Raw genomic sequence first — 288,358 nt, 5'->3', positions numbered from 1 at the left:
TATGGAATTGGCTTTCCACTGCCTCCCTCCATGCAGTAAACCTGAGCGTCTGCCCTCGACTCTCTCCTGTGCTGCTGCTGCCCAGCACAGGTGAGTTTTGACTTGTTGCAGATTGCCTTCCACTCTTTAGCCCCTGCCCAAACTAGGAATGGAATGGTTAGGTCTCTGCGTGACTCTCCCTCCTGTAGTTGAGACTGGTAAAGTATTGGAAACTCTCCAGGTGCGATTCTGAGAGGGGAGCACTTATATACATATAAGGGGAAGCAGCGTGGCTCAGTGAAAGAGCCTGGGCTTCGGAGTCAGAGGTCATGAGTTTGACTCCCGGCTCTGCCACTTGTCAGCTGTGTGACTGTGGGCAAGTCACTTAACTTCTCTGTGCCACAGTTACCTCATCTGTAAAATGGGGATTAACTGTGAGCCTCACGTGGGACGACCTGATTATCCTGTATCTCCCCCAGCGCTTAGAACAGTGCTCTGCACATAGTAAGCGCTTAACAAATAGCAACATTATTATTACATATCTTTATACTCTTTCACCCCTTATTTTTAATTAATTTCAGTCTTCATCCTCCCTGCCAAAATGGAAGCTCCTTGAGGACAGCACTCATGACTACAATTCTACTGTACTCCCCAAGTGCTTAGTACAGTTCTTGGGGTAGAGTAAACACTCAGTGAATGCTCTTGATATTTTGTCTGATGATTGATTACAAAGCCAGTTTGTGTGGTTTAAGGCAACAGGACATCCTGCTGGCTAGAAGTCTGTAATAGCAACATTCAATCCATCGAAGCCATCGTTGGCTTCCCTTCTGGTCCCAGGAAACCTTACTGCCTCTGCTGCTTTCCCCACTTTGCTTTCACAAGGTGAGCCCCGGGGTGAGATCCCTGGTCTTTGGGCAGGGTTGGGTGAAGTATCCTGTGGTCCATGGTTCCCAAGAGATTGGTCTTTTCTTTGTGGCGTGCTCCCTGAACATCATGTAAGACTTCTCTCAAGCTGAACTGGGGCACTGAAGAAGTTTCTTTTTTCAGAAATCACTCTGGCTTCTGGCAGACACTTCTCCTAGTGATTAGAGAATACTCTCTTTGGACCACTGAGTGATCCACGCTGTTTTTGAGCCTTAGATTGACCTCTGACACAAAGGGGAAGTGGTAGAGGAGGCTCAAGGGGCCCAACCTCACACCTGCCCGCTTCAAGCTGGGCCTCAGTCAGGCCTAAATTTTAAAATTTTTCCCTGAGTAGAGGCCTGACATATTATAGGAGCCCCATTTCCAATGGAGAAATGGAGCGTACTGAAGCGTTTGAGTCATTCAAAGGAAGAACATTTACATCTGCATGGAACCCTGCTCTTTCCCTCCTACGTCCATTGCTGGCCCGACACCAGGCTGCATTAGAACCAGACGACCACCCCAACAAAACTTCGGAACCTCAGGTCACCTGGGGGTCCAGATGCCGGCCCATATGATAGCAGTCTCTATCTCAATCAGTGGTATTTATTGAGTACGTACCATGTGCAGAGCACTGTACTAAGCACTTAGCACTATACTGGTCAGGGTCTGCTATTAATATTACCGTAGAAATAAATAATAGTAGTGGTATTATTAGCAGCACCAGCAGCATTCAGTGAGCATCCACTTAGTACTTGGAAGTCCAGAAGAACAAAACAACACATTCCCTCCCAACAAGGGACTTACTCTCAAGGGGAGACAAACACGAACATTATTTACAATGAGAGTGATGATGATGATGGTGTCTGTTAAGCACTTACTATGTGTCAAGCACTGTTCTAAGCTCTGGGGTACAGACAAGCTAAACAGGTTGGACACAGTCCCTGTCCCACTTGACGCCTACAGTCTTAATCTCCATTTTGCCGATGAGGTAACTGAGGCACCGAGAATTTAAGTGATCTGACCAGCAGACAAGTGACCAAGCCGGTATTAGAATTGCCCTATTTATTTTGTTAATGAGGTGTACATCCCCTTGATTCTATTTATTGTGATTATGTTGTCTTGTTTTTGTCCGTCCGTCTCCCCCGATTAGACTGTAAGCCCATCATTGGGCAGGGATTGTCTCTATTTGTTGCCAAATTGTATATTCCAAGTGCTTAGTACAGTGCTCTACACACAGTAAGCACTCAATAAATACTACTGAATGAATGAACTCAGGGCCTTCTGACTCCAGGCCAGTGCTCTATCCCTTAGGCCATGTTTCCTCAAAATAGAGCCATCAAAATAAATACATTGAGCAGATATATCCACAGGATTGATGAGGAGGAGGGGTGATTCCATCAAGCAATCAATCCGTCGTATTTAGTGAGCTCTTACTGTGTTCAAAGCACTTTACTAAGTGCTAGAGATAGTACAATATAATAGAGTTGGTAAATGAAAGTTAGAATTAGATATATACAAACTCCAGCTGAAACGCATGGTTGGGAGGAAGAAACTCGAATTCCAGATGCCAAAAATGCTGCCTGAGCTAATTCTTTTTTGAAAGACCAGCACCTGATGTGAATTTACAATCTCTGTTTCATGTTGGTATGCCCAAAGGCTGGTCAGATTTAAATGAAATATTTATTGTTGATAAAAATAAGACATTTATTTAAAGAATAGAGGCGAATGGAGAGGTCAGGAAGGGTTGTATTTCAAGCTACTGCATTATCAGACCAAGTTACACAGCCCCATGCTGTGATCGGCAAGAAGATAAGGTCTTCACCATCTGTTCTCTGAAGGTCCTGAGTTTAAATCTCCATGGGAGACTGTTGCGGGATGCAAGTGGAAGGGAGAGAAGTTCATTTGTAAATTTTGTTTATCTTCGTGCCAAAGAAACAGCAATTCTTACATGTATTTGTTCATGGGAAGAGGTGGACTATGGTTCCATCTGTTACCCTTATGTTCTTAAAGAGACAATCTCTAACTGGGAGTTTAAAGTTTGAAACCCTTATATAGGTCTTAAGCTCGAGATGGGTCTTGGCATTCATTACGCTATTTTTGCATTGCTAGATCTGTCTCTTCATCCTTAATCTCTTCTGACATCCTACATAAATTCCAGGATGGGCAACCACATTCACATCCCTAAATCTTTCATTTCATTTGAAACAGATTCTTTATAGTTGGTGATGGGGGATGTTCAAATGGGATCTCTGTGTGACTTTGAGATGAAGATCTTTATTCATGTGCTGTTTGATGTCCTTCATGGTTCATGAACAAGGTTCCTTCATGAAAAATTGCTTATATCATTTCCATTGGACGAAAGGGACATGTGTTTGGCTATAAGGATTTAAGCGATAAATGCCCTAAATACCACAGTTATTCTTCTTTATGTCCACAAACCCACACAGCAGTTGATGACTTCTATGTAGGGGAATGGGGACAAAAGCATCTGGAAAAATGATGACTGGAAATTAATATAAAAATCTCCAGAGAAAAGAATTATGTAATTCTTGTTAGATAAAATAGTATGTGGTGTTTGTACTTTGCAGATTATTCCTTCATTCAGTAGTGTGTATTGAGTTCATACTGTGTGCCAAGTGCTGACTTAAGTACTGAATTAAATGCACAGATGAGAATTAGACATGGTTTCTGGCCCATAAGCAGCTCTCCATCTAAGAGTAAATGGTGGAGAGTTGGGAACAGACATACTGGGAGAGATGGAACAATAAAAGCAATAAAACAGCATAAATACAAGGACAGTGGTGATAGCTGAGGAGAAAAGACTCCACTGTATTCTGTATCCATCAGGAATTTACCAGGATTCCTCCTGTAGGTAATAATAATAATGACAGAGTTTATGAAAGGCTAACTATGTGTCAAGTACTGAGTTATGTAAGTATGTCAGATATGTCAAGAGAAATATGTCAAACCCTGGGAATCAGAAGGACTTGTGTTCTAATCCCAGCTCTGCCATATGTCTGCTGTGTGACCTTGGGCAAGTCATTTAACTTCTCTCGGCCTCAGTTACTTCAACTGTAAAAAGGGGATTTAGAGTGTGAGCCCCATGTGGAGCAGGGGCTGTGTCTAGGCTGATTAAGTTTTATTTATCCTAGTGCTTAGAACAGTGCTTGGCAGATAGTAAGCATTTAACAAGTACCATTATTCATATTATCACTATTAAGGCTCCTAGTCTAAGGAAAGGACAACAGGAATTTAATCCCTGTTTTACAGAGGTAGAGGGGTATGGAAAAACCAAGTGATGAGCCCAAGGTCACACAGCAGATTAAGAGATGGAGCAGGACTAGAATCCAGGCCTTCTGACCACTAGTCTGGTGCTCTTTCAAGGAGGCAAACCCTGTCTCTTCTTTCTTCCTGATTACCCCTTCCCTGAAATGGTTACAATCACAGCCTTTACACAATGAAGCACGGAGCAGTTAAGTGATCTGCCCAGGGTACTCAGCTGGCCTGGACACCGCTCATCCCCACTTTTTGTGGTAAGGTGTGATCTACATGCTTTTTGGAATCCCTCTCACACTAGCTGGAGTCTCATCCTGATAGTGATGAAACCTAGGAGATGAAAAAAAAAAGAGAGGAAAATATCTGACTGCCTCACCTGATGATTAAGAATAGATGAAGACACTGCAACAACACACTCCAACGAATGTGGCTCAGTTTCCTAAGAGGTACTTTCTAGAGACAACTGGCTATTTATCCAGGTAGGAATATTATATAGTGTAGTATCCAGTTTTTAACTTCTGCCAGTAGTAATGGTATAGAGGAATCTTAATTAAAGCATGGTAAAATCAAAACACAGTATTTACTCAGCTGTCTTGTTATACAGACCCTATTATTCCTGTTCATTACTCACACCTTAACCTTCTGCCTGGAAATTCCCTCCCGCCACCCTGCTTCATATCTAGCAGACCAGAAGATGCTCTCCATCTTCATTAACTCTACTAAAATATAGCTTCCAATGAAAGCTTTTGCTAACCTCTTATTTCCCCACTCTATTTTCCTTCCCCTTTGCACTTAGGTCAGTTCTCAAGCATATCAATACTCACCCCCACACCCACAGCCCTTATGCACATAACCTCTGTTGCTTCCCCCTACCTGTAATAATTCATTATAATATCTGTCTCCCCCGGGCTTCTTGAGGGCAGGGATTTTGTCTAGCTACTATATTGTACTTTCCCAAGTTCTTAATGCAGTGTTCTCCACACCATGTTCAGTAAATGATTGATTGATCAATTGATTAATTAGGTTTCCATGATTGTGCTGTATGTGTGTTTGTATTCAATAAGCTCCGGTAGCTCCCTTTCCCACATCAACATAGTATACTTCACTCTTTAAGGATATTTCTCAAATTAGCCTCTTTTGACTGATTGATGATTGATTGATGGATTCCAAAAAAAACATTTAGATCATTCTTTAAAACAAAAAGAGTGGACAAGCAGTGTGTCCTAGTGGTATGAGCTCAGGCCCGCTGAGTGACCTTAGGGGGGCAGATCACTTAACTTCTCTGTGCTTCAGTTTCCTTATTTGAAAATTGGGATTCAATGCCTGTTCTCCCTACCTGATTAACTGGTATCTATCCCAGTGTTTAGTACAGTGTTTGGCACACAGTAAGTGCTTAGCAACTACTACAATTATTATTATTATTGTCAACCAAACCAGGTTTTCCTCTGATCCCATAGGAGCTGAAGAGTAGAGAGAGTTGTGGCCATGAAATTCAAGATTGTTTGATCTGCCATAGATAGTAGGGGTTAGAGCAGAGAGCTGCGTTCTTTTTCTGCCTTTGTGGTGATAATATGGAATCAGCATGGCCTAATGAATAGAGCCCAGATCTGGGAATCAGAAGGACCTGGGTTCTAATCCTGGCTTCACCACTTGACTGTTGTGTGACCTCTGGCACGTCACTTAACTTCTCTGTGCCTCAGTTCCCTCATCTTTGAAATGGGGATTCAGGCTGTGAGCCTCATGTGGGACAGGGACTGTGTCCAACCTGATAACCTTGTATCTACCCCAGCACTTAGCACAGTGCTTGGCATATACAGACTCTGTTCTTATACCAGATGGGCAGCACAGTCTAAATAGGAGGGAGAACAGGCAATTAATCTCCCTATTACAGATGACTATAGATGAGGCCCAGAGAAGTTAAGTGACTTTGCCCAAGGTCACAAATGCCATTATCATCATCATAAAAATGGAGACATTAAAGGAAGTTCTTGGGAATAGGGATGGGAGAAATGATGAACTTGAGAGATGGGGGTGCTCACTTGGTATCTTCAACAACCCAAAATAGTATAAATATAAATAGTATAAATCATACAATCTTTAAATAATATATTATAAATTATTTATTTATTCATATTGATGTCTGTCTCCACCTGTGGACTGCAAGCTTGTTATAGGCAGGGAACATATCTGCAATTCCATCTTATTGTACTCTCCCTAGCACTTAGGACAGTGGTCTACACATAGTAAGCACTCCATAAATACTATTGATTGATTGATAGATTGACAGTCCCTCTTCTGTCTGAACATCAGTCTGAGGCAGAGGAGGGAGATCCCCAGACAGTTGTGTGACCCCTCCCTCAACCTCCACCCCCACCCCCCCACCATGAATTTGTCATCATGTGACAAGGAGGACGAGCTGTTTTTCTTGAGAACAGGTGGCAGCTTCATCTATTCAGAGACTGATGATGTTCAACAGCATGTAAGGAACTGAAGTGCTCAAGACCGGCAGTGGAAAAAGATTCCACACACCCAGAACAAATGGCAATTTCATTCCTGAATAAAGAAAACTTCACAGAAGCTGCCTTTTACCCTAGCCCCACTTCTGCCGTCACCCAGAGGACCCCAAAATCCACCCTGACAGCTGAAAGCAGGGCAAAGGTTTAGCTTGTCATGTCATAAGAATAATGGTGATATTTTACTCTCCAACTCCTGTAGCAGTGGTGTAGATACAGTATTAACAATTCAGACACTGTCCTTTTACCACATGGGCAGCACAATCTAAGTAAGAGGGAGAACAGGCATTTAATCTCCGTAGTACAGATGAGTAAACTGAGGCCCAGAGAAGTGGTGACTTTGCCCAAGGTCACACAGCAGACGAATGGTGGATGAGGGATTAGAATCCAGATTCTATGAGTTCCAGGCCCGTGTTCTTTCCCCTAGACCACGTTACTTCTCGTTAACACAGGAATCGCATCGTATTCCTGCTGCCGTTCCTGCCGCTCGGAGGGAGAGTCACTAGTGAGATGTTGGTGCTGGAGGCACTGGGCCTGCATCTACCAGCCTCCCTATCCCCAGCATTCTTAAGTGGTGAGATGGAAGAGGGGAGGAGAATATTCTAGAGAGAGTCTCTGGAAGGGGAGTTGAACAAGACTATTTTTATCTGCACCTCCTGATGCTAAGGGCTCCACTACCAACCGCTGAAAATTTAAGGAACAGGGTGGTGAAGAGAAGGATGGCATGCTATAGGCAGTGTGACAGAAGCACAGAAAACACCTATGCACAGCCAGAATAGGAAAAAAATGGCATAACTGATGCTTCTTCCATAATCAATTACTAAAATAGAGGTCCACCACTTGAATTGTGTTCTGTCGGTGAGGGGTGCTGCTTTTGAAATCTAATTATAATTTTCTGTGTTCAGTCCCTGTAGGCTAAAATGCCCATGCATCTGATCACCTCAGGCAGGATGGGAGTGAGGCTGAAAGTGGGGGAGGAGGACCAGAGAGAGTTGGTGGAACCAGAGTAGAAGCACTCAGTCTAGTGTTCTGCAAATAGCACTTGATAAATACCACTGATGAAGATGATGATGTAAAGAGGGGTAGATGGGCAAAGGGGAGACAGGAGAAGGTGATTTGTGGGAAAAGAGGAAGAGGAAGGTAAAGGATAAATGAGTGAAGGGAAAATGGGAAATTCTGAATAGTTTGGGCAAAGAACAATTAATGTGGTAATTGTTAAGTACTTACTGTGTGCCAAGCACTGTACTAGATACATGACACACAAAATCAGGTTAGACACAGTCCCTGTCACACATGGCTCACAGGCTAAGTTTGAGAGATAAGAGATATTTAATTCTCATTTTACAGATGAGGAAACTAGGAACAGAGAAGTTAAATGATTTACGCAAGATCGCACAGTAGACAAGCAGCAGAGCCAAGGTTAGAACCCAGGTCCCCTGACTCCCAGGGTACACTACAGACTGTAAACTCCTTGTGGGCAGGGAACATATCTACCAACTCCATTGTATTCTCCCAAGCACTCAGTTCAGTTCAATACGATTGATTGATTGACCAATCTCAAATAAGAAAAAAAAGAGATTCATGCAGCAGCAGTATTGCCCTGAAAAATTCAGATAATTACTTCCCATTTCTCTTCCATTTTCTGGTGGAGAGCCAGTCCAGGGTGACCTGGTGGCCCACAGTGGGGAGAGACTGCAGAAAACAGGCCAGAGCGAACCCTGTCAAGGAGCTGATAATCAAGGAGGGGCCAAATAAACAAACACAGCAAAAGAAAAGCTAAAGGAAATAAAATGAGCTTTATCTTAAATCCATTCTTTGGTAAGTGCATGAGCAGGATACATCTTCACAACCAAACCGGAGAATTGAAGCCATTCATCATCCGCCTGCTAGACTTCTGGCAGGAAAGGTTATGCAATTATTTTATATTACTTGGGGGCCTGGGGATTTTTTATAACTTTTATTTTGTTCTATGTTTGTCCGTTTTGTTTCTCCTTCAGGGTAGGATTAGTGTCTTGACTTTTTTCTGTAGTGTTGTGTAATTCCAGGACATGACCTGACACTGGATGAATATCTAAAAATGACCCAATAATTGGTGCTGAATTATTTATACAAATGAATATTTGCTTATAAGGTGATTATATGAGTTATTTTCCTCATCTGTAAAATGGAGATAATATCTGCTTCTTCCTACCTCTCAGGGTTGTTTGGAAGACAAGAATGAGATAAACAATGTGGAAATAAAAAGTGCTTTATGAATTCAAGATAATATTGTTATAAAATATTTAATTGTCTGATAAAGCAAAAAGTTTTTTTTTTAATCACCAAGGTAACAAAATAAAGTAGAGATAGAGTCTCTCATCTAACTCCTGCCAAGATGAGGTTATGGGTCAGTAAAACTCTTAAAAAGCTGCTGCTTATAAAGTCTTTTACATTACCTATCTGAATTCAGGGGTCATCATTTCCATTTTTCTCCCAAGACATTTTCCCCATTAAGAAGTGTTCATAAATGGGTCTCTTGGAAGAGTGTCTGGCTTTTCATGCTAAATACGGGGAAGTTTGTTCCACTTTTTGCAGTTTAGGACTGGGGGACTTGGGCTGTATATGAATGGACCAAATCATGGTTTCTCAGAATAAGTGACATTTTCCTCAGTATCCTTTAAATTAAAGGGAGAAGTTTCTGCTGTCAACACCAGTCAGCTACAAGTAACAACTGCAGGATTCGTGTGGGAGGTTGGCTTCCTTATTGCTGTCTAGAGTAGCATAAAGCAGACTAAGGTAACTGGATTCCATATCAAGAGTCTGTAACAACCAAACTTTCCTCCCTTAGATTAGTTCAGGAGGTGGAGAGAATGCACACTGCTCCTTAGAGAAATAGGGAGTAGAAGCCCCAGAGGAAAGGCAAAATTTGAGACAAAACCATCAACTTAATCTGAACAGTAGCCAACCATAAATCTAACTGGCCGGCATGCCTGACCACTGGTCTGTTCAGACAGTGGGCTGCCTTCAAACTAGCCCGTTAGATAGTATCCAGGGGGCTGTCAACACATCATGGCTCCGTGCAAAATACGGGTCAGGCAGAATGGTTCATTTCAGTAAGCAGAACTCAAGCTGCAAGCTGTCTTCCAAACACAACATACTGTGGATTGACTAAACTTCCCGGGAACAGTAATCCCATTATCAGTCCACTTTCTTCAATAATTTATCCTGTGTTCAAGAAGGCACAGGCTTCAAACCTGGAGATTTCCAGGAAACGGACCGGGGGTACCTCTCAAAAATATGGGTTAGCCCCCATCCCTCACCCCCACAAAATCCCGTGCTCCTTCCCTAGGTTCACTAGCCAGGGCAAAGCAGTCACAGTTGCTCTGGTGAACTCCCTAGGAATGACACTGGTAAGCAAATCAGTCCAAAAAGGCAGTCCGTTTTCTGTCCCCAAAAGCAGACAAATTTTTACTAATGGTATTAATTAAGCACTTACTATACTAGGCACTGTACTAAGCGCTGGGGTGGGTACATGCAAATCAGGTTGGACAGAGTCCCTGTACCTCATGGGATTCACAGTCTCAATCTCCATTTTACAGATAACTGAGGCACAAAGAAGTGAAGTGACGTTCAAGGCCACAGAAGAGACAAGTGGTGGAGTTAGATTAAAACCCATGACCTCCTGACTCCCAGGCCAGTGCTCTATCCACTATGCCATGCTATCTGCAGAGGCTTTGGAAAATCCTTTACCCAGAAATAATGGTGTCCCTAGGGGGATAAGCAAGTAATCTAAGGTTTATCCAGCAGTTCAGAAACTGATGCACTTCTGCTGGACAAAACATTGCAAATATAATGGAGACAACAATTATGTATCCTAACTTTGAGAAGTTCTTAAGCTGATATTGGTCCAATTTGGAGTGGGGTAGTTATCCTCCAGGACTTCAAGATGTTTACATATTTTTCTGCTAATATTTCTTCCATCGCTTTACTTGGGAAGGAAGTTAGCCGGACTAATAGTAATTTCCAGGATTTCCCTGTTCTCTTTTGTTTAAAGCTTGCCTCCGTATTTATTTATTTTCCTTTACTCTTCTGGCACCTGCCTAATTCTCTCTTTTCAGAATCAAGATCAACAGTGGATTAGTGCATGCATTAACAATTCCCTTTAGGCCTAAAGAACTGAGTAATATTCAGAACTAATTGTTTGTATACATTTAGTGTATTTTAACCATCTCATAACTGTCTCATAACTGCTTCAAGAAACAAATAAATGTATCTGATGAGGCACACATTTAGTTTCACAATTTGTCATCTCTGTAGTACTCTGTATTTGGAAAATAGTTTTTCTTGTTTTTTCTTCTCTTCTTATGCCTTGGTTTAACCTAAAAGTTAGTGAAGTATTACAGTCTGAACAAGGCACACGAAGTGACCATATTTTCTCAGGCAAGAAGTAGGGCAAGAGGGATAAGCCAGTAGTTCTTGTAGATCGAAGCAGGTAAGAAAGAGGGAAAAGGGTGAACTGGCAGAAAAAAAAACAACAGAAATATCTACACACTTAGCATGGCTAAATGGAAAGAGCCTGGGCTTGGGAGTCAGAGGTCATGGGTTTTAATCTTGGATCTGCCACTTGACAGCTGTGTGACTTTGAGCAATTGACTTCACTTCTCTGTGCCTCAGTTCCCTCATCTGTAAAATGGGATTAAAACTGTGAGCCCCATGTGGACAACCTGATTACTTTGTATCCCCTCCAGTGCTTAGAACAATGTTTGGCACATATTAAGTGCTTAACAAATACCATCATTATTATATATGTATACACCATTAACCAGGCATATACATCACACCTTACACCTCCCCTTTCACATTGGACAGTCCACTAATCACCCCATCTTCAATCAACTGATCAATGGTATTTATTGAATACTTACTGTGGGCAGAGAAGCCCTCCTGATTTCCATCAGGAAGCCTTCCCTTTGTCTTGTCTTATGCTGTCGAGTTGCCTTTGACCTTGACCCATAGTGACTCCATGGACACATCTCTCCCAGAACACCCCAACTCCATATCTCATTTCCCCACCTATTTTGATACCTACTGAACAACCCATGTGTTTGAGGCCTTTCCCTCTAAGCCCTCACCACCTCTTCCCTTCCTCTCCCCCAGCATCCCAAAGAACTTGCGTTCACATCTTTAAACTTGGTCGCTTCCCCTACCTGTATTATATTGAAGTGTCTGTCTCCCTCATTAGATTGTAAGCTCTTTGAGAATAGGGGATTGGGTCAACTAACTCTATTTTATTTTCTCTCAAGCACTTCATACAGCTCTTTGACTAGAGTAAGCACTCAATAAATAGTACTGATTGATTGACCACTCACCCAAGCGCACACAACACACCATTCATGGACATTTATACTGCTGATTAAATCATGAGTGAAAACATACAGAGACACACACACACACACACACACACATATACACCCCTCACACTACCTACCCAGTCACACGTATTTTTTTCCTACACAAACACACTCTCCACTCATCCAAGCATGTACATATATTGCCTTCTTAGACGTACACATATTCATCCGTCCCTCTAGACTGTAAGGTCACTGTGGGCAGGAAATGTGCCTGCTTATCAATTACTGAGCTCTCCCAAATGCTTATTATAGTGCTCTGCACATGGTAAGCTCTCAATAATTATGACTGAATAAATAATCACACTTCTCAGGATGGCGTGAAGTAGAAGGGACAAATAGACACCAGAGTATAGTTGAGTACAGCCCTTTCCTCGAGCTGCCCCTCAACCTTTCTTGAAAGACTTTATTCATTTGTTCATTAATGTACTTATCGAGCGCTTACTATGTACTTAGCACTGTACTAAGCTCTTATCATTTCATGCCACATTGCAGTGAGAGCGGTGGTGGCAGAAAAAGGTCCTGTTTCTCTTGACTTCCACTGTCTCTGTTGCAACTCCACTCTTTTCCGATCCCACCGTGGCCAAAGGCTGTTATGACCTTGACTCAAGACAAGACTTCTGTAGGTCGGTGCCACCTTTTGGGATGGTGGGCCCCGAAGGCAGAATTTGAGATGGTCTTCCCGATGCAGAAAGTTAACCCTGCTGTTAAAATGCTGTGAAAATCATGAATCATTTGTAATTACCTTCAGATAATAACGATCACTGGCCTTGACTTTCCCTTTTTACATTTCATATATGAGGTAAAATATTTTCTTATTCCTGGTAACCTCCAAACTTGACTGGAGCTCAGTTTCCTTAACCAGCTGTCTTCTATCTTTTGTTCTCGATCAACGTATCTGACTGGGAAGGGATCTACTTACCTCCCTACCAATTCCCCTTTCATTTCCTGCGCAATTTCCTCTTCCTCTTCCCTCTCCCCATAAAACAAGGCAACGAGAAGCAGCATGGCCTAGTGGATAGGACGTGGGCTTGGGAGTCAGAAGGACCTGGTTTCAAATCCCATCTCCACTATTTATCTGCTGTGAGACCTGGGGCAAGTCACTTCACCTCTGTATGCTTCAGTTACCTCATCTATAAAATGGGAATTAAGACTGTGACTATATGATAGGTGATTAAGACTATATGAAATGTGGACTGTGTCCAACCTGATTATCTGGTATCTACCTCAGCACTCAGTACAGTACCTGGCACATTAGTAAGCACTTAAATATGATTTTAAAAAAAACAACAAAGCTCTGAGAAGTCATCAAATAAGTGATTCTAGGTCATGCCTTGTTTACAGGTGTGCAACCAGATGGTAAGATAAGCCAAACTGAAAGGGTGCCAGCTGATGCTTCCTGTTCCTGTCAGCAGGCAGATGGGGGATGTGGTCTCAGAGAACTGACTTGCGTTCACTGAGTCTCTCCGCAGTACTTAGGAGTAAACTACAGTTCAGTACTTGGCAATGCTACCTAAGCCCCTTTCCTTTGAAAATGTTTAGAACCCATCCTTTCCTTTTCTGGGAACAGTTGAGGTGAGGTGGAACGAAGGTTACAGTGTCGCTCTGCCTCTGCAATGGACCTGATAGTGAAATTCCACTTGGCAATCCTTGCTAAAATTTGCACTGTGCAGTGTACACAATGATACATGATGCATACAGGAAACAACCCTGAAATGAGTACCTTTGGCTAGCACCCATGCTTTAGCACAGAGGAGGAAATGGGCTATTATCCCACTTTCTCCTAGCTGAACTTTGTCTACCATTGCTAAAAGGACAATTTTTACCCTTATCTCCTTTCGGTCAACTGCTGTATTGTTTTCAAGGTGAGGATTGTAGCTCAGAAACAAAACCCAAACAAAACAAAAACCTTACCTACCACAGATAGCTATCTAGTTTGGCAGCCAAATTATTTACTGAAAATAATTTCGCTCTTCATGATATGAAGCCTAAAGCATTGATGATGCTTAGAGATCAAGCAGGCCACTGCAGACTAGAATAAAACTGTTGTAGTTTACTCTTTGAAGAGCACAAAGTTAAGCCCTTATGCACTCCTTTCTGTAACGTACGAAAAGCAGCGCAAAAGCTGGAGAACTGAAATTTTATTGAACAGTCCTATTTTTCTCTGTTCATGTTCAGTCCTGTTCAGTTCTGGTTCAGTTCTATGTTTTTCGGTCAAGTGAGAGTCAGTTGCTAACATTTTTCAAGTTTATGGACAGCCACTGGGTTGCTGTTTTTTAAGGCACTCACTTTTTTTTAACATTACCTGAAAGAGGAAAAAAAAAAGTACCTCAATAATATGCAGATCAGGATGGAAATTAAATTGGGCTTCACATGAAGATCTGAAGGCAAGGCTTGATTCATTACAATCTGTTGTCTCCCTATTATATACGAGTGTCTCATTTGAAACACACAAATAGGGAGCATAAAATGTCACGACATGGAAGGTGTCAGAAGGTGTTGGTGATGTCAAAGCAGCATCCAACAACAGGTTCTTTTTATCTGCAAAGTGAGATGTTGGTATTAGTGCCACCCTTCCCTTTTATGGGGCTGAAAACAGAGACAGAAAGGTGAAGTGATCTGCCCAAAGTGGCACAGCAAATTCAGGGTCATAATTCAAACAATTAGCCTATTGTTTGTCCCAGTGAGTCATTTACCTGATGGTTACCTGGGGGACATTCTAGGGAAACGGCTTGGCCCGGTGGTAAAGGCAGGAGATCCGGATTCCATTCCCACCTCATCCAGCAGCACGGTGTAGTGAATAGAGCACGGGCCCGGGAGTCAGAAGGTCATGGGTTCTATTTCCGGCTCTGTCACTTGTCTGCTGTGTGACCTTGGACAAGTCACTTGACTTCTCTGTGCCTCAGTTACCTCATCTGTAAAATGTGGATTGAGACTGTGAACCCCACGTGAGTCAGGGACTGTGTCCAACATGATTTGCTTGTATCCATCCCAGTGTTTGGTACATTGGCTGGCACATAGTAAGCCCTTACAAATACTGTAATTATTGTCCACTTGCCCGCCGGGTGACATAGGGGAAGCCATGTAGTGTCTCTATAGCTCAGTTTCCTCTTATGTAAAATAGGGATTGAATGCCCATTCTCCTGCTTGGACTATGAGCCCATGTAGGTTAAGGTCAGTGTCTGATCTGATTGTATTAATAATAATAATGTTGGTATTTGTTAAGCAGCGTGGCTCAGTGGAAAGAGCACGGACTTTGGAGTCGGGGCTCATGAGTTCGAATCCCAGCTCTGCCACTTGTCGGCTGTGTGACTGTGGGCAAGTCACTTAACTTCTCTGTGCCTCAGTTCCCTCATCTGTAAAATGGGGATTAAGACTGTGAGCCCCACGTGGGACAACCTGATTCCCCTATGTCTACCCCAGCGCTTAGAACAGTGCTCGGCACATAGTAAGCGCTTAACAAATACCAACATTATTATTATTATTATTATTAAGCGCTTACTATGTGCAGAGCACTGTGCTAAGCGCTGGGGGAGATACAGGGTAATCAGGTTGTCCCACATGAGGCTCACAGTTAATCTCCATTTTACAGATGAGGTAACTGAGGCACAGAGAAGTTAAGTGACTTGCCCACAGTCACACAGCTGACAAGTGGCAGAGCCGGGAGTCGAACTCATGACCTCTGACTCCGAAGGCCAGGCTCTTTCCACTGAGCCACGTCTGTATCTACCCTAGTGCTTAGCCCAGTGCAGGGCACATAGTATGCAAAAAATAATAACAATAATAACAATAATGATAATTGACATTGCAATTATACTTAGTCCAGAGTGAGGAGCATAATAGGCAAATACAAATAATAATTTGCTATTATTGCTATTACAACCTTATCATTATGACTGAACTGTGTAATATAGGTGTAAACAGAGTCTCCTGATTTAAGGCCAGGCCAGGACTATAAAATGAAGTGGAGAGTTGACGTCCTCAGAATAGAATCTTGTTCTATTTCTGTCATTTTCTTTCTCCTTGGAGATTGTTTTTTAATTTATTAAATCTTTCAAAAGAGCTCCAGCCATAATTTTTACTGGCTGACAGGGATAGGTAAGAAAGATTTTTTTTAATGTTTATTGCTGATTTCTCCATTTCATCTCACTGTGTGGGTTCAGGTGCATTATCATTGTGGGCAGGAAACATATTTACTAAATCTATTACTTTGTAATCTCTCCCAAAGTGTTTAGAATAGTGCTCTGCACACAGTAATCTCTCAATAAATATGACTGATTGATTCTTCCTTCACCAGATAATGCAGTAACTTCGGCTTCATTGAGAAATGTAGGGATTGTCTAACAATCCAAGTTTGGGATTTAAGTAACTCGAGAAGAAGTAGAAGAAGCTAAAAGAAATATCTTTTCCAAAGGGAAAATCACATAACCCTGTTCTCCTGGCTGGCTTCCATTTCTAAATAAAACATGTTCTAAATATATGTCTCTATTGGCTTATTGCTCACTCATTGCTTTGTAAAATCGTGAGGATGAAATCTTCAAAATAGAATCAGATTCTATTTATGTAGTTTACTTTCTAAATGGGGATTTTAAAAAAATTGTAATTTCTTAAATTAGCTCCAGTCATGATTATTTCTGACTGGCTCGTAGAGGCAAGGAACATTTTTTTTTTAATATTTAACCCAGCTTTAGATCAAATGAGTCAGCAATATATTAAAGATGCACAAGGGCACTTGAATTGTATTTCTCGAAAAAACTCGCCTTCGTGTCATGGAAGTGTTGGGCTTACTCACAGACAGAGATTATTTTAAGCCATCTCCAAGCTGTTTTTCTTCTAAACCCAATCAATAGTCTTACAAAAGCTGTGTGTCATTAGATTTCACCACTTTGAATGACTGTATCTAGGTCAAAGAGTGGGTGCCAGACACTGCTCTTACCACATACTCTACAGAAACATTTGACTGGCAGTTTTGTGGGCTTTCTGGTTAGTTTCAAGGCTGAAGTGAAACCAAATTGTAAACTCACTTGAATGGGCCAGAGAATCCTGCCAAATCCAAAACGGTGCAGATTTTCAGAGTCCACCTTTCTATCATTTGCACTACGTGCATGTGCGTGTGGGGTGCTGTTGGAATTATCTGTCTCATATTAGTTCATACGTAACCATCACCATCAGTGGGGTCATTTTTAGATACAGAAGACAACTGCATGTGTGGTAATGTTGATGGTTCTCTAGGTTGTTTTATCCTCCTGCTTTCAAGAATGGTTTGTGGCAGGAAAAGTGACTCTTTGAAAATAAAAAATACACTTATGTTAAGACCGCCACGGACAAGCTTTCATAAAATGAACAAATAAATCTAGGTGGAGAGAAAAGTCAATCAATGGATAGCATTTATTGAGTGTTTATTAGGGCAGAGCACTGTACTAAATGCTTAGGGGAGTACAATTCAACAGAGTTAGCAGACACCTTCCCTGCCCAAAATGAACTTAGAGTCTAGAGAGGGAGACAGATTTTGATAGAAATAGAGTAATTTATTATATGTGATTCAAAGATACGTACATAAATGCTATGGGGTTAAAGGTAGGGTCGAATGGCAAATGTCTGAATGAGGGATTAGAGCTTTCGTTCCATAAAGGGAGAGAAAAAGTTTGAAATAAGAGGGGAAGGTGTGAGAGAAGGAAGGGGAGAAAACTAGACCCAAGAAATAGCATGTTTTCTCTAGGATACTTCATTCAGAGTAACTCATGGGGAGAACATAATTTCTATATATTTGGTTATTTTCCAAACACAAAATTCTTGCTATGTTTTAAGTAATAGCATTTCTAGATATTCAACTTCTATGATTTTGTAAATGTTGAAAGCATCATTGCATGTTTCCTGATTTGTCTTTGACCCTAAGAATCAGAGTTTGGATACACTGTAATTTAATGGAGCTCACTTTCCAGCTACTGGTAGGGCTTTAATGAATAGCCTGGGACAGGTTCAAGCCAGTCTTTTGTAGCCACCTTGATGGAGTTTGTTTGTATAAATATTAATACCTGTAGGAAGCAGGATGTGATGCAAGTAGCATGAAGGAAAACGAAGCTTCTTCCAGTAACCCCTGCCATTCTGGGGATTTCATTTCCCAGAATCCTTAAAGGTAGGATAACTTTCACCAAATCCTTTGGGAACTGGAACCTCTGGAAAGAAGTGATTATGGCCAATAGGAGCCTGGAGAGAGCACACTGCTCTTTCAAAGTGCTCATTAAATACCACTCATTGATTAGTTTTCTTGCTATGGAAGGAGATGAGTAATCAGTGGAGGATTTCAAGGGATAGAGAGTTTTGTGTGCTGAAACACTGAAAGAAGATGAACCATACATCTGTGTGTTTATAGGATGAATTGTGGAAGTTGATACAGTTGCCTAACTGGTATATAGCAAGAGCCTGGACCAAGATAGTAGCCGTTTGAGTAGCTAGGAAGGGACAGAACTGGGAAATGTGGAGGAAGAAGAATGGCGGATTTACCAGTTGATCAAATTTGAGACTCGATAGATGAGGAGGAATTATGAATGAGATTAAGGGCGTGGCTTCTGGAACAGGGAGGATTAGAAGTCTATTCAACAGTGATTGGAAAGCAAGGAGAAGTGAGTTAAAAATGGGAAGGTAAGAAGTACACATATGACATGTGGAGTTCGTAGCGCCAAGCAGGACATCCAAGTGGAGAAAGCCATGGAGATAAAATGAAATGTAGGATTATAGATTAGGTGAGAGGTCAGGGATAGAAAAGTAGATAAATATTGTTCTTTTAGGCTGTCTTTAATTTTAAATAAGTGGTAGGAATTCAAAGGAAGTGTGTGTCTTAAACATTTTATTTACAACATCATGGAGCTGGAAAACTGTGGTATCTCAGGCAGAAATCAAAGGATGTTGGGCAATCCTTGGAATTTCCAAGCATGTTTTAAAATGGACATGTATGCTGCTTTCAGTCAAATACTCATACTTATTGAATGTTTACTGTGTGCAAAGCACTGTACTAAGTACTTGGGAGAGTATAATATTACAATCAATAGACACACTCACTGCCCACAGTGAGTTTATACAGGGAGGAACAGAAATACCTTGGCTCTCAAGGCCTCAATATCTTTCTGACTAAAGGATCTGTAAAGGTGGATCCGGCTTACCGACAAGATGAGTGAAATGTTATCATCCTCATCCTCTCTATGGCATACTGACTACTGAAGCATAATTGGTCCAATTCAATCCCATTCCTTCTTCAGGCAGGACTGGCTTCATATGGTAAGCGAGGGAGGTGAACTTCCAGATGCACTTTCAGAGTGGGTGGATGGGGTTGAAAATCTGAAGATACCCAACCTTCCTGATCATAATTGTGGTATTTGCTAAGTGTGTACTGTGTGTCAAGCAAGCACTGGGCTAAGACCAGAATAGATACAAGTTAATCAGACTAATTACAGTCCCTGTCCCACACAGAGCTCACATAAGTAGGAAGGAGAAAAAGTACTGAACTTACATTTTACAGATAAGGAAGCCAAGGCACAGAGAAGTTAAATGACTTTCACAAACTCCACAGCAGGTGGTGGATATGGGATTAGAATTTGTGCCTTTGCCTTCCATGATGCTCTTTCCAAAAGTCCATGCTGCTTGAGTAGGAAGTACTGTGTTAAAAGGGACCTGGAAAGGGAACACAGTAACTCTGGAATAAGGAGAGGGCAGTAGCCCTCCTTCTCCCCTGCCCCCCCCAGCCCCCAGGAAACCCTCTAAATTTTGGTGGACTTGGGCAGGTTTCTGTATCACATCCATTTCATTTTGATACACATCATGATGTGTGCCTGGCATAATGCGTGATGTAATGCCATCATGCAAAATGGGAAGGACAGAAATGTTTTCCCACCTGCAGAAGGCCGAATATTTGAAGCCGATCCCAAGCACAGGTAGGTAAGAACCCATTGGCCTTGGGGAAAATTTTTTCAACCTGGCGTGCTAAAGATGTCTTCTTCTCAGTATACTATACTTTGTGCTATCAGAAAAATAAGTCTAATGGAATTCTTGTCTACACAAACTTGTTGCATATTTTGAGTATGTAAAAGTTCAGGGAAATGCCCTAGTGATAAGTATGATTTTAATTCTCTGTGTTTTCAACTACTAAAGGAACTAGAGGAAGAGTTCCTAGTTGTAAAGCTTTCCTTATAAGCAGCAGAAATTTTCATCTTAATCAATTTTCTTTCCTTTGCTTCACTGCACAAATCACCTCCATGTTAATGCAACCTCCTTCATAACAGGGTTCAAATCTTTCATTTGTTCCAGGAATTCAGACTCCCCTGATTCACATCAGTCTCTTCATCTTCAGTTTCAACTTCAAGGAGGTTAAAGATTTTTTATCTCCTTTAGGGCAGTGTCATTTTGGGGAGAACGTTAGATTCTCAGGAAAATACCACATACCTCAAATGTTCTAGGTAGGCTTTGAAAACACAATTATGAATGGAGAGTTGGAGGGGTGAACTTAGTTTAAATTAAAAATTCAATGCCTGCATCTTTCAACATCAAAGACAAAGTAACTGCTATAAAGATTAAATGGATTAAACTTGAACTCGTCTGACATAATGGATAATGTTCTCGGCTAATAACTGAGGGAGTTAAGCAAATCACCCTCCTTACTAAGCAACAAGGTAGCTCAACCACCATGTCAAAGAAAAAAAAACACATTATTTTGAGTTGTATTAAAGTTTCCAGCCAGTCTGAAGATTAACAGCAATAACGACTCAACCATTAATTGGTAAGAGAGACAGAGTTAAAATAAAGGCACCTATCTTTATTAAGTTGGGTATTCAATCATAATGTTAAGATGAAAAACATTTTAATTAACTTTTCTTTGTTCAGTGTTTACTATATGCCAGGCTCTCTAGTAAATTCTGGGGTAGATACAAGCTAATCAGGCTGGACATAATCCCTGTCCCACACAGAACTCACCATCCTAATTCCCGTTTTGCAGATGAGGTAATTGAGGCATAATGAAGTGACTTGCCCAAACTGACACAGTAGGCAAGTGGCAGACCCAGGACTAGAACACAAGTCCTTCTGAGTCCCAGGCCTCTTCTCAATCCACTAGACCACATTGCTTCTCATGAGTGGAATGGATAGAGAAGGATTCTGGTCGGTTGTTAATGTTTTGGTTTTTTTAAGGCTTTTGTTTAAGTGCCAGATACTGTAGTAAGCACAGGGATAGATGCAAGTTAATCAGGTTGGAAACAGTCTATATCCCACATAGGGCTGACAGTCTTAAACAGTCTTACAGATGAGGTAATCGAGGCACAAATAAATTAAGTGACTTAAGAAACTTTTTTTCTTTCAAAGCAAACCTCAGGAAACTGTATCATAAAGGCCTTGAATTAATTGTTATCTCCATGCCTAACATCTCAAAAAAATGGGAGAAAATTGTCAGTGATTATAAAAACCTTTATTCTCTTCACAGAAACAAGTCTGTGGATCAGGATCTTAAATACATTAAGTAAAGGATGAAAAATATGAAGATATTTTTCATTTATAGATAGATTTATTAGTTGAGGCATTGCCTAGGCTGAGCCATATTTCCACATTGAAAGACTTATTTTTTAATGTCTTTATTGGTTTTCCAAAAGACATGAATGTAGAAGATTTTAAGTTCAGCTTCCTAGGCAAAAGAAATTTACAAAATAAACAGATTGCCCTCTAAGACTAATGGATGATTGTCATTGCCTTAACTACTTGGAATACTGCCTTCTGGAAGGATTCACTGTCTTCTAGGCCTATGTCCCAGGAATCCCACTGTCATCCACTGTATCCCAGGAATCAACTAAAGACTATTCTCAAAATCTAGGCAGCTTATTTTCAACAGAGTTGGGTGAATGTGATGCTTAGGTTACATGGGTCATCTTGAACCCAAGGCTCTTCCAGAGGTAAGAGACCAGAGAAACCAGCATGGACTATATGATTTACAAAACTTGCTGCAAAGGTCTTGTGCTAGCACAGATGGAAAGTTTTTTGTTTCCTTCCCACAAACCTGAAATTGAATTAGAACTCAAAACAGTACTGCAAAGTTTGAACATCTTAATAAGGGATCCATTCACCAATGTTGACTTGGTATGTCAGTGTAGTTTTCCTTGCCCTGTTGACATGATATTTTCTCTTAGAAAAGACAATCCCACCAAGGCAGGTCTTCCTTATGACCAGTGAAGGTAAAATCTGAAGTATCTTAGATTAAGCTGTTTAGAGAAGCAGCATGACATAGTGGATAGAGCATGGGCCTAGGAGTCAGAAAGTCATGAGTTCTAATACCTGCTCTGTCACTTGAATGCTGTTTGATCTTGGGAAAGTCACTTCACTTCTCTATGCCTCAGTTACCTCATCTGTAAAATGGGGATTGAGACTGTGAGTCTCAGGTGGGACAGGAACTGTGTCCAACCCAATTTGCTTGTACCCACCCAAGTGTTTAGTAGTTCCTCAAACGTAGTAAGATCTTAACAAATGCCATCATCATCATTATCATTATTATTATCAAGGTTCTTATGGGACCTAGGGAAATTGTGGTGACTACCTTCTGAGGGCCAGTAGCAGCCGGTGGTCAGGTTTGTCCTGTGTGAGGAGAGAAAGCCTTGTGTCAGCTGAAGAGCACCAGTTTCCATACCTGTATTTATTGGGCACCTACTATGTGCCAAGGACCTACACGTGTACAGGTGCATATGAGGTGTGTGGGGAAACATACCAATGATAAGGTCATTATGATCATGCTGCATACCTATGAAGCATAAGGTCTTATCTCCTAACCCACTGAACCATTGAGCAACACTGCCAGGAATCCTCGCATGTCTCCAACTCTGTGCCATTCTGGGGCCATTCTGGTGCCTGGCTCCCAACCTGCCCTGTGCCAGCTGGAAGGTCATAAGCAGCGGGTGATTGGAGTCTTTGAAAAATTTAGGACATTGGAAAGGCTATAGCAACTGAGTTGCCTCTGGCATTACTGTGACTGTGACTGTTGGATTCTGAGCCACAAAGTGCCTGAAATTCTACTCCTCTAGATAGTTCATTTTACTCCTCGCTTTGTTTCCATTTTTCACATTTACCCTGGTCTCCTTTTAGTTTGTTTTTGTCTTTTTATAGTTTCACTTTCAATATGTGTGTCACCAGTCCCCTCTCCTCCACTCTATTCTTAGATTTTAAGCCCATGGAGTCCAAGCACCATACTTTACTCTCGCTTCTGTATTTTTCCTAGTGTTTAGTACAATGCTTGACACAGAGTAGATAATGAATATTATTCCTACTATCCAAGGTTTGCGAGCCCACACCGGAGAAAAACTCTCTGTGGTTTCTCAGACCTCCATCCCATCCTTGACCTCACACCCTTTGGTTGCTTTTATACTCTTGTCCCCAGTGTGAACATGAAGGAAGGTCTTCCCTCTTCTCTCCTTTTCCCATCCGGAACTGTTTCTGGCCCAAGCCAGCAAGCCTGCTCTTCCTCCAGCTTAGTTGGAGAATAGGCTCATTAATCCATAACTTCATCATGAGCCATTTAGGAACAGGTACAGAGGTAAACTGAGCACAGGAAAAGGAAGGAAATTTTATATTTATATAAAATTCCTCAGTCAGCAACATAAACCCAAACAAAATATTTTTTCAAATAATTTGGAGGGTTGGAGCCTGAAGACCATATGGCAGAGAATCATCATAATCAATCAGTAATTATCGAGTGCCCACAGGGTGCATGGCCCTATGCTTGGAGACTTTGGTCAAGGCCATGGCTCCGTGCACAGGAGACCACTTAAAAGTTCAATAAACAAAATAGAATTCACTAAATTCAGTCCTAGCTAGTGGAGATTGCACAGCCAGAAGACTCCCTTGCCAAAAGAAATCCAATTAATTCTGCATGGTAAACCCAACTTTTTATCGCAATTCCAAATCCTTTTGATACTAATCTGCTAAGGTTCTCCAATTTTTGATGTGTTTTTTAAAATAAAGCAGTTAAAAAATGTGGTTCCTCTATACCAAAACTACATGTATTTAAAAATCTATCCTCACTATAAATGAATTGTCATCTTTGACTAAGTCTTAGGTTCCTGGCTTGAAAGTTGCCATTGTTGAATGGGCCCTTGGTATCAATTCTTCTAACAGTTCATCAGTGTGTTCCCAAAAAACAATACGTTCACATCAAAATCTACATAAATCTATTCCAGGAACTGTAAAGATGGCTTGAAGCTGACATTCAGGATTCTGGTTTGATTGGTTCCAGCGTGATTCTTTTCATTTGGAGAGCAAGAGCCTGACTTGTTATCTATGGTAATCATTTTCAGTCATTTTAAAGTTTCATAATTCAAAAAATGTAGTTTATCAGCCACTAAAAATCACTCTATCAAAGAGAGTTCTCCATATCATGCTAGGAAGTTTCAGCAGAAAGTTGATCCAGTGGTTACAAGATTTCTCTATCCTAACCTTTAGTCTGAAAAATCTTCATCTGGTTGGTCATTGTGATTACCCAGACCCATATATAAATAAATGTAAATATATTTATATATAAATATAGAAATAAAACTCAATTTGCATAAGTAATGCATTCACTGTGCCACTCCCTATATGCATCTGCAGCTTTTGAGATGAGAATACATGTGCGGAGGATGATTCAAGGCTACCTAGGTAAGAAAAAGAGAGCACTGGATCGCAGTGGGATAGTTTGGATCCCTCTGACTCATGTCTGCCTTCCAGAAACATGCTTGGTACTAGCAAGGGAAATACTAAGTGACTGATAGATGGAAGGAGACAGGCTTCCAGTCTTTATATCTTCTTGGAAAACCATGAGGACTTCATTTCCCAGCAATTCATTTGGAGCAAATTTGGCCTGGGAAATGTCACTTGGAAGAGTCCAGCTAAAGAGAGGGTGGTTGGGGGATGGTGCTGGGATCTATTAGGATGGGATAGACAGGGAGAATAGAGAGGAAGAAAAGAGGGAGGGAAATGGAGTTGAATGGAGGTATGGAGAGAGATACAAAGCAAAACAAGAAAAGAAGTATCAAACCTGTGAAGAGTTGACTGGATTCAACTCCATTATCTTAATGCTTAAAAAAAAATCCAAGATTTTTTTGGTGCCATCATTGATGTCTTTTATTTTTTCTCTAAATTGAGACTTTTCACATGCTTCTTCTCTGTATGTCTGTTCTCTCCCAACCCACCAAAGGGGAAAAAAAAAAGATTTTGAATTCTGGAGAAAGTACCTTTTTTAAACTCTACACCATCACCTTTTCAGCATCAGTGTTGGAGCCAAGGTGCCAAGGACACTGAAACTCCTTACTGTTAATTAGCTTTATTAATAATAATAGTACTAATAATAATGATAATAAAAATTGTGTTCTTTGTTAAGTGCTTACCATTTGCCAGCACTGTATTAAACGCTGGTGAAGACACGAGATAATCAAGTTCTACATGGGGCTCACCCCTCACAGGATTGCACCTGGAAAGTTTCCAGTATTCTACCAGTCTTGCCTATGGGAGGCAGAGTCAAGCAGAGGTATACCCATTCCATTACTAGCCCTGGCAGCAGCCTGAGAGTGGAAGACAATCTGCTGCTAGTCAAAATTCACCTGTTCTGGGCAGCAGTGGCATGGGAGAGAGTCAAGGGTAGAGACTCAAGTTTACTGAGTTGTGGGAAAGATGTGTCCATGGACTCACTACAGGTTGGAAGCGATTCGACAGTATAAGACAAGACAAGACACTGGGCTCACGGTCTATCTAAGTAGGAGAGAGAACAGGTATTAAAATCCCCATTTTGCAAATGAAAGAACTGAGGCAAAGAGAAGTAAGTGATTTGGCCAAGGTCACACAGCAGACAAGTGATGAAACCCGGATTAAAATCCTGGCCCTCTGACCAGCAGGTGTGTGTTCTTTCTAACTAGGCCATGCTGATCCATCTGCTATAATGCACTTAATCATATAATGCACTCAATCATATTGTCCTCTCCTATCTAATCTCACTGACCTCTCACTACAACCCAATGTACACACTCCACTCCTCTAACACCAACTGATTTCTGTAATTTTATTTCATCTATTCTACTGCCAACCCCTAGAACACATCCTCCTTCTCTTGGAAGTCCAGTTCCCTTTATGTGGGACAAACCACTACTCCCTCAACTTTCAAAACCTTCCTTAAATGACATCTCCTCCAGAGGCCTTCCCTGACTAAGCTCTCAATTCCTCTTCCATCCTGCCCTATGCAGTTGGCTGTGTACCCCTTCAGCCTACAGCTCATCATAATTTACTTAAATATCTCTTTACATTATTATTTGCCATATCGGTAATTTATTTCATTTGTCCCCACCTGTAGATTGTGAACTCCTTGTGGGCAGGGATCATATCTGTCAACTCTATCACATTGTACTTTCACAAGCACATAGTATGGTGCTATGCACATAATAAATCCTTAATAAATATAATTGATTGATTGATTGACAGCTACCTCCTGGCGGTATGGTGACTCTGAAAGTTTGGGATTTCAAAAGGCTTTGAGGTTGGCAGCATGGTATAAAAGGGGAAAATTGTGGAGTAGACAAAGCCTTAAAGGTTGCCCATTAGGCATAATAACAATAATAATTATGGTATTTGTTAAGTATGTGCCAAGCACTGTTATAAGCACTGGGGTAGATACAAGGTAATTTGGTTGTCCCACGTGGGGCTCACAGGCTTAATCCCTATTTTGCAGATGCAGTAACTGAGACACAGAGAAGTTAAGTGGCTTGCCCAAGGTCACAAGGCAGACAAGTGGTGGAGCCAGGATTAGAACCCATGTCCTCTGAGTCCCAAGCCTGTGCTTCTTTCCACTAAACCATGCAAGGCAGATAGATTAATATCAGTGTGTCCAGGATAGACTGGGATGTATCATTCTACTTGGTGTTTTATTGTGTCATCATTATCAGTTTTTTGGCCAAGGTTCTTGGGCCTGAAGACTGCATGACTAGATGGAGACTCATCCATCATTTATGACGGGAAACTCCATCTAATCCATGCAGCTCCAAAGTATTCATTCTCTCTGCATAGAGCAACTTCTCCTTAGATCAGTTAGCTGCCTGCAGGTTCAAACTAGACATAATATTTTCTACAGGAAAATTCTTTCAGAAAATATTTCTGCCTTTTGGAAACAAATCACTAGTGGCCTCCACTTTATCTTTGTTGCCGATATTTGCTGAGAAACTAATGTGTGCAGAGCTTTGTACTAGGTTATTAGGAGCATAATAAAGGTAGAAAGACAGCACCTGCCCTGGAAGAGCTTGAAATCTAATGGAGACGCAGATTGTATACTTATAATATATATGAACAGAAGGCAAATATAAATGCAACTGGTGAAACAGAAGTGGTCCTGAAAAAATGAATACATGAATAAATAAATGAATATATCACTAAGTTCTGAAGGTGGCTGATGAGAAGTTGATAATGAGCCTGGGATGGGGTAGGAGGGTGAATTAGATGGAGAATTCTTTTTTTTAATTAGCCATCATTATGGTAATACTTGTACAGCATTAAGGTCAACACTTTCCACTGGGCTCAGAAATTATTTCCATTCCATTCTGTGTTAATATGATATTATATTAAGAAGAGATGAAAGAAAATTCAGATTTTTTTCCTGAGTTTTCATAGGAGATCAGGAATCATATATGAAATTGGCTTTTAGTGCTTTTTAGTTATCAGGAACATTGGTATACTATAGTAATATGAATGATATTATTAAAATAGTTTTGTCATTCAAATTTAAGCATTACTAAATCTAAACTGGAATAAGCAATCAATCAATCAATCCATGGTATTTATTAAGCACTTACTGTGTTCAGAGCACTGTACTGAGGTCTTGAAGGAGTAAAATACAACAGAGTTGGCAGATATGTTCTTTCCCTACGACGAGCATACAGTCCAGAGGGAACATTTAATTTTAATACGTTTAGTAAGAAATGACTCTGTGTTTAAAATTTATAGGTATTCAGATACAGAGTTCCAGGAAAGTAACCAGTTTTCAGTTGACGGTCGGACAACTGTGTTCAATTTTTGAAAGACCACTAAATCAAAACTTTCATAGATTTCCTTTTGTGATAAGGAAAGAAGAAGAAAGCAGATCAGCTTTAGTGGGGAAACAAAAGGAATTTCAGCTGCTGAGTCTCATAGATTTGAGAGAGGAGAGGACACCTAATATTTTTTTAAGGGAAAGCAGAGAGGGCTTTCAAACCAGATTATTAGCCACGTTTACTTTGTAACACAATGGAAGGAATCCTAAATCAAGCAAAAGGAAGTGAAAATAAAGCTTAATATGAAACATACCTTTTGACAGAACAGTAATCGTCTCTTAGTGTTGAATAATGATGTAAGAAGGGAGCGGTGCACCCATGTGTTGCTAGATACAGATGAATACATCCCATTGCTTTGTTTTGAATGAACAGATTTATTTGGGGTGGCTATAAATACTTCTCTTGTTTATTCTATAGCTCAAGGACATATCTACAGTAGAGACAAGATTCTGCAGCCTGAGAAATATAAAACACTCAGCATTCTACTGTACCATTATTAGTAGCTTCTAAGTACTTCTGAAGCAACCTAAAAATAAACCTGTTCAGCTTGCAACATTTTATCAACATCAAACTCTTTTGTCAGAATAAAAATGAAAAGGCTTGAATTTGCTCCAGGTTATCATTGCAAATCTTTGCAGGTAGCTTTTTCTTTAAGACAATGATACAGTCAAGTAAATACAAAGACTGAAATCCCATGGATGAATTACAAATACATTGGGGCATTTGGGATGGGTCCCAGCTCCAAGTATAGGCTTTATGGTGAATCCAACGTGATTAAATTCTGGGGCTAATCCATCTGCATTTTGTTGATAGTAGTAATAACTGTATTTATTATGTGCTGGCTGTGTGCAGAGCACTGAACTAAGCCCTGGGAGAGAACTATTGGGGGGAATTAGACACAGTGGATTTCATAATAAAATTCTAAAATATTCCTTTAGCAAAGGTTAGAGATAAGACCAAAAAACAAATGCGGTTAGTTCTTCCATACTCCTCGCAACATTTTTGAATAGAATACTGTTAGGGAACTAGGAAAGCTCCCCTCTCTGGATAAATTTTGATAGGACGTTGGAAGTAATGTTTGTGTGTATCCATGTGGCATTCATCAAGGCACAAGGAAAATATGAGTTTTCCTTAATGTGGGATTCCTTGAGAACATAACTCCTGTGATATAGGAGAAATGAATGTGTCTGGAATATATGTACTTTCAGTTCTTGGACAAAATTCTACCATGAATTCTACATACCAAGAATCGACTATAGGAATGTCTGTCATTTATTTATCATCTAATGCTCCAAGAATTTCTTCCCCTCTCCTTAATCTTCAGCTGCCTGTTGGCTAGCAAGTTCACATTATGATTACAAAACACTCTTTATTTCACTGCTACAAGAAAACATTGAAATGAAGTTGGATTAAAGAGCAGAAATTAACCTAAGCCTTAAAAACAAAAATTAAACTGTGTAGATATTGGTGAAGTGAAATCCAGCTTGAAATATGTTGAGAGAAAACATGAATATTTTGGTCCTTTTTTAAGATGGCAACTCTCCCAGCTACAAACAAAATTCCATATGTTTTGTGCTATTTAAAAGGAAACTGCATGTGCATTTTATTCGCACCAGAACTACCACATTTCAGGAAATCTGAAGAAGGTTTCAGCAAGAAAGAACTGCAAAATGCATTATAAAATGATTTTGGCATTATTTTTCCCTAAAACTTCCAACTTTGGATTTTGCAAACGGATATCATTCCCTGTGTACATCATCACACATGTTTCAGAGAAGGGAGCCAGGGAAAACTTAGTTTACCAAAATGAGGAGGGTGTTGAGGATTGTGGTTCTGATGTGCCTATCAATTGCCTCATGCCGTAGTGGATAGAGCACAGGTTTGGGAGTCAGAAGGTCATAGATTCTATTCCCGGCTTCCCCACATGTCTTCTGTGTGATCTTGGGCAAGTCACTTCACTTCTCTGTGCCTCAGTTTTCTCACCTGTAAAATAGAATCGAGACTATGAGCCCCGCATGGAATGGGAATTGTGACCCACCCAATTTGTTTGTATCCATCCCAACATTTAGTACAGTACCTGGCACATAGTAAGCACTTAAAAAATACCATAATTATCATTATTATTATTATTATCTACTTTTGGCCACACAGAGACTTGCTCTGCTCAATAATAGGTTAGGCTTCGGTTTAGTAAATAATGGTTTTCACTAAGTGATTACTCTGTGCCAAGCACTGTACTTAGCACTAGGGTAGATACAAGGTAATCAGATTGGATGCTGTCCCTGTCCTGCATGGGGTTCACAGCCTAAGAGAAAAATGGACTGGCAGTTAATTCCCATTTTACAGATGAGGAAACTGAGAAGTTAAATGACTTGTCCAAGGATCCAGTGCAGGGAAGTGATGGAGCTGGTGCTGGAAACCAAGTAACCTGATTTCTAGTTCCATGCTTTCCTCACTAGGTTATAACTTGTGGACTTTAAAGTCTTTGGAGTTCAAGCCATATTAAGCCAGCCAGCCAATCCTAGGGAGTGTTGGGAGTTTTGAGAAGCAGCGTGGCTCAGTGGAAAGAGCACGGGCTTGGGAGTCAGTGGTCATGGGTTCGAATCCCAGCTCTGCCACTTGTCAGCTGTGTAACTGTGGGCAAGTCACTTCACTTCTCTGTGCCTCAGTGACCTCATCTGTAAAATGGGGATGAAGACTGTGAGCCTCACGTGGGACAACCTGATTACCCTGTATCTACCCCGAGCGCTTAGAATAGTGCTCTGCACATAATGCTTAACAAATACCAACATTATTATCATTATTATTATTATTATTATTAAAAAACAAACTGATTTAACCTAGTCAAGCCATTAGGGTGCTATTTACTGAAGAAAGAGATAAATATTGATCTACCTGTCTGAAAATGTCAATGCAGACTAATTAGAGTAGTTAATGCACTAAGAAAATCTGTATGAACCACATTAAATATTAAATTTAATATGTGCTGTATTAAAGTAATGTTTCCCAAACAACCTTGATTTCACTGCAAGCATTATAGCAGAGAATAGCTAGGGACTAATAACCTTGGCAACCTTCAAGTTTTGTTATAATTCTGAAGGACTTTAAATCAAAGATGACCCAGCACTCATGTGACTCCCTGGATGCTCTTAAAAGTTTCCCACTGGAGAGACTAGAGCCCCATGTATTAAAAGAGATTTCCAGGTAAGTTTGTAGTATCTCCTGTGGAATGGCTGTTTTTATATACTGGCAATTTAGAAGCTATGCAGTTTTTCATGACCAATTATCATACTGAAAGCACCATACCTGTAGCGTATCTATAATGTACATTTTTATTCTAAAATATTGGCAAATTCATTCTTCTAAACAGTTGCCTCATCTATGAATATAATAGTAAGAGAATTATCAAAATGATGCTCCTATTTCCCAAGAATTCTTCCTTGCTTTATAGCTAAAATAATAATTATTGTTATGGTAATTATTAAGTGCTTACTATTTGCCTAGCTAGCACTCTTCTAAGCACTGGGGTAGATTGGATGCATCAGATTGGTCATCAGATTGGACACAGTCCCTGATCTACATGGGGCTCACAATCTAAGTAGGAAGGAGTAGGATTTAATCATCCTTATATAGATGAGGAAACTGAGGCACAGAGAAATTAAGTGACTTGCCCAAGATCACACAGCAGACACGTGGCAGAGCCAGGATTAGAATCCTAGTCATCTGTTTTCCAGGCGTGTGCTCTCTCCACTAGGCCACATTTATTTCTTTTTCTCCACATTTATTAAAGGCACGTTTAGATGCTTCTGTTTTGGGTTGATGCCGAAAGTTCCAGCTTTAAGGACAGTCAAAGCAGGCAGAACCCAGAATCCTGAAGGTTAAGGTGCCAATAATAATAATTGTTTTAATAAGATTTATTTAGTGCTTACTGTGTGCAGAACACCATACTAAGAACTGGAAAAGAATACACAGCAGGGAATTAGGAATGATCCTTCCTCTTACAGGACTCAAATTATAATAATAATAATCATAATAACATTTTTTACATACTATGTGCTAAGCACTGTACTAAGGATAACAGTAGACACAAGACCATCAATCTAAGGGAGGGATAGTACTGAATTCACATTTTACAGATGAGTAAACTGAAGCATAGAGAAGTTAAGTGACTTGCCCAAGGTCACACAGCAGGCAAGTGGCAGAGTCAGGATGTCATCAGCAACTTGGAAATGTCCCCAGACCCTGGGAGTTCTCAGAGCTCAGAGTCTCTGGTGGTATTTCTGGAGGCTAAAATTCCCTTGGCAGTATTTCTGAAAGGTACAAATCCCAGAAATGCTAGGGCCGTACACATTTCTTGGCCTCTTTTTTTCCTCTTCCATCCTCCAGCAGTCTAATGCCTGCTGTGACATGTGGATAAAGAAGAAGGGAGCTGCCAGTATCACATTTTCAAGGTCAGTGGTAGCCTTGTTTATACTTTTACAGACCTTTTTCCCTGAAATATATAGCACCTAAAGAGAATAGTACTGTAATTCGAGAAATCCCTACTGAGCAGGACATAAAACCCTCAAGGATCCCACTTTCTTCCCTAGGCATAGGGTTCCTGAATCTGCCAAATAACTGCAGGTTCTATGTATTGTTTGAGTCTGCCCAAATAATTAAAAAAAAACACAAAACAAAACAACTGCAGTATTGATGTGTCCCTTAATGACTGACATCCAAGTTTCATTTTCCTCTTAATTAAAGAGGAATTTGCCCAAGTTTCACATAGAAAACCAGAAAAGCATTAGGTTAAGCCAGTACAGACAGGGTTTTTTTCCCCTGGTGGGTTTCTATTTTTGACAGCTCCTAGCTTGGAAGAGTTTTGCTCTTACCTGCTAAAGATTTGCAATTTAGATGAGTCTCTCTGGCAATCAGAATCCACGAGGGAGAAAGGAAGACATTGGGTAAAGTGGAACCTTGAAGCCTTGGTACTGTTAAACATAATAGTTTTTCCCTTCAATTTTGTTTTAATGGGCTAAGGGAAGGAGCAGAAGCAACTGCAGCAACTAACTCCCAGCAGATTCTTCCCCAACTCCCTACCTTGCAGGAGATGGGGCCGAAAAGTGTGAAATCCATAAGATGGATATGCTGACAGAAGGCTCCTGGGGTGCCTTGGAATGGAATGCAGCTTCGTAAACATTATTCTTGCCTGCCCGCAGCAACCCCTACTTGCTTTAGCTTGGGGCTGAAGGTTAGATACCAATTGCAGGTTGGGTGCAAAAGAGCAATTTCACAATTGAAAGTCCTTCTCTGAAAATTCCTTTTGTTATGTGAACTTTGGCCGCATGTGTACAGCTCCCACAGCTGGAGATCTTGTTTAAAATAACATTAGGGCCATTTCAAAAACTATATAAAATATTTCCCTATGTTTATAGGAAGAAGACAGGATTTAAAGAATTAATCTAAGTGAGATCCACTCCATTGTTGCCTAATTCTTCAGTTTTTTTTAAAGAAACAATCTCCACAGATCATAATCCCCTGGTTTCAAAAAAGGGTTTCACAGCCCTTTTAAAAATAACTTGAATTAAGTTAACATTACACATACAGCCTGCGACATATTTGTAATGCAGCTCAGTATACATTAGCATCACATCACGATGGTGATACCTAAAGAGGAGGTATGCTAATATCCACCTAAAATTTGCTTATAAATTCAGCTGAATCCGACTAAGTAGGCATAAAAAAATACCCAAACTAATGTGTGTGTTACAAAATTACTGTTTTACACTGGCTCCACCATCTCACAATATTTTGCTATTTCAAGAGTCCAGGATGAGATCCTGACAGCACTTTCTCTATGTAAATGAGAACGGATGAGTCCATACTTGAAGGACCATTGAACTTTGTCATTTATGTCCTGATGCTAGCCTGAATGACTGTGGGGTTAGAGAATATTAGTGGTAAGAAATTTGCTATGGATTCAGGGACACCATGGAATAGAGAAAACAGAAGGATCTCAGGTTCTTTTTTCTGCCCTGAAATAATTGGTAAAACAAGGAATGAATATAGACATTGAATGAGAAAAGATAACACATGAAATATTCAACTGAGCAAGAATGAAAGAGTGGATCGTGGTATGTATATTCAATCTAAAATCAAAAAAATATACAAGTACCCTACGTAATCACACATAAATTACTATTTTGAATATGCGATCTTAGGTTTTAGCTGCCCTACCTAACCTGATGAGTTTAATGAACCTTGAGTTGTCATTGAAAAGGTTTTTTTTTTCCATGCAGTGAAGAGTATGTCTCTCTCCAAATGGTTTAAGATGTTGTACTTATCTGAGCTCTCTGTTCCTTAGCTCTGATTACTCACAAATAGCTTATGTGTCAATCAAACGTCTGAAGAGAGGCTCTTCATTAGAAGAATATAGAGGACCTATTTTCAGGTCCTTTACAGTTTGAGAACCTGATCCTACCTTAAAAAAAGGGGCAAACTTCTCAGAGTTGGTCAAATCCGATGAGCTAAATAGCATCTTATCTCACACACTTTAGTTAACTGTTTTTGACCTGTAGCTGTCTTGAGTCAAAGCAACAGAAATTAACTTAACAATTAATCCATGCTATCTGTTGAGCACTTACAGCTGTACTAAGCACTTGGGAGAATGCAATAGAGTAAGTAGATATCTATCTTTGCACTTGAGGAGTTTACAATCCAGCAGGGAAGACGGACATTACAATACATGTCCAATACGAAGCAGCATGGCGCAGTGGAAAGAGCATGGGCTTTGGAGTCAGGGCTCATGAGTTCGAATCCCAGCTCTGCCACTTGTCAGCTGTGTGACTGTGGGCAAGTCACTTAACTTCTCTGTGCCTCAGTTCCCTCATCTGTAAAATGGGGATTAAGACTGTGAGCCCCACGTGGGACAACCTGATTCCCCTGTGTCTACCCCAGCGCTTAGAACAGTGCTCTGCACATAGTAAGCGCTTAACAAATACCAACATTATTATTATTATACATGACAGAGGGGAGTATAAAGATATATATGAAAGTGCTGTAGGTAGAGATGAGGTGAATACTTAAATATTTAGGAGCATCAACTCAAGTGCATGTGGGTGATTCAGCGAGTTGGGAAATAGGGCAAGTAGGTGATAGATTAACCAGGGAGGGCTTCCTGAAGGACGTGTGATTTTAGAGTGGCTTTGAATAATGATAACGATAATAATGGCATTTGTTAAGCACTTACTATGCGCCAGCCACTGTACTAAGCACTGGAGTGGAAACAAGCAAATCGAGTTGGATACAGTTCCTGCCCCAAGTGCGACTTACAGTCTCAGATAACTAAGGTAACTGAGGCACAGAGAAGTGAAGTGACTTGCCCGAGGTCACGCAGCAGAGAAGTGGTGGAGTCAGAATTAGAACCCATGACCTTCTGATTCCCAGGCCGGTATTCTATCCACTACAGCATGCTGCAAGGTGGGGAGAGGGATGATCTTTCTGATGTGAAGGGGTAGGGAGGTGTTTGCCTTCCTTCTTTACCATCTGAACTTGGCCCTGATGGTGGTCTCTGACAACTGCCAAAGTACCAAAACACAGCAGCATGGAACAGTGACCACACTCAATGCTGAATATATTTTTAAATGATTAAGGGATTTATGCAATCTCTCTGCTTAGGGGCTTCTTCTATGACATATATCCTGCCCTCACACACTTCAAGTAGCTAAAATGTAAATTTGTGGCACAGATGGTTTCATTTGGAAGGAGTGTGAAGTTAAGTCTCAAAGCTTGTAAAATGGAGGCTTGGACTCTGAGAAGGGGAAATGAGTGAGTATTTTGAGAGGGTTATCTTCTGGATAATATAATCCATTCATCCGATTGTATTTATTGAGTGCTTACTGTGCACAGAGCAGTGTAAGAAGCACTTGAGGCATGGATGTGATTAAATAACGTATAATTGACACTATATGGAAACAAACTCAGACAACCTTCACCTTGTGGAGCACTAAAGAATAAATATGTAAAATGCAGCCCTTTGTTTTAGAAAATGATGCTAGGAAGATCCTATTCTTCTGCGTGATGGGGCTGGAAAAACTTACCTAGAACATTTGAGCGCTGAGAAGTTGCATGGCCTAATGGAAAGATCATGAGCCTCGGAGTCACGGAACCAAGGTTCTAATCTTGACTCCTCCATTTGCCTATTGTGTAACCTTGGGCAAGTCACCTAATTTCTCGGTACCTTAGTTTCTTCATCTGTAAAATGGAAACTGAATACCCATCCCCCTTCCTTCTTGTACTGTGTCCTATCTGATTAGGTTATATCTTCTCCAATGCTTGGTTCAGCACTTGGCACATGGTAGGTGCTTAACAAGTATTTTATTTTCAATGCATAGCTGCTGTATGAAAGAGAATATACGAAATGATAGATATGCAGGAAGCTAGATAGTTTTCAAAAGAAAGCCACTCTAGAAATCGAGGTATCATTTTCCTAAATACACTAGGTACCTAGATCATGATGGTTGTGTCGTCACTTGACATTATTTTAATTTATGTCTACTGCTTTTTGGAGTATGAGGTTAATTCTTTTTAAAATTGATATATAGAACATTATGTCAACAAGGGGATACTTATTGAAAATTTCACTGCCTAAGAATCAGGAAATTAAAATGTGGGGTTCCTATTGCAACAATATTGACCACAATGTGAAGAGTTATGAATGCTTTAACATCATATATTTTTATACCAAGTTCCCTGACTTTAAAGAGTTCACTGATATATAATTACAGTGTTAAATGAGTGGAAAGAAAAGAAGAGGAAGGCATTAAAAGAATATATCCTCAGCCATAGAGTCAGAAATACAAAGAGGTCTAATCCAGTGATGAGCTGCTCGGAAACTCTGTCTCAGTTTTGCTGCAGGTTATGCAGAGGGACCAATAAATCTGAAAAAGACTAAAGAGGTGATGGAAGCAGAACAACAAATTCTACTTTTGTTTCCGTGGCTGAGTTGCACTTCAGATGGAATATATATTTTCTTATCTGGTTTGAGGAAATTTTTGTTCCTGCTCTATTTTATGAAGCTACATCTTCCTTAGCTTTGCTGCTGGATTATATGTTTCTTGAGGACAAGGATCATGGTAACTCAATCAACCAACCTACTCTAATGTAGGTAAGCAGTACGGCTGGGTGGAAAGAGCATTGGCCTGGGAGTCTGAGGATCTGGGTTCTAATCCTGGCTCCTCCACCCGCCTGCAGTGTGACCTTGGGCAAGTCACTTAACTTCCCTGTGTCTACGTTCCTTCATATGTTAAATGGGAATTAAACATCTGTTCTCTTTCTTACTTAGATACTGAGCTGCATGTGGGACAGGGACTTTGTCTGACCTGATTATCTTGTCTCTTCATCAGCACTTAGCAACAATAATAACTGTATTTGTTAAGCACTTACTATGTGCCAAGCCCAGTACTAAGCCCTAGAGTAGATACAGGATTGGGTCCCATGTGGGGCTCACAGCCTAAGTAGGAGGAAATACAGAGGTGGAATCTCACTCATTTTGCAGATGAGTGAACTGAGGCACAGAGAAGTTAAGTGACTTGTCCAAGGTCATACAGCAGGTATGTGGTGGAGCTGAGTTTGGAACCCAGGTCCTCTGGTTCCCAGGCCCGTGCTCCTTCCTCTAAGCCACACTGCTTACCTACAGTAGATTACCATGGTCCCTGCCCTGAAGAATCTTTTAAACTGTCAGCAAAGCGAAGCATTTCTGTATAAAATGACATAGCAGAACCAAAAATTTCCTCAACCCGCAAAGTCTAGTGTTGGGCTCATAGTAAGTCCTTAACAAATACCACAATTATTACTATTTTATCCTAAATCTTAAAAATTTATTTAAATTTTATCCTAACAATTTTATATTAGAAATTTTATCCTAAATGCTCAGTCAGTGCTTTGCACATATTGAGTGCTCAGTTAAGACCATGGATTGATTTACCAATTTGCCTTGCATTTAGTAATTGTTTGCCTTTGATTCGGGTTGCTGCACTGTGATGATTTGAACAATTTTTGTCCTCCTTTCTCCTGTGATTTGACTGTTTCTTCTAAGTGATAGTGAGTATCAGCTTCAAAAATATAGCCATGTCCAAGTAACACAGTGACATTTAGCAATGAAAATAGTGGCAAAATCTTGGATACCCTCTTTCTTACAGACTCAACATATGTGCTTCATTCATAATAAAGCTTTATTCTAGGGTGAAAGAAGTATCAATTGAAAAGAATGTGAGTATAACACGACAGTCTTTCTCCATGAAACACTACAATCTCCAAAGGTGACCTTTTCTGATTTTTCTGCCACACCTGGACAACCCAGAACTGAGCTGAAAGTGGTTAATTTATTGCGAGAACTTTCCTGAATTTGCGCTGGCTTTTCAGGACAGTCTGTAGCAGAGAGCAGAGCGGAAGAGGCTTCTGTGGCTTACAACTTCTGGCTCTCACTAGAGGTCGCAGGATGTCAAAAAATCGATCTGCCAGCACAAGGACAAAGCTGCCAAACAATCTTTGCAAAGCTGCCTCAGAGTAGCCATTTGTAGAGTGAGGAGAATGCTAGGGAGAGAAAAATCCAATACTGATTCGGACAGTAGATTAGGACACATTAGAGCCAATTAGTGTCCTGAATCCTGACCAGTTTTTCACTGGAATTAGGGACTTGGAGGCTCTTTGTTGTCTTTGAAAAACCTAATAGAGAAAAGGCACCTGAAGGCAGGAGGATACTGTAACATCTGCAACAGTAACAGCCATAATAAGGTAGTCTGATGACATTCACCATAACCATGAATTCTGTTTATGATTTTCTGAAACTTCTTTTATGCAGATACATTTAACGTGGTCTAGACCCAGAGGTATTTTTAGGAAGAGTTGTTTGAAAATTCTGAGTGATTTAAATCTTTAATGCTATGTAAACCTAACATTAGCAATGCAAAAATAAAATGAAGATGAGAAATACGAAAGCAGTCATTCTTTAAGAAATGTTTAGCCAATCACACTGTAAAAATAGCATGAAACAATGTGTTATCATTAGTTAGGAACAGCTTATCATGTCCAATACAGGCAATTTAACAGTTATATGAGGACTTTAAAGAATCGTATTCCTTGACTTCCTGAACATAATTTCCAACTTTATATAGTAGCATGGCAGTCTCTTTAATAAAAATATACATCTTCCAAAAATGAACAGTGGGGAAAACAAGTGAAACGCTTTTACAGTTCTCTGAGGACCAGAAGGAAAATTTAGGAAAGAGAATAAGGGTAAATGTTTGGTGAAGTTAAAAACATCACCAAAATCAGGGCAGAACCCAGCAGGCCACTGTCTAAATCTTGGAGAAAGAATAAATGAATCAATCAATCAACCAGTGGGTTTTCTTAAGTGCTTAACCTATTCAGAATACTATATTAAGTACTTGGGAGAGTATAATATAATATGTGGACACAGTCCCTGCTTTCAGAAAGCTGAAAGTCTAGTAGGTGAAATAGACATAAAAATAAATTAAAGGTAATGGAAGCCACTCTAAATAAGTACATAAGTGCTGTGGGAGAGGGAAGAAGGATGAAGAAAGAACTGAAGGAGAGCAGGTGAGAGAAATAACAGGGGAAAGGGACACCTTCTTTCCTGTACCTTTCAGAGATCTCAATTGCACGCTTCTCTTATTCACAAATTCTTTAGACACAGTACTCTGCCTTGTGTTCCTAGTACAACATTATGAGGCACACAAAAAAATTGGAAGCAGGAAATTTTGAAGAGAAATCGATCCATCGTGTTTATTGAGCACTTACTATGTTCAGATCACTGTATTAAGTGTTTGGGATATGGAGATATAACCGAGTTGGCAGAAATGTTCCCTGCCCACAGTGAGTTTACAGTACAGGGGGAAAGGAGAGAAATACCCTATTTCCTTAATCTTTACCCTCCCTTTGCCCCTTTCTCCTGTTTCCAAGCTGGATAATAATAATGTTGGTATTTGTTAAGCGCTTACTATGTGCCGAGCACTGTTCTAAGCGCTGGGGTAGACACAGGGGAATCGGGTTGTCCCACGTGGGGCTCACAGTCTTAATCCCCATTTTACAGATGAGGTAACTGAGGCACCGAGAAGTTAAGTGACTTGCCCAAAGTCACACAGCTGACAAGTGGCCGAGCCGGGATTCGAACCCAATGACCTCTGACTCCAAAGCCCTTGCTCTTTCCACTGAGCCACGATAACAAATGGCCAGTTACATCTGACCAGTCAGTGAATTGTACTTTATTGCACACTTACTGGCATTTCTTGTTAATGAAGTGAATAACTTATTTTGTGTTACGAAAAACCTGTGGCACTCTCCCAGGAAATTTTATATCCGAAAGTTTCAATCAACCAGTCAAACACATTTATTGAGCAGTCAAAGTATGCAGAGCACTCCTCTAAGTTTTTGGGAGAGCACACCATAACAGGGTTGGTAGACATGTTAGAGAAACAGTGTGGCTCAGTGGAACGAGCCCAGGCTTGGGAGTCAGAGGTCATGGGTTCGAATTCCGGCTCTGACACTTGTCAGCTGTGTGACTGTGAGAAAGTCACTTAACTTCTCTTTGCTTCAGTTTGCTCATCTGTATAATGGGGATTAAGAGACTGTGAGCCTCCCATGGGACAACCTGTTTACCCTGTACCTACCCCAGAGCTTAGAACTGTGCTCTGCACATAGTAAGCACTTAACAAATACCAACATTATTATTATTATTATGTTCCCTGACCATAAGAAGCTTACAGCCTAGATTACAACTACCCTTTCTCATTTGGACGTTTATCCTATCCTGTGCACATGAACATATGTATATTTTTATTTATGTATATTCTTAATTGATATAGTCATCTGTACAATTAATTACTTGTCCAGCTGCTTTGTCTGCTGTGTTTGAACAGCTTTTAACTTATGTTTGTTCTCCTCTCTAGCTGGCTGATCTCAATGGGGGACATCAGGCTGAATGTTTGTGAAGGTAGGGAGCGTAATGATAATAATAATTGCGGTGTTAGACCATAATAATTGTTCGACACCTACTATGTGCTCCGTTCTATGGTAGGTATAATCAGACAATATTAATGGTATTTGTTAAGTGAGCTGGAGTGGATACAAGCAAACTGGGGGGCTCACATATGCCTGTACCATGTGGGGTTCCCAGTTTCAATCCCCATTTATAGATGAGGTAATTGAGGTCCAGAGAAGTGAAATGCACATTAGACCCACAGCCTTAAAGTCCCTGTCCCTTTGGGCTTACAAGCGCTTCCTTCATTCCCCACTCCGAAAGTCCTGAAAAGCAAGTGCACATTGTGGAAAATTCCTTTTCCCCTCCAAGATATTGTACTAAGGAATTTAGCCCACTGCCTATGTAGGAAATTCAAAAGGAAGAAAAAATACATCTTCAAATATCAGGCAACAGATTAAGATAACAGAAATATGAGGTTTCACTATAATTGTGTGAATGATTCAATCCTGTTACAAAGAAATTCATGTTTAATGGCAAAGAAGAGAGGGAAAGCTGGAGAGAGCAGTGTCCTTTGCATTCACAGACCAAGTCACTCTCCGTGAGTTCCTATCCAGGAAAATCAGTATAACTCTAAAAATTGACATATATCCCACATTGGCTATGCATGAAGTCTGTCCTTTTCCACACGGATGTGTTTGTCACCTGTGGTGTCTATCACTGCTTTCTAATATGTGCCTATATTCAGACAGTCTCAAAGCTTCTGTTTAAGTAGAGAGGCCCTATCAATCAGTTATATTTTTTGAGTGCTTTCTGGGTGCAGGACACTACTAAGCACTTGGAAAAGTACAACACAACAACATAACAGACACATTCTCTGCCCACAGTGAGCTTACAGTCTAGAGGGGGAGACAGACGTTAATATAAATAAATAAATTATAGATATGTACATGTGCTGTGGGGCTGGGTGAAGGAGTGGTGACTAAGGTGATGAAAAAGTCATGGGAAAAGAGGAAATGAGGGCTTAGTCAGGGAAGCCCTCTTGGAGGAGATGTGCCTTCAATAAGACTTTGAAGGTGAGGAGAGTAATTGTCAGATAACGGGAAGCCCCAGATTTGATCAACTCATCTTGGTTGTCTAGGTTGGTCTTGCTTTACCAGGTTATTAAAACTGAGCTTGACTAACTCTTTCAACTGTTTGTTCTGTCCTCCCTCCTGGCTGTTGCCTCAATTCAGTTTTTCATGCAGCAGATGCTTGGGTTTCTATCTTCAATTCCTATCTCCATTCCACATTCCTATCTTCCTTCTCCTCCACGTTTCCCATTTGGCAAAGGTGTGATGTAATGAACATTATCTCAGTGCTGGTGAGATGACTGAGTTGCAGGTTAGGTTTTCATTGTTACTATCCATCTTGCAATTTTAACTGGGAATTTTCAAGGTATTCTTATTCAGGAAACTTCTGCTGTCACACAATGACTGAACTAAGCCACCATCTCATTGCTCTAGAAAGCCGTGGTGTGCATAACTCCACTTTTTATTAGGTCCTCTGAGTAAGGTGAATCATATGTCCTGGGAAACTCCTTTGGTTAAGAGGATGTAAGATGGCATTTGATAGATGGGGAGAAACAGATGGGAAGAACACCCCAAGAAGTGTAGAGATGTCTGAAAGGGAATCCCCGGAAAAGACAGACTAATGGGAAGACTAGAAGAGGCTGTGAAAGCTACTGAATTGGATTCCTCAAAGGAAGAGAACAGTGCCTGCCAGAAAATACCCCTAGGTAGGCATAAATGAATTCTAAAAGTTGTACTTGCAGACTCAAGAGCCGAGTCACTTGCGGGAGAGTTGCCACACGTGCAGAATTAGAGCAGGTGTCATTCAAAGATGGCTGCCAATCTGCAGCTCCAATCGACCAATCAATTGATAAAAAATATTTATTGAGTGCTTACTTCATTCAGAGAACTGTATTAAACGTTTGGGAGAGCACATCAGAATTAGTAGCCACAATCCCTGACCTCAACGATTTTACAAACTAGAAGGGAAGATGGATGCAAATATAAATTCCAGATAAGGGTAAGCACGAGTGTAAAGATATGTACATATGTGCAGGGGAGCATTAGGGAGAGGGGGGGCTCAGGGCTATCACTGCAGGCAACAGTTATTGCTGCTGCAGGAGGGGACCTCTGAAGACCTTCCGCCACCATGGAGATTTATAGCTATTTTAAGTCACGTGCCATCTGCAGACTACTTGTTTTGTTTTGTTATGTTTTCTGTCCCCCTCATTTAGACTGTGAGCCCATTGTTGGGCAGGGATTGTCTCTATCTGTTGCCGAATTTTACATTCCAAGCACTTAGTACAGTGCTCTGCATATGGTAAGTGATCAATAAATATGATTGAATGAATGAATCTGCAGGAATCCTGCTGCTACTACAGAGGTCCGCACTTCCAGAACTAATGGTGATTAGAGGGTGGCCTTTCTGAAAACACATCAATCCAGCAAATATTTCATCATGTGGCTAGTGAGATGCCAGGTTTAACATGGGCATCTTGCCTGAAACACTGATGCATTAAAGCACCAAAGGGGAGGGTTGAGGGTGAGAGAGGAAGGCATAGGGGCTGGAAATTTTCTTTTGGAAACTGATTTTTTTTTTTCAAAATCCAATCCAGGTAGGTAAGTCTTCTTTGGGTATTTCAATTCCTTAGTGGCTATGATAGTAACAGCATTTTTTCCTGAAGAGAGACTTGGGGAATGCCTAACATCAGCTTTAAGGCCCTCAATCAGCCCTTTTCCTCCTATTTAACCTTGCTGATCTTCTTTTACAACCCAATCTGCACACCCTGCTCCTCTAACACCAACCTATACTCTATATCTTATCTCATCTTTCCCACCACTGACCTCTTGCCTATGTTTTCCCTGAGTCCTGGAATGCCCTTCCTCTTTATATCCTACAGTCCACCTCTCCCCACATCTTCAAATTTCTCCTAAAACTACATCTCCTCCAAGAGGCCTTCCCAGATGAGGCTCTTTATTTTCCAATCTGCTCCCCGCTGAGTCAACTCTGAACTTGACTGGGTACTTTTTAAGCATTTTGATAATCACTTCAGCCCCACAATACATAGGTAAATATTCTCATACTTTACTATTTCCCCTAGCCTTAATCTCTTTTAATATCTGTCTCCCCTTGTAGACTTTAAGCTCCTCATGGCCAGGGATCTCATTTTTTCAATGGTATTTGTTAAGCACGTACTATATGCCAAGCACTATTCTAAGTACTGGGATAGATATAAGTTAATCAAGTTGGACACAGTCTAAGTAGGAGACAGAAGAGTATCTACTACCCATTTTACAGATAAGGCCACTGAGGTACAGAGAAGTTATGTGACTTGCCCAAGATCAGACAAAAAGGCAATTGGTGGTGCTGGGATTAGAACCAAAGTTCTCTGGTTCCCAGGCCTGTTCCCTTTCCACATGGCCATGCTGCTGCATTTACCAACTCTGTTGTATTGTACTTTTTCAAGTATTTTGTACAGTGCTCTGCACACAGTAAGTACTTAATGAATTCCATTGATGGATTGATTGACTAGGGAAATATTCCATATCCTCTCTCCGTCCTGGAAATCTCGCCTCCATCATAGCTAATGGGCCACCTCTCTCCCCACCTTCAAAGCCCTTCCTAAAATCACATCTTGCCTAAGAGGCCTTCTCCAACTAAGCCCTCGTTTTTCTTACCCATCTCCCTCTGCAATGTCTATGCACTTGATTCTTTAAACACTTCATATTCTGATATTCACCCCATCCACAGCCCTACAGCATTTATGTACATATCCTCAAATGCGCCCATTTCCCCTATCAGTAATTTATCTTAATCACTGTTTCCCTCTCTAGACTGTTCTCTCCTTTTGGACAGGTAACATGTCTATCAACCGTACCATATTTTTCTCTCCCAAGGTCCTAGTACAGTGCTCAGCACGAGGTAAGTGCTTCATAAATACCATTGACCGAATGATGGATCGATGGACTGATTTGGGCATGGAATTGGTAAATTATCCTATTTTGGATATCATCTGGCAAATGACATCCTCATAACTCCATAACTTTGAATGAACTCCCCTTTCCACTTGAACTGTAGGGTTCCAGGGGACGAAGAGACCTCCCCAGGTTTCTGTGTGGGCTTGAACGTTGCAATATGAAGTGCCCAAGCAGAGTCGTATCAGACTTTCTTGCTAGAAAGGTTGTGTTGATTCAATGGCTACACATATCATAAGCCAAGTTAAAGGTTTTCTGCATAAAGTCTGACAGTCTCACAAGAGTATGTTCCAAATCTCTGCATTGGTTTGTTTTACAATAAAGCATATGGCAATTTCCATTTCTCCGTGATCAAAATAATAGCATATTTAGCTTGATATGCTGTCCAAGCCTCTTGAACAAAACCCCCCACAAAACCCTGAATATGTTTAGAAGATTATTGATCTAAATATAATAATCTTTACCTGCTTGGGAGGAAAGATAATTACCTGAATTTAGTAAATCTAAAAAAAGAAAAGAGGGCACACTTAAGTCATCATTTTTAGCAATAGTCCTAATTCATTTTCGGCCCTCTCATTGTTGGAATATGAATGAATGAGCAGACGGTTTGAATTTCTGAAGAAGAGTGAGAGAGAAAATAGCAGCTTTCAGCATCTGTGTATACGGCGGACACAAGAGAAGTGTGATATGAGACACATTTTTACAAATTAGCAGTGCCTTTAGAATTCAAGTGTAACTGCATAAAGTGTAATTCTATAAAGCCGGGTGGAATCGGAGCAATTCTGAAAGTGTCTTACCTTGTATTATATGATTATTTTCTCTATGTTCAATTCTCTTTTCAGTGGTTTTCATTTGCTTCCGCATTGCCCTGATTTCCTCCCTTTACTCAATCTTCCCTCATCCCACAGCAATTTATGTAAATATCCATAATTCATTTATTTCTATTAATGTCATCTACCATCTTTACTGTATTGTACTCTTCCAAGTACTTAGTCCAGTGCTCTGCACAGAGTAAGCACTCAATAAATACAACTGATTGAGTTGTAGTGAAATTAGTTTTAAAAACTTCAGGTATATCAGTACCGGAACAGATTTGTGGGCAATAATGTCCGTCATCATTTAAATTAGATCCATAATGTCTAACATTTAAAATCCAAACTAATAACCAGCATGTCAAGCATTGTTCTAAGCAATTGGAATAGATACAAGTTAATCAGACCAGTTACAGTCCCTGTCATACACTGGGGCTCACAGTCGAAGTAGGAGATCTGTTGCCGAATTGTACATTCCAAGCACTTAGTTCAGTGCTCTGCACATAGTAAGTGCTCAATAAATATTATTGAATGAATGAAGAGGGAGGACAGGTATTGAATCTATATTTTGCAGTTGAGGAAACTAAGACATAAAGAAGTTAAACGACTTGCTCAAGGTCATACAGGAGGTAAGTGGTGGAGCTGGGAATCAGAAACCAAGTCTGCTGGCTCCCATGCCCATGCTTTATCCAGTAAGCCACACTGCTTCCATGCAATTCCTTTTTTCCTTGTTCTTTCTACCAGAGTTCAGTCATTTCTTCTTCACCTCCTCATCTTCCCTTTCCTTCACTGCTGTCTTCTCTTTCCCTCAACTGAGAGCTTCTTCGAGTCTCTAGAAAATCTCTTTCCACCATGGTTAGGGAAGGCAAGGAAGGGGCCTTCTACCAAAGCAGATTGGTTACCACAGTTTCTCCTATTTGTTTTGGTGAGGCTTATAAAGGCCAAAAAGCCCAATTTTAGGGACATAAGTTAATGTTATTAAAGTGATTTGGATAAAGAAAACATAAAATATATAAACACACTCCTGATATTTAGATTAATTGGAATTTAGTTTTATAATGCAAAAGTATTGCTCTAGTGGTTTGGAAAAAATGACCCGAAGTGAGTTACAGTGTCTGAATGTTAAGGCCATGGTCATTTATAATTGCCACCTGGCACCCCACCACAGATCCCGAAACCCAGTTTGGCCTGGCCTAGGAACAAAGTCCATAGTGTAATGGAGAGAACTCAAGTACACACAGAACACTCATGGTAAAGTACAGCTGGGTTTTGTGAAATCGGTTAAATTAGCTATAAAATAAGCATTAGTGACTTCACAATGCACCATAAAAGGAAGGAGTGACTTCAACCCCCAAATAAACATATTAACTATTTCTGGATCAAATTTATTTCTGAGTTCATTTTCTCTATTAATCAATTGTATTTTTGTGTGTTGTATTTTCAGCTACACATTAAGTTACTGAATCTTATTGCTGTAGGGAGGAGAGTGGGCATAAAATGATAAGTCAAAGTCTGAATATTTGGTCATTTTGATTTTGGCAAAGGTGATTGGTAATGGAAAATAGGAATGGATGGGTCTCAACCAAAGTGCTTATAGTGGCTCCCTATTATTGTTTAATATTCAATCACTAAGAGCTCATCAACTCAAGAAGTAGCTTATGTCCACTTTTTTTTCTTCCAAAATTGATCGATCGTTCACATTGACCCCCAGAATCATTTCAGGATTACATATATTGAAATATCTGTTTTTCAGCAGTATTTTCCATATTTTTAAATATTCTTTGCATGCCTCTGCTGATGTTCCACTGATACAGGGTTCTTTAATCTCTTCTAAGAGTCTGTTTAAATAATCACCAGAAAATAACTAGTAATAATTAAGGAAAGAGCCAGAAGTACTTTTCTGTGACTTAAACTCTCTTTTCTAGATCTTTCAGGGTTTGGCTCCTAGTAGTATAAATAGTAGTAGAAGTGAGAATATGTATTAAGTAAGTGCTTACTCTGGGCAGAGTACTGCACTAAAAACTGAGCACTGGAAATCTTAGGTTTGGGGCAAGAGGTACAGTGGTATTTCCTGTAAGTTATCTGGGTTTACTCACCAAACCAAAAAATATTGGAAATGCTGGGCTTGCATTTTCTTCTCCAGTTTTTAGTTGCTAAACAGCACAATATGTGCAAACCAATTGCATTTGCCAATAAGCAGCCTTGGGGAGAAGAATAATAATAATGGTATTTGTTAAGCACTTACTATGTGCTGAGCACTGTTCTAGGTGCTGGGGTAGATACAGGGTAATCAGATTGTCCCATGTTGGGCTCACATTTTTTAATCCCCATTTTTACAGATGAGGTAACTGAAGCACAGAGAAGTTAAATGACTTGCCCAAGGTCACACAGCAGACAGTGGCGGAGCCAGGATTAGAACCCATGACCTCTGAGTCCCAAGTCCAGGCTCTTTCCACTAAGCCATGTTGGTTCCGTGTCTAGCGGCAGCTTTTGTAGCTAAGCCTAACAAGAGCTGGCTGTGATAATAATAATAATGATAATAATAATAATAATAATGGTATTTGTTAAGTGCTTACTATGTGCCAAGAACTGTTCTAAACACTGGAGTAGATACAGGGTAATCAGGTTGTCCCAAGGGGGCTCACAGTCTTAATCCCCATTTAACACATGAGGTAGCTGAAGCACAGAGAAGTGAAGTGAATTGCCCAAGGTCTCACAGCAGACAAGTGGCGGAGAAGGGATTAGAACCCACGTCCTCTGACTCCCAAGCCAGGGCTCTTGCCACTGCTTCTCATAGAATAATAATAATGTTGATATTTGTTAAGCGCCTACTATGTGCAGAGCACTGTTCTAAGCACTGAGGGTAGATACAGGAGAATCAGGTTGTCCAAATGAGGCTCACAGTTAATCCCCATTTTGCAGATGAGGTCACTGAGGCATCGAGAAGTGAAGTGACTTGCCCACAGTCACACAGCTGACAAGTGGCAGAGCCGGGATTCGAACCCATGACCTCTGACTCTCAAGCCCGTGCTCTTTCCACTGAGCCATGCTGCTTATCTAATCCTCTATAGAATCCTGGCTGAACATGAAGATGGGGTCTCCGGTCGGGAACAATGGATGAGCCTTGGTCCTGATCTTTAGGACTGAAAGAGCTGGGCATAGCGATTGATGAGAGTCCCAGTGGCTTAGCACAATCTGATCCCTGCCAGCCATGACCTCTGGGCCACGGAGTTCAGTGAGCGAGTGGGCAGGAAGGAGTGGGGCATATTGCAAACTTCCTGCTCAGTCTTCAACCACATTAGTCAGATAGAGGTATAGCTCTGTTCAAGGGACTCGGGTCTCCCGCTTCCCAGAGCATTGGTCTGTGCCTTGAACCAACAGCAGGACTCCAGTTGAAAATACACACATCTCCCCCTCCAGACTGTAAGCTTACTGTGGGCGGGGAACACGTCTAGCAACTCTAGTACTGTACTCTCTCAAGGGCTTAGTAAAGGGTCTGCACACGGTAAGTGCTTAATAAATATCATTCACTGATTGATCAGCATGAGTAATGGGCTCATCTGAGTTGCGTTTGTTTGCAAATTCAGGTTCCATAGCTGGATCCTACACTGAAGCTGTGGGAAACATTCTTCCATCGTTCATAAAATAAGCGTGGTAGTAATAATATTCATTCATTCATTCAATAGTATTTATTGAGCACTTACTATGTGCAGAGCACTGTACTAAGCGCTTGGAATGAACAAGTCGGCAACAAATAGAGACAGTCCCTGCCGTTTGACGGGCTTACAGTCTAATCGGGGGAGACGGACAGACAAGAACGATGGCAATAAATAGAGTCAAGGGGAAGAACATCTCGTAAAAACCGATGGCAACTAATAGAATCGAGGCGATGTACATTTCATTAACAAAATAAATAGGGTAATAAATATATACAGTTGAGCAGACGAGTACAGTGCTGAGGGGATGGGAAGGGAGAGGAGGAGGAGCAGAGGGAAATGGGGGAAAAGAGGGTTAAGCTGCGGAGAGGTGAAGGGGGGGTGGTAGAGGGAGTAGAGGGAGAAGAGCAGCTCGGTCTGGGAAGGCCTCTTGGAGGAGGTGAGTTTAAGTAGGGTTTTGAAGAGGGGAAGAGAATCAGTTTGGCGGAGGTGAGGAGGGAGGGCGTTCCAGGACCGCGGGAGGACGTGGCCCGGGGGTCGACGGCGGGATAGGCGAGACCGAGGGACGGTGAGGAGGTGGGCGGCAGAGGAGCGGAGCGTGCGGGGTGGGCGGTAGAAAGAGAGAAGGGAGGAGAGGTAGGAAGGGGCAAGGTGATGGAGAGCCTTGAAGCCTAGAGTGAGGAGTTTTTGTTTGGAGCGGAGGTTGATAGGCAACCACTGGAGTTGTTTAAGAAGGGGAGGGACATGCCCAGATCGTTTCTGCAGGAAGATGAGCCGGGCAGCGGAGTGAAGAATAGACCGGAGCGGGGCGAGAGAGGAGGAAGTAATTGTCGTATTCTTTAAGCACTTCTTATGTAATAATGTTAATAATAATAATGTTGGTATTTGTTAAGCGCTTACTATGTGCCGAGCACTGTTCTAAGCGCTGGGGTAGACATAGGGGAATCAGGTTGTCCCACGTGGGGCTCACAGTCTTAATCCCCATTTTACAGATGAGGGAACTGAGGCACAGAGAAGTTAAGTGACTTGCCCACAGTCACACAGCTGACAAGTGGCAGAGCTGGGATTCGAACTCATGAACCCTGACTCCAAAGCCCGCGCTCTTTCCACTGAGCCACGCTGCTTCTCACGCTGCTTCTCTTATGTGTACTAAGCCCTGGGGTAATCAATCAGTGGTATTTAGTGAATGCTTACTCTGTGCAGATCACTGTACCTAGCACCTGGGAGAGAACAATGCAAGAGTCGGTAGATATATTCCCTGCCCCCAAGAGCAAGTTAATCGGGTCAGACACAGTGCCTGTCCCACGAGACACAATCAAAGCAGGAGGGAAATCAGGTATTGAATCTCCATTGTACAGATGAGGAAACAAGCACAGAGAAGTTAACTGACTTGCCCAGGGTTACATAGTAGGTAAGTGGCAGAGCTGGGATTAGAATCCAGGTCCTTTGAATCTCCATCTGTGCTCTTTCCACTAGGCAATGAATGGGACTGATGGGAAGGAGGAATCCAATGGGTTTGTTTCTCCCGCTCCGTTGTTGTGTGCCAGAGGCTCAGGCCGCAGAAGAGGGGTCATCTGCTCTGGAGCCCCCTCCCCCAACTATCCTAGGTGACTATGAGAGCAGAGAGGAGGATTAGGATCGTCCACTGCAGATTTTCCACTTCCACAGAATGAGTTCACTTGAGCGCACAGAGAGCTAAAATCATGGGAAACAAAAGGACAGCATGTAGGAGAGGCGAGCCGAATGAAGTTTGGTTGAATAGATTCTTCTCAAGGATCCAACAGCCTAACAGACCTAACAGCCAGTCATTGAGAAGACTCTGACCTCCCTAGACCTAGTAAGGAAAACCCATCAACCAGTGATATTTACTGAGTGCCTTCTGAAGGCAGTACTAGTGCTTGGAAGAGTTCAACAGAAGCAAAACCAATGTTCCATGCCAGCACGGAACTTAGAATCTAAAGACAATACGATGAAAATGATACCATCTTGGCTCATTTAGAAACTTTCTTCCAAGAGTTTCAGGAAAATTTAGATTTTACTTACCTATCTGGGATCACTACATTCTGAGAGGGAAGTAGAGAGAAAGACATAGTTTGCCTCATCTTGTCTCTTCCTGTCAACCTCTCGCTCATACTCTCCCCCACCTGCAACTCCCTTCCCATTTACCAACTGGCAAGCCATTGCTCTCCCCAAGTTCAAAGCCCTTCTAAATCACATCTCCAGAAAGCCTTCCCCAGTTATTTTCTCATCTCCCCTATCTATACCTCAATTGCTTCGTAATATTTTGATAATTCAAAAAACGCTGGGTATATTAGAAATGACGCAGGTTTTTATTTTAGTTTTGGTGGTTTTCCTACTTTTTTCAATCAGTTTCTGTGGCAGAATGCTGGTTACTTAGGAAACGACTGTAGGATGAGTTTGGATTGAATGTGTTGTCAAATGCATTGTCAGAGTGGTGAGCATTCTGGAGTGGTGGGTGAGTAGATGTAATATGAAAAATACTTGAGAATGCAAACTTTTCAATAAAAAAGGGAACTATGTAGGAAGCTGCAGTTTACTGAATCTGAGCGAATAAAGTTAGGTAAATATGTGCTATAAATTCATGAGTTGATCTACAGAAACAGCATAGCCTAATACAGACCTGGGAGTCAGAGGACCTGACTTCTAATCCCATCTCTGCCACCCACCTACTGTGTGACCTTGAGCAAGTCGCTTAACTTCTCTGTACCTCAGTTCACTCTTCTGCAACATAGGGATTCTCCCTCCTACTTTGATTGTGGGCCCCATGTGGGACCCCATTATTTTGTATCTACCCCAGTGCTTGCTACAGTGTTTGGCCCATAGTAAGTGCTTAACAAATACCACAATTATAATTATTATTTTTATAAGCACTCAATAAGTGTCATTGATCATTGACTGAATGTAGGTGGGCAGGGCGAAGCACACCGCAAAAGGGCATGGATGGCTTTCAGCCACGTTAGCCAGCTACAGGCAGAACCAGAGTAGAACACAGGTCTTTCTCCTGATTCCCCAAGCAGTGGTCTTTCCAGGGCTCAGAGAGGCTTGATAAATAAAAGAATGCATTTGTAGTGCTAAAATTCATGCCAAAGTTATTTCCAGCCACTATGATAATAATACTGTATATTCAGTACAATTTTCTCTTTGGCCTAGAGTGTATCTTGGGTGTCTTATCTTGTCCAGCTGTTCTGGGGTCTGTTGAAGGTTGATTCTTCTGTTGAGGGTGATGCTGAGGTCAGGGGCAGATTGCCTGCTGAAAGTCAGGGGTGGCATCAATTGAGAAGAAGGAGTCGGGGCAACGGGGAGTGAACACGATTGTGTAGTGACTGAAAGACAAATTAATAATCATTTCACTGGGAAGACTGGGCACCACCACACTTGAATACTGTTCACAATCCTTTGACTGTGCAACTGGAAATTAGTCACCTATCACAATGTATATGTTGCAGATCCAGGACAAAATCAGCTTTAGGTTTGTGATTTCCAAGCAAATAAAGAACAGATTATTTTTAGAAAGGTAGATCTGTATTAATTCTGTGTAGAATATTAGTACCGATTTTATTTCATTGTCTCAAGAAAAAATTGAGCCTGCTCCCTTGCAGTTTGTCAGGCAGTCAATCATATTTAGTGGGGGCTTACTGTGTGCAGAGCACTGTACTAAGCGCTTACAGTACAATATAACAATAAACATAGTCCCTGCCCACAAAGAGTTTACAGTCTAGATGGGGAGTTAGTTTGATCTCACTGAAATAATGAGATTAAACAAGCATGTCTTGTGCTCTGTACACAGTAGGTGCTCAATAAATACCATTCGTTGACTGAAAAATTTTCATATTTAAAGGGTCACATGCTCGTTGTTTTTGCCTAATTGGGCACTTTAGCTTTGTATTGTTATAAGTTTGATTATTGTCCAAGTTAATTAATTAGTACCTCATAAAGAAAAAAATCCCCAACAGTTTAAGAGCATTCTGTTACAGCTACAGATGTGCTTAAAGACCTCTTAGCAGTATCTGGTAGTCAGAACAGTTAAATGGAAGATTCTAATTCCTAGCTTCCAACATATTTTTTAAGTATCATATTTCAATTTGAGGTGCTGTTTTTAATGGGGATGAGGGTGGGAGTGAGAAACTCCTATCCGACCCGGTTAGGATTGTGGGGATGCAGGATACTTTTATGTCTATCTCTGTTCCAGGACAATTCCATTTTTAATTATGCAAATAAACACTCTCTTTTTAATGGTGTAACATAATTTCAGAGTGACTCAGCAAGGGAATTCAAAACCGACCAGTAAAACAGACTTGCCGAACAGCCCCTTCTGGATGTTGCTGCTTGTCTTTATGACAGAGCTGGTGGTTCTGAAGGAACAGACCAGCACGTCACTGCCTGAAAACATAAGAGGATTTTGAGGGTCCCGGGTTTTACTGTAACAATTTACTCTTCTAAATCCCCACCTCTACGCCTTGTCCCTTCACCTTGATTTTTCCATCGAACATGGTGAAATCAACTTTAAGATGGTCCAAAATTGGAAATCAGAACAAATCCCCAACCGAGGGACAACAACTGGAGGGTCAACATATGGGTCAGTGGGAAGAGCACGGGCTTGGGAGTCAGAGGACTTGGGTTCTAATCCCGACTCCACCACCTGTCTGCTGTATGACCTTGGGCAAGTCACTTAACTTCTTTCTGCTTCAGTTACCTCATCTCTAAAAGGGGAACTAAGACTGTGAGCCCTGTGTAGGATAACCTGATTACTCAGTGCTTAGAACAGTGCTTGGCATGTAGTAAGCACTTAACAAATACCATCATTATTATTATTATTATTAATTATTGTGTTGTCGCTTTCCCTCTGAGTTCTTAGCTGTGTGTGTCTGTATTCTATATGGTGTGTTGATGGTAGTAAAGAATTAAAGGAGGGAGGTCTGGCATCCCGTTACAGACATTTGAGGACTCCCGGTGTCAAGTGAAGCTACAAGACCCAATCAAGACCTTTCGAAAGTCGCTGCTAGAGGTGACACTGAAAAGAGACTAGAAAGGCAGAACCTCCCAGTCTCCTCCCACCACCCCCTCCCCATCCCTCATGAGGAGGAGAAGGCATCTCACCTTCGTTGGAAACTACTTGCAGATGTGACCGCCGACTCGGAATTGCTCACAACGGGGGTTTTTTGCAGAAATTTCCTTTTCTTGTGTTTGTCACCCTTCTGCGTTCAATTTCCCACAACTGTGTTTAGTTGTCTTCAGGCTGATAGGCTGAACTGTGGCTTACTCGTTGATGTGGCTGGTTTAGGATTCAGTTTTGCCCAAGGCCCCTGCCCTCCCACCTCTCACTTGCTACCCCCCCCCCCCCACACACATTCACAGACACAAAAGACACTCACACACACATACATCCCACCGACTTTCTGAACACTCCACTCGAACGATGCAGAGTAGTTCAGGCACAGGAAGAGGAAAGACAGCTGAAAGCTTAAAGTCCTGGAGGAACTTTTCTATCCCAATAAGCTTCCCCCAACTTTTCTTCTCATCCACGTGAGGGCCGAGCCAGCCGGATTCCAGGACCCCAGCCTCTCCTCCTGCCCCCGCAATCCGTAATTTTATTTTGGATTTTCCGACTTTTTTTTTTCCTCCTAACTTTCAGTTCGGGGCTTCGCGATCTCTCAGCTAAACTTTGGCGATCGATAGACTGTTCTTTTATAACGCCTATTCCCTATTTAAACAAACAACCCAGGCTCCAACGTTTATTTTAGTGGGGCGCTAACATTAAACAGCGGCAGAGGAAAGAAACCCGCCGCCTGTTTATTTGGGAAGGAGGGGGAGGGAGGAGGGGGATTTTGTTGGCTAAATGATCACGGATCTTTCCAAGTCGCTGGGACTCTAAATTGTCCATTGACATTCTCTACATGGAAACAGTCCATATTGCCCAGTGGCATACGCATCATATGGATCTTTTATCTAGGAGAGGGTGAGGAAAGAGAGAGGTTCTGTGATCTGAGAGAGGAAGAGAAAGAAAAAGAGAGAGAAAGAGAGAGAGTGTTTGCATAAGACTATCAAAGAAGCCAGATCGGAGGCTGCAGCCCGGATCCTGACCCTGATTGTATGAATAAGTAAGCAGGATGCTGGTGATTGGGTTAGATGCCTCCCAAGATTTTTTAAGTTAGGAAGGGAAAAAACACACACACACACCCGACGAGCATAAGAAAAAAAAAAGGCTATCCCCAAACCAGCACTTTTCTAGTCCCCTCTTCAATCAGCGCTCCTGCCTGGGATCATTGCAGGGCTGGGAAAGTCTGGCGGCCGTGGACATTACTGCCCTTTCTCCGTTTCTTTTTCTTCCCTTTCAGTTCGGATGTCCTGATGTGCTCGCCAGATCCATCTTCCAGCGGTAGCAGCAGCAGGACGAGGAGGAGGCTCAGACGGAGCGGTGCTGGACTTCTAGCAGCAGCAGGAGCAGGAGCAGGAACAACGGGGAAAGCTTCCTAGGCACTGCTCTTCTCCCGGAGCAGCAGGAGCAGGAGCAGGAGCAAGAACAGAAGCAGGAGAAGAGCAGGGAGCAGGAGCAAGAGCAGGGAGCGGGAGCAGGAGCAGAAACAGGAGCAGGAGCAGGAGCAGAAGGAGGAGCAGGAGCAGGAGCAAGAAAAGGAGCAAGAGCCAGAACAGAAGCAGGAGCAAGAAAAGGAGCAGAAGGAGCGGAGCAGGAGCAAGGACAGGAGCAGGAGCAAGAAAAGGAGCAGAAGGAGAGGAGCAGGAGCAAGGAAAGGAGGAGAAGCAGGAGAGGAGCAAGAGCAAGAGCAGGAACAAGAGCAGAAGCACGAGAAGAGCAGGAGCAAGAGCAGGAACAAGAGCAGAAGCAGGAACAAGAGGAGGAGCAGGAGCAGGAACCAGAGGAGGAGCAGAAGCAGTAGCCTCCTCGGGAAGTTTGGCCGGGGTTTTCCCCTGCCCGACAGCCGCAAGAGGTCGGGTCCCTATCCCACCTTCCTCCCTCCCTCCCTCTCTCCCTCTGTCCTCAGGCACCAGCTGGTCTCCAACTTCTCCTTCTTCGACGGGCCCGAGCCGCTCCCTCTCCTCCTTATGCTCCAATCGCCTCCGCAGGGTCCCGGACCCCTGGCAACCTCGGTCCCCCCGAGGCCCTAGGTGGACGGGCGAGGTATTTCCCCCGGCCCGTGGACGCGGACGATGGGGATGGAAGGGGGTCGGCGGGGGACGGTGGTCTTGTGGCTGGCCGCAGCGGGGTGGCTTTTCTGGGGGGACCCGTCTGGCTGCACCGGGCCCGAGGACGGGCACCCTTACGGTCTCGGAGAAGAGGACAGAGCCGAAGAAATTGATTATAAGGATCCCTGTAAAGCCGGTAAGTCACTCTCCAACCTCAAGCTCTTCCCAGGTCCCGGGTGACTGCTCTTCCGATATCCCCAAAGGGGAATTCACCTGTTTCTCCTCCTTCCCCCTTCATCGTAAAGCCATTTTTCCCCTCCCCTCTTCATCCTAAGCGCGCAGGACAGTGCTCTGCACTTAGCAGGCGCTCAATAAACGGCATTGAAAGAATAAAGCGATCTTTCTTTTTTAAATAACCGTCCGAAGCCCCTGGGGCAGCTCTGGATAAAGTTTCTTGGAGTACTTCTTTGCTAGCTGCCCGGTGAGATTGCGAAGGACCGGTTTTCCCAGGACTGCTCTTTCTCAGTTGAGTGACAGTTTACAGTGTGGACCGTCAGTCACACCGCACCGCATCCCATAAAAGCGTCAATAACCAAGGGGGCCACGGACTTGCCTTTGCGGGGGGGGGGGGGGCGGGGGAGCGATGCCCTCTTTGATGCCAATGAATTTTTCCTCCCCCGGGGGTGAGAAGATGGTCAGGGAATTCCCTCTGCCTTCTCTAACTTGGGCCGGGTCTCGCAGGGGCCCTGGCCGCCGAAGAAGGTGGCAGGAGGATGGGGTTCCCCCCACTTTTTTTTTTTTAATTATCATTATTTCCCCCTAAGTTGCTACCTTTTCAAACGTGCACAACGTTGCAACCAGTGTCTTGGAAGTCCCCTCCTCCCAACCTACACAGAGGCTTGTTCTGTCTCTCCCCTCCCACCTCCTCTCTCTCTCTCCTCTCTCTCTCTCTCTCTCCTTTTTTTCTCTCTGTCTGTCTCTGGCTGTCTCTGTGCATCTCTTTCTGCTCTTGGGTCTCTCTCGGTCCCGTATTTATTCGGCGAGCAGGGCCCGGCCTTTCCCGAGGTCGCCTCCGGCTGCTGGTCCTTCTTCGGTCGCGTGGGGGCGCTTCCTCTCCGCGCTGCCCGGGAGAGCGCACGTGCCGCGGGCCGGGATAAGGACCGGTTCCAGGATCAGATACCAGGTCAGCGGAATTCCCGGAGAATCCCCCCGGGCCCACCGGATTCCCGCTGCCCAGACCTGGAGGAACATGCACGGGAAGGGACACGACCACCCAGAGCGGGAGCCTTGGCTTTCCCTATTTGCAAAAGGGTCTTCGCACCTCTCCCCTGGATTCCCGCTCTCCTCTTGGAACTGAGACAGGTGAAGGAGCGGGAGGTTGGGGACGAGGGGCAGCTCCGGTCTGCAGCTTGTTCGTGGGAAGAGAGGGAAATCCCCATCCCTTAACCTTTGACGTTCCACCTGGCACGAGCTCGGACCAGGCGGGAACAGTCCCCCTCCTTGTTCGGAACTGGCCGTCGGCTGCCTTTAGAGTCAGGTGTCCCACGCTTGGAGGGGGACCGCTTCTTGGGTGTGCAGCCTGGCCGGGACTCTCAAATCCCTGGTGACTGAAGTCCCCCTTGGGCGCCAGGTTGAACGGAGTCTTCGAGACCCCGCGGTAAAGTTTTTCTTGGCTTTTATGGAATACCTGTTGATCGGGTGACAGGGTTACAAACTAGGAAGATTAAAGAGAGTACTGGGTGGAGAGGGATGATTGGGTGTTGGTGGTCCCCACTGGTTGGTTGCATTTTACCTCCCGGAATCCACCATTCTCCGTGTTTTAGTTGTCTTTAAGCATAACGACATCTTGCAGTGAGTGCACGTGTCAAGTCGATGGAAAATGATGCACCCGCCGGTTAGAGCTCTATTACCTATTACTTCCTAATGGAATATTATTTGTTTCCTTGCTTCCCTTTCCTTGTCTTTAACTGGCCCAGATTCTGAGAGTGGTTATATACATGCTTGTGGGCAGTGTTCAGTTTATCGGGGGAAATTTCGCTTGTCAGATATGAAAACCAGGCATCTGCCTAATCATTGAGTTTAGTTGTTAAATGTCACCGATTTGAATATCCATTGCACAAAATAGACATACTTCAGTGGGCGTTGTAAACAGCATATTCTAGATAGCTCCAGAATCGGTGTTTTAAAGAAGTTGGGTTAAGATGCCATATTATTCATTCAGTCAGTCTTATTTATTGAACACTTACTGTGCGCAGAGCACTGTACTAAGCACTTATATTTGAAGTAAACTGTAGAACTGGCTGTTCTGAAAGTAAGAGTACACTGTGCATCTAGAAATGAGCATTATTCATTTCTGATTACATGTGGTTTTCATATATGATTTTTAGAAAAGTGAAGGGGGTCATTGCATCTTTTTTTATAAAGTTTGGACTCCCATGAAATAACGAACTAGGTAGAAAAAAATAAACAGTGTCTGCAGGGAACAGGTGGAATCAATCCATCAATAGTATTTACTGAGTGCATATTGTGGGCAGAGCACTGTATTAAGCACTTGGGAGAATGCTAGTAGAAACGTTCCTTCCACACAAGGTGGGTTTTCAGAGGTCTGGTTTCCTTCACAGATGAAAGCAGGGAATGTGGCCGAGTCAAAGGAAATGGAAGAGAATGTAGTGGCTAGTTGCTGTAAAGGGGAGGAGCTGAAAAAGGGCGATGGTAGCTTGGGATGTCCAACCACAGCTTGGCTAACTTTTTTTTACTTTCATTGGAAATAAAATAGTGTGTGTTCTCACCCTGGCTATCTTGACTTGCAGTCAGATAACCCCACCCCAAGCCTGGTGTCTTCCTGTGACTCTTTGAACGGTCCACTGTGACTTTTAAAATAATTTCACTGTGTCCATACCCCTTTCCCTTTCCTGCCTAGCATTACTTTAAAAAACAAAACAAAAACAAAACTTGTTCCATCAATGCTGCAGCCGGTTGTGGTCCGGACTGTAGTCCCCAGATCTCTCCCTAGCCTTATTCCCCATATGGGCATTGGCACTGGGGACGGGGGGGAAAGCTATGGATGTGGAGCATTCTTTTTTTGAACAAAAAAAGTGGGCTGGGAAGCCCACCCAGGCATGGTGGGCAAGGGGACTGTGGGGAAGTGGGGAGGGATTATGGGACTCCTGGTTGGTGGGTACATAAGAGTCATGAGGAAAGGGAAACAACTTTAGAGCTACAGAAGGTTTTTTTTTTTTCCTGAGGGAAAGGAAATAAAGAAAAATGGAGGGAGGGATAAGGAGATGGATGGAAAAAGAGCCTGCCTGGGATTGTGGGGGCTTGACTGATTGCCAGCTGGGGATGCTTGTGTGGGACGAGCAACTCAATTGCTGCCGGTGAAGTGAAAGTTGGCCCCTCAATGTGGAATTCCCCGGAGTACAGCCCTACTTGGGATAAGCATGAGCTGGATAGGCAGTCGAAAGGTTGACTGGGCTTGAAGGTAGGCTTGCTTTCTCCTTCTTGCTCTCTCCTACTTGAAGCTCAGGGAGCACAGCTGGTGATCTGGAGGTGACCAAAGCCCCCAGGGCCAGAATACAGCCACAGGACCGTTGTGCAGTATTCTGTATGCACCTGTTGGAGTTGCAAATCTCAGCATTTCATAGGGACAGCTTACTACAGTGCTCTGCACACAGTAAGTGCTCAATTAATACCGGCAATTGAAAGAACTCCTGAATTCAGGATGGGTCTGGCCAGGTCTACCCTGACTAAAGGTTGATAATGAACTGAGTGTAGGTCCTCTATTCACTGGATTTGAGGTGGGTTACAGTACCCTCCTAAAATCACATCTTCTCCAAGAAGTCTTCCCTGACTAAGCCTTCATTTCCCCTACCAGCCCTCTTCTCACCTTTGACTATGTATTTAGTTGTGTACCCCTTCATCACGTTGATACCCAAGCCTCTAGAACCTATGTAAATATCATTCATTCAGTTGTGTTAACTGAGCACTTACTGTGTGCAAAATCCTATATTGAGGAGCAGCGTGGCTTAGTGGAAAGAGTGTGGGCTTGGGAGTCAGAATTCGTGGGTTCTAATTCCAGCTCTGCCGTTTGTCAGCTGTGTGACTTTGGTCAAGTCACTTAACTTCCCTGTGCCTTCAGTTACCTCATCTGGAAAATGGGGATTAAGACTGTAAACAACCTGATTACCTTGCATCCCCCCACTTAGAACAGTGCTCAGCACGTAGTAAGCCCTTACCAAATACCATCATTATTATTATTATTATTACTAAGCACTTGGGAGAGTACAGTGCAACAAACACATCCCCTACCCACAGTGAGCTTAGAGACTAGAGAAATATCTTTAGAAATATCTACAATTTTCCCTATCTGCAATTTTATTAATGATTGACTCCCCACGTAAGCTATAAACTCTCTTTTTAATAAACAACAGTATTTAAGCGCTTATTATGTGTCAAGCATTATTTCAAGTTTTGGGCCTGGGCTGGATAGAGTCCCCGTCCCATTTGAGCCTTAGCGTTAAGTAGGAGACAGAGCAGTTATTGAATCCCCATTTTGAAATTGACAAAACAGAGGCACAGAGATGTTAAGTGACTTGCCCTAGGTCACAGAGCAGGCAGGTGGCAGAGCTAGGATTGGCACCAGCTTTCTCTAGCTTTATCCACTAGGTCGTGCTCCCTGTGTGTGTATAACTCTATTATATTATTCATGGTACAGTGCTTTGCACACAATAAATCATTATTAAATAACACTAATTCAGAAAAATAGAGTGGACTAGTAGCTTTTGTTACTTCTGGCCTAGATTTCTATGGACCTGTTTGGCAAACAAATAACTGGTTCATATCAAGTTTGCCAGTGGTGACCTGTACTAAACTTGATAAATTCCATATTTTTCTAGGAATCAATTGTTTCTTTATTCCTGACTGGAAAAAAAAAACCACCACCCAAAAAACAGAGTCTTTGATCTGGAGGTGTCCCAAACAAGCAAAGTGGAGTGTGGTGCATGGAATGAACATTTAAATAATGGAAAGATTTTTAATTGAGCAAAGCTTGTGCATTTAACAGAGTAAGATCAGTTTTGTAACCATTTATGCTGGTGGCGGGAGGGTGGGAGACTCAGCTAGGTTTGTCTCAGCTCAGGTCTTATTATAGAGGGTTAAGGTCAGGTTGGTATCAAGGCTGAAATGGGCATGATTAGATTTATGACAATGTACCGGTGGGAAGGAAGGAGGCTTTAAAATATATGAGGAAATTTGAGTGAACCCTAATTGAAAACATTTTGAAACAATGCCCTCCGCCCCATTTTGAGGCTAGTGCTTACGGGGGTGGAGTTTGCCATGCTGACTTGATCTATTTCCCTCCAGCTCCCCTTGGATGAAGAAGGGTGGGAGGAAACAGGAATGAGAGGAGAGGCTAAAGAACAGTCTTGCTACAGGCTCAGTCAGATCTCCTTTAAAGTTAATAGAAGTCAATAGAAAAGGCTACCAGATGAAGGGAAGAGCCTCTTTCGGGTGACTGTCTCCTTACCTCCTGAGGCAGTCCCCTTCCTGACTAGGGGCTATTCATTTGGCATATAAAATTTGGATTTGTAGATTCATCCTCAGTTCAGGTTGCTGAAGATGTGGAAAACAAACCTGAGAAGATTTGACGTTCTGTTTTATTACCAGCAGAAGGTCCCACTTTTTGACTAGGCTGTGAGTGCTTTTATAATATAGTCTGAAAGATCCATAGTGGGGTGGACCCAGTGCACCTCCCTAAAGTTCTCTACTGGTAGTTGTGGCTGGGGGATTAGAAGGAAGAAAGCCCCAGACTGCAATTCAGAGAGCCACAAACTCTCAGAATCTTTTTGTAGCTCTTCAGTTCTAAGCAATTTTCTGAACAGTCAGTTCCGACATCTTGGAAGGTTCATCTGTGCCCTCAGAGCATGGTGCAGAGCAGGGGTTTCCTGCTGCTGATGAGGGTTTTGAGTCCTCACTGAGCCCCAAGCTTCCAGCTGTAATGATAATTGTAGTATTTAGGGCTTATTATTTGCCACACACTGCACTAAGCATTGGGGAAGGTAAATGATAATGGATGATAATATCAGGTTGGACACACTTCCTGTCCCTCACTGGGCTCAAAGTAGGAGGGAGAACGAGTATTAATTCATCATTTTACAGGAAATCGGGGCTCAGTGAAGTTAAGCGACTTGCCCAAAGTCACCCAGCAGGCAAGTGGCTGAAACAGGGTTAGTACGCTTGTTAGTTGGAGAAGTAGCGTGGCTCAGTGGAAAGAGCCCGGGCTTGGGAGTCGGAGGACGTGAGTTCTAATCCCAGCTCTGCAAGAGCAAGAGCCAGTTACCTCATCTGTAAAATGAGGATGAAGACTGTGAGCCCTAAGTGGGATAACCTGATTAGCCAGTGCTTAGAATAGTGCTTGGCACATAGTTAAGTGCTTAACAAATACCAACATTATTATTATTACCCAACTCTTCTGGCTCCCAGGCCTGTGCTCTTTTGACTAGGATCCTGAATTTTTTTTCTTTTTTTTTAGCTTTTTAACGATATTTGTTAAACACTTGGTATGTGCCAGGCACTATACTAAACACAGGGGTAGATACAAACTACTCAGGCTGGACATAGTCCACAGCCCACCTGAGGATCACAGCCTTAAACCACATTTTGCAGTTGAGGTTAACTGAGGCATAGAGAAGTGGCTTGCCCAAGGTCACCCAGCACACAGGTGGAGGAAGTGAGATTATAACCCAGATCCTCAGGCTCCCTGGCCTGTGCTCTATCCACTAGGCCTTACTGCTTCTCCAGCTCTTAAGACTGTGTTGGGAGTATTGAGAAGCAGCGTGGCTCAGTGGAAAGAGCATGGGCTTGGGAGTCAGAGGTCATGGGTTCGAATTCCAACTCCGCCACTTGTCAGCTGTGTGACTGTGGGCAAGTCACTTAACTTCTCTGTGCCTCAGTTACTTCATCTGTAATATGGGGACTAAGACTGTGAGCCTCACGTGGGACAACCTGATGACCCCGTATCTACCCCAGCGGTTAGAACAGTGCTCTGCACATAGTAAGTGCTTAACAAATACCAACATTATTATTTGGGTTTCTCATGGCCTTTTGGTTCTATGATAACGTTTCAGTATTTCACAGAATCAAAGCAAGAGCAAGGGAAAGAGGTGGCTTTACATATTGAGGAGGTGGCTTCAAGGCTCTACATCACCTTGCCCCTTCCTACCTCTCCTCCCTTCTCTCTTTCTACCACCCACCCCACACGCTCCACTCCTCTGCCGCCCACCTCCTCACCGTCCCTCGGTCTCGCCTATCCCGCCGTCGACCCCTGGGCCACGTCCTCCCGCGGTCCTGGAACGCCCTCCCTCCTCACCTCCGCCAAACTGATTCTCTTCCCCTCTTCAAAACCCTACTTAAACTCACCTCCTCCAAGAGGCCTTCCCAGACCGAGCTGCTCTTCTCCCTCTACTCCCTCTACCACCCCCCCTTCACCTCTCCGCAGCTTAACCCTCTTTTCCCCCATTTCCCTCTGCTCCTCCTCCTCTCCCTTCCCATCCCCATAGGACTGTACTCGTCCGCTCAACTGTATATATTTCCATTACCCTATTTATTTTGTTAATGAATTGTACATCGCCTTGATTCTATTTAGTTGCCATTGTTTTTACGAGATGTTCTTCCCCTCGACTCTATTTATTGCCATTGTTCTTGTCTGTCCATCTCCCCCGATTAGACCGTAAGCCCGTCAAACGGCAGGGACTGTCTCTATCTGTTGCCGACTTGTTCATCCCAAGTGCTTAGTACAGTGCTCTGCACATAGTAAGCGCTCAATAAATACTATTGAATGAATGAATGAATGAATATTATGTATGATTTCCTTATAGGGTGGAAAGAAGTCGAAAATACAGTAGAGAGAAGGGCTGGGGTGGGGGGGGGGGGTGCTGTGTAGGGGATACGAGTAATGACAACCACTTTGCTTGTGTATTTAGTACTTACCATTGTTAGCTTCTAGAATAGGGTATTGTCAATTAGGCTTCCAGGGGCCCTGAGCTAGCTAATGGAATGCTAGCTTTGCCTAGCTCCTTAGGAGATGTGGGGTAATCCTATCAGCTAAGCTGTTCTTGGGAGGCTAACTGTACATTTGTATAAAGAAGTTTTGTACATTGGGTGTTAATTGAAAACCCAAGAGTGGGCTTCTTAAGTGCCTTGTCTACCTGATTTGTCTCTCGACTGTTTACTTCAAAAGATATTTTTCTTTATTAGCAGAGAAGTCTTATCAACTAAGACTCTCCAAGCTTAAGTGTATATTTGCATAAAGAAGTTTTGTAAATTGGCCATTTTCTGAAATCCCAAAAGGAGGATTTTTAGGTTTCCTGAGTCTGTCCCTCAACAAATTACTTTAAAAAAATGTCCTGGCTAAAGTTTTTTTTAATAAATAGTGTGATGGGAAGATACATTTAGCATTGCATGCAACTACGTGGGCTTGTCCAGTACATAAACTTATTCTAGATTTAAACATACTGTTTCCACAGATTGAAAGAATAAGTTTTAGGACTACCTCAGGGGAAAAACCAAATTCTTTTACGGTAACTCAGTATTTGGACTTAAGACCAAGTTGACTATGTTAATTTATTTAGTTACTTTGGATTCCCTGAGTGCAGAAATTCATGATTTTTTGGGGAAAGGGAGATAGTCTTGCTATTTACTAAGTGTCTCTTTCAGGGTTTGATAGGGGGTGAATATGGCAGCTCTTAAATTTCAGCTTGTCCCTGAAACTTCTGTATGTATGCTCTGCTCATTCCTTTCTCAGTCTCCCAAATATCTGACCCGGCCATGCACAGAGTTAAAAACTGCTTTATGAGAAGGGCATTATTGTTGGCCATCAAATGTTATAGGGAACCCCTGGGGAAGCTAACCGCTGCCAATAGCCACACCAAGGTCACTCTGCAGGTATGGTGTGGGACTTCAGTATCCTGGCACCATGTTCTTTTCTCTCTGTAAATGCCAAGTGTGCTATCCAGTAACTGAGAAGGTTTTATAGTTTGTAAATTTTTCACTTCAGGCTACAGAGAGTCTATGCAGTTAAAATCCCTGTCTGGGACTTAAAGCCTTTTAAAAACACATGTAGAAACACAGTGGATGAGCAGTGCCGGAACACAGTGGATGAGCAGTGCCTCTTCAAAAAAAGGAAGCTAACAAAAGCAAAAGCTCTTAGTTCTATTCAGTCCTTCTTGAAGACGCTCGGGTCTTGTAGAGACTTGAACGAGAGCTGTTGGGAGTACAGGCCAAACAGAGGGGATCAGTGTGGCCAGTGGAAAGAGCGTGGGCCTACGAATCAGGAGGACCAGAGTTCTAATTCTGGCTCTGCCACACGATTGCCATTTCACGTGGGCAAGCCATTTAACTTCCCTGAGCTTCAGTTACCTCATCTGTGAAATGAGAATATGGCCGTAAGCCCTATGTGGGACAGGGACTGTGTCTGACCTGATTAACTTGTGTCCACCTCAGGGCTTAGTTCAGGGCCTGGCACATAGTAAGTGCTTAGCAAATACCATAAAAACAAACAAACAAAAAAAAAACAAAGTAACACAAAAACAGAGCTTGGGGGAGAGAGAACAATGGGCTCATCCACGCTGCTGGAAACCCAGGGATCCAGTGGCCTCTGTCACTGCCATGGAATTAGGCGATAGTAGCTAAGGACATACAGCTTTCCCTAGATCTTGATTTACTACCACAAGAATTTGTTCAGGCTGAAAATACCAATAGGCTCAATCAGTCAATCTGTCTGTGGTATCTTTTGACCACATACCATGTGCAGAACTGTACTAAGCACTTGGGAGGGTAAAATACAATAGAGTGGCAGTCACAATACCTACCTGCAAGGAGCTTACAGTCTAGATGGGGAGACATGTTAACCTACATTACAGGGAGGGGAAATGGCAGATTCTTAGGATATGTGCAAAAGTGCTATGGGGTTGAGGTTGGAGTGAATATCCAGTGCTTAATGGAGTCAGATCTGAGTGCAGAGGTGACTCAGAAGGGTGAGTAGAGAAGACTTGTAATCAATCAATAGTATTTATTGAGCATTTATTGTATACATACATTGTATTAAAAGCTTGGGACAGTACAGCATAGCTGATTTGGTAACTATGTTTCCTGCCCACGAAGAGCTTTCAGCCTAGAGAGGAGCTTAAAGTTCTTAATACAGTGATCTGGACACTATTCAATATTCAAGACTGATTGAATGGGACAAGATTCTGGTTAAAACAGTTCACGATGGGGAGAAGCAACTATAATGACGAGATGCTAGAGGGAAAGTTAGGGACGTAAGGATTAGGTTGAGGGTGTTAGTGGGTATAACCTTAGCCATTAGGGTGGAGCTGTCTGTTTAATGTGGGCAGAGGGCAGCAGATTCACAGTTCCTACAATTGTCAATTGTAATTGGGTGGCAAATTGTGTTGGGCAGCAGAGAAATGGAATGGATGGATCAGTGATCAAGAAAATTGCCACACTTAGGTAAACCACTTTTGTCATCAATATTAAGTGAGAACTAATTTTTTTTAATCAGGAAGGGAAGATTCCAAGAATAATGAAAAGTTGCATTATGTTTCATTTGTGGTAGTTTTAGCAATTGGATAATCACTCTTTCTCTAGATCTTGACTTATTACCGTAGGATATTGTGCAGGCTGAAAATATCAATAGGCTTAAGAAGGGTTTGGAAAAATTCTTGGAGGAGGATCATGTGGTCTAGGGGAAAGAACACAGGACCGGGAGTCAGAGACCTGGGTTCTAATCCTAGCCCTGCCAGTTGCCTGCTGTATGGCCTCAGACAAGTCACTTGACTTTCTGTGCCTCAGTTTCCTCATCTATAAAATAGGATTTAAATAGACGGTAACTGTTCGTCTTAGCTTATATGACCACAATGCTTAGCACAATGGTTAACACATAATAAGTGCTTTACAAATGCCATAGTTATTGTAATTATAACAATTAAGAAAATGCAAATCGACATCACAGAGGACCTGTGAAGATGTGCCTTGGTGTGTGGCTGAATCTCAAAGAGGTGTCCCACTGTACTTAAATCCCGGTCCCTAGTCTTTCATTAGCGCATACTTTCATGGCAGGAAAGAAAACCCATGGTACCTGACTATGCACAGAAAAATCCCTGTGATATACCCAGTCAGGATTGAGCTAAATTGAACACAAGGTCCTGTGGTTTAAAGCAGCCGTCTGCATAGGGAGAGTGATAATTTTAGTGTAAGTAGAGAACTATTATGGTGTGAATACCAAAATGCTGACTTGTGTCTTTCTCTTTCAATATTTGTAAACAGAGATTGTCTGGATTAAGACAGGTAAATTTCAATTATAATTTAAAACAGCTCCTGGAGTTGTCTTTTCTCGAGGTATGTGAAAAATGATGCCTTAGGGGAAAGAGTGCCTTTTTAACTATGGAGTTGTAAACTTGTGTGAATACAGAGAGGGGCCAAGAGTACTCAAGAGTTCATGCTATTTGGTTGGTTAAATTGTTTTCTTGATTAACCGTCAATCCAAATTATATTTTGAGCATCCTTATTTTACATGGTTTCATCATTCTTTAAGTATTCAGATAAGTAGTCACTGATGAGGTGTCTGGACTAGCTATTTAATTAATCAATAACATTTGTTGAGCACTTCCTGCATGAAAAGTACCGCACTAAATGCTTGGGAAAGTTGGAAGAAGTGATTCCTGTCCACAAAGAGTTTACAGTTTAGTGGTTTCAGGCAAAGTGTGGAGTGAGTGTGAGGGTTTTTGAAATAAATGTATTTTAAAAACTAGCCTAGTTTTTAAATTAGAAGTGTACGCTTAAATCATTTTTGTGGGTCCCTAGATAAGGAAATGCTTTTCAAAACCTGGCACTAAATGCTATAACCTCAACTCTGTTCTAAACTAGCCTGTTTTTGCATATCCCCATAAGATTCCATTTCTGGGACACTACTGATCAGAATTTTCCATTGAGATGTCGACTTGGTATTTGTTCTTATGCATTAAGTACTTAATGAGTATGAAAGTTCCTTCTTTAAAGAAGGAAGGATTTCTTTCAAATCCCCAACCCAAATCTGTGCCAAAAGAAAGTTTTGATTTTTGAAGTCTGCCGTAATGTGGAAAAATACACCTCATTTGCCATTAAAAGCAAGGACTCTCTGTCATTCATAATGCAGGTTCCTGAAAGTTCAGTTCAGTAAGGGAATTAGTTTTCCAAAATTGTGTAGACCCCCAGAAATTAACATCAGACTAGCCCACTATTAACAGGAGTTTCTCTTTCCTCTCCTATTCATTCTCTTTTCCTTTTCTACCCATCAATGATATTTTCTGAGTGCTTCCTCTGTGCAGAACACTGTACTAAGTACTACTCCTGTTTTCATTAGTTTTGGAAAACACCACTGTGTGTTTAAAGGGAATACTGTGTTCCCCAAATGCAGATCCTGTCTACTTCCTTTTGCCATTTTGACGATCTCATTGATAATTAGTGGCCCCATCCCTATGTGCACAGGGCAAGGAGAAGAAGTGAAATGAACATTAGTCGATCCTACAATTGGGGAGAACTGTGATTGTGCTTGAGGGAAGAAGTTGGGTTACTCATCACTCCTCTCCTCGAAAAACCTCCATGACTGACCCATTTCTGTCTCAGACAACAGAGAAACAGCGTGGCCTAGTAGGTAGAACTTGGGTCTGGGAGTCAGAAGGCCCTGGGTTTTAATCTTGGCTCCACCACCTGTCTGCTATGTGACCTTGGGCAAGTCACTTAACCTCAGTTACCTCATCTATAACATGGGGATTAATACTGTTAACTCTATGGGGGGACAGAGACTGTGTCCAACCCAATTATTTTGTGTCTACCGCAGCACTTAGTACAGTGCTTGGCACATAGTAAGTGCTTAACAAATTCTCTGAAACACAAAACAGCTCCTGACCAGTGGATTTAAGTAGCTCCACCTTGCTCTCTTTTGTACTATTTGTTCCTTCAGGACTAATCCCTTTGCGCTGCCTTGCTCATGATTCTCCTGTCTCTGTTTCAAGGCTCACATCTTTCCTTTGCATGGAATGAGCCAATCAATAGCAATTATTGAGTGCTTACTCTGTGCAGAGCACTGTACCCAGTGCTTGGGAACTGCCATAGAATTAGTGGATACAATCCCTTCCCTCGAGGAACTCCTTTTGATCTTATATTCCCCAAACCATGACCTTCAAAGGCTTGAAAAGTAACCTTTTCCAAGAGGAATTTCCTGAGAAATCTTCAATTTCCAGTTCTCGTGAATCATCATCCACCTTAGCAGCCATGACGTTTTAATTTTAATTGAATGAAATGAATTAAAAGCAATTAACTGCTTTGGTGCAAATGGTTAGCATGGCAGTTACAGTGCTGCCCAAATGGAAGGGGTCTCCCTGGAGCTGCATGTCCTAGAATTCCTTGTGGACAGCCCCCAAGCAACTATCCATGAAAGACGTTGGGTATGACCCATTTGGAGCTTTAGGCCTATTAGGGTCCTCATCCTTGGACTCAGTGGTGAGGCATCAGGATTTCAGCCATTGTCCACTAGATCCCTTGAGGGCCAGGTCCTATCTACCAACTGTATTATATTCTCCCAAGTGTTTAATACCATGCTCTGCAGAAGTAAGTGCTCAATAAGTACCAATAAGTACCGATAAGTGCTCAGTAAGTATCAATAATTGATAGACTGGTTTCTGGGTGCTAAGGGAGAGTGGCAGAAGTGAGACGACAATGTCCAGTGTTTGTACAGTAATTGATGAATGCTAGGAAAATTAACTTTAGAATATATTTGAAAGTGTTCCAGCAGGCAGGAGATCATTTTGAAAACAGAGTACTGTTTTATCTCATTTGGAAGATCTGATTTCATAGGAATTTTTGTGATGGTTTTTTTACACTCTTATTCCTCTGGTGAAATTGTATTTATACGCAGCTCTCCTTCATCATGGGGGGGTTGCATTCATTCATTCATTCAATTGTATTTATTGAGCCCTTACTGTGTGCAGAGCACTGTACTAAATGCTCAGTCTTAAAGGGGAAGAGAGACAGCAAAACAAAACAAGTAGGCAGGCATTTATACCATCAAAATAGATAAATAGAATCATAGATATATACCCATCATTAGTAAAATAGAGTAATAAATAATATATACAAATATACACTAGTGCTGTGGGGAGGGGAAGGGGGTAGAACAGAGGGAGGGAGAGAGAATGAGGAGGGAAAGAGGGGCGGAGGGAAAGGGAGGGCTAAGTCTGGGAAGGCCTCCTGGAGGAGGTGAGCTCTCAGTAGGGCTTTGAAGAGAGTCAGTTTGGTGGATGTGAGGAGGGAGGGTGTTCCAGGTCAGTGGTAGGACGTGGGCCAGGGATCGACGACGGGACAGTTGAGAACGATGCACCGGGAGGAGGTTAGAGGCAGAGGAGAGAAGTGTACAGGTTGGGCTGTAGAGGGAGAGAAGGGAGGTGAGGTAGGAGGGGATAAGGTGATGGAGAGCTTTGAAGCCAAGAGAGAGGAGTTTTTGCTTTATGCGAAGGTTGATAGGCAACTACTGGAGGTTTTTGAGGTGGGGAGAGACGTGCCCAGAGTGTTTCTGTAGAAAGATGCTCCGGGGAGTGGAGTGAAGTATAGACTGAAGCAGGGAGAGACAGGAGTATAGGGGATCAGAGAGGAAGCTGATGGAATAATCCAGTTGGGATGTTAAGAGAGATTGTACCAGCAAGGTAGCAGCTTGGATGGAGAGGAAAGAGTGGATCTTGAAACCAGCAGGCCCACATTAAGGATAACTTACATTGTGGCACTAACATTGCCTTGATGCTGTGACCATGGGAGCAATTGTTTCCTCCAACACACTGTTTACGAAGAGGAATTCTCTATCTGGACATCATTCCCTCATTCTCCTTTTCCATCCTGTTCTATGCAAGGCACATAGTGAAAGAACACCTTTTGGATAAACTGACTTTACATAATGTTTGCTTTAAATAGTCAATGTAAGGAGAAGGTTTTGTTATTTTCCATTTTTGCAGTTGTTTAAAAAGGGTATTTGGATCTTTATGGTTTTCAGTAAGAGTTGAAGGCAAGGTGCTTTTTTGCTTCCATAAAGTAGGATTATAACTTTGGCTCGTTTAAAACCTTCTTCTGGGATCTCAGACAAACAGCGATTTGTTTTATTGTCTGTCAAACATTTCTCTGTCATTTCAAATTCAGATGCCCTGTAATCTTTTAAAAGATAATAGGGTACTACCTCATAATTAATGCTGTTTGGCCTAGTGGAAAGAGCATGGGCCCGAGAGTCTGAGGACCGTTTCAAATCCTGGCTCAGCCACTTGCCTATTGTGTAAACTTGGACAAGTCACTTAATTTCTCTATATGAAATGGGGATTCAATACCTGTTCCTTCCCCTTGGACTGTGGTGCTGTTAGGGACAGGGGCTGTGTCCGACCTGATTTTTCTGTATCTACCCTCAGCATTTAGTGTAGTACTTGGCATATAGTAAGCACTTAACAAATACAATTGATTACAAATAAAATGTAATAATAATAATACAGAATTGATTCTTAGGCCAAACTGCCATTGTTGGGTAGAAGATCCGTGAGTCATTTCTTATTCAAATTGACTAAGTTTTCCAAGTAGTGCCTCGGTCAGTATAAGAAATTAGAAGTGCATTTAGGAGCCTACTCAGTGTTTCTAATACTTTCAGGTTGACTGAATAGATGGATTTTATATCCATTTGTCCACATCTATTTAAGGTGTGCCTCTGAAAATGAAAGCACAAAAGTTCAGATTTGATTTCCTTTGAGTTTAATATAGAACCATCCAGACATGTATGTTTATGCTGACCTTATTTTAGGATATACACAGAAGTTATGATCAGAAACTCCAAAGGTTTCCTGAATTATTTGGAAAAAAATGTAAATGCTGTGTCCTTGTGGGACTCCGTTAGAAGACCAGGAGGGAAGAGGAACCAAATATAACTCAAACCGTTATGAATCACAAGTGCAAATACAGAAATAGCATCAGAGGACTGGAAGGAGGCTGAAGAGCTGTATCTAGTTCAACTCACTGCCTCCAGGCAGGGCTGTTCTTGGTCTGCCCCAGAAAGATTACTCCATCTACCCAGGACTTGAACCACAGTCCTGTAAGGGTCCACAAGCTGGACCTGGCCCAGCCGGGAATCTGTCGAATTTGTAAGAAGGTTGCACCTCCCGCTTCTCTAAGATGTTGGACACATTGAATGCCAAACTGGGCTCTTGTGACTAGGCCCCCACTAGACCGTAAGCTCCTTGAATGGTAGGGATCGTGTTTGCTCTGTTGTAGTCTCTCGGTTGTTTTTTTTCACTCATTCAATAATATTGGTTAAGTTTGTTGACGTTTCAGGGCAGGGCAAGTCTATAATGCTGAGTAGGTTCCAGAACTGTGGAAAGATCACAAGCCTGGGAGTCAGGACCCTCATTTCCCCATTTTTTAATTGTCTTTAAATCCATTTTTGTGGGATTTATGAGTCATTTTCAGAAAGAGAAATTGCAAGGTTGTTTTTTTAAATTTGTTTGTAACTAAAACACGTAAACCAAACAGATCATAAAAGGTCTAGACAATGTGTTTGTTTTTCTCTGAAACTATGTTTGGATTTGTGATATGTCAATATTCCAGTGGTTTCTATGAAGTACGTATTAGTGGGATCTAATACGTATACACTGACTGTTATCAAGAGGACTGAGGTGAAACCAAACTGTGTTTCTCTCTAGAGCTTAAAGTGGACTAGTGTGTTATATTCTGTATATATCATTACCTTTTTTCCCTGAAGGAACTTCCACTTTATACCTAGAGAACGTAACAGGATTTTGATTATACTGGCCCCTCTATCTTATTTTCTAACACTGTTTTCTTAAATCCAGAATTGCAAAGATGACTTTTAATGTCCCACCTTTACCAGGCTTCTGATAGAAATAAAATCCATCAATTGTAATTGGGAATAAATGAAAGAATGAATAGCTATTAGTTTAATGATTAATTTTGCCTTTGTGATTTCTTTTATGTGTTTTGGGGAGAGAATTCATTTCTTTAAGGAAATGATTCACTCTGAGGTGAAGTGAGACAGGATTGCCAACTGCTGAGAAGGATTTATAGAAACAGTATGAATAAAACTAATGACTTTCCAATTTTTTACTGACATGATTTTACATCAAATAGTTTAGTATTTTAGAGAGTCAACACTACTTAATGCTTTCCTACATCCAACAATAATTTCATTTTTCATATTTTTCCATTTAGCAGTTCTAATGTTCTGTTGTTTGTGGTCATTGCTTCACTCACCGTATTGACCATTTTGGGAGCCATTTTGGTCATTTTTCCCAGTCCATTTTTGACAGCCAGTAAGCCCTCCAGCACAGGAGTACAGATCATATTTGTTATATGTCTTTGTTAGAGCTTGTTTTTTCAGTCATGAAACTATTTCAACAGTTCCACTGCAACACCTGCTTGGAATAACGCTACACAGCTGGCTTACAATGAGAATTTAGGATGTTTACAATAATAATAATGAATAATTGTGGTATTAAGCACTTACTATTTACCAAGTACTGTACTAAGTGCTGGGACAAATAAAATACAATCAGATCAGCCACAATCCCTGTACCATATGGGGTTTTCAGTTTAAGGGGGAGTAAGAGCAAGCAGGTATTTAGCCACATTGACAGTGTGAAGTAGTGGAAAGAGCATGGACCTGGGAGTCAGAGGACCTCAGTTCCAATCCGGCCTCCACCATTTATTGGGTGGTATTTATTAAGTGTTTACTATGTGCAGAGCACAGTATCGAGTGCTTGGGAAAGTACAACAGATTGGCAGATACATTTCATGCCAACTAGTCTACAGTCTAGAGTTCCTTGCTACAGTCTAGAGGAGGAGGTAGAATTAGTATTACTAAGTAATTTGCAATATATAATTTAAAGATACATAAATAAGTGTCGTGGGTGAATATCAAATGCTGAAAGTTCATAGATCTACTACTTGTCAGCTGTGTGACTTAGGGCAAGTCACAACTTTTCTGTGCCTGTTACCTCCAATGTAAAATGGGGATTAAGACTTTGAGCTCCACATGGGACAAGGACTGTTCATTCATTCATTCAATTTTATTCATTGAGCGCTTACTGTGTGCAGAGCACTCTACTAAGCGCTTGGAATGTACAGCGCTTGGAATGTACAGAGACAATCACTGACCAACAATGGGCTCACATTCTAAAATGGGGACACAGACAACAAAACCAAACCAAATAGTCAGGTATCAATACCACCAAGATAAATAGAATCATAGAGAGTAAAAAGTAATATATACAAATATGCACTAGTTCTGTGTGGAGGGGAAGGGGGAAGAGCAGAGGGAGGGAGTAAGGTGAATAGGGAGGGGAGGAGGGGCAGAGGGAAAGGGAGGGCTCAGTCTGGGAATGCCTCTTGGAGGAAGTGAGCCCTTAGTAGCGCTTTGAAGAGGGGCAGAGAGTTAGTTTGGCAGATGTGAGGAGGGAGGGCATTCAAGATCAGTCACTGATGGTGGGACAAGTGAGAACGAGGCTCTGTGAGGAGGTGAGCGGCAGAGGAGCGAAGTGCATGGGATGGGCTGTAGGAAAGAAGAGAGGTGAGATAGGAGGGGGCCAGGTGATGGAGAGCTTTGATGCCAAGAGTGGGGAGTTTTTGTTTCAGGTGAAGGTTGATAGGCAACCGCTGGAAAATGATCAGCTTGCATCTACCCCAGCTCAGTACAGTGTATGGCACATTGTAAGCTGTGTGACAGAGAAGTTAAGGGACTTGTCCAGAGTCACACAGCAGGCAAGTGGCAGAGCTGGGATTAAAACTCAGTTTTCCTGATTCCCAGTCCTATACTCTTTCCACTACACCACACTTCCCCTCCCCTGCTTGGTGAGCTTAATTGTAGCAATTGAAAGAAGGTGAAAGATATAAACTGATAATTTCCCCCAAACATTTCTTCAAAATGACAACCTGCAGAAATCAGGATTGGAGTGAATCATTTTTGAACAATGGACAATGCTAAAGTTTAGAAGTAAGAATCATTAACACCAAGAGCAGCTGAAAACAGAAGCTGCAGTCATAAATTAAAGGACATAGGTGACTTGTGAAAAGATCTGAATGTCCTGCACTGATTTTCAAAAAACACAAACAGTTGCACACAGAGCTTTACTTTCCTCATTCAGCATAGACACATTCACGCACACAGACATTCACAGCAAAATGGAGTTTATTGACCTGGGGGTCTTCTACTTTCATCATTTAGCATGAAATACAGCACCCTAATCCCGTCTCAGGGTCACAACTGGAGAGTTTCCAGTACTCTATCGGTCTCGGCTGTGGGAGGGAGAGTCAGACAGAGGCATACCCATTCCATTCCTGGCTTGGGCAGTGGCTATCAAGTGGGAGGCAATCTGCTACAGGTCAAAACTCACCCATGCTAGGAAGCAGCAGCACGGAAGAGAGTCGAGGGTGGAGACTCGAGTTTCCTGCATGGAAGACGGCAATGGTAAATCACTTTTGTATTTTTATCAAGAGAACTCTATGGATACACTACCAAAATGTTTGCAGATGGAGAGCGAAGAGCTCTGGAAGAGATGTATCCGTGCTGTCGCTATGGGTCGGAGACGACTACACGGCATAGGACAAGACAGCATCCTAATGGATGGTCAGTTAGGAGATTCTGAAGAGCTGCCACAGAAGTCATTTAGTCAGTCAGGTGGCCATGTTGATGTCAAGGTCCTCAGTCTAGATTGTGTTGTTCCGAAAATCTGGCTCCCAAAACATCAGTTCTGTCTTTCTATTACAACACCTCCTTTGCTGACAATTGAGATTAGGTTTAGCCTGTGCAGATTCATGCCAGAAATATAATTTTCTTTAAGAAAATTCCATCTAGCTATTGTCAATGAGACTGACTGCGTGGGAGTCCTAGTATGTGTAGGTTCCTTTTGCTGACTGCTTTCTAGGAAAAAAATGCTATCAGGTTAATACACAGATATGGAATGTTGAATAAATTTAATTCACACTGAAGAGTAATGCTGAGCTTCAAGTATGATTTGAGCAGCGTAAATGAATTACATAGTAATAATAGTTGTGGTTTCTAAGTGCTTAATGTGCTGATGGATCTGCTCATTGTGGGCATGGAATTTGTCTATTTCTATTTTGTACTCTCCCAAGGGCTTAATGCAATGCTTTGCACACAGTAAGTGCTTAATATATACGATTGAGTGAATGAGTCAGTACTGGGACAGATACAAGATAATCAGGTCAGACAGAGCCCATGTCCCACATGGGACTAATAGACCAAGAGGCAGGAGATCAGATATCTAATCCCCATTTTGTAGATGGGGAAACTGAGGCACAAGGAAGTAAGTGATTTGCCCAAAGTCACCTAGCAGGCAAGTGGCAGAAACAGGATTAGAGCCTAGGTATTCTGACTCCCAAACCCATATTCTTTCCATTAGACCATGCTGCTTCTCTCCCAAGGAAAATCAATGGAATAATAACCTTTGTTTTGTATGGAAAAAAGACTGGTCAATCCCTCCTTTAACCAAAAGATCAGATAACCTAAAATTCTGCACAATTTATGGTTATATAAATCATTGATTTACTTTGATATAGTACTAAATAAAGTCATTTTGTTTCTGTTTTTAGCTGCCCAAAGGAACAAGTATACACTCTAATTACACTGAATTTAGTAGACTCATTAGTACTTAAACACCTCCAGTCATATTATGTGTTTAAAATAGTAATCTAAGCTCCTTGTGTCCCCTCTTAGAATCATACCTGGGGAGCTTCCAGTACTCTTCCAGTCTCAGCTACGAGAGGGAAATTCAGCACCCTAATACCCTCTCAGGGTCACAACTGGAGAGTTTCCAGTACTCTACGGTCTGGGCTGTGGGAGGGAGAGTCAGACAGAGGCATACCCATTCCGTTCCTAGCTTGGAAATTGGCTAACGAGTGGAAGACAATCTGCTACAAGTCAAAACTCTCCTATGCTGGGGAGCAGAGACATGGAGAGAGTCGAGGGTGGAGACTCCAGTTTTCTGCACAGAAGAAGGCAATGGTAAACTATTTCTGTATTTTTCCAATAAAATTCTATGGATCTACTAAAAGAACGATCACAGGTGGAGATGGGGTGTTTTGGGAGAGATGTGTCCATGGAGTCGCTGTGGATCAGAGATGACTCGACGGCATAAGACGAGACAAGCTCCTCGTGGTGAGGGAATGTGTCTACCAACTCTGTTGTATTATACACTCCCAGAGTTCTAAGTACAGTGCTCTTTCACAGAGAGCTCTCAATAAATAACATTTATCAATTAATAATATATTGAATCAGAGTATTGCTAGACGTATATATCATCCTATGCAGTTCTTAAACTTTATCTTGTAACCTGCAATAGGGCTGTTGCTTTTCCATTTTCAATGCTTCTCCATTCATCAAAAAAGAACTTACAAAATAACAAAGGGAAGAGGAACACTACTTTCTGTCATTCTACCCAAAAGAAGAGAGGCTAACAAGGGGGTAGGTGAGGAAAGGTGGTAGTGGAGATATTATTATTGGATAGAAATTGTCAGACTGATAAGGGGAGAGTGGTTTTGAAGAACTTTTCTATTCTCTTCCAGCCCTCAGCAATGGCCCCCAACTACTTGAGGGGTTGCAGTCTCCATTTTGAGAAACATTGCTTTCTGCTGTTGTCTTTCTTACTCAGACCCATGTACTGCCTTCCCACATGCCTCAGTTGTCCTGAAGGGTGGGGCAAATGCAGTACATATCTGATCCGTTATGAGCTGCAGCATCTGCACACAATCATAATTTTTAGATTAAGTGTTTTCTTCCTAGGTTTTGTTGGATTATGTCCAGCCCCACAGTCTTATTTTAATATAGTTTCATTTTTTTCTCTTCTGAATTGAATCGCCATAATTTTTCCATGAATCCAGAAATAGTATTTTGAGATTTTAATCACATTAAAAAGGGGAACACGAATAAAGACACTTAGTACAGTGCTCTGCACACAGTGAGTGCTCAATAAATAATATTGAATGAATATAATTTCAAAGTGGTTATTCTTTTCTGCATTTAGTGGATTCAAACTGTTGAAAAGAATTGCATTTCAAGAGTGAGACTTGAATCCTCTCTTATTTACAGAGGTTTTGGTCTTAGAAAGCTACAGGAAAATGATGGACAATTCCACTGGAAATGACAAAAAATAGCTCATGTAAAGGTATACAGGCATAGCAATCAGTGGGATATAGTGGGCACCTAATGTGAGTGGAACACTGTGCTAGGTGTGTGAAAGAGAACAATATAGTAGAATTGATAGGCTCTTTCACGTTCACATTGTATTCTGTCACATTGTATTCCACAATTCAGCAGGTGATTTTTTTTGAAAATATGTTGGTATTGGAGTGACTGTAGTGCGAGATACGTTTTCCTTCAGTCTTCCAAGTTATGAATTAGCATCCACTCTAGGACTTCTGGAAAAGTAATATGGAATTCTTTTACATGCTACATACTGTAATGATACACATCTCGAAGCTACTGTTTACTCGTCATTGAAATAGATTAAAGTATAACATCACCACTTTTAAATTGAGGAATCAGCCTGGCCAGGTGGCTCAGTGGAAAGAGTATGGGCTGGGTAGTCAGAGATCATTGATTCAAATCCTGGCTCCACTGCGTGACAGCTGTGTGACTTTGGGCAAGTCACTTAGCTTCTCTGTGCTTCAGTTACCTCATCTGTAAAATGGGCATTAAGACTGAGCCCCACGTGGGACAACCTGATCATCTTGTATCCTCCCCAGTGCTTAGAACAGTGCTTTGCATATAGTAAGCACGTAAATGCCACTATTATTATTATTATTAACATGACCCTGGTAGTCAGAGGATATGGGTTCTATTCCTGGCTTTGTCACTTGCCTGCGGTTTGACCTTGGGCAGGTTACTTAATTTTTCTGTGCCTCAGTTTCCTGGAGATCTAATATCTGTTCTCCCTCGAACTTAAACAGTGACCCTCATGTGGGATATGGATGTGTCCAACCTGGTTAACTTGTATCTACTTGAGCGTTTAGAAAAGTGCTTGGCACATAGTAAACACTTAACAAAATACCATCGTTATTATTAATTTTAAATGAGGAGCCATAATATGATTATGAGTCTTTGTAGGAAGCTGCAAAAGTAGTAGTGTTTTTTTCTGTTGACTGAAGAATTGGGCCAATTAGAATGAGCAACTACCTTTATTTTATCTCATAAAGTTTCTTGTAGCAGGTGAACTCCTGAAGACCTGTGGATCATAGATGTCATCTCTCACCATCAGGGCTTTCTTCAACTTCATCAGCTTTCTTGAAAATTGGTGCAAGCCTCCTTAGTTGCTGTTGAGGAGTCTTTATTTCTTCTTCTGTTTGGTGTCTTTCAGGCAACTGACATCTGCATTATCTGCTTCTCTGGTTCTTTGCTCAAGGGTCTATTTTACACCATGAAAGCATATTTATTGCTGATTACTGACTCTCAGCACAGGCAAGGTGGGATTTATTTACCTGCAGCATCAAGCCTTTGTGATAAAGTAACAGGCAATTCTGGCTTTATCTCCAGGCTTTATGTACCTGGCTGCAACCTTTGGTATGCCAGTCATAATCAAATGACAATTTTTTTGAATTTGAGCTTTCAGTTTGAAGGATCAAGAGGACTTGCAAGAAATGAAAATTGAGATTTTCTGGGGGGTGGGTGGGATCAATTTCCTCACATTAAGAGGTACTGGGAAGGCGTCTTTGGGAAGAGGTTTCTTATAGAGACACAGTCTTCACTTAGACCTGAGCAATGATCAATGATTAGAATTATTCAGTGCTATTCTGTGCAAACCTCGGGAGAATACAGTAGAATAAGGAGACATGATTCCGATTCCTTTCCTCAAGGATCTTAAAGTCTAGCCGGGGACACTCAAATCAGTTACAAGTAGAGGGAAGCAGCATATTTGAAGGAGAGATACATAAGTGCTGTGGGGGAGGGGCCAGTGAGTACTCCAGTTTTTAGGTGACAAGGAAGTGCTGAAGTGGCAATAAAGAGAGAATTGGTGTGGGGAGATTAATCAGGGAAGACCACTTGAAAGAGAGGTGATTTTAGAAGGGTTTTGAAGATGGGTGAGCCAGTTCTGAAGGGGGAGAGAGTTCCAGGCAAGGTACCACTAAAAAAAAGACTGGAGTGAAACAGATGACAATGAGCGTGGCACAGAGATGGTCAGTTTATTCCACCCTTTCCCTAGGCCAGTGGGAGAATCAGAACCCTCTAAATTCACTGGAACCACCTTCCCGCTGCCATATTGTAATTTACATCATTGAGCCCCAGTAACAAGGCTGCAAGGAGCATGGGAAATTACCTATCAAAAAGAAAAGATTGAGGGAAAAGACTTGGATTGGGATTGGCAAGAAAAGCGGTAGAGAAGAAACAAATAGAGGAGAAAAACAAAAAGTGAGGGAGTTAAAAATTGGGGGAAATGTTTGGTGTTGGCGCTGGGAGACTGGGTTGAGTCAGAAAGACAAAGAAAACTCTGTGAGCCAGAAGGACTGCAGTTTGTCAGTACTGCCTTCAGAGTAGCTGATTTCGTCACTGAAACAGACAGGAAGAGCACACAGCAATGGAGCTAAGCCAGAAAAACTGTGAAGGAAGAGAAAAAAGGCAAGAGAAATAACAAGAAAGGATAACAGGACGTGTTGATTCTTTGACATTTAGAATTTAAACTGTTTGAAGAGAATTTGAACATCTGTTTTGAAAATATATTTCGTGTTTATTAGAATCATGATGGGCTTTAATTTATCACTGGAGTGGCTCAGAAAGCTCCATAAAGAAGGGCGAGTCATTCTGTCTTTCTTTTAATCTCCCTGAGAAAGAGGATTAGGGTGTTAACTTTATTTGGAATATTTATTTCATCATCTGGATTTTTTTAAAGTTTTTGACCTGACTTTCCTATATCTGGGTTCCAGTTAAACTTTTTGTCACTTAGTGGTAGGAAAAGTATCAGTGTTTATTATTCCTTGTTCAGGGTTCATTAAGCCAGAAAAGAGGCATTTTGGCCAATAGTGCTCCTTGGTATGAAGCTAAAATGCAGTTGATCAGTCAGTGCAATTTATTGAGTGCTTACTATGTTCAGAGACCTGTATTATATCACATGATGTTGCTTGCTTGTTATGGGGTTTGCAGTTACAGTGGAAAATCCTGTCTCTTTGGTGTCCACTAAGCCTGGCATAATGTCAGTGAGTACTGCCTGGCTTTAGGACTTCCCCAGCCTGAACTCTGGGATGCTAGAAACCCCTGCTTCTCTAAAGGTGAATGGAAGAGCATTCGCAGGACTGGCACATAGTAAGCACTTAACAAGTACCAGGAAGAAAAAAAAAAGGATGAGGTCTCTCACAATTTTTCTCTTCCCCTCTAGTCCCATTGGCTTGCAACCCAAGAGGATCAAAATCTCCAAGGTTACAGGAAGTGGGTGACTCTTGATAGAGGATGAAATATACAGATACATTGTATCTACCCCAGCACTTAGAACACATAGTAAGCACTGAACAAATGCCACAGAAAAAATCAACAAACAAATAAAAAAGGATGAGGACACTGAAATTTCAGGTGTAAACCAGAGCTGAGACCTAAGGGAGATTGGAACTCCAAACTTAGTGCCAGATGTCCAGTTCCCTTTAGAATGGAGACAGATTGGAAACCCCAAGGCTGCTTTGAGGTTTAGGGCTCTGGGTCACTCACCCTCTTCATTCATTCATTCATTCAATAGTATTTATTGAGCGCTTACTATGTGCAGAGTACTGGACCAAGCGCTTGGAATAATAATAATGTTGGTATTTGTTAAGTGCTTACTATGTACAGAGCACTGTTCTAAGCGCTGGGGTAGATACAGGTTGTCCCACGTGAGGCTCACAGTTAATCCCCATTTTACAGATGAGGTAACTGAGTCACAGAGAAGTTAAGTGACTTGCCCACAGTCACACAACTGACAAATGGCAGAGTCGTGATTTGAACCCATGACCTCTGACTCCCAAGGCCAGGCTCTTTCCACTGAGCCACGCTCGGCAACAGATAGAGACAATCCCTGCCCAATGCTGGCCTTACAGTCTAATCTAATGCACACCCTAGAGCAGGTGTGCATTACTGTTTAATACATATCGTGGCTGGGAACACCCTTTTAGGCTCACAGATTCTCCAGCTCTTTCCACTTTTGAGAGGCAGTGTGGTCAAGTGGAAAGAGCACAAGACTGGATCTGTTTTTTTAATCCTAGCATTGATACTTGTCCACTCTTTGTGGCCTTGAGCAAGTTACTTTTTCTTTCTGTGCTTAGGTTACTCACCTGTAAAATGGAAACCTTTTCTCCCTCTCCCTTAGACTGAGTGTCCTATGCGGGAGGGATAGGGACTGCTTCTTATCTTGACACATTAAGCACTTAATGAATACCATTATTATTATCCTGATAGCTTGTTTTTGTCCGAGGAAAAGTAGACACCCTGTGTCCTAGTCGAAAGAACATGCAGAGGCCTGGGTATCAGAGGAACTGGGTCCATAGTTGTCTGCTGTGTGACCTCGGGCAAATCCCAACCACTTCTGTATCTCAGTTATCTCCTCAGTTGTCTCATCTGTAAATGGGGATGAAGACTGTAAGTACCACATGGGACATGAACTGTGTCCAAACTGATTAGCTTGTATCTACCCCGGTGCTTAATACACTGCCTGGCACATAGTAAGCACTTAAAAGTGATTAATGTGACATTCATTCATTCAATAGTATTTATTGAGTGCTTACTATGTGCAGAGCACTGTCCTAAGTGCTTGGAATGTACAATTTGGCAACAAATAGAGACAATCCCTGCCCAGTGACAGGCTCACAGTCTAAATGGGCAAGACAGACAGCAAAGCAAAACAGAACAAAACAAAACAAGACAACATCAAGATAAATAGAATCAAGGAGATATACACCTCATTAACAAAATAAATAGGGTAATAAATAATATATTCAAATGAGCACAGTGCTGAGAGGAGGGGAAGGGGGAAGAGCATAAGGTGGGGGGGAGGGGAGGGGAGAGGGAGCAGAGGGAAAGGGGGGATTCAGTCTGGGAAGGCGTCCTGGAGGAGGTGAGCTCTCAGTAGGGCTTTAGAGGAGAAGAGAGTTAGTTTGGCAGATGTGAGGACGGAGGGCATTCCAAGACAGCGGTAGGACATTTTACCGAGACTGCTCTCTCTAAGGTCACCCATGACCTCCTTCTTGCCAAATCCAATGGCTCCTACTCCATTCTGATCCTCCTTGACCTCTCTGCTGCCTTTGACACTGTCGACCATCCCCTCCTCCTCCATACCTTATCTCACCTTGGCTTCACGGACTCTGTCCTCTCCCGGTTCTCCTCTTACCTCTCTGGCCGATCATTCTCGGTCTCCTACGCTGGAGCCTCCTCCCCCTCCCATCCTTTAACTGTTGGAGTTCCTCAAGGGTCAGTTCTTGGCCCTCTTCTGTTCTCCATTTACACTCACTCCCTCGGTGAACTCATCCGCTCTCACGGCTTTGACTACCATCTCTACGCAGATGACACACAGATCTACATCTCCGCCCCTGTCCTCTCCCCCTCCCTTCAGGCTCGCATCTCCTCCTGCCTCCAGGATGTCTCCACCTGAGTTTAGGCCCGCCACCTAAAACTCAACATGAGCAAGACTGAGCTCCTCATCTTCCCTCCCAAACCTGGTCCGCTCCCAGACTTCTCTATCACCGTGGATGGCACGACCATCCTTCCCGTCCCGCAGGCCCGCAATCTCGGTGTCATCCTTGACTCGTCCCTCTCGTTCACCCCACACATCCTATCCGTTACCAAGACCTGCCAGTTTCACCTCTACAATATCGCCAAGATCCCCCCTTTCCTCTCCACCCAAATGGCTACCTTACTATTACGGGCTCTCGTTATATCCCGGCTAGACTACTGTGTCAGCCTTCTCTCTGACCTCCCTTCCTCCTCTCTTGCCCCGCTCCGGTCTATTCTTCACTCCACTGCCCGGCTCATCTTCCTGCAGAAACGATCTGGGCAAGTCACTCCCCTTCTTAAACAACTCCAGTGGTTGCCTATCGACCTCCGCTCCAAACAAAAACTCCTCACTCTAGGCTTCAAGGCTCTCCATCACCTTGCCCCTTCCTACCTCTCCTCCCTTCTCTCTTTCTACCGCCCACCCCGCACGCTCCGCTCCTCTGCCGCCCACCTCCTCGCCGTCCCTCGGTCTCGCCTGTCCCGCCGTCGACCCCTGGGTCACGTCCTCCCACGGTCCTGGAACGCCCTCCCTCCTCACCTCCGCCAAACTGATTCTCTTTCCCTCTTCAAAACCTTACTTAAAAATCACCTCCTCCAAGAGGCCTTCCCAGACTGAGCTCCTCTTCCCCCTCTACTCCCTCTGCCATCACCCCTTTACCTCTCCGCAGCTAAAGCCTCATTTTCCCCTTTTCCCTCTGCTCCTCCACCTCTCCCTTCCCATCCCCACAGCACTGTACTCGTCCGCGCAACTGTATATATTTTCGTTACCCTATTTATTTTGTTAATGAATTGTACATCGCCTTGATTCTATTTAGTTGCCATTGTTTTTACGAGATGTTCTTCCCCTTGACGCTGTTTAGTGCCATTGTTCTTGTCTGTCCGTCTCCCCCGATTAGACTGTAAGCCCGTCAAACGGCAGGGACTGTCTCTATCTGTTGCCGACTTGTTCATCCCAAGCGCTTAGTACAGTGCTCTGCACATAGTAAGCGCTCAATAAATACTATTGAATGAATGAATGAATGACATGGGCCAGGGGTCGACGGCATGATAGGTGTGAATGGGGGAGCGTGAGGAGGTGAGCGGTAGAGAGACGGAGTGTATGGGGTGGGCAGTAGAAAGAGAGAAGGGAGGTGAGGTAAGAGGGGGCAAGGTGATAGAAAGGCTGTTGTAATTTAAGGAAGGTGATAAAGGCAGGCAGAATAAATATCACCCAGATCAGTTTCTGATTACCTCAGTCTCAGTTTTGTTTTATGTCAATTGGATTATCCTTAAATATAGTTATCATTATTGTATCCTCATTATACTCTCCCAAGCACCTAGTACTGATGCTCTGTACACAGTAAACACTCAATAAAAACCATTGATGATGATGATATCATCCCAAGCGCTTGTTCATCCCAAGCGCTTAGTACAGTGCTCTGCACATAGTAAGCGCTCAATAAATACTATTGAATGAATGAATGAATGAATGATAATGATGATCAGTTCATCGTATTTATTGAGCACTTACTGTGAACAGAGCACTCTACTAAGTGCTTGAAAAGTACAGTACAACTTTGTAGATTGATCCCTGTCTGGAAGGAGCTTGCAGTAAAAGGGGACTGTGTCCCAGGACCAATGTCAGAATCTTATTATCAGTTAGCAATAAATAAGTCTCCAGGAAATTTATTGTTTCATTATTTTTGTTTGGTCCATATTGTTTACTTAATTATCCATTGTCTTCTCCCACTGCAACTTAGGTCACATCATTCACTCCTCTGAATGTAACATCCTTGTGGTGCCTCGTACTCATTTTTTCAGTCAGTGACTTTTTGCCACTCTACCTTGTGTTCATCGCTTCATAAAATGACCTTTCTCTCACAACCACCTCCTCCCACTCCTGTATGAAACTCCAACAGACCACACCCCCTCTATCTTCAAATTTCTTCTGAATTCACTTGTCCAGGAGGCCTCTTCCAAGTAATTTCTAATTTCCCAGCAACGGCAAGGGAGAGTGTAGAGAGCGGAGGCATGTTTACCTCTTTGAAAGGAGGTGATGGTAAACCACTTCCATAATTATGTGAAGAAAACTCTATAGATACACGACGAGAACGATTGCAGTTGGAAGTGGGGCATTCTGGGAGAGATGTGTCTATGGCGTCGCTATAGGTCGGACACAACTCAGAAGCATAAGGCAACAATATCAACAAGATCCTCTAATTACCACTTCAGCGCTTCATCCAAGCCCTTAAATTACCGTAACCTCAGTAGTCTTTTGGCACATATCAAGTATAGTCAATTAATCTCTCTCGGTAATTCATTCAATTGTTTGTATTCCCCACTAGATCCCAGGGAAAATTCCTTGAGGACAGTGATTGTGTTTTCTCTTTTGTAGTCTTTAAAGTGCTAAGAACAATGTTATATGCACAATAGAGCACAAAAAATACTACTGATAGATTTTCTTCCTTCAGATCAGGGAAATTAAAATGCTACCTAATGAAATGTTCGTGATATCTAAAGTTGGATATCAGTGAAATTCCATATTTCTATCTATCCCTATTTTGGAGCTGATCGGTTTAAACCTGAGTCTGTCATGGCCGTGTGAATGAATAATATATCCACTTACTTACCTCAAACCTAAAATCCTCAACAATTTCATCTCAGTGTCCTGCCCTCAGTTTATTCAAGGTCTTGATCTAATTCTTACTACCCTGCATGAAAGCAGGTGAGCCTTTTGGTCAACCTATACCTACTTTTCTGTTCTTAACAAAAAACTAAGATCAAGTAAGAGTTTCATGCTTGTTTACAAAGTTTTCAATCACGGTTAATTGCAGAGAAGCAGCATGGCCTAATGGATAGACCATGGGCCTGGGAGTTAGTAGGACCTGAGTTATAATCCTGCTTCTATCACTTGTCTGCTGTGTGACTTTGGGCAAGTCACTTAACTTCTTTGTGCCTAAAATAATAATAATAATTATGATATTTGTTAAGTGCTTACTATGTGCCAAGCACTGTTTTAAGCACTGGGGTAGATACAAGGTAATCAGGTGGTTCCACATGGGGCTCATACTTTTAATCCCCATTTTACAGATGAGGTAACTGAGGCACAGAGAAGTTAAGTGTCTTGCCCACGGCCACACAGCAGACATGTGGTGGAGCCGGGATTAGAATCCAAATCCACTGACTCCCAAGCCCGTGCTCTTTCCACTAAGCCATGCTGTTTCTCTTAAAGTGGATTAAAGAGGACTGTGAGTCCCATGTGGGACAGGGACCGTGTACAACCCTATTTGCTTGTATCCACACCAGCGCTTAGTACAGTGTCTAACACATAATAAGGGCTTAGCAAATACTATTGTTATTATCATTAGTATTTTGAGGATGTGGGTTAAAAGGAGGCTTCTTCAAGACTTGTGTGTGAATTTATTACTTCTCTCAATTATATACCAATAGTGATTTTAGTTTTTTGTTAGAGAAATATGACTTGGTATCTTTTTGGTTGGTGGTTAAAGAACTGTAAGCATGTTTAAACTGCAGGAGTTGCATAACATTCATTTCCAGAAGGGAGATTTAAAAATTGTCTTATTTTCCTTTATTTGAAAATGGGTTCTTACTAAAACTAAGATTTTACACTAGTCCTTATTTCATTGTTAAAGACTCAGCTGTTGTTTAGATGAGAAAAAGGTGACAACTTCATTGTTCTTAGTAAAATAGATTACTAAATATGTAAGAGGATTAAGTATTTCAGCTTCTGGATTTTACACTTAATTTACAAATGCTGGGCTGGCACCAACATAGCTTATATGCTAATTTTTTTGAACTTTGCTTGGAAGTCGTGTAGGAGGTCACCTACATTGAAGCAAAATTGTTCTTAAGAAGTCCATTTCTCTCAGAAACTGGTACTCTTTTTGAGGGTATATTCAGCTTTTTTTGTGGGGAGATAACAGTTGAGGGTTAGAAATGGAAGAGGAGTTTGCATTAAAAATGTGATTTGTTGGGTTTTTTTGGTGTTTAAATTCTTACTTCTAGGCACTGTACTATGTGCTGGGGTAGATAGAAGATTAACAGGTTAGACACAGTTCCTGTTCTGTGTAATAAATCAGAGGAATGAGGATTCATTCTGAATTTTACAGATGAGGAAACTGAGTCACAGAAAAGTTAAGTGACTTGCACAAGGTCACACAGCAGACAAGTGGTACAGCCGGGATTAGAGCCCAACTCCTCTGACTTCTAGGCCTGTGTTCTTTCCACTAGACCATGCTGGTTCCCATCTGTTGTTTCATTAATTATAGTCACTTGCACAGTATAAATAACAATTCTCTTATGTCACTCAAATTTGCCTAAAGAAAAATTTCTGAGACTCATTTTCATTTTTTTCTCTTTAAAGTTATGGAGTCAATGCTGTTCTCATCACTGTCATCATTCTTGTTCATTCATTTCTTATCAAATTTGTCACTGGTTTCTTTAGGCTCTTTAGGTCTTAAAAATTCCCTTTCCCAATTTCTCCATTATTTCAATCTTCCTAACATGTTGTCTCATGCCTAATGGTGCCGGTCCTTGGGAAAAAAAAGTAAAAGAAATGACTGATGATGAAGTTCAGGAGCAAATGCCATCTTTCTGGATGGCTTTTGTTATTGTTTTTCTGGGGTGGAGACGGTGGGGAGGGAAAGGGGTGGAGGGTTGCTTGCCATCATTTGTCCTCAGTTCCACTTATTCTTCTAGGGTCTTTGAGAAAATGCCACTGTTATCTTCTAGCTCCCAAACTGAAGTGAGCCAAGTGGAGCATTAGCTCATCTCACTGTTCCAGAATCTATCTAGAATATTCTGGCGGGCTCCGTGTGCCAACTGCCCTGGGGTTAACCCTGACAGGAGGCAGCACGGGTTTCTTTTACAGCCATCTCAATGTGTCTACAGCGAGCTTCATCTTGAGACTGCTGAACAAGCGGTTCTCAGTCCTGACTCAGCTTGGCCTCCCATTCAATTATCTTTTCAAACTATTAATGCCCGTGTCTTCCCTCAGGCTATGTTGGAAAAGAAAACAAGGGAGTGTTATGAAGAAAATTGGACTTATTAGTGTCCTGTGAGAAATAGCTCAGGATTCCCTTAATTCAACTTACACCATGGAAGCTTGGGTGTTCCCCAGCAAGCCTTTTCCCATGGAACAGGAAATTCATAGCAGTCACGCTCAAAATTACCTCTTACCCTAGGCTACTTTAGTGATTCCATATTTAATAGGAAATATGCTATTGACAATATACAAAAAGCTGGCCTGAATGTCAGATCTGTTTTATTTATTCCCAGGGTTGCCACTAACCACTCTGTGACAATTTGAATTTAGAAACAGCGTGGCCTATTGGAGAGAGTATGGGCCTGGGAGTCAGAAGGACCTGGATTCTAATCCCGGTTTTGCCAAGTGCTTATTGTGTGACCGTGGGCAAGACACTTAACTTCTCCATGCTTCGATTTCCTCAACTGTAAAATGGGGATAGCTGTTCTCCCTCCTACTTAGAGTGCAAGCCCCATTGCGAGAAAGGGACTATGTCTGACCTAATTAACTCGTGCCTACCCGTGTGCTTTGAATAGCGTTTGATGCATAGCAAGTCCTTAACAAAGACAATTTAAAAAATTAATTGAACAAGTAAATTGTTCACTGTTGGTTTGTTGCTTGAGTCTTTCCAAGTAAAATAAAGGCCCTGAATTGCAGATGTGATGAGATAATAGAAGAAAGGGTCTATAACTACAAAGAAGGGTTCGCTGCAATTTGAGATTGTGGGCCAAGGCTCAAATTTAGTGATTGCATTTTGAGGGAAGCCTGTCACTTAGAAAACACTTTATTTTTCTGTGTGTGTGTGTATCTGTATGTATGCATATATATTTGTGTGTGTGTTAGTATATATATGTATATACATTTATATGTATATATACAGATATATATGAATATATATAAGTTTAGCCATTGAGAATGAATTTGTCACTCTAGGCTGGCCAAGTTGGAGAGAAGTGGAGGATTGATTATCTAGTTGATAATTATATATAAACCACCCAGCCAGATAATCCAGGCTGCAAGGTGGTGTGTTTTTTTTCCATGAGCTGACTGTTTGCTATGTCTTTTAGCCCTAGTGCCAGGAGCTGATACTATAAATCAATCAATCAATCACAATCAATCAATCATATTTCATGAGTGTTTACTGTTTATCCAGAATGCATCTTTATACAAACCATTGGCCCTCAGGGAACTCACATTATAGTAAATACTAAATAGAAGTAGTATGGCTCAGTGGAAAGAGAGTCTGAGAGTCAGAGGACTTGGATTCTTATTCCAGCTCTGGCACTTGTCAGCTGTGTGATTTTGGGTGGGTAATCTAACTTTCCTGGGCCTCAATGTCCTCATCTGGAGAATTGTTGTTCTCCTTCCCCCTTAAACTGTGAGCCCAATGTGATACAGGGACAGTGTCTGATCTGATTATGCCTACCTCAGCACTCAGCAGAGTGCTTGGCACATGGGTTGAGGCCTAAGAAATACCCCCAATGCAGAGAGAAGCAAGCCTTCACCCCACTGAAAAAGTTGGTGAAAATATTAATTCCCTAGGTACGTGGTCACTGAGGTCTATGCAAGAGAAGCAGCATGGCTTAGTGGAAAGAGCACAGGCTTAGGAGTCAGAGATTGTGAGTTCTAATCCTGGCTCTGCCATTTGCTGTGTCACCTTGGGCAAGCCAGTTAACTTCTCTGGGCCTCAATTACCCCCTCTGTAAAATGGGGATTAAGACTGTGAGCTCCCCTTGGGACAACCTGATTACTGTGTATCTACCCCAGTGCTTACAACAGTGCTCGGCCCACAGTAAGCACTTAAAAAATACCATAATCATTATTGACTCATTGCAAGTTAAAAAAAAAAGACTATTTGAGCAGTCCAATCAATGGCATTTATTTAGCTCTTACTGCAAATGCTGACCATGGTACTAAGCACTTGGAAGAGTAAACATAAACTATCCCCATCTCTAAGAAGAGACATTAAAATGCATTCCAGACTGATATGTACAGAAGGGCTGGGGGAGCAGTGAAGAGCAAAGGATTTAGAGAACAGATTGAGTGTACAGGTGGTGCAGAAAGGAAGTGAGGGCTTAGTTGGGGAAGTCCTCTCGGAGGAGATGTGATTTTAGTAGGGCACTGAAGATGGGGAGAGACCTGTCTGTTAGATATGAAGGTGGATGAATTCACAAGCCATGGGCATGAAGACATTAGTGAGAAAGACGAGATCAAGGTACAGTGAGAAGGTTGGCGTTAGAGGAACGAGGTGTGCAGGTTGGGCCGTAGGAGACCAGCGAGCTTAGATAGGAGAAGGAAAATTGATTTAATGCTCTAAAGCCAACTGTTAGGAATTTCTGTTTGATGTGGAGATGGATAGGCAAATATTGAGGTTTTTGAGAAGGGAGATGCGGACTGAGATGCTAGTTAGGATGCGATACGATAAGAACTTCTATCGGCATGGTAGCACTTTGGGTAGACAGAAGGGGTGTTGGTATTTGTTAAGCGCTTACTATGTGCCAAGCACTGTTCTAAGCACTGGGGTAGACACAGGGGAATCAGGTTGTCCCACGTGGGGCTCACAGTCTTAATCCCCATTTTACAGATGAGGTAACTGAGGCACCGAGAAGTTAAGTGACTTGCCCAAAGTCACACAGCTGACAAGTGGTAGAGCCGGGGTTCGAACCCATGACCTCTGACTCCAAAGCCCGTGCTCTTTCCAGTGAGCCGAGAAAGTAGAACCACAGGGTTTGGGGATTGACTAAATATGAGGGTTGAATGAGAGGGATGAGTCGAGGATAATGCTGAGGTTGTAGGACTGTGAGACAGTGAGGATGGTGGTGTTGTCTACTGTAATATGAAAGTCTGAGGGAGGACGGGGTTTGAGCGGAAAGATAAGGAATTCAACTTTAGACAAATTGTATCGGAGGAGTGGCGGGATATCCAAGTAGAGATGTCCTGAAGGTAGCAGGATGAAATATGAGCCTGGGAATCATCTGCATAGCAATGAGAATTGAAGCTATGGGAGCAAATAAGTTCTCCAAGGGAGTAGGATAGAAGGGGAAAAAAGCTTTTCATTGTTTAAAGTGCTTGAAAGTTCTCTTACTTTTCAAACTGTGGTCTTGTATTATGTTGATTTCATTGCAAGTTAAATTTAATAATTGTGGTATTTGTTAAACAAGCACTCCATATCAAACATATCAATTCGCTGGGGGTCTAGGGATGATATGATAGTGATGAGCCTAAAGCCCTTCCCACTCTTTGGACTTGTGACAGCAGCCCGATCCTGGCAAAATTAATAAAATGTACAGTTACTCTGGAATTGGGACTGTTCTGGCTAAACTGATCAGTTTACCAGTTAGTATAGGGCTCCCATCTAGACTGTAAGCTCACTGTGGCCAGGGAGTGTGTCTGTTTGTTATATTCTACTCTCCCAAGCTCTTAGTACAATGCTCTGCACCCAGTAAGAACTCAGTAAGTGTGATTGAATGAACAGAATCAGGAAACCAGGTTCTAATTCTGGCCCTGCCATATGTTCCTGTATTATGACCTTGGGCAAGTCATTTCTCTGGACCATAGTTTTCTCATCTGTAAAATGAAGATGAAATGCTATACTCCCACCCTTCTTAATGGTAGTAGAGGTATTAGTATTTATTAAATGCTTACTGTGTGCAGAGCACTGGACTAAGCACTGGGAGAAAATGCTCATGGGGGAATTAAACACAGTCCCTGTCCCGTGTGAGGCTTTTAGGCTGTGTGCTCCTTTGGGATCAGTATTGTATCCAAACTAAATATCTTATACCTACCCCAGCGTTTAGCACATTGCTTGGCACATTTTAGACACTTAACAAATGCCATTATTATTACTAAGGCACATTGGCTCCACATGCTTTTCCTTCACATTCTTACCATCATGGTTTCTGAGAGGGAAAGGGATAAATATATAAACTTGGGATGGTACCTTAGATTACAATCATTTGGCCAGTCAGGTTAGAATTATTTATTAATGATTCCTTTAGGAAATATAAATGAATCCATTGAATTATAAATTTTAGACTTAAAAACAAAATTGTGGGTGTTTTAAATATCCATTTGAATGAGTAGCTATATTTTTGGACTTTTTTTTCCATGCCTGGGATATTCAGGAATTAAAAAAAAAAAGGACGACTGACAATGAGTGCCAGTAATAGTTAGGGTCCTTAGCAATTTCAGTTCTGTTTCACACCATTTTATTTCTACATTTTTTCAAACAGGATCAACTCTACAGTTATTTACATAACCTTGAAAAGCTGAATTTTAAACCTGAGTCAAATGTAGAGAATCATAATCTCCTGTAAATATCTATGGTAGAAAAATGTACTTTAAAGGGGGAACACAGCTGTGAAGTAAGATAATTTTTTTTAAATATGGCACTACATAGCTGTCTGTAATTCATACAGTTCTGAATTACACATTTTGGACTCCCCAATGCACTTTAAAGTAGTCTATTTTATAGCACAGCCAGTAATCTATTTATAATCCTTGCAGCTATTTAAAGAGGCTTACATATTGTTGCCTACTAAAGTAAACTTTGATTCAACACTAATTCTTTGCTTATTTGTTTCTGTCAAATTGTTTATATTTGATGTATATGTTTCATTTTCCTTCTGAGACTATGAGCAATATTAAAGTGCAGAATAAAGTCAAACTATGTTAGGATGGCAGTGCGGGTAAGAAAGCCAAAGAAAATGTAGATGGCTTGTGGAAAGATAATTAATTCAAAGTCAATATTTGATTCTGCCTCTTGAGACAGAAGATTTTCCAGGTTCCCACCTCTGCATACCTGAACTGTGAGCTCTTCGTGAGCAGGGAATTTCACTGTTGATGTATGGTATTTTCCCAAGCGCTTAGTACAGTGCTTTGCACACAGTAAGTGGTCAATAAATATGATTGAACGCATGAAATGAAGGCTGGATAAACTGTCAAGTGGTCTTAGCAGAAGGGGATGGATAGTTTTAAAGTGGGATGTCTCTCTAATTCCTCATCTGTGAAGCAAACCAAACTTCTCTGCCGTTACCTGTATTAATCCTGATTCTGTGCTATCATAAATTTTGGGTGTCTTCCATTGCTCACTACTGACTTAGTTGGATTGAGCCCCTGGTAACAGGATTCTACTGTTTAAGTGGCCTTCATCACCCTATGTTCATACACTCCTTTCACAAAGCAGTGTGGCCTAGTGGAAAGATAATGGGCTAGGAAGTAAGAGGGCTTGGATTCTTATTCTGGTTCTGCCATTTGCCTGCTGTGTGGCCTTGGGCAAGGCACTTCACTTTTCTGTGCCTGTTTCCTTATCTATATAATGGGAATTTAATATATCTGTTCTCCAGCCTACTAAAACAGTGAGTTCTATATGGGTCAGGAACTGTATCTGACCTTATTATTTTGTATCTTCCCCACCTTTGGGTATAGTGCTTGGTGCAGGGTAAGAATTTAACAAATAACTTCAATAGGAGGGAATCCAGTTAGGTGAAAGTAGATTGAAACTGGAACTATTCTCATAGGGGTCAAAGTTGTTATAGTGATATTTAAGATACACAGTCTCCTACAGGAGTGAGGTGCAAATACAGTTTTCCTAGTGAAAGAAAAGTACTGAAAGTGATGATCTTATGTAACACCTCTTGGTCGGGTTATATGGTCTAACACATTACTTAGACTTGTAAACACTTCATTACTTCATTAAAGAAGAGCACTGTTATAGAAATGAGAGGATTATTGATATGGCTTGTGAAAACTAGAAAATTTAGAAAAGATTATTTTAGGACAACCGGGAGAATGACATACACTTAGCTACAATAAATCACTTTTTATCTGTAAGCAAATTCACTTTTAAGGGCAAGAAGAGAGAAAATGTTTCATTCATAATTTTTTTTTTCCTCCAGAAAGGTAGTATGTACACTCAGGAAGAGAATAGGATTTAGGTAGACATAAATGTTAGATCTGAGTAATCTAAGAAAATGGTTGAGAAAAGGAGATTTTTTTAACTTTGAATAAACAAAAGTTCCCTTGGTGTTCAAATATTCAAAAAAGAATGTGTTCCGAAGAAAATACCGTGAAACTTTAGCACTGCCAGGTATTCCTGCCTGTGTTATTGTTAGGAAAGATACAATGTGAATATTTGGCTGTTTGCTTATCTGATATCATCTCTTCTATTAAAGAGTAGTTCGTTCTTTGCCAACCTTTTGTTATCCAGTTTCCCGGCTGAAGTCTTCTATTAAGGCTTTGCCAAAGTTGCTTATATTTTGTTAGCCCTCACTATTGAATCGGTTATCTCTTCCCAATGGTCTGCACCCAGACACTTAGCTGGAAATGTCACACCATCTCGCCTATTCAAGCTGCATAGAATGAGTTGTTCTTACTGAAATCGCACTGGGAAGGATATGGAGCAAATTTAAGATTTCTGAAGTTTCAGTAGTTTAAATCTATTTGCCCATTGAAAAACAGAAGCTAGGAAAAATATTTGGATTGGAAAACTGGCATAACATATTCATGGCCCATGATTGCTTTTGGCTAAGGGTAGATAGGATTAAACAATAATACCAGAAGGATCATATCCTCTGTGAACTTACCAGCTAATGAAGATGTAGCACTTACATATATGCACAGTGTTTTAAAATCATTTTTCGTATTGCTTTAGCCTAAGGTAAGTATGATTAAGCTATAATACCGAAAAGATCCAATCCTTTATGAACTTGCAGGTTAAAGACGATATAGCACTTGCACTTCTGCAAAGTGTTTTAAAATCCTTTTTCATGTGTTCACCATAGGTAGTGACACATTGTTCTCTTCTTTTTAAAGAGTTTGATCATTACCTAGCCAGTGTGCAGATCCTGGGCTTGGTCAGCTGATGCTTTAGATGTAAGCATGATCATTTCTAGTGGGGCAAAGGATACTTATTAAATGCTTACTATGTGCTAAGCCCTGCGGTAGGTACAAAATCATCATACTGTAAGCAATCTCTGCCCCACGTGGATCAGTCTGAGAGACAGGGATAGCAGCTATCTCAACCCCATTTTGCAGATGATGAAACTGACCTTCAGAGAGATTAAATAACTTGCCCAAGTCATAGTGGTAGTAATAATGTTGATATGTGTTCAGGACCTCTGGAGCTTGGGGAAAGCACAACACAGCTTCACTGATCTCCTACTACTCCTCCTCGTCAGTTGTACTTATTGAGCGCTTACTATGTGCAAAGCATTGTGCCAATTGTTTGGGAAAGTACAATATCACAACATTGGTGCCCACCACCATCTCGTCCCTCACACTTTGCTCTTCTACCACCAACCTACTCATGGTCTCTCGATCTCAAGTTTCTTGCCACCAGTCCCTGCCCATGTCCTCCTCACTGTGGCCTGGAACTCCCTCCATGCTCGCATCCGACGGACCACCAGATTTCCTGTCTTCAAAGCCAAAATCACATCTCCTCCAAGAAGGCTTTTCTAAGACCTCCCCTATTTGTTCTCCTTTCTATATCAGTTTTCCTTTTTTACTATCTTCCATGTCACTTATACATTTGGGTGTTTATCCTTTAAGCACTATGATTTTCACCTCACTCCCAATGAATTTACATACACAGCTGTCTCTATTTTAATATATCTGTCACTCCCTCTAGTCGGTAAGCTTGTTGTGGAGATGTCTGTCTACTCTCTTGTATTATACTCTCCCAGGCATTTAGTACAGTGCTCTGCCCACAGAAAGTGTACAGTAAATACCATCGATTGATTGATAATAGAAGGAAAAGAGATTGCAGTTGTGTGTCAGAGAAGGCCAGTGACGGTGGTGCAATTAGAACCCAGGCCTCCTGATACCTGAGCCCATGCTCTTTTCCTTAGGCTACACTGCCTCTGATGCTACTGGATAACAAACTAATTTTCTTGCTTTTGTGTAGGATAGCCCCTAAAATTTGGAACAACGTTACATCGGTCTTTATAAAGAGAGAACTAAACCTGTTCTGAAGTGTTCAATTACTATGTTGGCATATTATCTGTTTTGCGTCTGGCAACAAAATAAAGGTTTTCTTTGAGAGCTACTGAGATTAAATCATGAAAGTACCCATGGTGGGCAACCCAAAGGCCTACAGAATGAATGAATATTACTATTATTATTATTATTAATAAGCAAGAAGCATCCTAAGTCTAACTATAGTTATGTCGACATTTATTAAACACTGTCGTAGATACAAGATAACCAGATTGGACACAGTCTGTGTCCTACACAGGCCTCATAGTCCAAAAGGTAGGGCAAACAGCTATTTAATTCCCATTTTACAAATGAGGAAACTGAGGCATAGAGAAGTTAAGTGATTCATCCGAGGTCATACAAGCAACTGAAGCAGCATGGCCTAGTGAAAAGTGATAATACAGAGGACCTGGGTTCTAATCCCAGCTCCACCACTTATCTGCTGAGTAATCTTGGGCAAGTATTTCACTTCTCTGAGCCTCAGCTTTCTTATCTGTAAAAAGGAAATTAATTACCTGTTCTCCTTCCCATTTAACTGTGAGCCTCATATGAGACCTACATCTCCATCTCCGCCCATGTTCTCTCCCCCTCCCTTCAGGCTCGCATCTCCTCCTGCCTCCAGGATGTCTCCACCTGGATGTCGGCCCGCCACCTAAAACTCAACATGAGCAAGACTGAGCTCTTCATCTTCCCTCCCAAACCCGGTCCTCTCCGACTTCCCTATCACCGTGGATGGCACGACCATCCTTCCCGTCTCTTGGGCCCGCAATCTCGGTGTCATCCTTGGCTCGTCTCTCTCGTTCACCCCACACATCCTATCCGTTACCGAGACCTGCCAGTTTCACCTTTACAGTATCGCCAAGATCCGCCCTTTCCTCTCCACCCAAACGGCTACCTTACTGCTACGGGCTCTCGTTATATCCCGGCTAGACTACTGTGTCAGCCTCCTCTCTGACCTCCCTTCCTCCTCTCTCGCCCCACTCCAGTCTATTCTTCACTCCGCTGCCCGGCTCATCTTCCTGCAGAAACGATCTGGGAATGTCATTCCCCTTCTTAAACACCTCCAGTGGTTGCCTATCAACCTCCGCTCCAAACAAAAACTCCTCACTCTAGGCTTCGAGGCTCTACATGACCTTGCCCCTTCCTACCTCTCCTCCCTTCTCTCTTTCTACCGCCCACCCCGCACGCTCCGCTCCTCTGCCGCCCACCTCCTCACCGTCCCTCGGTCTCGCCTATCCCGCTGTCGACCCCTGGGCCACGTCCTCCCGCGGTCCTGGAACACTCTCCCTCTTCACCTCCGCCAAACTGATTCTCTTTCCCTCTTCAAAACCCTACTTAAAACTCACCTCCTCCAAGAGGCCTTCCCAGACTGAGCTCCCCTTCTCCCTCTACTCCTTCTACCACCCCCCCTTCACCTCTCCGCAGCTTAACCCTCTTTTCCCCCCATTTCCCTCCGCTCCTCCCCCCTCCCTTCCCATCCCCTCAGCACTGTACTCGTCCGCTTAACTGTATATATTTTCATTACCCTACTTATTTTGTTAATGAATTGTACATCGCCTCGATTCTATTTAGCTGCCATTGTTTTTACGAGATGTTCTTCCCCTTGACTCTGTTTATTGCCATTGTTCTTGTCTGTCCATCTCCCCCAATTAGACCGTAAGCCCGTCAAACGGCAGGGACCGTCTCTATCTGTTGCCGACTTGTTCATTCCAAGTGCTTAGTACAGTGCTCTGCACATAGTAAGCGCTTAATAAATGCTACTATTGAAAGACCTGATTATCTTGATTATCTGACCTTATTATCTTGTATTGAGGAGCAGCGTGGCTCAGTGGAAAGACTCCGGGCTTGGGAGTCAGAGCTCATGGGTTCAAATCCTGGATCTGCCACTTGTCAGCTGTGTGACTGTGGGCAAGTCACTTCACTTCTCTGTGCCTCAGTTACCTCATCTGTAAAATGGGGATGAAGACTGTGAGCCTCACGTAGGACAACCTGATTACGCTGTGTCTACCCCAGTGCTTAGAACAGTGCTCTGCACATAGTAAGCACTTAACAAATACCAACATTATTATTATTATTATTATTATTGACCACTGTGCCTTTGTACCAAGTAAGCACTAATGAATACCTCAATTATTACTTTTATTGATATTATTAAGTGGCAGAACCAGTATTAGAATCCAGTTTCCTGACTTTTGGTCATCGGCTTTTTCTATTAGGTCACATTACCTCCCTAGTTCACAATTATTGTTTGTTGCCTTCTCACCTTTCCTTTACAGTGGCCATTGTTTGTGACCATTGCTCAGAGAACTCAACTTCTACTGTTACAGGTCTTGACTAGTGGACATTCAAAACTATGCTTTGAAAAACAGTGACAGCTTCACCACAACAGCAGTCAATCAATCAGTGGTATTGATTAAGCTTTTACTTTATACAGATCAGTGTACTAACTACTTTGGAGGACACAGTATAGTTGGTTGAAATGCCCAACTCTCAAACTCACAAGTATGGGAAGGTGTAGTTAATATCTTAGTGAATAACTTCTTCCTTGTTCAACCTAATTGTTTCCAAGGTGGCTTTATTTTTCTGTTTAAAGGGAACCAAATTCCATTCTTTGTTTAATGGTAGAGGTGAAAACCACACAGGTGCTCAGTAACTTTAACTATTACCAACTATATTTAACTATTACCAGAGAAGCAGTGTGGCTGAGTGGAAAGAGCCTGGGCTCTGGAGTCAGAGGTCATGGGTTCAAATCCCAGCTCTGCCACTTGTCAGCTGTGTGACTGTGGGCAAGTCACTTAACTTCTATGTGCCTCAGTTACCTCATCTGTAAAATGGGGATTAACTGTGAGCCTCATGTGGGGCAACCTGATTACCCTGTATCTACCCAAGCACTTAGAACAGTGCTCTGCATATAGTAAGTGCTTAACAAATACCAACATTATTATTATTATTACCACAGTGAGAGAGCAAACATCTGTGCAGGAAAAAGATCCACAAAAGGAGGTAGAGAGTGCAAGTGATAAGTATTATTTTGTAGAAAACATGTTCATAGACCAAGGAAACAATGTCCTGTTTCATTACCATATATGAAGTGCCCAAAGCGGTACTGAAAGAGCTACTGTTCTGAAGGGAATGCAGTGTTAACTTGCTTGTGAAATTGAGATATAGGAATAACTGAGATATAAGAATAATGATTCAGGATGTATGCTTCTATTCTTTGAGTAGTTTTTGTCCTTTATATACATTTGAAAATGCAAAAAAAATAAAACCCTTTCCAATTCAAGACTTCTTAATTTAATCCCCAAACTAAATGATTTGGAGGACCATTCGATATTCGTGAATTGAAAAAGGATAAACTAGTATAAAGCAAAATGCCCCTAAACTGTTCTTCATGACAAGAGCGTGAAAAAGAAGAGCTCAATCAGTAAATGATATGAACTGAGCACAAAATATGTGCAGAACCCGTACTAAGTGCCCGATAAAAGGATAAAAAACTTGGATAGCATCAATCAGTGGCATTATTGAGTGCTTACTATGTGCGGAGCACTGTACTAAGCACTTGGGAGAGTACAATTCACCAGAATTAGCAGATACTTTCCCATAACAAATTTACACTGATTTAACGACTCTTTGAAAATGATAATAAAGCTGCTCATGAACATAATCAAATGTTTACTTTCTATAATATTTTTGAAACTCTGTCCTTATGGCTGCCATGTAATAATAATAATAATAATTGTGGGATCTGTTAAGCACTTACTGTGTTCCAGGTGCTGTACTAAGCGCTGGGGAAGATACAAGGTAATTGGGTTGGACACAGTCCCTGTCCCACATAGGGCTCTCAGTCTTAATCTCTATTTTCTAGATGAGGTAACAGAGAAATGAAGTGACTTGCCCAAGGTCACATAGCAGACATGTGGCAGAGCCGGGATTAGAGCCCAGGTACTTCTAACTCCCAGGCCTGTGCTCTACTAAGCCACGCTACTTTATAAACTATGAGTTTAAAACCAGATTTTTCATTGGACAAAGTGATTTTCATGTCTTGGTGACTGATAAAAAGAGAGAAAAAGAGGGAATTCCTAGGCCTGATGTGAGTGGAAGAGTCTTCAGGATTTCAGTGGTGGAGGGCGATTAAGGGATGGTCCTGGGCTTGGCTTCCTTTGTCCTTCATTATATTTGGTATCCGGTGTCACAGATAGCCCACGCCCAACCTGTGCTCTGCAGGAGCCACGATGCCCTGCCAGATGGACCCTCTGCTCTCTCCAGCCCTCGGCTCCCCCCGTCTCAATCCTCCATCTGGAGTCTGGGGATGGTGCCAACTCTGCAGCACTAGGGGACAGAATTCCTACTCGACCTCCCCACACTTCAGCCATCCTGGATTCTTGAATCTATATTTAGGTAGCCCCCTCACCCAAACACTCAGGGAATTTTCACCACGTTCACTTAAAAATTTTAGTTATTTTTGCCAATGGATCTCTTATTTGCTCATGGGTTCAAACCAAGCAGAGATGCAGGCTATTTCATATTTATTTCATATCCTTAGAGGCCTCAGGGAATCTCGTCAACCCTCCTGGACATTTTTCTTGGGGTCTCCGGAACAGTTTTTGCTGGGTAGTAATATCATTGGGACTCTCTGCTTCTTCCTGTTGTCCTTGGGATTTAAGGACTTTAACCCAATTTAGACCCATCCAAATTAGGGCAATATGGTTCCTTCCCAAGCCTGGCCCCATCTTGCAAAAAATCCTTGTGATATATCTGGGAAGTAAGTTCTCTCTATTTTATACATGGCATACACTAGAAAGCTAAAGCCAACTGTCAGAGACATCCAACCACTTAAAATAAGCTCTGGTGAAGGTCTTTCTGTCCCAGAGAATGTCACCATTTGTAAATTTCCCTATCCTGGTGCTCTTTCAGTAGCATCTGTTAGACAGGATGGTTGCTTGTGGTCATACATAGTTGAATGGCACATCAGAAAGATTTAGTGAAGCCTGTAGAATGGTAGTGTGGTCTTTGGAGTGGCCACGAGGGAGTTCCAGAATACCTGTTTTTTGACTCCTCAGGTACTCCGTTTAATCCATGGTACTTGAAATTTTCTTGGTTTTGATTATGAACCATTTTCCTACTCTGCAGGTTCTTCCTTTTTCTACTTCACACTCTGCAGTCTGGTGTCAGGCAAAGCATTTGTACCCCTGTAGGGATGCTAGAATCTCCAGGAATGCAGCCAATTGACCATCTGCTTAGTGAGTTTAAACTAGTGGGATACCCAGAAGTCTTACCTGGGACAACCACTCGCGGGTTCAGATGGCCAGCTAGTCACCATGACCATCATTTCCGGCAAATACACCAATAAATGCACCTTCTTTGCTCCTGTGCTCGAGCCGTGGAATGTTGCAGGCAGGAATCCAGACACTCGGCTGAACTTGTCCATCTCAATTTTATCCATGCCTGCATTAATTCTGCCTTTCCCTCTGCCTGATAACAGTACTTTTCAATCTTTATAGGTTCATATACCCATTTCCCACACCAGTTGTTCCAGTCATTTAACACCCTTCTCAAACCTGCTGTCCCCCTGTCTCCTTTATCTACTTCCCCTAATGACCTGGCTACGCATTTTATTGAGAAAATTGAAACCATCAGAGGTGAGTTCCCTAACATTTCCCCTGCTTATTCCAGTATCTCTCTTCTCCTGAATGCTTTTTGACTCTCCCAACTTTCCCAGCAGTGTTTTAATAATAATAATAATAATGATTATGGTATTTTTTACATGCTTACTATGTGACAGGTACCGCATTGAGCACTGGGGTGGATACAAGCAAATCGAGTTGGACATGTGGGGCTTTCCCACGTGGGGCTCACAGTCTCAATCCCCATTTGACAGAAGAGGGAACTGAGGCACAGAGAAGTCAAGTGACTTGCCTATGATCACACAGCAGACAAGTGGTTTTAAGAGATCTCTCACCTATTTTCAAATCTACCCCCTACACCTGTGCCTCTGACCCCATCCCTTCACATTTGCTCCCTTATCAAGATATTGCTCCCTTCTTTCTGCCTTCCATGACCACATCTTCAATAGAATCATAATCATATTAATTGTGATATTAAGAACTTACTGTGTCCCAGGCAGTATACTAAGTGCTGGGGTGGTTACAAGCAAATCAGGGTGGACACAATTCCTATCCCACAAGGGGTTCACAGTCTTAATCCTCATTTGACAGATGGGGTAACTGAGGCACAAAGAAATGCCTTACCCAAGGTCACACAGCAGGCAAGTGGTGGAGCTGGGATTAGAACCTCTATCCACTAGGCCATGCTGCTTCTAACTTCACTTTCCAACGGCTTCATCTTCACTGCTTTCAAACAAGCAAATATGTCCCGTATCCTAAAAAAAAAACCCTCCCATGACTCCATGCTCCCTATAGTTATCGCCCTAGCTCCCTCCTATTATTTCTCTCCCAACTCTTTGAGCAAGTTGTCTCCATCCACTTCCTCTCCTCCAGTTCTCTCCTTGATGTCCTCCAGTGTGGTTTCCACCCCCTTCACTCTGTGGAAACTCTCTTGTCTAAGGCCAGCAGTGACCTTCTGCCAAATCTTATGACTTCTACCCCATTCTTATCTTCCTCAATCTCTTACCTGTCTTTGATTCTGTTGTTGCTATTCGTTAAGCGCTTACTATGTGCCGAGCACTGTTCTAAACACTGGGGTAGATACAGGGTAATCAGGTTGTCCCATGTGAGGCTCACAGTTAATCCTCATTTTACAGATGAGGTAACTGAGGCACAGAGAAGTGAAGTGACTTGCCCACAGTCACACAGCTGACAAGTGGCAGAGCCGGGATTCGAACTCATGACCTCTGACTCCCAAGCCCAGGCTCTTTCCACTGAGCAACATTGCTTCTCTCCTAGTTCTCCTGCTGTTTCTCTAACAGCTGCTTTTCAGCGTCTTTCACTGACTACTGTTCTGCCTCCCACCATCTGGTGGTGGGAGCCCCTTAAGACTCAATTTTGACTCTCCTTTTGTTCCCCACCAACACCCACTGTCTTGGAGATTTCATCTGGTCCCATGGCTTCAAATACCAGTGGATGATTCCTGTATTATCTCTCCAGTTTTGACTTCTCGCCTCTGAAGTCTTACATTTCTTCTCTGCCTTCAGGAAATCCATACCTGAATGTCCCATCAACACCTCAAATTAAACATGTACAAAACTGAACTCCTTATCTTCCCACCCAAACCCTGTCCTCCTCTTGTCTTTCCCTTAACTGTAGAGAACACCACTATCCTTTCTACTTCACAAGTCCATAATCTTGGCTTTATCCTTGACTCATCTCTCTCATTCAGCCTACATATTTAATCTGTCACCAAATTCTGTCAATTAGAACAATTTCACAGCATCAAAAAATTGCCATTTCCTTTCCATCTAAACTGCTCTTATGTTGATTTGACCACTTATCCTACCTCCCTCGCAATCCCCGCCCCCCAGACTGTGAGCTCCTTTTGGTCAGGGATCATGTTTACCAAGTCTATTGTATTGTATTCTCCCAATCACTTAGTACAGTGCTCTGCAAAGAGTATGTCCTCAACGAATACCATTGAATGATTGATTGATCCTGCCTCGACTGTTGTATTAGCCTCCTCGCTGAATGTTTCTGTAAAAAATGATCTGGGCAAGCAGAGTGAAGTATGGACTGGAGTGGGAGAGACAGGAGACAGGGAGATCATTCAAGGTGGGATAGGAGAAATAGAATGATGTTATAAATGGATAGGGTTTTCTATCTTTCAGGGTTTCTACTTGGGGGTAAGTATAAAGTTAGGAATGGAAAAAGAACATCTTTAATAATTTAGAAAAGGATTTCAGACTAGATTAATTCCCAGGAAGGAACTCCAAAAGTATATGGGAACCGTTGTATTCCTTGACAAAATAATTTGGTAACACAAAAGTTATTTCAATTTCCCACTGGGGATAGTGGCAAAGCAAAAGATAAGCAAGTAAGGAAGTAGGAAGAGAGGAGAGGTCTATAGAGGCCAGGTGGAAGAGACTGAAAAATTGGACTTGATGTGAAGGGTGATGGGAAAGTATTGTAGGATTTACAGCCACTCTTGCCATTTGCTATCAAGAAAGATGAGGTGAGGGAATGTGTTTCTAAAGAAGAGAAATTGGGAATGAAGGCAATAGTCTAGCTATAGCTACTCAAATAACATGAGAGAGTCTTTCAAGATCTTCTAAAGTTTTTATTGTGATATAAAGGCTGATACGCCTAACTATGCTAAAACCACAAGATAAACATACCATTTTTTTCATCATGCCATATCAAATGACCATTGGCGCCATTGCATAGCATAAGAAATTTAATGTTAGGATTTGGGTCTCACTTTATTAGTTTTATCATGCCCAAAATATGTTGATAAATATGTGGTATTTTGTATTATACATTCTTTAGACTTAAATAACTAAGATAGCACTTGATAGCAAGTTTTTGTATTCCATGGTTTTCACTGTCTTGAGAATTTTTGTAGGTTCAGTTTTATTGTTCACCCAATTAATCTAAGAACAGAATTCCAAAAATTAGACTATGCAATATAAACATTATGCTTTAACTGTTTTATGAGAATCTTAAGAAAAAGGTTATTTAATACAAAAAACACTACTTAATATTCAACTTCTCTGTCATAGCTATCTTTGCTAAAATAGCCTCTGTGTACTTGAGAATCTGTGGAACCTGAAAAATGTAAGAAACGTTTAATATTTTTTCTGAAACTGTCCAGCACTAACCCTACAATAATGAGCTCCGTATGACTTTGTCTCTGATAGATTGTAAATTCTATGAAGTCAGAGATTGTGTCTGTATATGTCATTGTATTCATCCAAGCATTTATTACAGTACTTGTTGCAAGGTAACCACTCATGAAATGCCATTATACTTAACTTGTTACCATTATACTTACACTTGTTTTATCAACTATTAAATTCCAGGGAATGAAACTTTTATCACAGATTTGATGGTGTTTTTTAGTGGCTTCTAGCCTATTGGTTAAGGGACTCGATAGAAACCTGAGTTCTAGGTTTGGTCTTCGTTTCGTTGCTATCTAAATACGTGGACTTGGATCAAGTTTCATTGTGAGGAAAGGCCAAAGTTCCAGACAATTCTCAGGAATTGAAAAAGAGTTGTGGGCAGGGAGTGGCTCTTACCACTTCTACTCTCCCAAGTGGTTAGTGCTCTTCTCCTATATCATTGTTAGAAGATAAAACAAAAACATACTACTAGAAATGACTTTTTACATTTTGCCCAATGCCTTCCTCTTCCTTCACCTGTATTAGGAGTTAATTTCTCTTAACACAGTAAGTGCTCATTAAATATGATTGATTGAACAACAGAGTTCCTTTTACAACCAGAATGAAGAAGAGGAGCCACAAGATTTTAAAGAGAGAAGTGCAGAGCTAGTGCTCTGCACATAGTCGGAGCTTAATAAATTTCATTAGTGGGTTTATCAATTCTCTTGGCAGAAGGTGGGAGTCAGATTAGTACATATTACAGAGAGCAAGTCTAGAATGGAAGAGGAGGAGCATAGAAGAAAAGTCAATTTAAGTTAATAGAAAAAGCATGAATTAGGAGAAACAGACTCTATCCCTTCTCTGCTTCTGACCTGTTGGGTTACTTTTGGCAAATCACTTAACTTCTCTGTTCCTCTGTTTTCTCATCTGTAAAATGGGGCTAAGATAATGACTCATTCTGCTCTTTAAATGGAATGTTATTTCCTAATTGTACTTTCCAAGAGCTGAGTACAGTGCTCTGCACAAGTACGCTCAGTAAATACGATCGAATGAATGAATGAATGAACCTGAACTGTAGTTGAGCCAATTATCATGTGTTTACTTAGCACAGTATTTCCACACATAGGAAATGCTTAACAAATACCATGATTTGTTTAGGACTCTGTAATGGAGAAATTAACTCCTAATATAGGTGAAGGAAGAAGAAGGCATTGGGCAAAATATAAAAAGTCATTTCTAGTGGTGTGTTTTTGTTGTGTTCTCTAGCAATGATATAGGAGAAGAGAATAGCATCAGTAAGACAAAGGAAGGCAAGAAATGTTTTAAAGGTTTACAGGAAGAATCAGTAAGCTATTAAAAGATGGTACATATTCAAAATTGGTTTGTTAGATGATGATGTCAATACCCACATAGTCAACAAATTTTGACAAATTTGGGAATGGAATCCTAGGCATTAAGTAATTTTATTTTCATCTTGAAGAATAAGACCCACCATATATGATGGATTTGGTACTAAACAGATGGAAGCAAAAGCCTAAATCTGTTGAATGAATTACTATGAAATTAAGCAGGCGTAGAATAAAGATTGAGTATATTCTATAGGAATGAAATGGGAGGGAAAAAATTGTGATGTTGCTAGAATGGTATCTTATGGTGACATACCCAAATTATATTTTGGGTAGATTTGGAGTGTAAAGAGGGCGAATGAATGAAGTATGAATATGTACAGATACATTAAAAGAAAATGAAATTATTCTGATTTTTTAAAAAATCAACCTGGGAGCTAAAATGGAATTTGTAACTAAATGAATAACATTATGCTTGGTGGCAGAAGTGAATTGCTACCTTTTGATTTCTGACAAATATGCTGAACTTCTGTAAAATGGAGTAAAAGCAAACAAAAAGGCAGAATAACTAGTAAGGAAGAAAGGACATATAAGGTATCAAGTGGAAAATGGACTTGAAGCTTCTAGAGGTATACCTTTCAGGAAAGGATAATATGAAAAGGTTTTGGGAGAAGAGAAAGATATGAAAACAAATGAAAAGATGGGGAATGTTGAGTTTGTCCCTGTGGGCCAGTTTGCCTTAAAGAACTGTTCATTTCTTTATTTACACATATATTTGGAAAGCTCTTGCCCGTGTGATTCATAGTTTTTCTCATAGCTGAGAGTTGTTTTCTCATTTTGGAATAGGAAGGAGTCTATGGCTAAAATACATGATAGAATGCCTCGCTTTACTTGCATTCAGAAACTTAAGGCAGAACCCCAGTACACAAATGACTATCTTTTCTCCTCCTTATAGGCCCTTTCATTTTCTAAGAAAATAGAGCATTTAAAAAAAATAATAGTTCTGAAATTTATGTAGTAAATTTGCTGTAAAATGACATCACGTAATGTAGAGGTTATACTAGACTTATTTAATAAAGGTGTAGTTCTGTTACTATTTAGGAACTTGCAATCATGTTTGCCAAAATTACCAATGGTATGTTATTTGTAGCCACAATTATACCATAAATTTCAGTAAATACTAGGTTTAGAAGTTGACTTCCTACAGCATGATACTGGTTAGCATGATTGAGTTGTGCTGAAGGGAAAATATGGTGATCTAAAAATTAAAGTACATTTCCAAAAATAAATTTTGGTGAGCTGTATACCATTCGATGAACATTTCATTCAGAGTGCTAACTTGGTGTGGGGTGTTTAGCAGGTGATAAGAAATATAGAATAACCAAGTGACACATTCCCTGTTCCCATAGTTTACTCTTTAACAGAAAAATGGACTTCCCAAAGGTAGTCAAAAAAACTGTTATAGTTAACAGTTTTCGAGAAATGAATATATATTTCTCAACATGTAGTTGTTGACCAATATTGAATTCACGTGAATGTTCTGTAAGATAGTGCTTAGATATAAATGCTAATCTTCAAATTCAATCTACTCATTAATTTTTGAGTGTCTTATCTATGTTGCATCTAGCCTTTTTTTACAGCTTCTTTCTCATTTTCCTTCCTTTTCACTATTATTTCCTCCACAAGGGAAGGGTTAGAGGAAAGGTAAAGAGAGGAAAGTTCAAATTACCATTGTCAATTTTGTTATTTAAAAGCAGCTTTGGCTAAAACTAATAAAACATATATTAATGTCTGTCTCTCCTCCCACCCTTTTTTATGGATTTTATTAAGTATATACTAAGTGGCAAGCAGCATTCTAAGTGCTGAGTTAGGTACAGGTTTATCAGGTTGGACACAGTCCCCGTCCCATATGGTGGTAAATCTAATTTGGAGGGAGGAGGATTTCATCCCCATCTTGCAGATGAGATGATTGAAGCATAGAGAAGTTAAGTGACATACCCAGGGTCACAGAGCAGGTAATTGGCAGAGCCAGGATTAAAAACCAGGTCCTCTTATTCCTAGGCTTGTGCTCTTTCCTCTAGGCCATGCTGTCAACTCCTTATTGGCGGGGAACGTGTCCACCAACTCTGTTGTGGTTTGCCAAGCGTTTAGTACAGTTCTGTGCACACAGAAAGAATTCCCTCATGCCCATTACCCTCATCAGTTGTGCCGGACATTTAACTCCCTCCTTTGGCCCCCTGTCCTCCTCTCTCCCCCTTCCCTCACCCCGAGCAATCTGGCCACCTACGTCATTAAGAAAATCAACACCATCATGTGTGAAGTACATAAAGTCACCCCTCCCCCTCCTCCACTACTCCTCCCATCGGCCCCCTTTTCAACTTTCCCATCCTTTCCAGCAGTATCTTCAGAGAAGAACTCCTGCCTCCTCTCAAGTGCTACTCTCTCCACATGCGCTTGGGAGCAGTGTGGCGCAGTGGAAAGAGCACGGGCTTTGGAGTCAGGGCTCATGAGTTCGAATCCCGGCTCTGCCACTTGTCAGCTGTGTGACTGTGGGCAAGTCACTTAACTTCTCGGTGCCTCAGTTCCCTCATCTGTAAAATGGGGATTAAGACTGTGAGCCCCACGTGGGACAACCTGATTCCCCTGTGTCTACCCCAGCGCTTAGAACAGTGCTCTGCACATAGTAAGCGCTTAACAAATACCAACATTATTACCTTATAAAAGTTCTCACACCTTCCCTCCTTCCCTCCTTAATTACCATCTTCAACCACTCACTCTTCAGTAGCTTCTTCCCCATTGCCTTCAAACACTCCCATATCTCCCCCAACCTAAAAAACCCTTCCCTTGAACCCACAGCCCCCTCCAGTTATCGCCTCATCTCCCTCCTATCCTTCATCTCCAAACTCCTCGAGTGAGTCGTCTACACTCGCTGCCTCGAATTCCTCTCCTCCAACTCTTTCCTGGACCTCTTCCAATCTGGCTTCCCCCTTCACACCACTGAAACCACACTCTCAAAGGTCACCCATAACCTCCTTCTTGCCAAATCTCATGGCTCCTACTCCATCCTAATCCTTCTCGACCTCTCAGTTGTCATCCCCTTCTTCTCAATACATTATCCAACCTTGGCTTGACTGACTCCATCCTCTCCTGGTTTGCCTCATCTCTCTGTCAGTTCATTCTCAGTCTCCTTCATGGGTTGCTCCTCCCTCTCCTATCCCCTAACTGTAGGGGTCCCTCAAGGTTCAGTTCTTGGTCCCCTTCTGTTCTCCAAGTACACTCACTCCCTTGGAGAACTCATTCGCTCCCACGGGTTCAACTGTCATCTCTATGTGGATGACACCCAAATCTCTATCTCCTCCCCTGTTCTCTCTCCCTCCCTCCAGGTTCACATCTCATCCTGCCTTCAGCACATCTCTACTTGGGTATCCTCCCACCACCTCAAACTCAACATGTCCAAGACAGACCTCGTTATCTTCCCTGTTTTCTCCCAAACTTTCCCATCACTGTGAATGGCACAGCCATCTTTCCCGTCTCACAAGCCTGCAACTTTGGTGTCATCCTTGACGCTGCTCTCTCATTCACCCCCAATATCCAATTTGTCCCCAAATCCTGCTGGTCTCACCTTCAGCACATCGCCAAGATCCACCCTTTCCTCTCAATCCAAACTGCTACCATGCTAGTACAGTCACTCATTCTATCCCGACCGAATAAGTGCATCAGCCTCCTTTCTGATCTCACAACCTCCTGCCTCTCCCCATTTCAGTCCATACTTCACTCCACTGCCTAGATTAATTTTCTACAGAAATGTTCAGAGCATGTCATCCCAATCCTCAAAAATTTCCAGTGGTTGCCTATCAACCTCCATATCAAACAAAGAGTCCTCACTGTTGGCTTCAAAGCTCTCCATTACCTTGCCCCTTCTTACCTCACCTCCCTTCTCTCCTACATCCCAGTTCTCACATTTTACCCCTCTAGTGCTAACCTTCTCACTCAACCTCAATCTCGCCTGTCCTGCCCATCGACCCCGGCCCACGTCCTACCACTGGCCCGGAACACCATCCCTCCTCAAATCCACTGAGCAATCATTCTTCCCACCTTCAAAGCCTTACTGAAGGCATGCCTCCTCCAAGAGGCCTTCCCAGACTAAGCCCTCTTTTCCTCAACTCTCCCTCCCTTCCACCTCACCTCGACTCAATCCCTTTGCTTTTACCTCCCCCACCCACAGCACTTATGTATATATGTATATATCTATAATTGTATTTATTGATACTGATGCCTGTTTACTTGTTTCGATGTATGTCTCCTCTCCTCTAGACTGTAAGTCCAGTGTGGGCAGGGATTGTCTCTCTTTATTGCTGTATTGAACTTTCCAAGTGCTTAGTACAGTGCTTTGCACACAGTCAGCTCTTGATAAATACGATTGAATGAATTATTGGGATTGGTATGGTCAAAAGTTGTTTGATTTAAAATAATGTTTCTGGGATTTCAATTATTTGTGGTATATAATCCCTCAAGAGTAATTGAGAGAACTATGTGGTAGTGCTTTTTCTCTTTTTTACTCTCACCCTCTCCTTCTCTCTCAGACTTTCTCCATCTTCTTCCTTTTTTATGTGTCCTCCTTCATCAGTAAGAGTCCATGTTTGAGCAATAGTGTGGTGGGCATAGTTACTGGCAGGTGTTGATTTGGCTTGCTTATAGGCTCTTTGGATATGAAGCCTCCCTAATTTAACCACTTTAAATAATTAATTATTTATTTTTGGTTTTTTTAATCCACGGGCCCTGGACAGTAAGGGTTCTTTTTTAAAAAAATAAAAGAATATCCTTGGCTGTCCTTGCCAAGAGTTAAGATTATGCTTAAGCTATGTCTTTGGCATGCTTTAGGTGAGAGGCTAAATGACTTTTCTAATCATGATTCTGAGGTAGGTAATAGTTTCATTTCTACTTTGCAGTGAAGTAAGCTGTGAGTAATCGATGTGACTTGATTAAAACTCCAGAATAAGTCCATTGTAAAGCTGGAATTCTAACTCATTTATATGTGTAGGCTTATATATTACACTTTATTGTTTTTCACCACATGTAACTTACTAAATACTGTAAAAGTGTTTGATCAGATAATCCCCTAAAGTCGGTGTTATTTTTAGGATGTTTTAATAGAGTTCTAAATCCCAATAGTAATTTTGCTTGCATATGTTATTTTAGAATTATCTTCTAAGTAGCCATTATATTTTTATTTTAATCTTACTAACCTGACTTCAAATGATCCGAGTTGTAGGTGAGGTGATATTTCACCTCCGTGCTACTTTACATCCACTCTATCCATTGTCAACTTGCTGGTAAACAGTAGTTCATAATTCTTTTAGGCAATGAGATTCCCCTGCCCATATGTTTAAAGGGGCAGGGAATCTACCAGTCAGTCAATCAGTTGAATTTATTGAGTGCCTACTGTGCAGACCACTGTACTAAGTTCTTAGGAGAGAACAATTAACAGACACAATTGCTGCCCGCAATGAGTTTACAGTCTAGAGGACAAGGCAGACATTAATACAGATAAATAAATTACAGATAAGTTCATAAGTGCTATGGGGCTGGAAGGGGGGAAGAATAAAAGGAGCAAGTCAGGGCAACGCAGAAGGGAATGGGAGAAGAGGAAATGAGGGCTTATTCAGGGAAGGCCTCTTGGAGGAGATATGCCTTCAATAAGGTTTTGAAGCACTTGAGAGTAATTGTCAATTCTGTTGTACTCTCACAATCACATAGTAAACTTCTCCACACACAGGTGCTCAGTAAATACCATTGATTTAATTGATTTATTGAAGCATGGCTACCACATGAAAGATCAATCAATAAGTATTATTAATTGAGCACTTTGGTTGGGCAGAGCCTTCTACTAGGAACTTGGGAGAGCACAGTATAACAAAGTTGGCAGACACTTTCCCTTCTCACAAGGAGCTTACAGTCTAGAGGGGAAGATTTCTGGCATACTACAAAAATATTTGAAACATGAAAACACATAGAGCTGAATCTGGTGAAAAATACATTATAGAAATTTAGAGTGTTAAGAAAAAATTAGAACTTGCATGTTCAATATGGCATTAGTATTGGTTATTTCATATGGAGAAATAACCATATTAGATTGAAGATATATTGATTGTTAATTTTAAGAAGTTTTCCTTGTGTTTTCTTATGTGAGAAAATGGAGAACACATATGTGAATGTGTCAAAGACCAAAGAACCTGGAAATGGTTGGGACCTGGCAAGACATCTCACAAGGCAATTCAGATGTTTCATGTTTAGCAAAACTGAAAACATATTTACGAACTGTCCACCGCTCCCCAATTTTAAGCCACTAGTTATTTCAACACAAATTACTTCTGTGTGTTTCCTCCATCTCATATATGAAAATTATATTTTTGTCAATCACAAACCTTTTCACTTGGGAATTGTATTACTAGCATAATATTGAATTCTCATCTAGAAAAATCTCAAATTCAGATATATGGTTATAAGTGCTTCTAAATTTGGTGAAAAATCACTTTTCACCCCCCCCACTGAATAGAATCTTAATTAGGGATTTTTATCCTGTAATTCATTTTTGATTTTATTTATGTGCTTTAGTTGGCATTCCTTACCAAATGTTCAAGGATCTTGCCCTTTAACATTTGTGATTCCTTCTATAATGCATATCTCTGGAATTTCAAACACTCTATGCTACTGTGATGAAGCTAAGTACCTGGATAGGAAGTATATCTTTTAAGAGACCAAAAAATGAAATCCTTCTCTTTTCAAGCCAAGTGGAAGTAGTAGTATTTATTAAGCACCTACTGTGTGCAAAGCACTGTATTAAGTCCTGGGAAAAAGTATACATGAGAATTAAACGTGATCACTGGCTCCCAAGGGGCTCACAATCTTTGAAAACTTGGAAAATCAAAATTTTAAAACCTGGGAAAATTTTCCCATTCCTGTGTCAAATGAGTGCAATTCATGATAATGAAGAGTGTAATAAATTGGTTGTTATTTTTTCATTTGTTGAGGATGATCTAACACAAATTACTGAGGGGTCTGCCTTCTTCTCATCCTTTTATGGATTATGTGGTATTCTCGATGTTATGAAAATAAACAATACAATGTTTTCCCAGTTTTAATAATCCTAGTATGGGTATAGGATTTTTTCATACTCCAAATATTGAGCAAACATTAAATAATTCCCTGAAAAACCCTGTGTGGAAAGTATTATCATGACTGGGCCAGATTCTCAACCTATATAATTTTATGGGAATCCACAGTTCCCAGCCAGATGTTCATGCTAGAATGTGCTAAGGACTTTTGTGTCCATAAATTTGTCTGGTTTTGAATAGGAAAGGAATTTCACCCTTTTAAAACTGGAGAAACTGAGGCAGAGAGATGAGGTTTAAATTCCAAAGTTCCTGGTCAAGTGGTTGAGCACTTAGACCAAAAGGACAGTATGTCTATTGTGTTTCCGTTTACATTTGTGTAACATTTTTACTTTGCTAGAGGACTCTTCCAGATGCTTTCAAAGAATGCAATTCTAAGGCACATTTTCCTCGAGTGCCTTCCTTTCTTTTTTAATTGCATAGAAACATATACTATACATATTTGCAGACTTTAAAAAATAAAAAAAATTAAAATGGACATTACACTAAAATATATCTAAAAAAAAATTTAAAAAATAGTTTTAAGGAACAAATCTAAGAAACTACCAAAAAATGTTCTAGAACACTTTATTTTTGTTTTAGCGTCTATTCTCCATTTCTCCTCCCTTTCTTTTTCATTTACCCAATCCTTTTTAGGACCCCTCTTTGTCTTCCATTTTATCAGAATAAAATAAACACAAAAAGGTGATTTGATCTGAAATAAAATATTTTGTTCCAATCCCTTACTGAAACCTAGGTGCATAAAATCTTAGACTACAGAGTGAGTTGCATGAATTTCATTCACTGAAAACACATTCATCAGTGTCTATTTACTGAGTGTCATTTGGGGAATGACAGTTAACGTTATGGTGTGCAAGAATATCTTTGACATGGTCTAATTGATGATGAGAACTTTGATTCATGAATATATCAGTGGTTTTCTCTTTATGTTCAAAAGTCTGTGCTGGAAGAGCTCTTGATGTACTCTGAGAAATAGGTCTAGGAAATTAAACTAGGGTGACTGTCCTAGTCATTTTTTTAAAAAAGTTGGCATTTTTATATGAACTTTTTTCCTTACTTGGAAGGGATAACTTTGCACTTGATTTCATTAGAACTTTGACACAGAACAATAATTATGCCTGTAGAATTAGAGTTACAGAAAAAAAGAGTCAGATTATCCAGTAATCATCCAGTTTACTGTAGTGTCATCTAGACTGTGAGCCCATTTTTGGGTAGGGATTGTCTCCATCGGTTGTCAAATTGTACTTTCCAAGCCCTTAGTACAGTGCTCTGCACACAGTAAGCGCTCAATAAATACAGTTGAATGAATTCATATTACCAACCTCCATTTGAATGTGTAAAATTATCTCTTCATGCGGCTGTAAATGATCTCAATATTTAAATAGGAACACAGTTCAGAAAAATTTCTTTAGATGTAGATCTAAATTTGAAATACTATTAGAACTGTTGGAAAGTCAGTCCTGGAGTCCTGATTTCATTTGAACACATTCTAGTGGATAGACTTTGTCTAGCCAGTTGTCATGACAGCTTCCCAGATTTCCCAATGTGGAATCAATTAGGTGTAAGTTTGGGCATTCTTAGAGAGATATTACTGACTTTTGGGTGTTGATTTAGAATGTGTTGGGTAGATCCTAAAACTATTGTTCTAATCATTTCTGCTTTTAACTCCTTGTAAATCCTTCAGACCACACCATGTGTATTTTAGTAATGGAGTCAAAAACTCTAAAATTGCTAATAAATGGGAAAATAGTGTTCTTTTTGTAGTATGTTATGTTTTGCCAGAACAGGCCAGCTTTTTTTGTAGGCTCTGCCAAATGATTTTAGAAAAGTGCTCATATGTCCAGCTAAAAAGACAGCGGTACCTTTCATCAACCTCCATTTACTCATGCTCACTTTGAAGGCTACACTTGCATATCTTTGCCAGAGCATGCTCAGAACACATCGAGTGTGTGTTTCACAGCATTCTGGGAACTGAACTATAGTTATCCTAAAACACCAAGGAATTTTAAATCCCCACCCCTGGCAAACTTCATTAAAACTTGCCTCCGATGTGCCGCATCTCAGAATCACCTCTGCAGCTCTATTCATGGTGTTCATTAATCAGATACACATGATTCTATATCCTTCTGCTAATCATATAGGTTTTTATGAATCATGTTTATATTTTGATTGCAGGCATATGCGACCAGGTAATGTTCCTGGAAACTGTAGTTATAATGTGAATGGTCATACTGCGGGACATTATCCATAGATTTATATGCAATTACTTATTCTCTGTCCCAGAACCATTTCCCATGTGATGGCTGAGCACATCAGGTAAGTGGTCCCCTCTGTCATTTTATCCAGGGAAAGAAGCATGCAGCGAGCGAGTACGACTGTCTATAAAAATAGTAAAAATAGTAATAGTGATAGTATTTATTAAAGTGCTTACTATGTGCAAAGCACTGTACTGAAACCTGGGGAAGAGTGTATGGATGATACTTAGAAGGGTCCCTGGCTATCAAGGGACTCACAGCCTAAGTGAACAAGTTAAGGAAAATGAACATCTGATTAATTTATTTCCCAAGTCTGATTTTCTGCACTTTTGACAAATTGAAGTGACGCAGAGTACCCAGAGGATGTCCCAGACCCTTCTTTTGATTAAGGCATGTAAATGCTTCAAAAGTAAACCTACGTTTCCAACATCCTTTAAGGTTGTGTCATTCCATTAATAAAATGACTTAGAATGAAGTTGTTATATAGCCGGAAACAGCCAATTTGTCTGTGGAAACCTGAGGATCATGGTAATGTTTCTGGATAGTCATTAAGGGAAAGAGGAGAAAAGAAACCAAGGTTAAGTGCTTAGGCAGCTGAAGAGGTTAAAATCAGCTTTCTGAACCCTGTAGGTCACTGGGTCAGTAACACTTAATAAAGTCTCAAAGCAGTACCTTTAAAATATTGGAAAGAAAAAGGAACAGACATTTACTAATCTCTGGCTTCCCTGATCATTTTCCCATAAGCCATTTTCTTCTCATTTAGGGTCCCCTCATTGTGTAGAAGGAAGACAAGGATAAAAGAGCCCTCTCTGCAAAGTAATGGAAATTTTGAGTGGAATTCACAGTATCACTGTGAGATTTAGCATAGTTGGAGTATCTAACAGCTTTACTGTGGACATCTAGAGTGTACACTGTTGTTCACAAGGCAGCATGGAAAAGGAGAAGAACCGAAGAAATGAGACACAGGGTTTTATGATCACTGGCCAAAAAAATAGAGGTTTCTGAAAGCAAATAACAACACCCAGCAATGTTGGAATGCAAGTCTTTCCTGACTTGAAGCAGAATAAAAGGAGGCTACATAAAGACATAGAAAAAGGACCTTCTGTTAGGGTACTGAGGAGAGTAGTCATCAAGAAAAGTACAACTGGAATATAGAGAGCAGAAGGTTAGCAGTAAACCCAGCCTTCTTTCAGGGAGAGAAAATAAGTATTTCCCTAGAAACCAGTAAAAACATTTAGGGAACAAACAAGGAAACCCCCCCTACATTGTCAGTTGCCTTGTTAACTTTTGCACATGCATAGAATTGTAAATAATAGTGACCACTTGATGAAAATTAGAGTTTGCATTTAGTTATTTTAAGGTTCTAGATTCAGGGTTGGGGGAAAAATGAAGTTGAAACAGATCTTATATTATGTTTTATCAGTTGTACCCTAAAGATATAGGATGGATCAAATATAGACATGTGCCTTGCAGTGATGTAAAATATCTTGCAGCTTCTTGTAACATCCAGAAGCGTTGTTTCTAGGAAAGAGGTTCCCAAAAGTTGAGCTTATTCAGGTCACTGGTAGGCAGACAACAAAAGTAATATCCTTATAAAATGGCAAAGAACAATTAATAAAGTATGTACACACATATTACTAGCATTTTCTCATTATGTGAACTCATTAAGCCAGATTTTTACTAATAAGCTTTTAGAAGTGTTTGTGGGCTACACCTGGGTTGCACCTTCTGACTCTCTGGTCTCTAAATTGCCCGGAGCCATCCAGAGTTGTCCAGAGAGAGGGAGTCATAAATCAAGACTCCTTTTAAGTTCCACCACAAGTGGATCATTTTCCATTGATCTTTTCGTGCAGTGGTGCGATGACATCCTGTGAAGGGACCATTATAGAAGGGGATTGGAGGGTATTTGGAGCACCGTCTTCTTATCAGGGTGTCAGTGGAAGCCTCTAAAGGTACTGTAGAATTTTGCTGGGCTATCAGTTTTAATTTTTCTGAGCTCATCCACACCCGTTCCCAGATTTGGGACCAACTGGGAAGGACTGTAGGCAGCCTTTATGAATTGTGGGGGTAAGAAAGAGAAGTCTTTATTTTTATAATGTTCATTTGACAAACTGGATTATAACAAAGCTTAGCAGCATTACCTCCTTATACATCACACTCTCACTGGGGAAAACAAGTTAGTTGGCAACAAATAAATACGGTGAGTATGTTGTTTAGAAATAGCTGGAAGATAGAGCTGTCCAAGGTAAACATAGTCATAAAAATTGGGCAGATGCCATATAATGTCTCACTACATGATTTGGAGCATACGTGATCTGTTTTCACATTTCTTTCCCTGAATATGTTTTTTCCTGCTTCTGAAAATAATGTTAGGTGTAAAGAGAACATCGAAGGGAATCAAGTCCAGATTTTCAAAGCTTTCTTGTTATCCTGAGCTGCAGGTTTTCTGCTCTAGTCTAGAATACATTAAAGCATCAACAGTTTCTTTTACTTCATCTCCACAGCCTCAAAAATAATCCTTTCACCTGATTGCATTCTAAAGGAACAGTAGCCATATGACCCATCCTAATTCGGATTTTCATCCCATTTCTGCTTTCCACATATAGATCAGAATTTGTGTATTCGTTAAATTCAGAAGTTAATTTCAGTGTGGCCTGTTTCCTCCATTGCAGCCGGAGCTGTTGTAGATGATCTTTAGATTGGACTTTTCTAATCTGTGCAGCTTGTTTGGAATGGTTTGTTGCCATATGCAGAAATCAACCCGATTTCAATGCTTGATTTCTTAGCATTTCCCAGGAACGTACTTAAATGTCTCAGCTCACCCTCACAGAGCTGTCCGTGGTAGCTGAACGAGAATTGTCATCAGTCTGACAAGGTATGGTCAAAGGACGTATAACTTCTCTGATACTGGTAAAGACCAGTCAGCAGCTTGGTTTTCTAGATATCAGTGTTAGGATTTGGGGTAGTGGACTATTCATTACAGCTACTTAGCTGAGCTTACTGAGTGATTACTTTCTTTTAGGGTCAGAATTGAACCGCAGATAAAAACAAAAACATGCCAACTGAAACCTCACTTAAGATGCATTTTTGTACTCATTCCCAAAATAGTTTAGACCTTAGAGAATTTATCTTTCAGATCTAGAGAATGGGAATGCACTGGATACAGATATGGAAAAAAATCGGACGCAGACTGCTTGTTTTCTTTTCTTTGAACATTTGAGTGATGCTGTGAAAAAGAGATTTCTTAGTTGCCATTTTTGCATTGGGCAATATTTTTTCTCTAAAAATATTTTTTTTTCAGATTTTACAGCATATGTAAAGCTCCATGTATAATTCTTGCAAAAACATTATTCTAGCTGAATATCTATTCCCCAAATGATTTCCTTCGGTTAATGCCACAAAACCTCACCAAAGGGTATGTACTAGGACCGTGCCAATTTGATACATTTCCTTGGGAGTGTACCTAATAGTCTGTCACTTAGATGGGAGCAGACAATTGACATTTGAACCTTTTCACTCTTTGATATTGCCCTTGTCTGGGAAAATTTTCATCATGCATTCATCCCAAACAAGCAAGGACAGCCAAAGAAGCCCAAAAACCCATTCTTCACATGATATCATCATCCCTTCCCAACTCCAAAAACAATAAGACCCAAAGTTCACTCTAACTGTGGTAAAAGCATTAAACACAAGCAGTTCTGTGCTTGTCACAAATCACTGAAAAAAATCTGTCCATGTCCAAACAGTTGATTTCAGAGCTCAGAAGGTCATTGATTTTCATCTACTTGGGAAGCCGTGGAGAAAGGTGAGAGTTTTTCCCAAGACTAAATTTAATCTACCACTGAAAGGCAGCCTTTTACCAACAATTTAAGTGCCGCTTATAATCATCTCCAATCCTCTCCTAAAGGGGTCCTGTAGTATGCTTTTCCATTTTACAATTGAGTGTGAAGTTATGGAGAGTTGAACCTTTTTGTGTCATAGTTAACATTCCTTGACTCTTGTGGTGGTTTTTATCCTTAGTTCTGTTTAGTTTTAACTTTAAATTCTTGTCTATGTGCATCACATCTCTATTGCACACCAAAGGAAACTAAGATTCAGAAAAAATAATACATTCCTATCTAGGGCTTAAATGGGGACAAACTCAATAATACTTTAAAAGCCATAGCTAGTCACTTGGCTTCCAGTTGAATCTAACAACTGTCTTCACCTTTTCTCTTCAAAAATGTGACTATGATCTAGATGATTTATCTAGGAGTGAGTAGGTACTCTAAAGTACCTCTGCATTTATCTCCCCCCCGCTACCCTCCTGGTGTATTTTTTCCCAGTTCTTATTACAGTACTAATAAATAAATCATTAGTGTTTAATGTGTGCTGAGCACTAAACTAAGCACTTGGGTGAGTACAACCTAAGAATTGGTAGTTGAATTCCCAGCACTCAGTGAATTTACAGTCTTTAGAGGGAGACAAACATTATTATGAATAAATACATTGCATATAATAATAATAATTATAATGGTATTTGTTAAGCACTTCCTATGTCCAGAGCACTGTTCTAAGCACTGGGGTAGATACAGGGTAATCAGATTGTCCCACATGGGGCTCACATTTTTTAATCGCCATTTTTACAGATGAGGTAACTGAGGCACAGAGAAGTTAAGTGACTTGCCCAAGGTCACCCAGCAGACAAGTGGCGGGGGCCAGGATTAGAATCCACGAACTCTGACCCCCAAGCCCATACTCTTTCCACTAAGCCATGCTGCTTCTCATGTACATATATGTACATAAGTGGGATGGGGATGAGGGAGGGGTGGAAGGGTGACTCAGAAGGGAGGAGGATAAGAGGAAATGAGGGCTTAGTCAGGATTGTCTGTTGGATGTGATGGAGTAGGGCATTCCAGGCCAGAGGTGGAACATGGGCAAGGGGTCATTAATGAGAGAGACAAGATCGAGTTAAAATGAATAAATTGGCATTAGAGGAATGAAGTGTGAGGGCTGAGTGGTAGTAGGAAATCAGGGATGTAAAGTATGAGGGGACGTGGTGATTGAGTGCTTTAAAGCCTATAGTAAAACCTGCTTGTTGCATTCCTGGATGAGGAACCACAGGTGTTAATTAAGGAGTGTGAAAACGTGGATTGAACATTTTTGTGAACACTTAATAAATATGATTACTACTACAGTCATTAAGCCCTATTCCTAGATCTTCTACACATCTGCTATTACATCTATCCCAAATTAATGTGATGGTAAATTCCTTTTTGACTTCTACTGCTGTCACGATCGAGAAAAGTGAAATGAGAGAATTGGAGAGGAGGTTTATGTTCTGAAGAGTCCAGTGACCTGGACAAAGAGTAATTTCTTTTAAACCTGACTGATAACTATTAAGTGGTCCATCTAATAGCTATATTTGGATCATCTCATGATGGCTACAATTTAGTTCATCATACATTCTTCACTTGTAAAAACGATTCTGTGTGAACAAGGTGAGGCAAGTGGGAAAAGTTCTGAAGTGGATCACTAGACTCAGGGCAGTTTGAGAAGGGGATGAATGAACTTTGAACATTGCACTTAGAAAAAAATATCGGTAAGCCTGTTTGGAGATTATCTATTAAAAATAACATCTTCAGCATTTAAATTAATTGCCCCTATTCTAGTCAGTCAAATATAAGAGTAAATGATTTAGTTTATTCACACTTTATATCTCATCTCAAGGAGATGTTGGCTTTTTGCCTAAAGTGATTCTCTGTTCCTGCAGAGCTGGCAGGACTGGCTTTGTGCTGGAGCTACTAATTTATAGCTAACATCTATAACTACAAGTGGTTTATTACTCTACAACAATTTCACCATCTTGCTTGGAGTTTTCTGGCTCTGTGCCTCTATTCCTCCTCACCAGTCACTTGAGCATTTATGTAAAATGCTCTCTAATAGGTTGTTATGGGTAGCGAAAGTATCTGCTGATTCTATTGTATTGTATTCTCCTAAGCTCTTAAAACAGTGCTTTGCACATAGTAAACCCTCAATAAATAACACTGATTGATAATAATTGTGGTGTTTAAGTGCTTATTATATGCCAAGTGCTGTACAAAGCTGTACCAGAGTAGATACAAAGGTCACACAGCAGTAAATGGTGGAGTTGGGATTAGAGCCCAGATCCTCTGATTCAGTCCTGTGCCTTTTCCATTAGGCCACACTCCTTCATGCTTTTCTGCCTTAATTCTGCAGGTTTGTGATTAATTCATTCAGCCAAATATGATGGATTATGTATGTGGCATTCCTTCTAAGAATACCAGAAGGGCTAAAAATAATTCAGTTTGATTTCCACCCCAAGATGCCTTTGGTAATAAAATAAGTAGTATAGCATAATGAATGGATGCATTTTGCAAAGTTTTTCAGTTTTATTTACCGGCAGCCTGTTAATTAGCAGTAATACAAGTGTAGCATTCATTCAAAGCAGAATGTATGTTTACACCCTTTTATATTAAAATGAAACTTGGGGAAGGAAAATCTTTCTACCTTAGTTTAGGAAAAATAAAATAACATTTTATTATGGTACTTAACAAACGTATAAAAATATTTCAGCTCACATATCCTACTGGAACAAAGGCATGTGCTGTCTTGGCTTGGTAATGCCCTGCTGTTCTTTTAAAGAAGTCAACACCTTTTGTAATTTTTTTTATGTAAAACCTTTTAAATCTCTGGTAAATATAGTCATGATTCATGAGGTGAAACTTTGGTGAGAAGATTTTAGGGCCTGACCTAGAAAATAAATTCACTATTTATAGTGTAATATTATTTCATTATAGAAGTAGTCACGTTAATTGAGGGCCTTCTAATGCAATGCACAATACTGTTTGTAAAGTACAAACCAAGTGACATATTCCCTGTCCCTGAGGAGTTTACACCACAGCAGAGGAGTTTGACTCTCATCCCTACCTAACACTGGTGTCATTACATCTGAAAGGTAATATACATTTGTCAGTAACCCTCCAGTCTCGATTCTCCTGTTTAAAAGACATAGGGACACTGTGGTGTACACTTAGAAGTTATCTACAAGGAAATGCACTCTTCTTTACTGTTTCCTGTCTGGAAGTAGACTTACAGGTGCATCTTCAAGAGAATCAACTTCATGGATGGCCATAACCTAAGTGACTCTCCTGATCACACAACTCTGAAACTTGTTTGGGAGATCTCAGGGACAGCGGAGCAACAGTTTTGTTATCCTGAGGGAACTCAGGGCTGCTGCTCCCTTGATTAGAGGCAAAGGCCTTGTGATATGGACAAATGTCTTGCTTGTACAGAAAGGGAACATTTTCTCAGAAAACTATCTTCATAGACCTGTGGTAGCCATTCTCTTCTGCACGGTAGTAGGAAGAGTGACATGGGGGAGTCGAAGCATCTCAGTGGAAAATAGACATTCATTTAGCAGGTGCTTAACAAATGCCACAATTATCATGATTATTCCTGAATGATATTACTTGGGACAAGAATGGTCAACACCCCCAAAATGAAGAATGTTTACCAAAATATAACATGGCTGAGATCCACAGATTTAAAAAAAAATAACTGTACCAGTATCAAGCAAATTAACAAAGTGTGAAGCATAAGTGCAAGAGCTACCCAGCAAATAAAGAATTGTCACATTTATCTCACCAACGGGAATCTGGCCACCCTTCATCTAGGGTTAGACCAATTCCCAGAATCTTCACAGCTCAGTTTACTGACATTCTGAGAATGATTCTATCTACTGTTGGGGATTGACCTATCTTTTAACTATGACCTACTCATTTCAGTGAAGTGTTCAATATGGAAAAGAAACACTTATTCCTTGAGTTGCAAAAAGTCAAAAAACTAACTGTTCTCTTTTGTATTTTCTAGTCTACTGTAATATGTCATAAATTATTGTAAAGGATGAAACTTCAGGTTGTCTTACTGAATTTTACCAAAATTAGAGCAGAGAAACATGTCTGCTGGCTTAAGTTTGAAGTGTCTCCCTATTAGATTGTAAATCTCTTGAGGGCAAGGATCATTTCTTATATTCCCGTTATACATTCCAAGGGCTTGGTTAAAGGGAAGCAATGTGGCCTAGTGGAAAGAGCATGGGCCTGGGAGTCAGAGGACCTGGGTTCTACTCCTGGCTCTGCAGTTAATCTACTGTGTGACATTGAACAAGTCGCTTAACTACGCTGAGTCTCAGTTACCTCATCTGTAAAATGGGGATGAAGACTGTGAGTCCCACGTGGGACTGATTTTGATTCTCTTATGTCTACCCAGTGTTTAGTAGAGTTACTGGCATATAGTAAATAATTAATACCATTTTTTAAAAAATTCAGTAAGGATTCAAGATGAAGAACAGGGTTTTCAGCTATGAAAACAGTTGTGGCTCAATATTAAGGTGAATTGCTTTAGTGATATTATTAATTTATGTTGATTTTAGTAATGTGAATCAACTTTGAAATTTCATCCTTCCAACATAATTTAAGTTGTCTTTTTTGTCTTAAACTGTTGTTAATGAAGACACTTTTTAAAAAATCATATCTTTTTTTATTTAAAGCGGTCTTTTGGGGAGACATTGCCTTAGATGATGAAGATTTAAAAATATTTCACATCGATAGAACAGTAGACCTTACACAGAATTCATTTGAAAAACTTGGACATACCACAGGTAAGATGTTGATTTACTCCCTACCAGAGTATGAATGTTTACATTTGAAAGTCTCAGCATCCAATTTTAAGATGTTGTGCAGTACATTTTCACTTTAATTCCCAAGAGATGAATGGGTAGGCTACAAAATATATCATTTTTTTCCAAGTGTTCCTTTTAGAAATGTATTTGCTTAATGCAAATAACACTAACAACAGTTGGTTTTGTAAAAATTAAGTTTACTTGAATCAAAAGAAAAATGGTAAAGGTTGTTCATTTCATTTGTAAAGTTGCTTGTAAGAACTACTTTGATTTTGTATAGATTGAGATTAGGTTTAGAATGTTAATATTTCTGGAATTCTCTAGCAAAGGCTTAATTGAGTTTAATTTATTTCACTTCTTTGTTTCTTGAATTAATTTAGAACAAGGTCAGAAGGTCCCTTTTAAATTGGATGCAGCTGAGTCATTTACTTTGCATTTTACCCCTTTTTGCAACTGAAACCCCTCCTTTTCTCTGTGTTGCAGGAGAAATGTATTGCTGATATATGTGTGTGTGTTTGTGTATACTTATATACACACACATATATCTTGTATGTATGTATATGTATACATGTATCGCTTATATATATATATATATATAAATGTATATTTGTGTTAGTATATATGTATTATATATGCAGTAGTCACTTTTAGGAGACAATTAAGCATGCGTAATATGCATTTGAAAATTTAATTCCACATTGCAGTTTTCCTCTTTAGGTCTGCTTCACTGTAAAAGAGAAAGAAGTCTACAGTTTTGGTTTAGTAATCAATCAATAGTATTTATTGAGCGCTTACAATTTGCAGAGTACTGTACTAAATTCTTAGGAGAGCACAATGTGACGGAGTTGGTAGACACATTCCCTGTCCACAATGAGCTCACTGTCTAGAGGACTGTAAGTGCTGTCTAATGGCACAAATGGACATCTCCTCAGAAAAAGTAAATTAGAAATCTACATTTGAATCATAAAAATGTCTTTAGTATACAGTTATTCTCTGTGTGAATGTATATTTGTATATACATTAGAACAATCTGAAAAATATTTTATTTTACCATATAGATTATTTATATTTTATTATGTTCCTCTGCTTTAAATATTTACATTTCAAAATAGCAATCTCAGTTGCAGATGAGTTCAAAAGGTCTTCAAAGATTTGCAAGTTCATCCTCCGATTTTCCCATTACCACCAGTGTCATAGCAGTAATTCGTGTGATGAATAAGAATATCGGTAGCGAAAATAAACACTTTTGCTGTGGTTCCTATTTTCAGCTCCTACTAAATGTTATACTTGCCCAGTGTCCTTTGTTTATTTTAACTACAGCCCTTTAAACCCACTGGGAAAATATTCCCTTGTAAATTAAAATATACTACTGTTCTAATGGTGCGCTGCAATCGAATAAGAAGCGACTCTTTTTGAGCAAAACTTCTTATCGATTGTGAGACAAGGAGACAAATGCAAAACACTGGACACCATAAAGAACAAACAGGGCAAAATAGCAAGGGACTATCTTTGGATGAACATGGTCCAGTCATGACTTTGATAGCAAGACAGATTCACCGTTTCAGCCACCTTGGACCCTTAGGTGAATTTCACCATTTGTGCAGATGTCTTTAGTTCAAGATGAGCCCGTCTTTTAATACTGTTGGTATTTGTTATGCACTTACTATGTGCCGAGCACTGTTCTAAGCGCTGGGGTAGGTACAGGTTAATCAGGTTGTCCCACATGGGCTCACAGTCTTAATCCCCATTTTACAGATGAGATAACTGAGGCACCGAGAAGTTGTGACTTGCCCAAAGTCACACAGCTGACAGGTGGAAGAGCCTGGATTAGAACCCATGACCTCTGACTCCTAAACCTGGATTCTTTCCACTGAGCCATGCTGCTTCTCTGTGCTTCTCTGCTCTGTGGACCCATTGTTGGGCAGGGATTATCTCTTTCTGTTGCCGAATTTTACATTCCAAGCACTTAGTGCAGTGTTCTGCACACAGTAAGTGCTCAATGAATACGATTGAATGGAATGGAATATGTACTGTTCTAGTTGCAACTAGCTCCACACTGTGAAATAGCTGCAGCTGGAAAAGTAGAACAAAGCTACCTTAAAAGAAACTCAGAAAAAATATTTCCAGTTACCCCATTTTGAAAACTTTACACGTGTATTTAATTGAGTATTGATCACGCACGTTGCTGTTGGCTCCTAGTGGGACTCATAAACAATAGTTTACCTGTATCAGTTTACCATAATAAATTATGGTATACCTTAAGCACTTGTGTGTTCAGCACTGTGCTAAACATTGGGGTAGGTTCAAGTTAATCGGGTTGGACACAGTTCCTGTCCCATATGGGGCTCGCAGTCCGAGTGGGAGGGAGAACACGTATTTGATTCCCAATTTACAAGTGAGGAAACTGAGGTACAGAGCAGTCAAATGACTTTTCCAGTGTTACACAGCATTTTACCAAGTCATACTGCTTCATCTTATTTGGAGAGTGAGAGTGGTCTAATTCAAAATTTATAGTCAAGGTAATTGCTACATGCCATTTTCATATTATGGTTTTAAACTGTAACATAACTATGAGAATCAATTAATCAGTGATGTTTATTGAGTTTTTACTGTGTGCAAGAGACCTCTACAGTTATCGCTAATGTCAATTATCAATTACACTGTGGACCAGTCCTGGTGTCCAAATAGCCGCATATGTGAATACAAGATAATTGAATATATGTTTTTAAAGAGGCTCTGAAATTCTTATTTTTCCTCCATGTTGAAAATATTTTTCTCTATTTCTGTGTAATGCTGCCCGTTGATTTGGGGTTGGGCAATATCATTCTAATCAGCAACTGTCATGTTGATTCATTTTATTTATTTTGCTTATTTTGTTTTTCCTTTGGAATTCCTCATTGAACACACATTTAATGTTCAACGATTGTGTTACAAGTCACTGATTGTGAGCTTTGGAAGGCAAATGCCTTTTGCCTCAGTGTGAACATTTATTCTTTCTCTTGAAATATAAGACTGAGCTCCCTCATGACCTTGATGGCTTCTTCTATAATTACTGCTATTTTTGCTATTTCCATGTTTACTATAAGAAGCTGTTTATTTTTTTACATAGCTATTCATTTTTTAAATTATGAATGCAATTTTATGCTCACCCTCTGACATCAAGGATAATTACATTTCATGCCGGTTATTACTACTAGCATATATGTATGACATACTAAAACATGACCCAGATATTCCTTGGGAAGGAATGTATATATTACCTCATGCCCCTAAAATGTAAAACTAAAAAATTTCAAAAATTTTTCTCAAGGGATACTGCAAATATCTGACAGTGTAATCCAAATAATTAAGCACATAATTATTTAGTGAGCAAGCACACTCCACCACTTACCTTATATGGCATTGTTTTCTGTCATTCTTTTTAAAAAGAAAACTGATTTTTTACCGTATACCTTCTGTTATTTATATTCACAATACAATGTGAAAAGGACATTGAGGAATAGGAAAAAAAATCCTGAGGTACTAGAATGAGTTTATTACAATTTTCCCCTTCTTGTTGCTTGTATTTACATGCTTTTATTTCCCCTGGCTACTTTTCCCCAAACAAAATTAGATATTTGATGTTTTCTTTATAGTTTGTTAGCATCATTACCTCAATGAGGTACTTATAGAATTGATCTATTTTGCAAGGCAAGCACAGTAATAAAAAGTAGAAAAAAACCCAAGACCCTATCCTATCTGTTATAAATAACCTTTATATATCTGCCACATTTTCTTGCCAAGGGAATAAATCACAAAGCAGTTAAATTCCATGTATTGGGAAGCACCGTGGCCTAGTGGGTCGGCTACAAGCCTGAATCAGAAGGACCTGGGTTCTAATTCTGGCTCCTCCACTTGTCCACTGTGTGACCTTGGGCATATCAATTAACTTCTCTATGTCTCAGTTCCCTCATCTGCAAAATGGGGATTAAGACTGTGAGTCTCATTAGAGGCAGAGGCTGTGTTCAAACTGACAACTTTGCATCTCTTCCAGCACTTAGTTCTTTGGCTGGCACAAGTAAGCACTTGACAAATGCAATTTACAAAAAAAAGGACTGAAATTTTGGTTCTTGCCTGTTCCATCTTTCAATTATTATAGGTGGTTCATAAAAGTGTCTAACAACCTCATTACAAACCTGCAATTTTGAATAATTTAGCATCCCTGTGATTTTAAGATCAATCTAATTCTAGCAAAGGACATTTGGAATAATTTTTCATCTCGCATCTAAAAGATCATTTTGTATTTTGCTTTCTAATTTGCTATTTTTGTGTGTGAAAATGTGTTCAGACACGTTGGAGAAAAAATGGTATGCAGTCAGGAGCTTCTGTGAGAGCAAAATGTCTCACTGTCAATCAGCATATCACTGCATTTCAAGGTCACAGTGAAGAGAAAGAGCTTCAAATAATGATCGGATGATGTAATTGCTGCAACTTGTCTGAATAACAAAGTCATGTTCGCTTACTTTCTGGAATGCATGTTAGCTACAAATGTGTTTGGATTTCCATCCCCCTCCATTTATGAACTTTGCATGTAGAATTTTCTACTTTTGACTACATATGGCATGTGGGCCTTTCCTCAGAGAAAGTCCTATTGTTTTTCTCCAATTAGGCTTGCTCGATGTGTGATGCCAATTATCTTTTCTTTTTTCTTTTTTAAAGGTGGCCTTGGAGAGCGAGTAATGCCAAAAAAAAGAGGAGCCCTCTACCAGCTTATTGACAGGATAAGAAGATTTGGCTCTGGTATTTTCTGTGTTTAAATTAGCTGACTGCTTGACACAACTCTTCATTCAGTTAACTTAACCTCCACAGTCTAGGTCCTTCAACTGAGGCAGTCAGTACTGTTTAAAGTCTTTACTAAGAGCAAAAGAGCAACAAAGGGAATAGCAATTTGGCCACCTCGGTTTTATTGGGGAGATCGGGTTTCATGAAAGCACTATAAAACTTAATTTGGGGAAGCTGAAGTCTTGGAACAGCTTATTTTAAGCCTCTGCTTATTAAAAATGCATTAAGGGGTTCACTATAGTGCTGTTCTTCATAACTAATTCATTGGTATCACACAGCAGTTTTCAGTGTTTTATGAAAATAGGTGTCCTTTTTTGGTATCTGAATTTGTCACCTCCGACTCACAGCCCAAAGGATAGATAATTCAACTGTACCAAAACCGAAACAGAATTGGTTTTCTTAGCCATAAAACCAGAGCCTGTTGTGTTAGAGAGGGTTGTGATTGTTCACTTAATGTATTTACCTCTAAGCTCTGGTCATTCTTTTAATATTCTTGGTAGCTATAACTGAGGAATATGTATGATGAATACAGCACTAAACAATAAAACGTCTTTAGCTATTTCAGATTTTTTTCTTCCCCAAGCAAATGGCTCTGAGTGAACTGCATGCTATTATCTACTAGCTTGTTATGGGTGTACCTCATTAAAAAGTTTTCTTTTAATTATGATGGAACTAGAGAAGCAGCATGGCCTAATGGGAAGACCATGGATCTGGAAGTCAGAGGACCTGGGTTCTACTTCCAGTTCTGCCAGTTGCTTGCTGAACGACCTTGGGCAAGTCACTTAGCTTCTCTATGCCTCAGTTTCCTCAATGGACATTAAATACCTGTTCTCCCTCCTACTTTAATAATAATAATAATAATGTTGGTATTTGTTAAGTGCTTACTATGTGCAGAGCACTGTTCTAAGCGCTGGAGTAGATACAGGGTAATCAGGTTGTCCCTCATGAAGCTCACAGTTAATCCCCATTTTACAGATGAGGTAACTGAGGCACAGAGAAGTTAAGTGACTTGCCCACAGTCACACATTGCCAAGTGGTAGAGCCGGGATTCGAACCCATGATCTCTGACTCCCAAGCCCTGGCTCTTTCCACTGAGCCACACTGCTTCTCTTTAGACTAGGAGCCCCATGCGGGACAGGAACTGTGTCAGACCAAATTAACTTGCATCTACCAAAGCGTTTAGAAGAATATTTGACACATAGTAAGTGTTTAACAAGTGTCATAAAAACAATAACACAGACACACACACACGAAAAACTTTTGTTAAGAAAAAAACTTCAGCATGTAACAAAATTCAAATTGTGCTAATTTTTGATTGGCAAATCCCAATCTCCTGACTCTTGTTTCCTTCCATTAGGAACTCCCCACCCCAACATCTTAATGCTTCAGAGAATTCCATGATGCTGTCCCTGGAAGGCAGTACCAGAAGGGGACAGTACAGTTAGAACACTGAGACTGGAGGCTTTCAGGGAATAAACTCCCAAAACCTCAACTGTACAATGGGGATTAAATCCTTCTCCCTCCTACTTAGGTTGTGAGCTCCATGTGGGACAGGGACTGTGTACAACCTGATAAAATTTGTATCTACCTCTGAGCTTAGAACAGTCCTTGACACATAGTAAGCACTTAACAAATATAATAAAAACAAAACAAAAAATACAAACAAACAACAAAAAAAAACCTCTGTCTATACTCAGATTTGGATCCTCAGGTTTTCAAGCTTTTCCTTAGCCTCTGAGTCAAGATGGAGGTGTAATTGGTGTGAAACAGTGGTGTTCAGGAGTCAGGCAAGAGCTTGAAAAAGTGAAATCCTTATAAGTCTTAACTCTATCCTCTAGATACTCCCCTCATTCCACCAATCCCAGATCTCTCCAGTGAGCCTCTTCTCAATGCAGATTTTTGAAGCTGAACCTTCCCAGTTGATTCTCTTCACAATGATCCCCATTTGCTTTAGCAAGCATCAAAATTTTTAGTGATGTTTGTTATGCATATTGTTTCCATAAAGGGGGAAATAAACTACAATTCACTATTTTATGATTGCCACCACCTTCTTTCTTCAGTGTGTGTCTCCAGAAGTAAATCCTGTACTACATATACAAGAATAAATCTCCAGACAATGGTCTCAAAACTCTTTCAGGCTAGGGTATAGAAAGTACTACTTTGTATTTATTGAATGTTTTCTGCTGTACTGTGCTGAGGGCTTGAGAGAGTTCAACATAGCGATAAACAGACATATTCCCTACCCACAACAAGTTTATAGTCTCTTATCTGGGTTGGTCAAGACATGGCAGGGAAGCTGCAGCAGCTCTGGCCTGCCCTGCCAGAACCTTGACGGGATCAGGTTAACCCACGGCTCTGAGTCTGACTGACTTTTGGAGAACAGAAATACAGACAGTCTAGGCCTGGGTAGGATATGACCACAGTCCCAGGCCTTAACATGGTCTGCACATTCCCTCTGGACCAAGTCATCCCAGTCTGTGTATTTACCTGAGGTTGGACCAGGTCAAAACCTGTTAGTCAATGAAGAGGTCTGCCAATATGGAAATCTCTGGCTATCCCATTCTTACTCTGGGCTCAATCCCACCTGAGTGATTGCAGTGGATCTGAGAGAGCTAACCGGAGACCAGACTTTATATTCTGGAGTGGAGGCGACATACTTCCATGCCCTGGTGGAGGTTTCACTAAAAAATGATAACAGTGATGATAGTATTCATTAAGCATTTGCTCTGTGCTAAACATTGTAAAATGCACGGTATTGATTTGAGACAATCAGATCAGACATATGGCACCTAGGGACTTCAGTTTCCTAAACTGGGAGTTTCCAGGGGGCTTGGGGGCTGTGCTAGACAGAGGCAGCCCAACTGGGTGGGTGGAGGTATTCTGACCCAGGTCATATTAAGGATCATTTTAGTCTCTTTGTATAATGATAAGCTTATGTATTTTGATTTAAAAGTCATTTATAAAATTATGAACTCCAGGACTTTCGGAACCATATCCACAGTCACATCTGTTTCATGGAGCATTTTCAATGTCTTTTCAGGCATGGAGCAAAACTTCACCACAAAGGGAAAAGCAACTGTCAGATTCTCACGGCAGAATGAGAAAAATCGAATTCCCAGAGCTGCTACATCAAGAACTGAAAGAATATGGCCTGGAGGCGTCATTCCATACGTTATAGGAGGAAATTTCACTGGTATGATTCTCCCTCGTTGTCTGTTTTGGAAGAGGAAAAGAAGGAAATTCCCTTTATTGATTAGTCTAATGCATCTTTCCCATAAAATATTAATCTCATTAAAAAAGATACTTAAAGATAAGCTTGAAAAATCCCTAAACTAGATTACTGTATTTCACTAGGCTAGAATAAGGTTGTATTTTTCAAGTTCTTTTTATTGTCTAGTGTTATTGCTGGTAGCTTTTTGTTTAATACCTTCTCTTTTAAGTCAATTTAAATCATAATAATTTTATGTTTCTAGTATCCTGCTCAGTTGTACAGGGCTGGTGGTGTGAATGAGAAAACTTTATTTAGGAAGTGAATGGCTAGCTATAAGGTAATTTATTCTTAAAACTTATGGAATGAGAACTTTTATCCATTTTCTGTAAAAGGTAAGTTGCAGTGGCTCTATATGTATCATTTATAGTAGAAAACAGACCAACCCAGACCATGGCAATGTTTTTGATCAGAAGACCAGAAATGCATTCTGAAATTGTAGGATATGCTACTTGCTGACTTATTTAGTGGGACCTTGAGTGGAATGTGGACAGTTTAGAATTTCACTGGGGAGTGGGAATGAATAGCAGGACAAAGAGAGAGAGAAAGAGGGAGAGAAAGAGGGAGAGAAAGAGGGAGAGAAAGAGAGATCGCATGGGTAGCAAGTGGCTGAATGTGACCAGCACCTCTTGTTGGAACCTTCCCCCCAGAATCAGCCTTGTACCTGGGGTAGAAATTATTGGAAGTTCTTTTTCTTCTGAGATTATGTCCTGTTTATTTCATTTCCTAAACTTTTTCAGGCAGCCAGAGAGCAATGTTCAAGCAGGCAATGAGGCACTGGGAGAAACACACGTGTGTTACCTTTATCGAGCGGAGCGATGAAGAAAGCTACATTGTATTCACTTATAGGCCTTGTGGGTGAGTAGAATTGGGAATGGGATGACATGTAATTCTTGAATTTTAGACATTACTGACAAAATTCAATCTGAGGAGATTTTTACAAAATAGGTTTTCATAACATAGAGATGGTTGCATAATAAAGTACTTATCTATGTGTGGTGCAAATCATGTTGGTTATTCAATATTACCATTTTTCCCTCCTCCCCAAACTAACATTGGAAATGATAATAATAATAATAATAGTATTTAATAAACATTTACTACATGCCAAGCACTATAATATTAGCCCTGGGGCAGATGCGAGATAATCAGGTCACACATGGAGTTCAGAGTCCAAGTAGGAGAGAGAACAGGAAGTGAACTCCCATTCTGCTGATTGAGGGGACTGAGGCACAGAAAAATTAAGTAATTTGTTCAAGGTCACACAGCAGGTAAGTGGCAGAGCCAGGATTAGAACAGAACCCATATCCTCTCACTCTGATTTCTAGGCCTGTACTCCTTCCATTACTCCAGACTGTGTTTGCTAGCTGCATTTATAGGTCAACTATCTTTGTTGATAGTTGATAGTTGATCAAAATGAAAATATTTGGCTTGCTATGTCTTTGGCTATTACTGAATCTAAAGTGTTACACCCACCCAAGGGAAGTGTTGGGATTGATTCTGGTTCTAAGTGGTATTAATCCTCTCCCATCCAAATGCCTGGTAAAATGGCCGATTCCTGCGTAGCTTAGTAGTGTAGCTTAGTGGAAAGTGCACGGGCTTGGGAGTCAGAAGTCGTTGGCTCTAATCCCGCCCCACCACTTGTCTGCTAGGTGACCTTGAGCAAGCCACTTAACTTCTCTGTGCCTCAGTTCCCTCATCTGTAAAATGGGGATTAAGACTGTGAGCCCCATGTGGGACAACCTGATTACCTTGTATCTACCCCAGCACCTAGAATAGTGCTTGGCACATAGTAAGACTTAACAAATGCCACTGAATATCTTTTTCTCTGGATTTCTGTGCGGAAGATGTGGATCATTTCCAAGCCACATTTTCTAAGAGGACCTGTAAAACTTTCGGGGACAAAATATCAATGGGTGTGAGGGGCAGAGAAAACAAGAATGAATCAACTGGGAATGATCTAGGTTGTCAGACTTCAAAGCCAGATCGAGTTGACTTTATAGACTATCAAACGGCTGTCTCCTCTCATTCTGCTCCCTCTGTGCAGCTTCTATGTATCTCTTTTTTTACTCCCAATTTGACTGAGACCTTATAGGCCATGAGAATATGAAACACTTAATTTTTTACCATTAGAGTTAGGGTAGAAGTAGTGAGGAAAAGCTTAGTTAGGCATATTCATTAATGGCTTATTAACTGCCAAGGCTGGGTTGGGTTCCAAATAATAGCAACAAACACATTTCCTATTCCATATAGGCTCACAGTCTAAGAGGAAGAGGAACACATTAATTATACCCATAATGTAGATGAGGAAACTGAGCTACAGAGAGGTGACTTGCACAATGGTGTCAAAATATCAGGAATTTCAGATTGAAGGTCCAAATCAATGAGTGTACTGTTTGTGTGTATACAAATAAGTGTCCCTATTTATGTCCATACTCACATAAATATGTTAGATTACTTTAAACTTTCCCATTATTATACCACTTGAAAGCTGTAATACCTTACTTGGTAATTCTGGGTTTGAATACATTTTTACCCTGGGAAAATCTAACTTTGGCATTAATCTTTCGATGGCAATCCAGCCATCATTTGGTATGGGACAATCCAACATTTTCTGGGGCTGTGGCAAGCAGATGGATAGCATTTTTCAAATCAAATGGAGGAAGTCCTGGAGACCCTCACGTCAGCAGGTTCGTTTGGGACTTTACCAAACTCTAATCCCGTTATTTGTGTACTACAGCAGAGTAGAACACCTGGAGGAGTAGCGTGGCTCAGCGGAAAGAACACAGGCTTGGGACCCAGAGGTCATGGGTTCAAATCCCGGCTCCACTGCTTGTCAACTGTGTGACTTTGGGCAAGTCACTTAACTTTTCTGTGCCTCAGTTACCTCATCTGTAAAATGGGTATTAAGACTGTAAGGCCCCCTCGTGGGACAACCTCATCACCTTGTATCCTCCCCAGCCCTTAGAACAGTGCTTTTCATATAGTAAGCACTTAACAAATGCCATCATTAACTTTCAGTCACTCAGCAATATTTATTGAGTATTTACTGTGTTCAGAGCACTGTACTAAACACTTGGAAGAATATAATACAGCAGTCTTGCTAGACATATCCAAGGTCCACTAGGAGCTTACACTCTAGAGGAGGAGCCTATGGCCTAGAGGAACTACTCTTGAGTTGAACATTGAACTGATTTCGTTTTGCTCTTAAGAAACATATGGGTAACAATTTTTTCCCCAAATGAAATATTGATTCTTCCCTGTACAGCGATGACCAGAATATTTCCTTAGTTGAAATGGGATTAGTTTTCTATGACCCTGTTTGCCTAGGATAACTCTTTGTTTCAGTTTCCAAAATAAGAACATGTCTGAAGAGAGTGGTGACATTTGCTGACAAGGTGTCAATACATAAACTGCGGGTAACAAAGGCCATAAGCACCTGACCACTGTGTAGGATGGCCAGAACAGAGACAGGGTCTTGATAGCTGACTTGGATTATATTACAAAGGTTGGGGTGGGGGTGGAAGGAGAGAGAGCGAGCAAGAGAGAGAGAATCGTCATAAAATTGAGATCGCTACAAGATCCACTGGAACGGTGGGTGAAACGACTCCTGGTGATGGGTCGAGAAGGATGTGAACACAGGGAGAAAGAACAGGGAAGCCTCGCTCAGAGAAGAGTTACATAGTGACTACCTTAGGAGGCTGGTGTTGTAAAGTTAAATCCAGAGTCATAAATCTGAGACAGGAGGCCAAGTTCAGAGATGCTGAAAGTGCTGTTATTCATATCTCAGACTGCCCAAGGCCTTCTTTTACTTCAGTACACCTTATCCATAAATCAAACCATTAATTTATTTATGGAGCAGAGCATTGCACTAAATGCTAGAGAAAATACCATAGAGTTGGTAGTCATAGTTTCTGCCCTCAAGTTTATAATCCAGCTAAAATAATTATTTTCCCCTTTACAAAAGCACCAGCTTGTGTCCCGAATGCTCTTCTAGTTCCTTGGGAAATAAGATCGAAGAGGAGATAGTTCCTGCCTTCAATGAGCTAATAAAATAATGGGGGATGCAGGCAGACCCAGATTCTATTCAGGCAGTGGTAATAAGGGAAACCTGATTGCATCTGATACAATCAGAAGTTAGTGAAAATAAATAAATGGGATAATAGCATGATATGCAAGTAAGTGCTAAGAATGGATACGGATAGGTAGGATGGGAATAGTTGGGAATGCCACTTTCTTTTCTGTGGTATTTAAGCATATATGTCAGGTGCCAGATTAAATGGGGAAGGCAGATAGAATGTAAAATCAGGTTGGATACAGTACATGTCCCCCATTTTACAGATGAGGTAACAGGCACCAAGAACTTAAGTGACTTTTCAAAGGTCACACAGCTGACAAGTGACGGAGCCAGGATTAGAACCCAGATCCTTCTTACTTCCAGCCCTGTTCTCTATCCACTAGATCACACTACTTCTCACTTCTGATTCTTGGAGGAGGTGGTTTTATATCAGCCTAAATCGAACAAATTTCTGCAACTCTTCTTCCTGCCTTAAAATGTTTCTGATCTTTTCTATTTTGAGGAACCTGTGAGTTACTAGAATCCAGGCACTCCAGGCAGACAGTAATACTAGTAATAATAATAGTATTCATTAAGCATTTACTATGTGCCAGGCACTGTACTAAGCGTTAGTATGTATACAAGGAAATTGGGTTGGACAGTCCCTGTCCTTCATGAAGCTCACTGTCTTAATACCCATTTTACAGGTGAGGTAACTAAAGCATGTAGAAGTTAAGTGATTTTCCCAAGGCCACACAGCAGTCAAGTGGCGGGGCTGGAATTAGAACACATGACCTTTGAGTCCCAGGCCTGTGCTCTATTCACTACTCCATGCCGCTTCCCTTAACACTAGTCTTTTAGCACGGTGACTTAGAAATATGTCAGAAGAAACCTGACAAGGAAGAATTAGGGATAGCTGGCTTGGAAGAAATCTGTAGTCAGGTAGATAATATTGCAACATTTGGAATTTGGAATCTTTGGTTATGTGTCTACCAACACTGTTATATTGTTCAGTGCTTTGCACACAATAAATAATAATAATAAATAGGATTGATCGGTTATAAATGGAATTGTTAAAAGCTGGCCCAAAAGGTAGTCATAGATTATCTTTATACCCTTTATTAAAACAAGCATTTTCTTTTTCCATGTAATATCAGGTAATAATAATAATAATAATAATGTTGGTATTTGTTAAGCGCTATGTGCAGAGCACTGTTCTAAGCACTGGGGTAGATACAGGGTAACCAGGTTGTCCCACGTGGGGTTTACAGTTTTAATCCCCATTTTACAGATGAGGGAACTGAGATACAGAGAGGTTAAGTGACTTGCCCCAAGTCACACAGCTGGCAAGCGGCAGATCAGGGATTCGAACCCATAACCTCTGACTCCCAAGCCCGGACTCTTTTCACTGAACCACACTGCTTCTCCTGAAGCAATACCAATACCAAAGTGAAAATAAGTGCGAGAATTTTTCCTCTTTAAATACCATACCTTTGCCAAGAATATGCATTTTGATATCTGTAGCTTAGAGATTTAACTCTAAAACTTAACACTTTAACCATTTTGTTCTCTTTCTGACTGTGGGCTTCCAAAGGGACGACACTGAGCCTTTCTAAATGGCTATAAAAATTAATTATGCTGAGGTAAAGATGAAACCTGTTTTATATGGAGAGTGAATCAAATGAAACTATCCCATTGTTTTGACACTGCAATAAGCCTTTAATCTTGCTTTGCCTATTTATGTGATTCATCAGCTTGTTTAAATACTCTTTATGTCAAGCCTTCCGTATGGTTTATAGCAGCTGAAATTGATTTCCATGTAAATTTCTTAAAAGGTCACCCGAAGCTAAAAAGCCCTCAAACATTTCAGACTCTGCTACGCTTGTCTCTGCTGAACCATAATTGCCAAGGTTGGGCCCCATTTACATTTTATCATACCCACTGGTGGGAGAAAATGTTTAAATATTTACCTTATACGAAATACTAAATATACTAAATACTAAAATCATAGGACTAGATGTAAACGTTCTTCTCACAGTCTGTCAGGAAAAGATAAAAATTCAAATTCTTAAAAAAAGACTTCTAATTTCACCTTAAGAGAGGTATCCTAATATCCTAATTTGAACTTGGACCACATGTTATGGTTTCCTTCCCTGAAGGAGTAGCTCCTAATTACCAGCACGATCGTCTTTTCTACACTTAGCTGATGATTTGCATCTATCTCTACCTATTTATGTCAGTTTTATGTTTAGAGACCACATCTCCCAATATTTTAACATTTCTTGGTGAAAGGTTGATCATAGTGTTTTGAACCTGAAAGTACCCAAGTATGAAGGGTAAGCTGGGTTACTTCATAAGCACTGAATCATCATCAGTGCATATTTAGTGAGCGCTTACTGCATGCAGATTACTAATTGTGGTACTTGTTAAGCATTTACCACAATGCTCAGTGCTGAGGTAATCAAGATAATAAGTTGGGATAGAGACCCTCTTATATGGGATACTCATGGTCTACTGTATAAGCTCTTGTGTAAATAAAATAAAAGCAAAAACATGGTCCTCTCCTGATTTGGAAACAGTAATCATGCTTTATTCACTCATTCATTTATTCAATTGTATTTAATAAGCGCTTACTGTGTGCAGAACACTGTACTACTAATAATAATAATAATAATGTTGGTATTTGTTAAGCACTTACTATGTGCCGAGCACTGTTCTAAGCGCTGGGGTAGACACAAGGGAACCAGCCTGTCCCACGTGGGGCTCACAGTCTTAATCCCCATTTTACAGATGAGGTAACTCAGGCACCGAGAAATTAAGTGACTTGCCCAAAGTCACACAGCTGACAAATGGCCGAGCCTGGATTTGAACCCATGACCTCTGACTCAAAAGCCCGTGCTCTTTCCACTGAGCCATGCTGCTTTTACTAAGCAGTGGAAAGTACAATACAGCAATAAAGAGAGACAATCCTTACCCACAACGGGTTTACAATCTGGGGAGGGGAGGGAGAGACAGACATCCAAACAAGTAAATAGGCATCAGTATAAATAAATAGAATTATAGATGTATACATGTATACATAAGTGCTGTGGGACCTTAAGATTTGGGAGTGGTGATAATTTATTTTCCTGCCTCTGGCACTGTTTCTAAGTCTGTGTATTCATGGACAAGCATCTTTTTATGGGAAACACTCAGTGAAAGGTATTTTTTCCCAGTATCCTCAAGCGACAACCTTAACCAAGCAAGTAAAGACCACATCTTTTCCTTTTTTGTATTCTGCAAAGACCTAATAAGTACTCTACACATAGAAGACATTCATTTAATATTAATGAATGGATAATATAAACTGTAGGTTGAAATAAAAGCATTCATTGTCATTAATTAATCATTTAAATTCTCATTCTTTGCATAAAAATGAATAGAACTTCACAGTTTTTGAAAAGTACTAATTTTATTTTATGCCCCTCTTCCCCTGAGTTCCAAGCTGATTAATAATACTTTTCTATTTCCCAGCTTTTCCATATTCTGAACAAGATGTTTCATATCTTTAAGAAAACAATGAGTTTCACAGACTCTGCTCATTTAAATTCCAGGAAAAGTTGGTATAAGGGAGAGGAACTATCATAATGGAGAAGCAGCATGGCTCAGTGGAAAGAGCCCGGGCTTGGGAGTCAGAGGTCATGGGTTCAAATGCTCTGCTACTTGTCAGCTGTGTGACTGTGACTGTGGGCAAGTCACTTAACTTCTCTGTGCCTAAATTACCTCATCTGTAAAATGGGGATTAAGACTGTGAGCCTCACGTGGGACAACCTGATTACCCTGTATCTACCCCAGAGTTTAGAACAGTGCCCTGCATGTAGTAAGCGCTTAAATACCAACATTATCATTATTATTATTTCTCTGACCAATTGCTTGTGCTTTATTGTTAAGACAATATTACAAATCCATTTTCTTAATTCCCCTGAAAAACTCTCTTTTTACATGGAATATTTATTGCTGTTAATAGAAAGTGTGAATTTTAAGCCAATTAAAGGATTGACAGAATCCTTTTCAGGTTGCAGGCAATTCCCCTCCTATCCTTTATACTTTAATCTATTGATATGAATATAATCCTACTAGGTTTCTGGCTCTTGCATCATTTTCATCTGCTGGACCATGCAATTAATATCCTGATAAGTGGCTATTATCCTGAAGTTTACACCTTTTCAAACATATAATTGATAAGTTGATGCTATTCACTGCTCTCATACCCTTAGCAATCTAAATCTACTTGGAACAGTTATCTGTAGAAGGCTCAAAGTGATACTTAATCTCAAAAATATATGCCTGCCAGCTTTTCACATTGTCCTTCTTCTAGTTTATTCTCTCTACTTGTCATTATGGATGAGAAACTTATAAATCCTCCTAAAGATTTGAAGTTAGCCTGTGAATTTTCAGGTACAGTAGTAATTTAGATGACTGGGGCTTTTAAAGTCTGAGGGTTTCAAACAACGGGTTGATAGAAATTCAATCTGTAGAAAGAACATGGTTGAGCCAGTGACACCTATTGTGCTACAAACCACTGGAAGCAGATCCTTTCTTAAATATTTTAATTTTATGAGTTTAAAAAATACATTTGCTTTCACTTCCTAGTGGTGAGGGTCCTTAAAGTTCACTAAATAAATTTGAGGACTATAAGGCCAGGCTGTAATCTATACTACTACAGTGCTAATGACTACTTTTAAGTTGCATTTGCTGTTTAATGGTCACTTCCTTTTCACTAAAGGAAAAAGTCAAAAATTCTGTTTAGGCCACAGTGGTTGACAAGGGTACAAACTCTCCACTGAGCAATTAAGTTTGAGAAATATATTTGGTGACGTTCATGAATCTGAATAAAACTGCTGAAAAACTGGTTGTGATGTCTGCTGTAGGTTGGGATCTTGCATTTCCACAGCAGGTTAAAACCAGTATTTGCTCTGCAGACTTGGTTTGGTTCATAGTTTGATAACACTTTGGCACTTCCCTGTTTTCTTAAAAAGCATGCTGCCCTGTGTCAATTAAGAGTCATTTAATTTTACAGCCCAGGTAGTAGAATTTGGAAACAACTTTGCTTCCGGTGTAACTTGTCACTCTGGTACTGACTGCTGTATAGTCTCTTTTATTTTTATTTTTTTGGTTTTAAGGGTAGGCAAAGTTGACTATGTAACTTCTTTCTAAAATTTTCTTCCAGGTGTTGCTCTTATGTGGGTCGGAGGGGCAATGGACCTCAGGCTATATCCATCGGCAAGAACTGTGATAAATTTGGGATTGTTGTCCACGAATTGGGCCATGTGATAGGCTTTTGGCATGAACATACCCGACCAGACCGAGATGATCATGTGACCATTATTAGAGAAAACATTCAACCAGGTGAGGTGTATACTAAGAAGTTCACTATTTTACGTTTCCCTGAGTTATCCTTTTATTTTCTTTTTATTATATTCTGTAAAAGCTTTCAAATGATTTCTGAGCAGTAGATATATTACCGGTCATCAGGCTAACAGATCAGTGAGTTCTAGATATTTATGAGGTTAGTCAACTTGCCATGAAAATTTTAGTGCTCTGTTGTTATTAAAATTATCCCTTAACTTTACACTAAGCTACTTCATATCCACGATCTTTGACCACTGAAGATCTGTAGGGCTTCTCTGTAAAAGTTGAAAAATTGAATTTTCTCTGAAGTTGGTCAGCTGAAACAAGGAGCTCTTTTTTTCAGATCATGAGAAATTATCTTCTCAGCAGCAATTTAGAAATGAAGAAACCTAACTTTTAATTAAGTCTAGATTACCAAATTAATCCACAGAGTAGTGCCTTGGTGGATGTTCTAGATAAGTGCCTTGAAGGGACTGGAGTCCTGGGGGTTAGCAAGAACTCTCCTTCCCACTCCCTCACTTTTGCCACTAAACATAAGGACCCATCAGCTCTTATCAGGGCAGGTGATGGCCAGGTGAACATGAGGCTAAGAGGAAATAGTGTTCCCTGTCTGGGAGGTGGATTCATTGAAGAAGGTCTAAGGAAAGGGGAACTCCAAAATCTGCCACTGCCAGTTTCATGATAGCTTTTGTTCTGGAGTCCAACACTTGAAAACTGACTTGGAATTTGGGAGTGGGCAAATGCCGAATAGTTTAAGATTATTCATTCCCAGATATTATTATTAGTACTAAAGTTGATTAAATGCTTACCTGAGCAAAGCCTTGATGGCACATCAAGCAGTATGGAAGCAGTATGGTATGGCTTAGTGCAAAAAGTATGGGCCTGGGAGTCAGAGGACCTGGATTAATTAATTAATTAATTACTTCATTCATTCAATCATATTTATTGAGCACTTACTGTGTACAAATCACTGTACTATCAGCTTGGGAAAATACAATACAGCAATAAAGAGGGACAATCCCTGCCCACAGTGAGCTCACAGTCCAGAGTTGGGGAGGCAGACATCAATAAAAATGAACAGACATCAATAAAAATAAATAAAATTACAGATACATACATAAGTGCTGTTGGGGAGGGGAGAGGGAAGAAGAGCAAAGGAAACAAGTCATGGCGATGCAGAAGGGAGTGAGAGATTTAGTCTGGGAAGGCCTCTTGGAGGAGATGTGCCTTCAGTAAGGCTTTGAAGTTGAGTAGAGTAATTGTCTGGCGGATTTGAGGAGAGAGGGCGTTCCAGGCCAGGGGTCGGTGGCGAGACAGGCGAGATGGAGGCATAGTGAAGAGGTTAGCACCGGAGGAGTGAACCATGCAGCTGGGTTGTAGAAAGAGAGAAGCATGGTGAGGTAGGAGGAGGCGAGGTGATGGAGTGTTTTAAAGCCAATGGTGAGGAGTTTGTGTTTGATACGGAGGTGGATAGGCAATCACTGGAGATATTTGAGGAGGGGGGTGGCATGTCCAGTACCTGTCTGTAGAAAGATCTACATCCTTGCTCCTCCCCCCTCCTTTCCCCTCCCCTCAACACTGTACTCGTCCACTCAACTGTATATATTTTCATTACCCTATTTATTTTGTTAATGAGATGTACATCACCTTGATTCTATTTATTTGCTATTGTTTTAATGAGATGTTCATCCCCTTGATTCTATTATTGCTATTGTTTTTGTCTGTCTGTCCCCCCCGATTAGACTGTAAGCCTGTCAAAGGGCAGGGACTGTCTCTATCTGTTACCGATTTGTATATTCCAAGCACTTAGTACAGTGCTCTGCACATAGTAAGCGCTCAATAAATACTATTGAATGAATGAAAGATGATCTGGGCAGCGGAGTTAAGTAGGGAGTGGAGTGGAGAGAGGCCCAAGATTGGGAGGTCAGAAAGGAAGCTAATGCAGTAATCTAGGTGGAATAGGATGAATGTTTGTTTTAACGTGGTAGCAGTTTGGATGGAGAGGAAAAGGCGACTTTTAGAGATATTGTGAAAATGAGAGTGACAGGATTTAGTGACGGATTGAATGGGTGGGTTGAATGAGAGAGCGGAGTCAAGGATAATGCCAAGGTTACCGGCTTGTGAGACGGGAAAGATGGTGGTGCCATCTACAGTGACGAGAAAGTCCAGGAGTAGACAGAGTTTGAGTGGCAAGACAAGAGTTCTAATCTCAACTCTGTTATGTACCTGCTAGATGATCTTGGGCAGGTCACTTAACTTCTCTGGGCCGTAGTTCCTCATTTCCAAAGCAGGGATTAAATAGCTGTTCTCTCTCCCACTTAAACAGTGAGCCCCATGTGGTACCCCATTATTTTATATCTACCTCAGTGCTTAGTACAGTGCTTGGTACAGAAGTGCTTAACAAATACTATTATTATTATGCTATTAGTATTGTTATCAGTTAATTAAGATTCTGTGCCTGGCCTATAAGGGGCTCAAATCTCAAATGGGAGGAAGAATATTGTTTGAAAAATAAGAATGCTGGTCAGTGAACTAGATTAAATGAAAAGAGTAACATGTAGAATTACTGATATTCAGGAATCCAAGAAAGAATGAACAGGATAATGCTGCCAAATCCATATAACAGTGCATGAAGGCAGGGCTCTGATAGCACCCAGAGGTCAATGTTTGAAAAGACAGGCAAGTTTTAGAGAAGCTTCTTTTTCCCCCATCAACTGAAAAAAACCAACTCATCCTGAATATTCGTTGGGTAAATACAGAACACTGCACTAAGCAGTGGGGAAGTACAATTAGAGCATACACTCCAAGAGAATGGGGCATGTCTTCTAACAGAGGAGGCAAGACAAATATTTACATATAATCACTTCTGTTAAAGCCTGTAATCATCTTCCACCCCTTACAGCTGTATGGGGGTTGTCTAAAAATAGTGATACTTGAGTAGGCACCAAGCTGAGTGTAAAAAGCCAGTTATATCTCATGCCAGTTTTCAGCTGTTTTGACCCTTTTGCTCTTTGACGAGTCAGTTGTCTGGTAACGGGGGTTGTACTATGTTAAAGGAAAATTTGACCTATAGTACTCATTCCTTGCCTAAATCCCATGCATGCCACCCTCATTTGCTTTGACTTTGCAATGAATTCTATGAAAACAGACACACATTTTTCAAAGAACACCTTCAAACCTCTGGGTAAAATTTTAGCCAAACATCTAGTGAAATTATTCATTTATAGGAGAACTGACAACTGTAATGGGAATCTTTGTCATTGAGATTGACTTGCCTCAAGGACTGCCAGGAACCTTTGCCTGGTTGTCCCCAACTAAGACACTGGTTAGCAGAGGGTAACAGTCTCCATTTTTTTTTCTAGTATTTCTTTCTCCCTTCTGCCATCAAATGTTTCCTCTCTTAGATTTCTAACGTGCCAAAAAAAATCTGCTCTTTTTGAAATTCACGTGACATTTGTGCTTCATAAACCAGTTCCAAACACCAATCGTCTGACAGCTCCAGATTTAATTCTAAATTCCATGATCTGAAACTGTCATCAAAAGAACCACAGAATTTGACTTTCTGGGCTTCAGATTTTATTCACTGGGTTTTTTGAGACAAAATGCTTCCATCACTACCTAGGCAGAAAAGAAGAATATAACTAGATTATCCTGAGGATTTCCAATCCTGATATAGCGCTCCTCGGGGTGTAGGAATGATGGAAACCATAGCCCCAATTCTGATATACCTGCTATTAGTGCCATTCTCTGTCACTAGGAAAAACAAGAATGGTTGAGGATCAGTAAGAATAATACTTATTATAGTATTTGTTAAGAACTTACTCTGTGCTAAGCACTGGGATAGGTACTTGAAGCAGCATAGGCTTGGTGGTCAGAGGACTTGGGTTCTAATTCTGGCTCCACCAATTGACTGCTCTGTGACCTTGGGCAAATCATTTACCTTCTCTTTGCCTCAGTTCCCTCATCTGCAAAAATGGGCCATTCAATACCTATTCTCCTCCTGTGAGCACCATGTAGCACCTAGTTATCTTGCATCTACTCCTTCCCTTGGAATAGTGCTTGACACATAATACGCACTCAGCAAATACTATTATTATTTATTGGTGCAGTACCATCAGATCAGACACAATCCCTACATCATACAAGTCTCACAGTCTAATGTGGAAGTAAGAAAACATATTTAATTCCCTCTTTACAAATGAGGAGACTGAGGAACAGAGAAGTTAAATGACTTACCCAAGGTCACACAGAAAGCAAGTGGAGGGGCTGAACTGAAATTAGAACTCCTGACTCCAAATTGAGTAATTGTCTGCTGCTCTTTCCTCTAATAATAATAATGATAATGGTATTTGTTAAGTGCTTACTATGTGCCACGCATTTTTCTAAGCGCTGAGAATACTGATTCTCCCAGATCTGGACTTCCATTATCTGTATCATTCCTGGTAGTCAAAGTTTATGTACTCAAAATATTGATTAACCTTGGATAAAAACCTATGTTGTTTGTTTTTAATGTTTAAAATTCCATTATTTCATCTGTTCTGGCATTTAGAGACAGCCATAGATAGTGAATAACACAAATTTTTGAAACTCTTAGAATGCATTCCTTGTCAGAGCTACACTTTGAGATTATGAGGAGAATTAAAAGTGGGTAAAGTATGAGTAATCTGTGTTAATTGGTTCTGCTGAGGGCTTCAGTCTTCTATATCACTATTATTCTCAGGCACTTTGGCAGGAGAGACATTTTAGCAACCACATCACACTTAATACGAAGAGTAAGCTCGACGAAGTCATTCAGTGGAAATGCACACCTACTGAAAGATGACAAACAAGCAAAAATAAAGGTGACTGAAAAGCAAAGTCAGATAATGTCCCTAAAATAGCTTCTTGAGAGGCTGAATTTTAAAAGTCGAGACTATCACCAAGTCCATCCATGTCTACCATGTCTTTTACTGGTCCTTTATTTTTTTAAAAAAAACAACATAAGGGAGGAGTGGGAGGAAGATTTAGTCTTCTATTCAAAGCACAAAAGTAATTTTGAAATGGAAGTACAGTCTGGTACTTGCAATTAGGCAGAAGGTACTTGTAAAGGTGGAGGCAATTCAATCTAAGGTGAGTAAGTGTTTGAGAACTCCTTCCCGTCTCTCAGGTCCGCAACCTCGGTGTCATCTTTGACTCGTCTCTCTCGTTCACCCCACACATCCGATCTGTCACCAAAACCTGCCGGTCTCACCTTTATAATATCGCCAAGATCAGCCCTTTCCTCTCCACCCAAACGGCTATCTTACTGTTATGGGCTCTCGTAATATCCCGGGTAGATTACTGTGTCAGCCTTCTCTCTGATCTCCCTTCCTCCTCTCTCGCCCCGCTCCAGTCTATTCTTCACTCCGCTGCCCAGCTCATCTTCCTGCAGAAACGCTCTGGGCATGTCACTCCCCTTCTTAAAAAACTCCAGTGGTTGCCTATCGACCTCTGCACAAAACAAAAACTTCTCACTCTAAGCTTCGAGGCTCTCCATCACCTCGCCCCTTCCTACCTCTCCTCTCTTCTCTCTTTCTACCGCCCACCCCACACGCTTCACTCCTCTGCCGCCCACCTCCTCACCGACCTGGTCTCGCCTATCCCGCCATCGACCCCTGGGCCACGTCCTCCCACTGTCCCGGAATGCCCTCCCTCCTCACCTCTGCCAAACTAACTCTCTTCCCCTCTTCAAAGCCCTACTTAAAGCTCACCTCCTCCAAGAGGCCTTCCCAGACTGAGCTCCCCCCTTTTCCCTCTGCTCCCTCTTCCGCCCCCCTTCACCTCTCCGCAGCTAAACCCTCTTTTCCCCCCATTTCCCCCCCCTCCTCCCCCCTCCCTTCCCATCCCCTCAACACTGTACTTGTCTGCTCAACTGTATATATTTTCATTACCCTATTTATTTTGTTAATGAGATGTACATCGCCTTGATTCTATTTATTTGCTATTGTTTTAATGAGATGTTCATCCCCTTGATTCTATTTATTGCTATTGTTCTTGTCTGTCCGTCTCCCCGTCTCCCCTGATTAGATTGTAAGCCCGTCAAAGGGCAGGGACTCTCTCTGTTACCGATTTGTACATTCCAAGTGCTTAGTACAGTGCTCTGCATATAGTAAGCACTCAATAAATATACTGAATGAATTATATGCAAAACATTGCCTGAATGTCAGGGAGAGTTAGAAAAGAGCAGATGACAAAAAAGCAAGCAATTAGTGTAATCAATCAATGGTATTTAGTGATAATTGGGTAATTAATTGAGTAATTAATTGAGCGGTAACTCGAGAAGCAGCATGATGCATTGGATAGAGCAGGGTCCTGGGAGACAGAAGATCTGTGTTCTAATCCTGGCTCTACCACTTGTCTGTTGTGTGATCTTGGGTAAATCATGATTTGCTTGTATCTACCCAGTGCTTAGTACAGTGCCTGGCACATAGTAAGTGCTTAACAAATACCACAGTTATTGTAAGCATGTACTAAGGGCTTGGGATAGTACAACAGAGTTGGTGGACAATCTCCCTACTTCTACTATTACACAAACCTTGCCTTTGAGGAATTTACAATCTGATGGAAAATACTGATCAAAATATACAAAAACAGTATCATTTAAATGCAAATGTCAGAAACACATAAAAGGTACTTAAGTATTCAAAAGCCCGAAACACTTAAGCACATATTGCATAAGTGTTTTAGGGATTCCTGGTGGGTTTGGAGTGATTGAAGTTAGCTGGGTTAATCTGGAAAGTTGATGGGAATTACGGATTTTAGTACATTTTGACAGCAGGGAAACAGGGGTTTTACAAAGAGACCAGAGGAGGGTTTTCGAGACCAAAAGAATGGTATGTGCATTAAATAGCTCCGAGGTGGTAGAATCATCCAGAAGGAGCAGTCTAGCTATCTTCATCCTTTGTGGTAGGTATAAAGAGAAAATGTTAACCATGTTGACTAGAGAATTTAAGAAATGTGGATCTAGAACCAGTCAAGGTATATCTCTGAAATTTTGAATTCAATGAACATAATTTCAATCTCTATTAAGAGTATTACCATCTTTACCTTAGTGTTTGACATCTGTAGAATGGGGATTCCGTCTGTTCTCCCTCAGACTTAGACTGTAAGTCCCATGTGGGACAGGATCTATGACTCTGACTTTACCATCCGGTATCTACCCCATCTCTCATACGGTGATTGTCACGTAGTAAGGGCCCCACAAATACAATTATCATTCTTCTTCTTAAGATAATAATTATTATTATCTGTCATGGGCTTCTGCCACTGTAGTGGGTGTCTGGGAGCGCACACTGAAAGCATTTGGCTTCGAAACTCCAAAGAAAAAATGTGTTGGGCCTTCACGTATACTTACATTGAGGTTTGACTGTATAAATGCTCCCCTCCACCCCCCGCTCCAATTCACAGACACACACACACGTCATGTGTTCAACATGATGCTCAACATAGACAGATGCTCTGTAAAAAGCACCGCAGATCTTTTTCCATGACCTGACCAGAGTCCACTGAGTCTTTGCTTATGAATGGTTTGTAGGTCAGGAGTACAACTTCCTGAAGATGGAGCCCGGAGAAGTGAACTCCCTGGGAGAACCATATGATTTTGACAGTATTATGCACTATGCCAGGAACACCTTCTCAAGGTTGGAGTCTCAGGTTATACCTTTTGAATTTTAATTCCATTCCTCTTTGTGACTGCTTCCAGACCTTTGCTTAAACATAGGGACCCAGGAACTACTGTCAAATGCACTTGCTTCTCAGCCCAAATCATTCTTAATAGCCATTAGACCAAAAAAAAAATGACTTCTTTTTACCACAAATTATCAGGAAATCATTTCAAAAGATTTATTTGAGTATTCCACCTGAAGTCGTTCACTTTAAAATCATTTTTAAGCTCAGTTCAAATATTGACATTAACCTATTTTTAGGAAGGTTATAATTGCCTGAGAAAATCCATGGATATTGGTTTTCATTGGCCTATAGGTACTTTTTTCAGGAGAAAAGTCTATTCTAGCATTTCCCTGTGTTTTGTAGTTTGATTTACCACCGACCCAGAAAGGAGAGTTGAGCCTCTTGCAGAGCATCCTAGGAGTAAGGCAGGTATCTTGAGGGAGGGCAAGGGGGAAAAGACATTAAAACAGAATGGATAGAAGCAGACAAAAGCTGCTCTGATTTTGGGATGACCAAAGAGATGAGACTAAGATGTACCCACAATTTGAGAAGAAATATTTAGGAATACATTCAAACCCTGCTTGAAATCTATAGATGGTTGTATCTTAGGTTGGAAAAACATAGTTATGGAATAAATTATATAATAATTGAGCCATCATGGCACTGGCCCCCAAATTTCTTCCAACGGCTGGGGGAATACTCAAGAGTGAGACTCCATTCTTGTGGTTTTATGGGAAGGCTGAGAGACCAGTGGACACCTCCTCCTCTCTCTCCTCCTTCCTCCTGTGCTCTTATTTAGGAACACACAGGAGGTGTGGAATTGGAGCTGTACGGGGATGTGTCAGGCAGATGGAAAGGGCTCAGGTGTGGAACTGGGATATTTAATCCCAGCAGCCATCTTTTAAATCTTTAGGGGCTGCTTACTCCGCTTCCATTCTCCTTCCCATTCTGTAGTCAATTTACTGCTCATTACTGCCTCTCCTAGTAATTCACTCAGTACCATTTATTGATGACCTGCTCCATGCAGAGTGCTATTCTAGACATCGTGGTATAGAGGTAAAAAGTGTGGAAAGAACATGCAGATATCCTCTTAAAGGAACATGCAGTCTAAGATACAGGAATACCACAAAACCAAACCCAAAGAAAACATAGACCATAATAACAAGAAGCAGAATGTAAAAGAGGGGAAATTGATTTTTTTAAAAAAATATGCTAGTTCTAGGAATATCATCCCTAATAAAAGAATTCCATGATTTTTGGATCATTTCTTTGTCTGAGCTATTTCTAGCCCCATTACTTTGGATACTTGAGCATTGGCTTTGCTTAGATCATTTTGCATTGGAAAGTCTATATGTGTGCCATATAACATTTCTAGTAAAATGTTATAACAAATACCCTCTGTTTGCTCTTAAGGACCTAATAACTGAATTTTATTTCAATAATTCAAAATCTGAACCATCATCCAAAACATGAACTCTGCTTTCAGACTAGTAGGGCAAGGGAGAATGGATTCATTATTTACACTTTACAGCCTTTCTGGGACTTTTTGTTTCCTGTGCAGTGACTTGCAGCAGGATATATTAACAAAAAATTCCCAATCCCACAAAAGTCACCAAAATGAGGGGCTGATATACTGATGTGATTGTGGTACTTCGCTTTCCTGACAGGAAGCGATCTAGAGAAGATTTGCCTTTCTTTATTTGTTAGATGATGCTGGCACAAAAAGCAAAAACACCAAAACTTTGGGAAGAAAATGGATCAAGAATCAATCCTTTTCAGTTTCTCAATGTGCGATACTTGCTTTTATAAGTTCATCCCATTGATCATTTTGATTTTGAGGTCTAATATTAGTTGATTTGTGACTAGGCTGCTGGTTTGGATTTAATGACTTTTTTCTGACATTACTAAAAGCAGGTAATTCAAGTTTTTAGCTCCACAGCCTTCTTTGAGTAACTATCTCCCACAGCGCTACTCTCAGAAATTACAAAACAAATGTAATTTCTCAAACAAGTGTTTGAGAAAAAGTGGAGCTGTTGTTTTGAGATTTTTATTTCCTCACATTTCTCAAGGGATCACAGTATAGTACAATATACAGAGATGTTCGTGTAGCTCTTTTTAAAAATGGTTACGATTTCATAAACCCATGTTTCCAGTACAGTACTAGGAAATGTCATCAATTTTTCTTTACACATGAATTAATTCATTCCAACACATCGCAGTTTAGGAAGCTGCTGTGATTTTATAAAAAGTTAGGCAGGCAGTTAAGGTAAGCAGTTTAAAGTGTCCTAAGGCAGTTTCTGCTGTTGGCAAACAATTTTGCTTCCTCCAGGATTTCATCAAAGCTGTATGTAGTGTATAGAATACAAATCCACACGAAACCCAAAGCTATTAGTGTTCAGTTTTTTTTTTACATCATAAAGGCTTAAGGAGAACAAGAAGAAATATAATTCCATCTTAATTCCACTAATGTGCTATCAGATCCAAAATAGACTCAGTGTCTATAGCTTGTCATTAAGGTCTTGGTAGGTTTTATAGCATTATATTAAATTTGTTATTAAAAAGGACTTAGCCTTTGTGGCTGAGGGATCATAAAAATCAAATTTTAGGAAACAAAAGTTAAAATATCTTGAGTTAAACAAATCCTTCTTCAGATTTCTGTAATTTTTTCAGACCCTTTTGCAGACTACAACAGGAAATATGAACTTTAATGAAAAAACACCATACAGGCATTGTGTTTCCCTGCTTTTATGGAAGTAAGCCTTGACGAGAACTTCTAGTTAGGTAATTCCCATCTTCCGTGCTAGGGCTCCCGGATGCCTGGGAAAACAAGGGAACATGATTCAGTGTGGGCATTTGTGCCAGGCCAGAATGCCTATAGCCATGAAATTCAAATAGAAAACTTAAGGTTCATTGTTGAACTTTCAAGCACTACAAAGTTAACTGTCACTGGACGTTGGCACATCGAAACAATGAAACTCTTGTTCTCTGCTGTTATTACTTCATCCAGGGGCAGGAAATCTTGATTTCCTTGATTTCAAAACAAAAGTGTACATTGTAAAACACAATTAGGTTGTTTGTAAAGATTAAAGCCGATGAGACATTCAATTTGATGACAGAAAACTAATAGGATTGTTTGGGTCTGCTTTCATTTTTTGCAGGGGGATGTTTCTGGATACCATTCTTCCTTCCCGAGATGACAATGGTATTCGTCCCGCTATCGGCCAGCGAACGCGCTTAAGCAAAGGAGATATTGCACAGGCAAGGAAGCTGTATAGATGTCCAGGTATTATACCTTGCAAACACACAAGTGAGACTGGGCTTGGCTATGAAATTCACTAGGAATAATAAATCAGTTCACTGACCCTAAGTCATTTCTATGCTGGCAAGTGACGTCCACAGTTCAAAAGTCAGCAGTCATAAAATGAGGTAGGAGAGGGCTCTGGAATGCACAGAACTTAAGCAAAAGCAAATGCCTTGAAACTGAACCTATTCCATGACAGTGCTATTTTGGATTTTGGTGGTTGTTGGGCTGTAGGAGGAGGAAAAGCAGCATGGGCTTCATGCTCATTTTTATTTAGATACTTTATTTGTGCAGTGGCATTTATTAATCCTGACCTGTGCTGGTCTACTTTGCATACTGAATCTCAAAATAATAGGGCCTGAATAATCTCCCATAGCTAGTGCATGTAGTTAGTTTTTGTTTTAAGTGCTTTCATGAGTTGGTTTAAGCATTCAGTCTTTAATAATGTTGGTATTTGTTAAGCGCTTACTATGTGCAGAGCACTGTTCTAAGAGTTGGGGTAGATACAGGGTCATCAGGTTGTCCCTCGTGAGGCTCACAGTTAATCCCCATTTTACAGATGAGGTCACTGAGGCACAGAGAAGTTAAGTGACTTGCCCACAGTCACACAGCTGCCAAGTGGCAGAGCCGGGATTCGAACCCATGACCTTTGACTCCCAAGCCCGGGCTCTTTCCACTGAGCCACGCTGCTTTAGTTTTCTAATGAGAGAAATATTTTCCATTCATTTTCCATTCTCTAGAGTAAGTTCGTGGTGGGCGGGGAATGTCTTAAAAGCCATTAATTGATTTTCATATCTGTAGGAACCCCTATCACCTTAACGGTACAAACCTCCCCGGTTCTTACCATTGGCTAGTGTTTTAGGGGAAAATAAAACCCAGTTTTAAATTTCTTTAATTAGCTCCAGTTATCACTTTCATTAGAATTTATTAGGAAAAACACAGATGAAAGCACAAAGAACAAAATAGGGCTTGCCATGTGAAGACGAGACTAATATTAACGGAATCACATAGAGATAGATCTGTTTCCAAGATGACCATCGAGTCTCAGATATGAAAGGGAACATCAACATCTGGTCGATGGACAACATGGAAGATTTTTCCTGCTGCTAGCCCTGTCCAACCATCTTGCTGCTGTAGTTGAGAGGAACCTCAGGAAAAGTCCCAAGCTGGTTTCCTCTCTCCATCTTTGGCTCCTCACAATTTAACTTCTTCATGATCCCTTTGTTTGCTTAGAGCCCCCTCCCCCCCCATTGTCTTCAGTGGACATGACTGAAAGCCAATTTGTGCCTCCCTGAGCAACTGCTGATAATCAAGCAGGCTTTTGGGGTACCCAGGGACATCTTAAAAGGAGGAAAAAAAAACAAATTTAATTTTATCGAGTTGGATCCTTCTGGGCCAACTGTGACAACAGGCATTACTAACAAAATTTCTCTATCATTAGCTGGTAGATTTTTGTCATGTCAGGGCCATTAAGGAAATATGAAGTATATCATGCTCTTTCATCCTGTTGTTAGACTTGTTCCAGTAGACTTCTGGAAATATTAGAAAAATGATAGTGTAAGATTTATAATTAATATGGAATTTACTCTATTATAATCCTAAATAAAAGGGATATTTCAGTTGCAGTTCACATTTGATTGTCAAAGTCTACAGATAAGTTGAATGATAAATAAAAAAAGTAAGATCTTACTGCAAATTAACATGAGTTGTGTAAAGACAGTCACTGAAACTGACTTCATATTGGATGAATGATTAGGAAATGTCTCCCTGTTCACTGAGACAGTAATTCTCAAAGATCCAAAAAGAGAGCATCTCAGTTGTGTTATTCTAGCATCGGATACCACTCTTCCTCATGTCTGTTTTCTAAGAAAAATATCCATCATTTCCTGAGCCAAGGGAGTCATCATCAATCAGTGGTTTATTTAATTAGTCGATAGCATTTATCAAGTCCCTAAAATACGGAAAGTATTGCTCTAAGCACTTGTGAGGGGTCACACACGTGAAAGAACATCAGAACCAAAAGAAAAGGTCCTGGCCCTCAAAGTGTTTACAGATATACAAACAGTAGAATCAGGATTAATCTATCAGTCAATCAGTAATATCCACTGAGAGCCTGCTATGTATATGCACAGTACTGGGACAGAACATTAGAGTTATAAAAGACTATCCCTACTTTCCAGGAATTTACCATCTTTCAAAATTAAAGGGGAAGGACGAGAACAGAAGTTTGAGGATGTCAAGATGAAATAATTGAGTCATTTACTTTTCAATTGAATATACATTCATATATTAGTACAGAGAATGGGAATAGATGTGTAAAGCTAAAGGCGACTGTTGAGATTACTTGGGGTTGGAAATTAATTGGGGAAAGCTTCTTGGAGGAGGTGGGGTTTGGGGAGGATTTTGAAGATGTAGAGAGAGTTCCAGTCAGGAAAACAATATGAGCAAAAGGTCAGAGGTGAAAGACTCGAGCAAGTTTATGTTGATCAAGCCACCTGAATACAGTCCATTCTTCATAAACTCTTTACCAATCTTGTCACATGGCAAAGAATACATCCATTTAGACCACCAATTTATTCAATCAATGAAAATAGAATGTTTGGCATGGACATTTTATGTTCAGTCTGTCAAAAATGAAAGTAATTAAGGATAAGATGGGTTTGGTAAGACTAAGAGGAAATCTCTTGGAACTACTCAATTCATTGTCAGGGCATCCCAGGGTCATGCCTTCTAATCTAGTTGTGAACCAAAAAAAAATTTTAACGTCAACCGTTTCCCTCTTTCTGTTACATATTATGGAACTGTCATTGAATTCTGGGTGCCACTATTAAGGCAACATCTTTAGTAAAAGTTTTGCAGATGACATGAAATTTTAATAAGGATCATAAGAATGAAGTGTTTGCCTATTTTTTCAAAGACTAGGTACTCCTTGAAGTATCAATTGATGTTTTTTGCTTGTTTCAACTCCACAAACGTGGTGAGCATGATAAGAAACAGGCTCTAAAATTCTTGTGTTCAAGGAGGTGCATGTTTCATATGACAGCCAGTTTTTATCTATAGATAGACCTATTGTCCTTAAAAAATTGAAAATCAATTTGTGCATTTTCATACTGAGTTGGCAGTCATTAATTAAATTCAATAGGACTTGATTGTGAAGTAATCAAAACTACTGCACTATAATTTTCCTTTCACTGAAGTATTTTAAAATTTAATCAATGTCAAATTTTATTTCTGTTTTCATTTTTGAAATGTCTGTAAAATATGGGAGTAGTATTTTTCCTAAGTCAATGCTTACAATTATTAAAATAGCAAAACTCAAGGTATATTTCTTAATAAATAAAATTTAGTGGAGGAAGAAAGTGTGGTTAAGGAAGTGCCTTTAAGAAATACACTTCAATAGAGTTCAAAAGAGAATAGTTTAGTTATTAGTTAAGCTAATAGTTTAGATAATAGATTAGCTAAAGGGACCTATTAAAATGTGAAGGAACATATTAAAATTTTGAGGTCAGAGGCGGAGTACAAGAGTGTATGTTTGTGGAAAACACAGTGCATTCCATCGTGACATGCAATCTTCCTCTTAATTTATTAGCATCATGACTAAGTTCTGATCTTTACTTTTGGCAATGATTTTCTTATTTCTATCTCAGGAGGAAGATATAAATCCTGTTGTTTGTAGCTGCTAGATTAGTATTGGATGTGCTCTGGAGGCAGAGTTTTAGTTTTTTCCTACTTTTTCATTTTGGATTATGTGAAAGCAGAGATGATAAATAATTATAAAGGGCATCGGGCTAGAGCAACTTACTTGTTTCCCAGAGCAAACTTCTCCATCTCTCTTGCAAATTGTTCTGGATATTTGGATATTTATGTGTCTTGATGTCCTCAGAATAAAATGCTTTCCGTTCCTACTATCATAATGGTTGTAGTTAATCTTGATCATGATATTGACTCCGACCTGATGATAATGGTATTTTGTTAAGCGCTTGTTAAAACTGTGGTATTTGTTAAATGTTTACTAGTTGCCAGCAGTGCTCTAAGTCAGTTGGTACAAGAAAATATAAAAGAAGCGTCATGGCGTAGTGGATAGAGCACATGCAGGGAGTCAGAGGGTCATGGGTTCTAATCCCAGGTCTGCCACTTGTCTGCTGTGTGACCTTGGGCAAGTCGCTTCACTTTTCTGGGCCTCAATTACCTCATCTGTAAAATGGGATTTTGACTGTGAGACCCCGTGAGGGACAGGGACTATGTCCAACCTGATTTGCTTGTATCCATTCAGGCACTTAGTATGATGCCTGGCATATAGAAAGTGCTAAATCCATAATCATCATTGTTATTACTATTAGTATTAGGTCCCACATGGAGCTCACTGTCTAAGAAGGAGGGAGAACAGGTACTGAATCCCCTTTTACAGATGAAGAAACTGAGGCACAGAAAAGTTAAGTCATTTATCTAGGTCACTCAGCAGTCCTTTGGCAGAGCCAGGAGTAGAACCTGGGTCTTCTGATTCCCCGTCTCATGCTCTTTCCACTAGGCCAAACTGTTTCTCCAGCAAGGGATCAGGAATCAACTTTTCTCAAAAGTGATTCGGCCGTGCTTAGGTCCCATGTAAGAGAAGCAGCGTGGCTCAGTGCAAAGAGCCCCGGCTTGGGAATCAAAGATCGTGGGTTCTAATCCTGGCTCCGCCACTTGTCAGCTGTGGGACTCTGGGCAAGTTACTTAATTTTTCGGTGTCTCAGTTAGCCTCATCTGTAAAATGGCGATTGAGACTGTGAGCCCCATGTGGGGCAACCTTATTATCTTATATCTACCCCAGTGCTTAGAACAGTGCTTGGCATATAGTAAGCACTTAACAAATACCATTATTATTATTATTAGATAGTGAGCCCCATTTAGGAATGATAATTTTGTATCTGTGCCTTTAGATAGTGAGCCCCATTTAGGAATGATAATTTTGTATCTGTGCCAGCACTTGGCTCGGAACTTAGTACTTAACAAATACCATTATCATTACTACTAATAATAATGATAAGAATAGTAATACTAGTAATAATTCACATGGCTGGTTTTAGGGAAAGTCCCTGGGCTTTATCTAAGCACATGGGTGAGTGCATATGACCTATTTCCCCTAAACCCAAGTAAAAGAAATGCATACAACTTGAGTAGACAAGCATGAGGGCTTGTCTGCAGTAATATTTAGAGGGGAGGACTCCTTGGCTTTGTAAAATAAGATCAGAGGGTTTTTCTGCTTCTCTTTTCTTCTTTCATTATTTATTTTATTCTTTTTTGGTGTTTTACTGAGGGAATGTGTGAACTATTATGTGGGAAAATACTGCTAATGACTTTGAACTCTGGTGTTTTTTGTTTTAATTAGGAAGAGCAGTTTCTTTTTTCAACTTTTTACTCCTTGGGAGTGTTTGTCCTCAGCTCCAGTAGCTCTGCTTTTTTCCTAGTCAAGGGTATTCAAATGTTAATCACCAGTTAAGAGTGTGTTTTTCCCATTCACTCTGGAGACCAGCAGGCTTGGGCTGTACAGATAGTGTGGTCTGGAGACCAAGAGGGCGCAGCTTTGATATAAGCAATAATTAGCGAGAGCTCGAAGTGGAAGAGCTGCCTTGTAATTCAAATGGAGAATGTGTTTTGTCTGTGGACAGAGTAAGAATTAGAAATATGAGTAATATGTGCCAACTAGGTGAAATTTTTGTTACAGTCAATAGAAACTGATGAAAAATGAACAAGTGCCCACCGTCAGTTAGTTGTGGCTTTTACTTAAGGATAACTATGTATCCATCACAGTTCTAAATAATTCTGCTGGAATAACACCACTATTGCTATTGTAGTTGTTTCCTCCCATCACCCTGACCAAAAATAGGATCATGGGTTCTAGTATAGGCCTTTTAGGTGGTTGAACATAATTTTTTCCAGAAGCGCAACTAGCCCACCTATTTCAGGATCTCTGGTCACATTATTTGGTTTTCTAGATAAATTTCCCCCTGATAAGATCTAGTGGCCTCTATGGGTGAAGGAAGAGAGAGAGAGTAGGGTGTATCATTTTTCATCAGAATGCCTTTGCCATCTTTGTTCCCTTTTCCTTTGTGCTATACCATGTTTTCTCTCTTGTCCTAGTTCACCTCTATCTTCATTTGAATTCCATTAACTCCGCTACTTCTATTCCTCATTGGTACTTTACCTTTTGATTGTCTCTCCTACATATATATATATATGTATATGAGAGACTCTCTCTCTCTCTTTATTCGTGTATATGTATATATATAGATATCTCCTGTTTTTTTCCTTATCCCTTTTCCTTCTCTCCTCTTCTTCCTTGTTCAGTTCCATTGTCTTTTCTCACCCCTGACTGTAAACTCCTCCATAAACTCTCTTCCTTGGTCTATACTTAATAATAATAATAATGATGATGATGATGGTATTTGTTAAGCACTTACTATGTGCCAGACACTGTACTAAGCTTTGGGATGGATACAAACAAATGGGGTTAGACACAGTCCTTATCCCACATGGGGCTCAGTCTCAATCCCCATTTTGCATATGATGGAAGTGAGGCACAGAGAAGTAAAGTGACTTGCCCAGGGTCACACAGCGCTTTTTCTATCCTCAAGTCCATTTTGCCTAAACCCGCTTTTGCATGTCCATTTGGAGTTCCTAATAAGGAAATGCATTATCAGTAATAATAATAATGTATATTGGCTATACACTCACTATGTACCAAACACTGTAGCAAGTGCCAAGGTGAACTCAAGAGAATTAGGTCGGACACAACCCCTTTCCCACATGGGATATGCAGTCTAAGAAGAACGGGTACTTAACACCCATTTTACAGATGACGAAACTGAGTCATAGATAAATTAACCCACTTCTCCAAAGTCACACAACAGTCAGCATTAGAAGCCAGGTCTCCCGATTCCCAGGCCTGTGTTCTTTCCAGTAGAACACACTGCTTCTCAACAACCCATAACAATGAAACCATGCTTATCCTTTTCTACTTTTGGATAGTACTGACAATATGAGCTTGTGAGTCCCAACTCTACCCCCCCACACACACACCCATAAGAAGAAACAAAACTGTTTTGAAAATCTTGTGCAGCATCCTGCTATTGGTCACTTTCTTTGTGCTAGTTGACAACTGCTATTTCATTCTAGACTGTAAACTCATTATGGGTAGGGAGCATGTTTCCCTAATTCTCTTGAAGTGCACTCTCCCAAGTGCTTAGGACAGTAGTCTTGCCTGTCCCACCGTCGACCCCTGTCCCACATCCTACTTGTGGCCTGAAATGCCCTCCCTCCTCAAATCCGCCAATTACTCTCCCCCTCCTTCAAAGCCCTACTGAAGACTCACGTCCTCCAGGAGGCCTTTCCAGACTAAGCCCCCCATTTCCTATGCTCCCCCTCCACTCCCCTTCACCCCGCCTCACTCCCTTTACTACCCTCCCCACCCCACAGCACTTGTGCATATATGTAGATATTTATAGTTCTATTTATTTATATTAATGATGTGCATATATCTTTCATTCATTCATTCATGCAATTGTATTTATTGAACACTTACTGTGCACAGAGCACTGTACTAAATGCTTGGAAAGTACAATTCATTCTATCTGATGCTATTGATGCCTTTTTACTTGTTTTGATGTCCATCTCCTCCGTTCTAGTCTTTGAGCCCATTGTGGGATGGGGATTGTCTCTATTTGTTGCTGAATTGTACTTTCCAAGCACTTAGTAGAGTGCTCTGCACACAGTAAGTTCTCAATAAATACGATTGAATGGATGAATGAATACTCCACAAACAGTAAGCGCTCAATAAATTCTACTGATCGATTGATTGCATAACTGTTGTAGAACAGATCTTCAAAAGAAAGAACAGCTCCAATTCCCTCCTCCCACACTGTTCTTAGTTTTTCTAATGGATTACAAGAAAATACCAACATTTCAAGCTGTAAACAGGTAATTACCATATCAGACTGCCGTAACTGTGTATTTAGCATACACTACTCGCCTACTCATATGAAATTGAAATGAGTTAACATTTAGCAAATCAAGGCATTAGGAAAAATACCAAAGGCATTAACCTTTAACAAGACAGCAAAAATTATTTTAGTGAGAGTAGAGGTGTTTAATATAGAAACAGTAGTTCATTTACTCTGGCATAATATTTCATGAAATGGGTTCATTAGAATTAAAAGCAAGTCACGGAGTCACCGTAAATGCAGTTGCATTCTGAATTAACAGTTCTCTTCTTGGCACAAAGCTTGTTAAGCAGTGGCACCAGAGCATACTGAGAAACTTTGTTTATGGTAAAGCATTTCAATCGTCTGATCGCAAATAATGTAGTTGTTGGCAGGCCAATTAGAGGGAGAAACCCTGTGAATTCTCTAGCAAAAGAATTTTAACTAGGATCCACTGAGCTATTGAAATTGAATTCGCTCTCCCATTGTAGTGGCATGGTTCTATGTTTATTGACTTTTGTGTTAGATTTTATAGTTGTTTATTTTAGTTATCTGTAAGGGTAATTCATTTTTGTTGAGAGCCACCAATATCCAACCTAATCTTTTACAGATTTTTCTTCTTGGACTGAAAACTGTCCAAAACCTGTTGTGATTATGCAGAAGCTTAACCCAGGTTACCTTGTAGAAGACTTTTATTTATTGTAAAGTGTGGCTTCTTTACTGTGACTGATAAACACTTGCTCACATAGTCAAGACCCAGATCCTCTTCTCCCTGGATCTACCACACCTCACTTCTCCCCACCTTCAAAACCCTTCTAAAATTTTGCCTTCCCTATCTGGTTATTCACAACCCAAATCTAATCAACCTTTCAGTGTTCCTTTGCAGCAGCACTGTGTAGTGAATAAAGACGGCCTGGAAGTCAGAAGGTCATGGGTTCTAATCCCTCTTGGACCTCTTGTCTGCTCTGTGGCCTTGGGGAAGTCACTTCACTTCTCTGTGCCCTCATCTGTAAAATGGGGATGAAGACTGTGAACCCCATGTGGAACAGGGAAGGTGTCCAGCCCAATTTGCTTGTGTCCATCCTAGCGCTTAGTACAGTGCCTGGCATATAGTAAGCGCTTGACAAATATCACTATTATGATTATTATAACTATCATCACATATATGCCTGTATTTATGCCCATCTTCCATACTTTATAAATTAATATATTTGATCGTACATTCAGTTTATTCCAATTAAACCATGTATGACCATTTCTTTCTCTCTTGCTAGAGTGTAAGCTCCTTGAGGTCAAACAACATGTCTTATACTTTCATTGTCCTTCCAGAGGGTTTAATACAGTGCATCAGTGCATTGCTCTTAATAGGTGCTCAGTAGATACTTTCATTACAATACCAATAAAATGTATCTGTGCCCAAAGAACACATGTGAGTCTTTTGGAGGCAAAACTGGCAAAATGTAGAAGAAACTGTAGTAATCCTTTTACTTTGCAGGTTTGGGTTGGGTTACCATGTTAATGTAATTCGTTTTTGTTTGTTTCTTTAGTGCAGGCATTTTTTTTTTCTGTCATGGATCTCTCTAGACTTTGGGACTTTGAGTAATAGTTATGCCTCTTTTGAGGGAAAACTAATTTTCAATGAACAAATAAGCTATAATTATGGTGTTATTTAAGTGATTAGTATGTGCCAAGTGCTATACTAAACCCCCAGGGAGATACAAGATAAATTCGGAGGGATACAATCCCTGAACCACATGGGGTTCACAGTTTAAAGAGGAAGGGGAAGAGGTGTTAAATACCCACTTTACAGATGAGGTATTCAATCAGTGGTATTTTTTGAGCACTTACTTTAAGCAGAGCACGGTACTATAAGCTTGGATGGTGCAATTCAGCAGAACTGGAGAAGTGATCCCTAGCCACAAGGAGCTTACAACTTAATAATAATAATTATAATAATAATGGTATTTGTTAAGTGCTTACTTTGTGCCAACCACTGTTCTGAGCACTGGGGAAGACACAAGGTAATCAGGTTGTCCCACATGGGGCTCACAGTCTTCAACCCTGTTTTACAGATGAGGTAACTGAGGCACCGGTAAGTTAGGTGACTTGCCCAGAGTCACACAGTTGACAAGGGGTGGAGTTATTAGAACCCATGACCTCTGACTCCCAAGGCCATGCTTTTTCCAGTAAGCCACACTGCTTCTTAGAGGGACAGACAGACGTTGTTGTTGTTGTTGTCTTATGCTGTCAAGTCGTGTCCGAACCATAGCGACCCCATGGACACATCTTTTCCAGAACACCCCACTTCTATCTGCAATCGTTCTGGTAGTGTAAACATAGAGTTTTCTTGGTAAAAAATAACAGACATTAAAACAACTAAATCAGTTATGGTTTCAATGAACTTCCTGTGATTAGAGTTAAAATTAATTTTAACTCTAGCTCTACTCAAAAATAATTTATTTATTGATGTGGTTTGTTTACCGAAATGCACATGGTAATAAGGATTGTGGTATTTGGTAAGTGCTATGTGCTTAGTGCTTTACTAAGCCCTGGGGTAGTTATAGATAATTACACTGCATAGAGTCCCTGTCTCATGTGAGTTCGCAGCCTAGAGGAGGAGCTAGACATTAAAAAAAGAGAGGGAGAAGAGGTGTTGAATTCCCATTTTACAAGTGAGGAAACTAAACCCCAGAGAAGTTTAGTGACTTGCCCATTGTTACCCAGCTGGCAAGTAACAGAGCCTGTATTAGAATCCGGGTCCTCTGACTCCCAGGCCCATAGTCTTCCACTAGGCCTTGACCATTTAGCATTTAAGGATATGTGATGAAAGAGATTAAATATGTAGTACTTATTAAAAAATAAAAGCTCAAACAACCTACAAATTTCCCAAATATCTCTTTGTACAAGAAGTATTATTATTTTTGCTAAGTAAGATTTATCTGTTGTCTGTGGTACCTGTTGAACTGTATAATTCTTGACAGCAGTACATATTTGACCTTCAGATCTTCATTTTATACTCATACTGTTTCTTTCCATATATTTCAACCAACCAATCAGTTGTATTTATTGAGCAATTACTATGTGCTGAGCACTGTGCTAGGTGCTTGGGAGACAACAGTGTAGCAGAATTGATAATCTAGTTCCCTGCCCTCAAGGAGCTCACAGTTTATGGAGGGGTGTCAGACAATAAAATAAATTACAGATAGGGAAAATGACAAACTGTAATAATATGTACATAATAACTTCAAGGGGACAGAGTGGGTTGAATGTCAGCATTCCAACTCAAGTGCCTAGGCCAGAGGATAAGAGACAGAGACAGGAGGCAGGGAGGTTAGCGAGGAGCCTGATACAGTAAAGCCAGGAAGTAAGAATTTGGATCAGAGCTTGGATTAGAGAGGAAGGAGCGAATTCTAGAGATATCGTGAAGGTACAACTGGCAGGATTTGGTAGCATATTGAATCTGCAGGTAAATATGTGGCTGATTCTACATCTCCAGCCCTGACTTCTCCCCTCTGCAGTCTTCAGGAGAGACAGACATTTAAATAAATAAATTAAAGATAGGGGACTAAGTCCTCATTTTCCAACTCACCCTCCCTTCTGTATCAACTATGCACTTGGACCTGTACCCTCTAAGCACTTGATATTTACCCCACCCTCTAAGCACTTAATATTCACCCCACCATCATCCCCAGAGCACTTATGTACATTTCATTTCACTCTGCCATTTTCCTTTTCTGTAATTTACTTTTGTGGTGTCTCCTCTGGAATGTGGGCCACTTGTGGACAGGGATTGCTTCTACCAAATCTATTGCATTGGACTTGCCCAAGCTGTTACTCTAGTGCTCTGCACATAGTAAGCACTCAATAAACACCACTGATTGATGGATTGAATAAGAGAGATGATTCGAGCTTAGTGCCATGTTTTTTGTTTTACCTTTATGGATTTGTTAAGAACTTACCATGTCCAAGCACTGTACTAAATACTCAGATAGATACAAAATAGGTTGGACATAGTCCATGACCCACATGGGGCTCACGGCCTTGGTCTCCATTTTACGGATGAGGTAACAGGCACAGAGGATTTAAGTGATTTGCTGAAGGTCACACATTGGACAAGTGGTGGAACCGGATTTAGAACTGGGTTCTGTGACTCCCAGGCTTGAGCTCTTTCCACTAGGCCAAGCTGCTTCTATAGTTGTGGGCATTTGTTCCATTGAGGATGGCGGTACTATCTTCAGTCATGGAAAATTCAGGGGAGGACAGGTTTTGGTTGGAAGATGAGGAGTTCTCTTTTGGACATGCTTAGTTTGAGGTGTCCATGGTCCATCCAGAGAGAGAAGGAGAGAGGTCAGGGATGGAGAGATAGATTTGGGAATCATCTATGTAGAGATGATAGTTCAAGACATGGAAGTGAATAAATTCTTCAAGGGAGTGTGTAGGTGGAAAATAGAAAGGAACTCAGAACTGAGCCTCGAGGGATCCTGAAAGTTTTGAGGCTGGGGAGACAGAGGAGAAGCCTGCTAAGGACACCGAGAAGCAGCCAAGTATCAGTGAAGCCAAGGTTAGATACTATTCCAGGATAAGGAGGTGACCTACGATGTTGAAGGCAATGGAGAGTTCGAGGAGAAGTAATTGGTGTACAAAGAGGTTAAATGATTTGCCCCACACTCAAAGCAGACCAAGTGCAGAACTGGGACTAGAACTCATTACTCTTCCACTAGGCCCTGTGCTGTTTCATAGCAGTCTTCAAATGAACTCATGTTTAAACAGAATTTTTGTGAGGAAGTACCATCTAATTTTACAACTGTACTGAGTACCTTAAATGTGATTATTTATTTTGTTTCCCATCTGTTGCAAATTTAAAAATTAATTTGCTTTAGATAATATAAATATTTTCATAGTAGTACATATATTCTTGTCTGGAACAGCTCCATTCTGAATACATTTTTGGCCACAGGAATTGTTCCCAGAATCTGCCTCTTTCAGATCATACCTGCAAAATCAGCAGGGCAAAAGAACTTGTTGAAGAGAGGTTATAAAGATGATTAACTGCAGGTTAGGAATTCATCTCGAATCTCTTGCAACGCAGGGGATGGCATTTGAAGGAGAAAAAATAATTGTTCCTCAGCCTCACAGCGGCTGGTTCTACGATTGACCGATAATATCTGAGACACTTGATTGTATTAAATACTGATGCTTTTGACATTATGAAGCTTCAGTTTTTTCAACTCGCTTAGTTATTTAAAAAGTTTCCGTTTACCTGGGTCCTGATTTTCTTAAATCAATTTTATTAAATACTGAAAACCTGCTGCTAACACATTTTATGTACGGTGTAATTAAATTTTCTTGCCTCGGTGTGCGCAAAGGACAGTTACTTAACCTTAGCCTTGACTCCAAACTCTATTAAAGGAATCACTAATGCAGTTCTAGTGTCACATTAAGCCGATTAAAGGTCGAGCTGGCTATTCAGTGAACTACTGGACTGAATCTAAAGAGTGGGAGAGTCCTCTAAGCTCTGCCACCCACTGGGGAAGAGCTGCGAAGATCCTGACCCTCATCCTTCCTGCTTGCAGAGGGAGAATAATAAGAGTTGCTTTGAATGATAGCTTGAGGAATGAATGCACATTTATAAAGTCCTCCATCTCCAGCAGAACTTGAGAGGGGAGAAAACTCCATTTGTGTCATCCATTCAGTCGTATTTTTTGAGTGCTCACTGTGTGCAGAGCTCTGTCCCTTTACGTGGCTTCCACTTGCTGCCAAGCTCATGCTGGACTAGGATCGGAGAGTTGTTTAGTGCTCTGCACATAGTAAATGCTCAATAAATACCATGGGTTGATTGATTGGTTGCTAGTTGAAAATGTTTCCCTACTACTTGACTCCAGCACAATCTGGAGTCAATCAATAAGGAGACCGAGAAGCAGCCAAGTATCAGTGAAGCCAAGGTTAGATACTATTCCAGGTTAAGGAGGTGACCTACGATGTTGAAGTCAACGGAGAGTTCGAGGAGAAGTAATTGGTGTACAAAGAGGTTAAACGATTTGCCCCACACACAAAGTGGGGCACACACACACACATGAAGTCATCATCATCATTGGTATTGAGTGCTAACTGTGTGCAGAGCACTGTAACTAAGCTCTTGGCAGAGTACAATACAGTAGAGTTGGTGGACACATTCCCTACCCACAATGAGCTTTCAGTCTAAAGCTCTACAATCTATCTAAGAGAACCATAGTGTTCTGCGCTCAAAATCTTATCTTTATGTAGCAGTTCCGTTGGTCAGAGTGTCCCTACCCACAAGGGGGCTACATAGCTGCTATACTCTCTTGCCCTACACTGGGGGTGGAAAGGACCGCCTGTTCAATAAGACCCCCAAATAGGACAGTCAAAACACATTTATGTTCCCAGTCAGGGTTGTTGCAGATTAAATATAAGAAGGACAATAAAAGAACAACGACATCTCAGATGTTCCTCTAAAACGTGAAACTGCAGAGGGAAATTCAAGCAGTACCACTTTTTGGCTTTATTTTCGTTCGCTCTTGCCTTTTGCAGAATCAGAAATCAGGCCTGTTAAAAACTGGCATTATTGTTTTTTGTCTTGCTTTGGTTTTTCCTGGACTTTTTTGGTGATGCTTTGGTATTCATGTAAAATGGCTCTGAAAGGAAAACGTTTATGGATTTGCTATATATGTGAAATCAATAATAATCTGAAGTCTACTACAGTTTTGGAAATGTTAGGGAAAAGGATTTTAACAGTTCCACAAAATGATGATGATGTTTAAACACTAAAACAAAAGATCAAATTTTATTGTCTCTACTTTTTATTATCTCTTCTTACTGGACTAAATCAGGCTTGCAGATAGTAGAAAGAAGACACTTTTAATTTCCTTTTAAGGCATACAAAATTATCTATATACCAAAATTTATGTTTTCCAGCATGTGGAGAAACACTTCAAGAATCTACTGGCAACTTTTCCTCTCCGGGATTTCCAAATGGCTACCCTTCTTATACACACTGTATATGGAGAATTTCTGTGACCCCAGGAGAGAAGGTATTTTACAGCAATATGAATATTATTTAAGACTCCTATTTTTCCCAGGAAAATAAAGCAGTATATTTCAGTAACTTTAAAAAAAATGTATTTTCCTGCACTTCTTTCTTTCTATTTTTTCAATTATCTCGTGTCAGGGACCGGGAAACTCAGGGGAGCAGTAAAAGGAATATTTCTGGGAAACCAGCACTTTGCAAAAGTAGCTCATTGATTAGCAGTAAAAAGGAACTCTGATGATTTTTCAAGGACTTGTAAAGAATGTGGCAAATGTCTCTGAATGATTTAGATGAGGCAAATTTTTTTTTCCAGTCAGAGTGCTTCTGAAGCATCAAGGTGCCTTCGCTGGTGAAGGAGCATAGAGGGATACTGATGGTAGTCATAGTTTTTAGCTAGGTGGACTACCTTTCTAATTAGTCAATTTTATTGAGTGCTTTATGTGTGCAGAGGTCTGTGCACTCTACTAAATGCTTGGGAGAATACAACATAACAGAGTTTGTAGGCACGTTCCCTAACCACAAGGAGTTTACAGATTTTTCTATTCTGTTCTGTAGCCCATGCCACATAACTGAGGGGATGTAGCTATGGGCAAGGAAGTCCAGAGGTTATCTTTATCAGCCTGGACTCGTCTGCTCAATCCTCAGTGAGGTTGCAGAATAAAAAAAAGTCCTGTGTACAAGAAAAAGCTATATAAGAATTGTTATTTAGAGAAAGGGTTACTAAGGCTGAGTCTATAATTTCCTCCTTTGCAGGTCTTTAAAAACTGGGTAGTTTCTCATTTCCTGGGATAACATAGGTGTGATCCAGTCTGATGAGGCCATACCATAAAAAACATCATCATTTCATTTGGGGATTATAATTATAATAATAGTGGTATGTGATGAGTTTACTTTATGCCCAACATTGTACTAAGTGCTGGTGCAGATCCAAGAAAATCAGGGGGACACAATCCTACGTGGGACCACGGTATAAGGAGGAGGGAGAGCAGATGTAGAATATCCATTTCACAGATGAGAAATCTGAGTCACAGTGAAGGGCAAGTGACTTGATTTTCTGGGTGGTCTGATACATCAGAAACTGCCTCAGAGTAGAAATGCTTGTTCACGGGTCCTAGAGCAACCCAAAGGGTAAGGGAAGAGCAACATAAACTACCCAGCATCTTTTTCCCTTCCCACTTCATACACATTTTCATCCCTTATTTCCCTTGCCCGAAACAGGGTGTATTGTGTATACTTACCTATTGCTCCAGTTGCTCTGTCTATAATTCATGTAAATGACCTCTCTGATGACAACTGGATACTAGTACAGAATAATCAGATAATGAAGTATTTGTGAATGAGTTGACATTCTGTCAATATCATTTGCTCCTTCACTTGTGAGGTCAGCATGAATCGTTAATATATTTAATTTTTTTTAGTATAACGGGCATTTATTTACCCTGTCTAAAGCTCTTATTGGAGTTTTATATTGAAGCATATACACAACGGGCAATCTAAGAAAGAACTATCCAAGCCTAATAATTAATTGTAAGGCATTCCTTCATGGTATTCAGCAAGTGACTATCCTGGTGCTATTGAACCCTCCCACTTGCACCAGGTAGGTGTTTTATGCACACACATACAAAACACACACACACACAAACACACACACAAGTATATATTTATATATATATATATATATATATATAACAATAACAATAATGGTATTTGTTAAGCGCTTAACTATGTGCCAGGCACTGTACTAAGCGCTGAGGTGGATACAAGCAGAGCGGGTCGGACACAGTCCCTGTCTCACATAGGGCTCGCAGTCTCAATCCCCATTTTACAGATGAGGTAACTGAGGCCCAGAGAAGTGAAGTGACTTGCCCAAAGTCACACAGCTGACAAGTGGAGGAGTCGGGATTAGAACCCACGACCTCTGACTCCTAAGTCTTTTTCCACTGAGTCAATATATGTATATACACAATAGTATTTATTGTCCGCCGATTAGACTGTAAGCCTGTCAAAGGGCAGAGACTGTCTCTATCTGTTGCTGATTTGTACATTCCAAGCGCTTAGTACAGTGCTCTGCACATAGTAAGCGCTCAATAAATACTATTGAATGAATGACTATTTATTGAGTACTAAGCACTTGGAATGTACAGTTCGGCAACAGATAGAGACAATCCCTGCCCAATGACGAGCTCACAATCTAATCATTCAATAGTATTTATTGAGCCCTTACTATGTGCAGAGCACTGTACTTGGTATGGGAAGCAGCGTGGTTCAGTGGAAAGAGCCTGGGCTTCGGAGTCAGAGGTCATGAGTTTGACTCCTGGCTCTGCCACTTGTCAGCTGTGTGACTGTGGGCAAGTCACTTAACTTCTCTGTGCCTCAGTTACCTCATCTGTAAAATGGGGATTAACTATGAGACTCACGTGGGACAACCTGATTACCCTGTATCTACCCCAGCGCTTAGAACAGTGCTCTGCAGATAATAAGCGCTTAACAAATACCAACATTAATATTGCAAATCGGTAACAGATAGGGACAGTTCCTGCCCTTTGACGGGCTTACAGTCTATATATATATGTGTGTGTGTGTGTGTATAGAGAGAAGCAGCGTGGCTCAGTGGAAAGAGCCCGGGCTTGGGAGTCAGAGGTCATGGGTTCCAATTCCAGCTCCACCGTTTGTCAGCTGTGTGACTTTGGGCAAATCACTTTACTTCTCTGGGCCTCAGTTACTTCATCTATAAAACAGAGATTAAGACTGTGAAGCCCACGTGGTACAACCTGATCACCTTGTTTCTCCCCCCCCGCTCCCCCAGCGCTCACGTCTCTGTGCCTCAGTTACCTCATCTGGAAAATGGGGATTAAAACTGTGAGCCCCACGAGGGACAACCTGATGACTTTGTTTTCCCCCCACAGGACTTAGAACAGTGCTTTGCACATAGTAAGTGCTTAACAAATGCCATCATTATTTTATATATATATGTGCATATACATAATATATATATGTAAATGCATATAGATTGCTGAATTTCATATTTGAGGATGATATTATTGTATAAATCAATTATCAATCAATGGTATGGGATTAACACACTGTTGAACCTCATATATGAGGATACTACTGATAATGAGGTTGTATAAATGAATTATCAATTAACAGTATGGGATTGACACATTCTCCCATGTCATTTGAAAGCCAGCCGGGAGTATCGCTCTCTGCTGATAGAGTGTTGTGGTTGCTGAGACAGGCATTCTTTAAGTGCTCAATAAAATATATTATCTGGTTTCAGCCTCTAAGTAGTCAATATTTATTTTATATTTATTTATATACATTTATTTTAGATTTATTTATAACACCAAAGATAAGAAGCTCCTCTGTTTGCACATATTGTTCAAGTCTTATCAGAATCGTTTTTCAAAAGATAAGTATTTTAACGCTTGCTACCGTGATTTCATCGGAAATTGAGTACTTCCTGTATGCAGAGCACTGTACTGAGCACTTGGGAGAGTACAGTATAACAGAGTTTGTAGACATCTTCCCTGCCCACAGTAAGCTTAGAGTCTAGGGCAGAAAATCAATTTTGTGATGCTCACCGTGGCTCAGTGGAAAGAGCCCGGGCTTGGGAGTCAGAGGTCATGGGTTCTAATCTCGTCTCTGTCACTTGTCAGCTGTGTGACTCTGGGCAAGTCACTTAACTTCTCTGTGCCTCAGTTACCTCATCTGTAAAATGGAGATTAAAACTAAAAAAAGCCCCTCGTGGGGCAACCTGTTCACCCTGTATGGACCCCAGCACTTACAACAGTGCTGTGCACATAGTAAGCACTTAACAAATACCAACATTATTATATGTAGCTGCTCAGAGAAATAACCAGTACAATTGACTGAAAAGCAGCTCATCAACCCACATAATGTTTTCCTACTAATGCACCCACCTCTGACCCCTGGTAGGAAAATAGGGGTCCATACTGTCTACCAACTCTATTGAATTACACTTTCCCAAGTGCTTATCCCAGTGCTTTACTCATGGTAAGTGCTTGATAAATGCCATTGATTATTACTCAATGATCATTGTATCATTGAGAAGCAGAGTGCCTCAGTGGAAAGAGCCCGGGCTTGGGAGTCAGAGGTCATGGGTTTTAATCCCGGATCTGTCACTTGTCAGCTGTGTGACTTTGGGCAAGTCACTTCACTTCTCTGGGCCTCAGTTACCTCATCTATAAAACAGAGATTAAGACTGTGAAGCCCACGTGCGACAAACTGATCACCCTGTATCCCCCCACTCCCAGTGGTTAGAACTTTACACATAGTAAGCGCTTATCAAATGCCATTATTATTATTATTATTATTGTTATCAGTCAGTGGTATTTACCGAACACTTACCTTATGCAGAGTACTGTACTAAGTGCTTGGGAGAGTACATTAGACTTAATAAACCCCTACCTTCAAGGACCTTCAATTATCCATCAGTATTTATTGAGCACCCATGTTTGAAAAGTGCTTGATTGATACACCTGAATGCTGTAACAATTAAGCATATTCTCACAGCATCAATATTTCCTACCACCTACCACCACCTATCAAACAAAGCTCCTTACATCAGCTTTAAAGTATCAACCACCTTGCTCCCTCCTACCTCACCTCGCTACTCTCCTACTACAACTCAGGCCACACACTTCTCTCCTCTAATGCTAGCCTTCTCACTGTGCCTTGATCTCTTCTATCCCGCCTCCAATGTCTCGCCCATGTTATGTCTCTGGCCTAGAGCACCCTCTCTTTTCATATCTGACAATTACTCTCTCCACCTGCAAAGCATCAATGAAGCCTCCAAGAGGCTTACCCTGACTAAGCCTTGCTTTCCTCTTTTCTCTCTCCTTTCTGCTTCACCCTGACTTGATCCCTTCACTCATTTTCCCCTGTTCCAGGCCCACAGCGCTAATGCACATATCTGTAAGGTATTTATTTATATTAATGACTGTCTCCTCTGCTAGACTATAAGCTTATTGTGAGCAGGGAATGTTTCTGTTTATTGTTATATTGTACTCTCCTTAGCACTTACTATAGTAGATTGCCTACTGTGAGCACTCCATAAATATGACTGACTGATGGATGGCCCCCTCCTACCTAACCTCACCATTCTACTAAAACCCAGTTCACCCACTTAGCTCCTCTAATGCCAAGCTACTCCATACCTTGATCTCATCTATTTCACCTTAGACCTCTCTCCCAAGTCCTGCCCCTTGGCTGGAGTGTCCTCCCTCTTCATACCCTACATACAGTTACTCTCCTCACCTGCAAAGACCTATTGAAGGCACATCTCTTCCAAGAAGCCTTCCCTGACTAAGCTTTTTCCTCTTTTCCCACCCCTTCTGCAGCACTCTGATTTATTCACCCCACTCTCAGCCCCACAGCACTTATTTATTTATATTAATGTCTGTCTCCCCATCTAGACTGTGAACTCACTGTGGGCAGGGAATGTTTCTACCAACTCTGTTATATTGTACTCTCCCATGTGCTTAGTTGGCTGTTCTGCACCCAGTAAACGCTCAATAGATAGGATTTATTGATTGATACTATTGACTCTGAGTGTTTGGGCATAGGTGGATTTCTAAAGGCTTTCTAAAGCCTGAGAAATATAATGTGTCCCAGGGGAAAGAATACAGGCCTGGGAGTCAGAGGACCTAGGTTCTAATCCTGGCTCCTAATTCGCTAATCTTCTCTGTGCTTATATCCTCATCTGTAAAATGGAGAATAAACCTCACTCCCTCATACTTAGACTACTTAGAGTCCCATAGGGGACAGGGACTGTGTCCAACCTGATTTGCTTGTATCCACCCCAGCACTTAGTACAGTGCCTGGCACATAGTAAGCACTTAATAGAGAAACACCATGGCTTAGAGAAGGAGCACAATTTAGTGGAAAAAGCATGGACATGGAAGACAGAGGACATAAATTCTAATCCCAGCTCTGCCACTTGTCTGCAGTGTGACCTTGGGCTAATCACTTCACTTCTCTGTGCCTCAATTACCTCATCTGTAAAATGGGAATGAAGACTGTGAGCCCCACAAGGGGCAACATGATTACCTTGCATCTACCCCAGTGCTTAGAACAATGCTTGGCACATAGTAAGCGCTCAAGACATACCATAATTATTATCATTATTATTTAATACTATGATTATTATCAATTGTTATAATTATATAAAAATAACAATGTAATTATGTATGCTGTAGTACATAAGTAGAATAACAATTATTCATTCTCTTCAGTGATGTGATTTCGGTTCTTGATTAAATCCAACCTCTTTCATCAGTAGATGAAATAGAAACTTCACTGAAAATCAAATAGATCCAAAGAGAATTAAGGGAAAAGCTTCAGAATGGTGAAGCCCTGAAAGCAAATTCCCAAAAATTACAAGGGGGCTGAGAGTTCAAGGATTAGTTCGGGTATTGAGAATCAATTACTACTGCTAGCAGGGCCTGAAGCGTTAAATGTATGTAACCTGAGTAAAAATACCCAGATGACATCAGCTCCTGAGCAAAAGACAGCGTCTGGAAAAATGTTTCCTCTTCCCAGCTGGAACTCTCTTTGCCCTCAGCATTGGCTCTGTACCTCTGATCTCTTTCAAAATAAAACTGATTCACTTCGTTCTTGTATTGTTTTTTCCACCACTACTTCTACAGTTTCAAGGACAGTGGTGTGCTTTCAATATAATAGCCATCATAGATAAGTGCATAGTAATGGCATTAACACCCATGGGAAATAATCAAAAACCATGGTCATTCTCATGTCGCCGAGTGACAGTCTCGGCAGGGTAAATGGAGGGAATTGTCATCTCCTGCAAGATTTGAAAGTATTATTAATTGTTAAAATGATGATTTTATAAGGACTTCAGAGTAAATGAGCCAGTAGAGAATCATAAGCAAAGAATGATGATTCCTTGCATTTTTGAATTCATGGGAATTTCTTCCATAAATAGTGTGTGTGTTTTTATGTGTGTGGGCTTGTCCCGTGTCTTCAAATGTGAAATTACTAATGGTGAAGTTTTCCTAAAGGTGTTCGGTTTGCTGAAAAAAGCCAATATGGGACTCAGAGTCAACCACAACATATTCTGCCATGCTTGTTATTTGAAGCAGGTCAGTTAAATGAGGAAATGACTAGCAGTATGTTTCCTAAAAAAAGAAATTCTGGAAAACTGCCCTTTTCTGTATTTCAATAATGCTGCACTATTAAGGCAACTTGGATGTTGTCTGGGGTTTGTTTTTTGTGTGTGTGCATTTGTGTATGTGTAGAAACTCCATGGATTTTCACCTAGAATGAGCCTGATTCTCCTTTTCTGTGCAAGTAGAGGATATATTAAGTATTTCTTAATTTAGGGCTATGCTTAGACATTTTTACATCCATGAAGAGAGAACACTGTATTTTGTATGTATTGCTATTCCCAGTTTGGCCTTTCCCAGACTTTATTTTTTCACGGATTTTTTTTTTCCATTGTATTCTGCATCTTGTTTGTGGGATTTGTTCATGGGAAATATCCACATAATAACCAGGACATCCTGGAGGTTGAGAAAAATATTCGGTTTTATTCAGCTATGCCTGTGCAATTAATTAATTGTATATAATAAAAATAATGCACTGTGGTACTTGTTAAGCTCTTACTATGTTCCAGGCTCTGGACTATATCCTGGTATAGATATAAGCAAATTGGGTTGCGCACATTCACTGTCCTCCATGGGGCTCACAGTCTAAATCTCCATTTTAGAGATGAGGTAACTGAGGTACAGAGAAGTGAAATGATTTGCCCAAGGTCTCACAGCAGACAAGTGGCAGAGCCAGCATTAGAACCCAGGTCCTTCCATTTCCCAGGTCCATGCTCTATCTACTAGACCACACTGCTTTTCTATGTATTTCAATCAATCAGTCAATCAATGGCATTTATTGAGTGCTTACTATGTGCAGAGTGCTTGGGAAAGTGCAATTCAACAGAGTTAGCAGATATCTTCCCTCCCCCAAATGAGCGTACGCTATCTCTGGCAATATGGGTACATTTTTCTAGCCAAGGTTGTAATGACACTTGAATTTGCTTGGACAGTCAATGATTTGTTGATCGTGCTGACAAAAATTCATTGATTGTTTTTCTCTGGAGACCTCCAGCCATCCGATGCCCTTGAACCCTCAAGGTGCTGATGCACCTTGTTTCTAGGCCTCCTAAGTTCTGCAGAGTTGCAAAAGAGAGCCTTAAAAATGCCTGTTGAGGTTTGACAAACGTAGTATCATTTTGAGCTTGACTGCACATCAGCTATGAGAATTAATGTGCTGATCTTGAGGATTCCTATCAAACGTAGTACATGGAATCTTGGGATTGTTACTCCATATTTCCTTACATAGTATTCATTTTTCATTTCCTCTCCTGAGTACATGAAATACAATAATACTTCCCTGCTTCCTTTGTGGTGTCTTAAAATGTAAATACCATCTAAATCCTTTTCCATCTTTTGAAAGATAAGACCGTAGTGATAACAACTATATTGTCTATTGTCTTCATTTCCCAGTTTAGAGAGGCTGACTTAAATAATTAGAATGTGCTATATAAACATCGCTGCTGAAACATTGAATTTCTGATATTTTAAAGTTGCATATCTTGTGCTGTGTAGCTAAATGTTTGACTTTGTATATACTGAATACATTTTTATATTAAAAAAGGGTAACAGCATTTATGACTTGTAAATTGAGCATTTTGAGCACATTAAGGAATAATTATTGGCAATATCCAGGAACATTATTTCTGATTTTGAAGTAATTTAAAGTAATTTGCTATTTTTCCTTCTATAAAGTCAGATTTGTCAGATTCCTCTCTTGAAATTGATATGACCAAGAGTACCTAAAGTAGTTTGTAAAGTGATAGACCACATGTTCAGTAAATATTTTTCAAGATTATTGTGAATTGCAAACAAAATACAAGGAGGATATAGATTTTTCAGATTAGAGGCATATAATTCAAAGGGTGATTATCAAGTTATATATATATATATATATATTTTTAAATGTAGGTAAAATTCAAGTTTACATTTCAGAAAAATCCAGTTGTATGCTTTTATTTTAATGGTTCATATGCCACATCTCTTGAAAACATCTGTTTGGCCATTCTACTCTTTTCTGGTATTTGGAAATGGCCTAATGAGTGCTCCACTTCATAGCTGTTAGTTGGGATACCTAGCAGTGTTAGGATATTTGGGCTAAATTTTGGTTATCAAATTTGATAGAGTGTTTAACACAAAATTTAACATATTTCCCAATCCTGGTTTTAAGGTTAGGGCTCTATACTGATTAGAATAAAAAGATTACCCAGTTCTGCCTTAGTACTTGTTTCAGGTAGAAAGCTATGGCAAGATATGAGGCGCTTTCTTTGGATGACACAAATCTTTCTGGATAGAGCGTGAAAGGTGTCAGAAGAATCAGGTCCAGTTACAATCACATAAAAGAATCCAAGATGGTTCTCAGAAGGCTTAGTTGGGAAGGCCTCCTGGAAGAGGTGTGCCTGCAGTAGGGCTTTAAAGGGGGGAAGAGTGATTGGTGGATTTGAGGAGGTCCAGGCCAGAGGAAGGACATATGCCAGGGGTTGGCTGCTAGGCATGTGAGATAAAGGCCCAGTGAGAAGGTTAGCACCAGAGGAACGGAGTGTGTGGGCTGGGTTGTAGAAGGAGAGAAGGGAGGTGAGGTAGGAGGGGGCAAGGTGATGGAGAGCAAGAGGAAAGCTAAGGAACTAGGGAATAGCCTTGCTTTTCCCCTAGTTCCTTAGCTTTCCTCTTGCTTTCCCATCTCCTGAATTTGCTCCGGGACCCTTCAGTTCCCTTAAGCTCTCTGCCTCTGTGAAATAATTTATTTTCCACAGCTCCCATGCTGCTGACTTCCATCAGGGACCTTTCTGACTCTGTTAAAACCTGTAAAAACACTTCTGCAGGCCTTCTCTTCTAGGGAAGAGTTGTGTGGATGCAGGCGGCAGCAAAGGGGGAGGGAGAGGAGAGAGAGGGAGGAAAAGGGGGAGGGAAAAAGCCCCTTCCTTCTTCTCTCTTCCTCTGGCCCTCTCCCTTCCTACCCTGCCTTTTCAGGCCTGTTCTCCTGGAATCTCACCCTCTCTGGCCACGGCCATAAACTCTGTAGCCCCAGAAGGACAAATAGCTGTGGAATTGACCTAGGTTGTGGAGTGACGGCAGAAACAGTAAGGTTTCCTATGGAACCCACCTGCATGACAGCTATTAAAATGATCAGTCAATCAATCGATCAAATATACTGAGTGAGGGAGGTGTAGGGAGGAAGGGTAGTGGATAGAGCACCGGCCTAAAGTCAGAAGTTCATGGGTTGCAATCCCGAATCCGGCCCTTTCTGCTGTGTACCTTGGGCAAGTCACTTTACTTCTCTGTGCCTCATTTACCTCATCTGTAAAATGGGGATTGAGACCGTGAGCCCCATGTGGGACAGGGACTGTGTCCAACCCGATTTGCTTGTATCCATCCCAGTGCCTAGTACAGTGCCTGCCACATAGTAAGCACTTAAAAATACTATTATTATTATTATTCTAGGTAGGCTGCTAGCGGGGGGATGGAGGGAGGAGGAAGGAGGAGGAGCTAAGTCTCTGGTAAATTAGTCAAAGCGTAAACCAGAATGGATCACTTTTTTATCACCCTTGTAAGCTAAGTGTGATTATTAGTTTTGCTACATCCACTTCTAAGCCTAGAAATGTACCCTATAATATGCCTAGACTTTCTAAAAATAGCTCATTATTGATTCATGATTCATCTGGTTATTTTTAAATTTTTTTAAATGGTATTTGTTAAGCACTTCAATGTACCAGGCACTGTACTAAGCACTGGAGAGTGGATACAAGGTTCTCAGGTTGGACACAGTCCCCGTCCCTCCTTGGGATCGCAGTCTAAACCCTCATTTTATGGATGAGGTAACTGAGACACAGAGAAGTTGTTACTTGCCCAAGGTCACACAGCAGACAAGTTATTGTTTACTGATTGATCATAAATGTCTCAACTCTTCTTGAACCTTCTATCTTCCATAATTGTCCCTCTAGTTACCCTTTATGGACTTCTTGTGCAGAAATCCAAATCCTCTCTGAACCTATTTCTTTGCTGCCATTTATAGCCTCAATTGTTAGTTTCTTCTCCTTTCTCTTTGAAAAGGGTGCAGAATAGCCTAGTGGAAGGAGCATGGGCCTGAGAGTCAGGAGGAGACCTAGGTTCTAATCTTAATTCAGCCACTCATCATCTTTGTGAACTTGGGCAAGTCACTTATCTTCTAGTGCCTCGGTTTCCCCATGAATAAAAGAGGATTAAGTACATGTTCTTCTTCCATTTGGACTGTGATCTCCTAGTAGGACAGAGTCTCTGTCTGGCGTGATTATGTTGTATCTAGCCCAATGCTTGGCTCATACTCAGCACTTAACAAATATTATCATTATCATTATTTTGTTGTTATTGTGATTGCTATTATTATCATCTCTGGAACTTCCCTTTGTGGAGCCAACCTTGTCCTTTTGATTGCTTGGCAAGCTAAAATACGCTATACATTTCTGAAGTGAGAAAAACCTGAGCAGGTATCTCAGCAATATTCAATCTATCAGTTGTACCCATTATATACAGTACATTGTCCTAACTGCCTGGGAGAGCAAATTATCTCAAGGATATACAGACTAGAGGTATTTCCTCCTTGTTCGAAGATAGTAAAGCAATGCCATCAGTCCAGGGGGTTAACATAATTTTTCATTATTCTTGATTTGAATAGTTATTTCTTCAAAGTTGGAATCTAAGGCTGTTGGCATGAGGACATATGACCTTTCCAGTGGTTGTGGAAAGGCTTGTAGTTTGGGTGATCAACATAGGTCTAGAAGCTACATGTGTTTCATTCACAGCACCAGATGGCTAACACATTAGTGATTAACCTTTTTAAATCAATTGGCAAAACTAGAATTTGGTTCTTTACTTGAGAGGATCATGCTATTGTTAGTTTTAAGTCCAATGAGTCAGACTTGAAATATGAAGATAATTCTCATTTCAGATGGTGGTCACATGCATTTTTATCAGAACCTAAAATATGGCTGGTGATCTCTTTTGGAATTACAATTTGAGGAAATTCCATGTAAATATATTGCTTAGACATAGATGTCTGGCTAGACTTTTCAAGAACAAAGAAATCTTAAATAAATTCAATTGAATATTCAATTTTATTCTCTTGTCACTGTTCGTGAATAATTCATGGTCCAACCCTCCATTGGAGTGTAAGCTCCCTGTGGCCAGGGAATTGTGCCTTATGCTTCTAATATACTTCCCAAGTGCTTAATAGGTGCATTGGTAGGTGCTCAAGCAAAACCATTACTTTCAATACTAAAGGACCCGAAACCTTAAGTACATTAGGGGCAAAGTAAGTGGACATGGTCAGTTCACATCTTGTCATTTCTTCATAAATCTCTATTACATTTGGAATTAATTTTTCAATTTATTGCTGCCAGTAATGCAGATCTCTGTATCATCATTTTGAAAGGACAGTGTGATGGCTACCCTTTGCTTCCATACCAATCTCTAAAGCTGTTTTAAAAACATAGGTAGGGTTTGTTCATTTAACATAAGTGAAGATGGAAACCTATTTTAGAGAGTGTTATCAGTCACATTTTAAATAATTAAAAAATTGACTTGGGAATCCCCTAAGTATAATCTAATTCACCATCTTTCACTAGGATTCACCTCCTAATTTTGAAAACCCGAATCATCCTGCATTAGCAGGATTCATACCAGGCTGTGTCATCCTGTTCCATTCTCTGTTGCAGATTGTTTTAAATTTCACCACAATGGATCTATACAAGAGCAGTTTGTGCTGGTATGATTATATTGAAGTAAGAGATGGCTATTGGAGGAAATCACCTCTCCTTGGTAAGAAGTTTATTCATTGACGTGATTCTTATTTTCATGTCCTGAGCACAGTCAAAGGTGATATTAATGATCTAGTTTGTATTTGTTTGAGCTCGGCGTCTCCTTGAGCAAAGCAAAGTTGCTCAGGGAATAGCCAGGAAAACAAAACTTCCTTCTCTGGAGCATAAAGCACTGTAGGGTGAGGTTTGATCTTACCAAGTTACCTCTGATATACCCTATTGGTAACTACAATGGAAGAGATTTCAGTGTTTCAGAAAAATCCTGTCATCATAGACTTTGAGGAGACAGCTGGATAAGCAGCTTTTAAACTTTTTAAACAACTTTTTAATCCCTGGGTGCATATTTAGTAGGTGGTCCCTGTGCTGAGCACCTTCTTTCTAACAGACTTCCCATCTTCATGACTCTGACTCCCTTCTGGGACCAGGCTCAGGGCTTTGTTGTTTCTGTTCATTCATTCATTCATTCAGTTCATTCAATTGTATTTTTGAGCGCTTACTGTGTGCAGAGCACTGTACTAAGCATTTGGAAAGTACAATTCGGTGATAAAGAGAGACAATCCCTGCCCACAAGGGGCTTACAGTCTAGAAGGGGGAAGACAGACATCAAATTAAGTAAACAGGCATCGCTATACGTAAATAGAATTATAGATATATACACATCAAAACAAGTAAACAGGTGACAGTATAAATAGTATGCATATGTGCTGTGGGGCAGGTGTCACACTGGGCCCATAGAAAGTTCGTATCACCACTTTTCAGACACTCACAGATCACTGTTCAAAAGTTCTCCGTTTGTTACTTTGGCCAATTTAGAGAAAGATGATGAACCCAGTCACATATTTGTAGATGTTCCCCTCAGAGAAATTGTATCTATCCCCCATAAACTGTTCAAAACCTCGCAGTCAACAAGTACTCAATAATTACTGTCGTTGGGTTGATCGACTCTAGTTGGTACCATCCTGAGGTAAACAGCAGTTTGTCATGTTGACTTCCTTTCACTTCCATTCTTAATTGGAAGGTGGCAGAGTCCATGTGGAAAACCCATAGGAAAACTGTGCAATGTGTAGGGTAAGCAGTAATACTAGTATAGAAGTAATAATGCTTAATGAGCAGAGCACTGGACTGAGCATCAAGGTGGGAATTAAAAATATGCTCCCTGACCCTCCATAGCTCACAACCGGAAAGTGTGGTGAAGAGGGATTGAGCCTTGGTGAATAACAATGGTCATCCATGCCAACTTAAAGCACTTTCCTTCAGGAATCTACAAGTCACCTACCAGAGGAAGTTATTTGCCTCTATCTATTACAGTATTTCCCTCTTTAGGTACAGGCCATAGTTCAGTCTTCTGGGAAATGAAAGCACTTACGGTAAAAAAAACCTTTAGCACTGCTCACTTCCAAGGGAAAATGGTGCCTTTTAAAGTAATATCTGAGGATTTGTGTGAGAGGACAGAGTTATAGGACTGAAAAAGGTCCTTGTTTTTCCTTCTGTTTAGCAAATTCCTGAGGGACTGTGTTCAGGGTGGGATATACTGGCAGTTTAGGGATAGGAAATGGACCATTGTCTTCAGCAGAAGTTAGGGCAGCACAAAACTGAGCAGTCTCTCTCTTTTTGCTTTGTTTCTAGGCAGGTTCTGTGGTGACAAAGTGCCCGAAGTTCTAACGTCTACAGACAGCAGAATGTGGATCGAGTTCCGCAGCAGCAGTAATTGGGTAGGAAAGGGTTTTGCAGCCGTTTATGAAGGCAAGTCCCTCTGAGTCTAAGAAATGACTTCATCCTGTGGATTAACGAGCTAACGAAAATGTTATATATTAGCCCACTTCACTAGGGCAGGGTGTCTGATTGTAATGGAAAGCCCTGACATATTCAGTGGCTGAAGATAAATCTACAGGTGGTGAAATCACACTGTACCAAAAGCATTGTGGAAGCGCATTATTGGAGAACCTCAATTTCTGGCCAGGAATTCATTAACGTAACTGATCACAAATAGATTTATTCTGATTCTTTTTTCCTGAACAAGGCATTTCAGATTTTTTGTCCTTCCAGTATTTACACATGCTTTAATCTCTGTAATTCTCAGAAAATATAAGGAAATTAACTTCTTCCCTTGGTTTGGGTTTGTTATTGCTGATTGGGCTAGTGAATGATTCTGTCTCTTTAGGAACACTATAGAAAGAAACCCACGTATCTCTCGAGGATGCTTTGTTTAAATTAAAGAGGCAACATCTAAGGGAAAATTTATTGAGTGCTTTGTTCTACGATTTTCTGAAACAATTAACTGGCACTAGGTTTCTTGGCTTTGAACAACTCTCTCTCTCTCTTGCCAAGAGGTGAGAAGAAAAATATCCCAGAAAACCTTTGCTCTTTTTATTTAAAAATGAACATTGTTCTGCTTCTGCTAGAACAGTAGTTTAATTCAGGAGAATGGTATATGCCTTCTGTTTCTCATAAAGTTTTAAGTAAATAGAGATTATTTGTTTTAAAGATTAGCTGTGTAGCACTGATTTAAATTATTTGGATATAGGTCACAGATGTTTAGCGCATGATTACAGATTGAGGCCAGAGGTTCAGGTATTAAGGTTTCTGTCATGATCAACTATTTTACTGGAAGTAAATATCCCACATTAAGATCCCAAGGAAATATACAAAATCTCTAAGGTCTTTAAAATTTTTTTAAAAAAAAAACACTGGCTCAAAAATATTTAAGTCCTAGAAAAAATTTTCCTTGCTCTAGAATTACCTATGCTTAACACTCAGAGTTTTTAATCAATTCAGTCAATAATTGCAACTGTTTAGGAAGAAGTTCTTGATAATTACTTGACCTTTTGACTTTGAATGCTTTTTGTGAATTCTCATGGATGACTTCCAAGAATGGAACTGAAAAATGTCATTTGAGGAAGGAATGAAAATACAGTCTCAAAATTGATCATTCTTGATGCCATTTCCTTTTCTAGCTATCTGTGGAGGGGAAATTCACAAAAACGAGGGCCAGATCCAGTCCCCTAATTATCCCGATGACTACAGGCCAATGAAAGAATGTGTGTGGAAAATAACAGTGTCCGAGAACTACAATGTTGGATTAACCTTTCAGGCATTTGAGGTAAATCCTTTTCATTGATCTCCACAAACCATCTAGTGGCCAAATGATAATGGTCTTTGAGCCAAACCTCATTAAATAGGAGAAGAAGCAAAGAATTGTCTCAGAACTGTAATCTCCAGAGTTTAACTTTCCCTTTCCTAAAACCTTTCAACGTGCAGAATTTTTCAAGAAGATTAAAGTGGGTTTACATTATCTGTGCTTATTTGAATTGGAATGTTTAAAGTTCTGACAATAGTTTCTTTTGACAAACATATAATCCTGTTCCACAAGACTGTCTGAGGATTCTACTAAATAATAGAACTGTTATTTCTGTTCTAAACCCACTGATTAGATAGAAAAACTTTTTTTATAAATTTATAAAAAAACGCTGTTTTATCTCCTTAATTTTGAACAGACAAAAAGACTTTAAAATGGAGACTTACTGGTTTAGCAATCTCCATTAAAAATTATTTTTTCACAAATGAATGTCTCTAAAATAAAGGTAAGCTGCTATCTGTAGGCAAGAGCTAACTATTTACTTCCAAGAAAAGGTTGTTTTAAGGAACCCTAAAAAAGACAAAGCAAAATTAATAATAATAATAATAATGTTGGTATTTGTTAAGCGCTTACTATGTGCCGAGCACTGTTCTAAGCACTGGGGTAGACACAGGGGAATCAGGTTGTCCCACGTGGGGCTCACAGTCTTAATCCCCATTTTACAGATGAGGTAACTGAGGCACAGAGAAGTTAAGTGACTTGCCCAAAGTCACACAGCTGACAAGTGGCCGCTGTAAATTTTAAAGCTGTAAATTTTACAGCTTTCAGTGGCGGTAGTATTAGGGATTGCCCAGAAATAAATGTACCTTTTCATACAAAAAGAAAAAACACAGAAGCATAATAATAATAATAATTATAACTGTGATGTTTAAAAGCTTACATGCCAAACATTGTACTAAACATTGAGGTATACAAAATGTAATCGGGACAAAATGAGACAAAATGTTCCTGTCTCACACAGTGCTCATCGTCTTTCCATTTCTCCTCATTTCCACTGAAGGCATTAAGATGTTTTTCCAGTCCTTTAAATGAAAAGGGAATACACTGGTTTTTGGAAATGCATTAGCTCTTAACAAGCCATCCAGAAATTTGTACTCATGAATGCTCCAAGAATGTTTGCTCTCTAGTAAGAATGTTAGTTATCAGAAATTCTGTGCATGTGATTTTGTGTTTCTGAATAATCAAAGAAATGATTAAATGTTAGAGAGTGTAAAATGCTTATGGTCAGAAAAGCATTTCATGCTTTTCAGTGAGTCAGTGGTGTTTACTGAGAGCTTACTGGGTGCACAGCACTATGCTAAGGATTTGGGAGAATACAATGCAACAGAATTGGTAAACATTATGCCTCCTATGAGGAATTTACAGTGTAGAGGAAGAGATTGACGTTAAAAGCAATTACAGATAGGGTATATGGCAGAATGTAAGGATATGTGCAGGATTGCAGTGGGACTGAGGGTGGGAGGAATATCAAGTGCTTAGAGCATACAGATCCAAATGTATAGACAACACAGAAGGGCGGGGTTAGAAGCAAAATTAAACTTTTTGGCAAATTTCAGTGGGTTGCCCCAGAAGTAAGTGGAGCATTTCACACAAAAAGAAGAAAAACAAACAGAGGCATAATGATAATAATAATTGTAATGTTTAAGAGAGTTTAGTTAAGAGAAATGAGAGTTTAGTCAGTTTTTATTATACTTTCCCAGGAGATTACACTGTGCAGTATGCCAAGTTGGCACTTAATAAATATCACTATTGTTGGAACACAACTTCTTCCACAAGGACAAGAAACGAGGAATGTCTTGAAGGGCTTGGAGTGGAGGAGAGACTGAAACGGATCCAGCAAAGCTGGGATCTCTTTGTTATTCCTGACTTCGCTCCCCCAAGCTACCAATGGTTGGCTGTCTCCAGTTGTCAGCCCTACTGTAGAACACACCCACTAATTAAAAAATCAATGAGATAAATAAAGCCCTTATTCTGTGCTGGGCACTATATTAAGAGCTTGGGAGAGTACAGTACCACAATTAGCAGAAATGTTCCCTGCCCATATTGATTTTACTGGATTAACAGAGTAGTAGTTTGGATGGAGAGAAAAGGATGGCTTTTAGCAATGTTGTGAAGGTAGATCTGATAGGATTTGGTGACAGATTGAATATGTGGGTGGAATGAGAGAGATAAGTGGAGGATAACACCATGGTAATGGGCTTGTGAGGTAGAGAGGATAGTGATGTTGTCTACAGTGATGGGAAAGACAGGGAGGGCAAGGTTTAGTGGAAAGATAAGGAATTCAGTTTTTGACATATTTAATTTGAGGTGTCAGAGACATCTAAGTAGATACATCTTGAAGGCAGAAGGAAATTGGAGAGTGAAGGGAAGTAAAGAGATCAGGGCTGGAGATTTAATAATGTTGGTATTTGTTAAGCGCTTACTATGTGCAGAGCACTATTCTAAGTGCTGGGGTAGACATAGGGGAATCAGGTTGTCCCACGTGGGGCTCATAGTCTTAATCCCCATTTTACAGATGAGGGAACTGAGGCACAGAGAAGTTAAGTGACTTACCCACAGTCACACAGCTGACAAGTGGCAGAGCTGGGATTCGAACTTATGAGCCCTGACTCCAAAGCCCGTGCTCTTTCCACTGCGTTAGATTTGGGAATCATCCATATAGAGATGGTAGCTGAAGCCATGGGAGCAAATGTGTTCCCCAAAGGAATAGTTGTACAGGGATAATAGAAGGGGATCTAGAACTGAACCTTGAGAGACTCCTATTCTCAGAGGGTAGGAAGCAGAGGGGGATCCAGAAAACGAGACTGAGAAGGAGCAGTCAGAGAGATAGGAGCAGAACCACAAGAGGACAGTGTGAGTGAATCCAAGATTAGATAAAGTTTCCAGGACAAGGAGGTTTCTAGGAGAATTAGGATGGAGTAGAAGTCATCAGATTTGGAGATAAGAAGGTTATTTGTTATCTTAGAGAGAGGAGTGTTTCTGTGGAGTGCAGAGGGTGGAAACCAGATTGGAGACAATCTAGGAGAGAGTTAGAAGATAAGTACATGGAAGAGTATATAGTACAGCAGTCGGTAAATAAATTCCCTTCCCACAACAAGTTTACCATCTAGAATTTAAATTCTAGATTAAAATGATGAAATCATACTCCAACACTTTGAGGTTGCTCTCTCTCTCTCTCCCTTTAAATATACATATTTGTCTATATAATTAAGATCTATTATAAAAATATTTTGGGTTATAACAAATTTCGCCCATTTGAAATACTTAGATAATCCACATAATCTGATGGTAACTATTTAGGAGGATATGAATTATCTGTATCTTTTTTTATTTTGGCATTTTCTGTTTCATTCTTCTGTTGTAACTCTTCCCTACATCCAGGGTCTAGTTTTAGTGTGTCACAAAAAAAGTGGGTGCTAAATAAGTGCTATTGCTAATTAAGCTCCAGAAAGTGAACAATTTCACCTTAATTAGCAATAGCATTTATTTAGAAAGTGGTTTTTATGTCACAATAAAACTAGGGCCTAAATGTAGGGAAAGGTTACAACAGAAGAATGAAACAGACCCTGCCCTTTTCTAAAGTTTACATTCTAATGGAGGAATCATCATGACATGAAGACATGATCACATAATTTAGACCAAAATTTGAGAGCCCAAGTATGATCTTACTGGAGATTTTCAGCCCTAAATCCCAGACAAAAACTCTCCTGGCATCACTTTAGGATCACTCGGACCTGGTCAGTCTTCACTGAGTCTTACAGTCCCCTAGATTTCTCATTTCTCTTCCGCATATTTCTCACTGCCCCTCAAGTCCCTGCACCTCTCTGTCTTTGACCAATTTATGACTGAAAACCAGGCATCTCCCCAGAAGTCATCAGGAACTAGCCTATCACTCCTGAAGGAAGTCCACATACAAAGCGTTCCCCCCATCAGGTCCCCAGGTCACGGGTTCCCAGGCATACGGAACTTTTAAACAAGGAGACAGAGATTTGGGATCTCTACAATATTTGATATATTCTTAATAAGGTAACAACCCAACCAGATCCAGTTCAAACCGCCTTTCTCTAGGTTAACTATTCCCCTCTCCTGGATCTTTTGTACTCTTCTGTAGGCCTCCTGAGGCTTATGTTCTTCTCCTCTTCAAGGGCAGGAGGCTCACTCCTCCAGAATCCTAGCTCCTGAACTCTGAACCTCCAGGGATCCTCTCTGATCTCCCCACCCTTCCCCACGTGGTCTGTGTCCATCCAAGATCCACGGTACTAGGTCTCCTCGAGTCTCCCTCTCTGACCCACAATTTGTTTTTCCTTGCCTGAAGATGGCTGTCTCTCTTGGTTCCCCTACCTGACTGCTCCACTTAATCCTTCCCGAACCTTTTCTCTTGTTCTGCTTACACTTTAGGGAGGGGCACTCCAGGCTTCCTCCTAACCTTTCCTAAGTATGGGGGCCATGGTAACTGGTGGGCATGCCAAATAAAAGAAATATATAATCACAATTACAGCAATTTCATTCCAGATGGGTTGCTTGGAGTTGATGTGCACCCAGGATGACTTGGTTAAATGTTTGGGACAGAGTGGATCAGGTTAACAAGAGGAAATTAGGAGACGGTGACGATTTAGGAGGATGAGACTGATTTAGGATTTCATTCATTCATTCGTTCGTACTTATTGAGCGTTTACTGTGTGCAGGGCGCTGTACTAAGCACTTAGAAAGTACAATACAACAATGAAGAGAGACAATCCTTGCCCATATTGGGATTTTTATGTGGCATTTGCTGCAGAGACCTGAGGAGTATGAAATGGAGTAGAGTGGAGAGGTAAAGGCTGAAAATGTGTATTTGGGGTCACCCAAAGAGAGTGATGGTGGAAAATGAGTCACCCACAAAGGAGATTATAAGGTGAGATGAGGAGAGATTCCAATTTTGTTTTTCTACCTGAAGAATCAAACCTTTTTCTCACAAATTCCAGGAAGATGGAGACATAATTTTTTTTTTCTTTAAGTGACACCCAGCAGGTACATAGTAGTTTGGAGATTTTGCTAAATTCACTCTTTGGATTTTTTTAATGGTATTTGTTAAGTGCTTACTATGTGCCTACCAGCCACTGTACTAAGTGCTGGGGTAGATACAAAATAATCAGATTGGACACAGTCCCATGTGGGACAGGGACTCACGGTCAAAGTTGGAGGGATGAAGTGTTAAACCTCGTTTTACAAATGAAATAACTAAGGCAAAGAGAAGTGAAGTGACTTGTCCAAGATCATCCAACAGACAAGTGGCAGAGCTAGGATTGGAAACCAGGCCTGTGCTGTGTCCATTAGGCCACACTGCTTCTAAACTGTCTGTACTCCTCAAGCATTTGAGGGTCACTCCATATAGCCCCATAGCACATATCTGTAATTTATTTTAATGTTTCTCTCCCCCTCTAGACTGTAATCTCTTTGAGGGTGAATTTTAGAGCTTTAACCCAAATCTAAACTTAAAAACCTCTCCTCATCAGTAGTCAGGGACAGCAGACATTGACTAAAAAATGACTAGAAATATGTATATGCAGTAAACTCAGGGTTAATTTATATATAGGATAGTCCCACCATCTGTTTCTTTTATCATAAAGCAGCTTTATAAGTCTCCTGCTGATTTGTCATTTTCATCAGCAATCTTGTCTTTGAACAAGATAGCTCCACTACAATTTAATAAAAGAGTTTCTGCTGCTTGTAAATTTTAAAAATCAGAAGTGAATTTTCAAAATCTGGCTTTCAAACTTCCTTATGCAACCATTATGCATGACTATTTACAAGGTCTACTATCATGCACAAGCACGCACAAATACAACCATTCAGTGCATAGTTTCTGGGTTTGTGCATGTGAAAGCCTGTATGGGTTTTATGTGCAGATTCGTTGGTATTTATTGGTTTAGAAATCTGGTAGAGATTTTGTTCTATAATGCTGAACTTAATTTACGTCAGCAACTGCATTCAACAATCTCTGATAACTTTGTGTCACCTCTTATTTCATCAACTTTCAGCACCCTACTGGACCAAAAGAGAAAGCTTGTGTGAAAGGAAATGTTTATAGAAGTAACTTCAAAGAAATGTAAATAAAGCTCCCAAAGTGAAATATACACTGGGATTACTTATGTTTGAATGGAAATCCTTTTTCTCTGTACATACAATAATTTAAGTGGTTCTGAGTTTGTAGAGCTTCCCCAACATTTCCGAACAGTCTTATTTTGAAATGTTTGGCTTATCATTTCGAAAGGTATCTGGTAGCCTGAATTATCACTACTGAAGCTACAACATCCTAAACCTGTGTTCAAAGACTTCCATTCTGCAATACTTAGTCAGCTGCCTAACCAAAAGAAGATTTTCAAACATTTTGTAGTGACATTTAAGGAAAACAGAATGATTTTATGTGGATGTTTATTTAGATATAGAATTATGTGGATAAATAAAAAAATCTGTTCTTTCCCTGACCAACAGTTTATATGGATACACACAAATACACAAACCTACATATATATGTGTATGTGTATGTATCAAATCCTGGCTCTACCACTTCTCATATGTGTGACTTTGGGCAAGTCACTTAACTTCTCTGTGCCTTAATTACCTCACCTGTAGAATGGGGACTAAGACTATGAGCCCCACGTGGTTACCTGATAACCTTGTATCTACCCCAGTGCTTAGAACAATGCTTAGCACATAGTAAGCACTTAACAAATATCATCATTATTATCATTATTATGTATGTATATATATGTGTGTATATACATACATATATAGACACACATATATCGCTCTATTTTTAAATAAGATATATATGTCTCGACCTGTGTGTAAATATCTAGACACTCTGAGAAGCAGTGTGCCATAGTGGAAAGAGCACAGGCTTGGGAGTCAGAGGACCTGGGTTCTAATCCCTGCTCTGCCACTTGCCTTCAGTGTATTCTGTGTCTTCTATGTATTATAATAATAATAAATAATAATTATGGTATTTGTTAAGTGCTTACTATGTGCCAAGCAACACTGGGATAGATACAAGATAATCAAGTTCTTCCTAATGGGGCTCACAGTCTTAATCCCCATTTTACAGATGAGGTAACTGAGGTGCTGAGAAGTGAAGTGACTTGCCCAAGGTACATAGAAGACACAGGCCTGTGCTCTTTCCACTATGGCACACTGCTTTTCAGAGTGTCTAGATATTTACACACAGGTCGAGACATATATCTTGTTTAAAAATAGAGCAAATATTTCTTCCTGTTTCCCTAGACGTTCCACTATTTAAGAGATTTAGACTTCATGTGTTGAGCTGTTTCCTCCACTAGACTTTCTTGAGGGCAGGTTTGTGTCTTCTTCCTCTTTTTATACTCCCCTAAGCATTTAGTGCAGCATTCTACACACGACTACTCAAATACAATTAATTCCTTGATTTTAAGTAATTCTTTCCTGATTCACACCATTCCACTATCTTCTCCTTTGTCTTTATGGCCCTAGTCCAGTCCCCCTTTGGTCCTCTCCTCCCAACAACCAGCCAGAGAGAGACCTTAGTAATAATTAAATAAATAGATATTGCACTCAGAGTATTTCCCTCCATTTTAAGGAACATGCACTGGAGTTTCTGGTAACCTAATATTGTGAAGCTAAACCATTCAGTGTTAAATGTCATGCAGGAAGCTGATAATCAGCCTCTAACCATCTTCATCGCCAGCCTTGAATGAATTTGAATCAGAGATAAATGCTTATGGAGAAGCTTCAAACTTGAATTTTTTTTTGTCTTCCGGAGCTTCACCTTTAGATTTTTGAGATGATGATCTACTTTTTAAATCACTTGCTCCCCAAATCAGGGAAATGTGGCTACTTCTTTCCCTCTCCATTGTCTCACGAAAGACTTACTCTTCATTGAAATACTTTCCTCCATGAAACTCAAGATATTCCTAATTTCCCAAATGAGATTTGGCTTTTTTGTTTCCACTCTGGAAGATTTAATAGTTATCACACCATAAAAGAAAACAGTAGAGCTGTTCGTAGAAATGATCTGCTATTCTGAGAATCTGAGTCCACCTATCTTTCTTGGGGTTTGTGCTGAACTGAGTTTGTAAAATAGAAATATTTTTGGTTACTCTGATTTAAGCATTTGTTTTTTAATTTAAAAGGAGGCAGCCAAACAGCAGTCATACTTCAGGAGGATTCTGGCAATCTTGTTTTACTCGGCGCTAACAAAGGGTCCTAATTTGAACTAATTTCTTTCATTATACATAGTAGTTGGAGTTTGTGAACACTTCATGAAGAGGTATCCAAAATGATTTGCAAATCCATTTTACAAGCCCAGAGTCGTATTCTATTTTAATGGGGTACAATCCTGAGCTTTTCTTCTATTCTTTTTGCCTCCTAACCATTCATTTTTTTCTTAATCAAGTAGGCAACTATTGAAACTCATCTTCCTCCTTTCCCAGATTCTCCCTTTATGCTTTCTATTTCCCATATCAATCTCTTTGGATTTCTATTGTTCTTTTCCATTCCCTTCAGTCCTTTCTCTCCAACTCAGCCAATTCTTCAATTGTATTTATTGAGCACTTTCAGTGTGTAGGTTACTGTACAAAGCTCTTGATTGGTAGGTTCAGTAGAGTAAGTAAACATCACTTCAGGCATTAAAATGTGAAAGAATGAGTAGAAATGAGTGATTGGCACATACAGTTGATTGATATATTCAGATCTACCTTTTGGAAAATGGTGGGTTTCACAAAATGATGTTTGGTTAATAGATATTTTTCCTAAATTCCCTGGGCAAGATGAATGTCACTGATGGAGGAAAAACAGCTCATTTATGTAATAGAAATTCATGTTATAAAAATTTGGAAAATAATGTGTATTTTATAACAGCTTAATGTAGAGTTGAGCTAAAATATGTATGACCATTTTAATTCTTTCTCCCAAATTTTTTCTGTATTTTAATCACTTCTTTTAAAAGTCACTTATGCAAAAAAACAGAGTGTTTATTGAATTTTATCTACAGTTTCTATTATAGTTGTCAGATCATTAGAGACCTGCTCAATTAAGTTTCAAAGACAACAAAATTTCCTTCAAAATGCATGCTTTAATTTCACTCCTTTGCCATAGTAGATAGGTCAGCTTTCTCATGTTTGTAGTGCACAAAGGACTTGCTTGGTTGTGTACTGAACTTTCCGGGACATCTCCACCTGGATGTCAGCCCGCCACCTAAAACTCAACATGAGCAAGACTGAGCTCCTCATCTTCCCTCCCAAACCCGGTCCTCTCCCAGACTTCTCTATCTCCGTCGATGGCACGACCATCCTTCCCGTCTCTCAAGCCCGCAATCTCGGTGTCATCCTTGACTCGTCTCTCTCGTTCACCCCACACATCCTATCCGTTACCAAGACCTGCCAGTTTCACCTCTACAATATCACCAAGATCTGCCCTTTCCTCTCCACCCAAACGGCTACCTTACTGCTACGGGCTCTCATTATATCCCGGCTAGACTACTGTGTCAGCCTTCTCTCTGACCTCCCTTCCTCCTCTCTCGCCCCGCTCCAGTCTATTCTTCACTCCGCTGCCCGGCTCATCTTCCTGCAGAAACGATCTGGGCATGTCACTCCCCTTCTTAAACAACTCCAGTGGTTGCCTATGGACCTCCGCTCCAAACAAAAACTCCTCACTCTAGGCTTCAAGGCTCTCCATCACCTTGCCCCTTCCTACCTCTCCTCCCTTCTCTCTTTCTACCACCCATCCCGCACGCTCCGCTCCTCTGCCGCCCACCTCCTCACCGTCCCTCGGTCTCGCCTATCCCGCTGTCGACCCCCGGGTCACGTCCTCCCGCGGTCCTGGAACGCCCTCCCTCCTCACCTCCGCCAAACTGATTCTCTTTCCCTCTTCAAAACCCTACTTAAAACTCACCTCCTCCAAGAGGCCTTCCCAGACTGAGCTCCTCTTCTCCCTCTACTCCCTCTGCCACCCCCCCTTTACCTCTCTGCAGCTAAACCCTCTTTTTCCCCTTTTCCCTCTGCTCCTCCACCTCTCCCTTCCCATCCCCACAGCACTGTACTCGTCCGCTCAACTGTATATATTTTCATTACCCAATTTATTTTGTTAATGAATTGTACATCGCCTCTATTCTATTTAGTTGCCATTGTTTTTACGAGATGTTCTTCCCCTTGACTCTGTTTATTGCCATTGTTCTTGTCTGTAAGCCCGTCATACGGCAGGGACTGTCTCTATCTGTTGCCGACTTGTTCATCCCAAGCGCTTAGTACAGTGCTCTGCACATAGTAAGCGCTCAATAAATACTATTGAATGAATGAATGAATCTCTAGCAGGATTGTTTCAAATAAAAATTACAATATCAATGTGAAAATTGATAATTATTTCATACTTAACAGAAATTGATTTTCCTTGAACATGCAATTGTGCTGGATAAGAATGCATCCATTATTTTTACATTTTCAGATTGAGAGACATGACAATTGTGCCTATGACTACCTAGAAGTTCGAGATGGAACCAGTGAAAATAGCCCTTTAATTGGTCATTTTTGTGGCTATGATAAGCCAGAAGATATCCGATCTACTTCTAATACTTTGTGGATGAAGTTTGTTTCTGATGGAACAGTTAACAAGGCTGGATTTGCTGCCAACTTTTTTAAAGGTGTGTGTTAAAGTCTTGTAGGTCGGAGGGTTTTTTGGTTGTTTTGTTTAAATGTTAATGTATCATTAGGAGAAGGACATATAAAACCAAATTGGAAATGGAATTGGCCATCACCTATTGGATAGTTGGTAAATGGCTTGAACCACAGGTTGAGAGAGAATCTGTGATGAGATAGAGTCAAAAATTGACATCAGTAAATTCAACCTCCACATCCTTACCACCTTTCCATCCCCTTGCCTCCCTTTTTCAAAATGACCTAAATTTAAGGCAAAAATTAAGAACTGGATAAATGCTACTGGGTCAGAATGGTATCAAACTCCATCTGAATCAGAAGTCTGTCTCTGATAGTCTTTCTCTCCTATATATTCAACCACATGGCTGAAGTAGCTTCTTAAGTGCCTTCAGTAACCTACTATGAACCTGTTGTTCATTAATTTAATCCAAACCCCATTGCATCATATGTTAATTGATGAAAGAGTCAGGGTAGTTATGACTAGGATTCGGATACAGAATTTTGGGTGTTTGAAACCTTGTCTACTGCATGAACGTTGCTTGCTAATTTTATGAAAAATAATGGGATTTCATGGTAAGAAAGGATCATCAGAAATTATCACTTTTACCAGTTATAATTCACAACTTTGTTCCCTAACAAATCCATCCAATTTTTTAATTAATTTAACTCCTGATTCCTCTCAGGGTTCCTGAATGTACTCAGACATTTCATCAAGATAGAGGGTGGAATAAATAAGTGCTACTTCTGTTTTCTGGAACCCACAGTTAATTGTCAGCATTCTACACTCTAATTTAAAAATGGGTCCAATTAATTGTTAGAAAATGTACCTTGTATTTTCATCTGTGTCTTTAGCAATACTATATAGATTTTAGTAAAAATAGAGTAAACATCCTTCCACAAATGGACAGCGATAGTGAATTCAGTAACATTTTGTATTTGGTACTGATGCTTACTGTTTCTTTTAATACAAGTAGGGTGAAAACCTATTTTTGAGAGTTTTATTAATCTGTTTGTGAATATGAATCCAGGATAAGGTACAGATTAGTGCTGTTGGAGATGAAGTGTTTTACAAGTGACCCTGATGGGATTTCTCATCATTCCTATAGTCCTATTGCCTGAATAACTGGATGTCATCTTCCAAGGGTTTATAAATTAGAGATGTAGGTATCAATAGTAACTGTTGGGGAAAGAAGGAGTAGTTTTTCTTTTCTCAGTTTCACCTCTGAAGCATTTAAAAAGTGCTCAACTGTTATCATATGGCATGTTTTTAGTCCAGAAAACATGGAGTATCCCCAGATTGCTGGGAAAGGACTGCATTTATTGAGAAGTGAGGCAAAATATAGTAATTAATCGCTTTATTTTCTTTTCTTCTTTCTTAGAGGAGGATGAATGTGCTAAACCTGATAATGGAGGATGTGAGCAGAGATGTGTGAACACTCTTGGCAGTTACCATTGTGCTTGCGATCCTGGTTATGAACTTGGTCCTGATAAAAAGAGCTGTGAAGGTAGGCTTTGAGTTACAGACTTGAAGTTCAGTTTATTCACCACAATGTGCCCTGGCCTCCAATATTTCATCATCTGAACTACTTCAAGTTTCCGTATCATCAGTAAGTGAGTACTGCTAGTAACAGATTCCTTTCCACCAGAGTAAAGAGTAAGGTTATACAAGACGATAACGAGTCTGATAGCTGTGGCTATCAGTCAACCTCAAAGAAAGGAACTCAGGACAGCAAATACCCTAATTTTAAAAAAAGATAAGTTGAGGAGGGAGTTTTTTGTTTTTTTTAAAGATGAGAAAATAATATTTCATCTATTGGAAGGGAGAGTGGAAGTAGTATGGGCCTGGAAGTTAAGAGACCTGGATTCTAATTGTGGTTCTGTCACGACTTGTGTGATCTCGGGCAATTCACTTAACATTTCTGAGCTTCAGTTTCCTCATAATGGTGATAAGATGTCAGTTTCCCCTATCCCTTAGACTGTGAGCCACATATGGAATAGAAAGTGTCACTGATCTGATCATATGTATGTAGTCCAGAGCTAAACAAACTACTTTGACCTATAGGAAGCACTTAATAAATACTATAATAGTAATAATAATCATACTAATCTGTGGTGGTAGCCAGACAGGAAAAAGAAAGGAGAGAAAGGAGAAAGCTGGGGATATCTAGCATATCTGTTCTATAAGAACAGAAAAGAAATGGTCTGAGGAAAAGCTGAGAGCGTAAGTGGGAGGGAGGGAAAGAAGAGAATTTCAAATACCCTTAGCTAGTAGGATCAGAGAGAGAAAAGAAAACCATATTTAAGGTTCATTAATTTATTCATATTTATTATTGTGCTCTTACCATGTTCAAAGCACTGTACTAAGCATGCAGGAGAGTTCAGTATAACAAGAAACAGATATGTTCCCTGGCCACAATGAGCTTACAGACTAGAGGGGGAGACAGACATTAATATAAGTAAATAAATACATTACAGATATGAATATAAGTGCTGTGGAGCTGGGAAAGGGAGATAAATTAAGGGAACAAGTCAAGGCAATGCAGAAAAGAGTTGGAGAAGAGGACAGGAGGGCTTAGATAGGGAAGGCCTTAAAGTAGATGTGCCTTCAATGAGGCTTTGAAGAAGGTGGAGAAATTATCTGTCGGATATGAGGAGAGAGGACATTTCAGGCTCGAGGCAGTACGTGGGCAAGAGGTCAGCGACGAGATAGATGACATCGAGGTACAGTTTGAAGGTTAGTATTAGAGGAGTGAAGTGGGTGGGCTGGGTTGTAGTAGGACAGTGGTGAGGTGAGGTAGGAGGGGTCAAGGTGAGTGAGTGCTTTAAAGCCAATGGTGAGGAGTTTCAGTTTGATGTAGAGGTAAATGGGTATCCACTGGAGTTTCTTGAGGAGTGGGGTGACATGGCCTGAACGTTTCTGTAGAAAAATGATCTGGGCAGCAGAGTGAAATATGGACTAGAGTGGGGAGAAACAGGGGGCAGGGAGTTCATCAGGGAGGCTGATATGGTATTGAAAGTAGGATAGGGTGAGCGGTTGCATTAATGTGATAGTTTGGATGGAGAGGAAAGGGCAGATTTTTGTTCGAATCTCGGTTCTGCCTCCTGGGACAATGGTATTTGCTGAGTACTTACTGTGTGCAGAGCACTGTACTAAATGCTTGTGAAAATACAATGTATCAGAGTTTATAGGAGTAATCTCTGTCCAGTGGGTTCTTGCAGTCTACAGATCAGGGGCGAAAGCTTTTTACTCCACCTAGGGCTTTTCTGTGCGGTGGATAGACCCAGCAGGAGTCTTGAAAAACAGCCAGTTAATGCGGTGACATAGACTGCGGAAGTTACCAAAGCCAGCTACCACCAGACTGATCTCGTCACTTGCGTCGTGGTGGCCATGGCCTTAAGTGGGTTCTGTGCACAATCACAAACCTTTGCGAGGACTCTTCACAATGTTCTGCACCCCTGCCTGCCTAGTCTCTCATTACAATCCATGCTTCAGAGAGATGAGAGAGCACAAATGGCCCTAAGCAAACCACTAGCACTGTAATCAGTTCCTTAAATATGGGTTTTAGGGATTCCGCATAATAGGTAAATGCTTCCTTTTTCTTCATTTCAGCTGCATGTGGAGGACTTCTGAGCAAGCTAAATGGAACCATAACTACCCCAGGTTGGCCCAAAGAATACCCACCCAATAAAAACTGTGTGTGGCAAGTGGTGGCCCCCACACAGTACAGAATTTCAATGAAGTTTGAGTTTTTTGACTTAGAAGGCAATGAAGTAAGTAACCGCTAAATGTGAATTCCCACTCCGTGGGGGAACCTCCGTAGGAATGCTGGAAAAGTAGCAACTGTCTCATTACAGCACAGAGAGCTGGAAACCCCTTTTTACCAACTGTTTCTGCTATGGTTTCTGTTTCTCGTTAACTTGGTTGAGATCTTAGGCTGTTTCCGGGAGACTGAAAATCACCCAGGGGCAGTGGTGGTCGTGCTGTTCTTCATATCCTTTTCCTTTTTTTTTCCCCTCAGAAAGAGTTGTGAATATACGGTTCACTTCCCTTATTTTTTTCCAAGCAAATTGAAGAAAAACAATTTGATCGAGTCCTAAAAATGTCATCCCAATGATTCTTTTTATTAGAGGAAACTTAAAAAATCACTGAAAAAGGAATACCTACTGAAGTTTAGCAATTCAGATTTGAAAGAGTACTTTGTGGAAGAGATGGTGATGTTTTTGAATTTCAGCAATTCACACTTTTCTCCCCCAAAGCGGCCTTTTTATCCTAAAGAAAGCGCACAAGGTTTTGCCTTGTGTCAGAACTGACCAACTGAAATTATTCATCTTAATAACTGCAGGGCTTTTAAGGGGAAAGTCTTTCGTCTTGGATTTCTGACTGAGCCTTTTCAGGAAAGACATAGTAACCTTTCTCTTACCCTAACTGAGCACCTTGTACACTTGACCCACAGTAAAAGATATATAGGATCATATTTACAACCCAGGACGGTAAATGTTATATATGCATTTTCTCTCTCACAAACTACATTTAAAAAAAAAACCTCTATAAAATGCCTCTTTAGTCAATAGCTATCTATAATAGGAATAAGGGTGTATTTTTTTTTTATCTTAAGCCTGAATTTTCGTACGTCTGTCTATAAGAATCACTGAAATATTGTATAATGTATGAATGTGATATGGGGTAGTGAAATTAACAATACTTTATTCATCAGAGGCATGAATATAGTTCAGATGATCTAAATTACCCCTCCAAAAAAATATCCTAAACTTTGAGAACATGTTGGTAAAGAAATGACCACATAAGGCTGACTCGCTTACTTCTTCAAATGTAAATAGGATTTGAAATAGCCTTATTTCAAGATACGTACTATGCCCATATAAAATAGAGCTGGAACTTTAATAAGGACCAAGATATTTTGTTTAAACGTTTGTTGAGCCTATAAAACTTGCAGGTTGGTTTGCTATGAACAAGAAATAATGGACTGAGAGAATAACTCAGGGGTAGTTCTTTCAAAGTGGGCAGGGGGGCGTTTTATACCTCTTTTTCTACAAATTCTTAGGCTTTAAATGATGATGTTGCCATTTGGAAGATTGTAACCTAGTTCTATTTTCCTAATTTGTTCATGACATTCTGGTCTTGGCAAAAGCCTGGCACAGAGAACTTCAGTGTGAGGTTAATTCATTTTTTTTTTGTTGCAAGTTTTAAAAAAGTATGTGTATATCCTCCAGCTTCAGAAGAAAGGTTACAATAGTTCTTTCTCCTGGATGCCTCTTTTCTTCAATTTGGAAGTTACTGGGATCATGACAGCCAATAGCTGTTGAATAATGCCATTATTTAAAATTGTTTTAGTAGTTATGGAGCAGAAAGTAACAATTATTTTTTCCCCTAATAACATTTTCATTATTAATCACCTCATTAACATCACAACAGTTGGTAGTTTAGACTGGCCCAAACCTAAGTTCAAATGTTGTCTAGTGGTTAGTAAAAGCTTCTTAATTACATACTGGCTTAATAGGGTCATTCATTCAATATGTAAGCTTCAATAGGTGCAGCGTAGCAACTTTAACAGAGTGTGTGTTAGGGACATCAGAATATGACACAGTACAAATGCAATAAAAGACTTTCCATTTCCTTAGCTCCTACCATCAGAGAGAAATATTGCAGTACTTGCTACACTCACATACTTTGTTTTGATTGAAATGCCTAGGCTTTGCTCCATTGAAATTCAGTTCCTTGTTTGAAATGTAAAGAGTAAGCATCACTAACCATGTGAAGAGATCAGAATTTAATGCCCAGAAAAAAACGAAACTCTGAAAGAAGGGGGTGTTCAGATTTTTACTTTTCAGAAGCTGTTTGAATTAGATCAAATGATTCATTTTAAGATCATTCATCTCAATTTTGAACTCTTAAAGCCACATTGTTCCTTCTTATAAACCCAGCCTCTGTCTCCACCCAAACATCTAGAAATTAACCATGATTACTCACTGCAATCCATGGATAATTCAAACAACTGATTTTAGCCATTTCTTTCAACTGTTTCCGCCATTAAATTTATCAAAGGCTTTAAAAGAATACTGCAACAAAATTGACTTGGTATTGATTTATACCCCTTCTTTTTCTTCTGCCAACATTGCAATATTAACATTGAGGTGGAAAATGTATTATGCAGAAGAAGAGATAGGGGAGAAATGATAATCTAACAGCAGGATAATGAGCTCTTGAAGCAGTTACGTTACTGGATTTTAATTCAGAAAGAATTGCAGAATTGCAGGGTTCCAAAGAATTTGAAATGAGGTGGACAGATTTGATCGGAAGGCAGCATTGCCTTGTAGAAAGAGCACAGGACTGGGAGGCAGGAGACCTGGATTTGAGTTCTGTCCCTACCACTGGCCTGCTGGGTGACCTCAGGCAAGTCACGTTACCTCTCTGGGGTTCCATTTCCTCATCTGTAAAAATAAGGATAAGATTAATCATGAGCCCAGTGGAGACAAGGAGTGGGTCCGATTCTATAACCTTGTATCCATCCCAGTGCATAGAACACAGAAAACACTTAATAAATGCAATCATTATAAATTAATTACACTAACAAAAACGTTTTTGAGCCTTTCACAGAATCTGTCCAATAGAATAACATTTTAAACAAGCACACAACACACACAAACACTCTTGATGTTCAACCTCTCAATTGAGGTGTATTGGAGTAGAATGCAACACCCAGTTTGTCTTGATTAGAAGTAAGATGCCTTTTTTTGAAGAAGTGTCCCCAGAGTTTGTGATGAAAAGAGGTCAGAACTTTGCTTTTAGCCAGATCCAAAGTACCCAACACTATACGTTGCACCAGTTTAACTCAGAAAGTAAATTTCTCACTCACATAGCAGCATCACCACATCCTACAATACTGTGGACATAGATCTTTCAAACCAATTATTAACCAGACCATAGTGAGCATCAGTGACCAGGGCCCAATGAAGGATAATAAAAAGAACTTTCAAAGTCCCCGCACTTTGAGGCACCTGAGATCGTAGGTAAGGAAATTGGTATCACCAATAAGATAAGAGGAAAAAATTCCCCAGAGAGTGCAGAGGTCAAACACCTGTTCTGATAGTCACTGACATGACTAAAACTGAGATGACTTTCCCTCTCCATTGCAGGTTTGCAAATATGATTACGTGGAAGTTCGCAGTGGCCTTTCTTCTGACTCCAAACTGCATGGTAAATTTTGTGGGACTGAAATGCCCGGAGTAATAACTTCCCAGTCCAACAATATGAGAATTGAATTCAAATCTGACAATACTGTCTCCAAAAAAGGCTTCAAGGCGCATTTCTTTTCAGGTATAACTATTTTTCTCCTAGTGTCACAGGAAAAATTCTGGGATAGTACTGATGTGTAATTTTATTTTAGCCTCTGGTTTTGAGTGTCCAAGTTTTAGCTGTGGGTTCATAAAATTGACTGATAAATTAAAACTGGATTTTCCAGATTAGAAGTCTTTTGTAAATGAAATTGGCCTATATACGTAGATGTAGTATATCTATTTTCTTAGGTATTCATCTTTCAAACTCTGACTATGAAGGGAAAGCGTTCTCTAATACTTTCAATTTAACATGTATATTCAAGTCCACTAATTACATACTCATTATATGCACAAAGGGAGGAGGATGCCCCATATTTTAATTATTATTCATAATAAAATAATAATGTTGGTATTTGTTAAGCGCTTTACTATGTGCAGAGCACTGTTCTAAGCACTGGGGTAGATACAGGGTAATCAGGTTGTCCCACGTGAGGCTCACAGTTAATACCCCTTTTCCAGATGAGGGAACTGAGGCCCAGAGAAGTGAAGTGACTTGCCCACAGTCACACAGCTGACAAGTGGCAGAGTCGGGATTCGAACCCATGACCTCTGACTCCCATGCCCAGGCTCTGTCCACTGAGCCTCACTGCTACTCTAATCATAAACAATGCATGTTAATTAATAATTACAATAATGACATTTAAGCCCTAACTACAACCTAGACCCTATACTAAATGCTGGTCTATTTACAATAAAAGTAGATTGAACACAGTTTCTGCCCACAAGAGGCTCACAGTCTAAGTAGAAGACAGAAGAGATATTTTATCCCCATTTTACAGATGAGGAAACTCAGGCACAAAGAACCTAAATAATTTGCCCAGGATCGCAGAACAGAGACGCTGAGCCAGAATTGGAACCAAGTCTTCCTACTTCCAGTCCCTTACCCTGTCCATTAGGCCACACTGCTTTTTCTAACGATGGCTGTTTTAATTTTTCATTTATTGACTAGTCTTTATAGATCACTTCCAAGAGTTATAAGACATGTTCTGCTCTTGGAGTTAGTTAAGATCGTTCTTCAAATACATTCTGTTCAGATCCATACCTGTTCAATATTGAGTTTATATTAAAGTGTAAATTTGATATTTTCTTTTTCTCCTTCTCTACTCTCTTGTACCTATCCCTGCTAGATTTATTACACTATTGTTTTAATCCCTTCTTAGTATTAAATATCTTTTCATTCATTTCATTAGGTAATGAACAGATGTCACTTTTTACTATAGATTGTGATCCTTTACACTTGCTGTATACTGTCAAACCTCTTGAGAGAACTCAAAGGAGACTCTAATCTGGAGTTTTCTAACCTGGCCATGTCGGGAATTACATGGATATGTGGCTAAGACATAAGTAGATATTTTAATATCTTGTCCCTATTTTTAAAGTTATCTGCAACTAGTATGCATTGTGATACAGCTAATTTCAGGATATACTGACAATTTTAATCTTCTTTTTTTTTAAATGTCATTATTATATAGCTATTTGTGCTATGCATATTTAAGCATATGTTTTTACACATGGATTTACATCATATTTAGCCCACTTTAAAACAAAGTGTGGATACATTCTATAAAAATCAAAGTTATTCAGCCTTGCAGAGAACAGGCTTTATGGGTCTATTTTAGTTTCCTTTGCACTAAAAAATAAACATTTACTTGGCCTTGAATATTAAAAATAATCTAAACCACGTGCTCTGCCTCTATATTCAAAAAAATAGGTTTAATCCTTTTTTAAAAAAAAACAAACCCTGTTCATTGTTATTAATTTTCTTGAAAAAGAACATATGAAAAACATATGAAAAAGAACATAAGAACAAATACCATTTAAGAAAATGTGGATATAACTTTTGGGTGCAGATAAGGAGATATTGTTGCCTGTGAACTATTAAGTTGGGTACTTTTTCAGGAAACAACCTCCCTTTTCTGCTATTTGCAGGTTTCTTCGCTTAATATTAACCATAAATTCACTTGGAGATATCAAAATGTAAGATCCCATACCATGAGGAAATGGATAGTTGGAGAAAGATAATATAGATAGTAGAGGTTGGCAGGAAATGTTAATGCCAGACAGCTTCACCAAATTATTCCTTAGTTAGATCATATGTTGTTATCTTCACAGAAACAGCTACAAATGTTCTCTTTCACTTTTATTATTAGATTACCTTTTTGGCACAATCTTAAATGTTCATCACTAGCTTAGAGTTTTTATTTGATTTTAAATGAAGCATGAAAATGCATTTGGCAACGACATTTGGTGTAGAGTCAAAAATGAGAATAGTTCTGGTTGAGTAGTTGGTAAGTTTGTTTAATGGGAGTTTTCCCAGAAATGATAAAAGAAATGAAATCAGGTTTACAGCATCGATAATTCCACAGTGTGTCACTGTATGTCAGCAGCTGCACATTACTGACAGCAGTGTAAAAAAAAAGTCATTATTTTTGTGACCAATTGTGCCTGTCTCTAATCAGTTGGAAGTGCAAAAGGGCAAGGTATTTGTCTTTCCTTATAAAGCTGTCCTTAAACTTAGAGGTTTCGATTCATAAAAACATGAACTAGTGAAAAAAGAAACAGCTCATTATAATTTCAGTTAATTTAAAATGAAGACATGAATTCACTGAAACTTCTGAAAAGCATGTGTCTTTGGAAGGAGGCAAAGCATCTCTTCATATCCAAAATTGAATTTTTAGGAAGTTGTGAGCAAAGTAGTACTTTATAAGATGGAAGTATTTAGGCATTTATCACATTTTGCTAGATGAATGTTGCTCACATACTAATAATTCCTCCTTCACCAGATAGTTCCCTCATGAACAGTCCTGTGAACCAAGAATGAACCTAATTCTACATTTTCTAGAGGTTGGTTTTCAATTCAGAAGGACCTAAAATAGTCAGTAGCCCATTTTACTTCAGGGATGAAAGTAATAAGTCTTTTGTGTTTAATTTTGTGCTGAAGAAAAGCTGTGTTACCTAGTGGATAGAGCAGGGGCCTGGGAGTCAGAAAGATATTTGTCCTAATTACAGCTCTGCCATTTGTCTGCTGTTTGATCATGGGCAAGTCACTTAACTTCTCTGTGCCTCAGTTACCTCATCTATAAAATGGGCATTAAGACTTGTGAACCCCATGTGGAACATGGACTATGTCCCATCTGACTAGGTTGTATCTGCCACTCCACTTAGTACAGTGCCTGGCACATAGTAAGCACTTGAGAAATACACTAAAAAGACCATAAATTAATGCTTTAATTTCTTTAGAAATGTTTTAAAACACCTTTGTAGAGTGGAAGAGGAGGTGAGAGGAGGAGGTTCATTTTCCTAATCCCCTGCCTTTCTAAGAGAAAAAGATGTAAGGACCATAGTGCCTGGCACATAGTAAGCACTTGAGAAATATGCTAAAAAGACCATAAATTAATGCTCTAATTTCTTTAGAAATATTTTAAAACACCTTTGTAGAGTGGAAGAGGAGGTGAGAGGAAGAGGGTCATTTTCCTAATCCCCTGCCTTTCTAAGAGAAAAAGATGTTGTAAGGACCATGTCAAAATTTTCATGGACAGATCTCAAATCAGCTTCCTTGAACGGTCTCATTAAATGGAGGTCTGATTAATCACCAATAGCAACATGGACTTAAACCAATATTAATTAGTTGTGAGCCTTGTTACTAGGTTTGGATTTTTAAAGAAATTCTAATAACTGAATGATCATTTAAAAGGAATATAGACCTTTCTCAATGGCATAAAGGAGTGAGTATGTTAAATGAGTTTCTTGGACTTTTAGGATGGGGGTGGGAAGTTACTGTTTATGGTGGGGTGACTTGTTAATTGTAAAACTTGAAAGTTTCTCTACTCTTGAGTAGGTTAGTATTGGAATTCACACTCACCTCTGGTGCTGCCCTCGTGTATTTTTTCCACAGACAAGAAGGCTGCCTGCAAAGAGAAAATTTTTATTTTTGAATATTGCAAGAACTTGATACAAGTTGCCCCTTCAGGCCGAATTGGTGTTATTCACAGACAGGTGGCTGCTGGGGGTCTTGTAGGTACGATTACCAATTACCTCAGATTGGTAAAAGCCCTTTTTTCCCCTAAAAACTTTGGGGACTATAAAAGCAAAATGTCCATTCAAAACTGGGAGGCAGATTTCCAATTCAGGACAACAAATAGCTTGTGTCTGTTAAGCAAAACATTTGTTCTGTAACTATTGCAAAGTTTTTCTTTTCCTCCTTGCAAGTCATTGAAATAGGAATGGTAGAAATTTTGACAGACTCAAAGTTATCTGTCATTTTTTCAGAGGGTTGGTTACCCAGGACTTTGCTATTTCATCCTTTATCCGGCTTCTTCTCTTCTAGGAATTTCACTACTCATTTGTACCTCCACCAGTAGGTAAGGAGAGGACACTCATAATAGTTATTTTGATGTTTCTTAGCAGCTCTGGTGGAAGGTTTGGTTGGTAGGAAGATGAACTATAGGCTTAGATGCTGGTTGTGGATTAGCTGAGAATTCCAGTTATCCATAGAGTCCCTGACCCCCATATCACCATGGAAAATTTGGGTTTTCTGAATTTAAGTGACATTTGCTTCTTTCCACTTCACTCTCTGCAGCAAACACCAGATCTTTTTTCTCCTACTATTGTAGTATTTACTCCTACATACCTTGAGTTTCTTAGACTTTTATATCAACTCAGTTGCATGGATTTTTGAGATAATTGAATTCTAAACTATTTGACTTCTACTTTCAGTCACTTTTACTTTTTAAGGTAAACAGCTGAAGCCGAAAGAGATGACAAAACTTTTACTGTTTGAAGGTATCTTGAATCAGATCGCTAACTATCAATTCTTTGTGACTAACTTTTAGTCTAACATATGTGCTTGACAATTTCATCTTTAGTCAAAAGATGCCCTTAGTGCATTTTGTCCTTTAAGACTTTGCCTAAAGGAGATTATGCAGCTACCTAGTTTTGGGAAGAATATGAAATCTTGGTTCAGCTTTGAAAGCAGGTATTTTTTCCAGTGGATTAGAGACTTCAGCAGAAGGTATTTTACTTACTTTGCTGGGAGTTCAATGCTGATTGCTATGTTTGTACCATAGAAATGATTCCTGAGGCAGATCTTCTGCAGTACTTAGCAGTATTCACATTTGAACCTCAAAGCCTCTATTCACAAGTCCAACAAGCTGCCAGACAAACTGGGCATAAAAGGATTTGAGATGTGAAGAAAGGGGAAATTCAAGTGAAGCTGACTAGCATAGTTTTTCATTATTAAATGTTCTTCAAATCAAAATATAATATATATCAATTGAATTTAGGATTTGCAGAGTTAATACAAAAAAGAGAAACAGCATGGCCTGGTGGATAGAGCTCGGGTTTGGGAGTTGCAGGACCTGGGTTTATTCCCGACTCTGTCACTTGTCTATTATGTAGTCTTGGGTAAGTCACTTAACTTCTCTGAACCTTAATTACCTCATCTGTAAAATGGAGATTAAGATGATGTGTGAGCTCCATGTGGGACATGTACTGTATCCAAACTAATCAGCTTGTATTTACCCAGTACTTAGAACAGTGCCTGGGACATAATAAGCTCTTAACAGATACATTTAAGAAAATGTGGATATAACACTTGAGTGCAGATTAGCAACAGCTGCAAGTCATTAGTGACAGACCCAGGAAAACAAGGTTCTCCACACCTAACTTTGAAATAACATTATGAGGATTTCAGAACACGAGGGGTTACTGGAAGGTGCTGACTTGTGAGCAGGCAAACAATAGTTTAGCTTGTCTCCTGAGTCCGTCCTTGTTCTCTTCCAGACTTTGATCCCCTCCCTGTGGACTCCCTCCCTGTCGACCCTCTATCTGGGGATTCCCTCCACTCTTTCTCTAAGTCAGTTTCACATCTTCCATGTATATCAATCAGTAATAGCTTCTGGGAATCTTGAGCATTGATTCTGTAGGGACTGTATCTGCTGATCAAAAATTCCTGGTGTGAGGGAGATAACCCTCCCACTGTGCAATATCCTGTCATTTTTATGACTAGGATTAATTTCTGATGTCTTATAAGTCTGACAATGAAACCTAGTATCTAGACTCCAAATCTTCTTCCCTCAGGTCATGCCTTTGTTCATGCCTTGACTCCTACATAGACTGTGAACCCAGTGTATCTGTTTATTGTTGTATTGTACTCTCCCAAGTGCTTAGTACAGTATTCTGCAAATGACTGAATGACTGACAGAGGCTATGTCCAATCTGCATACATTGTATTTACCCCAGGGCCTAAGCAGTGAGTCACACATAGTAAGCACTTAAGAAGTGCCATCATTATTATCATAAAAAGAAAAAGAGATGGCATAGGTTCATTAAACAATAATAATAATAATAATAATGGTATTTGTTAAGTGCTTACTATGTACGAGATGCTGTTCTGTGTGCTGTGGTAGGTATAAGGTAATCAGGTTGTCCCATGTGGAGACAAGGACACTCAGTCCTAAGTCCCCATTTTACATATGAGGTAACTGAGGCACAGAGAAGTTAAGTGGCTTGCCCAACGTCACACAGCGGATATGTGGTGGAGCCAGGATTAGAACCCACATTCTCTGACTCCCAAGCCTGTGCTCTTTCCACTAAGCCATGCCACTTCTATCTTTGGGTGTCATCTTTGTACAATGGAGGTGATCCTGAATTGGTCAACTCAATTTATCAGGCAGCAACTCCCTTTGCTATTCACCTCTGTTCCATTTCACTGTCCAATGGTAAACAAGCTTCAACAGGACCAGAATTTATAATTCTTTGAGAAGTGTCTGGCACGTAAAAGTCCTTAACAAATACCATAATTATTATACATTTGCACCTGTAGCAATTTCAGTCAGGCAGTGCCCATCGGAAATGGAAGTGCCAGCAGGGAGTGTACAAGATGCTCTACTGGATGGTTTATACTTGGGAAGGCCTGGCTTTCATTTCCCTGCCAAATCTACATGCTGAGTTGGTTTGAAATAACATTTTCTTTTACGTGTTCATAAACTCAGGGAAGCCTAAGGCATAAAGAGAGTAATGACATTCGATTCTGCATCAGTTTGCCCACTGTTATGAATATAATTTGTCTTTTTGATTTATCCATTTTCTGCACATGGTAGTGACAGAGGTCTGAGTGACGTGGAATTATGTATATATGTCAGGAACTGTCTGCCAGTTTTGATGTAATGGACCCGCCCTGCCTGAAATGATAGCTGAATGAGAGATAATGGTGCAGCTGATGCCTCTTGCTGGAATGACCGTCTGCTAATCTAGTTTGGCTTTCTTCCCTGTAGTGAATTTGGTGGTTGCTCAATGCAGCTCATATTTCCTACCTCAACATTTATGTAACTTCTAACATGCTAAAAGCTCTTTTTAGGGGTTACTTGTTAATAAACGGGACCGCCAGCTCCATAGTAGATTTGTCTGAAACACATTTAATTGATTTCTTTGTGCAGTTTAACAATGTCTTTTCCTGTCTGGGGGTGTATTAAAATGTCCAGATTCATTAAATGCTAAGCATATTGCAAAACTGTTAGGAAAAAAAAAATCAATGACAGTAGTGGCCATTCTAAGTGATTTTTTTTTTAAGAACATTTGCAAAGCTTGGATCCTTGTTTAGCCTGAATATTTGTATCTGCTCTGGTTTTGAAGTGGATATGGGATACGAATGAGAGCATTTGACTGTTTCTGTGAATACATTTAGTATTTCTCCTACTGAAAATGCTCGAATGATTTTTGGGGTTTTTTTGTTGTTTTGTTTTTTTCTCCTTGAAAAATATTGAAGGGTTCACCATTTGAAATTCGTTACATTTGTTAACCAAGTGTTTATAATTTGGAAATTATTTTTTCCCCCCTAAGGTGCAACTGTCAGTTGCCAAAGTAGTATGTTTGAGCTAGGAGAATAATTATGGTGCTAGGTTGCAGGCTGAACAATGAATGGGCAGAACTAAGAGACAATGGAATTGTTATTTTGAGAACAGCAAGACCTGTGCCTTAGTTTGCCCTCTTCTGGACTTAACCCACTAAATGAAGTGCTTCTGTCTCACTGTTGCATGTCACGAAAGAAGATGCCTTTTACCAAACACTGTCGTATACTCCTCTTTCTTAGACAGGGACGAGTGTTCCAAGGATAACGGTGGATGCCAACACGAGTGCATAAACACTGTGGGAAGCTATGTGTGCCAATGCCGAAATGGATTTGTCTTACACGAGAACAAGCATGACTGCAAGGAAGGTGCGTGCTGGGGATGTTGGCCCAGTAATAGAGCTTTCGTTTTATACAGTGAAAAGACTTTTACCTCTGTGATTATGTTTTGCTTTTGTCCATTGAGGTTTAAAGGTGGTAGTTCAAAGTAGACAAAAGGAGGTTTTCACATGGCAGGTGATTTTGGGAGGGGCTAAGGGGAAGATGTCTAAATACCAGGTTTGGGAAATGGTTGGGGTGATAGAGGGAAAGAAATTGAAGTAAAGGGTTGAGATGTCTTATATTTGAATATCAGGACTGGCTGCCCTAACACTTCACCTCTTCCCGTAAGGCAAAACATGTCCATGTTGAGATATCCTGGGGGCAGGCAGAAAGAGATTTGAACTAGCACTATATATATATATATATATATATATATATATAAATATATACACACACTTGGGCATGATCTGGATACTGTCCCTTCTTCTCCATCCAAACTGCTATCACTTTGATCCAGTCTCTTATAATATCCTCCTCACTGACCTCCCTGCCTCCCTTCTCTCCCGCCTCCAGTCGCTATTTCACTCTGCTGCCTGGATTATTTTTCTAAAAATCATTCAGTCCGTGCATCCCTACTCCTCCATCCAACCATCCTCACATCAAACAGAAACTCCGTACTGTGGGCCTTAAGGCAGTCAATCAGCTCTCCTCCTACTCCCTTAATTTGCTTATCTCTTTCTAGGACCAAACGCACACATTTCAATCCTCTAACACCAGCCTATTTCTTCTGTTTCAACACTGATTCCTTACCCACATCCTCCCTCTGGCTTGGAAATCTGTCCTGCCTTATATCTGTCAGACCACCTCTGACTTCAAAACCCTACTAAATTCATACCACCTTCTCCTAGAGGCCTTCCCTGACTGTCCTCATTTCCCTTATTTGCCATCACTTCTGCATTGCTTAATGAATATCTGTTCCCCTTGATATTCACTCCATCCCCCTAACACTTACGTACATATCTCTAGAGCTTCCCATCACCCCTAAACTCTCTCATGTCCTCTATCTGGAATTTATTTTAATATCTCTCTTTCTCTAGACTGTAAGGTCCCTGTGGGTAGGGATCATGTCTACCAACTATACTGTATTAAATACCAACTGTATTCACTGTCCCAAGCACTTAGTACAGTGTTCTGCACACAGTCTGTGCCCAGTAAATACCATCAATTGATTTACTGATTGATACATTGTGTAGTTTAAGGTGGGAAAAAGGACGAGCTCCCGGAAAGAGTAATTCGTAAGGTGATTAGAGACGAGAACCCAGAACAGAACAGAAGCTTGAGGTACATCACAGTTAAGGGGTAGGAGGCAGAGGATGAACCCATGAAGGATACTGAAAAGGATCAGCCAGAAAGGTAAGAGGAGAATGAGAAAGAACTATGGTGAAAATGAAGGTTAAATTAGTGTTTCCAGGAAAAGAGAGTAGTATTCTGCAGTATCCAATGCAGCCAAGAGGTCGAGAAAACATAAGATAGAATAAATCTACACTTATGGAAAGTGTGCTTATTGAGAAGCAGCATGGCTCAGTGGAAAGAGCCTGGGCTTGGGAGTCAGAGGTCATGGGTTCTAATCCCAACTCCACCACTCATCAGCTGTGTGACTTTGGACAAGTCACTTCACTTCTTTGTGCCTCAGTTACCTCATCTGTAAAATGGGGATGAAGACTGTGAGCAGCACATAGGACAACCTGATGACCTTATATCAACCCTGGTGCTTAGAACAGTGCTTTGCACATAGTAAGTACTTAACATATACTGTAATTATTATTAATACACAGACATAGTTAAAATATAAATTTTATGGTTATAATTTTGACTATCAACAGCTCCACTCCTTTACCTATGGAAATTATTCTAACAGGCTAGGTCTCTACTTCACAGGTCATATTTTCAATATTATCCTCTCCAGTTTCCAAAGCGATTACCTGGTATGCATATGAGAAATTAGATGCCCAGAAAGTTATTGCATTGCTGAACCTGGTACGGAAGGAAGAAAACCTATTTTTGCTCATTCTAGCATTCCCTAGAATGTGTGGAATGACCTCAGGGAGAGACGGTTCTATCTATCACCAGGCATTGTTTACTTCCACACTGTATTGTTAATTTTGATGATTCAGTTGGATTGTTGGACTCTATTTCCCATTAGTTCTGCCTTAAATGCTTTTTGATTTCTCTGGGTCAATCTGCCCATCCCAGAAAGACTTACTGTGGGTTCAAGATAATTGAAACTTTTCTACTAATACTTCATGAGTAGAAATATGACAGGACATACCATATATAGAAGGAACGGGACATGTTTTTGAAAACTTTTGAAAGAGTCAGTGGATACACAATCATGACTTTCATTGAGTAAGCGATGCTTCATCTGTGGCTCAGGGAAGATCAGCCCCGGTTACATTATAGCACTTGAAACTGTAGATTAGTTGCGGAACATGGTTTGTTTCTGAGAGCGACAAGAGGAAGAAAAAGTAATGAACAAATGAATAAGTGAAGCATACCTACTCAGCAGTACTCTGTTCTCCAAAGCACTTCATCCATTTGTTCATTCAGTGGTATTTATTGAGCACTTACTGTGTGCAAAGGACTATACTAAACTCTTGGGAGAGTACAATATAACAATAAGCAGACACATTCCCTGCCCACAGTGAGCTTACTTATACTGCTCCGCACAGTCTGTGCTTAATAATTACCTTTGATTGATCAATTACATAATTTTGGTGTTGTCATTATTGATTTTCATGATCCCAAGGGTTTTGAGGTTTCTGTTGGTTCTAAAGGCATAGTTGCCGGTCAACTGGGCTTCTCAGTCTGCTCTGTGGTGATGCTGCAAATGTTTTGCATATACATTGATTTCCTTGTTTGTTCCTATGGACTGATTTGTTCCCGATTAGCAATTGTAAGTAGGAAGTTAGCTTATTTCCTTGTTGAAGTTTATCTGATTCATGGCAAACACTGTTAATTTCGCATAGGGGAGAAAACAAACATTGCCTGATTAGGCTCAGCAATGTGTTGGCCAAAGTTGATGAACGGATAGGAGAGAGTGAAGAGATGATTAGCTAAGTTCCTGAGAATTCTTTCCTTTCAACAGAGATAATAAAAAAAAGCTGACTTTCTGGTTGTGTCTAAGGATAGAGTCCTAAACTAACTGATGTTATCGTTATTGGCACAGCCGAGTGTGAGCAGAAGATCCACAGCCCAAGTGGGGTCATTACCAGCCCCAACTGGCCAGACAAGTATCCCAGTAGGAAGGAGTGCACATGGGAGATCAGCGCTACTCCGGGGCAGCGAGTCAAACTTGTAAGTAATTTCGACTTTGATTCTCCTTTCCTGTTACCTCTGGGGGTTCCTTAATGAACCTCTTAAGCGAAGTGATTTGTGCTTGCTTGATTTTCAAGAAGCTGGAAAATACAATTGGAATATTTTTAAAATTGACCCCACTGATTCACATGTGTTATTAGACATGTTGGAGCATGCTTATCTTAAGGCAATGATGCTGTTATAGTTCTTTGAGGACACCATCCATTCAGGAATCCAAACTATCCAGTTGCTTCTGACACCTGGTGAGGTGAGTGAGGTAGCAAGGAAAATCATTCCTAGGGAGGAAAAGTATAGCTCAGAGAGGTAAAATGATTTTTTTCAAAGCCATGGAAATAGATGGTGGTAAAATTAGAACTTCTGACTCAGTTAATGGACATTAATCAATCAAAGTAAAAGCTGGCAGAATAACTTGCTCTGTTACAAAGTGCTTACTACAGTGCTCTGCACACAGTAAGCTCTCAATAAATATGATTGAATGAATGAAAGGAATGAGGTGTTGACAGTGTGTGCTTAAATGGTGGATATATTCTCAACTGGCTTGCTACAATCATGACTTATGTAGAGTTGTATTTTTTATAGTTAAAAGATTTTAGGCTGTTCCCTGATATGAACAGATAAATGTTTGCCTATAAGGCTTTTACTATGCCCTAAGCTATTTAACAAAAACAGGTGTGGGTTGCTGGGGATTACCTCTATGAGTGTCAACAGCATTCATTGAGAAAATTCGAAAGCTAAACACAGCAGCCAGCCATTTTATCATTAGAAAGTTGCACCAACAGGAATTAATGAGCTAAAATTGATTTTTGTAGCCTAGGTAGAATTCAAAACATCCTCTCTAATTGAAAAATATGATCAGAAATAAGCATCTCAGTAGAGACAATTGAGGGAGTGTGTGTGTGTGTGTTTATAATGCTATAAAAAATGTGTGCATAGAAATGAGCTTGTTTGCAAACAGGGAGAAAGGATCCAGAGAGTCCAGTCAAGCTGACCATTGCTGCATATGATATTACTGTTGTTTCCAAAAGAAGTGGGATTCTGGGATTTTAAAATAAGACTAAAAATTGCAGGAGTCATGACGTCATCCTCTCCATCTACTTAGTCCTGACTAGATCTTTCCAAGAGTACTATGTCCAGTTTCGGACTCCACAATTTACAAAGGATGTGGGCATAGTGAAGAAGATCAGAACAGAGCCACAAAGAAAACTACAGGGCTAGGAAATAGAATGCCTAATGGAAGGTTAAAGGGACTGAGTTTAGTTGATGTAGGAAAAACAAACTCAGTCAAGAATATGAAGGATTATTGCATAGGGGACAGTGAGCAGCTGCTGTCCATGCTCAGAAGAACAGAGCGAGAGAAAATAAGATTGGGCTGCATTGTGTGAGATTTAGGTTAGAGTGAAAGAAGATTTCCTGATAAGTCTATTTTCACAACCTGAAATAAATAACTGATGAAAGTTGTGTAATTGTCCTCTCTGGAGTATCTAACAATTAGGTAACATCTATATGGTATTTTGCTGTGTTTTGATTACTTAAAAAAGAGGGATATATTAGATCATTTCTTCTGACCCTCTTATTCTCATGTTTTTATGGGAGATATGCAGTTCCTTTTTTTCTCCAAAATGCACTCTTATTTTCATGAAGCAGGTTGGGATATTGTTCAAAGGATATTAGCAAACATCCTTAAGACAAGAGAGTAAGGATAAAGTATCAGTAATATTCCATTTAAGCACTGTTACAAAGGAGTAGGTGAGTAGCCAGAGTTTCCAACATGAGAACATCGTGCCTTTATATTCTAAAATGTGCAGCAGGGGTTCAATTTTATGACAATGAAAATCCAAAACTTTATCTCCTGAGAAAGTTTCAGTTTCTTTTAGAATTGTACATGTTTGACTCAGTGATCAAGGCTATAAAAGGACTGTATAGACGGTCTGAGCCCATGGATACTCTGACATTCCATGAGTTCTTAATTTGAACCTCCGGAGCTCCTAGATCATCCATCCTAGACAGGAATTCAGATATTAGGAATTCAGGAATCAGATGGCCAAACATGGAGCCCTGCATGTCTGCAGTCCTTCCAGTTTGAGGAACTGGGAATAATGGAGTTCATTCTTGGGCAGCCAGAGATACAGAAGATCTCTGGGAATCAGAAACTGTCTTATTGGTAAGCAGCATGACCTAATGGTGGATAAAGCAAGGGCTTGGGAGAGCTTGTTGTGGGCAGGGAGTGTGTCTATTGTTAAATTGTACTCTCCCCAGCTCTTAGTACAGGGCTTTGCACACTGTAAGCAGTCAATAAATAGTATTGAATGAATGAAAGAAGGACCTGAGTTCCAACCTTGACTCTGCCACTTGTCTGCTATGTGACTTTGGTCAAGTTACTTAAATTCTCTGTGCCTCAGTTACATCATCTATTAAATGAGGATTAAGACTTTGAGCCCCATGTGGGACAGGGATTGTGTCTAACCTGATGATATTCTGTCTACCCCAGCGCTTAGAATAGTGCGTGACACAAAGTAAGCACTTAACATTTGCCATCATATTATATTCTGATGCTAGGGACCACCCTAAAAGTGTTGAACATCTTGAAGACCCAATGTGGTTAACCCCAATATGAGATGGTGTTGTTTGAAGAAGGGTAATACTGACCCTGGCTGGTCAAACCAGTAGTGAGCATATTAAGGGATGTAGGCAGGGTTTTGAAAGGGGTGTGGATTTGTGTTAGTTATGTATTTATTAAACAGTAAGTGCTAAGTCCTTGGGTAAATACAAGATAATTAGGTAGGTCAAATCCCTCTCAGCCAGAGCTCACAATCAAAGTAGGTATAAACAGATGAAGAATGACAACGAATTAGAGCAACAATACCTCCCCTGGTCAACACACCAAGATAATAGAGGTAAAATAAGCAAATAAAGAGCTCTTGGGAATAAGAGTTCTCCGACTCCTCAAGGCCAGGTAAAGTGATCCTTACTTTACCTCCACAGCTTCCCCAGTGTCCTAGTGTTCGTCAAGGCAGGAATGGGGCTCCTGACTGGGAGGTAAACTCTGGACCTGTTGGTTCTAAATGGGCAGTAGAACAAGGGAGTCACAGCCCCTACTCATCTCCTGCCACTGCAAAGAATGGGGCTTCTCAGAAAAGACATGATATGAGGGACAAGGCAGTGGATGTCATTTTCATCACATTTGTCAAGCTTTCCTAAAAAAATCTTTAAATCAGTATGTTTTGATTGATATTCCAAGGCTCAGGATCCAGAATTTCAATCTGTGACAATGCAGTGGTCCACAACACCTGACAGGACATCTTGAGGAATTACCGATCAGTGAGCAGGGCCAGACCAGGATATCAAAAATGAATCGATCAATCATATTTATTGAGTGTTTACTATGTGCAGAGCACTTGGGAGAGTACACTGTAATAGAATTAGCAGACATATTACCTGCTTAGAGTCTTAATTTAAGATTTCAGGGCACTCTCTCCTACCCCGATCAGACTTGTAACTCACTTGAGACTGTACTATTTCATCAGATTTTCTTAAATCAGATTTCAAAGAGCTTACGTGTAAACATATTCTATCACTACTCATTAGACATTCATGAATTTGCTCAGCAATTTTTAAATTGCCAACATTGCATTAAGGCTAATTAAAATACACTATTGATTACTGCATATAATTAGGACATTTTTTCTCCGCAAAAATTGTTCAGTTGTCATAGTCAAGTGAGATTTGAAATGGCAAAGTATTGTACATAGTGTAATTGCACTGAACAGTTTGACCAGCTCAATGAATCCCTTGTTCAGTATGATCTGTCCATTAGCAAAATTATTTCCCACATGTCAACACTTTTTTTCTGTTGTATTTCCAAATCAAGTTTAATAGAATGAAACTCGGGGGCTGAGGCTAAGCTGCGTACCCTCTATCTCCTGCCCCCTTGCTGACCTCTGCAGTGTAGTGGGGCAGGCCAGAGATTCTTGAAATGTGGCAGGGGCTTTGAGGGTGAGCCAGGGGCTACCCTCACCTGTAATCTGCCTAAATTGGAGGCTCGGTCTGTTGATGAGAGCTCACCTCCTCCAAGAGGCCTTCCCAAACTGAGCTTACCCTTTTCCCTCTGCTCCCTCTGCTCCCTCTCTGCTCTCCCTCCGCCCTCTGCTCCCCTCCCCTTCCCCCCTTCACCTCCCCTCAGCTAAGCCCCCTTTCCTCTGCCCTTCCCCCTCTCCCTTTCCCTCCCCTCAGCACTGTGCCCATTTGTTCATATTTTTATTACCCTATTAATTTTGTTAATAAGGTGTACATCCCCTTGATTCTATTTATCATGATTATATTGTCTTGTTTTTGTCCGTCTCCCCCGATTAGAGTAAGCCCGTCATTGAGCAGGGATTGTCTCTGTGCCGAATTGTACATTCCAAGCGCTTAGTACAGTGCTCTGCACATAGTAAGTGCTCAATAAATACTAATGAATGAATGAATGAATCAGTAGTGTTTATGCACACTACTATGTGCAGGAGATAATATTGAGCACTTGGAACAGTAGAATAAACATGATCAAGTGCGTGAGCCAGGTGCATAGGAGACAGAATAGGGAGGGAAAATAGACTGGAAAGATGAGTAATTAGTTAAAGAGGTTTTCCTGGAGGAAGTGTAATTTCAGTAGATTTCACAATGGAGAGAATAAAGGTCTCTCAGCTCCTTATCGACAGGAACTGTGTCTATCTACTCCATTGTACTGTGTGCTCTGCACAGAATAAGCATTCAATAAGTACCATTGATCGACTGATGTGAAGGGGAGTTCCAGGACAGAGGCTCCTCTCATCCTGGCTTGAACCCAGAGCCTAGCAAAGCAGAGATTGGCCTGAGGTGTTGATTCAGTGGGGAAAGGGTTCTGCAGTCTCCGGAAGTTTGTTTGCTATTTGGGTGAAGCTCCTTGTAGTTTGGTTGTGTGAGCGGCTTTTGGGATGGAAAGAGAGTTGGTCCAAAGTTTCTTGAATGTGACTTTTGATTGAAGAAGTCACAACGCCTGTCTGAAAAACCAGGGACAAAGTCTTTGGGTGAGTTCTTTTTGCTTTCTAATTACTTCCTTCCTTGTCTGTGAGGCAATCATTGGATTCAACTCTGCGTGTTACCATTTTCCTTTCTATTAATAATAATAATAATAATAATAATGTTGGTATTTGTTAAGCGCTTACTATGTGCAAAGCACTGTTCAAAGCACTGGGGTAGATACAGGGTAATCAGGTTGTCTCATCTGAGGCTCACAGTCTTAATCCCCATTTTAGAGATGAGGTAACTGAGGCACAGAGAAGTTAAGTGACTTGCCCACAGTCACACAGCTGACAAGTGACAGAGCTAGGATTCGAACCCATGACATCTGATTCCCAAGCCCATGTTCTTTCCACTGAGCCACACTACTTCTCAAAGCATAAGGTTTTATAGACATATCAATTAATGATGTTTCATAGAGACTCAAGCTCCTGGTTTACAGGAATTCACTACGGGAACTATGAGAGACATCTCCAGGGGTTTTGCTTTTTTTTTAAAAAATGGTATTTGATAAGCGCTTACCATGTTCCAGGCACTGTACTCCGTGCTGGGGTAGATGCAAGCTAATCAAGTTGGGCACAATCCATAACCCACATGGAACTCACAGTCCTAATCCCCATACAGATGAGGAAACCAAGGCACAGAGAAGTTAAATGACTTACCCAAGGTTTTATAGCAGACAAGTGGTGGAGTTCAGATTAGAACTCAGTTCCTTTTGACTCCAAGGCCGGTACTGTATCCAACAGGCCGTGCTACTTCTAAGTCTAGACTTAGGTTTCTGCTCGTCTTCCAGTCTTGGCAACGTGAACTGTGATTTTTCAACATCTTTCATGAGGTGTTTAAGGTGAGCCTCTACATCTAGAAGGCCAAAAATGATCTCAGGAGTATTTAGTTGCATTTAGTTGCCCAATAAAAGTGGTGTGCATTATAGAAGCCATGCAATCCAGTGGGAAAGACTAAATTGCTTTTCTCAAGAGTGGAAAACTCAAACTCTTCTACAACTTTTCCACTTCTTACTCGGGTGCAAGCTTCTTATGTGTGCCAAATTTCATCAGATTTTTTCATCTCTCACACACAGTAGAGGGCCGAAAATGGGGAAAAGGTGATTGAAAACAAGAACTATGGGATTGTTACACAGCTGCTTGTATTGCATCAGGCACTTCTCATTGGTTATAACTCTCGCTGCAAATTTTTCCCACTTTCAGGACCAATATTTCACTCTCTAGTACTCTGTGAATGAAAACAATTACTGAGTATCCCCTCCCGCTTGCCAAAGTGTTAGTGTGTAAGGTGTAGGCGGTTCTTCAGGGGCAGCTGTTAACAAATAAAGTGTCATCACACTGAAAGCTGGTCAGCTGCCAGTGCGAATCCACAGCTTAGGCTTGCTTGGGTGTTCCAGACAACAACATAGAGTTATTATTCCCACGGTGTGGGGCTAACTCATTTTTTTAAAATTTCTCTTGACTATGGATCCAAAATCTTTCAGTCAGCTATCTGGAAAACCTACTTGGGTTTCTGACTTGAGTCTAGTTGTTAACAGATTGAGTCATTTTCTGTTCTTTCTAACCTTTAGGTTGGCCGCCTGAAAATCTCTAAAATAACAAAATCACCAAATGGAAGAAAATTAGCCTACCTCTCTGCACAGCTTAGTAATGATTGGACTGTGCTATTGTATCCATTCCATTTCTTCCCCCACCTTGGCATTCTAGTACAACTTCAGCTTCCCCCTCAGCACAGTTGATTAGAGAGATTAGAGAACCTGGGAACATGCCTGATTGATGGGATGGAGAGAGCCTTAGAAAGCTAGAATTCTAACATCTTGCTAGATATCTATCGTATTTTTCCTCCAGACATCCTTTGTAGTCATCGTTGTAGGCAGATATCAAACTGGATGGAGGGTCCATTAGTTTGATCCTGTATTACGTGCACTGCCTATTAGATTTGAACACCATGAAAATCCGAAAGGAATCTCCATTTTGTAGCTCTGTACTCACTGAACCTTAGCAGGATGGATTTGGTCCTTTGTCTGGAAATGCTGGATAACTAGAAAAAGACGTTGACAATGGATGCATCTTGCACAACATCCTTTAAGAAACGAGAAGTCTTTGTTAGAAGAAAAGAATGGGATATTGCAGTGCTTCCCAGAGGTCTTCAATTCAGTCGGCTAGTCAGTCATATTTATTGAACACTTACGGTGTGCAGAGCGCTGTCCTAAACTCTTGGGAGAGTACAGTATGACAATAAGCAGACACATTCCCTGACCACAGTGAGCTTACAGTGCGTGGGCTGTGGAGGCAGTTATGATTTCCCAAGGGAATTAAGCTCCTGGAAGGCAGGGCCTGGTTTTTCCTAGTGCTTAGCACTTGGAACTAGCTGTCCACTCTTACTTAAGGTCAAACTTCAGGAGATGATCTCAGCTCCAGAATCAAATTCCCCGCATGTCTGTTGCTTACGATATTTCAGCTGGCTAGGATTATTCATTCATTCATTCAATCGCATTCAGAGCACTGTACTAAGTGCTTGGAATGGACAATTTGGCAACAGATAGAGACAATCCCTGCCCAGCAACAGGCTCACAGTTTAAAAGGGGGAGACAGACAGCGAAACAAAACAATTAGGCAACAAAACAAAGACCTTTTTAATTAGACTTTCTCTATAAGTCAATCTGTTAAAACCTGGGACCATTTGGACCCAGGCTAAGGATCTGCCTGATACTCAGTGGGCCATCCTGCCTTACATTGTTGGGCCATCTTGCTATGTAGGGTAAAACAGATGCTGTGATTTCCTTCAACAGTTCATTTGAGAGATTGATTGCTCCTTATGTATATCATGTATCATCCTCATGGTCATCTCAGCAGGCTAAGAAACAATCTGGATTATTATTATTATCATTATTAGCAATAATGATAATAATAATAATAAATAATGGTATTTGTTAAGCACTTACTATATGTCAAGCACTGTTCTAACTGCTAGGGTAGATACAAACTAATCAGATTTTGAATTCTAATTCTGAATTGTACATTTTCTTACAGGATGCTATTTGCAAAGGCTCTAATCATTCTTTGCCCAAGTTGCTACATTCATAAAATGAGCAATTGTATCAAAAACCTACTCAACAAGATTGTTATGAGCAGAGCTTAATGAAGCATATATAATGTTATTGGTAATAATACTATTTGTAAAACGCATTATGGTTCTTTCCTAACATTTCTTTGCCATTTGCTTCATTCTGTGTGTATCTTTTATAATTTTTATAGGAGATATAGTTTATTTGTTACTTTCCTTCTTTGGGAAAGAAAACCATGTAGAGTAAACAGTCAGGAATTCTGGGTGCATTTTTTAGATTGGCCCCATGTGACCAATTCAGTTATTTAGCCTTTTCAGCTTCAGTTTTCTTACCTGAAAAAGGGTTGAAAAACTCCTCCCACTACATAATGTGTAAATTGATTTGCTATTTTTTAATTGAAGGAATGCGTGGTCTACAAAACAGTTCTGGGTATTCAGAGTTTTCTTTCTTAAAAAAGTAATTAGTGCCTGTGGTCTCAGAATGTTCTAAATAAAAATCAGTCCAACAGAGATATTGAAAGCTAGAACAGAGGTAACTAACATAACTTTCGTTTTTATTATTCTTCTTTTGAAAATACAGTGGAGCAAAGGGTTGTACTGTGGATATTTCTAGCACCCAAAATGAAAAGGAAATTTCAAATGTTTTTAGTTTCAATGAAAAAGTCACATTCAAAGGCATCTGTGTCACCATTGCCGGAAAAGCAAGTTACTCTTTTAGTACATACTTCAGAACATCCTGCAACTGTTTCTGAAACCATGTGTACTAAAATGTTTGCATTAAAAAGTACTCTTTGCTATTCCATTTTTTTAGATTGTGTGGTGGAAATTCCATGATAATTGATATTACACCAAATATAAGCTTGCATTTTTGACAGTAATTATCGATTTGCTTCTTCTAGACATTCAAACATTCTACAAAACTCCCAAAACTATGGAGATATGTCTATGGGCTATTATATCTATGACATTCTAAAGCTCCCAATATTTTCTTTAAATGGTATTGATTTGTTTTGAGGACAAGTGATGAGTATTTGATGCCTGTTTGAATCTGTTGTTTCTCTTCCAGGCCTTTAGTGAGTTTGAGATTGAACAGCATCAGGAATGTGCTTATGATCACCTGGAAGTTTTTGATGGAGAAACAGAAAAGTCACCAATTCTAGGTCGTTTGTGTGGCAACAGGATACCCGATCCTCTGGTGGCTACTGGAAATAAAATGTTTCTCCGCTTTGTTTCTGATGCATCTGTACAAAGAAAAGGCTTTCAAGCTACACACTCTACAGGTCAGCAAGTCAGAATGTCATTTTGCTGTTAGTGTCCTCTTCTCTTTGAGATAGAAATATTTAGATTTTCTCCCACTGTGGGCAGACACATTTAGTGAATAAAATGAATGATAGGTAATTCTCAGAAAACAATAAATGAAATCCCAATGTAGCAGGGAGTGAAATGTTTGCAGAACTTCGGAGCAGCCACTTTGACCCCACTACTTTGCATTTTCTGGAGGTAGTCTGCCTTTAACCTTTTAGCATGTAGCTGTATAATTAGCAGAACTCCATTACTTTGGTCGTGAATGCACCAAAAATAAGGCTGTGGAGACTTAGTCTAAGAACTTTTTAAGGCAGCAAAAGTTTGTTTTATTGGTTGAATCCTCTTTTGTCATTTCACAGATAAAAGACACAGACATAAAAAAGTGAGCTTTTTACTTCCCTTAATGGGTCTCTCTAAGTTATTTTTGGGTTGTAAACCTTCTGGCATGCACTTTTAAACTCTTGCTTAATGGTTGCATACCAGCACTTTGCTAAGTCTGCGTACCTGATATACAGAATCAAGTCAAGCTGCATTGGCAACTTTTCAGAAGTTAAATGAAGAAAATACTAGTATCTTGACATGATCAATTGAGCATGATCGTGACTTGGAATCTCTTCTAACCTGGCTTCCAAAGGCTGCTTAGATTGTGATATTTCTATTTTTTGCTTGAAGGTCTGTATTTCAAATTCATCAGGACTTTGCTGAAGTCAGTTGGCTTACAGTGACGCCTAGTGGAAATCCTCCTCCTTTAAACCTGCATTGTGCTTGTATACCAATGTGGAGAAAACAATAACAATCTACTTCTTTCTCTATTTATTTGGAGTTATTTTGGGAATTAAATTTTCTACCTTCTTGAAGAGGGGGAAACTTAGAGGAAGTCAGAGGCAAAGGGCTTCCACAATGAGCGAGATACGAAGCCTCTATTTTTACATGATAATTTCATTATAAATTAAGGGTGGCGTACAAATACAAAAGTGCGGTTACGTGCCCTTAGCCACCAAGAATATAGGAGTGAAAAAATTTGTTTCTGTCTTATAGAAGAAATATTTTCAAGTATTTAATTGAACTCATCATCAACAGTATTTCAGGTGCACATTCTGAATGCAGAGAACAATAATAAGCACTCAGTAGTACACACCAGTAGTGAAAGCTGAAGTCTTGCCTTTGGAGCTTGTGTTTAAATCAAGTCAAGGGAAGCACTTGATAAATACTGTTACTATGATTACGTCAACTTGACAAACATTTTGCTTCAGGAAAAATTATTGGCTGTTACCAGCAGAATAGAGGTCAGATGTAATGCTTCTCCCAAGCTCTATGGGAAAGTTTGTTTCTCTTTGCAGAAAAAAATTGTAACGTGATTAAGAAAGTATTGTTTCAAGGAAGAAATAAGGGGACAGTGGGGCCAAGGAGTGTTGAGAAGAGTAAGAGGCAAAAAGGACAACAAGGAAGATGGAAGAGGTGAAAAGGGGAGGCAATAGATGGCAAAGAAAATATGTCTCAATCTGAATTATTCCCAGGATTGATGAAGTGATTAAGAAATAGTCTTAAGATAAAGAGCTATTAAAATTAGGAAATTCTAACTTTAAAAGTTTATAGTTATTGTGTGGTGATTCCTTCATAAAGTCCTTTCCCAAGAAGCAGTATAGTCTAGTGGAAAGAGTCAGAGGACCTTGGTTCTAATCCCAGCTCTGCCACTTGCTTCCAGTGTGACTCTGGGAAAGTCATTCAACTTTTCTGTGCCCCAGTTTCCTCAGCAGTAAAGTGGAGATTCAGCACCTGTTCTTCTCGAGGTACAGTGCTTGGCACATAGTAAAAGTCTAGCAAATGCCACTATTATTACTTCACATTTAGCTATTAGCTAAAACTTCAGCCCAAAGTAACAAGTTCAGTTGTCCATTAGTTGGAAGATGACACTGCTGCCTCTGAAACGGATTCTGTGCACATTGAGTTTCTCTGTGAGAGGCCGTCCGCACATTCTCACCTTATTTCCAGGAAAATGAGGAAGTAAGGCAGACTCTCTGGTCCCCAGCCACTGGGGTGAGCAACATATTTTCTTTGCCTTCTTATTGTTCTACTAAAAAGTGCGGTGAGAGATGAAAAGCAAATCCATTTGAAAATGATTATTGAACAGCACTCTGCGAGAAGCCACAGACCTTTCAAGATAGAATGGAAAATGCAGGCTGTCATTGTCGTGAGCCTTCTCTTTTACCATTTCTGCCTGCCCTCTGCTGCATCCTGGTGAAGCTGTTCCCCAGCCCAATTTTTTCCACCACAGTTTATATTTTTTCTGTTTGAGCATCTCAGGCCATGCCAATTCTTTACTGTGTTTATTTTCTTTGCAAAGTTAAGCATTAAGGATAATCATACTAATACTCAGTATTTATTTACTGAGCTGGCCCCAATCTTTGTTTAATGGGAGTCTAATCATCATTTTTCAGAATTAACACGGTTCTCCTCAGAGTGGCAAAACCAAGAGAAGCAATGGAAGGGAAAATGGCTATTGGCAAAACAGGCCCAAAATATAGTACCTGTAGCTTTGTGAGATGCTTCCTATGTGTCAAGCACCTGTATTCAGTAAGAGGGAGAATGGATATTTAATCCTCATTTTAAAGATGAGGCCAGACTTCTTTTTGGGACTTGTCCAAAGTCACACAGCTGGCAAGTCGCCAAACTGGGAGCAGAACCCAAGTTTCCTCCATTCCTTCTCTATCTATTCCCGGAGGGCAAGAAGGGGTGTAGACCATTCATTCATTCATTCATTCATTAGTAATTATTGAGCGCTTACTATGTGCAGAGCACTGTACTAAGCACTTGGAATGTTCAAATCGGCAGGCAACAGATAGAGACAGTCCCTGCCCAATGACGGGCTTACAGTCTAATCGGGGGAGACAGACAAAAAACAATAGCAATAAATCAAGGTGATGTACATCTCATTAGCAAAATAAATAGGGTAATAAAAAATATATCCAAATGAGCGGATGAGCACAGTGCTGAGGGGAGGGGAAAAGAGGGGGGAGGAGCAGGGGGAAAGGGGGAGAAAGGGGGCTTAGCTGAGGGGAGGTGAAGGGGGGGTAGAGGGGCAGCAGAGGGAGCAGAGGGAAAAGGGGAAGCTCAGTCAATAATGGGGGTGTCAACCTGACTGTTAATACTAGTGTTAAGCACTTGCTGTGAAGAGAGCACTTTATTAAGTACAAGGAGAGAGTAGTCAGTCAGTCAATTGTATTTATTGAGTCCTTACTCTGTGCAGAGCACTATACTAACCTCTTAGGAGAGTACAATATAACAAAATAACAGACATCCCTGCCCACACAACGATCTTACATCCTAGAGGGGAAGAGAGACTTCTCCTAGAGAAGAAGCGTGGCTCAGTGGAAAGAGCCCGGGCTGGGGAGTCAGAGATCATGGGTTCAAAGCCCAGCTCCGCCACTTGTCAGCTGTGTGACTTTGGGCAAGTCACAACTTCTCTGGGCCTGTTACCTCATCTGTAAAATGGGGATTAAGACTGGGAGCCCCACTTGGGACAACCTGATCACCTTGTATCCTCCCCAGCGCTTAGAATGGTGCTTTGCACATAGTAAGCGCTTAACAAATACCAACATTATTATTATTATTACAGACATTAATATAGATAAACTGTATCAATTACTTAGAGTACAGTGATGGCACATTTTTAGGAAGGAGGTTTGGACAATCCTTGAACTGCAACTCTCTTGACTCATCCACTGTGATCTCTTCGCTCATGCCGATCCTCTGGCTCCCTCCACAAATCTAACAGGCCACAAGTTTCCCTAATTACAAAGTCCTCCTAAAATCTCACTTCTCCAGCAAGCCTTCTGCCGACCATTTCCTGCACTCCAAGACTTATAAACCTATGTGCTAAATGGAGAATTTATGAGCATATAATTCTCCTCAGCATTTTTGTAACTATGTTAATTCAATTCTCCATTCAGTTATGTATTTTGACTACTCTATGTGTAAATATTTTTATGTTTGTCTTCTCCCACAAAAGTGCAGGGCACTTTTCGTTTTTTATTACCCAAACGCTTAGTACAAGTACCCTGTGGGTACTCATTAAACATAGTAAATGGTTAACAAATACCATCATAATAATTAAATATTACCAAAGAAAATGTTTACTAAATTCTCACTATGTGACAAGCACTGTGCTAAGATATAAGATAAACAGATTGAACATCACTACTACTTTCAACCATTGCTTTTAATAGGTGCAGTACTTTAACTTTGGTAGATAAAGGTCTTGTCAGGTTGGGGTAGACAATTTCTGGGTCAAAGTTCTATTATAACCTAAATCTGCTTCATACCAACAAAAAATGATTGCTGCCAACCTTATCTAAGCAGAGATGGCACCCAGTAGACAGATGCATTAGTTTAGAGCCCACTAAATTGTAAGCTCCTTGAAAGCAGGGATCATGTCTACCAACTCCTTTGTATTGAACTCCCCCAAGCACTTAGTACAAGCTCTGAACATAGACAGCACTCAAATAATACTGTACAACTGTTATAGCCTCTACATTCACTTGAGAAATGTGCATACGAACAGATCTTCACGAATGTCAGGTGTTTTCAGGTTTTTCCATGCAATCTCCTCCCTCTCTCTATTTCACATTCTTCCTCAAGTCTGATCTTCTTACTCATGTATTACACAGGGTGGCTTCATACCAATTTTGAGTCTGATGCGACCAAGGTTTGGTTTGAAAGGGATGGGGACTTATCTCTGGGCCTCCTGAGAGGGAGGAAACAGGCAGGATTGGATTCTGAGGCCAGTGATCTTCCTGTGAGACAGGGACTTTGTCCGACCTGATTATCTTATTTTTACCCCCTAATAATAAGCACTTTTATTATTAGTTGGAACAGCCAGAAATCACTGCAGATTTCTCTGCTCTTTCCCCAGGTTTTAAAAATCAGCAAGCCAGTTAGTCATTTTATTTAATTAAACAACACTTTCACAATGGCTGGATTATTCCTAGATTCTAGGTGCAGGTAGAACAAATCTAACCTTAAATATGTACCAGCCCTTAGCAGAATAATCAGCAATTCTACCAACAATCCCTCAGGGGCTTCAATCAAACAGATTTCCAGCATAAGCAGGAGTCATGCCTGAGGACATACATCCCCCCCTCCTCCACCCACACACACAAAAAATCCCTTAAAACTCTTATGTGCAACCTCTATTTAGTAGAATTTTATCTGATAGGTAGTCCTATCCACAAATTCCTCTCATTTGTTTGAAAATGAGATGTCTCAAATTTACATCTATGAGAGTTATGTGGATTCTCCCAACCCTTTTCCCCACACTGACTCAATCAATCAGTTCAAGTACATACTTTTTTTAATGGTTTTTTTTTTAGCTCTTACTACGCGCCAGGCGCTATACTGAGTGCTGGAGTAGATACAAGCTTAGCAATTTGAACACAGTCCATATCCCACACGGGCCTCACAGTCATAGTCCCCATTGTACAGATGAGGTAATGAGGCACAGAGAAGTTAAAGGTCACACAGCAGATAAGTGGCAGAGTTGGGATTAGAACTCAGGTCCACCTGACTCCCAGGTTGGGCTCCATCCACAAGGCCATTCTGATTCTCATTTGAATCCGTGCAGTCTGGTTCTTTATTTTATCCCAAAATTTAATTTACATTTTTCTATTCATATGTTAATATTAGTATCTTTTGGACTGTAGCGTAAGAAAATCTAACTGCCCTTTACATCTCCTCTAAGATACTCTAACTGCTCATTTCTGCTGCTATCATAAGATGATATGAATCATCAGGAGCCTTTGAAGTGCCCATTTTAATTGACTTAAATGTAGTTATATTTCCAAAGCTGTCATTACAAGATACATAGGAAGAAAAGCAATCCACTCTGTTTATGTTTGAACTACAAAAATTAAAGAAATGTGTTCACTCTAGCTTTACTGTTAACTTCTAGTAAACAATTGCATATCTGGGAAAAGGCTCATTTTATTAAAAACAGTTCTTTTTTCTCCAAAAAGCATTCCAAGATCCAGATCAGAATGTATATTTATCATGTTAAAGAATGGCAACCTCAAGCAAAGAGTGTAGTCAAAATCAAAAAAATACCAACAGGCATTAAGTGAACTCACAAAAGGGTGAGAAAATCCAAAATGTCTTTCGTTTGAAGGTCTTCTGTAGGAAAGGAACAGAGGAAGGAGAAAGAACAAAGAATGAAATCAAGCTTTGTGCTTTGGTTATGTTCTTTTCTTTCCTTTTTACATAAAGTAGTGACTTTTCAAAGTTTATCCAATATGAAAAGCAGAGGAAATGTCTTTTGATGCTAAAGTAAAAGTTTTTGCAGGTCATGTTACAGCACATAGACTGGAACTGAACACCGAAAGATATAAACAAGTGTCTTTCTCCAAATAAAAAGGAAAGCCTTCCTGTCCTCCTTTTCCTTTAAGTACTCGTTCAGATGAGCTTCAATTTCCATTTTTTGCTATATGGCTGTCACCCTGTGGAAACCTATAAAGTTTCTCTCTTTGCAAAGAGTTGATTTAAGAATGGAGGAATCTTCCTCCCTGTTTCCTAAGTAGGGGGCATTTGCCGGAAATATGTATTCCTGTGTTGACAAGATCTGTTACTGTTTACATTTTGAAGGATGGTCTTATAAACAGCTTATGATTGTATCTTACACCCGTGTAGACACTGAAGATCTCAAGTATTAGCCATATTATTTAAAAAAAAAATTAAGCCTTATTTTTTCTTAGCTTTTTTACAGCTTCCTAAAATGATGATCTTTAATAACGATGTCATTTATTAAGCCCTCACCATTAGCTAAATGCTGGACTATACAGATTGTCAGATCGGATACAGTTCCTGTCCCTTTGCAGGACACACAATTAACCTTATCCCTGTTGTACAGGTGAAGAAATGAGTCCCAAAGAGGTTAATGGTTCATCCAAGGTCACACAGCAGGCCAGTGGCAAAGCTGGGACCATAACCCAGGTCTCCTGTCTCTCCACTAAACCACATTGCCTCCCTCTACCCTTCATTTAATTTTGTACATTTATTAATTTGAAGTTTGAGCTAGTTTGAAGTCTGAAATCTGAATAAACAGTGGATGACATGGCACACAGTAAGCGCTCAATAAATACGATTGAATGAATGGCAAAGGCTTGCTTGCCAGCCCATTAACTGGAGAATCGAGAAATTAAAGAGTTTCCTCTAAATTCTAAGCTCGTAATGGGCAGAGAATGTGTCTGCTAATTCTGTTGTACTCTTTCATTCATTCATTCAATCATATTTATTGAGCGCTTACTGTGTGTAGAACACTCTAACTTAAGACCTTGGGAGAGGACAATAGAACAATAAACAAACACATTTCCTGCCCACAGAAAGCTTACAGGGGCAAGTCCTTGACTTCCCTGCTTCAGTTTCCTCATCTCTAAAATGGGAATGAAATATCCATTCTCCCTTAGTCTGTAAGCCACATGTGAGACAGAGAACTGAGTTTGATCTGATTATATCTACCCAAGTGGTCGACACTTAACAAGATCTTGATAATTTCCACCATTCGTATCATTATTTACCATAGTATGGGGCTGACAATGCAGGGATCTGGAAAGCCAGTTCATTCCCAAGATGAGGTACGAAAAGGTTACCTGACTCCTTTTCTCTTCTTCCTCTCACAGAATGCGGTGGCCGTCTGAAAGCCGAATCCAAACCAAGAGACCTGTATTCTCATGCTCAGTTTGGTGATAACAACTACCCTGTCCAGGTGGATTGTGAGTGGCTGCTGGTGTCAGAACGGGGATATCGAGTCGAACTGACTTTCCAGACCTTCGAGGTGGAAGAGGAAGCCGACTGTGGCTATGACTACGTCGAGCTCTTCGATGGCCACGATGACTCAGCCACGAGACTCGGTCGATTCTGTGGCTCAGGGGTAAATGCAGTTCTCACAGGAATTACCGATTCCCTCTTTTGGGTGTTTTTTTTAAATCTCAAGTGTTTTGGGTGAAGAGTGCTTCATGAAGTAAAGCAGATTACCTTCTCTCTGAGTGAATCTGTTCAAGGAATGCCCAATTCGGCACTGGGTAAAGCAGAGCAAGTTAATACCGGAGAATTGAGCTGAGAGGTTTGGTTTCCTACACCAGTTTTATCAAAGGAACCGACCTGGAGGCATGTTGACAAAAGTCTGTTTCCACTGGGGTTCAGATGAATATTCCCTGAGAGTGGCTACTCTTATTATGGATCAGAAGTAGAAATAAAGCAGTGTTTAGAGTAAAAAAGGATGGAAGGGAGAAAGTCAAGCCAACTTTTTTCATTATCACATTAATAATCATAATAATAATTTGGTATTTGTTAAGTGCTTACTGTGTGCCAAGCACTGTTTTAAGTGCTGGGATAGATACAAGGTAATCAGGTTGTTCCACGTGGGACTCACAGTTTTAACCCCCATTTTCCAGATGAGGCAACTGAGTCACAGAGAAGTTAAGTTACTTGCCCAAAATCACACAGCTGATAAATGGCGGAGTTGGGATTAGAACCCACGATCTCTGACTCCCAAGCCCATGCTCTTGCCACTGAGCCACCCTGCTTCTCTAGGCAGGTTGAGTTTGATTTCCACAGAAAGAAGCACTCCTTTCAGGTTTTTATTATAACCACATTCATTGCTTTGAACAAGTAAACTAGAGCTTTTATGTTTGTTTGTTTTAATGGCATTTAAGTGCTTACTACATGCTGGTACTGTATTAATTGCTGATGTAGATACAAGCTAATCAGGTTGGATGCTCACATGATGCTCACAGTCTTAATCCCCATTTTAACTAAGAGGTAACTAAGTCCCAGAAAAGTTAGGTGATTTGCCCAAGGTTACACAGCAAACAAGTGGCAGAGCCAGGATTAGAACTCAGGTCTTTTAACTCCTAGACCCATACACTCTTTCCACTAGGCCATGCTGCTTCTCAGGGTTATGTTGATTTAATATTTATGCAGTCATTTGCATTGAGAAAGATTTTATTATTTATTTCAGTTTGGAGTAATCATTGTGAAAATTATATCCTAGGGAATACTAATGATAATTGTAGTATTTAAGTACTAAACAATGCGCTAAGCACTGCACTGATTGGTGAGGTAGTTTCCCTAGTAGAGTGAGACAGGGACAGAGTTTGAATTCCTGTACCCACTCCCGCAATTTGGCTGTTACCTGGCACCTTGTAAGAAGTTAATAAATATCACAATTTGTATTATAATTATCATTATTATTATTAGTGGACTAGCCCTGTGAGGGGCAGGGGAATGCTTGTCTTCCTCCCACCAAACCGTCTTGCTTTTCAAGTTGCTAACGGGAAACTCCCCATGCATGCAGTACGTCCTTCCTGGTGGTGCAAGATGGTCTGACCATAGTGAGGCTCTTGGGAAATGCCTGGAGGATTCATAACTTGCCATGGTGTCAACCCCTAAATCATAAATCATCTTTATTGAGCACTTGATCCTTGAAGAGCACTTGGGAGAGTACCATAGATGTAGTAGACCCAAAGAGCTTAGTGGGTCAGGACTCAAGTTCATTGTAGTAAAGAGGGAAGTAGTTTTGAGGGATGAAATATTTGTTGGGAAAGCTTACTGGGGATGTGATTTTAGAAGAGCTCTGAAGATGGGGAGAGTAGTGTGATGTAGCCTGACAGCCCAGTTGAAAATGGTTGTCCTTATTGAGAACGGCTTCCTGCTCTCTTTCAAGTTCCTGGTTAAATTCCATTTCAAAATCCCCAGATAGTATGGCTTCCATTTTGGTTTCCACATTCAATCATCCACAGCCTTCCAATAAGGAAATAACTTCTGCTCGTCCTTTGAAATTTGTGATGGCTGACTTACAATAATAAGAAGGAAAAATGGTCTGTCCATCCCCCCTCCCACCCCGCCCCCACCCCCAACCAATACTTAACAGTCAGTTCTATAAGTAAGCTAGAGAATAATTGTATTGCCTGATTTTCATTTTTTTCTAGCCACCAGAAGAAGTCTATTCAGCAGGGGATGCTGTGTTAATTAATTTTCACACAGATGATACAATCAACAAGAAAGGATTTCATATACGATACAAAAGCATAAAATATCCAGATATTGCTCATTCACCTAAATAGCATAAAAATCTCTATGACAGAAAAATAAAGGAGAGCATGTACTGGAGAATAAAAGAAGACTTTTTAAAAAACTGAAGTTATTAGCACAACTGTTTTATATACCGAATTTAAACAAAAGGAAAAAAGCAAGACCAGAAATGTCTCCACTCCAAAAGGAAGAGTTCCCCTTGCCCAGTGGAATCGGTGTGATGGTGATAAGAAGGTTTCATGCGTGACTGTGTCTGCTGAAGTTGGTGCGAGGGCATTGCATGCTTTCAGGAAGATCAACGCTTTTTTTCACAGCTGGATATTTCTCATCGAAGCCTGCAGATCCAATCTGTTCAATTCAGGGGAGGTATCAGTATCCAGGAGAAGAAAAACAAAATAATAATGCAGATATAATGAGATAGTGCATTTCACAAACTCAAATTGTGGTTCTTCTATCTTAGACTAATTGCTTGGCTTTGGATCCAGGATTTAACGTACACTAAGACCCATGGAAGAAGATGTGAAGAGGAAAGATCTTCTGACGGTGGTCTGGACTCATTAGGAATTTATTTGTCCAATATTTTGAAACTGAAAGATTTCAGCCTCATTATTTTTACTCTAAGACCCCCTACTGAACATTTAGTTATCTCAAACTTCTGTCCGAAACTTTCATAGTAATCATTGTTACAATCAACTCTCCAACTGTGGTTTCGTTCTGTTTTTGTTTTTTGAGTACCCAGAGAGGTCCAGCTGTTTGGTGGAATCATCTCTATCGAGTGCGGCGTTCTCATTGCACACCAAATCCGAAAGACCGTGTGATGTCATACAGAACTTGCAGGAAATCATGCATCTGAAATGATGAAGAAGAGTGATCAGGGTCCCTCACAATGACTGCTCCTATTATATTCAGTGGTCATGCGGTCATCACTGCTGCTAACCCATAGTTCTTTGGACCCATTTGTGGAGAATTGTTATTATAATTATTATTATTGTTGTTATTGTTATTACGTTGTCGTCATTGTTGTTGTCGTGCTAGCCGACCAGAAATGAAACTGACATGGTATCCAAATGGTGTCTGCAAGATTTGACAAGTTTTTTTTTTTCCTGATATTAGGCACAGACATTTAGTGGTGGCATACAGAACATATTGCTGAGAAAGGATTCCTATGGTGCTATTCCATGAACATTAAAAATCGTTTTAGACCTTTGAGCCAACGACGGTCTGCAGATCATGAATGTCTCGCTATCACTGGCTGCATCTGAAGAATAACGACCTGTTAAATGTCGGAATAGAGCATTGCAATGGCATCGCTAGTCCTGTGGAAGAACTCCTTCTATTGCCTTAGAATTCTTGCACACAATCAAACTGATCTTCCTGTAGATACATCTCTGATTTCATAAGTAACTTGATGAGATGAATATTTCAATATATGTTAACATAAAGACCCCCCAGCCAACCCATCTTCATAACTAGGCCATCTAATGTAAATATGGTTGACCTGCTTTTGACGTAGGACTAGGTTACTTTTAGAATGATCTCTGTAATTTAGGCCACGCTTGGCTGTAGCCATGTTTCATATGTAAGTGCGTTTGACAGATTCTCCAGGATGATGAGAGGGTGCTGTGTGGTTGAAAAGTTATAATTGTTAATGTGCCAAGTTTTACCAGGATCCTGTTTAATGGAAGCAACTTCTGTCTCGAGGTTTCAAGAACAGTAATAGGGACTTCTAGTCACTGAGAACTGCATTGCAATGAAATTGGCGCTATTGAATATGTTTTTTTCTTTCCTATTTTACACAAAATTAAACCATAGAGAGATGTGTAGCCCTTATTAGATTCCTGAGCCAATTTGTGTTTTGATCTCAGCCTTTACGCTGCAAACCGTTTCATATAAATGAACCACAAAGCATGAACTCCCTTCTCGTCCTTTCAGTGACATCACTGCGTGCTTATTGGTCTGCTGGGCGTGGTGTCTGCAAAAGGAGCAGGTGGACAGGCAAGCAAAACCAAGCTCAGTTGTTCAGACTTTTTCCCCGCTATGTCATTAAGCTCAGTAAATATGATATTTACTAGGCCTGGATGTAAATTTAACCTTGTACGTGGGTAGGATTGTAGAATTTGCCTCACATACAGTTTTCCAAATACGTTATAGAGGTGAGTTTAAGGATGTCACTGAGAAGGAACTGAGGGCTTCTTCCAGTAACAGGAAGCAGAAATGGCAAAATGTGGTGGCCTTAGAAGATCTTTTGTTGGTGTTTCTTCTTTTTTTCTCCCCACAGAAGGCCAGATCATTTATGAGCAGTGCGCTCCTTTTTTATCATTCATTTGATCCATTTGCCTTAAATAAATTATTGTGTGAATACACATGTAGCATTCCAGTGTTGTATTGCTTAGACTTTCTGTAGTAATTATTGCCTGTGGACTGGAACCACTATCATAAATTAGTGCAGGAAATACTTTTCAACCCAAACATCCATATGTGATCTTGGACTATAAAAATTAGGGAAATCCCTCCCGCTCCTGCTTAATATGATTTATTTAGAACATTTAGACAATTCAAACTCTCAAACCTAGTTAATAAAGGAGGACAGGCCTTGACTACATAGAACATATTTCTTAAAGAAATGTCACAGTAAAGGAGGCAATTAGAAAATAATTCATAACCCCCAGATAGCTCATCCTGCCTCATTGGGTGAACTTTTATTAACTTGCACTAGCATGAATATGCCACAATCTCAACTTCAAATTGTGTTTATTTTTTTATTCTCAAATCCTTTTTTTTCCTGTTTACATTCCTCCTGCGTTGCACCTTTTTGAAAGTAAACTTCAAATGTCAGTTATTTTATGCAGTGTATAAACTTGTTAAAATCACCAAACTGTAGACTCGAGAGTGCACATGGTACTTGTAAAGATTTTTTTTAAAGGAAACATTAAATTGCATCCTCATTTGGATTCAGGTGTCTTGTTTCCATCCAACAGAGGTGCGTCCCCTGTGAATTACTACCATGTGTGTTATTTGAACCATGCCTCCTGCTTCAAATAATTAAAAGATGCTGGCATGGTGAACTCTACTTTCTAGTTGACAGGGGTGTGAACGATGGTTTTCATATAATCTCTCATCTCCTATGGTAGTTATTTTTACATATTCTCTCCCTTAGGTGATTTACAGTCTACATTGTAATAGCCACTTTTAAATAATTGCTTTTTAAATAACGTGCCAGGCACATTTTAAAACTTGCTGGATTTGACCTAAAAGGATTTAGGAAAATTGGGGAGTTTTATTTCCTTATTTGGAAGGGAGAGGAGGTTTGGCACACTTCTGCAGTCCGTTTTCTTTTTTCATATTACTCTAAAAAATATGAAGACTCGTTAAACCAGGGGAGAAGGAGGCTTAGAGGGAAATTACTCATATTCTTCAAGGATATAAAGGGTGTGTTAGTTTCCGGTCCTGGAATGGAACAAGAAGAATACAACATGAAGACTTTACTTTCAAAAATTGGATTGAGTTTCCAGAAGCTCTTCCAGATTCTCTTTCTTCACGGTTCCCTTCAAAAAGAAAGCATTTTCTTTTTTCCTTGGGATGTTTCTGCTTGAAGACAGATAGATTAGATGACTAGAACTCTGCAGTTATAAAATATTCCAGTGAAGTTGGTGTATAATCAAGGATTACCTATAATCAGGTAATATTATTTTAAATCCTTGATGTAATTCATTGTCTAGTCATGGTATTGGTTTATTAAAGAATTCCATTGTATAGCACGGTGACTTCTATCTTATCATTATCATTTGGCTTTAAGACTCCCTGCCTTCTAACATAGAAATATTAAGTGCTGAGAAGATTTATTCTATCCCAGTGAATGATTTTACCCTTTTGGCTGAGTCTAACCTGGCTGCAGCTGCAACTAATGAAGTTGAAGTTCATCGTCTGTTTCACTCCAGATCCTTCACGGTCCTAGATGTACTAAATCTTTTATATATGATCTTAATTGTTCTCCTTTTCCCTTCTACCTGAACCTGTACTTGCATTTTTATCATCTTCCGTGTCTTTTATTTCTTCTTCCTTGTTGCCCTCCTTTTCCATCTCTATTTTTACCCATGCCTATCTTCTCCCTCTCTCTCTTCTCTTTTCTACCTTTTCCTTCTCCTTTTGCTAATGTTGGCTATATAGCTCATTTTAGGTTTTTTGTTCTTGGATAGACTTCTACCTTTGTAATAAAAGCACATCGTGAAGCAAGAAAACCATTAACCTTGTTGCAATGCTCACTTGGAAAGGGATCTTCAGTTCTTCAGGCGTTAAGAAAATCAAATGTATGACGATGTTTAAAGTATTGCTTAAGAATTTGTTTTAAATTTTAACATCCCAAAGGAAAAAATAAAAGGTGTGGGCTTTCTGGGTTGGTAGGGAAGCTCTTCCACGTGCAGAAATAGGTGACTTCTGTAACATATAGTTCCGGTTTATAGGCAAAGACAAGGGCTTTTCACTAGTACTTGACTGCACTGTAAATGGATTGCCTCAAAAATAAAAAGAAGTCTTCCAAGCTGGGGTCAGCTCTACTTAAAATAAAAATGGTTTAGTACGATCCCTGTAAAGACCAAAGAGCAAATCAATAAAGATCATATCTCCCATGTTTAAGGAGTGACAACCATTTTGACTTTTCCACATTTGGGAGCTTTTGAGGTAATCAATCACAGAGCATAGGTTGGCATTAGAGGAGCAAAGTGTGCAGGGTGGGTTGGAGTAGAAGATCAGCAAGGTAAGGTAGGTAAGGAGAGAGCTGATGGAATGTTTAAAAGCTGATGGTAAAGAGATTCTGTTTGATGAGGAGTTGGCTGGGCAAATATGTAGGTTTTTGAGGAGTGGAGAAATATGGACTGCTTTCTTTTTTTTTTTAGAATAATGATCCAGGCAGCAGATTGAATTATGGACCGGAGAGGGAAGAGTCAAGAGGTAGAGAGGTAAGTGAAGAGGCTGATTCAGTGTCAAGGCAGGATGCTAGCAAAGGAATAATTCTATAATCATAATAATCAAAATGCCAGCTGTTGGAGAATTCCACTAGGAGGCCATGCACATTGATGCGATAGAATGTGATCATGAAGAAAGACATAGAAGAAAGAAGTGAATAAGTAGAACCAAAGTTAAGATTACCAAAGAAACCCCAAAAGGGAGTGATTACTAATCTAAGTGATAAGTAATGCTAGCAATTACGGTACTTGTAAAGCACTTACTATGTGCCAAGTACTGGTTTAAGCAACGGAATAGATGCAAGTTAATCAGCTTGGACACAGTCCCTGTCCCACAGGGAATACACACTCATCCCCATTTTATTAGATGAGGTAACTGAGGCTCATAGAAGTGAAGTGACCTGCCAAAGGTCACACAGCTGACAAGTGGTGGATCTGGGATTACAACTCAGGTCATTCTGACTCCCAGGCCTGTGTTCTAGCCGCAAAGCCATGCTGCTTCTCCGTGTGACTCTTTGCACAGGTAAATTAGAAATAAATTGGAACGTGAACCATTTAAATTAGAATCCTGAAATTTAAAGTTCAAAATGGGTCTTCATTTTCCATTTTTCGAATTGCTCTAACTTTCAAGGAAACAGCTGGATGAAATTGAAAAAAAAACTCTATAGTGTGAGCTGATTCTTTTTTGCTTGCTGCTCATAATTTTAGCCTTGTTGATTTTAATGAGGCTAAGGCCATACTGCATAGTTGAGAGGAGAAATCTCACAATTGTTTGAGATTATTATCCCTTCCTCATCAGCCCTTATACCAACAGACTATTAAATAAACTGAACAGAATATGAATCGTTTGCTATGATTAACTTATAAGTGATTGTGGGCAAAGATGAGAGAAGAATAAATGCATGATGTTAAAAATGTATTTCATTTTAGGCTTTAATAGCTAATTTAGGGGATTGTTCTTTTGTTGAACATGCATGGAACAGCTTAGGACAATTTTCACACGCAGCAATTTTCAACTGGCTATTTCAAAGGAAAAACCCAAATGGGATGTAAGTACATTTGTTGCTTCAAAGCAATTTAGCATTTGATACATTTTCTGGAAGTTTGGTTCTATAATACTCCCACAAAGCTAATCACAGGAAATCAGAGTTCTATGACCAAAAAGGTAACAGTTACTTTATGTGGAGCGTGATTATAGGTGTTGAATTTGGGCTCTCAGAGTGAACTTATATGTTCTGATTCCAATATGAGGACATTTTCATTTTCACCCTTTGATGGTTTCTCTTCACTGTTCAGTTCTTAATTATCCCTAATATCTCATCTGTCCTCCAAACTGAAGGGAAGCTGAATTCATACTGGTTGGTTCTATATTTGACTTTCTTCTTCTAGAGACTGAAACCAGATTTAGAGCAAGGCCACTGGATACTATGTGCAAACTAACTTCATGATGATTCCTTGTTCCTTTCTGAGATTCTGAATGGAAATGACAAGAAATTGGTTTCTGAACATCATCCTTGTCTTCATATTTTATTCCTGAACAATTGTCTCAAAATAGTGTGGATGACTGAACTAATTTCTCTTCTCCCTCACTCAGGTCACTGAGCCTATCCCCATCCTGTGCTTTCTGCCCCTAGCTTGTAAAGAGTATTTTTGGACAAAGAATACAATTAGGTTTCTGTAGGTATTTGGCAAAGCTTCCCTTTACAACTTTTCATTCCAATAAGGCTTGCTCTGACCTTTTAATATTTCTGGCAGTTATGTGCTCTGATCGGAGAGCAGAGCTGCACAATTGAAGATACGTGCAAAAAGGAAATGTCCCTGTTTCAACTCAATCACTTACAAACCAGAAAAGGCAGCTTGTCTGGCTATAATTTGATTTAAATTGTGACCTCTACTTTCTCACCTTCTTGCTTCTTCACCTTCTTGTGGAATGCAATATTTTCAGCATCATTTGGGCCTTTCTAGGCTTCTAGAGGAAGATAGAAACAAAGTATTGATTTGGGTGGGAAGAATAGAAAAATTAACCTTAAAATGGAAATCCCTCAGAAAAAAGGCAAAAGAGAATGCACAACCTCAACTTTCCTAAAATGATGCTGGTAGGGAAGAGGAGAGAGGTGGGCAGGTGTCTTGTGTTAGAATGTTAGCTCAAATAAGTGAACTTTATGACTGACAGTGAGTTTTATTAAACCTCTCTGTTCTTCGTATTTATAAAGGAGGAAATAATTTAAGGGAATGCCTGAATGTCAGTCATCTGACACAAGGTTGGTTAGGAAAGCCAAATTCTTTCATTCCCCAGATGAATTGTACCAATTTGGGTGTTCAACAAACCCAGTTTTTGTTCAGTAATTTAACTTTAGGTGATTCAAAGGACTGTACTCCAGAGAAGTTAGAATCGGAGCAGCAGCAGCATGGTTTAAGTCACACTAAGCAAATGCTGACAGGGCAGAAAAAGAATCCCCTCTCCCAGTTTCTCAGTTGGGCTTGGATTTGAGGGCTGCTGGCTGTATATATAATTTCCTGTGTCTCTGCCATTTCCCATTACAACCCAGCCCAAATTCTTCACTCTAGTGCCAACCAACTCACTGTGCCTCACTCTCATCTCACTGTCAGCTTCTTGCTCCCTCCCTCCTTCCAGTGTGGAACTCCATCCCTATTCACATCTGGCAGACCACTTCTCTCTATTCAGAGAGCTAATAACATCCCATCTCTGGGAAGCCTTCCCTGGCTAATGTCTCATCTCCCCATTCCCTATTTCCCCAACTACTATATCATTTATTCACTTTTTAAAAGATGGGATCTGTTAAGCACTTACTATGTCTCAAGCACTGTGCTAAATCCTGGAGGAGATTTAATGTTTACCAGGTTGGACTCAGTTATTGCCCCACAAATGGTTCACAGTCTATGATGGAAGGGAAAAATATATAAACCACATTTTATGGATGAAGTAACTGAGGCACTGAGAATTCAGGGACAGCAAGCAACTGGTAGAGGCTGGTTTAAAACCCAGTTCCTCTGTCTCCCAGGCCTGTGGTCTTTCAACTAGGCTGTCCTGTTCTCATGTCCCTATGTCATGGTGCTCACTTCATTCATTCATTCATTCATTCATTCATTCATATTTATTGAGTGCTGACTGTGTGCAGAATGCTGTACTAAGCGATTGAAAAGTACAATTCAGCAGTAGAGACACAATCCCTGCTCACACTGGGCTTGTGTCCTCATTCCCTATTCACTTGTACTCACTGCACCTCCCCTGCTGTGGCACTTAGATATAAACCTTAAACTCTGTTAGTCCCGTATCTGTAATTTATTTTAGTAGTTGTCACGCCCAGCTGGATTGCAAAGTCCTTGAGGGTTAATGTCTACCAATTGAAATGGTTGGTACAGTGCTCTTCATAGAGTAACACTCAACAAATATCAATCCCTGACTATACTACAGAATTGGACATAGAACACTTGTAGAGAAGCAGCATGGTCTAGAAAACAAGGCACAGGCCTGGGAGTAAGAAGGACCGGCATCCTAATCCCAACTCTGCCACTTGTCTGCTGCGTTATCTTGAGCAAGTCACTTTACTTCTCTGTGCCTCAGTTATCTCAGCTATGAAATGGGGCTTAATAGTGTGCACCCTGTGTGGGACATGGACCGTGCCCAACCTGATTATCACATACCTATTCCAGTACTCAGTACAGTATCTGGCACATAATAAGTGCTTAACAAATATCATAAAAAAAGAGATCAAATTAGTTGGGTTCTCAAAGAGGAGATAAAAGGATCAGCCTTTCTCCTCACCTTTTGGGTTCTCCAGCAGCAGCACCACCCGGTAGAATTTAGAATGAAGCTTATATCCTGCTTGCATTTCAAGGCCCAGGGTCTTTGGTGAGCCACTTCTCTCAGGACATAAGCTATTTTGGATGCAGTATTCATCTTTTAGTGTCCACTAAGGAGCTTTTGAAATGATTGTTGCAGCAGATCACTACCTGTATCCTGGTAAGATGAACAAGTCTGTGCCATTTTTCAAGGGCCAGGTTTCCTGGCAAGAGTATCTCCAGACCTGGAAGAAGAGGGCTCAGTGTGGTGGTGTCACATGGCAGTGACACTAAAATGAAAAGATCCATTACTAAGTGGGACTCAGCATAAAATGTCTCCTAAGAAAAGAGATATTTTTTCCAGAAGGCTCCATTCACACTGGGACCATTTTTGCCAATGTGGAAGTCCTACGTATTATTTTTTTTAATGGTATTTGTAAGCTCTTCGTATGTGGCAGACACTGTCTGCCACATTGGGGTAGCTACGAGCTGATCGGTTTGGACACATTTCATGTCCTATATGGGGCTCACAGTCTTAATCCCCACTTTATAGATGAGGTAATTTATGCACAGATAAGTTGAGTGACTTGTCCAAGGTCATACAACAGACAAGTGACAGAGCTAAGCTTAGAATCCAGGTCATTTGACTCCCAGGTCCAAGCTCTTTTCATTAGGCACACTGTTTCTCTAAAACTGAACTTCCCCAATCAGGAGTTGGAACTCAGACCGCGGAAGTGAAAACGCTGAATCTTAACCACTAGATCATAAGGGGAAGAAACCACCAGGCCAGATTTATTCCTTTTACCTCATCTTTATTCATGACTTCACCTTCAGGCCTGACCTCATTATCACCCTTGACCTCCTTCCTTCATCTTAACTTCATTCTTATCTTTGGCCTCTCCTTCAGGCCTGACATTGCCTTTTCCTTAGACCTCTACTTTGCCCCATTGTCATCTTCACTAGCTTCTTCTCCTTTTCCCTTAATAATAATGATGGTATTTGTTTAGCACTTACTATGTGTCAAGCATTGTTCTAAGCACTGGCGTAGATACAAGCTAATCGGGTTAGACACAGTTCCTGTCCCACATGGGGCTCGAAGTCTTAATCCCCATTTTACAGGTGAGGTAACTGAGACACTGAGAATTTAAGTGACTTGCCAAAGGTTCCCTTACTTGATCTCATTTTGGTAACACTTATGTTTTTTGGGTTTTGGTAATTTTTACGGTATTCGCTAAGTATTTATGTGCCAGACACTGGACTATGTATGCACTGGGGTAGATACAAACTAATCAAGTTGGGCAAAGTCATCCTTAATCCCCATTTTATAGATGAGGTAACTGAAGCCAAGAGAAGTTAAGTGACTTGCCCAGGGTCACACAGCAGACAGCAGGCAGAGCCAGGATTAGAACCAAGGTCCTTCTGAATACCTGCCTGTATCCACCAGGTCAAGATGTTTCTCCTGGACCAGGGTGCTTCTCATGCTGTGTTCTTCTATCTGTACCTTTGAGTACATGCTTGATTTTTTTTTGATATTTTGATATTTTTATTGCCATTGTTCTTGTCTGTCTGTCTCCCCCGATTAGACTGTAAGCCCGTCAAACGGTAGGGATTGTCTCTATCTGTTGCCGACTTGTTCATTCCAAGCGCTTAGTACAGTGCTCTGCACATAGTAAGCGCTCAATAAATACTATTGAATGAATGAATATTTACCACCTTTATACTCATAGTACATATCTGCAATTTACTGTAATGTCTGTCTCCCCCTGAAGACCGTAAGCTCCCTGTGGGCAGAGAATATTTCTCCAACTCCGTTGTATTCTCCCAAGTACATAGTGCAGTTCCCTGTACACAGTTATCCCTCAGTAAATACCATTGATTGACTAATCAATCGTTTAAAAAGACAACATGTAAATGAGTGTACTTAAAAGTGGCACACGACTCCAGTTTGGTTGCCTGTTAACATCAAGCCCCTCTTACCTCTCTTCTATGTTTTTTCAGTATGAGTTCTGCTATGTTGCAGAGCTGAGCAGCCCTACATTTGTTTCCATGCTGTTTTGAATTCAGTTTTGTTTCAGACTGCAATGTTTGCTCTGCTCCAGGTGTTTCAAAAGTTCCCAATCGCCCAGAGAGGATGAGATATGATTTTTAAACCAAGACAGCAACTCCGTTTTGGAAGAAGTGTGAAAGAGAAGGGTCCCCCTGATACTAGCCTTGTTTCTTGGTTTGATTGCTTCTGGGCAGCACTAAATATCTGTGGAACAAATTACAAGTATTTGGGAAAAGAATATTCAGGATAGATTAATCAAACAATGAGGTAGTGTTTAGATAGTTATCTGTTAATAAGATCTGTGTGATCTTATTGTGCTGTCAATATTTTAAAAGTCCATTTTTGAGATTGCCTCTTTATTCAATCTGTTTGTATGAATGCATCAACACTTTCGGTACCCAGGGCTGTCAGGGTGTTGAATTATAAGGACTCAGGTCTCATTCAGAGAAGGATGTGATGATTAGAATATATGAAGAATGAATAACTCTTCCTTTCTGAAGCCTGGGAGTGTAAAGACAGGACCAACCATTGAGATTGGTCATGTGTGATTCTATGATGTGAGATGTGATCAATGGGTTGTCAGAACTGTCCCTGCCATTAGAGTCCCATTTCAAAGGTAGTTCAATTCTGTGTGTATCTTTGTGTGTGTCTGTATGTGTGTGCACACATGTGCGTTTGGGAGGAAGAAACTATTATTCACCATTTTTTTCTCAAACATCGAAATCATTCCAAGCTGCAAGAAGACTTGTTTGTGATCGAGGTGAGCATATGGAATATTTTTGACAAGTCCCTAAATATCTAGGTAATAATACTAATACTAATAATGGTATTCAAGTATTTACTACATGCCAAGCGCTCCAGTCCCTCTCAAGATCATAACAGGAGAGTTTCCAGTACTCTACCAGTCTCAACTACCAGAGAGAGAGAGAAGCGGAGGCCTACCTATTCCATTCCTAGCTTCGGCAGTGGCTAGTGAGTGAAAGGCCATCTGCAACAAGTCACATCACCTTTGCTGGACAGCAGCGGCTTGGGAGACAGTCGAGGGTGGAGACTCAAGTTTAATGTGCAAAAGAAGGCATGGCAAACCACTTCCATATTTTTACAAAGAAACATCTATGGATACACTACCAGAACAATTGCAACCATGGGGGCGTTCTGGAAGAGAGATGTGTCCATGGAGTCACGATGGGTCAGAGACGACTTGACAGCATAAGACAAGCACTTCGGTGGTTATAAGGTAGTTAGCTCAGTCACAGCTCCTCTCTCACATGGAGCTCACAGTCTAAAAAGGAGGGACAACTCGTACTTAGACCCCATTTTACAGATGAGAAAATAGAGAAACAAAGAAGTTAGGTGACTTCATTCATTCACTCAATACTATTTATTGAGCACTTACTATGTGCAAAGCACTGAACTTAGCAATTGGGATGTACAATTTGGCAACAAATAGAAACAATCCCTGCCCAATAACGGGCTTACAGTCTAAACAGGGGAGACTGACAGCAAAGCAAAACAGAACAAAACAAAACAACATCATAGATACAAGATAAATAGAATCATAGAGATATACTCATCATTAACAAAATTAATTGGGTAATAAATAATATATACAAATGTGCACAGTGCTGAGGGGAGGGGAAGGGGGAAGAGCAGAGGGTGGGAGGAGGGGAATGGGGAGGAGAGGAGGAGCATAGGGAAAGGGGGCTTCAGTCTGGGAAGGCCTCCTGGAGGAGGTGAGCTCTCAGTAGGGCTTTGAAGAGGGGAAGAGAGTTAATAATAATAATAATAATAATGTTGGTATTTGTTAAGCGCTTACTATGTGCCGAGCACTGTTCTAAGCGCTGGGGTAGACAGAGGGGAATCAGGTTGTCCCACATGGGGCTCACAGTCTTAATCCCAATCCCCATTTTACAGATGAGGGAACTGAGGCACAGAGAAGTTAAGTGACTTGCCCACAGTCACACAGCCGACAAGTGGCAGAGCTGGGATTCGAACTCATGAGCCCTGACTCCAAAGCCCATGCTCTTTCCACTGAGCCACGCTGCTTCTCCAAGTTAGTTTGGTGGATGCGAAGTTAGTTTGTGACTTGCCCAAAGTCACACAACAGGATAGTGACAGCTAGGTTTAGAACCTGGGTCTTCTCAATATCCATCTTGTGTTTGTTTTTTTTACACTAAGCCATGCTACGTCTCTCAGCTAAGAAAATCTTACCTTCAATGGACAGGGAAAAGCACAAGAGGCTCTTCTAGTTGTCCTTGTAACTGAGAATAAAACATTGTACCATATTTACAAAGGAAGCTTTAGAATGATTTGGTTTCCTGGTTAGGTATAAAATATATTCTGTAAAAAAACAAAGATCACACTGAAGATATTTTTACAGAGTTTGTGAATTCTAGTTTCACGAACCCTAAAATTTAGCCCTAGTCCAGCCCTGATTGAAGATCTTTGATTTGACCTGCTTATGAACCATGTCCCTTTCTTTCCATTGCAAATATTCATTGATTGTGCTCCTGCCAAGCACTTAGCACGGTGCTCTGCACAGAGTCAGAGTATTGCTTGATCATTTGGCAAACAAGTGCACACATATTTAGGTGTTTTGTGTATATTGTTCAAGGGGGATTCCAAAACAGTGATTTGGGCTGTTACATGTCAGTACATCTGTTACCCAAAGACCCATCTATATGAGCCCAAAGTATGGAATACTTTGGTCACATATAAATTTTTTCAGTGGCACCCAGTGCTTGGGTCAAGTTTCTATCTTGTGTCTATCGTCAATGCTCTCTATTCATTCTTTCAATAGTATTTATTGAGCGCTTACGATGTGCAGATCACTGTACTAAGCACTTGGAATGTACAATTCAGCAACAGATAGAGACAATCCCAGCCCATTGACGGGCTTACAGTCACTATCTATTTCAGTTAGTATATAGGACTATTCTACTCTTTCAAGTAATTACAGTGATGTATGAGTGGAGAGGGGAGAAGGGAACTGTAAGGGAAAGAGTGAAATCAAATTCAATGTTTTAACTAGTGGGATGGATTGTGGAGTTTATACTCTCAAAAATATGGGCCAAGCAAAGTAAGAAGAAAGAAATCCCTTTTTTCCACTTTTCTTTCCGCTTTGCTCGCTAACTTTCACTCTCTTTTTCTGGGAGCAGTTAGCTGCAGCTTGAAACTATTTTAGCTCAGGGGCTGTAATAAAAGGCCTCAGAGGAATGGTTGTGTCCAATTCTTTCTTCATTCTGCACAAATGCCTGCACTGTCTTCCACAGCTTGGGTATACTCTCTCTGTCCTAAAGGAGTCCTAGTTTTGAAAAACTTTTATTTTTCAGGAACTGAAACCTGGAAAAAGGCTAACTATTCACAATCCTTCCTGAATGTTTAAAGCAACTGTTTATTTTAGTACAAAGGTCCCAGGGTAAATTTTGCAATAAGTTTTGGAAGATAAACTCCATCTATATGTAGTTGAGGCAATCACAGAGCTAATATCTTCCTAGCTGGTTGAGCGTATAAATAAAGTGCACATCTTGACACATTGGAAGCCAAAGATTATGCCTGATCTATTACAAACACTCTCTCTTGGAATCATTTAGTTCAATTGGAAAGTGCTGCTTTTACCACATCCAGCAAATTGCAGGCCTATGACCACACCCAGCAAGCATGTTTTATCTATACTACATGAAGAGGAACAAGGAGTTGATTTTCAGGATTCTGTATATTTAGTGCTCCTTCTGACCTTTCACCTTGGTCTATTTCATTTTCTTGCCAGAACCACTGTCATCTAACTGGGATACCAGCCTCTGCTTCCTATTCAAAAGTCAACACCCATTTTCATGAACCAGTAAGTTTGAGTATCATTAACTGCCCAGTGAAAATTTCTTGATTTTAAAGTTCCAATTAAACATTCAAGATTAACAAAAAATTGCATTACCTTTTTAATGGTGTTTGTTAAACTGCTTATTATGTGCCAGGCACTGTATTAAGCGTAGGGCTAAATACAGGTTAATCAGGTTGAGCACAGTCCATGTCCCACATGGGACTCACAATCTTAATCCCTATTTAACAGTTGAGGTAATTGAGGCACAGAAAATGGACTTGTCCAAAGTCACAGAGTAGACATGTTGTAGATCAGGATTAGAACCCATGTCCTTCTGACTGCCAGGCCCATGATCTTTTCACTAGGCCATGCTGCTTCTCTATTATTTCCACTGATACCTGCTTATTTTTCATATCATCAAAGTTTATTTCCTTCTAGATGTTTCCTTTACTCCCTTTAAACCTACCTGTTATATTTTTCAAACTACATAGGTTTTTTTGATACAGTACTTCCTTAATTTTCCTCAGTTATCTCATTCCAACCATCTTTCAGGATTTAAGAGGGAAATGGATCCTTCCATGAGGGTGCTTATATAGGAAAAATGATTGGGGATTTTTTTTTTATGTATGTTTGTTTTCAAATGTAAAACTTTGTAGTACTAATAGTAATACTATTTATTAAGAGCTTACCAGAGCACTGTACTAAGTGCTGGAGGAGAATATAAAAGTGGGAATTAGACCCGGTCCCTGTCACATTGCCAGAATGCATCTTACATCCTCAGCACAATATACTAATTAAAAGAATCAAGGAACCCTCAGTATTGAAAAGAAATAAAATCCATGGTGGTTTAGGCCTTGCATTCCTCTCACCTTTGGTTACCCCTAGGACCTGGGGTAAAGAGCAGAGTACATGTACACAGATGTCTTCCTGATCCACCTCTGTGAAGATATTTTCATTCATTCATTCAATAGTATTTATTGAGCACTTACTATGTGCAGAACACTGTACTAGGCACTTGGAATGTACAATTTGGCAATAGATAGAGACAATCCCTGACCAGTGATGGGCTCACAGTCTAATTGAGGGAGACAGATGGACAAAAACAAGACAAGACAATCATGATACATAGAATCAAGGGGATGTATACATCATTAACAAAATAAATAGGGTAATAAAATATATACAAATGAGCACAGTGCTGAGGGGAGGGGAAGGGAGAGGGGAAGGAACAGAGGGAAAGGGGGTTTAGCTAAGGGGAGGTGAAGAGGGGAAGAAGGAGGGAGCAGAGAGTGGAGAGAGAGCGGAGAGAGTAGAGGGAAAAGACCTTAAAGTAGTGTTTGTAATACTGCTTGAGCACCCATTTGGTTCAGTGCACTGAACTAGGTACTTGAGAATTACAGAATAAGGAAGTGACATGTTTGATGTGAGACCCCTGTTGGACAAGGACCATATGTAATTCCTACCTGAATATTCTCTTCCAGCACTTAATACAGTACTCTGCAAACAAGAAGCACTTAATAAATATTATTGTTACTATCCCATCTGCAGACATTCAGCCGCTGCTGGAGAGGTCACACTGGGTACTATTATTTAACTCTGGTCCATTTGGGGATAGTTGGAGCAATTATGTGGTACAAAAATTAATCTTATTTTCTTCAAAATTAGGGAAATTATTTGGTGAAGGCAAGCAAATTCAAAATTCTATTTTTTTTCTGATATTTCACACTGACACAATCCACAACCCTATGTGTCATATCCTGTTTTTTCATCCATTTTAATGCTGTTGTTAAATTATTTTTTAAATTCATCCCAGTAGATGATATGAGGGCAAGAAATGTATATTTTGCTTCTATTTTGCTCTCCCAAGGACAAAGTACGGTGCTCTGCGCTCAGTAGGAACTTAATAATACCATTGGTTGATTGATTAAGGATCTAGTTTTCTAATAGAACATGAAGAAGCTCTAGAGATTCCGAAATTGTTTCAACTTCTCTTTTTTTCTACCTGCTTGACCTAAATAGTGAACTCACCTCATTCACTTATCTTCTCCTTCTAATTTCAATTGTGTTTCCTTTTTGATGTGTGAGGGAAAACCCTTTCACTATAGATCAAACCACAGCTCTCTTGTTCCACCCAGAATTCATGATTAACTGATCATGCTCTAGTTCTTCAGGCAAAACAAACACATCATCATACTAATTTTCAGAATGGTTCCACTATTAGTTGTTCATGCGAAACCCTTCACATTCATTCCATGTCTATAGCATTTTATGAGGTGGTGTGGGTTACAAAGAGGTTATGGTCCCTGGAACGAATCCAGTGGGAAAGAAAACTTTTTTTCTTTTATGGAATTAAAGCAAAGAAAAGGTAGCACTTAAAAACTGTATTTCCTGGGTCAATCTCTTAAGTGATGCCTTTGGTGAATAGTTCATTTTATTAACTATCAATGTGTTGTTTTCTAAAGGAAACAACTTGTGCTGGGTGGTCCATATAAATGAAACCATATGGAAAGATCAATATTTTTTTTTAAGATCAGATTTGAGAGGCCTAACAGAAATAATGAATTCATCTCAAGATGAAAGAGTGCGAATCATTTTTATGGGTGGGAAACATGGGACATTTTTTATAAATATATTCAAATAGACTTTCCCACTTATATTACTCCCTATGGTTCCATTTAAATAGGTCATTCTGGTATTTCCCTGAAAGAGCTAAAATGATCTGAATGTGACTTGGTTCATTATCATTTTAGTTTGGATCTTTGTTACATTTTCTGTTTTGGTAAACTTGGTTGCCTTCAGGATATTTGTTACTTATCCATTTATATTAGAGGTGTAAAATTGGGCCCTGCTGGATGGATAACTAGTTGCGTAGGTAAGGGGTAGGATGGGGGGTCTGAAGCTGTTGACAATGGCATTTTTTCTGCTTTTCTTAGTTCTGCTTATTTCAGAGTTTTTTAATTCTAAGTAGCTCATGAGGTGGTCTCTGCATTTTTAAAGGCCAGGGAAAAGGGGTAGGGAGGCAAATGGATGGGAATGAGGAGGAAAGAAACCAAAGTGACTGATTAGTGGGGAGGGCAGGGAATATTTTTTAAAATTATTTATATGCCTGGTCGATTGTCATATACAGATCAGTTCCTCTCATATAGACAGCTGTCCGTTGGTTATCAAAGAAAAGGCAGTGATGGTGAAATTTTGTTTAAGTATGTGAGTGGTGCTGGAAGACTAATGATGTAGGATGGACACTCCATCTCATGTCGGGTGTATGGTTGCATTTGCTACCCTTAGGGCTTTGTGCTGTTTTCTTTTCTGTTTCAGTGTCACAGCCTTCCCAAAGCCCCTCTCCCCCTGTATATCAACAGACCACCACTCTCCCCATCTTCAGAGACCTACTAAAATTGTATGACCTTCAAGAAGCCTTCCCTGACTAACCCCTCATTTCCCCACCCTTTTTTTTTCCCTTTTTGGGTCACCTATGCATTTGGGGATATACCTTTAAACACTTTGATACTCACCCTATTCCCATACCCACAGCAGTTATGTACATAGCCTTATTATAGATTTTCTGCTTCCCCAGCAGTAATTTTTAATATCCATCTCCCCCACTACAGTTTAAGCTCCCGGAAGGCAGGGATTGTGTCTTTCAATTCTTATTGTGTTGTGCCCTCCCAAGGACTTAGTATAGCTTAGTATAGCTTAGCTCTGCACACAGTAAGTGCTTAATAAATACCATTGATTGATTAATTGAACCTCTGCCCTAGGAAAACAATGTACTCCAAATTGCTCCCATACGATGATGGTGGCCCTCCTCTCTTGTCAGCAACTGACAAAACTCAGTTCTGAGACTTCTGACCTGGACCCTTGCACAGAGGAATTGATTATGGTACTAATAATTGGGATATTTAAGAATAATAATAATAATAATATTGGTATTTGTTAAGTGCTTACTATGTGCCGGGCACTGTTCTAAGCGCTGGGGTAGATACAGAGTCATCACGTTGTCCCATGTGAGGCTCACAGTCTTAATCCCCATTTTACAGATGAGGGAACTGAGGCACAGAGAAGTGAAGTGACTTGCCCACAGTCACATAGCTGACAAGTGGCAGAGCTGGGATTCGAACCCATGACCTCTGACTCCCAAGCCCGTGCTCTTTCCATTGAGCCACGCTGTGTTAAGCGTGCCAGGGACTGGACTAAGCACTGGGGAAGTTACAAGGAAATCGGGTTGGACAGTCCCTGTCCCACATGGGACTCAAAATCTTAATCCGCATCTTACAGATGAGGTATCAGAGGCCCCGAGAAGTGAAGTGGCTTGCCCAAGGTCACAGAGCAGACAATTGGCAAAGCGGGGATTAGTCCTTCTGAATTGCAGACCCAGGCTCTAACCACTAGGCCATGCTGCTTCCCCAAGATTTTGCCGCACCACTAGCACTCTCCTTTGCTGACTGGGGCATGAAGTGCTGCGAGTAAGTTGTAGGCAGAGGATGAAGAAACTGGCTCAGGGTTCTTTTTTATTATAAGCTGGATCTAGTTACAGCCCAAGTAATCGTCACATGGAGCCAATATTGTGCCACAGTGCCATAACCCAGCAGGTGGTTCATTTGGCAGCCCCTGCAGACTTCACTGCAATTGCCAGCTACTTTTCACAATTCCTGTAGGGCCTGTTGACCTCCTGTTGACCTCAAAGAATGTCCTTGGGGGTTTCTCAGCCAGAAGCTTTCACCTGTAGACAGATCCAGGACTCATTCCCAGATCAGAGCCCTTGCCACTAGGCCAACATCAGGGCTACCATTCAATAACATTCAACTTACACTCACTTCACCACCCTATGTTGGAGGGGACAAATAAAGAGAATGGATGATGGCCAGATACCCTAATAGCTGCTCTGTGATCTGAATATGGGAGAAATATCTGTTCACTCAGGTGCTTCTCCTACGTAAAATTTATTTTATTGTCTGTCCCACCCCATTAGATGGTAAACTCCTTGAGAGCAGAGATCGTGTCGACTAACTGTCTTGTACTCTCCCATGTGATTTGCACAAAGAAAGCACTCAATAAGTAACATGGGAAGTTTGAAAGCAAAAAGAGTAGAGGGAGCATGTTAAGGGCACAGCAAAACAAAGCCTGAGGCTCAAAACTAGGAGTCGGCTGCCACAATATATATAACGTATAGTGCTATCAATGAATATATAGTGCTGTCAAGAAAAAAACGTCTCTTTTTGATGAGAAGTTTCATAAGGAATGAAAGGCAAAAGGGAGCTGGCGAGGGGGAGAGTGAAACTGCATCAGGTGCTGCAAATATCAAATACCAAAGGCAACTTTAAAGAATTGCTTATCAGGCTTATCTTCCAGTAACCCATGGCCTTGTCTTCTTGCTTGAGGTTTCACTTTACTGCTTCTGTGTTCTCTGTTAAGGTTCTCCCATTTTGCTTCTCATTCACTTGTGGGGGTATACTGGATTTTATCCTGTCTGTTTATATGCCTACTTGACTACAGGCACAAAGAATGCTATGAGTATTGCTTAGAGGCTAGTACATTCCATTGTAAACCTCACTGTTTGTGATGTGGTCTTGCTATTTGATGTTATCTACAGTTGAGGCGATGCTGATTGAAAAAGGTCAGATATGGAACTTGTGGAAAATTCAAGACTCACAGCCATAGGGAATATTAGAAACAACATGATCAGAAGCAAGGACACCTACTAAAAACTGATTATTTCTCCTGATCAAATGTGCAAAATTGCTTCCTGAATCTAATAAGGGTCAAATACCAGTATGTGCCACAAAAAATTAGAGGGTCATAAAAAAGAATGGGCAGTGTCATATGCCGAGGTTATTCAACTTCACAAGCTGAAGCATTTGAAACCGTTGGTCATATTGTGGATAAATATTTAATGATTTCCCATTCAAACAATCCACTTTAGGACCTGGAAGAAGCTTTATCATCTATAAAGTGGATATCTCTGTTATTACAGTGATGTTAATTTAAATTGGAAAGGATTTCTTACTATGTCATTTGCTAGAAAATAGCGTTCACATGCAGAAGACTAAAATTCACAAAATTGAAAAAGGAAAATGTGTTCACTCAAAAAGGTCTATTCAGTATGAATTTGCTGATCTCTTTTATAGAGAAATATTTGCACTTTGGTGTTCGCAATGTCTAATGAGTCAGGGCTCATGAGTTCGAATCCCAGCTCTGCCACTTGTCGGCTGTGTGACTGTGGGCAAGTCACTTAACTTCTCTGTGCCTCAGTTCCCTCATCTGTAAAATGGGGATTAAGACTGTGAGCCCCACGTGGGACAACCTAATTCCCCTGTGTCTACCCCAGCGCTTAGAACAGTGCTCGGCACATAGTAAGCGCTTAACAAATTTATTTATTATTTTTATTATTATTATTAATCCTAAATTCCAGGCCCTGGATAAAATGTTATTGCATATTTATATATATATATGTATTCAAGCTGAGAGGCAGTGTGGCTTAGTGGAAAGAGCAGGATCTTGGGAGTCAGAGGCCATGGGTTCTAATCCCAGCCCCACCTCTTGTCAGCTGTGTGACCTTGGGCAAGTCGCTTAACTTCTCTGTGCCTCAGTTACCTCATATGTAAAATGGGTATTAAGATTGTGAGCTATACCTGGGACAACCTGATAACCTTTTTTTCCCCAGCACTTAGAACAGTGCTTGGCATGTAGTAAGTGCTTAACAAATATTATTATTATTATTATTATTATTATTATTAAGCCCTGTATACTTTTAGAATGGTTCAAAAGGTATTTCTTCAGGAAGAATCAACACTGCTTATACCATTTATGGATAATACGGGACAGATGACTTCTGAAAAACCGCTTGGAAAGTTTTTGAGCATCTCCATATGTAGGTTAGAAGGTGGAACATGAAGACTGTGGTTTGAGAAGTGAAGCTCTTCTGCTGCAGCCTGCCGCACTTGCCTAATAATAGTAACTATTGGATTGTACTTAGTAAGCACTAGGGTAGATACAGGCTTATCAGATCATAGAAAGTCCCTGTCCTATGTGGGATTCACAGTCTTAGAGGTAAGGGGAACAGATATCTCATTCCAATTTTACAGATGAGTAAACTGAGCCACAGAGAGGTTAAATGATTTGCCCAAGGTCATAGAGTGACCCAGTGGCAGAACTGGAACTAGAAACTAGTTCTAATTTCCCTTTTCACTTTCCATGCTCCTCCCACATCTGCTTCCTTGTGTCCTTCCTAAAAACAAAAAGTATCTGTAGCCTGTCTGGAGTAGACAGTCATGAGGAAGCTGGAAACCCTGGATTTTCCCATAATCCTTAGGCCAACCCAGCATTGCTGCTTCACCAGGCTTGACATGAGGCAGCACTAATCACGAGTATCTCTGAGCACAAAAAAAACACCTTTGTAGAAAAGTTTGGCATGGGCAATCTTCAAATAATGCTCTAAAGTTTTTTTTAAGTTTCTAGATGCAAAACTTTACCAAATGATATTCAAAGGGCCAGAGTATTGATATTTATGCAGAGTGAGTAAAACCGAGAAATGAAGTTTTGCAACACACCCACTTTATTTCATTTCATGCACAGCCAGATGGGTAGGAATCCCTGAACATTGCTATAGCAAGAGCATTTGTTCATGAATGAATAAGCCTTATGTAAGGAGGATGGAGGAGGACAGCCACCCAGCTCATATCAGTTACTCAGAGGAATTTCCTGGAGGAGCCATAGAAGACAAGGAAATGACATAAGAAAGTCCTCAAGAATGGAATGACATCAGTAGGGTTCACTTGTACTCCATGTTCGTATGAGGGATGGGCCATTTGAGAGTCTACATTGTTCTAGTCATTTCTAAGTTTCTGATGCTTTTGATTCCCTTGTGAGTGTGACAAGAAGCTGTTTTCTGGTTTAAAGAGATTCAGTATTTTAAAAGCAATACACATTGGGTTGAACTTGTTTAGAAGAAAACTCTGACTGAAAAATCTCTTTAGTGTCAGACAGCAAGGTCACATGCCTGGAAGAGTACATCCCCTCCTCTCCTCCCCAGTTGTTTGGAATGCTCACAAAGGATAGTAGCTTGTGGACAAGGACTGTGCCTGTTACACTGGTGTGTGGTACTCTCCCAAACTCTTAGTAGAGTGCTCTGCACATGGTAAGCACTCAGTAAGATTGATTGATTTGCTTCTCTGCCAATAGTCGGGGAGTCCTACCCTCCATAGAAAGTGGAGCCAAGTTCCCAATAGCTAAAAAAGGCAGGAAGTTTATTGTCTCACTGTGGTGTAATTCCTACAGGTATCCCGAGCGAACTCTGCTTAAGATGTACCTGGGGTAAAAAGAAAGCAGGAATGTGTTAATTTGGCAATTATCTTAAATTTGGGAGTTATTTTAGGTTATTTATACTAAACTCTATTTTAGACTGAGCCTTATTTTCAGGTCTTTCCCTAAGCAAAGATCTCTGGCAATCAACCACATGGCTGAAAAATACAGTGTTTCACTTCTGGAATCCAGATCATTCTCTTGGTCCCTGGAGGGCTTGAACCTCAGTAGCTTTAAATAATATCCCGTAAACCTGGTGTTTGCAATTGTTTTGTGATCTTTTCCCATTGTGATACTAATTAAATCCTAACTTGAAATGTGTCTTATTGGGGAATCTATTTCAACCACGGTCGCTGGGTCTACGTAGACCAAGCTATTGGATTCTGGATAGTGTTCTAATTGCATATCTTCCTTTAATAGCCTTTACCGCAGATAGTGAATTTGTGTCCTAATTTGGGAAGAGACGGTTAAGCCCCGACTTCAACTTCCTAAGGAAAGAGCCTCATTAGAACCTAATAGTTTGGGATCCAAATCTGGAAAAGATCAACATAACCTGAGTAAGGATAAAGCCAGGAACTAAGAACAATTCTTCTGTAGCTATGAAACATGAGTCCCACCTTTAACCCTCGATGGGAATGCTTATAATAATAATTATGGCACTTCTTAAGTGCTTATTATATGCCAAAGTACTGTGCTTAGTACTGTGGTAACTACAAGATGATCTGACTGGTTGCTGTTTCTGTTCTATTACTGTCTCATTCTAAGGAGAGGAACAAGTGTCTTCTCCCCCTTTTTACAGATGAAGGAACTGAAGCCCAGCAAGGTTAAGTGACTTGTCAAAGGTCCCACAGCTGTTTAGCATCAAAGCTGGAACTACAATCCAGATTTCCTTTCTTCCAGACCTATCCTCTTTCCACTGACTATACTGCCTCTCCCATGTTCCATGTGTTCAGTACAGTCAATTTTGGCGAGTGGAAACTTAATAAATATTATTACTAATATTAATTTTCCCTTGCAGGCCCACCATGCTAAATTTTACAGAATCATGAAGAAAGTGGATGGGATGAACCTGGAATTGTTGCTCACCAAATTCAGTAATACTGGGGGAAGGGGCAGGTACAGTGGACAAGAGATGTCCACCTAGAGCTTGGAGATGGTAGATTCTAAACAGAAAAAAGGAAACCATTCTTCCCACAGCAAATGTCATATGCAGCGCATTTATTTTTCTGGAAATTGTAGACCAAAAATAAGGGAAGCAGCATAGCCTAGTGGAAAGACCATGGGCCGATTAGTTAGAGAACCTGTGTTCTACTCTCACTCTGCTACTTTCCTGTTGTGTGATGTTTGGCAAGACCCTTAATTTCTCTGTACCTTAGTTTCCTCAACTGTAAAATGGGGATTCAATACACTTTAAGCTCCATATGTAACCTAACTTGTATTCACCCCAGCGCTTTAAACAGTGCTTGACACGTGGTAAGCACTTAACAAATACCGTAAATAAAATAGAGCTCAAAGGAGGCTTACATAAATTTATGAGATCCTTAGTGGACTATTTGCAGGACTTAATATATACTGGGACTTGCCAAGGCAAAGCTCCAGAGTGTGTTGACTAAAATCTGGGATCTTTTTCAAAGCCCTGGGCCTTTGAGGAGGACTCTGGCCTCTTCCTGGAAAGCTGAGATAAGTGGAGTAGGAAGCAGATGGCACATTGGCTGGGTTAGTCAGAGGTGCCAGTGGACACCGCAGTACAGATATATATGGTATGGTGGGTGGAGTGATGAAGGTGATGGGTGATGAGTGATGATGATGATGATGTGGATGAAAGTGATATTTGCTAAGCGTTTACATTCAATAGCAGTTCCACCATTTCAGTGACTTGTTATCCTTTCCCCTATCTCTCCCTCTCCCCACTCAGAAAGCCCAGATGGATAATAATAATAACAGTATTTGCTAAGCACTTACTATGTGCCAAGCACTGTTCTAAGCAATGGGGTGGATACAAGGTAATCGGGTGGGACACAGCCCTTGTCCCACATGGAGCTCACAGTCTTGATCCCCATTTTACAGAAGACCTAACTGAACCACAGAGAAATTGAATGACTTGCCTAAGGTCACACAGGAGTACATGACAGAGCCAGGATTAGAACCCACATCTTCTGAATCCCAGGCCCCTTCTCTTTCCATTACATTGTGCTGTTTCCAAGTGACTTCTACTCTTCAAATCCTGGGTTCCACCACTCTCTCCCTTCTATCATCCGCCACATCCTGGTTGAGAATAACACAACAAAATCATCAATTATAGCACCTATAGGCATCTCTCCTGGCTCAAATTGAGTCCCAGTAACTAGATAAAAATGTTAAAGATGTTACAAGTGAAGAAAAAGTGAGGGACAGTGGAAGGCTCGAGATGGGTTTATATAGATTCATGGATAACAGGTCCCTGATGTATTATTAGAAAGAAGAGTTAGGGATGCTAAAAGGGGCATCTCTGAGAGTGAGAATGAATGGAGGGAGGGGCTCCACGCACCTGCTGGTGTCCCAGACAAAAGCAACCACAGCTTGCATCTCCACAAAATGTAGAATACTGGGAAGGCTGCAGTGTTTGCTAGAACTGTGGCAATTACTGTGACGGTGACTTGCCCAAGGTCACAGCAGGAAGTTGGCAGAGCTAGAATTAAAAGCCACTTCCTCCAACTCTAAGGCCCATGCTCTTTCCACCAGGCCGTGCTGCTTTTGACTTAGTCTGAAGGATGAAACTAGCAGAAGTAGATAGCAGTGAGTTGGGGGAAGAGGGAGAGTAGATCTGAATCAAGGTGAGTGTATAGAAGGGTAGAGTTTAATCTTTGAAAATGCTAAAGACAAAAAAGGTGATTTTCCATAACATCTCTGGATGGAACAGTACAGTGCTCTGCAGACAGTAAGCCCTCAAATACGATTGAATGAACAGGGTCAAAAATGTCATTCTGCTTAGAATCTCTTTGAGGTAAAAGTGTCAATTTCAGCAGTCAACTTTTTTGGTGTATAAAACAAGAACCTTTATTGCCTCCCCCACTGCCAAATAGATTTCCAAATGTCCCCCTTAAAAACACCACCCTAGAAAGATGAGTGCAAGCATTTCTATGAAAAATTGACCACAACTAATTAGTAAGGTCAGGGAGAGGTATTAGCCACTTCCTTTTTGTCTCCTTCATGACTTGGCTAATCTGGGACCATATTTCAAAAATTTTTTGGTGAAACAATGTATATGAATGCCAAAACCCACCCTAGTTTACAAAAGCAGAACACATAGTGCTTGTGATTGCAGGGACAATTGATTTAAATACCGCCTCCCTACCTCGAGAACTCTAGGAGAAAGGTCCCACCACCCATCTGGCTCTTTTTAAAGGAAAGGAGATGATTTATTCAGGTGAAAAAAATTAAAGCCCACAGCACTGATGATGCTGTTTCCAAGAACTACTGGTGAAGTCCTGGGGTTCATTTAAACAAATTCCCCAACACCTGTTGTTGATGAAATACAAGACTGAATTCACATTTTTCACGCTGTGGGCAGCCTGATGGGCTTGATTTAAAAATAATGGAAGCGAGCAAATGATCAAGGCACCCAAGTGAGGCCTGGGATTGCAGTCATCAAGCATTTCCCAGTAGTGCAGGATTTGGTGAAGGGAACCCATGGAGTTTTAGAGGTTGAGCGGGTGGAATAGGTCACTCTTAGTTAGATCACATCTCAGTGTTCGGTCTTGCCTTCGTATAGGCATTATTTTCAGGTCTGTGGGCCTTGGATGAATTAGAAACTTGGCCGACGGCATGAAGAAGAGTTGGCAGTTCAAGATGAGGAGAACATGTTTGCGTATAACCTCTCCATCTGTTTCTGCTAGTAAAATGAGATGTGCCACCATTCCTTAGGGTTAAATGAAATTGGGAAACACAGTTTAACGTGTTAGCATGATTTGTTCCTAGAAGCAGTCTTTGGATTATGTACTCCCCTTTTCATTCTTATTACTCTCATCACTCCCAAGTGCTGAAGTCATCAGATCACTTTTGGGAGGAGCATAGAGATAAAAATAGGATTTATTGCTATCCTGAGGCTTTCTTGATCTGTTAAAAGCCATTCTGTGATGCAAGGATTATATTTTTTTTAGAAAACTAAAGGTGTATGTTATACATCTGGTAGCTTTATATCTGGTTGAGTAATCCTGAAATGCATTACCAACAAGACTGTGGATTCTCTTTCCCCAAGGGTTCTTTTATTGAAAATGAAGAACTTTCTAGGATGGTTTGTTGAATGCAGCCTTTCCTGGTGGCAAGGACACAGACTATATGACCTCTTAGGATTGTAGTGAAATTAGAGTTTAATTTACAGGTGAACGTGAACCTGGTTCTGGGAATAAGCTGTTTTTATCCTTATTCTCTTCAATTTTAGGCATTTTCACTGATGGAGGGTGACTAATCAGAAACTAAAACAATCTCAGGGATCTTGTTTTGGAAGTGGACAAGACCGGATATCTCTTCACATCTGTGTTGCTTTTTTGTTTTTTCTTAGCAACCCTTAACACAGACTGAAGGTCAGTTGTCAGGGACAGCACATGAATTGTTGGAAAGTGGCACAGTATTAATATTTCCCATCTCAAAAATAGGCAATGTAATGTGACTGCTGCAGGATCCAGGTTGGAGCCTGTTTTGAATAAGAGATGGATAAAGAAGCATCTGAATCAAAAGTCCATGAAGTTTACTTTGGACTTTCACTTGAGTGCCAATTCTAAAATGCCTAAAACAAAAAAAGAGCTGAAATATTCTCTGAAGAGCTGAAAATCCAGGGGGTTTCAGGGATTCAAATAGCTTTAGAAAGTGATTCACTATCAGAGAAGATTGGCAGTTTGAAATTCACCATTTGTCTTTAGTCTCCAGATTTAAAAATGTCCACATTGTCTTTCTTTAAGAGCCCTCCCCAGAGCACAGTGAGATGGTGACAAGTTATTATCTCCACTGGACATGCCAGAGATAAGGAATCTAAGGCCCAAGCCACTATCAATCACCAGCAGATCTCCCACAACAACACAGACCCTCTCTGAGTTCTAGTACTTAGCACATGATAAGCCTGTCTCTGAAATGTATCTTTTAAAGGTTGATTTGAAACTGAGTTAACCTTTGAGGAATTTTTTGCTGTGTATTCAGCTTGAAATTTTGGGATGACTCTACTTGTTTGTTTTGAGACTCACAAGGTTTTTCTCTCTAACTTCTTTGTTCTTTAATGTCAAAAATCAATTGGGCTGTGTCACCAATTAAGCCCAAATTTTCCTTCTCTGGGCTCTGACCAACAAAACAATAATCTTCTCCTTCTCCTAGGGTTTCAAATAAATTACAAAAGAAAAACAAAACAATCTGTTCATAATTCCCCTGCTAGCTGGAGGGCAGGATTCTAGTTCTCTTTCAACTGAGCTCTGGATCAACCTCCCTTTCGGTCTCTTTTCTCTGGTCCTTCTTTTTCACAAGAGTTTAGCCATCAGAACTGTCCTTGCCAGACCCACAGAGAATTTTCAACATTATGGGGTCTGAGAATCTGGCTTTCTTTGTGCAAATGCTGTACAGCATGAATCCTTCCATTTGTGTGTTTTCAATTCTCACCAGCACCCAGTGCCTTAAAAAAAATAGAATCATGCCACTATACTTTCCTAACTACCACTTCCTCCAAGAGGTATTCCCAGACTTATTCTAATCTTCCTGGTTATGCCATCCTATTGGCCACCTTAAAATTTATGGGTACAATTGCATGGACATTATTTTATTTTGTTTGGTTTTGTTTGTCATTTTTATTTACACTCCTAGTTCTTTGCTATGGAATGTTTACAGTTTGGATCTGCTGATTTCTCTCAGCAGATTTCTCTCTCAAAGAACCAGTGTGGCTCAGTGGAAATAGCATGGGCTTGGGAGGCAGATATTGTGGGTTCTAATCACGGATCTACCACTAGTCTGCTGTATGACCTTGGGCAAGCCAGTTAACTGCTTTGGGCCTCAGTTACCTCATCTGGAAAATGGGGATTAAGACTATGAGCCCCACGTGGGACAACCTGCTTACCTTGTACCTACCCCAGCGCTTAGAACAGTGCTTGGCATATAGTAAGTACTTAACAAATAACATAATTGCTATTATTATTATTCTTTCTTGCCAGATTGCAGCCCTTAGAAAGCAGTAGACCTGTTTTTACTGGTTTTCTTTGTCCCCAAGCACCTGGTATACCTAGCATCAGTGTAAATTCTCCCAAGTGGGACATGGACCTAATCCAGCTGGATTATCTTGAATGTACTCCAGTGCTTAGTTCATTTCTAGGAACAAAATAAGTGCCCAACAAATACTAATATTATTATTTCCTTGAGGGGGTCCTCAATAAATATTGTTGTTGAGATGATGTTAATAAGGACATAAAACGCTCTCGATCCTATGTCAAAACAATGTTCCATCCAGGCCAGTATTCTATCACAGTTAGTGGCAGGAGAATGCTGTGATCGTTGCCCTTCCTTGACAGCCTGATGATCCTATCTTTCTTCCCTAAACATTTCAAATGAACATAGTATCCCAGTGTAACAGGGAATGGCCAGACATTCAAAGCCACCATTAATTTCAGTAGGAATGAAAAGAATGCTATCAAGAGATCTGGCTTATGATTAAGTTAAATGTCTTCAAAGGAATGATTCCTATTCCCACTCATTATTTTGTTAGGCTTCGATTTGGCATGGTGAATGGACCTGTTTAATTTGTGACTATCCACACACTTCACCAACTGTATTTTCATCAGAGACTCTGGGCAGAAGGAGAGTCCAGGAGGCTGATTGAAAAGCACCAGATATTGAGACTAATGATGGCAGTCTGAACCGGAAAACAATTTCATGTAGAACTCAATACAATGCTGGTCTTATGCATTTCTGCCCAACTGCTACATCAGCACTTTCACAACATCCATTCCCAGGGCTTAGTACAGTGCTCTGCACATAGTAAGTGCTTAATAAATACTATTGAATGAATGAATACCCTCAGACCTACACACTCATAACCATCTACAGCACATCTATAATTTCAATTTGTGTGCTCTAAGCACCTTGAGGAAATAGCATAGTGGAAAAAAACATGGCCTGGGAGTCAGCAGGTCATGGGTTCTAATCCCAGCTCTGCCACTTACCTTCTGTGTGACCTTGGGCAAGTCACTTAGCTTCTCTGTATCTCAGTTACCTCATCTGTAAAATGGGGAGAGACACTGTGAGCCCCAGGTGGAAAGGGACTTTCCAACTCAATTTGCTTGTATCCAACCCAGTGCTTAGTAAAGTGCCTGGTACATAGTAAATGCTTAACAAATGCCATAATAATGATAATAATAATAAATGATAATAATCCTGTCTACTAAGTTTTTTATACTTTTTATATTGCATTCTACCAAGCAGTGCTCTGAATTTTGTAATAAATGCCATTGTTTGATTGATATTGTACTCTCCCAAGTATTTAGTTCAGTCCCCAGTACCCAATAAATACCAGTGATGGGTTGATTTTAGGAATTATTTACCTATTCATCTTTCCATTCTCTTTCGCTTTGGTATACATTAATTTGTGACTGTCAGACCTGTAAATAATCTCCCATTGATTTCAAAGTAGTCTTTTCAGCCACAGTAATGAGGACAAAAACAGACAATTTTGTCTTTAAATGATAAGAGAAGGTATTCTGTGGCATATTTTCATCTCATTATACATATGTGATTAAAATAAATGTTCTCTCCTTGCCAGGAGCCTCCCTTTCTAAACCAGGTGTTTTCCTGGAAAACTACAGCCCTCCAGCCTACTTTTTTTAATCTTCTGTGTAAATTGTTTGTAGGGAGCATAGAGCAGCTTCTGACTTGGGTTTCTGTATCCTAGTTTTCTATCTATCCAAACTGGATTATTTTGGCAGGAGGCAATTTTACAGGCAGCATGTGAACCAACTCAATATGATACAGAGATTATTCCATGTGCTGGGCTAATGGTTGAAGGAATTTGGTTTTAAAAGTAGAAATCTTCAATGGAAAGGGAGGGCCAACAGGCCCGACTCCAAGACCTGGGACTGTCAGATTTCTTTTCTGTTTACACGTGCAAAACGCAAATCTTGTTCACTTCACCTTGGGACTGAAACAGAGTTCCCAGTCTGGGCTAGTCCCTGGCATGATCACATTTAGTGGCTGTGGTGAGCTAAACACCTGAGCAGTGTGTTTTATGGTGGAAATGGTGATAACTCAGACGAGTTACCGCAAATGACAAGATGAATATAAATTACACTTTGTACTGCTCTTGTCACCTCTAGTAGTGGTAGGGGGACTGGGGGAATTTGTCTCACGTTACACAAGTGGCCAGAACAAACTGCACATTTCTCTGTATGATTGTATTATCTTGATGGTATTGATGCTGGACTATTTGCTTTGTTTTGCTGTCTTTCTCCCCCTTTTAGACTGTGAGCCCATTGTTGAACAGAGATTGTCTCTATCTGTTGCCCAATTGTACATTCCAAGTGCTTATAGTCCACACAGTAAGCGCTCAATGAATATGATGGAATGAATGATCGAATGTGTGATTTATTTTTTTCTTCTTACAAAATTGCCTCTGTGCCACTGACTTTGAGCTAATGATGAATAAAACCCTGCCCTTTAGCACAATCAATCAATCAGTTAGCGATATTTATTGAACTCATTGTGTGAGAAGCAGTGTGGCTTAGTGGAAAGAGTCCGGGCTTGGGAGTCAGAGGTCATGGGTTCTAATCCCAGCTCCACCACTTGTCAGCTGTGTGACTTTGTGCAATTCACTTAGCTTCTCTGTGCCTCAGTTACCTCACCTGTAAAATGGGGATTAAGACTCTGAGCCCCACGTGGGACAGCCTGCTTACCTTGTATTTACCCCTGTGCTTAGAACAGTGTTTGGCACATAGTAAGCGCTTAACAAATACCATTATTATTATTATTATTAACAGAGAGTGCTGTGGTTGTTTGATTTGCCTAGTGATCAATCAATCCTATCTCTTGAATGTTTACTTTGTGCAGAGCACTACACTAAGCGGACAATTGTGCTGTTGGCTTCTGAGGTTGTTTGGGGGTCTTATCAATTCTTTCAACTCTTCTCCATTCATTCAGTCGTATTTATTGAGCGCTTACTGTGTGCAGAGCACTGTCCTAAGCACTTGGAAAGTACAATTCGGCAACAGAAACAATCCCTACCCAACAATGGGCTCACAGTCTAGAAGCAGGGAGACAGCCTAGAAGCAGGGAGACAGACAACAAAACAAAACCGGTAGTCAGGCATGGATACCATCAAGATAAATAGCCCAGCCCTCCCTTCATTCATTCATTCAGGACCCAAGACCTTCTGACTTTAAATTTGTAGGTCACTTGGAAGTCTTATTGATTTTTAATCAACAAAAAATAGTTGAATTGAGTATATGCAGGCACTATCCTAAATGCTCCAGTTAGAATGTGAGAGGTAAAAGACACGATCCCTGTTTCCGTGGTGTTGGGAGTTTAAAGGATTTTCAGGCTACCATATTAAGCTAGAGTCAAAATGAAAGCGAGCATATCTTTGTACCAATGCACACTTCAGGTGCTTAGCTGGTGGAATTCTGTTATCTATTCTTGAACAGCTCTTTAGTTAACTTGAATCGCAATTAGAACTCGAAAGAAATTAGCTCTGAAAATTGAGTACAAATTTAGCCCTCATGGTCTGACCTTGGTGCCTCATTCAAGAGCAAGCTGCACAGAATTATTTTCAGCTTGAGTTTATGTTTCTGCTTTACTGCAGCAGTTCAGTTTCCTGAGAAATAATCAAGAAAATGGGTTTTGCCACTCAGTCATCCTGAATCATGGGGTGGGCAGCACATAAAGCAGCAGGCCTAGAGGCCCTTTCTTTCCTCCATGTCAATGTTGTTTTCAGGCTGAGATGAATCCCTCCGGGCAGAGATGGGTTAGTTCAAGGGGAATCAGAAAGTAATATCCTCTAGGCTTATAGGTCATTGATGGGAATATTACTATTACTACTAAACTACTACTTATATTACTAATAATATAATTACTAATAACATAATAATAGTACCTGTTAAGCGCTTACTGTAATAATTCTGGTATTTTTTAAGGACTTCCAGTGTGTCAAGCACTGTTCTCAGCACTGAGATAGATACAAGCTAATCAGGTCCTTGTCCTTGTCCCAAATGGAGCCCATAGTCAAAGTAGGAGAATGAAAAAGTATTGAATCATGATTTTACAGTAGAGGAAAATGAGGCCTAGAGTAGTTAAGTGATTCCTCTAGGGTCACAAAACAGTTGTGCCAGAGAGGCAGGAGTAGAACCCAAGTCCTCTGACTCCCACGCTTGGGTTCTTTCATTAGGTCATGCTGCTCCTCCTCCTATAATGTGCCAATCACTATACTAAGCACAGTAAGACTCATCAATCAATCGGTGGTGTTTATTGAGCGCTTACTGTGTGCAGAGGACTATATTGAGCACTGAAGAGAACACAGTAGTGTTGGTCGACAAAAATTTGAACACAGTTCCTTTTCCTACTGGGGCTCACAGCCTAAGAAGGTGAGAGATCAGCTATCTTTTGCCCATTTTTATAGATGAAGAAACTGCGATGCAGAGAAGTAAAATGACTTGCCCCAGGTCATATAGGAGGCAAGGGGCAAAAACAGGATTAGAACCCAGATGTCCTGACTCCCAGACCCATGTTCTTTCCAGTAGACCACACTACTTCTCTATTCTGCTTCTCCAAACTGTTTTTCCAAAGCATAACTCAACCAGCATACTCTACGTCATTCAGCCAGCAAAACCTCACCTCCACTGAATGAGAGAAACATTGGAGGTCCCTGAACTCCTGAAGAGACAATGAAGGCCTATGACCTGCTCCTCCCAACCCCTACTGCAGATGGTGGAAAGATTATTCTGGAAGTGCCTCTCATCTCTGGACTAGGGGTGATTCTAGAACCTGGGTGCCAAACTTCTGAAGTCCTGATTTAATCAGTATTCTTGCCCCACACTTATATTGCAGCTCAAATTCCCAAGCTGACTGTATGTTCCTGGCTATGGAGGCATTCGTGACAGCACTCTAGGCCTCTTTGAAGTCTGTATGACAGCAATCCTACCTATCGCTTGTGAAGGAAACAATGAAAAGATGTGCTGTAAAAAGTGGGGGAGTTCTGTCTCTACTGACCGTGCAGTGAGCCAAGTGGGAATGCTGACCCACCAGCCCTTGATCACCCAAGGGACACAAATGATCTCAGGTCACTCACCTACCTGCACATTAGAAAAGAGTTGCAATTTGGAATGGTACTTTTCATCCAGAGCATGTAGATTATGGGCTTTAAGGGCTCAGGGAAACAGCTCCATTTTCAATTTTTAATGACTCTGTGTTACGGTTTTAGGATATACTTTGCTTACAAATAGACTACTACTGCGTGTTCAACAAATGGAACCATTGGTTAAATCTAGAGGGCTAGATACATTTGTAGAAAGGACTTTTCTGATGGAAATTGCTCTGTGAGTCCGAGTCAGCATTGGACCACCTAAATTTTCAGATCCAAGTTAATTTTGGTAGGGGCTTTGCTTCCTTCCTCCTCTCTGTCCTTCTTGTCTGCTGCTCTGTGGGCACACTGAGCTTATCTTGGACTCGTCCCTGAAATGGTCAGCCCAGTCCTTGCCAATGCTGAGATAGCACCCATCTTTCATATATCCCCACTATCAGTTTCAGAGAAGGTTTTATGCTCCCTCTGACGCATGAGGAAGCATGGGGAGGAATCAGGCTACTTTCTTTTGTTATGGTATTTATTGAGGGCTTACTATGTGCCAGATACTGCTCTAAGACTGGGGTGGAGACAAGCAAATTGGGTTGGACACAATCCCTGTCCCACTTGAGGCTGACAGTCTTGATCCCCATTTTATAGATGAGGTAGCTGAGGCTCAGAGAAGTGAAATGATTTGCCCAAGGTGACACAGCAGACAGATGGAGGAGCCAGGGTAAGAACCCAGCTCTGCTGTGCTCTGTTCTTATTGCCCAGTTCTATTTCCTCCCCATTGTTAACTTGCCCTGCTTCCTTATGTTATTCTCAGATCAATCTTGCAGTCGATTTCTCTCACCTGAAATACCTCCAAGTCAGTAATCTGGGTGACTTTATATGCCTGAGTGCCTGATAGCAGAGAATTAGCAAGGCTTAGTGGAAAGAATATCGGGTTGGGAGTTGGAGGACTTGTGTTCTAGTCCCAGCTCTATCACCTATCTGCTCTGTGGTACTGAGCAAGCCATTTAACTTCTCTGTGCCTCAGTTTCCTCTTTTGTAAAATGGGGATTAAATGCTTGCTCTTCTTTGTATTCAGATTGTGACCCTATATGGTTTAGGAACAGCGTCCTCAGTGATTAACTTGTATCTACCTCACAGCTTAGTTCAGACTTTAGCACTCAGTAAATTCTAACAAGTACCAGAATTATCATTATTATTATGATAGCTTATTTAAACACATAATCTTAGAGGGATAGAGGCAGCAAATGAATTGCAAGACAAACTCTTAAGTCAAAGGCCATTCACCCCCTTGGTTTGCTTCCATGGTAGACCTCAGGCTTGGGGAGACAGAACTGGGGTATCTTATCTCCATTTTTACAGATGAAGAAATTGAGTCAAGAAGAAGTTAACTGATTGGTTCAAAATCACAAAGGAGGCAGGTTGTAGACCCAGAATTAGAACCCAGGTCCTCTGATTCCCAGATCCATGTTCTTTCCAAAAGGTCATACTGCCTCTCTGAATCTTTTGATGCAGAAAGGGATCAAGCTGGAATGTATTTGTTCATGGGTCACGGTACCCTGTGTCACCCTTTATATCTTGCAATTCTATCCCCGTCAGATTATGTGTGTAAATAAGCATGCCTCATTGTAAGGAATAGTTACAATACACAAGAAAGCAGATACAATTTTCTAAGGAGTCAATGAAGCAGTCTGGGTATATAATAACTACTAGTGGTTGGCACTAAGGGAATATTTACTGAGGCTAAAGGGAAATGGAAATGATAACAGACAAATGTAAGAGGTACAAGATTTATAAATATAGACCCGTGATAAGCCAGAAACCAACAATCTCACAACCTCCAATCCCCAGACATTCCTGTGTTCCTTCAGCCCAACTCCAGGGATCTTATTAGTACTTTTATTTATAGTTTAACCATTCTAGGAATTGCATTTTGTTTTCTGGTCCTGCCTTACAGAAAGAATGCTAATAGGATGGTGATCACACAGCAGAAATTGAAATCTAAACTAAAGAATAAAACATAAAATGCACCTATTTGGTGGGAGATAGGAGCCCTCAGAACATTGATTTACTGATCAGTGTTGGCACAACTGGCATTGAACAATCAATCAGCCTGTGGTATATATTAAGTGCTTACTGTGTGCAGAACACTATACTAAGTCCTTGGGAAAGTACAATAAAACAGAGATGGTAGATGCAATCTCCAAAGGAGCTTATGGTCCATAAGAATAATGCTAATATTTATTAAAAATTTATAATGTGCCAAGCACTGTACAAAGCACTCAGGGCCAGTTCACAATTCAGGGGTAGATACAATATAATCTGAACAAACCCAGTCCATGTCTCACACGGGGCTTCCAGTCTAAGGGAAAAGGGAAAAAAGTACTTTATTTACATATGAGAAAAGTGATGCACAGAGATACTAAGTTAAGATCACACCAAAAAGTGGGATTCGAATGCAGGACACCTGACTCACAGTCCTCTGCTCTTTGCTCTATGCCACACTGATTGCTCATCTGGCTCAGACTTACTGTGACAGAAAACCGCCCGAATGTACAAGCTTTCCTAATTAGATTTGTTTTAAAGAAAAAAAATGCAATTGCAAATGCAAAGAATGGTTGTGCACACCTGCTGGTATTAAAGCAAAGGTTTTCAAGAATTTAGGATGGAGAGCTGCTTCCCAGAAAGATGTTGTCACCCTTTCACCCTTCCCTCCTCCAGTCTCTCTCCCCTGCTGAACCCTTCCCTTAGGCCACCTGCAGCAGAACACTTGGGTAAGGGCATATTCTGGGCGTGGATGATGTGGGCAATGGGCAAGGAAGTGTATGTACACAATTTGTGTCTTCCAAATTTGCAAATTTGTCAATTCTGACCCTTCTAATTCATGGTCCAGCTCTTTGTTCTTGCCTCCAATTTACAAAAGATGGGTGTGATTTCCTTAGCTCTCTGGCCCTGCGTCTTGACTTGCTACTACAGCAGGAGATCCCGGCCACTTGGGAGAGGTTGCACAAACAGGAAAGTGGTGAGTCACAAAACTCGTCATGCAACAGAAGTTGAAGATGCCAGTGTAATGCGAAATAGTGTCAAAAATATAAAAACACCTCTGGGCTTCATGAATGCAAAACATTTAGCAAATAACATGTGAAAGAAAACAGAATAAAATGTTCCCAAACTTCCTCTCCTTCCAATCCTCTCTACTCACTCTGTCTAATCTTTTATTCTGCTCTAGTTATTCAGGAAAAGTAGCCTTCTTAACCATGAAAGAGTGACTTTCCTAGGACATGATCCCCTCTAGACTGTTAGCATGTTATGGGCAGGCAATGTGTCTACCCACTCTGTTGTTTTGCACTTTCCCAAGTGCTTATTACAGTGTTCAGCTCAAAGAAAACACTCAATAAATACCATTAATGATGATGGGATGATTGGCATGCTATGTCCCAGACTCATCCATAATGAATGAATAATGGGAAAGGAATTTTGAAGCTGAAAAATGAGACATGTAAAGAAACAGGATTGTGTAAGTCATTTGATTATGTCACAAACAATCTTCCTGAAAAAAGAATAAAAATATAGTTTTCAAAGCTTAGCTGCTTCTACAAACCTTTGGTAAAGAACAAATCTTAGGTGTAATTGGCTCCATCTATAAAATGGAGGTGGTTCGACGCCCGCTTTCCAAGCGTGCATGGAAACGAATGGCCATCAGAGACTGTTGCAGGAAAATGCTTCCATTTATTTTCTATTTTTAGGTGGGCCAGTCTCCACTATATTCCTGGTAAATGAGCGGACTCTAGAATTAAGTTTGAGTTCACTCTGCACTTAGAAAAACATGATCCGTATAGGGAGGATGACAACAAAGATGCCATGAAAGTGAATCAGCCTCATTAATCTGATAGAAGTTCAATCAATGAATGATGAGAAATAGCACAGCTTTGTGGAAAGATCACGGGCTTGGGAGTCAGAGGTCTTGGGTTCGAGTCCTGGCTCCATCACTTGTCAGCTGTGTGACTTCGGGCAAATCACTTAGCTTCTCTGTGCCTCAGTTACCTCACCTGTAAAAGGGGGATTAAGACTATAAACCCCACGTGGAGACAACCTAATAACTTTATATCCACCCCAGAGCTTAGAACAGTGCTTGGCACATAGTAAGAGCTTAACAAATGTCATCATTATTATTATATTAATTGAGGGTTTACTGTGTGCAGAGGACTATACTTGGGTGGATTAGTGAGTGTTTAGAAGGAAACCAGAGAACAGAGCATATTGAGATTTTCGAAAAGGTCTTGGACTTGGGTCCATGGCAATGTAATCATGAGACTGTAGAGAATGTTCTGACTTTAAGATAGGAAAAAGATGATAGGAGCAAAAGGTCACTTTTCTGCATGGAGAACAGGAAAATCTCTGGGGATAAGTGCTAGTTCTGTTTTGTTTTTTTTTTAACAGTTTCATAAATGATCTGGAAGAGGGCACGCCAATGAAACCTGCAAGTTTGCCCGTGGTCTTGGGTTATTCTAGGTGGCTGAATATCTCGGTATTGGGGAGAAGCCATAGGAAGGGATCATAAACTTGAGTGAGTGGTCAGGAAAGCAGTCAAGGAGCTTCAGTAAGAACAACTGCAAAGGAATGAACCTAGAGAAAAAAAAATTGAAACTACAGTTACATCATGGGGGGCTGTGAGCCATCGGTCACTACTTAAGAGAGAGATTTTGGATCTTTAGCAACTGCTCTCTGAAATCATTGCTTTAATGTGCGGCAGTAGCCAAAAGTGAGGAAAAAAATAATAATAATAATTAAAAAAACCAGGCTGTGTACCATCTGGAATGGAAAAGAGAACAAACAAAACACACATATCTGCCATTATCTAAAACCTCAAGAGGGTCAAAACTGGAATACTACGTACAGTTCTGGTTACTATGTCTTTGGAAGTACCCAAGTTGAACACGATGAAGATAAGTTGGAAAACATACTGAAAAAAAACAATTAAAATCATTTGTGCATTGAATAATGTTCTCTATATTCAAACATCTCAAAGGCAACTATCATGTCTATTAACTCTATTTCATACTTCCAAACACCTACTTTTATATTCTGCATCTAGCAGGCACAGTCAATACTGATATTGATGGTGATGATTTACATGACAACTGAATTTGTTTATTCTGGAAATTGAAAATTTGAGGGAGGTCATGATTATCAGTCACTGTAGCCCGATCTTGTCCATCTTGCCTCCAAGCCCTTGCTCATAACCTGCTTCGGTTCTAGAACTCCCTCCCATTCTGATCTGACAGACCACTTTCCCATCTTCAAAACCTTCTTAATATTACTTAAAAGCCCAAAGGCTTTTTCTGGCTAAGCTTTGATTTCCCTACACCTTCTCCTTCCATAGCACCCTTGCATTTGAATTTGTATTTTTGTTTTATGGTATTTATTAAGCACTTACTTTGTGCCAGGCACTGTGCTAAGCACTGGGGTATTTACAAGCTATTCATGCTGGACACAGTCCAGTTCCCACAGTCTTATCCCCATTTTACAGATGAGGTAACTGAGGCACAGAGAATTTAAGTGACTTGCATAAGGTCTCGCAGCAGAAATGTAGTGGATTAGGATTAGAACTCAGATCCTTCTTACTTTCAGACATGGGTTCTGTCCACTAAGCCATGCTGTTTCTCCATTCCTTTTACCCATTATTCACCCCACCTTCGCCCCACAGCACTTATTTGAATATCCATAATTTATTTTCATATCTGTCTCCCCCTCTAGACTGTAAGGTCATTATTATTACTATTGTCAATACAGTAACAATTGTGATATTAGTTAATCACTTACGATATGCAAAGCACTGCACTAAAAGATAGGGAAGAAAAAAGATAATACGAGATAAGTAGGAGGGAGGACACAAATGACATCCCTATTTTGAAGATGAAGGAACTGAGGCACAGAGAAGTTAAGCGAATTAATCAAGGTTTTGCAGCAGGTTAGTGGCAGAGCTGGGATTAGAAGCCAGGTCATCTGGCTCCCACTAGGTTACACTGCTTCTCTTGTATATTTTACTCTGTTATATTATACTCTTTCAAGCTCTTAGTACAGTACTTTCCACATAGTAAGCTCTCTCTAAATATAATTGAATGATTGATTAAAGGTGACAAAATCAAGAAGGGCAAGGATAGGGTGAACATGAGGTATTGTTCACCGAATCTTATAGCTTAAAAAGGAGACGTCAGTTGGATTTTGCTAGTGATTCATTCATAACAAACAGAAACCCTTTTTCACACGGAGAATGATGTGTGTGGAACTTGCTACGACCGAAAATTGTATAGATTTATTCAATTAATAATAGGTTAATAGGTTTGAGATGACTTGGATAATTATTAATTATATGCTAATAGGTTCAAGACAGACTTGGATATATTCATGCCTGAATAATCCATAGCGTTTTACTAGAAGTAAAGCTAAGTATGGAAGAGGGGAAAAAATTAGGGATAGTAAATTGTACATCCAGGTTTATCACACCACTCCTCTCTGCTAGACTGGATGGACAGTTGATCTGACTGGGTGTGACAATTTCTATATTCACAAGTGTTAGTTCTGCCGAGCAAAATTTGTACATTTACGCAAATGGGAATTTTCACCCTTAATGGTACCTAGATAAGACCTCACTGTCAATTAGGTCATTTGTCATCTTCAAGTGCAAAGAAAGTTTCTACCCTTTATTCTCTATACTGTCTACATGGTGGAATGTTCCTTTCTTTCCCCTAAGAAATACAGTTGATATGTTTTAAAGTAAGTACAAAGCAAGTTCATTACTTTTAAAATTCTCACTGGCTCAAAGCATTTGGACAGGAATCTGTAAACTATTGTACCAATTTTTTCACAAGATGCATCACTACAGGTTTCTCTTACCCACCCCTTTTTAGTTATGACTCTAAATATTAATCTCCTTCATCATCATTGTTAATAGTTCTTAATAGTATTGACAATAATTATATTTGAGGTATTTAACTACTTACTAAGTGCTAAGTACCGGACTAGGATAGGAATAATTGTGCTATTTGTTAAGTGCTCAAAATTTGCCAAGATCTGTACTAAGTAGATGTAAGATAATCAAGTCCGCCATGAGGCTTACAGTCGAAGCAGAAGGGAGAACAGGTATTAAATTTCATTTTACAGTTGAGGAAACTGAGGCACACAAGAGTTAAGTTACTTGTCCAAGGTCACACAGCAGATCCATGGCAGAGTTGGGATTAGCCCCCAGTCCCTCTAACTCCCAGGCCCCTGTTCTTTCCACTAGGTCATGGTGCTGCCCTTGTTTTACAACTGGGTGCAAAGCCCTTGGAGAAACACTAGAGATAGAAAGCACGATCCCTCTCTCGAAGCAGTTTATAATCTTGTCTTGGTACTCCTGGTGGTATTGGTTAAGTTCCTACTGTGTGCAAAGTGTTTTACTGAGTGCTGTGAAATAGTACGTGGATGAAAATCAAACACAGCCTCCTGCCTTCAAGGAGTTCACAGTCTGAAGGGGATTGGGGATAGAGACAAAGGGGAATATAAAGAGGACAGAAAAACAACATAAAAGATGAGGGCATGAACAAATACAAAATAAGACGAGCCAAAAGCAATAGGATGTTTTGACTCTTAGAGGAGCAGGTTTGCAACGCTTGACACTGTGAGTCCAACACTTATAGCTACCGTCACTCCCAGGAAGTCACAACTACAGCCTACCAACGGTCTTCATTTGGCGAAGTCCTCTCATACTGCGGCTGCTTGCATGGGCTGGGGTGCTACAGAAGCATCTTGGCTGTTGGTGGGTTGGGATGCTGAGGATACACAGTGAGGCTGCATGATGGGACTGCAGCTCTGGAATGAAGCGGGTGGGGGGGAGAGGTCAAGATCATGTGCTGAAGCTGCTTCTGTCATTCTGGCAATTGGTCCAAGGCAAGTTGACATTTTGACAACCGGCAGACACGTTTCTAAATTACAGTAGTCTTGCATGGAAGCTCATCACGTGACTTGCCACTTCAAGCCAGTGGCTTTTTCACTGCCTTTCCTTGCCCCCGCACCCCTCCTCTGTATCCCGGACTCTCCGATAGAATTGGTCCACTACTGGATCGGTGGTAGTTCATTAGTATTTTACGGATGGCATATTGCATCAGTGAACTTTTGAACGTTTACAGTTCACAGCACTGCATTTCTCGGAACGGCGAATTGTAAATATTTACAGCAAAGTATATAAGGTTATTAAGTTTGTCCTTGTCACTAGAAAAGCATTGTCATTGTCAGTACAGTATTTTGAAAGTAAGTGGAAATGATTTTCACATAGTTTGTTCCTTTATTACAATTTGTACAGGCTTAGGATGAGTTCTTACTGTTAATTAATGAAATGTTCTTGAATGATACCTTATGTGATCAAAGTCACATTGTCCCTATGCTTTTTATTCCACAGATCTTTAATTTTACCCATTATGATTTGGCCAGTTGTGGATATTTTTCAAAACTAGTCCCGATCAGGTCATGCGAGGAATTCTGTATTAAGCAGCAAGGGCCGAAGACCAAAACAGCACTGAAGTAAAATTGTCCCTATCCTTCTACCGAACCTGATCTTAATCTCAAGAGTAAAGTTGGACAAAAAATATTACAGAAAATTGATTCCTTATCTCTTATGTTAATGTTGATGCTGTCATTTGTGATATTTTTTCATGGAATTGGAAGCAGTTATTCAGTATCTACTTTTTCCAGCAAATATTATTTTACTTATAATGGTTTTAAATTCTGTATAGGGTAGGAATCATATCTAATCTCCACTCTACAGCCTCAGTGTGACAGATAGGGTTAAGCGTCTGGTAACACATTTTTTCAGAGTTTTGTTCAGAGTCCACAAACAGGCTCATGAATGGAGACTGGAATGAGGACAGGTTCTGCAGCTCGGAGCAAATTTGAGAGCTGAGGAAAAGGGGAAAGAAAGAAAAAGTTAGGAGAAACTAGGAAGAAGGAATTGTTAGAGGACTAAGTTTTGAAAATGACCAGCAAAATGTTTAGATACCAGGAATCCTAGAATAGAAATGAAAAGAAGTATTTTTTCAGTGCCTACTAAGTATGGTTTTTTCAGAGAACCATAGTAAGTGCTGGGAGATAATACACAAATTGGAAGTAGACATGGTCTCTCTCCCTCAGGGGGATTCACAATCTAAAGAAAACAGTTTTGGGGATTAGAAGAGTTTGTGGAGCTAGAAATGAACAAAAAATAATGGAGGTATAGAAAAAGGAAAGACCAAAATGAGATAGGACAAAGGCAGTGGGATAATAAAGAACAAAATATAGATTTTTCCAGTTACCTTCCATTCACAGGCTTCATAACTGAAAACTAAGGGTGTCTGAGATCTGCACTCACATGTTCATGTATTCTAAGACTACTCCTACTTTTTTCTCTCCAATACATAGCTTCTCTCTCCAAAAAGAAATCATTCCAAATCCAGCAGGCTCTAACTCCATCCTAATCCTCCTTGACCTCTCAGCTGCTTTTGATATTGCCGACGACCCCCTTCTTCTGGAAACATTATTCAACCTCAGCCTCACTGAAACTCTCCTCTCTTGGTTTTCCTCCTATCTCTCTGGCCACCAATTCTCAGTCTTTTGTGGGCTGTTCCTCTGCCTCCCACCGCTTCTAACTGTGAGAGTCCCTTAAGGTTCAGTTCTGGGTTCCCTTCTATTCTCCATGTACACCCACTCCCTTGGAGAACACATCCACTCCCATGGCTTCAACGACCACCTCTATGCAGATGATTCCCAAATTATTTCCAGTCCCCATCTCTCTCCCTCTCAGCAGTCTCCCATTTCACCCTGCCTCCAGGACACCTCTATTTTGATGTCCCACCGACACCGCAAACTGCTTAGAGAAGCAGCGTGGCTCAGTGGAAAGAGCACGGGCTTTGGAGTCAGGGCTCATGAGTTAGAATCCCAGCTCTGCCACTTGTCGGCTGTGTGACTGTGGGCAAGTCACTTCACTTCTCTGTGCCTCAGTTCCCTCATCTGTAAAATGGGGATTAAGACTGTGAGCCCCACGTGGGACAACCTGATTCCCCTATGTCTACCCCAGCGCTTAGAACAGTGCTTGGCACATAGTAAGCGCTTAACAAATACCAACATTAAACTTAGCGTGTCCAAAACAGAACTCCTTATCTTCTCCCTCAAAGCTTCCTCCCCCTGATATTCCCATCACTGAACATGGCACCAGAACCTTTCCTGCATTAAAAGCTCATAAATTTGACAACATCAGCAACTCATCTCTCTCATTCAACCCACCTATTCAATCTATCACAAAATCCCGTCGGTTTGACCTTCATGATATTGCTAATATCCACCCTTTCCTCTCCATCCAACCTGCTGCCACAGTATTCCAAGTATTTATTCTATCCCACTTTGGTTACTGTATCAGCCTCTTCCGTGTTGTCCCTGCCTCCTGTCTCTCCCGACTCTAGTCCATACTTCACTCTGCTGCATGAATCATTTTTCTACAAAAACGTTCAGTCCGTGTTTCCATACTCCTCAAGAATCTCCAGGGGTTGGCCATCCACCTCCACATCAAACAGAAACTCCTTACCATTGGCTTTAAAGCACTCGATCACCTTGTCCCCACCTACCTTAGCAGCATGGAAACAGCATGGCTCAGTGGAAAGAGCACTGGCTGGGGAGTCAGAGGTCATGGGTTCGAATTCTGGCTCTGCCACTTGTCATCTGTGTGACTGTGGGCAAGTCACTTAACTTCTCTATGCCTCAGTAACCTCATCTGTAAAATGGGGATTAAGATTGTGAGTCCCACGTGGGACAACCTGATTACCCTGTATCTACCCCAGCGTTTAGAACAGTGCTCTGTACATTGTAAGCGCTTTACAAATACCAGCATTATTATCATTATTATTACCTTACCACGCTGCTTTCCTACTACAATCCCATCAACACACTTCTCCAATGCCAACCAACTCACTGTACCTTGGTCTTATCTATCTCACCATCAACATCTCACCCATGTCCTGTCTCTGGCCTGAAACATCTTCCCTATTCATATCTGACATAGAGTTTCTCTCCCCGCTTCAAAGCCTTGCCCACTCACTGTACCTTGGTCTCATCTATCTCACCACCAACCTCTCACCCAGGTCCTGCCTCTGGTCTGAAACATCTTCCCAGTTCCCCGCTGACATACAATTTCTCTCCCCGCTTCAAAGTCTTATTGAATACACATCTCCAAGAGACCATCCCTGACTAAGCCTTCTTTTCCCCTTCTCCCACTCCCTTCTAAGTCACCCTGATTTTCTTCCTTTATTCAGTGGTCCTTCAACCCCACAGCATTTATGTACAGCTGTGGTTTATTGATTTATATTAATATCTGTCTACCCCTTTAGACGATAAAGTTATTGTGGGCAGGGAATGAATTTTCCAATTCTGTTGTTTTGTGATATTGTACTTTCCTAAGTGCTTAGTACAGTGTTCTGCACACAGTAAAAGTTCAATAAATTTGATTGGATCACATATAAGACATGATGATCTTTTTGTTTCTGTCTTCCAAAGGTTTTTCATTCATTCATTCAATAGTATTTATTGAGCGCTTACTATGTGCAGAGCACTGTACTAAGCGCTTGGGATGAACAAGTCGGCAACAGATAGAGACAGTCCCTGCCGTTTGACGGGCTTACAGTCTAATCGGGGGAGACGGACAGACAAGAACAATGGCACTAAACAGCGTCAAGGGGAAGAACATCTCGTAAAAACAATGGCAACTAAATAGAATCAAGGCGATGTACAATTCATTAACAAAATAAATAGGGTAACGAAAATATATACAGTTGAGCGGACGAGTACAGTGCTGTGGGGATGGGAAGGGAGAGGTGGAGGAGCAGAGGGAAAAGGGAAAAATGAGGCTTTAGCTGCGGAGAGGTAAAGGGGGGATGGCAGAGGGAGTAGAGGGGGAAGAGGAGCTCAGTCTGGGAACGCCTCTTGGAGGAGGTGATTTTTAAGTAAGGTTTTGAAGAGGGAAAGAGAATCAGTTTGGCGAAGGTGAGGAGGGAGGGCGTTCCAGGACCGCGGGAGGACGTGACCCAGGGGTCGACGGCGGGATAGGTGAGACCGAGGGACGGCGAGGAGGTGGGCAGCAGAGGAACGGAGCGTGCGGGGTGGGTGGTAGAAAGAGAGAAGGGAGGAGAGGTAGGAAGGGGCAAGGTGATGGAGAGCCTTGAAGCCTAGAGTGAGGAGTTTTTGTTTGGAGCGGAGGTCGATAGGCAACCACTGGAGTTGTTTAAGAAGGGGAGTGACATGCCCAGATCGTTTCTGCAGGAAGATGAGCCGGGCAGCGGAGTGAAGAATAGACCGGAGCGGGGCGAGAGAGGAGGAAGGGAGGTCAGAGAGAAGGCTGACACAGTAGTCTAGCCGGGATATAACGAGAGCCCGTAATAGTAAGGTAGCCGTTTGGGTGGAGAGGAAAGGGCGGATCTTGGCGATATTGTAGAGGTGAAACCGGCAGGTCTTGGTAACGGATAGGATGTGTGGGGTGAACGAGAGGGACGAGTCAAGGATGACACCGAGATTGCGGGCCTGCGGGACGGGAAGGATGGTCGTGCCATCCACGGTGATGGAGAAGTCTGGAAGCGGACCGGGCTTGGGAGGGAAGATGAGGAGCTCAGTCTTGCTCATGTTGAGTTTTAGGTGGCGGGCCGACATCCAGGTGGAGACGTCCCGGAGGCAGGAGGAGATGCGAGCCTGAAGGGAGGGGGAGAGGACAGGGACGGAGATGTAGATCTGCATGTCATCTGCGTAGAGATGGTAGTCAAAGCCGTGAGAGCGGATGAGTTCACCGAGGGAGTGAGTGTAAATGGAGAACAGAAGAGGGCCAAGAACTGACCCTTGAGGAACTCCAACAGTTAAAGGATGGGAGGGGTAGGAGGCTCCAGCGTAGGAGACCGAGAATGATCGGCCAGAGAGGTAAGAGGAGAACCAGGAGAGGACAGAGTCCGTGAAGCCAAGGTGAGATAAGGTATGGAGGAGGAGGGGATGGTCGACAGTGTCAAAGGCAGCAGAGAGGTCAAGGAGGATCAGAATGGAGTAGGAGCCATTGGATTTGGCAAGAAGGAGGTCATGGGTGACCTTAGAGAGAGCAGTCTCGGTAGAGTGGAGGGGACGGAAGCCAGATTGGAGGGGGTCTAGGAGAGAATGGGAGTTAAGAAATTCTAGGCATCGATTGTAGACGACTCGTTCTAAGATTTTGGAAAGGAAGGGTAGTAGGGAGATAGGACGATAACTGGAGGGGGAAGTGGGGTCAAGAGCGGGTTTTTTTAGGATGGGGGAGACGTGGGCATGTTTGAAGTCAGAGGGGAAGGAGCCCTTGGAGATTGAGTGGTTAAAAATAGAAGTTAAGGAAGGGAGGAGGGCAGGGGCGATGGTTTTAAGAAGGTGAGAGGGAATGGGGTCCGAGGCGCAGGTGGAGGGGGTGGCACTTGCGAGGAGGGAGGAGATCTCCTCTGAGGATACTGCAGGGAAGGATGGGAAAGTAGGGGAGGGGGTTGATGGGGGGGAGGGGAGAGGCGGAGGGGTGACTTTGGGGAGCTCAGACCTGATTGTGTTGATTTTCGTGAGGAAATAGGTGGCCAGATCATTAGGGGTGAGAGATGGGGGAGGGGGAGGAACAGGGGGCCTAAGGAGAGAGTTAAAGGTCCGGAACAATCGGCGGGGGTGACGGGCATGGGTTGTCTAGCTGCATTTGGTTCAAAAGTCCCACAGTGAGATAATATAGTTCAGTTTAGACATAACTGTAGTCATCTCTGTAACCATATGCCAAACCTTCATTTCCAAATGTTTTCCCTTATTAAGTGCATAAATCTGTCTGCTGCCACTTTACTTCCCTAAATCCAACCACTTTGGATGCTACCCTTTAAGTGAACTGTGAATTTACTGCATGCACTTGAATGATTTTGTGTTTAGCTGGGGTTTGGAAGATGCCTTCTGTTGGGTTTCCATTGCTCCAGGTAAGTTGCTCTGCTAGCGACTGATGGGCAGTTAGATGAGTGAGTGTCTTCTCTGTCCCATTAGCCCTATTTACCTCTAATGGTACTGCCTGGGGCCACAGAGAAGCTGAGAATGGGATGGCAGCACCTTCCTTCTTAGGTAATAGTTCATTATTTATCTTCAGCTAATCTTTCACCTTCTCATCTGGTTAATAATAGCAAAAATATAATAATAATGTATGATAATACTTGTGGTATTTGATAAGCACTTACTATGTGTCCAGCACTGTATTAAACTCTAGGGTACATAAAAAATAATCAGATCAGGCACAGCCCCTGTCCCATATGGGGCTCACAGACTAAAGAGGGTAAGCTCTCTGTGGCAGGACCTGTGACTGATTGTCATATCATACTTTCCTAAGTGCTTAGCACAATGTTCTGCATACAGTAAGTGCTCAATGAATACGACTGAGGGAGAACAGGTATTGAACCTCTATTTTGTAGAAGAAGGAACTGAGCCACAGAGAAGTTAAATGATTTTCCAAGGTCACATAATAGACGTGGTAGACTTGGGATTACGACCCAGGTCCCCTTACTCCCAGTCTCATATACTTTCCCCTAGGCCATGAAAAGTACTGGTTATCTAGAATCACCCTTACTAGTGCTCTTGTTTTCTCAGATAGGGGTGTGTATCATTGAATAGGGGTCTTATTTAAATGTGTAATTAGATAGCTGATAGATGATATAGATAGATAGATATAGATAGATAGATAGATAGATAGATAGATAGATAGATAGATAGATAGATAGATTCATTCAATAGTATTTACTGAGTGCTTACTATGTGCAGAGCACTGTACGAAGCGCTTGGAATGTACAAGTCGGCAACAGATAGAGACAGTCCCTGCCCTTTGACGGGCTTACAGTCTAATCGGGGGAGACAGGCAGACAAGAACAATGCCAATGAATAGAGTCAAGGGGAAGAACATCTCATAAAAACTAAATAGAATCAGGGTGATGTACATCTCATTAAACAAAATAAACAAAACAAATAGGGTGATAAAGATATATACAGTCGAGTGGACGAGTACAGTGCTGAGGGGGTGGGATGGGAAAGGGGGAGGAGGGGAGGGAATGGGGGGAGAAGAGGGTTTAGCTGCGGAGAGGTGAAGGGGGGGGTAGAGGGAGTAGAGGGAAAAAGGGGGGAGCTCAGTCTGGGAAGGCCTCTTGGAGGAGGTGAGTTTTAAGTAGGGATTTGAAGAGAGGAAGAGAATTAGATTGTCGGAGGTGAGGAGGGAGGGCATTCCAGGACCGTGGGAGGACATGACCCAGGGGTTGACGGCGGGATAGGCGAGACCGAGGGACGGTGAGGAGGTGGGCAGCAGAGGAGTGGAGCGTGCGGGGTGGGCGGTAGAAAGAGAGAAGGGAGGAGAGGTAGGAAGGGGCAAGGTGATGGAGAGCCTTGAAGCCTAGAGTGAGGAGTTTTTGTTTGGAGTGGAGGTCGATAGGCAACCACTGGAGTTGTTTAAGAAGGGGAGGGACATGCCCAGATCGTTTCTGCAGGAAGATGAGCCGGGCAGCGGAGTGAAGAATAGACTGGAGCGGGGCGAGAGAGGAGGAAGGGAGATCAGAGAGAAGGCTGACACAGTAATCTAGCCGGGATATAACAAGAGCCTGTAGCAGTAAGGTAGCCGTTTGGGTGGAGAGGAAAGGGAGGATCCTGGCAATATTGAAAGGTGAGACCGGCAGGTCTTGGTAATGGATCGGATGTCTGGGGTGAACGAGAGAGACGAGTCAAAGATGACACCGAGGTTGCGGGCCCGAGAGACGGGAAGGATGGTCGTGCCATCCACGGTGATAGGGAAGTCTGGGAGAGGACCGGGTTTGGGAGGGAAGATCAGGAGCTCAGTCTTGCTCATGTTGAGTTTTAGGTGGTGGGCAGACATCCAGGTGGAGACATCCTGGAGGCAGGAGGAGATGCGAGCCTGAAGGGATGGGGAGAGGACGGGGGCAGAGATGTAGATAATAATAATAATAATAATAATAATAATGTTGGTATTTGTTAAGCGCTTACTATGTGCAGAGCACTGTTCTAAGCGCTGGGGTAGACACAGGGGAAGCAGGTTGTCCCACATGGGGCTCACAGTCTTAATCCCCATTTTACAGATGAGGTAACTGAGGCACAGAGAAGTTAAGTGACTTGCCCACAGTCACACAGCTGACAAGTGGCCGAGCTGGGATCTGCGTGTCATCTGCATAGTGATGGTAGTCAAAGCCGTGAGAGCGAATGAGTTCACCAAGGGAGTGAGTGTAAATGGAGAACAGAAGAGGGCCAAGAACTGACCCTGATATATATCTATCTATATAGCTATATAGATCGATAGATATAAGTAGATATATATCTATCTATATAATAATAATAATAATAATATTGTTGGTATTTGTTAAGCACTTACTATGTGCAGAGCACTGTTCTAAGCGCTGGGGTAGATACAGTGTATCAAGTTGTCCCACGTGAGGCTGACAGTTAATCCCCATTTTACAGATGAGGTAACTGAGGCACAGAGCTATACACACAAATACATACACACATATAGCCTCTATAAATGTAGTTTTTTACATTATTCTATATATTCTATATAGCCTACATATCCTATATAAATGTATCTTATATATGTTTCCTATACAAATAGCCTATGTATCTTATATAAAAGTAGTTCATTTCCTTCCCGACTTGTCAGTAAAACAGAAGACTGTATCCTCTGATCTCATTCATTGTGAGATAATCAACTCCCACATCAGTATTTTTTTCCTCTGTCCATACTTCTTAATGGAAGGGCATGACAAGGTCGGTCACCTCTACCTGTCACTGGGACCACACTTGCTCTGTTTACTAATGTTTACTTTGAAGCCTTTTCCATTTTTCTCCTTGATGTGACACTTCATTAAATGTGTTCAGAATAAACTTACATCCCGTTAACAAAGTAGAGACTAAGGAAAAAAATACGGGCACCTTGGTTAATGACATTTCACAGGTTCAGTGGAAATGCAAGATGATCCAAAAATATTTGAGGAGAAATGAGGGGGTGTTCAAGGCAGCAGCTTGGCGTTGGGAGTCAGAAGGTCGTGGGTTCTAATGCTGGCTCTGCCACTTGTCTGCTGTGTGACCTTGGGCAAGTCACTTCACTTCTCAGTGCCTCGGTTATCTCATCTATAAAATGGGCTTTGATATTGTGAGCCCCACGTGGACAGGGACTGCGCCCAACCTGATTTGCTTGTATCCACCCAGCATTTAGTACAGTGCCTGGCACATAGTAAGCGCTCAACAAATATCCTAATTATTATTACTATTTTTATTTGTCGTAACTAAAATGTAATAATAATGGTAGTATTTGTTAAGCGCTTACTATGTGCAAAGCACTGTTCTAAGCACTGGGGGGATACAAGGTGATTAGGTTGTCCCACATGGGGCTCACAGTTTTAATCCCCATTTTCAGATGAGGTAACTGAGGCACAGAGAAGTTAAGTGACTTGCCCCAAGTCACACAGCTGGCAAGCGGCGGAGCCAGGATTAGAACCCATGACCTCTGACTCCCAAGCCCATGCTCTTTCCACTCAGTCACACTGCTTCTCTAATAATAATCGCTCTAATAATAATCATTATGGCATTTCTTAAACACTTATTATGTGCCAAGCACTGGTTCTAAGCTCAGGGGTAGATACAAAGTAATCAGGTTGACCCACGTGAGGCTCACGGTCTTAATCCCCATTTTACAGATGAAGTAACTGAGGCACAGAGAAGTTAAGCGGAACCCACGTCCTCGGACTCCCCAGCCCATGCTCTTTCCATTAAGCCACCCTGCTTCCCACAGAATGGTAGACGTGTTCTCTGCCCACAAGGAATTTACAGTCTAGAAGGAGAGTCAGACACTAAAATGATACATTTATACATATGGATACAAAAGTGCTGTGCAGCTGAGGGTGGGGTGAATATCAAATGTCTATAGGGCACAGATGGAAGCGTTAGGGTGACGCAGATTGGAAAGGGAGTAGATGAAATGAGGGTTTCGTCGGAGGACGGCTCCTGGAGGAGATGTGATTTTAACTCCAACCCCAATATGAAAAACAGCAGGTCATTATGTGATGATGAGAACAACAGTCGCCCAGATCAGTTCCACCCTTGGAGTTTGCTGTAGTCGGCCAGACAGGGAGATGAATGTCAACAATGAATGAAATCGAATTTTCTTGTGAAAGATAGCCGTTTCAATCAGGGCTATTTATTGACCTCTTGGACAAAGATTGCAGGACGCGCACTTTGTTTGGAGACAATTTGACTCCCTCTGAAGACCTTCAAAATCTTATCCCAGAGGTATAAATGGGTAGCGTGGTGCAGTGGAAAGGGCCTGGGCTTGGGAGTCAGAGGTGATGGGTTCAAATCCCGGCTCTGCCACGTCAGCTGTGTGACTGTGGGCAAGTCATTTAATAATAATAATGTTGGTGTTTGTTAAGCGCTTACTGCGTGCAGAGCACTGTTCTAAGCGCTGGGGGAGACACACGGTAATCAGGTTGTCCCACATGAGGCTCACAGTCTTCATCCCCATTTTGCAGATGAGGTAAGTGAGGCCCAAAGAAGTTACGTGACTTGGCCACAGTCACCCAGCTGACAAGTGGCAGAGCCGGGAATCGAACCCGTGACCTAACTTCTCTGGGCCTCAGTTCCCTCATCTGTCAAATGGGGATGAAGACTGTGAACCTCACGTGGGACAACCTGATTACCCTGTATCTACCCCAGCGCTCAGAACAGTGCTGTGCACATAGTAAGCGCTTAACAAATACCAACATTATTGTTATTATATAACCAGCCCACGATTTTGGAAACTGAAGCTCTAGGCTAAAAATCATCAGGCTCTGGAAAATTCCAAGATTTGTCATATAGTTCCAGGCCACTAGATGGCAGTAGGGTACTTTTCCTTCAATAAGGAATAAGGCAAAAGAGCATGATGTCATAAGTAGCTTTAAGGCTGAGAAAACCGGCTAGGAAAATGCAATTTCTCTTCAAGTGCTTACTGCTCCTAGTTTCTTTCCCGAAGAAGGCTATATTTTTACAGTGCTAATACTTTTTCTCATTAAAAAAGCAACCATGATGTTCCATTCCAGTTCAAGGGGAGTTGGAGATTTTTTCACAAAGTATAATAATAATGTTGGTATTTGTTAAGCGCTTACTATGTGCAGAGCACTGTTCTAAGCGCTGGGATAGATACAGGGTAATCAGGTTGTCCCACGTGAGGCTCACAGTTAATCCCCATTTTACAGATGAGGTAACTGAGCACAGAGAAGTGAAGTGACTTGCCCATGGTCACACAGCTGACAAGTAGCAGAGCCGGGATTTGAACTCATGACCTCCAACTCCCAAGCCCGTGCTCTTTCCACTGAGCCATGTTGCTTAATAATAATAATAATAATAATGTTGGTATTTGTTAAGCACTTACTTTGTGCAGAGCACTGTTCTAAGCATTAGGGGAGATACAGGGTAATCAGGTTGTCCCACGTGAGGCTCACAGTCTTAATCTCTATTTTACAGATGAGGTAACTGAGGCACAGAGAAGTGAAGTGCCTGGCCCACAGTCACACAGCTGACAAGTTGTGGAGTGGGGATTCGAACCCATGACCTCTGACTCCCCAGCCTGTGCTCTATCCACTTAGCCATGCTGCTTCTTGTAATGAAAAATAGGTACCACCTCCAT

General features: G+C 40.6%; 1 protein-coding gene and 1 non-coding gene across 2 annotated transcripts; one reads left to right on the top strand and one right to left on the bottom strand.

The window, feature by feature from the left end:
- Window positions 1–100: 100 nt before the first annotated feature.
- LOC114815782 lies at window positions 101–238 on the bottom strand. Its single transcript, XR_003763585.1, has one exon. It is a non-coding gene; the product is annotated as a small nucleolar RNA SNORA7 (small nucleolar RNA).
- A 56,204-nt stretch (window positions 239–56,442) lies between these two features.
- TLL1 (tolloid like 1) lies at window positions 56,443–237,372 on the top strand. The gene is made up of 21 exons (XM_001509146.4): window positions 56,443–56,957; window positions 125,658–125,768; window positions 130,488–130,568; window positions 133,651–133,803; window positions 134,619–134,736; window positions 143,145–143,323; window positions 150,879–150,984; window positions 154,171–154,295; window positions 169,205–169,320; window positions 182,134–182,236; window positions 183,862–183,978; window positions 185,190–185,335; window positions 195,827–196,022; window positions 197,415–197,540; window positions 199,646–199,806; window positions 203,191–203,371; window positions 211,481–211,606; window positions 214,785–214,912; window positions 224,103–224,316; window positions 232,009–232,259; window positions 234,319–237,372. Exons 1-21 carry the CDS (start codon window positions 56,786–56,788, stop codon window positions 234,451–234,453), a joined length of 3,045 nt encoding a protein of 1,014 aa, XP_001509196.1. The 5' UTR covers window positions 56,443–56,785; the 3' UTR covers window positions 234,454–237,372.
- The last annotated feature ends 50,986 nt before the right edge of the window (window positions 237,373–288,358 follow it).

Source organism: Ornithorhynchus anatinus, chromosome 12, assembly GCF_004115215.2.
Source record: "Ornithorhynchus anatinus isolate Pmale09 chromosome 12, mOrnAna1.pri.v4, whole genome shotgun sequence".
In the NCBI taxonomy this organism is placed as follows: Eukaryota; Metazoa; Chordata; class Mammalia; order Monotremata; family Ornithorhynchidae; genus Ornithorhynchus; species Ornithorhynchus anatinus.
Note: the sequence above shows the minus strand (reverse complement) of the source record. Positions and strands in the feature narration are given on the sequence as shown.

What these genes read in the sequence shown, in the direction of transcription:
- TLL1 (XM_001509146.4), top strand. Translation starts at nt 56,786, where the DNA reads ATGGGGATGGAAGGGGGTCGGCGGGGGACGGTGGTCTTGTGGCTGGCC. An exon ending in TAAGGATCCCTGTAAAGCCG is followed by an intron (nt 56,958 to 125,657) that starts GTAAGTCACTCT and finishes TTTTATTTAAAG; the next exon opens with CGGTCTTTTGGGGAGACATT. An exon ending in TTGACTTAGAAGGCAATGAA is followed by an intron (nt 199,807 to 203,190) that starts GTAAGTAACCGC and finishes TCTCCATTGCAG; the next exon opens with GTTTGCAAATATGATTACGT.